This window comes from Crocodylus siamensis, chromosome 7 (genome assembly GCF_052110815.1).
Source record: "Crocodylus siamensis isolate JL-2025a chromosome 7, ASM5211081v1, whole genome shotgun sequence".
In the NCBI taxonomy this organism is placed as follows: Eukaryota; Metazoa; Chordata; order Crocodylia; family Crocodylidae; genus Crocodylus; species Crocodylus siamensis.
The window spans coordinates 4,798,043-5,034,483 of NC_143401.1; the positions used below are offsets into that span (position 1 = coordinate 4,798,043).

Sequence of the window (236,441 nt, forward strand, 5' to 3'; positions counted from 1 at the left end):
GCGCGAGGGCCCTGGTGCCCTCAGCCCCTGGTTGAGCCAGAAGGCCGCAGCTTAGTCCCGTTCCTCCTGCCCGTTGCCGCTTACGTGGGTGTAACTCAGCCCCCTTCGCTATTTGGCTGCTCCACCCTAGAGCCAACTGCTCCCCTCTTCGTCCTCGCCTCAGCCAAGCACGAGTTCAGCTGCCACCGCGCGGGGAACGAGAGCCAAGAGCACCTCAGGGAGGCTTTGCGGGAAAATGGGTCCTGCCTCTCAAACGGGACGCTGCAGGCTTGCACGGCCACTTTTTTGTCCAGACACTTTGTGACCAGTCTGTGCAGGACTGTGTGGGCAAATAAGGGGGCTCTGCATGGAGGGCACTAGCATGGGAGAATCCGCCGTCGCGGGCGAAAGCACGGACATTGCGGAAGGGCGGGAGATCTCGGGAAAGCTTTTTTTTTGTGGTGCTCTTGCTACTTCCATTGTAGACTCCCGGACAGCCACCCCTGCCTTCCACTCCAGGCTCTCCTGTAAAGCTGGGATTAAATAAGAGGCGAGACCGACTGTTGTTACTGCAAGCAATTTTAATACAAAAATGTGTCTTAGTTTTAAACAGTTCATTGGTAGAGCTTCGGTTTCTGCCTCAATTAAACCAATTGAGAGAATGACACAGCAACATGGTCAGAGCTGAAGAGGAACAATATTTAATAAATACAGGAAGTCCAGAGAGCCTCCCCCCACCCCCACCCCTTGCCCAATCACTTGGCCGGTTGGTGTCCTGTTTTATCACCGAGAAATGTAGCGTACAAAAAGCGAGAGGGCTTGCTAGCAAGTGTGCTGGTGAGACTCATTTCAAGGACAATCAACTGTGCGTGTAAGTCCAGGTTTCTTCTAGGAGCGGAGGTCACCTCAATCGCAGCCTGGCTGGAAGTGGAATGACCGGTTAAATAATGAATAGGAAAAGAGACGCAGACGAACAGTTCTGTAACACCACGAGTCCGCCGTTCCGCGGTACCCATCTAAAAACCCTTGAAACGAAGTGACAGATGCCCACCCCCCTCCTCGTCCCACCACCACCGTAGCTCAGCGTTACACAATAGTGTTCTCTTCTGGACAGCTTTGAAGTACCCCCCGAAACCCACCCCCCTGCGCCATTTGTTCTTTAAAAGCCTAGTTGCCAGGACAGTATTTGTAACCAACTCTTTTTTTTTTCTTTTTTCTTTTTTTCTTGCTGTGGTGTGTGCAAATGTTATTCATTCAAACTCCACTTTCTTCAGGTAAAATCACAGAACTTTAAAAAAAAAATGGAAACAGAAGCTCCATCCCCCCCCTTTCAACCTCATGTTTCTCAATTTGAGGTATCCATGATTTACAAAAAAAAAAAAAAAAAAAAAAAGAGTTCCTCGAACACTGTACGATTCAGGTCTTTTTTGTTTTTTCTTAAATATAATTTATCTTGCTGAGACAGCAAGTCAAGTTTACAAAGACGCCTTTAGGAAAGAATCCTAAAAGATACAGCAGGGTCAGGCCCTGCACCGCGCAGAAATCCTATTTATAATTTTTTTTCTTTTTTTCTTCTTTTTTTCTACACTTTCACATCTTGACCTTTTCTTTTCTTTTTTTTTTTTGCTTGCTTTTTTTCCCCCCCTGCCCTCCCACATTTCAGTTGTCTGGACCCTCTGTGAACAGGAGGAACCAGGCAGCAAATTTATCTACATAAATATTCACATGAAAATAGTAACTTACAAAAAAAAAAAAACCAAAAAAACCCCCAAATAAGGCAGCTTCATAACACAATTATTCTTTTACACTTTTAACAATATAATTTCTCCCGTTTAGAATAAATATACATCCACTGTACGCAGCAGGGTTAAAAACTGGACACAGGTTGTATTTCTTTCGCAGGGGGTATCGGTACAGTATTATCTCTTGGGGCCTGGAGTTTTGGGGGTGGCAGTGGTAGTTTTCTTGGACATGGTTGGGATTTTGGAAGGTTTCGCCAGCCCTCGTCGGGAGCTGCCTTGGCCCCCCGCCGCGCTGCTTTCTGAAGTGTCCGAGCAGGCTGACTGAGTTTCCAGCAGGTCGAAGTCGGAGGCATCACTTCCCCGCCGACTGCTAGCCCGGCTGCCTGTCCGGCTTCCGGCACGGCTTGTGGGACGACTGGCTGTTTTCTTGGGATCTGTAATGAAATCAAGGCACCGGTGAGCACCGTGGATGCTGCCCATGAGCCAACAGTCTCCAAGTACCCGTCTGCTGACTCAATATCCCCGCGCCGGCTAGAGTGGGCCGTGAACACATTTCCAATCTTGTTGATCGCTCTCTACAATGACAGTGGACAACTCTCCTCGAGACTTATATTGTTGAAAGTGTAACTCCTAACTCTTGGACCTGGACTGTTCTCAGTGGTGGGAGATGACAGAACAAGGAGCAACGCTCTTGAGTTGCAGCAAGGGAAGTTTAGGTTGGATATTAGGAAAAACTCTCTCACTAGGAGGGCGGTGAAGCACTGGAATGGGTTACCCACAGAGGTGGTGGGATCTCCATCCACGGAGGTTTTTAAGGCCTGGCTTGACAAAACCCTGGCTGGAATGACCTAGTTGGGCTGATCCTGCTTTGAGCAAGGGGTTGGACTAGATGTGACCTCCTGAGGTCCCTTCCACCCTTCATTTTCTATGATTCTGTGAGCCTTTGGAGAAGTCAACAGTGTGTGGTTGGCTTCTCTTAATCCAGCACTGGATCCGTAAGGTGGAACTTGTAGTAGGTCTGTGTTGCGTCAGCGTTGACGGCAATCTTACGTAGAGTTTTTATGGGATGGTTTGCATGGGGATGATCCTGCCTGAGGCAGGGGGTTGGACTAGATGACTCTGGAGATTAACACTTTGCCAGGACACTCCCGAAGCACAGATTTACTAATCGCAGGAACATTTGGTATCAGAAAATTAGACCTGCTACCTCCACAAAGGATTTCACCATGATGCATGACTTAGGTACTACTGGAGAAGAAAGGATTGCATTCAGATTATCTCAGTCTAGCCCAACCATGCAGCTGGTCCAACAAAAGATACCACCAATGGAAATCCTTGCCTTGCAAATATTTCCTGGACCATCACAACCACATCATTTCAGATACGAGTTTTAAAAACAAACCTTCTCAACACACATACGAAACACCTCAGGGTCGTGACAGTTCCTGAGGGTCTCTCTGCTACACGTACACGGATAAATAAAGCAGCAGGTATAATCACACATTTTATGTGGGGGCACTACACTTGCATATCCAGAGTCCCTCGGTGCTAGGAACGGCAGTGAAAAGAAGTAGAGTCTCTTAGAGGGAAAACGTTTAGGCTATGACTTACCAGCCCGGCTGGTTTTGGCACCTGTAGAAACCGGAGACGAACTGTTACTGGTGTCGCCAGCAAGGGAAGTACGGCTAGAATGGAAAGTGGGTCGTTTCAACTTGCTGCCTGTTGCGGGGGTCACCTTTGAATGAAGAGCACGGAGACACAGAGTGTTAGCTGTTACCCACTTTGAAAACAGGTGAATACTGATGGCAAATCTGAACCTTGGCAACAGGATTCTGGCATACAAACACTGCCATCTTAAAGGTCAAGGCAAACACAGAGAAACTGCATTTGTAGTCCAAAAACAGCCCAGGTCCCTGAAGACTGATGTCAACAAGGGCTTTGTTCATTAAAGACAGCCGATAAAAGTTTCCCTCATTTCCCCAATTAATTTGCACATTTCTCCCATCAAACCCATCTACCTTCCATTTGCTGTGCTTTGTACATTAAGGTGGACACACTGTCAGTCTGTGGCTAAAAATACCTGAAATTTGTAGTCCACTTTAAAGACAGGTATTGCCTGGGGGCTAAAAAGGCACAAAGAAAGAAAACCTTATATAATTTAGTGTGTGCGCGCATGGAAATCAACCCCACAGAATTTACTGAAGCCAGGATTGTTTTACAGACTACCGTCTTTTGGTGACTGCATGTCTTCATTTGTGGAAATGTGCCAAATCTCATACGAACTTACGTACTGAAGGATTTCACCCTATGGAGGATACGTGTAGACGTGGCCACCCCACCAAGTTTCAACTCACGGAAGAATTAAAATGATCCAAGTAACCAGTGAAGACGCTCGTGATGAATAAACCCACAAAACAGAGTGCAACAGAGCCCTTCTAAAAGAGGCTGCTGCCACTTTCTACCCTGCCTGCTCTTTTCTTCCTGTGACGGTGTTTTCCGTGACCTTTAAGATGCCGCAAATAAACAGCAGGGAAAGCAACACACAACACACACAGCTTTCTCCCCCTGCTATTTCTCTCACCACAGAAAGAGGACACTGAAGAAAGCAAGGCAGGAAAGTCAGAACATCTGAGAAGAGGACTCCTGAGTTCAACTGGAAAGAGCAGCTCCAGTTTCTAAAATAAACCCAGCATTGGTTTTAAGGCAGTATCCAGTCATTGCAGGGCTACTAGCAACCCAAGGTGTTACGGTCAGTCCCTCGGGTCTGGGGATTCTGGCAACTGCTAGCCACGCTGGGCAGAGTGACTCAGCTATCCCGTGGCAATGCTGTGTTGGGGTCACTGCAAAAATGCATGGCTGCCCAGTGCTGGGACGGCCTCTCTGGAACCCATGGCACAAACAGGCGGAGAGACTTCCCCTGGCCCCCTCCGGCTTTTGCCTTTCTCTCAAGTCTTGTGAAGCCGGAGCTACGGAGAAGGCATGGGAAGCAGAGGGCAGAGAGCTGTGCCCCTGTGGCAGGTGACTTCCAGTGCCACATTGCAAGCACCGAAGCAAACCTTGGCCCGGGCACTAAAGCCTCCTCCACCGCTCACTTTAACAACAGGAAACATCGCTTAGACAGCTCTCCCTGGCACTGGGTTACTTGCAGAGGGCCTGCTTTCACCCTTGAGGTCATTCTGGGACCTCATCTTGGTCCACAGTCATCTCTTATAACAAGAAAGGGTCATGGTTTCCGAACGCCGCCTTTATGCTGTCGCGAGATCAGCAATCCTCTCTCACAGGGAACACCGCTGCTTCTCTATAGCTACTCTTAAGGGGAGACTGAGTATTTCAGACGTGACAAATGATGGGCAAGTTATAATCAACAAAACCTGTGCTTCAAATTCCAGCCCCTCCCCCCTTACCCCAGTCCTCAGAAGCCAGAAAATGCAGTGTGAAGGCTGAAGCCTCAAGAAGCGGCAGTCTCCTAGCTGTACCAGAGCAGTGGGGGGCTCACACCAGTGGTAGGCGGTGGGGAGGGGACACGGGGCTCATCACACATGCTACAGCAGAATGTCGGAGTCATGGTTGATAAAACTCTGTGCGAGTGGATCCCAGACATGTGCTGGAGCTGGTTTTTCAAGTGTTAACTCGGCTCTTTTACGTCTCTTGGAATATTAATCCATTTCACTGCGCGCATGTAGTTTTCATATGAAAAGCAAGCAGCCAAAGCCATGAAAAACGACAGAATTAACAAACCGCTAATTAGCGCCCCTTTGAAGCTGTTCCAAAACAGGCTGACACTTGACTGCAGGCAAGGCGGCATCTCACACAGAGAGTTTTATTCTAATTATGACTTTTTCCCTTTTTTTTTTTTGAAACCCGAGTTAGAAACCCATGAAAAATGCAACCAGCCTTAGCATTAGCTGTGCTCACAAGCGCTGCTATTGTGAAGGGAAAGCTTTGAAACAAGGACAGGAAGCAGGACATCTCTTTGGCAGGAGCGTCCCTGCCCTTTGGGACCAGGAGGGCCATACTCTACCTCAGCGCTCGAGAGGTTGAGGTCGGCATTATCGTAGCCCCTGGCAGGGTTGCCAGCCTTACTGTTTGCCAACCAGGGTTTGTCATAACAGCGAGAGAAGTGATGTGGAGTCTGTGAAATGGAAAATCCAAAGAAAGGGGAGGGAGAAGGGAGAGGGGGGGAAGAGGTGGAAATGAGTGCAAACGAAACAGAAAAGTATCCGGGATGTAGGGGAGGGGGCAATGGGGGGAACAAACAGAAAATACATAAATCCTAAAGGAAACGGACAACCAAATAAAAATGCACGATGTGGTGAAAAGGAGAGACAAAAAAAAAAAAGGCACTGCTTTCCCTCCTGCAGATCCGCACATTCTCCTAGGCCCTGTGACTGCTCCTCGCACATGGACCTTGAACGCGACTAGGAGAACACAGCAGTGAAAACCACCACAGCCAACCTGAAGCAGCAACTCCAACCCTTTTGTGAGTCTGGTTTGTGTCGTCCTCTGCTAGTCCCCATCCTGCAGATAACTGCGTGCAGATGGGGTAGGGGAGACCCTACCAATCAAACAACTGGGGAAAAGTTTTCAGTGTGCACAGTGGGCTCAACCCTGCATCAGTTTAAACCAAGCTCTGGCACAGATGCATCCATCCACCACAGCCAGGTTAGCTTCTCCAAGTCTTCCTAGCCCCCTCCCATGCAGCCCCTTTGGTCCCTGGAGCGGGTTTTGAGTAGTGGAGCAGCAGCTCTGTTGTCTAAGGGAAAGCACAGCTAAAGCGTGGCTTGGAGTAGGAGCCCTACCTTAGCTCCGCTAGCAGGTGTTGCTGGAGAGGACGGCATAGAAGTGCAGCTGTGGTTGCTCTGGCTGGCGCTGGAGCTGGATCGTGTGGGAGAGGCTGCCCGGGAAGATGGCTTGGATCTCCGTCCCCGGGACCGGAAAGGCGTCATCCCTTGAGAAGCTCCCTCTGGCAAGATGAACTTCTCTCGAAGCTCGAGGTTGGTCCTTCCTCGTGCTGAAAGGAAGAGAGCAAGGACAATAAATGCCCTGAGAAAGGTGCACCCCAAAGGGTTTCGCCTGAGTTGCGCTTATCCCGAGGAAGCTAGGCAGAAAGGCCAGACAATGCTCTGATGCGACTCTTCACCTTGGAGCCATGAAGGATTCCTCGCCGTCACCCCTGCCATAGCAGAGCAAAACTGCCACCACTCTCACTCTGCTGCAACAAGGTGACTTCACAGGTCAGGCTCTGATGAATGCTGGAGGTCCCCGAGTTCAAACAGCCCCATTCTGCTTATTCTACTGTGCCTTTCACTTGAGCCCCAGGAGGCGGGGGTGGGGGGTCTTTATTTGACTTTATTTACCAAACCCAGTTAACGTTAGCACAGCAGCTGACGACACTCATAAGCCAGTTTCCAAGCACCAAAGAAAACACCTGTGAACCTGCTCTGGCACCCAGCACCCAATCTTCCCAAGACACCACAGAGCAGTCACAGGGCAGAGGACAAATTTGGATCCCAAAGCCCCACAAGCTGCAGGGTCTTTATTTCCCCCTGGAAGGAAGGAATGAGGCACCCGCAGATTCAGCGGATGTGAAATGTGATGAAGATCAGCGGCCGCCGGTATCCCCCTACCCGCCAGGGCTCACGAAGAAGGGAGGAGCAAGGCCATGCACAAAGCCTTCCAGGACAAAGGAGTCATTTTGGACTCAATGCTTTACAAACCAGGAAGCCAGAGAAGCAATTGCGGAGTTGAAGCGCTGCGTGGAGGGAATCCTGGGTGTCCGCACTCTCAAGCGGTGGCTGCAAAGCATTTACAGGACAGGGCAAAGAGCAGAGGTGCACTAATAATCCCAGAGGTTAAAACAGGCAAGCAGCACGGCTGGTAAATCATGCTGAGGTCAGCAACCATACCTCGGACACCAGAAGCAAAGAACAATTAAGCATCAGCTTCCCAAGACAGACCCGAAGTGATTAATATCTCAAAGACCCTGCAGGGAGATGGAGGGACAGATGGACATTGGTTCAACCAGACCTCTTGACAATCAGCTGTGGACTGCAGAGAGCAGCAATTCTTGCAATACCTCTGGGGTTTTCCCTTCCACCCGGGTGGGGCCGGGCTGGAGGCTCCCACCAACTTTGCTATACATTCCCTTTGGTCTCCCTGTGAGTGGGGTCCCTGTGTTGCCTTCACTCTGCCTCCAACCAACGTGGGCTAGAAGCAGTCCCTGGCGGAGCCCTCAGCTCCACACCATGCATCCGTCTCCGTCCCCCCGGGAGAGAACGGCGTGTTCTAGTGCCAGGGACCGTGGGCGTTTCGCACATTCCTTTACACGGCTCTTCCTGGCTGCTGTTCCCTAGTCGATGCTTCGCTTCATTTACCTCCAACCTACCCTGGCTGCTCCCACCCTCAGCTAGACAGCTCTCGAGGGAAGCCACAGGATTTTGCTTCTTCCCTTCCCATGTTCTCTGCTTCTCTTTTCCTTCCATCTTGTTGCCATCTTTTTAAAACCAGCATGCATGGGAGCTGCACAGGCAGTGGAATGGGCACTGCCCTAGTCTCAGCTACACTATACCACAGCACCAAGGGCCCCAGGGCTTTCCCTGTGCTGCCTTACTGCACTGAAAGCTGGGCCTGGCTTACTCTCTTTTGATGTGGCTTCCCATGCTGCTCCACAGACATCAAACATTGGCTGTGACATCTGAAAGCACGAAACAGGAAACAAAGCAGGGGGAGATCCTTTTGCAGACATAGAGGCACCCTCCACTTGCATCACAGAACACCAAGACGATGCAACAGCCAGGGGCAAAGAGCTCAAGGAGAAGAAAAAGGCTCTAGTTTACTCACATCCCACCCTATAAAGACCTGGCTAAACAGCTATACAGTCTGCTGTCGGTCTTGAAGGGGCATTTATTGCCCCTGGCACAGCCTGCAAACACTACACACACAGGCATGAAGTGTTTCCAAAACTCCTAGTGCAACACGGGAGCATCATGGCCTGCCTTCTCCTGCTTTCCCAGGCAAGCACTTGTCCAAAGGGATCTGCAAGAACACCTGGCTCCAACGCTTCTCAACCTACAGCTGCAAAGGAGCCTGTAAAAGTAATCCTACCCAGTGCTAGGGGAATGGCAGGGGGGATGAGAGCACCACAGTGCCCTGCTGCTGGCAGGCAGCATGATGCAAGGTTTAGCTATGCGCAGATGATCCTAGGACACGCACACTCCAGGAAGACAAAACAATGAAGCAGCCCAAGTGCTTCACCTTCACGTGCTATGCAGGTTGGTCTTTCTAGAAACCATCAGGGAGGAGCAACAGGCAAGACCTTGCCAGGAAACTTCTCCTCTGCACATTTTATAAATGGAAACAGGGAACCAGGCTCATTGTCTCCATCCCAAACAATTGAAGAGCACACCTCAAACCCAGATGGACTTGCTCTATCAGGCATTACAGGAAGGGACTGGGAAGTTAACAGGATCCAAGGACAGGCATTACAATCCATCCAGGAGACATTTCAAATACAGACACTTCTGAAACTCAAGAGACAGACCACTGCTCTGAACTCCCCAGTCACTTTTGTAGGCGGAAAAGAAAAGGAAGTTCCTGGCTTTACCTTCAAGTGTTTGTACTAGAATCTACCCTCTCTTGAAACTAAATTCCTGGGACTGAGCTAGGTAAGGGAGTAGGAGATGAGGACACTTTCCTGGCCAGAAACTGGCCTGGGTTTGGCTAGATCTGGGGGTTCACTTTGCTCTAACCCAGATTCCCCAAATGACCGAGTGGGTAAGTCACTTGGTCACTCTTGGCCTTATGTCTGTATCTTTGAACTGCAAATAAACTCCCCCCCTCCACAACCAAGCGCAGCTACAGCATGAGGATGAAGGTGCATCACCCAGATGCTGTGGTGATGGGGATCCACTTCAGCACCTCAGATCAAGAGAGCAAAGACTTCTGGATCCAAAGCTGAGCTCATACCTCCCTATCACAGCACACTATGTGGCGGGTGTGATCGTCAGCCCCATACAAGACCCACCAAGCCATAAGGGCTAAAGGCATTCAAACAGACCACAGTACCAGCTGTCGTGAAAGCTGCAGCCCCACCTTGCCACAGCGTTCCCAGAGGCAGCAGGTGGCAGGTGGGGGGAAGTGGGGGCACAGGGGTGGAGGCTGAGACTGGGTAGAAAGCAAAGCCATTCTCGACAGCAGGAGAGGGCTGCTGGGCAAAGTGGCAAAGCAGAAAAAGGCCAACCTATCGGAGACTGACTGGCAATCGAGGAGCTGGAGTCAGAGCGCTTTATCTTACTTCCAGGGTGGTGAACTGGAATAAAGAGAAATACACAGACAAGGAAACACACAGAGAGCAGGCAAAGGCAAAGACTGGTCATGAAAGAAGGGCAAGAAGGCGGCTTTCCACCCCCGTGCAGTGCCGGCCTGCGGACGACAGAGGGTGGAAGGCAAAATCACCTGCAGCTCTACGGGACTGGCTTCATGCACAGGGCTTCTGGGAACAGCACCATCACCTCCACAACCACGCACACCCACCAGGCCCTCCCTCCATGATGCTCTTTCTGGCCAGTCACTGTGACTCACCTAGAAGCTTCGCTTGCTTGGTTTTGGCCCCATTAGTATGGACTGGGACCCACCGGGATTGGCCGTCCCTAACCAGCTGGCCATGCGTCGACACAACACAGGGCTTGTTACTGCAACGTTGGTAAATGCTGGGTATTAAAACCCAAACTCATGCTACACCAGTCCACGAAGGCTGAAGTTCTGCTAATGCTAACACACAACACTGACCTGAAGGGAAACCCATGTAAGACACTGGCTTTCAGCCGTCACAAACACGTGGAAAGGAGGTTTTACAGGACCAGGAGGATAAGCACCGCACTGGTAGACACCCCACTGCAGACATGCCTTGAGGATCCACAGTATAACACAGCTCAGGGTGGCAAGAACAAAGCATTTCTACGTGTGGAGTCAATGCTCTGAACCAATTTGTATTACAAAAAAAGCCATTTTTAAGAAAATAAGCTTTTTTTTTTTTTTTTTTTTTTTTTAACTGTAGTCTTTTTAGTTGCTGGAACTTATTTCCAGTCCTTGCTGCCTGAGACGTGGTTTTGCCCACTGAGACTCCAAATGCTGTCTGCGAACCCTACACATTCAAAAGCTGTTGAGTCAGATTCCTCCCCAATCAAGTGATTTCGCAGACACAAGGCCTTGTGGGTTTTTTGGTCTTTGCTTTCTGGGTATGAACATTAAGGATGCACTTACAGGCATGGGTTTAAAACCCTTCCCCATAACCATAAGGACTACGTACAAACTTTCCTGGTTTACGTTGTTTTTTTTTTTGTTTTTTTTTAACTGAAAGCTGAGCTCCTCACATATCCCCATGACTCCAAGTGCTGGGGCCCTCAGAAAACAACCAAGCAGCGTCCTGTCCAAGCCATGATGAGAGTCCAAAATGTGGCAGCACTGAAGAGTTTCATCTTATTTATTTTTCAAACCTTGATTTCTCCACATCCCACCTCTGCCTGTGCAATCCAACTGAGGAGTCATCTTCAGCTAACAACAGCTGGCAGCCTCATAGTTATAATGGCTATGACAGGTTTCTAGTAATTGCATAAACTCACAGCAAGAGACAGGAAAACTTTGAAAGACATTGTTACCAGCACCTCCCACCCAACACTCTCAAAGCCCCCCCTCTCTCCCCAGGCATCTTCTTACCTCTGCAAGGGTCATTTTTCACTAAAAATTCATCCAAGGCCATCCATCCGCCACCGACTCGAACCATGACAGTACTGCGCAGAATACGAACCAGCCGCAGCTGCTGGGAATCACCAAACTGCAGAACCAACAGAGAAACAGTTCAGGACACAGGGATTTGAATGAGCCACTGGTCCTTTCCAACACAGACTGCATCAGGATTAGGCGTCCCTGCCTGTAGCCCTCAACAGTTTTCAAGTTATTGTTATTGTAGGGCTCCTCAAAACGTATGAAGTTACATGTCACTTGGGGAGAAATCCCCCCGGGAGTCAATTTATGGGGAGTGTCCTTCTACAGAAGCACGGGGCAATGCAAGTAGCAACATTCTCCAAGGCTAATGCCAGAAGGGCACCAAAATCCAGCTGTGGATCAAAGAACAGCCAGGCAGCACGCTGGAGCCTGGAGTTTTTATTAAGGAGAACAAGGGTTTGCTCTGCCTTTCGCTGTGTGGAGAAAGTGAAGAGGCTGAACACACTGACATTCCTGATGCTGTTGGCATTGGAACAGGGCAGATGATCACAACATGCGCGTCACTGAAGGCTGGTACAGGAAATGCCAGCAATGCCGTGTCCCCGCAGAGAGGGAAGCCTCCGATTAAGTCTGGCGCCCAATTACTTCACCGAGCCTCTGCAAGAAAGCTACCCAGCAGGAATGGTCCCCAGTGCATCCCCAGTGAAGACGTGTGCAGTGAATCTATAACAGAGGTCTCTGCTGCAAGTATCAGAAGGTGCATTAGTGAGTATGATGCTCGTAAGCAGCTTGTGTGATTTCAGACCATTGTCCCCCGTGCCCCAAATCAAAATGCCATCACCCTGAGCTCCAGGCCTGTCACCAAAACCAGATGTCCCCTATCACCCATATGCCTCTCTGCAGAGCCCTCTCTCCTAAGCATTTGCTGTTACACTGTGAGGCATGACTGACCTCCCCCAAAGGGAATCCTTTGGGAAGAGCCCAAAGCCTACCAGAGAAGGGTATAACAATGAGCTACAAAGAGACTCCCAAGCCATAAGAACTTATGATCTCAGGTAAAACGGAGGGGGTGGGATTGATCCCCTTGGAAAGACAAGGCACCTTGTGACCTCACAGGATTACAGAAGTGGTAGCTTTATTTTCCCTTGCGAGGAGGGGGTTAAAAATCCCAGGAACAGAGTGCAGATATAAGAAGGGGAACTTGGGCAGAACTACTCCATGCATCTAATATTACACATGGAGTAAAAATCTGTGAGGAGGCAACTGGGGGAGGTGAGAAATGCAGGGGTGTTCACAACACACTTTGCCTGATTTCCGCAAGGAGAGGCCATCGGAGGCAGCACGACACCTGGGCCACGGGCATCTTTCTCTTCTAAGGCCCGTAGCTGCAGGCAGCAGTCTTTCTTAAGGGATTGCTTGTCATGGCACTCCCCAGCTGAAGGTCTGGCTTTCTTGTAGTTCGCAGAGACTTGCCCAAGCTAGTTTTAAACCAGCTAGTGCAGGCACTACCAGCAGCATCTCTAGCGCAGCACAACTGCAACGCCTGCCTGCGTACACACAGGCCGCTGGCCCATGGAGCTCTGCAGGACCTGCACTAGCTAGTCAGAAGTTAGTTCAGGGATGCTGATATGAACTGCACTAAGACACGCTTAGGCAAGCTTAGAGCACCCACGCTCACCTCTGGCTTGGACATACCCTAGGACCCCACAATAAGCCGGCAGGCCAGGAGGCTGCCTGGCTTTGGGGATGACAGTTTTCAGTTTCAAAAGTTTCTAAGTGACACTTCAGAGGTGCTTGGGTGCCCCTGGGGCAGTGAGTCACACACTTTCCCTGGGACAGTCCTTTCCCTGCCCCTGTGCTACACCAGCCAGCTAGAATCACAAGAGGGTCCCCGAGCTCACTGAAGGACAGGACACTGTTGGTTACAAGCATCTGTTACTTTCAAATCTACAGGGCATCTCCCCAGGCTCGGAAAATCCTGCTCCAGACTGACCTGCTCTTTGGCATTGCCACAGCACGATGGAGCACCTAGTTCTCCATCTTCAAAATACTGGCAGCATATATCGTTTATTCCAGGTTTGCCACACTGAATTACAATGTCTACCATAAATAGGAGACAGTGTTTGATAGGAGCCTCACAGCCAAGTCACAGCTTGATGGATTTATCTCTAGCCACTTGTCTAAAACAAAGGGAGCTAGATTCTATCCTTTCTTCCACTTGAGACATTCAGATTCTCTGCCAGATTTAGCACCCACCACCTAAAAGCTCCCTTCCCTGTCCAAGGGCAGCTTTTAACAAAACGTCACCCCCCTCACATAACCACTGGAGCTCTCCTGTGCTAGTCAGCCTTCAGACACAGCAGTGCCCATCTCATGCCCGAATGTAATAGCAAATACATGCATTTTTTTTTAAATGAGCTTGTTCCAGTAATGAGTTACTTGCTCCAAGTAGCAGTGATGAGGGTTTAGTTATAGTTACCCAAGTGATTAACCCAGTGGATTCAGCATTCTCATTCCATGGTGACTGCAATATGTTCAGCTCATCCAGATCCTGGTATACAGTCCATTTACAGAAGGTTTCAGCCCCTTTATTTTAGTAAGGAACATAATGATTTCCCTCTCAAAAGAGAGGTAGCATCAACCGCAGTACTAGGCACCCCCAGCTCCTGGTATGAGGGCATGGGACTTTTTTCTTTCCTCTTCCAGGAATGTTACCATAGTCTCCAATGCCACTGGGGCATCAGGGAGAGAAGCCAGGTGGAGAGACATACTGCATTTTGTCGACTGCAGATTTTCAACTGGACTCTACTTAATTTGGCCCCTGTTCTCAGCCAAACACCCCGCTGTATACCAGGCTCTGCTGAGTGTACCAAGCTCTCTAACACAGCACTCAATGGATCACGTCCTCTCACAGCAATGAAGGAGGGACTGGGATTGCAGACGCACACAAGCCATGTTTATCAAGAAGAATGGAGAGACAGCATCAAAAGGCACACTGTACCTGATTGCCGAGGAAGAACTATGTAGAGAAAGAATGTGGGTGGGGGAAGCATCAAGAGGGAGAGAAGAGAGAAGGGAGAAAAACAAGAGAACATTTATAGGATTAACAAACGTAATACTCACGAAGCTTTAACCACAGGCAGTTCCAGACCTGCACGCATCACGTTATCTGATATCACGACCCACCTTTGGCCGTTCCCTAAGTACTGGCTGTGACTCTTCACAGCCAAATTCACAGATGAGTGAAAGAGGATGGAAGGTACTTCAAGGTGTTTTAACTCCTTTAATTTTAGCTCCAAAGGCCTAACCCTTAAAGGAAGGCAGAGCACCACAGCGATATGCTGCGAGTCCCTTTCAGAAGTCTGAACCATGGAATGATTTGAAACAAATGCGAAACGCAGGACAATTCTTATCCCCTCTTCGAACTGGGCCATGAAAACCATGGGTGCAAGCTACCCTCAAATACAAGGAAACTTCCTGGCTGTTTCTGCCTATAGCAAATACAGCCAGTCTCATGGTGAATAGGTCCAGCTCCTTTGGAACAGTGCCACATTCGTATTGTCCTTGCACTTCTGTAATTAGGCACATCCGAGCCTTAACGCACCAGATGGTCCTGCTTAATCACCTCTGCTGTCTTTTATAAAAGAGGGCAAATGACCATGGGGCATCTATAACTGTTGTCTCCGCTACATTCTCATGACATGGCAACTGCCTGCAGATGTCCCCATGCAGTGGTGAATAAGACACACTTAGCCAGGGGCTCCATTAATGGGATGCTGCTGCAGTTTGCCCCAAAACCTGCAGAAAAACAGCAGAAATTCTGCTGCTAAGAATTAAGACTGTCACATCAACTTGGGGAACACAGAATTAGGCAAGCAAAGCACATGGCTCCGCGTTTTGGATGCCCAGTATCTACATTTAGTGTTTTTGATGGCAAAGAAGTGGCATCAATGAGAGTCTTGATTCAACCTTTCAAAAAAAATGGAGACTCACTAATGCGAGAACCAGCTAGCTGGCTTCATCCAGGCAGGAAACAAATCCTAACTCCCCTCTCTGCTCTGATCAGACACAGCCTAGAAACCAGGCACATCTGTGCCGTTGTGGGACATGCAGCATCGTTGCCCTTACCCGATACTTGTTCTCTCCAATCTGCTCCACCTGAAACCTCTTTGCACACTTGCACTGGGCCACCTGCCTTGTGACCTGTCATAAACCAGAAAGAGAAAGGTGAGAAATTAGCAACTGTATCTCTTGCAAGGGATATGCTGGCTATCGCCAGTTATAAGCATAAAGCAGTACTTGGAATAAACGTGGCTCATAACCAGCTTCACTTCAAAAAGGTCTGAAATACTTGACTCCTGATCTTGGATCAGTGCCACTAGGATTCTCTGGGCGCTCATAAGGCAGCTTTCTGCCTACTCTTTGGACACGTAATTGAGATGTTATTAAAAACCTGTCTGCGCTCTCTCACTCCTTTACCTCATCTTCAATTTTGTCTGCGTCTGTGGTGGGTCGGTAAGCATCTTTGTTAGGATGGAGAGCAGCCACAAACTCGTAGTAATCAATATAGCCATCCCCATCGCGGTCAAAGATGTCAGCCACTGCCGTCATCTCCAGCTTTGTGGTGGGAAATTCTGGAACAGAAACAAAAAACACAGAGGTGCAATTAGAAATAGGTAACTCCTTGTATCTCTTCCCACAATCTGGTGGAAACAGCACATGTGCTCTACACTGCATCACACATTCTTCCTGATGTGTAGCCTCCATCAAAACAGTCATTATAGGAGAGGAACCATGCTGCAAAGTACAATGTTGATTTTGAGGCCACACGTAATGAGAAGCAATGACAGCATGAGGCAATGACAGCTAACACCCACGGTAGGTTGCTATGCCATCACTTCACAGCTCTCTGTCCCTGAGAGATACTAAACGCCCCTCGTATGTGGTGGCACTTAATGAGATTTGTCTAATATGGGGTTTACTGTGCCTTGTGGCAAGCGAGCTAAGATGGATAAAGACTTACTGGAAGCAAGGATTCCATCGATGAATTCCTGCCGAGTGATCTTTCCATCCTGGTCTTTGTCAATGCGCCGGAAGAAGTCCATCACCCGGGATTTCTTGTGGTTCATCCAGCGCATGTATTTCTTTCTCCAGACATCGAAGTCAAAGTTAGCAAACTCCTTCAGCTGGAAGGAAACCATTTCGAGTCAGAGTTGGAAGGACCGACAGAACCTTCTCCCTGCTCTATACACACTAAGCTTTCAGCCACGAATGGACAGTGCTTCCAGAGGCCTGACTGCCACACACCTCTTGAAAGCAAAACGGCAGAGCGGGGACACTCCTCTTCAGGACGTGGCCATGACCCCAACTTTTCATAACAGAACAGGACACACTGTTTCTGACAGCCACCATGTGAAGCATACATCACAGTCATAGACACGAGAAAGTCGCGTGTTCTCCACGCTTGTTTCACGCACATGTATGCGGATAGAAGATGGGCTTGCAGACAGACACACACAAATAGCCTCTTTGCACGCATCAAAGAAGATAGCTCTTTGCCCCGGACTGTCCTAATGATGTCCCTGATCCTTTGTTCTCAGGGCTCCTGTTCCTTCCCCTCCCTGGATGCCTGGTAGTTTTACCTTGCTGAGAACAGAGCAGCTGCAAACAGAGCTCTTCTGTGTTTGTCCAGAAAGGAAAGTGGTCTCTCCTTTGAGATGGATCATAATATTGCTTGGTGAATCAACCGACAGGCTATGCAGCCAAGGCAACCTTCGTTCTCCTCACCCAAGTGCCTCTATGATCCATCACCACTTTCCTAACTTGCACAGCGAGCCCCAAGGACTCTCTGAGGCTCAGGTCTCTGGAATGGCAGCGCCGAGAGACAACCCTTGACACAGATCACCATTCACAAGACGGTTGCCTGTTTAACCCAACTGAGGCCTGCACATTTAGGAGATGCCTCAGACCTCTGTCAGCTTCAAGGGGCTCTGAGTGACCCAAAGCAACAGCTCGTTAGTGTTTTCAGTTGAAAAAACAAAAACCAAAAAACGCTTGGAGTTCAAAGTAACAAAGGAAAACATTAAAACGCATCAATTGAACTGACCTACAGGAAAAGCCACAAAAAACAAAAACACTCACTTCTGGGCATAGCTGCTTTGTTAAGCATAAACAAAAACAAAAATGACATTAGAGGTTTCTGAAAAAAAGAGATATATAGATATACACAGCAGTACTGTCATTGTTAAACGGATTATAACTACATCAAAGCAGGGCTGGCTTTCATTAGCTACAGAGGGATTGACTCCCATAGCGCAAAGCAGGCAGGTTAACCTGCCGCGACAAGGACAGGAGGCTTCCAGGAGGCCTTACTATTTTAGCAGAGGGTTTTCTCGTGGGCGCTTTTAGGAACGTACTGGTCGCGACCTGCGATACACACAAGGCGGTTTCAATTGGCATTAGTGCGACGTGCTCTCCCCATCTTTCCTGGCAGTGCGGTGACAAGGCAGTTCCCTTTCTGCTCCCACCCCCTCCTCTCGCAACCCTCTACCCCACACGGCCGTTACCTCCTCCAGTCTATCGAGAGCATCATTGAGTCTGCGCTGCCGCTCCAGGGCCAGCAGCCACACTTGCTGCCAGCGCGCGGAGAGCTGGTTAATCCGTGGGTTCTTCGTTTCTGACTGGGAGATGATGGGCATGGTGGGAGGCGCTGTCTGGCTCAAGGACTTCCCTGCAGAGAGAAACACACGCCACTGGGGATAATGGGGGGGTTGGAAAGTCCAGGGGAAAAAAGAGACACCCTCCTTTTTGTTAAAGAGAAATGTCCCAGCATCCTTTGCTGTCAGTTTCTAGAAGGAAAATATGGGACTGGGAAATGTTACCTGATATATCTGCAGTCTACCCCCGGGACCCACATTTTTCTGATTTCCCCCCTCCATTAGATCTAACCTGACCCTTCTGCTCCCAGAATCACACATGAAGAAAACAGCATCCTCGATCAACTAGAACAAGCAGTGGTTTTCCATCTTTTTTAGACTTAAGGCTTCCCTCAGAAAATGCCAGCTCTTAGCTTACACTTATTTTCTGACTACAGAAAAATAACAGAGCTATTCTTCTGTTGCAAGGAACTCAGAAAGCCCACAAAAAAGCAGAATGTTTTTAACGCACTGAACTCCTATTTGAAATTGCTGGGTTTATCTTGTGAGTCGGATGTAGCTGTTTGCACACCTAACCGTGCCAATATTGCACAGCACCTTTAAAAGGATCTCACGGCACCCCTGGATGATGTGGCACCCTGACTGCGAATCACCAAGTCAAATGCTGCATGACCTTCCCAGCACCTTGGTAGTACAAGGAAACTGAAGTAAACCAAACCAGAGCCTGAAGGAGTCTTTGGATGATGGAAAGGCAGAGCATAATAAGGTTTTTGGCATATGTCTTCTACTAATACAGATACCATCCCTGTTTTCTCTCCCATTCCCCTGGCAATTGGCAGCCCTGTTTGCAGGTGGCTGTCAAAGCAAGGTGCATTCCTAATTGAGAATCAGAGCCGGCCTAATTAGGTTTTCTCTGCAGTCCTCCCCCCAGCCCCCTAAATCTCAGAAGTCATTCCAGGGCAGAACGTATAGAACAACAAGTTGCGAACATACTGTTGCTACGGGATTTCTCGATGAAAGGTCCGTGGGTCGGCTCAGTGGCTTTCCTCTTATAGGTCTTGGTGACCCGGTCCACATCAGGCTGTTTTCGCGTCATCTCCTCCATAAACAACTGTTCAATGGCAAAAGGGAGAGAAGAATTGTAACGTTTCCCATAATTTCCTCCACTCAAGACTGTTGTCCCTCTAGATCCTTGCCTAGAAACTCCCAGACCACAGTAGGCATTTGGGTATACTCGCCATGTGGCTTTGTGGGAAAGCTATTCTACAGCCACGGCTTTGATTTCCTGTCCTGATGTTCTGCTTCCTGGGCTGGGTGGAGCAGTTCCTCGCCTGGCTTGCAAGCGACAAGTCCAGATGACTAACATGGTTTTAATGGGATCATAAAAGTAAATTCTCCTCCTCAGAAGAGCAGGGGTGGTTATACCACATCAAACTATGTCAGTCCTTGTCACACACTCAATCTGCACCTCAGCAGCAAGGCAGGGAAGAAAGAAAGCAGACAGCAGAGAAGGAGTTACCTGGTGCTCAGAGATGAGGGCTTTGACCTGCTCGATATTCTGCGGCATGGGTTCCTGGTCCCGCTGAATCAATGTGGTCTCAGCCCACTGAATCCAGGCCAGGAGCTCCTCCAGGAGTTCAGCGTTGGCTACCAGCTCTGACAGTGCAGACTCAAGCCTCTGCTGGTGCTGCTTGGCCCACGTGAGGACCTAACAGGAACACCAACGTGACAAGGAAAAGCAAAGGGACATTCTTTGCTAGAGTCTCCCCTAGAGCGAAGCAAAGCTGTGCCCCCTTGAGACAGGGCATCCACCCCCATCCTAGGCCAATGGCTGATGTGTGGTGTCTCATGAGAGCTCACCGAAGCAGACAGGACTAGGACGTTTTTTATTTTAACAAATCTTGCTGCTTCCAAGATGACGCTGCACATTAATTCTGTTCCTGGCCCTGTTTCCCAACAGGGGCCAGAGGGCCCCTCCCTCTCCACCCACACACCCCAGGCCCTCCGTGACTCACCTCCTCGAACCGGGCTCGGATGATTGTGATCCAGTGTTTAATTGTGGTGATGCAGTCCGGGTGGCAGGCAGCCAGAATGACTTCCCCCATGCCCACAGCCGCATTCACATCTGTTCGTTTCTCCTCCACTTTCTTCATGAACTCCTGAAGGACAGGGTCCCTTGGGGTGAGAACCTACAGCCAGACTCCAGCCCCTTAGCCCTCAGCTTTGAAGCTCTCCATTTAAACCTCGCAGGGGTCTATGGTACGGCTATTTGCCCTGAAGGTTGTTGCATCCCAGGTAATTTCCCTTACCGATTCGCACCTTGTATTACAAGCCAGGCCAATCCAGTTTCCCAACCCGGGAGGCCACTATTTAATGTGCTTCCCATCGATTATTTCTGAAAACTCTTGCTAAAGAGCCTCCCCTGCAACTTCTTCACAGCAAGGGGCTCTTTTGCTGCCCTTTGTTCCTGGGAAGTATCTTATCATTCAGGGCGGCGCAGGCTCCTGAGCAGACTCATTTACCTTATGTATGTCAATGAGCGACTGCAGTGCCTCGGTGTCATCAGGCAGCGCCCCCCTGAAGCGGAGGGTCTGTTCGGCCTCAGAAAGCCATTCCAGCAGCATGTGCACTGCGGCCCGGAATTCCTCAGCCTGCAATGACACCGAATATGTTAACCCCCCTCCAGCGGCAAAGACATGGTCAGTAGGACGCGTATGTAGCCGGGTGCTCTATCCGCTGCTCTAGAAGCGCTGACGTATGTCTAAGGGGAGCAGAGGAAGGCAAAGTCTGTCTTTTGCTCTATGTTTGCATTATGGTTTGTGAAGGAAGCATCCAAGTAGCTTATTTCCCACTCTGTATATTAATGGCACTGAAAAAGCAAACTCCTGTTTAAACACCATCAGCCCCCTCTGCTCACGCTGGTAGTGCTGGGAGCTTCTTTGGATCAATACAGCAGCCCAAGCCCTGTTTGCCTGTTCCAGCTTTACATTTAGGTCTCTTCTTGGATGAGGGATCACAATTTATACCATCCTCCATAGTTCTGTGCTACCCTGTCCAAATTGGCATATCCCGAGCATCACTGAGGCCTACTCTCTCTCTGCTTCTCCAAACAAGACTGTAATTCTTCTTACTCTTTGTTGAAAAACCAAGACCTGCAAGTCCCTAAACTGCCCTGGCTGTTGTCCCATCAGATTTAAACACTTCACCATCTGTGCACTGTCAGTGAAATGATCTACTGCGATATATTCATGGTCTGTGGCACTCTACCATGTATGAGCCTCCAGCTGTTGCCTTATCCTCCCAATACTGCCCGAGAAGTGGGAACAAATGGGGAAGGGGAAACAGGGAGATTAAGTGATTCCCCCGAGATCGCCAAGATTGTCAGTGTCAGAGCTGGGAAATGAATTGAGATGTCCAGAGGGTTAAGCAGGGACCTTGGTCACAGCCCCGCACTTGGTGCAGGGAGGAAACGTCCCAGACACAGCCACAAAGGAGACAGCGAATGTTCACAAGGAGCTACAGAACAAAACCCCGGCTTCATTATGGGTACAGCTTCACCATTCATTTGTATAGGTCCACAATTCCATAGGAAGCCCTGGAAACATGAGGGGATAGGGGAGACTCCTGCTCACCTGCTTCAAGGCCTGCTCCAACCGGGTTTGTTTCGACACAGACAGCTTGCACACTGTGTCCCAGCGATTGCTCAGCTCCTGCAGCTGCACCTTCACCCAAGTGGTGTCATCCCGGCTGTTCTCAATGAGCTCCCGCCCCGAGCGCTTGAGCACCTGGACGGTGCCCGTGCGCTTCCCCAATTCCTTCTGGAAAACCTGCCAAAGAAAGAGAGAACAGTCCAAGCACAGCTCCCCCTGCTGAGGAGTTGACTCATGAGTCTAGAAGGAAGGAACAGCACAGATCTGGAAGCAGTTCAAGCCCGATAACAAGGGGTTTAAACAGCTGAATCAGTGGTTTGCTTTCTGGAATGAAATCCTATTTAAAATGCCTCGATTCTTGCTTTGTCCCTTTATTTTCCTTGAAAGAGAGCTGGTCACACAAAGCGTATCAGCTTTCATAAACCCTGGCTGGGTATGTTTCAGGTCCACTCTCACTCAGATGACGCAGGCAGCAGGCTATGTGATCCCACAGGCAGCCTGAGCAACACAACACACCGAACTGAGAGCACCCGCACTTGCTTTACAATGTGCGCACAGGAAGAGAAACTGGGCCTGGAGACGCAGGTTACTCCCTTCTGTTTTTTTAGAGCAGAATGGGAACTTTTACGGTCCAAATAAGTAACCTCCAAAGGCTGGTAGGAGCAGGCCTGGTTCCACCTCTGACATGAAAGATGGCAAGTCTTATAACCCAACCTGAGCCCACCTCTGGGACTTGACAAGACCTGACCCAAAGGCAAAAGTGCCACCTTGAAACACAGTGATGAATACAGCCAAAGCAATGCCAGGAGAAGGATACCAACTTGAGCAGCTTTTCAATGACAGAACCCCCCAAGGTTCCTGGCAGACATCACACTTAAGATGTGATTAACCACTTAATCATGTCCTAAGTAGTAACCTGGCCACACATTCATACGATGAATGGTGCAACAGAGCAGGGAATAAGCCACAAAATGATGACACACAATACGTATCATATTTTGGGGGAGGCTCCCGTCACACTGGAAAGTGAAGGTGTGGCCAGTGAGCTCCTAGAACTGGAAGACCTGACTCAGCTGATCAATGTATGGCAGGAGGCACAACTGTTGAGACTGGACCCCGCTGCGCCTTTAACTGAACGTTTGTTGGAGGCCCAAGTGAGGACTCTCTGATAAAATCCAAGGCCAAACACAACCAATCCCTACCTAACAGCACGGTCTTCCAAACTGGTCTCCCAGGCATTTATTCAGGTACACTACGGCCAAAGCTGTATATGTAAGACATGAACCTTTGTAGCACACACTGGACTGAGATACTAGTATAAGCCTTGCAGTTATCTGTGGGGGAACAAGAGCTCTGAAGAACAGCTGGTAATTTTCATTCCTACCTTATGGGCATCCATCAAATTCATGACCAGATCCAGATCACCATGGACGGGCTGATCCTCAGCCAATTGTGGCTCCACTTTATAAAGCCAGTCGACCAAGGCCTGCAGTGCATCCATGAACTGGCCAGAGAAGAGCAGGGCTTCTTCCAGCTTGTGCTGCCTGAAGAGAAAGCAGCAAAGCGCACGTGAACTCTATGTCAGAAACATCAACGCGGCTAGTATCCGAATTAGGAAAATATCCTTCTGTTCACCCCTCTTCCCAATGCTCTGCTTCTATCATCTCCTATTGATAGCACACTGTAGAAAATCAGCAGCCACAGAACTAGCCCCTCTCTTCTTTCACTTCTGTAATGGTATTGCGTAGCTAAAGTTGCCTGCCTGCAGAAACGATGGCGAGGGACGTTCTTTTGAGACGCACCTTTCCACAGACTTGCCACACACAGTATCCCACTTGTCGCGAACCTCTCCCAGCAAGTTGTCCAGTTTTTGAGTGTCATCTGGCAACAGGGCCTTTTCTTTGAGGGCTCTCCCAGTCCGGATCGTGGTGTCATAAACAGGCTGCTTTCCACCGAGTGTCTTCTGGAATTCCTGAGCACACAAAGAGAGAAGGGAAGGGAGGAAACATCTTTAGAAAACCTTCAGGCATGGGATGAACGGCCCTCTTGCACAGCTCTCTACCTGAGATGTGATTGTAGGATCTTCTGTTTTGGCACAGGGTGCTTTGTAGCTTCAGGACACTTCCATCTCATCTCCATTGACTCCCACCCTCTCCAGCTATAAGGCACTGTTTCATTCCAGCTGCAATTTGAACAACTTACCTTGTGCTTGGAGAGCTGCAACTTGATTTTGTCTGGATCATTGGAAATCTCCAGCTCAGAATCCAGGCGATTCTCAGCATCTTCCAGCCAATCAATAAGCTTTTTCCATGCTTCGTGGAACTGCAGTGACAGGAGAGGAGAGAGCAGTGAGCACTCAGCGTCCCCGTTCTTCTCCATATCTCCCACAGACTTGCCCTGCATGCTGGAGGAGACTGGGTCCATGACACCCATTTCTAGGCATCTCACCTGTTTGGCCCGTTTTCTAGCATCGTCCAGTGCTCGGCCCCTCTCTACCGAACGCTGGACGACCTTCTCCCAGCGAGACTGGACGCTGACCAGTAGGTTCTTTATCAAAACCACATCTTGCTTCTGACTGAGGAATTTCAGCTGGTTCCCCGTTTGATCTAGCTCGATGATCTGGTCCCGATGAGCATTCACTTCATTGGCAAAAACCTGGAAGAGTGGAGGTTCCCATTTCAAGGGGGGGGGTGGGAAAAACTTGGAAATGTCTCCTAGCATCTTACATCCAAGAATGACCTGAGCAGTTCACGCTTTTAGAAGTTTCCAAAGCTCCTGAATATCAAGGTTACCTTGTGTTCATCTATCTGGGACAGCACCGTGTTGAGGATAAGGCTGGGTGAAGGGGCGATGTTTAAACTCTGCTCTGCCAGGGTGAGCCAGTTGATGAAGTCCTGAAGGGAATTCTGGAACTCTGTTGCCATGTTGAGTGCTTCTTCCAGCTTTGACTGCATGTTAATAAGGGGGGAAGAAAAAATAAAAAAAAGCAGAGCGACAAAAGTTCACAATCTGAGGCTTTGCAGACAAAGACTTGCATTGTATCCTTGATGAAATGAACCCTCTAATGGGAACCTCATCAGTTCAACCAGGGAACATGACTTGTTTGCAAAAAAGAGGAGATTTCAATGCAAGTGGCTGTTTCCCAATCAGTTACTTCGGAAACAAGCAGACAAGAATTGTACACAAAAGAGGAGGCAGCTCCATAATCGACACACAAGCGGTAGTGTCACTGCTAGGGCTTCCTGGGAAACAGATCTCTGTGTGAACAATGGTTCAGGCAGTGGAAAGGAGATGACATTTCAAGGACAGCTGCAGTGCCAGCAACTGAACCTGTGCAGAGGCCACAGCCTTTCTCATTTTATTTTAGTGCTGATTAACATGCCGCTATGGCAGTCAGGTCAGCAGGGAATTTGGCTCACTGTCTCTTGAGAAGGAGAAAGGCACCTTTGCCTTTCAGAACTGGATGATGTTCTCATATCTTTTAATTGTCCTAGTGATTTCTTTCCCTCCCTCTTTGTCTCCATCTCTACCTCAGCCCTCTTTAGTTTTACTTTCATTTGCAGGAACACCATTTAACCTGGTCTTGTAACTGTCTATACAAATGTTGCTTTGGTTTCAAGCATCCACCAAATTATCTCGTTTGGAAAGAATGCTAAGTATATACAAGTGCGGAGCAAACTGATCTCATGGGTTGGATCAGAAAAAAAAACCCAGGTCCCCGACGCACAGCTGACTCTGCCTACTGCAAGAGACCCACGTTCTTTCCTCAGCAGTGAGGAGCCTGGCTTGCAAACAAACTCCTTGATAGTGGAAGTGGATCACATCTGATTCCAAACCATTACCTTCCTCTCCTCCATCTTAGTGCTGACCAAGCACCACTTCTGTTCCAGCAGCGCTATGCTTTGCTCTGTCTTGGAGCCAGAGCCAGAGTCATCACGATTCAGCAAGATCAGTCGCCCCTTGGCCAACAGCTGAGTGTACACCTCTTCCTTGGCTTTCAGTTGGGCATACAGCTCCTACCCCAAAATCAGCAGAGATACCATGTCAGGGGAATTAAAGTTGACTGGAACCCAGGATCACAGAAAAATTAGGTTCAGAACAGACAGCAAAGTGACGCTGATGCAATTACCACAATGCTTCCGAAAGACACACATTTATCACTGAGACACCAGCCTCCATTTGCAAACTCAGGGCTACTCTGTGACCTTGGAAGGAATGAAAGATGAAAGAAAGGCTTGTCCCACTCCCCATCAGGCAACGCCACCTAACAAGGACCTAACATTAACCTTTGTGAATCAGGGACATTTAAAATCTTTACTGAGACGTTACCATGTGGGCACTGAGTTGTTCCCGGGCAGTTTCAGGCAGGCCTCCTGTGGGCTTTGATGCAGACAGCTGGCTTTCCATTCTTGTTAGCCACAGGAGGAAGTCTTCAATCTCACCATGGAAACCCTGGGCCTGTTAGAGAACACAATCAGAAATGGATCAGATGACACCCTCAGCCATTGATTAGGCTTTTAACCTGGATGAAGAGGCAGAGAAGAATTCATTATGATATTAAAAAAAATGAGGGTGTGTGCTTTGTCTTCATAACAATACAATCATCTCAGCAAATTCACAAACACAGTTGATTTTCCAAAGACAGACGGCTGCTCCTAGACAGAGCTTCCCCACAAAACTGTACCTTTGGCTTGGAAAGATAAAGTACCTCATCTTTTTAAGACATGTGTCACTCTATGTAGCCTTGCCTTCCTGCTAACAAAGGAGCATTTTTTACCTCGGGTAACTAATGTGCAGAGACAGTTTGGAGGTAACACACAACACAGACAAGGCACTTAAGGTTTTGAGATGAGGAAAGCTAAGCCATGCCAGCATTACAGCTTCCCAACCTGGGACCTTGACATTTGGCAGATTTAAACCCTGATGTTCTTGGAACTCACTGCATTATTACGTCAGGACAGTTCACGAATGGCGTTTATACCCATTTTAAACGTGCGTGCGTGTTTGTGTGCACATGTACCAACGCGCACATATACAAATACTAGTCTTCAGAACAAGGTCTCTCTCTCACACCTGCTCTTTACTCCGGAAAGACAGACCCCAAGCAGAAGCAGACCCTCTGTCCCACAAGCTTGAAGGTTTCTGTCTCCAGAACATGGCGCACCTGCTGGAGCGTCGACTGCAGCTGCTGCTCCCTCTCCTCTGTTTTCTGCAGCACCGACTCCCAGCACGAGTTCAGTTTCTCCAGGCGGTTCCTCAGGGCACTCGCATCATCCCCTGCGCTGGATTCCAGCAGCTCATTGCCAGCTTTGTTCACTGTCTCTACCGTTGCCTGGTGGGCCAGCACATCATTCTTCAGCACCTATTCAAGGCATTTGGGGTAACATTAGGCACTCAGTTGTTCTGTTACGTCCAGCTCCTATCCTTCACTATCTGGTAAGACAGAAGGAAGTACTTACATGGTGTTTTGCAAGCTCCACTTCAATGACTTTTGGATCACCATTGATCGGTCTCTGTGCATCTAACAGCTCTTCGGTGTGGGTCAGCCAGGCCATCAGCTCTGCTAAGGCATGTTGGAACTGACCAAGCGCTAGCAAAGCCGCCTCTAACTTGTGCTGTTCCAAGATAGCAACGAGAATGGCAATCAAGATGGTGGCAGAGGAGGAGGCTATAACCAGCCAACTTCAGCCCTCAAGTATTTGGGAGCCCCCCCTTCACCTTACCTGTCTGTGGGCAATCTTTTCGCCCAAGTTCTCCCAGAGATGTTTCAGCTCTGTCAGAGGCTCCTTTATGATGTCTCGGTCCGTCTCATCTGTCGCTTTTTTTAGCATCAGCTCGCCCTGGTGATTAAGCTTCTCCATCTCAATCTGTTGCTGGTAAACCTCCAATTTAAACTCCTGTCAAAGAGAAGGGGGGGAATAAATACCCAGCTGCTGGAAGCTGAGCTTTGCCACCTGAGAGCAGCAATGGAGAATGGGGCCTTACTGCAGGCGTACCTTCATCTCATTCATCTGCTCCTTCACGGTGTTGAGGTCGGTGCCAACAGGAGGCATGTTGCACAGCTTAATCACAGCATTATCCAGCCAGTCAAACATTGCCTGAAATGAGGAAAAACCAAACCTAATCAGCATCAGGGCAGGGAAAAGCAAAGCTCCACATGCTGCCAGAAGAACAGGGTGGGCGACAAACAACAGACTTCTTTCTCAGAGTAAAAAGGCTGATGATGCATATACTCGGCCACTGCACTGCTCAGTGAGCTCATGTCATCTTTCCCACCCAACAGAAGACACTGCCTGGGCTCAGGTACATTGTGCTGTTTTCTCTTCAAAAGCGTGTAACCCTTTAGGAGGGTGGATGCCAGCCAAGTCTGTGCTGCAGACAAAGCAGTGGCAGAAATGCTGAAACCATGTATTTCTACTCCTTTTAGCTAGTCATTGCGCGCAGGGTGGGACATACACTGGAAGCTCTTTGGGGGCAAGGTCATTTTTTTGTACAGCACATAGCAAAATAAGTAGCCAGCCCAAGCCTGGGGCCTTCTCAGCACTACCTAAAGATGTGCCTCTTACCTGCAGATTATCTTGGTATTGCACAGCAGACTGCATGGCCTCCTCCAGCTTCTCCAGCCTCTCCTTCCAGGTCTTGTTTAGGTTTTCCCATGCATTGTTCATCTGGAAGATAAGGGATTATTCCCAAATCCATTAAGCTATTCAGTTAGAATCTATGCTACTTTTCACAGGACTTCCAGCTAAAGTGGGGTGGAAACAGGACTGTTGTTGCCTCCTACCTCATCAATGCTTTTCTTCACTTCCGGCTTCTCAGTTTCGCCACAGGCAAAAATTAGATCAGCTCCAAGGATCCGAATAAACTCCAGCTCTTCATGCAAGCCATCCGTTTCCTCTTTGATTGTCTGCAGGCAGGCACAATGAACAAAGAGAGAGAGGCTTAAATGCTATTTCATGGGAAAATCCCATACAGCAGTGCAGAAGTAAGCAGATTCCTTTCCCCCTCACTAATGCTTTTCAAATCTGGTTGAAGGCAGAGACCCTTGCAGTCTTATGTGCATCATGTGTGCACCACGCTAAGCAACAAATTGGCATTTTCATCAGCTGCTGGTGTAACTGTTCAGCCTCCATTGCTTCCACCATGCATATGGGAATGACAAGGTAAAAAAATAAAGCACCTAATTTGGCTGAATTCAAGAGGGGGCGAAACTCTTCGCAAGTCTGATTGCTTTTGCTGTATTATATAAAAGAAGGAATGAAATGGGTTTAAAGCAGTGATTCTCAACCAGGGTGCCACAGAGCTCCAAGATCCTTTGAAGGAAGTGCTGAAGTGAGCAGCAGTCAGTGAGGTACAAAGAGATAAACAGATATGCACAAGTTCAGGCTTGACCCTGACTGGCTGGTCCCCCATTCCCCGTGCCTGTCCCCTCTGCAAGGAAGCAAGCACTGTAGTATTAGGTTTTGAAACTGGGTGCCACTCAATGCACAAAAGGTGCGGAGGGTGCCTTAACTCCAAAGGGACCGAGAACCACTTAGTTGAGAGAAAGCCAGTAGCATTAAACCAAAGGCACAGAATGGAAACAACAAGTACATATACACTGGGGGACAAGGTGTAGGTGAAAACAGAGCACAAACAATAACGCCCCCCTTCCCATCCTAAAAGTTACACTAAGGTTAAGCATGCAGACAGCCCAAATGGATTCTATCGTGTGATCTGAAATAACTAAATAGCAACACTCCTCTCGAGGTTCACGCAGTTCCTTAGTCATCTTCAGTCTAAGTAGAATGGAAATATGCCACATGCTCTAGCCGGCTGTCCAGTGTCTCCAATCCAGGAAGGGAGCAGAGACCAGCTCGTTTCAACCATGATGGAGAGCAGGGGTCAAGTACAGCTCTGACTATTTACCAGAGAAGCGTTTTCCAATGTTTTTAGCTCTGTTCCAGGATTGGGTATTTTCTTTTGTTAAAAGCATGAAATTTTGCACTGCTCTTATCCTGTTTCTCCCATTATTTCTGTGTAATGGGGTTTGTAGCCACACCGAGGGTCCACATTGCTCTGCCATAACAATGTCTGGTTGCAAGCACAACGTGGTCACAAACCACATGCTCCTCACCTCTGCTGCCTCCACCTGCTGCTTGATGATGGATGGATCAATGCCTGGGCTCTCCAGGTCGTGCACAATGTCCTGTGTGTCTTTGATGGTTGTCAGGAGGGCTGCCATGTCATACCAAAACTTCTCCGCAAGTTCCAAGACATCAAGGAACTTTATTTCACGTTCCTCTGCTCGAGCTTTGATGTCTTCCCAGAAAAACACCATCTGATCCAATTTATCTTGGATTACTGAGGGGAAAACAAACCACAGCGAGTAAGGACTCCTTATTGCAATCCTGTTGTGAGCAAGAAAACCCGATTACTAACCGAAGTATTTGCATACAAATGCTTCACAGCTAGAAACATCTGACACAACATTTGAGCAAGAGTTCAAGACGGCCAAGACTATGAGAATATTCATTCACAAAGAAGCCAGAGGATATGAAAAACATTGAGATACTGGAACAAAACCTTTATACATCCACAGAACAGCTCTACCATGGGCAACTTTAGGACAAAGTTGGCCATACACTCCCTCCAATCAAACTCTGCCCTCCCTCCTTCTAGCATGAAATCTCTGCACTCAGATAGCTTGTGGGCTTGCCAGCAAAGGTGCCAATTACTGTCAGTTGGGTTTCTGCAATGGGGACATTTTGCCCCCTTGAATTAGGGACGGAGCTGATATCAACAACTGGCATCCCACTGGCCACCAAGAGCTATCACACAGGAACAGCTTGTGGTTACCATTGAAATGGACTGGGTTTGAACCTATTCCTGAGCCATCAAAGGCACCTCTCAATACCATTCCCCCTAGGAATCAAAATAAATCAGGGCAGCCTACCGGTATAAAACACACCACCTTTGCCATAACAGCTACTATATTTAATTGCATAGCATGTGCACCTTTTCCCCAAAACTCAGCTCCCCAAAATTAGGGTGCATGTCTTAAATGGAGAAGATAATTTTCTGACTGGAATAGAAGCACTCTGCTTTGATTCCTGCTGACAGCAGCAGTGGCATTTCTATTTAGGCAGCTGAGGGAGTCATTTAATGTAACGGTTCTTCATTCTTCAGGTGTTAATGATCATCTCGCTTTCTAATGGTCTTGAATGTTCCACTGATCAGGCTAATCTTTCTTTTGGCAATTTTGCTATCTTTTAGCTGTGACTGGTCTCTCTTCTCCTATTTCACAGCCTTGCAAATGATTTTTAGCTCTTTTCAAAGTCACAGCTCCACTCATGGAGACCAGTCTTGGCAGGATGAATGAGCTGAATATCAGGTTCTATCCCTGCTCTATGTAGCCATAACTCTCAAAAAAATCTTTTCTTCTGCCTTGCCAAAAACAAGATGCACATCATATTTAGGGGGTGTGGTAGGCAGGGAAATACGGCATATGGGGAAAAAAAATGCAAAAACCAAGCATGCCTGAGATGGCTAAGCCATACCTTTTGCTGCAAGGTCCTTGTCCGCTCCCTGCGACCGTGCAATCAGCTCCTCCCCACGGCGTTTCAGCGCCTCAAAGGATGGCTGCAGCTTCTCCAGCTCCATTGTGGCATTTTTGTTGTCACTGATGCACTCCCGGATTTTATCGACTTCTGCAGGTATTAACGGCGGCACGCGCAGCCGAGAGGACAGGTTCTCCAGCGTCTCCAGCATTGGCTCGATCTTATCATGGAACTGGAGAGAGGCATATCCATTAGGCAGGTCAGATAAGATTGATTAAGCAGGACTGCATTATTCCAACTAAGCACAGCATGCCCTGAACATTACACTCAGCCTTATCTGGTTAGAGAGAAATATCACTCCCTATAACACCAGTTCCACCTGCAGCTTCCAATTCGATTCCTGGCACTGGTTTTATTTGTCACTCGCAGCTATATGCTGAGTTAGACGAGATTGCAGCTAGAGCAACGTACAGAACAGACAAACAAAGCCATGAACCAAACACAGCAGCAATTTGTTGTTATCCCACAAAGCACCCAATTCCAGTGTACCTGGCACCCCTCAACTAGATGTGCATCAGGACCGAATCACATCAGATCCAATACGCGTGCAAACACACAGGTGGAAATGTGTGTGCGTGCGTTTGGTGCAGAGCACAGCCCAGTGCAATTCTAGCCTAGGAACCATCCCAACACAACTGCAGCAAGATGGTAGAAAGCGTAGACGCATGCAAATGGGAAAAACAATGGGGTGCTACAAGTGCTAGGCTTTCAGCTAAGCAAAAGCAGATGCCTGGGCTTAATGGGAAAGGAAGGAGGCTTGGCCACCTGTTAACTTTAGCATTACAAGTAATCTAGGAAGAGCTGCACGTCAGAATGAAAGGAGCATAAGGAGAAGTTAGTATTCTAACTTGCTGTATGGGCCAGAGGACTGGCTCTGTGATTTCCTCAGCTAGTCATTATGAGAGAGGGAACAACATGAAGAAAAGGGGTTCTAGGTGCAAAACTCTTTACTCTTAGACTAGCATAATAAGCATGAGCCAACCAATCCAGCTCAGCTAGGGCGGCAAGTTCTATGCGTGAGCGTAGACCCCTTTTTCAGTAAAACCCTCTTTGTACAGAACGTGTTCATTCTAAGCAGAAGCTCACTGTAAGTGAAGCTGCAGGCTGCATTGCAATGATAGAATTCAACGTGAATGTAATTCCAGCACAACAGGTTGTTCTTAGCAGATTCTGCTGCATAGAAATGTACACTAGAAACCTGGGTATAAAATAAATTATGACGCTAGGCCAAAAAATGAGTATGTAAATGAGCGGCTAACTTGGTGAGGCTTACCTCCGTAATCTGCAATGGTGGGGCGCAGTCAACACAACAATGAAATGGGACCATGTGGGGAAGACAGGAACAGGCAGCAAAACACAGAGATAACACATTCCACAATGTGAGTGAGAGATGAGACGTGAAGGGTATTGTGGGGGGAGGGGAAAAACTCGGAGTTAATACAAGTGCAAACCCAAAGAAGTGACTAAACAATACAGATATTAAAAAAAACCCCCAGACACGACATAAAAATTGTGCTACAATCACTGTAGTTATTGAAACACAGCTGCAATCGCTAATCCCCGGGACATGCAAGAGAAGATCTTTAGACCCTTGCTGAACTCCAGTTTGCACGATCCCTGCCCTTCCCTTCACACTGTTCTTTTTTCCACTTCACTGCTCCTCAGGAGATGCCCATTTACAAGGGATGATGATTTACTCTCCCATATAAAGGATCTTGTCGCTGTTCATTACACGCACAGAAGCTTCCTCCTTATTAGGAAACAGCCTCAGCTCTCTCAGCAATTCTTAGCGTCTCTCTGGACCCTTCCAGTTTGGGCACATGTGAAAAAAAGCCTTTTTAATGAGGAACATTATTGAGGCTGTAAAAATGTACTACCCTATTTACCCCCTCAGGATCCAGCGCTTTCAGCACAGCATTTGCAAAATCTACCAATAGAAGCCTTCACCTCTACCTCAAGTACTGTGCAAAGCACCACTGATGCTCCGGCCTGCTGACAAGCACCTTCTCTGAGCACATCCAATGCTACGTCATGGTAATAGGGCAAAACTAAACTTCCCGGCCTGCCTTCCCAGGGCCGGGAAAGCCATAAACATCACAAAGGCAAGCTACGGGCAAGCTTTGTGCGCCAGGAGAAACATACCTGAGTGGACTGGGACACAGCTTCATCTAATGCCAGAGCCCGCTGGCACACCTCCTCCTTGATTCTGGCGTACATGGCCTCTGCTGTCGTGTACTTCTCCTGCACCATCTCACCTTCCTCAGGGTTGAGCTCCTTGAGCTGCGGTCCAATTTTCAGCAGCTTGTCGATATGAGGCTTATGTTCGGCAATAGACTCCCTCAGTTGCTAAAGAATGGGAACACAGGTAAAGAGTGGTTTGAGTCTGAATCCACATGACACGGTTACTTTGTACAATGTCCGTTCGAGTGAAAATTCATGCCACGGATACTCCAGGTAAATCCTGAACAAGTCTGTCTCAAGTGCACAATGCCGGGGTATTTCTGAGGTATCAACCACCACTGCAGCCAGATGTCATACTTGCAATTTGTTCTGTCCGGCCATCTGAGGACTCCCCCATTCCCGTCTTATTTCTGAACCACCAAGCAGTTCTTGGCTCCCACACCACTGAGGGGCTGACCCTAAGGAGCCTTCCCTTCCTGGCACATCTCTTTCAGACAGAACGCTTGCTCCTCCCCATGCACAGCCTTGCTGTGGCCATCTTAAAGCCAGAAGGCAAAATACAAAGACAATGAAATTTTGCTGAGTTTGCACTGAAAATGTCTGTGTCAATTAAAAACTGCTTACTGCAGGAGGAAACAAATACCTGAGACTGACCAGATTCGCAAGTGCTGCTGTTGTATTAGGTAGCCAGAAAGCCCAAAAATAAAGAGCTCTTGGGCAGTTGCCTATCACCTGCTTATCTGCAGAACGCACGACAGGCCACTCCTAGCTCCACTGTCCGGAGGCCTCCCTGTTATACACCTGGCCAAATCTTTTCTGCCAGGTATAGAAGATGCAAGTGAAAAACCTCCCTCCTTACCCTCATATCCTCCTGCTGCTGCTTAAGCTGCTCGTGATCAATAGCCGGAGGGGGCAACTGGGCAATCAACACCTGCGTCTCTTCAATCCATGGATTCAGCTCTTCATACGTCTCCCAGAATTGGTTGACCAGGACCTGTGCCCGCTCTAAGCGGGCATAGCGCTCCGAGTTGAGCTGGCTAACAGCTTCATACTGCTTCACCAGAGACTCTGTTTTCTCCTAGGTGGAATGGGAGAAGACTATAGAGTTGGTGCTGGACAGAGGAGCAAAGAAAATAAGCCAGCTAATGGGAGCAAACAGAAGTGGTAGAAGACACTTGTGGTGGAGTTGGGTGATACTGGATATCAGAAATAATTCAACAAGCAATTTCCTATAAACATCGCAACAAAATTAAAAAGCCAATAAATGGGAAAAAAGATTTCAAGTGGGAGTGTTTGGAATGACTGCAGGTGGGCTGAATTTAAAAACCAAAAGGAAAAGAAACAAGGAAACAGATGCAAGAACTGTATGGTCCACTTCCCACGCCACGTCTTCATCACATCACTTGCCAGGAGTAGATCTATTTGAAATGCAGGATCTAACCTTCTCCTTTGCACAATACCCACGTGCATCAGAGACACTGGTTTACCTGTAGAATGGCTTTCTGTTCCTCCCCGCACGTTCCAAAAATCTCGTTTCGCTGGCTGAACAGCTCATCCATTGAATCTTTGTGCCGAATGATGTCTATGGAAAAAGCCTGTGGGAAGGAAATGTTCCAAAAAGAAAAATCAGAATAAACCATAAGCTTCATCTCCAACTGAACCCTTTGCTCTCCCCAGGTGGCTGTACTGGGGAGTGGACACCAGGTGCTCTGGGAAAGCAGTCAGATGCCTGACACCTCACCTACTGGAGGCCACTTCTACCAAGCAGATGAGAGACAGATTGCAAATACTGGATCAGATGTCCTACAGCACACTGAAAAACCAACTCTGTAACGCAACCACATTTCCTTCTCAACTGTGCTTTGGAGTTGCATTCTCCTTGCTAACTTGCCCTCTCATTCAAAAGCAGGGCAAAAAAATGGTTGAAATGAGAGATTGTGTTGGACTCAGAGAAAGCAGGGTCCACCTCACGTTCATTTATGCAGCACATCAGGAACCCACTACAGCCTTCCGGAAAGCATCTTTCCTGAAACCCCAGAGGCAATGGCAGAGCCAGGAGAAACAGACTGACCTCTACGCACCTTACAGAAAAGGTGGAGAGACAAAGTATTGGATGGATCCCACTCCTAATCCTTCCACGAATTTGCTGTGAGACTTTAGGTAAGTCAAACCATTGGGGGTCTCAGGTTTTCCATCTGCAATCTGTTTCATGGGGGTATTACAGGGTGAATTCTATTTAATACTTCAAAATACTTGGAGACAAAACTGTAGGTGGAAGAAGGAGCAGTAGTGCAAATAAAATGTATACTCGAAGGGTCATATGATTATAACAAGATCCCCACAAGGAGCTGGAAGCTAAGCCTAGCTCAATTTACCTTCATACGTGCCGGCTCATTCCCTCATCATTTTAACAATGATTTTTTTTTTAAATTCACAAAATCCAATAAGAATTTATGTTTCCATTATTATAAAGCCCCCAGAACCTTTCATTTAAAGCCATGCCCGAGGAAGCTGTTATTAACTTATTTAGCAAGTGTATTTTTTCTCTATAATCTTCGATAATCTCAATGCTCTCCATTGCAATGAGGTGGTCATCACTCCCTAGAGGCAACTTCCCATGTCTCTTTGCCCCAAATGGGGACGTCAGGAGGGAATCTAGAGCCACTACACTGCTCCACTGAAAGGAACGGGAATTGAAAAGCAAATGTAAAACTACGTGTTAAACCAAATACCGCATTTCCCTATTGACATTACATCTGCCATCTTTTGTGACCTTCACACCTAGATCTTTGTGTGCTTGTTAGATGCTTCCAAATGAAGCCTGTCTCCCAAAAGGAGATTTAAAACCACAGAGCTCTAACCATGATGTTCAGTACTAGACACTTAACAGGGAGTCAATAAGATGGCTAAACACGCCGTAGTCTGGGGTCAGGGGTGCAATATGGTGCTAAAAGTAAGTGCGTGTACAGGCAGTGGTCGGGCATTAAATGGAGCTATAACTGCTATTAATGCAACTCCATCTGGACTCTGCACATCACCATTTCATGAAAAGTAGCTCCCTGTGGGCTACAACAGAGAATCTGCAAAAAGGGGGGAACCTCAAACACACATTTATTCGTGTGAGTAGATGAAAGTTTTGCTAGCATTACCATAGATGGTCTATATGCCCTAAAGGGAATGCAAAGAGAGATAATTACATCTGCACAGAGCTTTGTACAACCCTAATTTAAGGGGGATAAAGACAGAAGTTAATAAGCCAGTGAAGGAAATGTGCAGAATCTTATAGATTCAAAGGCGTCTAAAAACAGAGGTCTAAACAACTGGAAGCGTGTAAAAGTGGGATGCATGGCAGGCCTGCGGTTAAAGCAGTAGAGTCCTCCATACGAGGAGCTGCTTGTGTCTAAATGCAGGTAATTTTTAACTTATTCGAACAATTCTGTGGTACCCAAAAATTCAGGTATTTCTGTTGGATAGGTGATGCTTAGTTGTCTAAATCACCATTTTTGTCTGTTACTTGTAGAAGAGATGGGTGTTTTATTATTCTCTCGGTGTTTCCAGACCCAGCTGCATAAAACTACCACGTCTCTTCAAAGTAAGATCATGTTACAATCCACCCAAACGATTCACCTTCCAATACTCCAAATCACCCAGGCTAATGAGCTGGCCCATACTCTGTCGTGCTTTATGGAAGCAAACACATTCTTCCCCAGCTAAAGCTGAGCTAATAAACTACCCATGCTTCCTTTCCAACACTGGCTCTAGCCAGCAAATTCATTTCTGCTTTTCGTGACACACCAATTAGTTGTTCCACTGGACTCAGCACCTCTGCTTCAATGAGGCATTTTCCTCTCTTCGCTGCCCTGGACAATTAGCAAGGTCTTGTCCACTCCATCGTGTAGCAAGGCAAAGAAGTGCATGCACCCTGCACGTACCTTTTGGACCTGCAGCTGTGCTGTGGTTTGGTCTTGCTCCAGACGAATTGGACCAAGGGCCATCAATTTCCGTTTGGTCTCAGTCACCCAGGCTAATTCTGCATCAGCAGCTTGCTCATACTAGCAGACAAGGAGAGGAGACGGAGCGCAACGAGTTAGCGGAGCACACAGCAAGGACGGCGTCGACACAGGCACGCCAGCACACACGACACTGACATACATCTGCTACAGCAGGGACAGTGGTCTTGCAGGGCGTATCACCTCTCAGGGAAGCGTGGCACCACTCCACGCATGGTACTCACGCACGGCTGTAATATAGCTGCCTCTAAGTGCCCACACACTCAGTTCTCCAGGGCAGCACAGCACACACTCAGCAAGTGTCCGCAGACACCGAGGTCCCAAATAAAAGCAGTGTGGGTTCATCAAGAACACTGGGGAAACACGCAGCAACATGCAAACACAACAGCAGGTCTGACCCCGCACAGAGGAAGGACACGGCTGGGCACCGAGCTGCAGACACCTCACACAGCAAGAGAGGCAGGGAAAAACAGGACCTTAATGCCAACACTTGCAGGCACATTTGATGGGGGAGGAAGTTACCCAATGGATTTAGTTTTGTTCAGCCTGTTTCTTTCATGCCACGCAGAAACAACCGCTGCTTTACTTTAAGCGGTCAATAATTGTTCGGCAATACTGAGGGAACAGCTCCACGGAGAGATGCCCCCTCATCTGACAAATGGCCGAAAGGGAGGCTGCTCCTTCTGACAGCCATCTGCTTCTGGCTTTGTGCAGACCGCAACAGAGACCAGACTTTTACGCCGTGAAACTGAAGTGACAAACTACATTTTCCTCCCAGTACAAGAGATTTTAAGGAGGCAGCACCCCTCCCTGCATGAGATTAAAGAAAATAGCCCCAGGTTTTATATATGTGATTCATAATAGACAGGCCAACTGTGGAAATGGTTAAATATTCAAATTCTCGCTGAGATTTCAGTGCACTTTCTAAACTTTGCAAACATAATCCATAAGTACTGGACTAACCGCAGGCAGCCACTGAAGAGCGACTCTGGCTGGAACAGGGTACTGCTGCTTTAGCAGGTTTTGAAGCACAGAGCAGCACTGCACCAACCACATAGCACTGCAGAATATAATAAGGCAAGCCACCCACGCCTTGAAAGCTCTCTCTCTCCACAGGGAGAGCAACCCCTCTTTCACATGGCCGTTTTTCTGGGCGCGTTCTGCTTGGGCTCAAAGCCCCTGGCATGGAGCACAGTCATTCGCTGCACTGTCCACGCCCCAGAAAACAGGACTTAACAGGATTCATATTCCGGGTAAGTCCACATGATAGCAGAACCAAAGATTTACATTTCTGGGCCTGGAAGTCACCTGCTTTGGACAGTCTACGTGAGAGCTGCATCCGTAAGCCAGCAGCACTAGATTCATGCACAACTCAAAAAGGCACCGGGTTGGCTTATCAAAACAGCACGAAGCTGGACTGGTGAGAAACCAGCTCAGCTCTGTCCCCAGTTCCAGCCCGCAGATTCCCAAGAGTACTCATTTCTCAGCACGGGTTTACGTTATGATTTGGCTCCCCCATCCTGCAGCGCTCATTCCTGAAGCTGTAGTCATACTGCTTGGGCTGAAGTGGTGGTGAGTCAGCCGCCTTTCTGGAGACCCCCTCTCCCCAGCTTGTTACCCAAGGAGGAAGCTGGCTTTACAGCATTACCTGCTGAGACCTTTGTATAGCAGCATCGATTTCTTCCACTCGCTGCTTGATGGTGTCACTGACCAGCTTGTACCGCTCGTTGGTGTCAGACACGAGTTTATCCAGCCCTTCACGGGCTCGCCAGGGCACCAGCTCCAGCAAGGCACGGCTCACTTCGTTCACGGTGTCGAGCACCAGCCTGCGCTCCATGACCTCCTTCTTGAGCTCCTGAAACCCACACACACAGAGCATACAGAGTACTGCGCAGTCGACTTTCACCTACTGCAAAGAAGGGGCCACTACATCTGCAACATTTCGGAGGCCAAGTTCCCTCCAATCTCTCCGACGCTGTAAGACTTGCAACAGATCTATTCACCAGAGCGTGAGCAATGCCATTACGTGGCAAGAGGGTCTGGGGCCCCGCAGGAAGGAGGACAAGGGCGGCCGTACAGCAGTTACATTCAGACGGTTGTGTGACCAGCTGGATGCCTCCAAACCTTTAGACCAGACTCTCTTCCTCCTTTATAAATCACTAAGTGGCTACACTCACATGCCCTCACCCAGCCCTCAGGAACCAGCCAAGAATGAAGATGGAGAGGGCCTGGAGGATGGGAATCTCCTGGGCCACCCAGTCCAGCGCTCTGCTCTCGCTGGCAGCCATGCTTTTTAAGCCTGTCAAGCTCCATCTGAAAACGAGTCACATGAAGTTGCCCTACCTCTTCTGTTGGGAGGCTCTGCCAGAACCACTTACCTTTCAGCCTAAACGTATTCAGGACCATCTTGTTCCCATCTGCTCTTGTGCCAGCCTTCTCTTTTAACCAACAGTTATTTTCTTCTTCCTCTCCACCCCACCCCCTTCCATTCCCCTGGCACATCTGTAGGTAGCAGTCACATCTCCCCCACAGGCTTCACAGACTAAAGAAGCCAAGTTCCTTTACTTTTCTCACAGAAGATCAGCTCTCCTTTCCCATGATCACTGCGGCAGCATTCTTCACGCCTCTTCCCGTTTGAATCCATTTTGCCTGAATATGAGTGACCAAAGCTGCATGGAGCCTTGCAGCTCCCCCCCCGCCTTGTGGAACAGCATTAATGATTCCCTATCTCTACCTGGAAACCCTTGACTGATCGCATTCCCCTTTCCCAAAGCCAACGTGGCAACTCATGGTGAATCAATCACTGGCTTCTACCCCCAGGCCTTTCTCTTCCTTGACTGCTCGTCTTGCTAGTTCTACTTCAGGGCACGGCCTCACATGTCAGACTATAAGACTTCATCCTATTCCTGTTACTCCTGCCCATGAGATCATTGAGCTCTTGCTGTCAATTTGTCTGTATTGACAATGTGCTGTCAGCAAGTTTCACAAATATTCTCCTACTTTCTGAGACAAGGAAAATATTACATAAGATTGATCCCAAGAATGACCTTGAGGAACTGCACTAGCAGCGTCCCCCTAGCCTGACAGCTCCCCTTCTGGCACTGCCCACTGTCACCTCCCTTCTAGCCAGCTCCTTATGCACTGCACGGTTCTTGTACTACCTGTCATCTTCTCTACCTGAACAGATAATTTCCCATCAGGGAATACAGCGCCCCTTTTACTGAAGACCAGATAAAGTAGATCAACCCCTTACCTCTCTCTAGAAAATTAGTTATATTTGATAATATATCAGGTTAGCCTGGCACGATTTACCTTTTGTAAACCCATGCTGCCTTTTATCCGGTTTTCCTCTCCCCTCCACGTCTTCAATTATTCTTTCCTTTAACATTTATTCTAAGCAACGCATGCTATTGAGGTTGTACTAACAGGTCTGGAATTGCTGGGATCACCCTTAAAGACAGGTAACATTTGCTATTCCCCCGTCACGCTGTGTCATTCCAAATTTGCTTAATTCATTAAAAATACTTGTTGCCAAAGCTACAGTTGCATCTGCCAATTTTTTTTTCTGACGTCTGGGGTGAAGATTATCCAGTCCCCCTGACTCAAGTACACCAAGTCCTTTCCGTTTTGCTTCCACCTTGAATGTGGCAATATCCATTTCCATAAAATCACTCTTATTCACCACACTGCATTTACCCTCATGTCCATCGCAATCATCGTTAGCAGCAGCAGCAGCAACACCGCAGCAGCAGCCCTCTGCACCTTCTGAATTCTATGAAATAGCCTTCTTTGCTGATCAGTCCTTTTAACTAGACACTCTGCTCACACCTGTTTCAGGTGGGTATTTGTCCAGTCAAGTCAGCAGCTCTGCCCTAAGGTGTTTCAAAAAAGCGTGGGAAATGTGTTCCAGATAGTTATTGCAACTTGAATTGACTTGAAGAAGTCCCATGGCTCCTCTACATTCAATCCCCTAAAACTTCTTAATCCAGGTGACTGCAACAACTCACTTGCTGGCTTTGGCCAAGTCTACTGTTTGAGGATTGTGAGCCTTGGTTACAGACTGTCTTGTGTTAATCCTTTCATTTAATTTAAATCAACTTGTAATCGCTTGGTCCAAGGCTAGTTCCCATAACTGGTGCTTCTATAATGTTGCCACTGCTTAAACTCAAGTTTAAAATGGCATCACCTCTCACTGACTTAGCAACTGTTTGGTGAAGTGGGTTATATTGTTATTAGGGGCATCTGTTCTGCAATGTGTACCTGGGAAGTGAAAGTCTCTCAAAATGACCACATTACTGGACACATCTCTCTCTAATGACCTCTACCCATACCAAATGTGATCTTGGGGTCATTAACAAACACCCAGTGCTACCCCAGTAGAACCTCTTACCGGCACTGCCTAAAATGTCTATGACGCAGACATTTTCTGTTATCCAGGCTTTCCCTTATTTCTCTGCAATCTATTCAGATCATTAACATATAATGCTATCACAACCCCTTCTTTCCTCTTCACCCATTGTTTCCTGCATTGCATACATCCTTCAATACCTGCACCATGGCCTGGCAGAGGGAGAAGACTCCATCTGTATGAGGCAGGATAGAAGGAAGTTCAGAGGGAATGGCAAATGGATATTTCCAAACTGACATTCTTTGGGAATGTGTGAAGAGTCAAGGGCTGAGGAGTTGGGAGAGGCAGTTAGGAAGGGCCTTGAAGATGAAGAATAGTCATTTGAATTTGATGGGGTGGGAATTGGAGGACACCTATACACGAGCATGGAGGCTGCTCTGACGCGCTGGAACTCCAGCACTTCAGAGCAGACTCAATTAATCGAGTTTGCTGGCCCATCGCAACTGCACTCCAGCAGCCTCCTGTGTCTCATGTATCTGTCTCCCCAAGCTTCAAAATGGCAGTGAGGCCGCTTGAACTAAAGCTTGTCGAACGAGCTTTTGTTCAAGCACCCCTGCTGCCATTTTTAAGCGCAGGGACGCTGATGCACAAGACAAGGCAGCGCTTTAATTAGAGCAGCTCTTGAAGCCACTATAATTAAAACGCCGCCCCCTCCGCCCCCAGAGCATGTGTACTAGTGCTTGGGGAGTCTGTAAGAAGGCTTCAAAGAAGGGAGCAACAGAGTGATGGGGGAAGGAAGATGACCTTAAGAACTGCTTACTGCATGGTCTGGAAGGTTTTGATGGGAAGAAGGTGGTAGAAAGGAGATAGTGACAGGCAACATATTTTCTGCTTTTGTTTATGCATTAATTGGTCTTGACATGAGCTTTGAAATGTCTGCGATTCAGCAATCCATATGCAGAAAAATGACTGCTTCCCTCAGTTGTTTCCCAAAGCAAAGCGCTGACACTTTTCCCTTCTACAACCCTCCACAAGCATTGTACTCAATGAGCAAACTGCATCTCATTCTACATGATAGCCTCTCCATCTCATTCACAAGTTTTCTCAGGGCAATATGCAGCTTCCCCACCACCCTCAGCGCCTTTCCTTCCAAAGAACCACTCACCCCTATCTTTGGCTGCTGAAAAGCTCTCACCTTTTGCCTCTGCTGGAACTGGGGGATCTGCTCTCCAGCAGGTGACTGTCCTCCACTGGACAACAGCTCCTCCTCCACCTCGCTCATCCAGCTTGTCAGCTCTTCGTGTGTAGACTGGAATTTGGTGGCCAGTTGCCGTGCCTGCTCCAACGTCCGAAGCGCCTTAGAGCTAGTGGCTGTGATATCTGAGTAACGAGTCTTGATGCCATCCAGCTTCTCCTGTATTAGCAGCACCTCTTCCCCTGTAAGATGGAGACACACGGTCAGTTCTGCATGTCTAAAGCTCTGGGCTTTCTTTTTAAGCAACTTGTTGTTCTTTTATTTTAAACAGGTACTTTTAGAGGCTACTTTTTTTTCCAGATCAGTGCGAGCAAGAAGCTGTTTTTACAGGTAAAAAGCTGCTCCTGCCGTTGATTTTTTCCTGCCAGCCAGAAACATCTAGCTTCTTCCCACAATGGAAATGAAGCCAGGAGCAAAGTCTTGTTTCACTTGGACTTGCAATAAAGTCTAAAGCAAACATTGCTAAGTTCTTGACTAATAAAAGAAAGAGACATGACTCTCTCTTCCTGCATAAGAGGAGGGGAAACCAAAAAACTGTGCTGGTCTTTTTTTTTTTTTTTTACTAATACAGATTTGTCTAAGGCAGAGGTCCTCACATTTGTTCACAGCATAGACTTCATCTCAACAGCTTGCCTTGTATCACCTCACCTCCCCCTCATAAACAAAATCACACCCACGTGGCAACGGCAGCAACTGCTTACATGGGAAAGTAATATTAAGGAAGTCCTTAGCATATTTTTAGCTGCTTTCCATGTGATTTAGCAGCTGGAAACTAGAAAACAAAAGTGTCTACCCTATATTACATGTCAGCTCCATGCAGACTGCCAGCAAATGCCTTGTAGAGGCCTTTGGAGACTTCTGCTCTACAGCCAGCGTAGCATGCTGAAGACCTTGGCACTCAGGGTCCACCAAGCAGGAAGAATGCACAAGGTACAGCAGCCACCAAGCTAGATGTGAAACGCCTCCTGCAGCTTCTCAAGAGTCCAAGAGGAAATTAGATTCAAGGATAAACAGCCTCCTCTCAACAAATTATTGCAGCTGACAGCAGCCAGGTTTCTAAGGCAGAAGCTTGACCGAGGAAGCGGCGACTGTGAGACGTGCCCAGGGTGGGGGGTCTCAGGAGGGTCAGAATCTAGTCCCTTCTTCTGATTACCTGTTGTTTGTTTCAGAAGCGCTTGCCCGTTTTTAATGGCTTGGTCCACATTCTTCTTTCTGTTCACAATCTCTTCATTCAGAGCCTGAATGGAAAGAGCCAACAGCAGTTACCCACCTCGACGGAGAGGCCTTTCAGCACTGCACGTTGGAGAGAGGACATCGATCCCAGAGAAAGCGTGACCTTTCTCTTCAGCTTGCAGGGGTTAGATGGACTGGCCTGGGATTTGTTGCCACACTTTACTCCCTTTACTCAAAGAGAAAAGGGCTGGAAATTTTCAAGGGAAAAGGTGGCCAACCTTGTTCGGTGAGGGAGCAAACCATTCAGATTCTACGAACCACCAGGGAATAATTCTTCTGAGTGCCCTTTGGTTCTGATGTATGAACCATCCCATGAGTTTAAGGCTGGAAGGGACCTCAAGGGTCATCAAGTGTAGTCCAACCTTAGCTTACTTTCTCTAAATCTTGAGAGGGAGACGAGGGGGGGCGGGGGGAAACAGAAACCTGTCCTAGTGCTGGTTAAAATTAAAGTCAAGAAAAACTCAAAAAATGGATCAAAACAGTCAACACAGAGTAAAACAAAGCAATCAAGGTGAAAGAATGGAAAATGGCAATACCAGCTGGTCAGCATGCTGCTTCTGCAGGACCTCCTGTTTGTAATCCTTTACGAAGACCAAGCTGAGCTTGTCCTCTACCTCGGCAAGCCAGTTGAGCACTTCCACCTCATCCTCCCCAAAGAGCCTAGCGTTACACAGGGCCTGATTGAGCAAGGCTGCCTTCCGGCAGCACCGATCCTCAATCTCACTGTACCGGGCCCAAAGCGTGTCTAGCTTCTCTGCCAGCACGCCGCGTTCAGCTAGGCAACTCAGGGACGAGAGGGACTGCCCAACGCTGACTGCCTGCTTCACCTCAGGGGCACGACTCTCTATTTCTTCCTCTAGCGCCTGAAAATCCGGATGACGAAGGCAAACAAACAAAGAAAAACGGACAACAGAAACAAAAGGGTTGAAACATGGAAATAAAAACTGAAAAAATGAAAACACAACAAATGTAATTAATGAACAAAATAAAGATAAACGCCTCCTGGGGACAGGCATGACATGTATCAAATACCAGGTTTAAAACAATACACAACATTTGTCCACGGAGAGCCAGTGGTGAAAGATGCAACTCTCACATATGTTATATTATGGCCAGAAGCAAACAGCGGGACTCCTGTGTCATGATTCCCCGCTTAATTTCTGAAATCGTGTGGCAATTTTTCCCACTGCTCTGAAGACTGCTTTGTGCACACCCTTGGTCATCTCATTCACATAAGTCTAACGACAGCGGGTATGGCCACCCAAGCACATCTCGGCAAATGACTGCACGCAGCAGTACTGTGCGCACGGCATGGGAGCCATTTCCTACCTTGTGACGAGTGATCTGCTGCTGGATTTTGGCCGTCTGAGTTCCAATGGGCTCAGAGTTGGCCAGTTTCTTCTCGGTCACAGACAGCCAGTCTGAAATAGGCTCCGTGGTTTCATGGAATTGCTTAGCCAGAACCAAGATATCTTCCAGTTGTTTTTGCCTACGTCAAGACAATAACAAAACAGCTGAGGACGGAGCAACCTAATGTCACTGTAAATAGTGTGCTGCGCTAGGAAACTTTTAATGCACTGCAATGGAAACAGGGGTCAGAGTGCAAATACCCTGAAACAAAGCACTGGAAAGAGGAACAGAAGTACCTCTGTTCAGTACCAGGTGTAACACCTTGTCAGGCAAGCTGGAAATGCAAACACACACCACATTCCACACAAACTGCAGACGAAGCCTCCTTCCCCAGATGTTGCTTTAGGGTCCAGTCCAACTTCCATTGAAGTCAAGAAAAAGACTGCCATTATACTGCTGTTCTATCATTAATGGCATCATCACGCAGAGACCCCCAAAGTGACTGCTAACATCCAAATGTCAAGCTTTTAAAGGCAGTTTGGTGAAAGACGTCAGACTGACAGCTCTGAAGCCTGCAGCCCACTTATCCCCACCAGAATTGCAAATATCAGTAAGTAGATTTGGCCCTTATGGACAGCCCTGCACCTCATTATATTACATTATGCAGCCATGTGCATCTTGTAAATGAGATTCAGGCAGCAGAAAGGTGTAAATATACACTGTGGTTGAAGCAGAAAGTCAAACTCCAAGGAATAAAAATAACACGCACCCTGTGAAGGGAATTAATCTCGTCTAAGCATTTCCACAGCATTATAAACTATGCCATCTGCTTCACCCTCCCAAAACACATTTGGTATCTCATGTTTTTCTGATCACTGCTTCCAGGATATTTCAGTAAAGGAATCTCACTGGACTTTCTAAATGTTGCGTTCCCCATGATTACAAAATGGCCCACAAGACTGACCAGTGGATTAACATAGCTGCAAATCTGAAGGGCTATGTTAGCAGAAAATATTTTGAACATCAGCTGGTTCATTAATGCATACTAAAAACAGTTAACAAACACAAGCACCACAGCTTCCACCACTCAAAGCAGCTTACAAGGATTCATTATAATGGACTACAGTGTAAATAATAAATGATAAAATGTATCCTTTTATTCATAAATCGGCCTCTACCGTGTGCAAAAAGTTGAGCTCTGTAAACTAATCTGAACACAGATCCTTGTAGGCTGCAAAAGAAGTTGTATTACACTACCTAATACAAAGATGAAGCAGATCACCGAGACTGACTCTGGCTTACACTGCCTATTACCAATGGCTTACAATGAATAAAGAGATTCCAGCAGCATCAGAGGCGTCTCACAAATAGTGCCCCACATCTGTCCTGAACCTTAAAAATCTCGTGCGTAGGGACTGGATTGCAGCAGAAAGATGCTAGGTTAATTCAGGGAAAAAAATATACATGGGGGCAAAGCACATCATGTGCTTTCCTGCTGGAATCATCTAAGCAGGCACAAAGGAATGTCGCCCCTTGCAAAGCTCAAGGGAAATGAAACCAGCCCTTCCCACTCTCCTGACTTACCTGGCTGCTGCCTTGCTGAGCAATCCTGCCCATCGATTTTCAAGACTTTCCAGCTGGCAAACAATCTTCTCCCTGTCTGCAGGCTCGGCTGACTGCGCTATCCTCCCACCCTCTGCCTGAATCATCTCCACAGTGGCCTTGCGATCATCGAGCAGCCGCTGGAGCAGCTTTTACATAAACGGTAAAACAAAGGAGAGGAAAAAGTCACCAAGTTACTAAATTGAGTCAGAAGAGCCGCTGTTGCCTCCGGAGACATCAAACCTTTAACTGTGTCTGAAAACCATTAATAAGCACTGGGATGAAACCAAACCAAGCTCAGGGAGTCAACAGTGAGGTTTTCTTCTTTCCAAAGACAAAGACCAAAAAAATGCTCTGAAATGCTTTTGTTTTACAGAGAAACTTGAGATCCTGCCTGGATTCACTCCAACTGTTCAGGTTAAGTGATAATGTTCTCTCCAACTTCCCATTCTAAAAAACTCATGTGCAAAACAGTGTTGCTGATCACAGGGTTACTATAAATATTTTCAAACTTCTTATTTTATTTTACCGTTGTTGACACATGCAAACTTTTCACTGAAGTATTAACAACACTGATTCGTAACCTGTGCTTGTTACTTTTAAAGGACCTATTTGTGTTTGGCTAGCCTTCTTATCTGTATATATATATTTTGTTCACACTCCAACACAGGCAACTATACACAGAAAAACTTCCTTGAACCGGATATAACACAGTAGCTGTTGGCATGCAGAAAAACAAGTTTGTTATAAGTGAAGGAAAAGAAAAACCAAACCAAGAAGGAAGCCAGCGTGTTGATAAAATGCCACTGGAATGCCAGAGCCAGCTCCATGTCCCGTATTAATAAATATATATTGTATATTAATATATAACATATTGTATAATACAACATACATTCATTATGTATGGTATATATAACACTTTCAATTGGACTGTTAAGACAGCAGAAATGGATAACAAGACCAGGAACGATGCAGTATAATACTCGGATGCAGGTAAGCTGCAGCTGCAGATTGGTGGCTGTACACCAGTAATCTGATGTCACAGCTATTTTTTCTCATCTGAAATGAATCCAGGTGATTCCTGGCTGTGTTCTGCCCCTAGCAGCACTCTGCGCTCCCACTCTACATCTTGCCTCCAGGTCCTGTGCACCCAGATCCTCTATGGAGTTTGCCAAGTCTGTTGCTTACCTTTTGCTCCTGGATCTGGGCTTTCACCACTTTGTACTCTGCAGATGGAGGCTTCTGATTGGAGATGAGGTCCTCGGTGTCTGCCAGCCAGCTCAGCAATGGCTCCAAGGCATCTTGGAATTTCCCACAATGCAACAGGGCCTCCTGCAGCTGTGCGATTCTCTGTGCCACCTACACCGTACAAACACGCACATCATTAGAAGCGCAGCGCTCTCAGCTTCCACCAGGAAACAGAAGACACCAATTCCCCATTGCTAGGTTACTCTTCTATGTTTCAACGGCTCTTTCGACCTCTTTTGGTCCTGCTCAAACTACTCATCGAGGCCGCAGCAAACCTACGATTACATCACGCCACACCCTCGGTCAAAGCAAGGCGAGAATGCCTACCTTTTTGTTGAGAGTGTTCCAGCGGGTGTTGATCTCCTCCATGTCATGTTCCAACCCCTGCACATCACAGTTTTTCCCTGCACTCTGGATGAGGCCCTGGCCAACTCCATTCACTTGCTGCAATTTTAGCTGAAGGGGATCCACTTGCTCCTTCTGAAACATCTGGACAAGAAAGGGGAAGCAGGCATATTTACAAGCAGACTTGCTCATCCTTTATGTCCTTACTCAGCACAGCTCCGTACTTTAAAAGACGCATTTTAGGCTTCCAGCCATCTCTCCAGAGCCAGCCTTCCCCATTTGTTTCCTATGCTGCAATTACATGATTCAAGGATGTTAGCTTCTTAGATAACATGCAAGGAGTACTCCAACTGTCTGTGGGTGTCACTGGCCACTGAATGTTTTGCATCTCAATCTGTTCAATCCCATTTTCAAAGCATGGGTTCCAGAGACAGAAAAGTCACAACTATCAAAAGTTTAAAGGTAGCCAACTGTGATTAACACCCAAGACCCGGTCAAATGTTTAACAGCAGGAATCAAAGCGCCTCCAAGTGATGCGGCTGAACTGGGACATGCTAGGCATGAGGTTTTGTTAATGATTGAAATTTAAGCCGCTGGGAAACTAACTGCATTTCTAAAGACAAAGGCAGCAAGACAAAGGCAATGGACGATTAATGGGTTAGTCATTTATCTGAGACCTTACCACATATTTGGCACAAGGCTAATCTGGACACCTTATGGGGGAAGCATTTCAAACAACAAGAATTTGGGGGAATGAAGCAACCTTGCTATTGTGAGCAGAGAGAGCTGGGAAAATCCTGTTTTCGTGAGGGAGATAAGTGCCCTTATCAAACCTTCAAATCTGCTGTAATTACTTGATGACAAGCCAGACTGTAGCCACCTGCATTCATTTCCTTTCCACCACAACAGCAATCCTTTGGCCTCAGCCAGATAGGCCAGCAAACCAAGGCCACATCAGGCAGAAAACAGAGGCACGTGAAAAGCAAACTCCGAGCAAAAAAGCAGGAGGAGAACCAGCTCTGTTGCCGCATGACAAAGAACGCGCTCCAAAAATGGGAAATAGATGCAGATTTTGTTTATACTGGGGCCGCGGGCTGCCAGCAAACACAGCTCGCAGGTCAAACTCTGATGAAGCAAGATTGGAAAGGATTATTTGCTCTCCTCCATCACAGCGTCTGGAAGGCTGAAGGAGAAGAATGGAGACAGCCGCCTTCGTTCTTATTCAACTATCTTCTTTAAAAAAAAGACAGTATCTGAGGATGTGGACGTCGACAACGTTTAAACAGTTCATTTCAAAGACACAATGCAAAACTTTAAAAAAAAGAAAAGAAAAAAAGAAAGAACCCTTTCCAGAAGCAAAGCACGGATTAAGGTTTGAGAAGGTTTCTGGACACCAGACAGCTGCTTTATCTCCGAAGGGATAAAAGTCAGTCAAACTCTGCCTGGAAAAGACAGCTTCTCTTTTTTTTTTTTTTTGAAAATGAAGCAGAGATGTAGTCTTCTGTGCTGAAGTTCAGCAACTTAGCTGCAGAATGGGCCTGTGCCAGGATGTTAAACTAAAGAGCGCACTGGGAGACTGTCCAGGGCTGTGTGCTGGTGCAGAATTATTCTCCCGTTATAAGAAGTGATGGTGACATGAAATCGCTGATTCCCCGAACACGTTGTTACTGCTCGTATATGGAGCTGCCTGCTTAAAGGCAGCTGAACACATGAAAGGCCCAGACGGGTAAGACAGAGGTAGTTAGCCCCGTTAGTCTGAAATCACTCAGAAGGCAGGGCAGATCTGCACCTTTACAGACTAACTAAATAAGATATACAGAGAGAGAGAGCACAAGCCTTTGTGAGCCCAAGTTCACTTCATCAGGTGCTGATAAGTCAGGCATGCAAAAACTGACTGGAGTGCACAGTGCCTCTTTCTTCTGATGTGCTGGCCTAAGCCTTAAATGTTAAACTTGTCATTTTCTAACCAAAGTAGACTTTAAAACTGTGTTGTTTTGGGGTTGTGTTTTTTTGCAGGAGCCCAATGCAAAGTCCCTGATATCTACCAATAGCAAAGGAAAGCCCAGAAAGCAAAGCCCGTTTCACAAGGATCATTTTAAAAAGCAACTCCAATGTTAAGCGCAAATACTTTTCATGCCTTTGTTCTTCTGTGTGTACAAAAGAGTCCAATGTTTTAGTTCACTTCCCCTCACTGTGACTCAACTCGGAAACAAACATTTCATGTGCAATCTAGATTTTGCACAGAACTATGCGAAGAGCCGGGTTCTTGGAGCTGTATCTTGTGAACAAGCCTGTAAAGGGGCTGCATCTGTTTAGATACATGTCCCTCTCCATTTGAGAAATACTTTCCAGAGACTCTCTTTGCATTCTACTTTGTTCATCTCATGGATGACTGCATCCTGTGATCTCACTCTGCTCCTTAACCCCTTTATCTCTGAACACAAATGCAGCCAGCCCTCCTTCGGCAATCCTCCGCTGGTGCTCTGACGGAACCAACAATTCAAAGGCGATGTGCTTCATAAGGACGAGATGCAAACCTGGAAGAGCATTTTGCTTGAACGTTACCTTTACGTTAATAAAGGTCTTATTTATTATTACACGGCATTCCCCTGATGCAAGCGCTGCGCTCATCAACTGCACGAGCGGTAGTGAAACCATCGCTGGATCAAAGGGGTTAACAACTGGAAAGATTTCTTATAAAATATAGTCCCACTGGAGAGGCAACAATGAAACCGAAGCAGTAAATCCAGACAACAGCCCCATGATGTCAATACCTTCATGTCGCTTTTCCTTTCCTAATTTACTGGCCGGGGTGGCAGAGCCTGGCACTTCAAGCGAAGGAAACTCCTTGTAAACCGACCTCTCCGCTCTGCCGTCCTATGTCCCCACCTCTATTTCAAAGCCTTTCTGAATCTGTGGTGCTTGTGAATTTTTTTAATGGGTGGCAGAGCACAAAGGATGAGGAACTGCTACTGAATCGGGCTGATGTGCTGAGTAACTTGTGATGACTGCTAAGTGATCATTTTGCTAACCTCGGTGGCTGTAAATGGGCCTTCAGTTATTGGCACACCACAAACTGAAAAAAGGTACACTCCTAGCCCCGTTGCAACCAATTCTCACGTTAAGTGGGTTTTACGATGCCAAAAGGAACTGGACTCCTTTTTTTTCCTGGTGTTTCAGGACGTTGCTGCGCAAACAAACAAACAAAGCTTCCCCTAGGCATTAACACGATGCAAGTGGTGTTTTCACCCAATTTGCTTCACGCCATTTCCTCTAGTAACAAATTTTCTACTTGAAATGCTGCAACTACCCAGCTCGACCAGCGAGAAGAAAATCTTCCTGAAGCAATCCATAATTTATTTCTGAGGGAGCAGCATGTATTTCAATAAACCAGTCATTTGAAAAGTTTTACATAATCAAGCAAATCTCTTTTACCTCCCATACTTACGACAACCTTTGGGTCTCCCTAAACTATACACTTGCCCTCCAGCTCTCGAGGAAGGAAGGAAGGGAAGCTACCTCAACCTTTAGGTTGCAGAGCGTGGACAGAAGAGATGGCGGTTACTGTGTGCATCCCGCAGACTACCAATAAATCATGGCTGGGGGAGATTCCACCCTCCCCTCCTCCCCCTCCCCCCGGCCAAATAAAGTGATTGTGTCTGGCACACCCTGTGTTAGTGACTGAGTAACAAATACCTCGTTATCTGGAACTAATCCATCTGTTAAAGCAGGGGGCCCATCAGCAACAAGAAGCATGACAGCAGGCCCCTTTGTGTCGGGCACTGACTGCTTCCCCGCAGGTGCTGCAGTAGCAAGTTCTTTTCCTTGGAGATCTGGAGCTGCGGAGTCCTCCAAGGTGGCAAGAGCGAGCATTTTGGCGCTGTGCATAGAGGCACATGCTGCTACAGGTGTGGGGACAGCAGCAGAAGGCTCCTCCAGGACAGGAAGTATAGCAGCAAGCTCCTCTTCCCTGATGAATGGCAGGGCTGCGGTCAGCTCCTCCATCCCAGCTGCTCTGAAAGCATGCTCCTCTGAGCCGGGGTCTGCCATGATGCCAAACTCCTCCGTGCTGGATGCAGTGATGTTCGAAAACTCCAGCTCCTCTGAGCTGGGGTCAGCCGTGATGCCAAACTCCTCCGTGCTGGATGCCGTGATGTTCGAAAACTCCAGCTCCTCCGAGCCGGGGTCAGCCGTGATGCCAAACTCCTCCATGCTGGATGCGATGATGCTAGAAAACTCCAGCTCCTCCGAGCCGGGGTCAGCCGTGATGCCAAACTCCTCCGTGCTGGATGCGGTGATGTTAGAGAACTCCAGCTCCTCCAAGCCGGGGTCAGCCGTGATGCCAAACTCCCCCGTGCTGGATGCGATGATGCTAGAAAACTCCAGCTCCTCCGAGCCGGGGTCAGCCATGATGCCAAACTCCCCCGTGCTGGATGCGATGATGCTAGAAAACTCCAGCTCCTCCGAGCCGGGGTCAGCCGTGATGCCAAACTCCCCCGTGCTGGATGCGATGATGCTAGAAAACTCCAGCTCCTCCGAGCCGGGGTCAGCCGTGATGCCAAACTCCCCCGTGCTGGATGCGATGATGTTAGAGAACTCCTCTGCTGCTGGAACGTCAGGGGGAAGACCTGCTATACCAGACGCCACGACAAGGGTGGCAAACTCCTCTGGACCTGGCAGCACCATACCAGAAAGCTTTACTGCTGGAACTTCAGACTCAAGGGCAGGCTCTTCTGCAGCTGGCCATACATGTGGAAACTCCTCCGTGCTGTCTAGCCCGGCAGTGCCCAGCTGCTCCAGGCTAGTGGTCGTGGCTGAAAGCTCCTCGTTGAAAGCAACCATGGAGGCAGGTTCTCCTGCACGAGACTGAGCAGCAGAAACGTGCTCCGCAGAAACTGGAGAGAGACTATTCCCAGCGACACCGCTTACTAACGGATCTGCCTGGCTATCTTCAAACAACGCGGCCAGGTCTCCTGGCTCCAAGATGTCCACCGCTAGCGTGGAGACGTCCAGCGTTACCTGCACGCCTGTTTGCGATGCTGCCTCCCAACCCACGCAGGCATGTGCGGAGACCTCGTCGCAGCCATCGGGCCCGTCCGCCAGCACCTGCTGACGCCAAGGCTCCATCTCAGACCTCAGGTCCTCGACAGATTGCATGGATTCAATTCGTGCCTCGGAGCCCCACTCCGAGAGCGAATCGTTTTGGAAAGGTGCCTGGGAACAGTGACTATCGAAACTTTCGGTGTCGTGAATTTGGCCCTCAAACCTACTGCTGTCCTGCTCCAAGTCTGAGACTTCGTCCTCAGAAACCAGTTCTGAGACGCCCCAGTTGGAGAAGTCGGTCCTTTCGGACACAAGTGGGTCGTGTTCATCTTCCGCTTTGACAACCATCTTGTCTCGGGGCAAGGAAGCACCCCGTTGGGACAGCGGGCCCTCGGCCCTCGCAACAGGAGCCAACGGCCGCGCGTGGCGTGAACAGGCTGGGGACGCGTGTCCCGGACGTCCCTCCCAGGTCAGCTCCACTTCGCTGCCGGCGACGCACGGGGCTCCACCATCTTCGTCCCCTACCGCAGGAACTCCGTGGTGAAGCGCTGTTCCTTCCAAGCCAGGGGGGTGCAGTGCGTTTGCCTCAGGAGCTGCTGTCACTGCACAGTCCAAACCCCCCCCGGACTCGGGATCTGTCAGGGGGTCGGTTTCAGAGTCGCCAGCATCCTCCAGGGACAGCACCTGCGGTGACATGGTCTCCACTGCAATGCTGGGACTCCAAGTCACCGCTTCCTCCGAGTCGGCCTGGGTAACGGCGGCCGTGTTGTGCTCGGAGGAAGGCTCTGTCGCGGGCTCTCCTGTACTCCCCACCTGGAAACTGTACGTGGCATCAAAGTCCTCGAGATCAGACACCACCACAGAGTCTGACGCGCTGGCTTCTGGAGCGGCCGCGTGCCGGCGCGCTTCCGGGCCGGTCGGCAGCAGGTCCAACCCCGCCGAGCCTCCCGTAGGGACCCGAGCCTCCGCATCAACCGAGGCAGCTCCATCGCCCTCCTCGTCATTCAAGCACTGCTCTTCTAGCTCGAGAAACATCTGCACCGAATCCGTGTCGGAGAACTGCTCCGGGACGAGGGAGCTGGCGCAGCATTTGGGATCTGGAGCAAAGTCCTCGGCTTCGCACTGAACTGCCACATCCTCGGTTTCACGCGCGGGCGCTGGGAGAGCGCGCTTTAAATCCCTGCGCGTTTCCTGGGGAACAGAAGCTAAGCAGCTATCATGGGGCGGTGAATCACCACAGCATACTTGGCGTGGAGCTGGGTGGTTAGAGGTCCCCGGGACACTGGCAGAGCTGCTGTCTGCTGTCTCTCTTGTCACGGCTGCAACAGTTAATTGTTCCCTTTCTTCCGAAATATCTGCTAAGCAACAGTTCCTTTTCTCATCTGGCAGCAGAACAGCCTTTCCTCTCTCTGACAGCATCTCCTCCTCCCACTCCTCAGCCTCCATCATTATCCATCTCTCATCCTCCTCAAATTTCAGCTCAGACTCAGTTTTTTCTCTAAGGTTGGGGGTGATGAGGATATTCATGCCCAAGTCCAGAAGCTCTTCGCTTAGGCAGGGAGAGAGGTTTACAGTTTCCACCGCGCAGTCTGCTTCGCTGGCTTCCAGCGTCTCCTGGTGCCCGTCACTAAGGCTCCCCTTGACGATGTTCTTCCTGGTCCTGGGCCACGTCGCGCTCGAGAGCCTGTGGCTCCACGAGACACGTGCAGCGGGCATGCTGGTCTCTGCTGGGTTCAGAAGCGGCTGGCTTTCATCCTGGGAACATTCGTAGCCGTCGTCGCTCGCCCGTTTCACTTCCCGAGCGTCTGCGCCACCAGCTCTGGAGACGTGCTCCAGCGTGAGCGACTCCGACACGGGCTCCCCTTGCTCCAGACGTCCCGAGCTCTCCGCCGACGCAGCGCTCGACTCCCTTTTGTCTTGTAGCGAAGCATTAGAAGCACCAGCTTCTGAGACTTCGCTCAAGGAGGCCTCGATCCTTTCTGCAAATTCAGGGAAATTTGGCGGCATAAACGATTTCCACGATCTCCTGTTCACGTTCTCCTTTTTCTCGGGGTTTGGCCGTCTTCTGGGTGGAGCTGGTGCAGATTTGGAGACATCGCTGCTAAGTTTCAGCGCGTCGAAAATGACTCTTTCGTCTAACTTTTTGCTTTCCGGCGCCCTCGACTCAAAGACATTCGATGCTCCTAAAGTCCCATTGCTGGATATAGTACTGCTGTCCACCTTATCTAGAGTGCTTTTTGAGGGCTGATTCAGCTTAGATCCCTGATCAATTTGTTCGTTTATTCTCATCGTGTCGTATATAGACCTCTGGGGGACATAGCAATCCTCTATATACCCGTCCTCTTCCTCTCCCTTCCCCAGGCAAGTGGGATTCTGCCGTAAACAGTCTGGCCTGCTTAGTGGCTTGCCCATGCTTTTGCAATTGAGAAGGAAGAAAACAAACCTTGTTAACTTTTCATCCACCGCCAGAAGAAATGCATCCTGCATCAATTCAGAGCCCTCTCGATCCCACGCTGTAATCCCAAACGCGGCTTGGCCCCCCAGATTTGTACTCCGCACCACTCAAACAGCAATCCCCCGAGCAGCAAATTTCCATGGCAGCAAGGATCCCCCCCTCCAGTCGCATCCCATCGCCTGTTCGGAGATGCCAGTGGTCCAGAGCCGGTAGAAAGCACGTGTCCTTTGGGGGGGTGGGGGGGGTGGAAAACCCCCCCAAGTCCAAGAACTCCTTCCCGGGGTTGCTGCTGGAAGGTAACGTTCCTTTCTCCTTGCAACTCTGTCAGCAAAAATCATCCGTGTATGACAGCTCCTGTTCAACAACTGCTCCCCATCCTCCTTCGCGACAGAAGCCGCGGATGAGTTTGAAGCCTGGATGTACCCCGAGCGTGCCCTTCTCTGATAACAAAGGCACCGTTTCTCCCGGGGGCTCAGCCCAGGCTCCTCCAAGTCCTTCTCATTTCCTCCCAGCCCCAGCCGGGCGCAGTCCAGCTGCTCCGAATTAGCCGCGCTCCCGGGCGCTGGCGCGGCGCGGCGCGGCGGATCGGCCCGCAAGTTCAAACGCAGGAAGTTCTTCGTGCGGGGCCAACTCCGGGGCTCCCCGTCTCAGAGCCATGACGGCATGGGCGCCGGGCCGCTCTCCCGGAGGGCGGCCGCAGGAATCCTCTGCCCGAAACGCACCCAAAAATGGAAGCGGGCGGCGGCGGCGGCGGCGGCGGCGGCCGCGCTAGGGGCGGGCGGGCCCGGGCCCCGACGAGAGCAGCCCATGGCCGGGGGCGGCGGCGGCGCTCGGCACGGAAGTTGCCGCCTCGCCTTTTGTGTGCTCGGCTCGGCTCGGCTCGGCTCGGCCCGGCCCGTCAGCTCCGGCGGCGGCGGCGGCGGCGGCGGCTGCCCGGCGCGGCGCCCCGCCCCCGCGCCGCCGGCCCCGGCCCCGCGGGACGCATCCCAGCGCCCGCCGCCGCCAAACTTCTGCCCGCGGCAACAAAAGGCGGCGGGGGGGGGGGGGGCGGGGGCAGCTCCGCGCCTCTGCCCGCAGCGCTGCCAGCCGCGGGGCCGCCCCGGGCCGGCAGGTGCCCGCCCCGCGCCAGCCGGCTCCTCCCCGCCCCGGGCTCCCGGCTCCGCCTCCGCGGGGCGGGCACGGTGCAAATCCCCCGACAAAAGGAAGCAACGCCCCGGCCCCGGGCTCCCCCCCGGAAAGGGGGCGCGCGCCGCCGCAACAATAGCTGCCCCTGCGCGGGTGCCAGGGCGGGGGCGAGCCGGGCCCCGCTCTCCCCCGGGGCCCGCAGCCGCCCCGCCGCAGGCCGGCGGGCGAGGGGCAGCGGGCAGAGCGGCTTCACCCTTCGCGGCCTCCGGCCAGCCTCGCCGACGCTGCTGCGGAAGCGGGTCTGCCAGGCTGAGCAATCGGTTAAAAAAAAAAGTCATCATAGGATTTGCGATTCTCCCCCGCCTCGAGACCAGAGACGGGTTTTTCCCCCTGGGCAGCCACCGCTCCCAGGCCCCGGGCACCACATGCCGACCTAGCACGCCACCCTCTCCCCTTCACGGGTTACATTTACAGCGGCTACATAGGGCACATTTAAAGCAGTCTCCTGGCCGCCAGCCTCTCCAAGGGACGACCGACCCAGTGCAGAATAGTGCCCCGCAAGACCAACATCCTGCTGCGCCTTCCAGATGAACTACCAAAAGGCCCAAAAATACAAACCCGTTGATATTTATAGCAAAAATGCTTCTAAAGTCTATTTGAATACAGATCGGCCCCTTGCCACGTGCTTCCGCAGTGCCCATCGCTAGCGTGTCGGAGCTTCGCGCACACTCCCCTCTCCTCCCCGTGCCCCGGGAACCGAGCTCTGTTTTACAAGGGAGATTAAAGGCTGGACTTTCAGAAGCGCCGCGCACCCACAACAACCCGACATCAGAGAGAGCAGCAGGGGCTCAGTGTCTTTGAAAGCCTTTAGACTTGGCCAAGGTCAGAGAGGAAGCCTGTGAATCGAACACAGCCCTCCCGAGTCCCAGGGCTGCGCCTCAAAACGCATCTCTGCTCTGCCATGCTGCCGACCCCTCTTTGCTGGCAGTCGCACGTAAAATCCACCCCTAGGATCAGAAACAAACCTGAGCGCAACATCCTGCACCTGAAAAGCGAAATGACAGCAAATGGCAACTGCAGCACTCAAGTACCCCCCGGATACGGCTTCCCTTCTGAAAAATGAAGCCGCCAGGTTAAGTCTGGCACCGGTTAAATCGCCCACGCAGCGCCCCAGAACCAGGCGGCGACGAGAGCCATCTGGGGTGGACGCTCAGGACCAGCCCCAAGAACCAAACACATCTGAGCTACGTATGGAGCCAAAGCATCCTCACTTCAAGTGACGGGAATCGAACGGACCACCCGAGACTGCCTTTCCAAGGCACAGTCTATCTTGAGCAATACTTCCCACTCAGAAACATTGCTCCTCTGGTACAGACATGCAGCGGGTTATCGTGGCTGGCACAAGACACTGGACCCAGCTTCGCGGGCCAGCAGTCTGCCTTTTTTTCCCCCTGCTCTTCTTTTTGCAAGTTCTAAAACCTTTTTAACTCCTCTCTGGCTCGGTGCAAAAGCACAGATTTTTACTGTGCAGGGGAGAGAACAGGTCTAGCCTTACTTTAATAATTCGACACAGCTGAACCAACATGAAAAAAGCAGGCCCCATCGTTTCACCACTCCCCCACTGCACCACCACCACCTTCACCGTTCCAGCTCTCTCCAAGCAGGACCGTTAAGCGCTCCAGGGCCCCTTCGGCAAGAGGAATGCCAGGAATCCAGGCTGGGGGCGCTGAGGCTTTTTGTTCCACTACGAAGAATGATCTCGATGTGGAACTGCCAGCTTCGCAGTCAGAAATTCTTTTCCTATTTCCTCACCAAGCCGAGTGCCAAGAGCAGGTCAGTCTACTCCCTGCATCCCCCCCCAGTCCCCAAAACCGGTTCAGAAGCGCGCGCGCATCGAGGCAGGTCGGCCAACGTGGAAACCAACTGCCCCTGGCCCGCCACCGCGGTCAGAAGGCGGGATGTTATTTGTTCCGATCGGTCTGATCGAGACCAAAAAGAAAAAAAATCAAAGCCTAGCGTGGTTCCAGACTGACCGACGGCCGGGGGCGAGCCTATAGCTGGAGTCGTCACCTACAGGCAGGAGCGCCCAGCTCCAAGGGCTCCACGCGCATTTTCTTTGTGACATGGGGCATGGAGAGAGGGGTGAGCCCGGGGTCCTCTGTCTGAGTTTTCATCCTTTCAGATGGCTCTGGTATGTGGAGGCCTGCCAGCGGCAATCTGTTACTGAAATAAACGCCTGATAGCACTTCCAGATCCTCCTCCCCAGAGCTCAAAAATAAAAAGTAGAAAAGTCTGTTCATTTCTCAGCTACTTGGGACCTAGTTTGGTATTCAGGGGAAAGAGCACGGGAGGAGGAACCCCCCGAGAACGCAGTCCTCGTTTCACGAGTGAATCTCCTTTTACCCGCCCTGCCGTGATCCCGCGCCCGAGCCAAATGCAAGGTCGGTTCCCCCTCGCTGGACTACGAGGAAGACGCTCACTGGTTTGCAAATTCCTTGCGCACGATGAGATGCCAGCTCTGCCTTCAGGAATCCTGCCTGCGAAGGACAGCCAGATGGGGCATATTTTAGCTGTCTTCTGCCTGCGCTCTACACCAGGGCACCCAACGAGATGCCAGCTCTCAGTGTGCCTGGATAGGCCTTTGCTACAGGGCACTGCCAGAATTCAAGGACTGGGCAGCACCCAAGGATGTGCGCGATGGGCTTATCTTACACCTAATTCTCCCTCAAACTTTCCTTGTTGGCCTCTCCAAGACGCTCTGCAGCTTCGCCACCCCCAATGCCTCTGCCCTTTCCATTCCCTGCCTCCCGTCTTGCAAAAATCTTCCTAATCTTTCCTCATTGATATTTGACCGCCTGGTTCTGTCAAGCTCTCTCTGCACTAGGTTCGGTCTTCCACTTGCCTCTTTCCTCAAACTCCTCTCCATTTAAAAATATGAATTACGGTCTGATATCTAGGCACGCAATGCTGGACAGATAGCAGAACTATCCCCATTCGCCTGCCTCTTCCTTATTCTCTACCCCTTGCCACGATTCCCCACGTATCCTATTGTTGTTCTGTGCTTTGTCCCAAGCAGATTAATTAACTGCGACACTCCTATGGCTACGGAGCATCATGCATACTCACCATGCCGTATAATGTTATAATTTGCTAATAATGAATTCCCTCTGCTAAAATGCATTCTGAGGCTTCTTCAGACTTAAAAGCAGCTGAGTTACAAAGAGCCGTGGCAAGAGACCCCCAGGAAGTGGGAGCTCCTGCGTGCGGGCCTCCCCGGGTCTGGGGCCCGCCAACATTTCTGGCGTCGGCTGTTTCTCCAGAGCGTGGCCGTCTTGTGGGCCACCTGCCCTCCCATTCACAACCGCCTGCGTTACATCACCCTATTTACAACTGCAAAACATCCCGCCAGCAACCACAGAAATTGCTTACGAGGAAAAGTCTTATTAGGCGACCCAATATATTTTTAGCTTTCTTTTCATGCAATCTAGCGGAGGGGAAACAAGGCATCTGTGTTGCGAGAGCGGCCAGTTCTCTGCAGATCACCTGGAGACCCGCGGACCGGCTCAGGATCCTCTAAGCTGCAGGACACTACCGAGACAATCCAGGTGCAATTGGAGTGCTTTTCTCTCGCCAGCTCCCCCTCGCCCTCCATGCCCGCTCGAGCCCTTTCCAGTGTCAGCTGCTGCTTCTTCGCTCACTTGATGGCCAGATCGGGGGGAGCCAAATGCTCCGCGCTCTGCAGACGCTCACCCGCCCCAGCCCCTCCATTTCCGACACAGTCGGGGGCACAGACGAGTGGACTGACGGACAGAGCCGATGACTGGGACGCCTGTCTGAGACCTGGGGGGACCCGAGGCCAGTTCCCTCCCTGTCACAGTCCCAGTGATCTTGGGTGAGACCTTTTGCAGGTGTGCTGAGTTCCCAATAAGACCCGCAGGACTGGAAGAAGACAAGGAAGAAAGGGCATTTTGGTCGAAGGAACTTGGGAGGAAGCAAGACAAGGGGAACGCAATCCAACTTTCCTCCCAATACCGTGTCGGTAGCTGCCTGTCTTTCTGAAATGCTTTTTCGGGCACGCCTCCTCCCACCTGCGTGGGGACAGAGCCTGATCTGGAAATCCATCAGCCAAGAGAAGCCGGCCTCAAATCAGCTGAATCCCGGCGGGGAATGCAAACAGGCGTCCACCCAGCGGTCCTGGGGAACGGGCCTTCCAGAGAGCTGTGAGGCCCAGGATACACGTCAAGACTATTCATAATGAAAAAAAAATCTCACCCTAATTTAAACTCTGCCTTTCCACACTCCTATGTTATGCTATGACAATTTTACGGGGGGAAATATTTCCTTTTTAAAGCCTTGCTCCCGTCACTCTAGGGTCGGCAGGATTTCTTTATCTCTGTTTCAATGCTTCTTCTCCTCCTAGATTCAGTTCCCCCTCCCCCTAAAAAAAAAAAAATCTTTCAAATCGACATTTCTGTGTCTTGCAAGGTTAGCAGCACAGAGTGGCTAAACCCTGGGCTCAAAGCATGTTCTAGACAAAAAACTCGTGGGATAATCCCATCCAACCGTGCTCTGGAGGTTATTCTTTTATCTGCCTGGCTTACGGCTGACTTCAAACTGATTTCATGTCAGGGCTCAGCTAGCCTACGGCCTCTCCCTAGCCGGCGAGCTAGGTCCGCTTATATAAGGCACCGGGTCCTTTCCAAGGTACCTGTGCTGGAGCCTGCATTGCTGAGCAGCAACCCGTTTCCTCCAGAAGCGTTCAAGCTGTCTTAACTATTTAGCTGCAGGGCAGCTAATACAGACCTTGGTTCAATTCTTCCTTTAAAAAAAAAAAAAATGAAGCCTACAGCCCACACATTATACCACCGATTAAACACAGTCTAACTCGCCAAATACCACGGCACTCTTGTGCTTAATCATTGTGAGACTCCGAGCTCCCAGAATGCACGGCTGAGCTTCCACCCACACAAGGAGGTGGAAGAGACATCCGGAAACCAGCCAAGAATAAACCTATTTGAGATGGCAAGTTCAAGGTAAATCCACCTGCCAGGATGGTATCTCTCTACAGCTTATTTAAAACAAAACCAAAAAAATCAGTGAAATGCCATTTTTTGGTAGAGAACTGCTTAGTTTCCCACAAATTGCTAACAGACAATCCCTTTGTTCCAAAGAGCATATGCTGCCTTTAAGCCTGAGCCGAGATCTGGTCTGTCTGATGAAACGCTGAGACCTCGGCCCCCTCTGATCTACCTGCGCTCCTCCCGGCTGCTGATGCCGTTCCAGCGCATGCCCTGGAGGACGCAGCCCAGCAGCAACAGCTGACTGATTTTCACACCAGGAGAAAGGCAGGAGGGTGTAGCGTGGCGTGGCACGGCACGGCACAGCGGGCAATGGCCGAGCAGCGGGGAAGCGTCCCGTTTGTACAAATGCGCTTTACAGGGCTCTACATCACAGATACCCATCCGGCGCGCCTCCTGTTTGCAACCACAGCGCTACTACTTTGCACCTGAACAGCTCCAACCTGGAGATATCCCAGCACTTGGTCCAGAGCCTTGGCATTCAGGTAGGCAGGTCCCCAATGGCTAAACCAGGAGTGAGAAGGTGCAGAGAAGGTAAGCCACGTACCCAGCCATCCGGTGAGTCAGTGATGGCAGACAGCAGGGATGGAGTGAATAATAAACCGCTCTCAGCCACCAGTGACTTTCGGGAGTCACTTCAGGAAGCAAGGTAACTATATAATCATCGAGGATGGAAGAATTTCAAATAAAGCACTCACTTTTCTATAGTTAGGCAGTAGAGTTGATGGCTGCTCATTAAATGCCAGGGATGACTAACCTAAAATATTACAAGTTGCTCTACGACCCTTTCTTACACCGTAGCCAGTCAAATGGGTACAGTCATTCCCTCACCCAGGAGGCAAGGTACGCCTAGGCTTTCTTTTTTATCACCTTGAAGAGCGCACTGACTGCACGAGAAGACCCAGGGGCACACGCATGCCTGAATACGGGTATATGCTTGATCATATGCTTTATGCAAGGGCATAGCCCTGGATAAAAATGAGGCAGCGCACCTGCAAGACCAACGGCATCCAAACCCCGACCGGGGCCGAGTTCATCTTCCTGATCCACTCTGCCAGTTTTAAACTAACTACGTCCCCTCTCGTCCTTCGCAAAGAACCCAGCCTTCCTGGTATTGGAGGAGGTTGGTATTTTTAGCATCTCCTGGATGAGTGGTGAACCACGCACGCAGAGTATTTCATGCCAAAGTATCCATACCACCAGGTTAAGGATACTCCTTTACAAGGGAGACATTCCTATGGCAGTGCTTGCCCAGCAAGGACAGCTGGGGCCTGGCAAAACCATTAGCGCTAGCGTGAGTGGGTGGATTGGGAGAGTGACCCGAGCTGACTCCCAAAAGGGACTTGTTTCATTACCGGCCTGTTGTTTTATGATAAAACAACCTCCGTCCGATTTGATTGTCTCCCTCGGCAGCTTTCACTTCAATTTACTCTTGTCCTCGGCTTTTGCCGATAGGTGCGGTTCTGCTCAAGTGAGACCAAAATGCTTTTGAGTTCCCACTGACAGGTCAAGGTCACCGCTCCTCAGTTTCTTTTAGATGAACAATGGCAAGGCCGTTCTGTTGCCCATGGGTATCTACAATTGTCTGGGTACCTGTCTGCAATTCCTCTGTGCCAGAGACAATTATTTTCAAGGAACGAGAACACTGAATGCCACTCAGGCTCGAGTGCGCGTGTCCCTGGGAACAGATTTATTTACTGTACTCTCCGATTAACAAATCAGGAGTACGGCTGAGCGACGACACTCAATCCCTCTAGCTTTTTCCAGCTATGCCCTGGCATCTTGCTCCCGCCGGGATTAGTCCCCTCCACAGTCATCTCCTAGAGACTACCAAGGATGTGTCACCCCCAGACCTGCTCTTCCCTACCACGGTTTGCAAGCTGAAACGCACCATGCTCACCTAAGCTTTGCTGTGTTCCCAGATCAAACATCCCTTCCCTCAACAGGGGACATTGTGCCTTTAAGACCATTTAACAGCTGTGGGAGAGGAGGCACTTTTGCTTGTGTTGCTGATGCTCAAAATACAAGCCAGGGATACTTTAAGCAGGTCTGGAAAGGGCTCAAACAAGGAGAAAACACTGCCCTCCCCACACCCACATCTCCCTCCTATCCCATACCCACCCAGCTGCTCAGAGCTGGACGACTGGAAGGAGCCACAGACATTCTTTGGGGGCCACATAAGGGTTAAAAATACCACCAGCTGGACCGCGAGATCAGCCAAAGCAGGAGAACAAGTGACAGATTGTCCCCCTCCCCACTCCATTAAAGATGCCACATTCAGACGGGACACTCGCGCAGGAAATCCACCTCCCCCTTTCCACCCACATCCCAAAGCCACGGCCAGCAAAGCACACCGCGGCTTGAGTGGAAAGTTATGCCGGGTTTCGGCCAGACTGTCAGGTGCTGGGCTACCATCAAAACAGTCCAGGAGACTTTGCACAGGAAGGGAATCTGGGGTTGGGCTCTGGGGACATTGTCTGCAAGCGCAGAAGCGTGTTAATAGACTGGGCGGTTGTCGCTAATGCGCTGCTTCAAAAATAATACACTGGGTACACAGCTTAAATATTTTGACTCATCCTCCAACAAATTTGTTGGCATTCCTCAAGTTCAGGCTTGCAGTCCTGAAACAAGAGCGGACTTTCCTTTCCAAAGTATGCTAGAGGATGTCTCGACCCAGCGCGCAAAGATCGAAAGCCGGGGTGGCCATCCCACCAGCGGCGTGGGCAGTTTGTGTGCGTGGCATGTGGCATAATGGGGAGGGGACAGAGTAGAAAGGCAGAGCAGATGATCGGGCAGGGGAAGGGGACTGGAGTGGCATTTGAGGAGGGCATGGGGCTCAATTTATGGCATGCCGGCCAAAAAAGTGGGCCTCTGCTGGTCTACAGGATACCCCCCGCTTCGGATTACCTGCGGCTTGAAGTCCTTTAGAGAAGAGCAGAGCAAGAGATCATCCCTTGGGAGCTGGGGAAGCACTTTGCCTACTGCCCTAGAAGTTGAGTCCACGAATGCCACAGACGACTGCAGCACAGACAAGTTAAGGGATGAAATGCCATAGTGCAGCCATCCTGGAAGTGAAGCCCTTGAAATGCTGTTTCACAGTGTCACTCAGAGCACCTCCTGTGTCCAGGCTGGCCTTCTCTTTGCCACTGAATGCCTTTCAAACCATCTTGCTACAACGGGACCTCTACTCAAAAGCCCCGCTTTTCAAGCAGGAGTTTTGACAACCGCACTTTCTGGCTATGAAGGCGAGTGAACTACTTTTGGGGGCAATTCCAGTGGCCCACCGGGAGGCTTGGAAGACCCGTAGACGGCAGCACTGCGACTCTTACCCTGTGGCTGTCAGGCATGGTTTACCCTCGATCGAGGCACCCGATGGCTTTGGGTACCAAAATCCACGCGCTCCCAAGCTTGGAAGAGAGCCCTTCTCTCTCTGGAAAGCAGCATGGTTTTGGGCAGTGGTCCCCAAAGACCTCACATACCACATGTAAAACAGCTGTTCCAGGCCAGCTACCTTCACAATTGCAATCTGCATAGTTATCACGGATTAGTTCCCCTGCACCATCTTTTTATCCAAATGCTGTCCCCTACAACAGTGGCTCTCAGTCCACGGGTGGCAGATGTACCCAGAGCAAGAACCTCTGGCGTGCAGGCCCAAGAAAGCCAGCCTCGAGATCAGAAGTCAGGCCTATCCTTGCCTGCGGGTGGGGAAGCGCTTAACCTTTACGAGCCTCAGCTTCCCGGTGTTTGAAAACACAGCTACTCCAACCGATTGATTTGAGCACCCCGCACGCTAGCTACTGAATTTCTGCAAAGCTCATTGAAAATGGAAAGCACTACGCGAGGGCTCGTTATTAGCAATGCTGGTATATCTGCTAATGACAATGAGGCAGTCTCCCACTCAAAAGGTTAAGAGAAGAAGACAAAGAACGATGAAGTGAGCAGCCATTCTCTTGCCCGAAGGGAGGGGCTGTGGTATATTTTGTGCACGCTCGAGTGTGGGTGGACAGAGCTTGTTGGGCGAGGGAGGGAGGTTGTGCTTGATAGCTGCCAAATCCGTAGCCTCTCTCCTTTTACACGGGACAAAGGGGAGAGCTGAAAGGGATTAAGAGAGAGCAGCATCTGAATGGAAAGATGACTAACACTGTTTATGGTTTTACCCCCTCCGACTGCATCATCAGCCCTCGTGGGAATCCTACAAAGAGGGTGCTCCAGGCACCAGCGATCTCCGAGGCCCCGGTGACCCTACCCGCTCCCTGCGAGATCAAATGGAAGCGCCTTGTGAACGACTGCCGTCTAGGGATTTCTCTCTCACATGCACACGCTCAAGTTCAAACTTTATTGGCATGAAAAGCAAACGTTGCCCAAGTTGCAAAGCCCTGTAAATTGAGAAACTCTGGCTTCAAATAACCTGCCCCTAGGGCTTATTGCAAAAGCAAAGGGCCGTGGCTGCTTGGGATCTGGGCGAACGTTCACATTTATCCCAATATGGTCCGACTGTTCCCGTTTCGTCCACCAAGTTTGCAAAGAGGTGGCAGGAAGCCCACCCCGAAGGTCCCACCCAGCCGGGCCTCGAGACCTGTACGCGTGTCACGACTGACAAGTGGCAGACCAGCGGCAGGGGGGTCAACTGGGGCTCTTGGCATTTCCCTGCACACAGCTTAACTCCTCTCGTGCTCACTGAGCCCTCGCAAAGCTCATTTGGGCAGCCGGCACGGCAGCCTGAGCGTTCCTCTCTGTCTCCCCTCTGCTTTACTGCAGTAATTTCTCCATCACTGAGAAGCTGGGGGGAGCAAAAAAGGTGGAAAGCCCTTTGTTGCAGCTGGCTATTGCTGGCTTGAATATAATGATTCAGCCAGTAACTTTAAACCACCATGGAGCAGATGTTTTGGCCCCCGTCCTTTACGACGGGCTTCCTTGGCAGGAAGGAGATAGTGAATTTCTTGAGATGAAAAGATTTCTCCGGCAGCTTCCTGCTCTCCCCCTGGGGTAACGATGGTCAGGAACGGGGTCTTTGTGGAAACCAGGGCCCAGGCTGTTTGGCCTTGCAGGGCACGGTATGGGACCACGACTGCCTTTAATTAAACCTTTGTCTCCACTACCTGCCCTTCTGCCTACTCTCCTTCAAACTACCCCCGGGCACTCTGATCTCCGTGCTTTCATCCGAGTGGGGCAAGACGGAGGAGGTGTCTCTGCAGCACAGAGATTTTCCCCGGGCATGCTATGCCCCAATAAGGATTTAAACGGTCAGTCAAGTGCAAGTGCACAGATAAAGCTCAGTTGCTTGTGCCAGGCATGAACAGGCCCCGGCTTGTAGATGCTCCTTTGCTACCGCTGCCACTGTGTTCAAGGAAGGGTCGGGCCTACGTATGCACCTGGGGGTAGAGGCGCTAAGTATTTACCGCCCTGAAATGCAGATCGGGCAAGATCTGGAATAGCAACACACTTATGGGCTGTTGGTTTCTCCGTGCAAGTCCCCTGGAGCCCGTTCTTGGTCTGGACAACTCCTTGCCTCTCCTTCCACTACTTGAATCGGGACCAATTTGAAGGCAATCATCTTAGTTATTATTATATCAACAAATGAGATGCTCTCGTAGGTTCCCTTTGGGACACAATTCTTCAGACTCACTCAGACATGACTTCTGGGCTCCCTTCTCAGTGCCGTGTTGAAAGAGAAAGCAGCTTGCCTAATTTCTATTCTAATCTTTCCCATAAGACAGACGGACAGACAGACAGACATGTCTCTCAATATGCAAAACCGCACTGGAACGCTACTTAGGAAAGATAAGTAGTTCTTTGCTTTCAAGCATCGCTTTTATTGTGCCAAAAGGAGTAAAAGGTTATTTTGGTAACATTTTTCAAGCGAGGGTTTCAATGCTTCAAAACAAAAGTGTTCTCTACTTTGCGGATCAAATCAAAAACCAGAGAGAAAGTAAGCGACTGGCTCAAGGTCGCAGAAGTAAAAGAGCAAAGCCCAAGACAAAGCGGCCAGCACCGTCCATAGGCACGACACTACACCGGTGGTTCTCACCATCTCTTTTATACGCCTGGCACCCCTCGGCTAACTCTTAGCTCTTCCTGGTTTTTTGACTACAGAAAAATAAGAGAACAGTTCTCATGTGGCAAAGAACTCGGCAAGATCGCAGCAGGCCAGGACGTTTCTGACGCTCTGGATTCCTAGTTGAAATCTCTGGGTTTATCCCGGGAATCACGTGTAGGCGCCTGCACAGCTAACACTGCTAATATTGTCTCTTAAAAGGACCTCATGGCTCTCCGGCTGAGAATCACCAGGATAACACCGGTTGGACAAACTTTGAAAAACGGTTGCGGTTTGGAGCACGGTAAAGCGGGGGGAGAGGATTGCGCGGTGCGAACCGGAGGCCAACCTGTCTCTGCTCAGGCCACTTCCTGGGAAAATCCACAATTCCTCTTCAGCCCAGGGCAAGATCCTTGGGGCAGAGCCCATCTTTGTTCATCAGTGCCTGTCCTAACAAAATGTTGGCTCGTGCCTGGACCTCCTAGACAGCATTACTATCGTTAAGCAATGACCCATCTTTTACAGTCTTACAAGGAGGGCCTGGTGCCTTTTGGCTAGGATAAAGAAGCCACAGGCTACATTATTCAAAGCATAGCAACTCCTTTCCTATTGCTGGGAGGGAGGGAGGGAGTAGGGAGATTGAAATACAGGATCCTGTTATTCCAGAAGGCACCCAAACAGGCACAAAAAAGTAGGTACTGGATGATGTTTCCACATTTCAGGTCTGGTCCAGCTCATGCCTGCCATGCTTAAAGGGGGAAGCCGCTACACTTAGTGGAAACCTTCATTTGAGTTTAGTCCTTATTAGCACGGAAAGTGCTGTCTAATGGAACTGAGAGCAGAAAAAGGAGAGGAAAAAATGCCCCAAATCAAGTCATGCTTGCAACTACCACTGGCCAGCGTTGCTTGCCATCACGTCAGAAAGTTTCTGTGCATGCAGAAAGAGCATGTACAGGCTACAAAATCTTATACAGGAAGAATAAAACTACTCGACCTCACAGAAGGGCTTATGCGAGTTTACCTGCACTGACTCAGCCTGACTTTCTCTACGGCAGAATGACGCCCGGTGCGCTCCTGCAATACAGTTGCGCCAGGGTGATCCGGATCCGGACAGCGCTGGAACCAGTTAGATGGGACTGAATCACCACCTCCAGATTTGCTCTCTGCAGAAAGCTCAAGCGCTAGAGACAATATAATGATGTATCCGCGGGGTACGTACACTCCAAAAACAAACAGGGTCTTCTTGAATTGGCATGGCACCCCAAGTTCAAATGGCAACCTGGCGGTTTACTCGGGGTGCCAGCTCCATTTCAGCCTAGCCGGCAGCCCAGGACTCACCCAAGCAAAAAGCCAAGCTCCAAGCTCCAAGATCCAATACTATTTTGATCTAAGTTGACAACCTGCTTTCTTTGCGGTGCGATCATACTCTAGGGATAGCCCAAGTTAATCAGCTGGCTTGAGACTCATTAAACCAGTGTTTCCCCAACTTTGGGAAAAAGTGAAGTAGCCCCTCTCACCCCTACTTCAGCAGCTGCTTGTGATGTGGCCACTACCGCTTCCCCTCACTGCCAATTGCCGTGGCCTTTCTGGCTTGCCCTTTGGTCATGCCCCCCATCAAGGGGGTGCACCCCATACTTTGGCATCCCCCTAAAGCCACAATGCTTTAAGTAAGCTGCTGTGTCCTTCTGTAAAGCAGGAAAGCCTGCTCCTTTCTGTCCCCAAATGCTATTCCTTCTCAGATCACTGCAGAAAAACAGCAAGACCCTTGCAAAAAAGCAACTCTGGCAACATCAGACCTTCATTGCAAAAACTCCCTCGGTGCCTCCTACCAAGATACTGCGATGGTAAAGAAGGCTTCCTTTGGGCGAGTTTTGGCGAGTGCACCCCAGCTTTTCAGCTGGATAAATTAACTCAGAAAAACCTGCTCTCCCATTCATCTCCCTCAAACCTCGTGGTGACACGGGCAAGGGAGGGTTTCAAATGGACAAGGTGCACAAGTGTGAGGAAGCAGCACCCCGGTCCTCCCAGCTTTTGTTTGCAGCATGCTCTCGGATGGAGCAAACACGGTGAGCGTTTGCTGGAAGAACATACTCTGGAAAGTCTCAGGTATAAATCTACTTCTGAATCACCCTGCTTGGTGCCTGGAGGCCACAGGTTTCAACAACTCTCCTTGACCAGGATTACTCCAGCTCTGCATAGTGGGCTAGCAGGGCCCACCCTAAAAGGTTGCATTAGCAGTCTGGATGGGTGCTCCAAGGATGCACCTACTCTGCACCCCTCTTACCACTGTGTTTATACAAACCCTACACCAGTGGTGCTCAACTTTTTGGCGCTGTGGGCCAAATGAGTGGCACGGGTCTCACCTAGGGGCCAGACTGGGCCCTGGCACTGCCCCCTGGGATTGGGCACCGGATCCGGTGCATGGGGCTCAGGGTTCCTCGTGGGTCCAGAGATTTGGCAGCAGGAGGGTGGTGCCACCGGCCAAATCTGGCCCATGGGCCAGCGGTTGAGCGCCCTTGCACAACACTAAGACGTAGTATCTGCGTGTATTTTTCTCTTCTGGACAGATGCACAGGAATTGCTTCTCCAGCTCCCCAGCCATCAAAACCTGTGAAAGATTAGCTCTGCACGCATACGCAGTTCCAAGAAAACAGAGCTGGGGCATTGCTGCATGTCTCTAAAGGCCGGCCCCACACAGATTTTCACCTGCGTCACCTCCGATGCGGAGATGAGGCATTGTTTTGAGGCTGTCCGTTGACAGCACACGTCAACACCAAAATGAAAAACCCCACGTCCTTTCCCAAAAGGACTCTCTTCCCTGGCTTCTCCTGAGCACATCAAGGGCAGCAGCAGTGTGATCTTGGACGCTTCCTACCTGCAGCGAGACCAGACCCCATTACTGTTCAATTTTTTGAACCTGAAGGGAAGTGCAATGATGCACGACCCTGCAGCAAAGCTTTGGGTCCGAGGAAAGATCAATCTGCTGTGCACGATTGCATGTCAGCTCGGGAACTAAACTCTCCAACCACGGAAATGAAGCAAAACATTGTTACTCGGCCTGGAAAACAGGGCCTGGAGAGATTTCCCTTCGCAGACCCTCCGAGGTGTTAATGTGGCGACACACTCAGATTCCTTCCTCCCATTGTTCTGACTTCCCGTGAGCTCAGCGAGAGCCGCCGGCCGGCTCACCCTCCCCCACCGCAAACTCTGCCTCGAAATTACAACTTCATCGGCAAGCCACGAGCTTGCGAAACTCGTGCTCGGGAAGTTTCCAGTTGGGCTACACGACTCCCGCGCCCGAGAGAGGCAACATTTATGACTTGAGCTCCCTTGCCTGCCGATTTCCAGACCAGCCACAGGGCACGAGGCCAGGGTCATCTGGCGTGCGGAGATTGGAGCGTAGGTCAGGCCTTGCGCTCTCGCGTGAACTCTCCCAACCCCTTTGCCAAGTTTGTGGGGGAGGAAGGACTCTGCCCCTGGAACAGACAGTTTAAAAACACATTTTTCTAAAGGTTTGCTCTCCGTGATTTCATCCTCTCCCCCAATTCCCAAGGCAGGCTGTTTCATTACTTACTCACTCATCCCAATGCACATTTAAACAATACAGGAAAAGACTGTCACCTCTCACGTCCGGGTTGACATGTGGGACATCCTTTTGTCTACAGAAGCTAACCACTACGTTAGGCTTTAAAAAGCATCTGCTGTGCAGCCTTTATCGCTGGTGCTAGCCATGTTGGCTCGTTCAGGAAGAGTGTCTTGGTGTAACTATCAATATGCTGTCAGCTTTCATTTTCCCCTTGGTTTTCTTCTCTTAATTTTCACGTAGCAGAAACCTTAGTTTTCTGCTACTTCGATTTTTCAGTAAACTTTCTGCAAGCAAAGACCCCCAAACCATCTGTGCCTCAAGGCCCCTGAGACTAACAAATGATTGCAGAGAAGGCGGCTTGTGTACTCCCTGCATAGCAGTGGTTTTGGCCTCTTGCACGCTGGTCACCACTGTTTTACTGGAACAGCTTCACCATCGAGATCTGGACCGTTCAGAAATAATGTCTTCTGGCGTCATAGCTCCCAGCTCATCTCACTCTCCATGCCAGTGGGTGTAGCACATCCTGCTCCATTTAACACTAGCGTCTACTCAAAACTGCCCAACCAAGAGAAGGAGCTCCACTATACAGCAACGTTTTTCCATTTGTCCAGGCGTAGTTACAGAGGATACAACTTTGCCTGTGAACAAGTTTACTTAGGGATCAAAAAAGCCCAATTTAAATCCCTTCTAGGACACATCAATGAAGCCAACAAGCCACTCCGATCTTGAAACAGGACTGGCCACAAACAGGTTCAAGCAGTGCAACTAGACTGGCTGAAATCCGCACCTTTGATTATGCCAAGAAAAACCTTTAATTCACAGACAAGGCCAAAAAAAGGTCTGCGACTCACGTCGGTGTAATGGCGTAACAGAGACATTATCTGTCCGAATGGGATCAATTAACCGTGTGATGAAAAGTAAATGGCTGTTAAAACATTCCCCCTATCGTTGCTAGTCACCGAGCAGCAAGATGTAAATCAGACCAATCGCCAGCCGTGGAGCGCCTCAGCGATGCAGGCTTCACAGCAAGAGAATCTCTTAAGCGGCATTGAGATAATTAATGTAGTGTGACAGTACAACCTGACATCATAATGCCGCATAAAGTCAAACTCCCTAAAGAACTTTCTCTCTTTAGGCTTGGTTAAAAGGTCTGCACCGAAAGCTTGAGGTGCTCCAATGTTTCTCTACAGGCAATGTAAAGGCCCCTTTGGAAAAACTGGTGAGACAAAAGCACAGACATACCCCCCCGCCCCCAACAGCTTAACATTGTCTGTCTGCCATTTTAACTGAAGGCCAACATCTGGAGCAGTGCCATGCTGTCCAGAGCTCCTGAGGGACAGCTGGGATTCTGGGGCTGTACCGACATCCACTTCGAGACACACTGATGGATCTGTACTGAGCATCTCGGAAGATACAGAACGGACGATTCAAATAATTGTCAAGGAAGCAAAGCGCTCTTCCTCGCCAAAAAGTGAATACAAGAGCTAAAAAGCCAAGAGAGGATACCGTCCTAATACCATGCACAGCACAAGGAACAAACTTTTCACGAGACCATAGAGGAGCCATGTCATCAACTCTTCCTTTTAAGACTTGAAATTCTTCCTGGTGGGGCCCACACATGGTACAAAGCCAAGCACAGTGGTGGGTTTTTACTATCAAACCACGGCGTTACGCTAGCTCGGGGAATGCAGGTTCTGCTGGAGGAGCACAAAAGACCATGCAGCGCAGCAAACGACCTGCTAACGAGAAAACGTGCACCATGAGCGCTTACCTTGAAGTCACCCAACTGCTGGTTGATGGTTTCCACCTCTGTTCCCACGACCCACTGCAGTGCCTCGTTCTCCTCCGCTGCCGCCGTCATGTGATTCAGCTCTCTCAACCGGTTATAAAAGTCCTCGACGCGAGCCAGCGTCATCTCAACCTGCTCTCGTCGATTCTTGCCCCTCTCTGTCAGCTTGCTGCACTGTTTGCTCAGAGTCTCCAGTTCTCGTTTCAGTCCCAATAAATCAGGGCTCCCTTCTTCCTCTAGCATTTTCTTGCATTCCCCTTCAGAGGCTTCGATGTCCGACTTCAGCCCCTGGAGTTTGCCCAGGAAAGAGCGAACATCCTCGGCTTGAGACTGGAGGCTGTCAATATCTCTCCCGATGGCACCCATGCCGTCGAGCTCGTCGTCGAGATCTGCCAGTTGAGAGAACATCTCCCGGACGCGGTTGTTAAACTGGCCTATTCCCTCAAGCTTGTTCTCCATGAGCGTACAGCATTCGCTGACTTTCTGCTTCACGGTTTTGAAGTCCTGCTGGGCCACTTCGGCTTGGAGTAAGAGCTGGGAGCAGTCGGATCCATCTGGTGCATCTTCCACCAGGCCCCGAGTGAAGTTCCTCAGATAGTCCACTTGTGGCTCCAGGGCCTGGAGCACTTCCTGCTGCGCCCTGAGCTTCTCCAAATTCTTGTTGCTGCAAGCTTGTGGGCCCAGAGCATCGTAGATCTCCATCTGGTGCTTGGCCCCTTCCAACTTCTTCTCAATGTTCTTGAAACTTTCTTGGAACTCCTTCAGCCTCTGTGACATTTCCTCAATGGACCCGGTCTTGGCTTGCAGCTCTTCCGTGATGACATCCATCTTCTGGTTGATCCCTGCTTTCTCATCCCGGATGTCGTCCTCATCGGTCTGAGAGGCATCTATCAAGATATCAGCAGCACTGTTAAGCATCTCCAGCAGCGAGCGGCGTTTCTCCACATCGCCGAGCAGCGCCTTGGATCTCAGCAGGGTTGCCTCCAGCTGCACGGGGTCCAGCGTTACTTCCAGCTCTGCCATCTTGGCTTTGCAGTCCTCCACCCAAGGGAGGAGGTCTTCTGTGTGCCGCTGGTACTTCTGAGCCTTTTGCAAACAGTCTCTGAGGCTGGAGTGTCTATCGGCAACCTGCTTGCTGAGCTCGTCCCAGTGCGTTTTGAGGCCAACCAGTTGGTTTTGCAAGGAAGTCTTTTCTTCCCCAGGCTGGACAGAGAGAAGCAAAGACTCCCCCTCAGCCAGAATCATCTCGCAGGAGCCACTGTGTTGATTGAGGCTCTTCTGGAGCTCTTCCTGCTCCTGGATTTGACCCTGAAGCTTCTCCAGTTTAGCAGAAATAGGCTGGCTCTGTGCTTGTTGGCACAATTTGTCATCCAGCCAGGTCCTGAGCTCATCAAACATGTGCTGGAACTGCTGGGAGCTTGCGAGCGCAGTCTGCAGTCGATTCATCCGGTCGGCTGAAAGGGAAACAAGATTAGAAAACCACAATGAAGCTGGAATCAAATAAGCAAAGCAAAACCATTTTAAAACCTCCTGAACACGAAAGTTGCGTTTTGATTAATGGGAACGAGCTCTTTCCATTGCATCACTGGCTTTTCGCTCATCAGGTCATGAGCGTCTTGACTAGAGCACTTAAGCTCTTTTGGGTGGTGGCAGTGGGGGGGGGGGTTACGAGATCTTTGTGATCCACATGTGGGTGGAAGAAAGTGCTCTGAGTTTAAGGATCCTCGGCGTGTCTTTCCCATTTCTCACACCGGAGATTGGGACTGGGGTCTTTTCAGACCCAGTCAACCCTCCACGCACGAGGCCTATCCTCTCTGTTTTCACTCCCAGGCCCCAGCGGTATGGTCTGGGAATTAAAACCATACCTCCTTTGTGGCACTACACAGACCACTTCACTTTGGCCTTCTCCAGCCCTCCTTTCCAACTTAAAACCATCACAAAAGAGCCTTCCTCATTATCTCTAAACACTGACAGAGCAGCCTTTTGTAACAGAGTGGGGAAGGAAGCTGAATGCCGCTGCTTCCTACAACGGGCTGCCTCGGGACGTCTCACCTGCCAGGTCTTCTAGCCCTTTGAGAGGAAGGGCCACCGTCTCCAGACGCTTCCTCAGCTCGTCCTTGAGGTACTGCTCCCCGATCAGGACTGACAGCTCATCACAGAGGGTCTGCGCTTCCGCAATCTCCTCTTCCAACTGCTCCAGGTCGGACCGGATCTCACTCGTCTCCTCCAGTTGCTGCTTCACTGCGTCTGGCTGGGTGCTGATGGCAGACTGGCTACTCAGTCGCTGCCCGACTGCCTTTACCTTTTCCGACAAGCCCTGCAACAGCTCTTGGTACTGGGTGCTCTTGACTATGGCTTGGTCAATTTGGCTGGAACGGGAGTTGAGTTGCTCAGTTAGCTCAGACCATTTCTGATTGACCCCTTGGAGCTCCTCCCGCACCTGGCTTGCAGATGGAGAAAGGTCTCCAGGGCCAGTTAGTATTCCCTGGGCTGCCTGATTCAGCTGCTCATGCTGCTGTCTGCGAGCTTCAAATTCCTTCAGCATAAACTGGAACAGAAATAACGTGAAAATGTTTGTATAAATGTGACAGGTCCGAATGCACACAATCAGAACAACACAGGCCTCTGGGGCTTTGAAACAATCCAAAGAAACACTGGAAACAAACCAGGAAACTCCTGGGATAGGCCAACGAGTGGGCAACAAAGACCTCAATTTATAATAGTGTTTCAGCTTTAAAAAATTGGAAGGATCCATGGCTGCCTGTACAAAGTATCCGCTTCCTTCTCATATTCATCCCCCTACTGTCCAACGTAACATTAGCCGGCTGGACAAGGAGATCCAATTATGTTAACAGGGATATTTTGTGGCTTGGCCGGTTATGGGCATATTAGCAACCTAATTTGTAATTACAGGTAAGTCGGCAGAGAGCAGGTTGACAGGCAGGTTGCTCTGCCAAAAGGGCAGTATGAACAGGCCCTGCATTATATCAACGGTGATCTTTTTAGAGTGGAATTGTTTTTAATAGAGGACAAATGAATCAGTGCTGAGTCAAGCCTCCCTGTGCAGAGAAATGAGATCAAGAACTGCACCCGCTTTGCTGCTGCATGATGTGGTCTGCACCCAATGTGTTTCAAGGCCTTTGAGAAGAGATGGTGGAGTTAGACCCCCTCAGTTAGCCACCTGCTCTCCAGTACTCACTGTACAAGGGGATACATGGCAGGGCACTTTTAATACAAGAACAAGGTTTAACATGCTAACTCAGCAGGCTCCGTAGCAGAAGAGGGTATCTGCATGCTATGCACACAAACACAAGCGTATAAACATAGAGCACATCTACATATGTGCTTTAATGCGCACTAGCCTATTTTAATGTGCATGAAAATGTCACTAAAAACCATGCATTAAAATAGACTAATGTGCATTAAGCGTCACTTAAAAACTGTGAGCATTTACACACATACTTTTTAGACCTGTGACGTGCCGGAGATCCGCCACTTCAGAGCAGACTCGATTAATCGAGTCTGCCCTGCACGCGAGCCGACATGCACTGTGCTGCATCGTGCGCAGTTGTACAAGCGGCAAAATGCATGTCAGCGCACAAGAAATGGCAGCGGTGCACTTTTGAACTAAAGCCCCTTCTATGCGTTCCAGTTCGAAAGCGCGCTGCTGCTATTTTCTCAGTGCTGATGCGCACTTTGCCACTCGCACAACTGCAAGCGTCACTTATACAACAGCGGACATTTCACTACTTACACAACTCTGAAAAACGCATTGCACTGTGGTCCTTGCATTGGTAAAAATGCCCTGTGTGCTCTTTAGTTAATGTGCATTAAAGCAGGCTAACACACGTGTTCCTCACAGTGAAGGTACCAGGTTTAATGCGCATTAACAAAGCACATTAATGCACACGTAGATGCACCCATAGTATAGAAAATATGCAGAAGAACTGATCAGCCACAGGTGAGATAACGCAGCTTGCAACTACTTGCAATAAAGCCTGGGAGTGCTCCATCCTCCTCACACAAAGGAGGCACAAGGAAGCTGCCTCTCTCACCTGGACCTGCTGCTTTTGTGCATTCAGCATGTTGGGATCAATGGACAGGGGTCCCAGCACACTCATCATTAGCTCCTTCTCCATCAGCCACGGGCGCAGCTGGGATTCAGCTGCCTGGAAGCTCGCGAGCTGATTTGCTGATTCCTCCAGCTTCTGCTGGCGCTCGGCTGTTACTTGATTGGCTTTTTCCCACCTGGAACCTGAAAAGAAGAAGCAGAATGGAGCCGGTAACATTGCTGCTCCTGAAAAAACACCCCTCTCGGTTTAAGAGCTTCCATTTCCTCATTGCTAATTTGTCACTGGAGATCTCTGTTTAGGAGGGAAGTTGTGGTGTAATCTTAAAGCAATGTCTAATATTCCAGGATAATCTTGGTGACACAGACTACAACCTCAGCCCCATCAAATATTATCCAACTTGAATGTGCGCTCAGGACCCCAGCATTCTTGGCAATCTTGTCACTGATTTCCAAGACTCTGGATGAATCATTTAAACTCTCCCCTCCTTCAGATTCCCCCTGTGTTAAACCAAGATAATCTAATGCTTATCAGACTTTGGAAAGCACTTTTGTCATTCCTAACAACTGTTCAGAAATGTTTCTTTTCTAAGATAAGCCATCATGGTGAGGCAACAGCTATCTAGAGCATTGCAACTAATCATGGAGGATTTTCCTTTCAGCGATGAAACTTTCACTCAAAAAAAAAAAATGATTTCACTCAAAAAAAATGAGCCATTTAGTTGGACATTTTCTCAGGTAATTTAAGAAAGCAAACTCTCTGAAACACACACCTCCCATGCAGGTTTCATTAAGTGAGACTCAGCTTGTCCTGAAAACACTCTGTACCCACGGCCTTAAGGTACACTCTTTAATTTCCTGAATTTTTAATTTGAAGTGACTCTGTTGTTCTAGGACTCTGGGATCATCCTGGAACTTCGGGTCACCCTCAAAGGATGTTCAGAGGCATCTAAAAACCATGCTAAGTCCCTAGGGCACTTACTAAGATCCTCCTGCATCTTCTTCCAGCTTCCTGCTTCTGGAGAATCAGGGTACTTCTCCAGCAAATCAGAAAGTGCCGCCTTCACCTTCTGGATTTTCCCTGAATTCTGTTCCAGCTCAGCCAGGAATGCCTAAAAAAGGAAATAATTTTGGACATGCTGAGATAAATAGGATAGGAGACACAATACTTGCACTAGGGCTATATTGCACCAAACAACATGAGAAAGGAAAAGCAACCACAGCGGGATTTACACAAGACACCGGGCCTTTGGGCTTTGTGGAGGTACTCTGTCTTGTTACTATGGGCTTAGGGTTAACTTGCACTAAAGGAAAGAAGAAATGGAAAAGATCATCCTTTTCATTGGGGTGTTAGATGGCACTTTGTTTTCCAGGGGAATGTGGGATGATCCACAAATTAGGGCTTTGAAGAGAGATTACAACCTTTGTTTAACTACAGCCTCTTTCTCAGGACTCACCACACATAAATTCTCTAAAACTCAAGACGGGTTGTACGTGTTCAAGCTACGTTGGACCAACTGCCCTCCCAAAGAAAGAGAAACGCTCTCTTCATAAGCTACCAGTCGCGTGTCACTCTCAACTTCACGCAATAAAGCAGGTCTCCTGGTCAGGGTAGCAAACGTGGACTCTCCCGCAGCCACGAGAGAGCAGTCACCTTGTTGTGCTCAGCCTGTGCCCGCACGGTCTCTGTTTTGGTAGGCGAGGTGGACGCTTCCAGCTCGGACAGGGTCCGTTCCTTTGACTCCAGCCACTTCAGCATGGAGCTTGCTTCCTCTTGGACTTCCCGCATCTTCTCCCGCATGGCTGACAGCTGCTCTTGCCGTCCCCGCAACGCCATGCCAAGGCCCTCATACTGCTGGTTCACATCTGACATGTCGCACTGAATCTCAGTTAAATCTGCTTAGAAAGAAACAAGCCCGCGATGAAGGGTTACCTCGGACACCACGCTTAGCTAGACTGCTCGTCCTCATACGGCTCTGGGCAACCAGAGTCTACTGAGCACCAGGGGCTGCAAACTATCTTCTCCCCATCTGTCCAGGCTGCCGGGTTCCCACTACCTGTCACGCTGGCAAGCCTCTTTCTGTTGTCTCACTTACGCAGACTGACAGTTTGCAAACAAAATTAATAGGAAGGGATTAATCAGCTTGATCCATCTCCTCCCTGCACCCTCTCTGAGTCCGGAATATCAAGCCGTCTTAATACAGGCGTGACCTCCTCGGACAAGTGAACTAACAGCAGGTAACAAGTGATAATTAAAATCACAATTCCTGCCATTGTAAGTGTTGTCACAACCCTCAGAGCCAATCCCTTGAACAGCAGTTCTTATAACCGCCTCCTGTTGATCACCTCTCCTCACACCCTCAGGAAAGTGTGCCACTTCCAAAAGCTGGCTTCTCCTCCTTCCCGTTTCTGTCCTGCAGCCTGACCTGCATCCCCAAACCCAGCCCCTAGCGTGATTCTGGTCATCACCCATCACTCCGGAAAATTAGGTAAGTTATTAGCAGGCTCATTTCACTCGCTACAGTATTGTGGCCATGTCATGCGACGGGCTCTCTCTCGCGAGCGAACGCTGCATATACTGCCGTTGTCACATACAGATGGACACAGAGACGGACAACACTGATGCTGCCTTGACCACACACATGCATACGCACACGTGCATGCTGGCACTGCGGAAGGTGGAGGTCTCACCTTTGCAAGTGTGGTATCCGTTCACACTGCCTACAGACCCTCCTACAGCGGGCAGCCCAGAACCTGAGCAGGGGACGGGGAGACAGACGAGAAAAAGGACAAGACAAACAAGTTAGGGAAACGGACACGTTAGCAGTGAGCTCGTGCGCCTGGCGCCGGCCTGACCCTTTTTCAGGCCGCCTGCTGCCGACACCGGACACCCTGCAAGCAGAATGCAACCCTGGGCACGAGTAGGTCAACATAGCACGAGACAACAGAGCTCTCCACAAGATGGACCGTGTCAACCACCAAGCATATTTCTTTCATATTCCTACGTTCACAGGTTCTCCCCACAGCGCTCGCTGCCTCTCGCTGAGGACTCTGCCCCAGGAATTTGCCTCTCCTCATATCCCAGGGCCCGCATGTCATCTCCACCTTCCTTTGTTCTCCGCCTCTTTTGCTTCCCTGAATCCCTTCTGATTTCCAGTGGAGCAGCTGAAAGATTGAGTAGCTGTGACCCCTCGCACTCAAGGCTTCCCCGCTCCTCAATTCCCTCCAGGGCCTCCTACAGAGTTTAGAAGTGGAGCAGCTTTGGCGCACCACAAAGGAAGGGCTCCTAGGCCTCTTCCAGCAGTTGACTCCTAATGGGGTCAGAGGATGCATCGGCTTGCCTATAGTCACTGAGCCGGGGACTGCCAGATATTTGCATTCTGTGCAAGCACTTGCAAAAACCCACGGGAAAGCAATCATCCACAGGAATAATATTTAGAATTGGATATTGCAAGAGTCCTAAGACCTTTCTAGGAGATGTTAACTACCCTACATTCCTTTCTTGGAGAAGGAGGCTGTTCAAAGAGACCTTAGGAAACTTATACCTCTTTTCTGCGTGACTTTTTCATAGTGTTTAAGCCCAGAAAGGAACCCTACGTCACCAGATCTGACTTCCTATCTAGCAGTGGCCACAAAGTTTCATCCAGGTACTTGTATGTAAAGCCCAAGCCTTCAGATGGACTGAACCTCTGTGGCTCCGGGCAGGAGAGAGCGCACTGCCCTGGGATCCGAGTCCTCACCCTCTAAACACCTGGCAGCGAGACCGAGGTATTCGGTATTCACACCCTTGCTGGCTTCTTGACTTTCCCTTTGTGAAGGGCCTTGAAGCTACTTTCTGCCTGATGAAAATTTACATGAAACATCTAAAGAACGACAAACACTCGCAGAGCACAGAAAAACAACAGTGCCGCACACTGGTTCCCACCAAAGCCCGCTGCAGGAGCTCCGGGGCAGCAGGGTACACGCTCACCTGTCTTTGCCTGGGCATCAGGGGCTGTAATCTCGACGATCAGGTTCTCCAAGGCTGTTCCTTTGCGATTGATTTCCTCCACCTGGGCGCTCTTCCCTGCCCATTCTTCCAGAAGAGCCTAGTCGGGGAAGAGAACCAAGTACCCACAGGCTGAGTTCGCCGTATGTGATCTCAATGCCGGACGGCAGAGAGGCAAAAAAAAGAAAGTCTTGCTGCTGCTTATACTCAAACACTTTCTGGAACAGAGAACTACAGGCTGGTGACTTGACAACTACCCTGGACACACTGCTGAAGGACACGTGTCGGATTCACTCAGCTATGTAATTCCTTAGTGACTCTCTAACTCTCAGGGAATAAGCCCAATTGTTGTCAACCAGTGAAGCTACATGAATCCACTATATTAGAAGCAAGTTTCTTTACCTGTATCTAGTCAAGAGAAAAAGTGTTGTCTTATGGCTTGGCTAATAACTGCTTCCATCACAGGGTACCTCTCTTTTCAAACACGGGTTTGAAAGTGTCCTCCATCCTACCCCGCACACAACCCCAGGCCTCTCGTGGCTACAGCACATCACAGGGTTCACAGAGACTTCCATCGATCTGGAGCTCAGAGATCTGCTACAAAGGCAGATCCAGGTGAGTGAGCAGGACACCACACGCTCTCTGAATCACAGCTACTGACGCATCTTGATTTAAGGTGTCACTTAGCCGAGGAAAGGATAGGGGTGGAAATCCTGGGGTTCCAACTGTGTCACCTGGCAGACAAACCTTGCCAAGAGAAGATGGATTTGGGGGCATTTGAAACAGAGCAGCACTGGGGGCAGGTTGTACCCCCTCTTCCTCCAACACCTGCTCAAAGCAGAGGTCTTAAGGATTTCTTAACATAATAATAAAACATATGATATTATAAATAAAGCCTCTGCATCCATTTCACCACACATTTAAGGATAAAAGATGCACGTGTCAGCATAGGCAATGCAATACAGCTGACGGTCCTGTGCAAAAAGGAACCATCAGTGATTCTCTTTTCTCAGCAAGTGAAGGCCCAGTGAGCTGAAACCACCGCAGAAAGCTGGCACTGCTCCACCTTAAATGTATGGCAGCCGTAACCGCATTATAGTTAAAGCATAAAAACACCTCCCGGGACAGCGTGTCCTGCAGGTCATTACACACTTCTCTGGTTTCCTACTTTCACACTAGCTCCACAGAGCAGATGAGGTCTCCTCTGCCCACCTGGATCTGCTGCATGCGCTTGTCCAGCTCCTGGGTGCCCAGGGAGGTCTCTGCCGATGGCACGTTCCCTTCACTGTCTTTCAGCCACTTCCTCACCACACCAACCAACTTTCGGAATTCATCCAATTGCTCCTGGCAGGATGACGCATCCTTTTCTCTGAGAGTGAAAAGGTTTCGAGAGTGAGCTGCTCGTGCTTTGCCTCGCAATTACCATCGCTTGAATATAGCACACTTTTCTCTACTTTTTCCCTTTTTTTGTGTGTTACTGTAGCTTAGCAACGGTGCTTACCATACCAACCAGAACTATGGCCATAGCTGCAACACACCCCTTTTCCTGCTAAGCCATGCTCAGCACTTGACCTTGGGTCCGTGTGTTCAGTGTCACCCTGTCCTGGGAGACCCCTGACTCGCACACTGGCCACTGTACAGGCGAGCACTGTCAAAGCGATCTGTAGAGAGCTGGCAGGTCACAAGGTGGATGCATCACATCCTATCTTCTAGTTACTGCAACAAGGGCTTGGGCTTGTCATTGGAAAGGGAAGTCAGGACATTTGTAAACAGAGCTGAATGGTAAATACCCAAGGAACAGATACCAATAGAAGAGTCATAAGCACTGAAAGCGCTCCTACTCTTCCACAGCAACTGCCACATGGCCCCCACCGGGATACCACAGGACCATGAACAGACGGACCAAATCCACGCAGCGAAAGATGCAACACGTGATCCGACACCTTGACACCTTGCCCATCCATGACTCCACAAAGGGCAAAGGCTTAATGGTCTATGAGCAAAGGAGAAGTCAAAATATGGGGAAGGTGTAGTTTATTTCTGTGGCCCTGGAGCTTCTGCCTGCCCCTTGGGGGATATCAGGCCTCCCTGCCCCAGCAGTTTACTCACTGAGCCTGTAAAGATCAAGCTCTGCAGACCCAAGGTCTCTCCTTGCCGCCCCACTCCACAGCCACATGGAGGGATTGCTGATGCGGGTGGCTTCATGAGTGGCATTTTGTAGTGGATGCATAGATGCAGCGCTCAGTAACTTGTGTGTACCATGAGGAGTCTTTTTGCCCCCTGCCCTTCCCACTGCAATCCCTGGAGAGTGCAGAGGCGGTGCGTTCACACGTGGGAACACGGCTGAATTCCCTGGGCACTGCTGTCGGGCACCACCAAGATAAAATGGCCCTTGCAAAGGCCTCTTGGATTGCTCAGCAGCTTTTCTTGCCCATCACACTGCATTCAATCCCGAGTCAAGCCCCGCAGGTCTCCCTCCCCAATTTTTAAAGCTGCCTGACGTTTGCTGGCACCCCCTGCCCTTGTTGCAAACCCTCCCGTGCCAAACAAAGGCTGGAGGGACCAGCAGATGCCCCTAATGATCCGCTCCCCATGAGGAGCGAGGCAGGGCTGCTTTGCTGCAGCCTGTGTTCCCTAGGAAATCACGTGGCTGCTCCTCTTACAGCGCAGGCATGTTCACAACACCCCCAGCCGTGCTTATTTTAAATGTCAGCCTGAGGTGACTGTGTGATGCCTGCTGGTGTAGGAGGGAAGCAGAGGCAGAAGTTAACTTATGGCCCCTGCAGGAGGGAAACGTCAGCACGTTCTTGCAGTCGCTACGTAACTTCCTACCAGCACCAGGAGGCACGACCTCTGCAGTCCTGACCCCAACAAGCTGGAACAGGGCATCTCAAGCCTTACCTTTCCTTTGCTACCTTCTGGAGCTGTGTGAAATCCCTCTTCAGGCTCTGCACCATCTCCTGCATCTGGGAGGAGCCGGCTGGGAAGCCCTGAGAGTTCAGCTCTGCAGCCAGGTGCTCCAAGGTATCCAGGTCCTCTTGGTGCTGCCTCATCTCTACATTCAGCTCCTGTCGAGACAAGCGCCAGAAGGAATGAAGCTCCCACCATGGCTCATTCAAACAGGTGGAAAGGACAGGGCTCTAGATCCTGGCGAGGGCATCGGGTGCCCTCTTCAGGGCAATGGGATGAATTACACCAGCGCTGAGCAGAGCCCCAGGGTTAGGTGGACATCTGTCCCTTCCCCACATCAGAGCGATCTGTGGGACGGTTATGGGAAGAGGGCAGTGCAGATACTGTCCCCAGCTAATAGGACACATGGGGACTTCAGGGAGCCTTGATGATTCTGGCCTAAAATCAGTGCCCCCGGGGGGGTGATTCCCTTTATTGACACTTAAGTATTTTGGGCTGCACTGATGGATGAGATCTTTAACCAGCAAGAGCTCACCCTATGTAGGCTTGGCTTGATCAAGCTGGTCAGAGTTGCTCCATTAGCTCCCCACACTAACCCACAGCCAGGACTGGACCGAACTATACTTCAGCCCAGATCAAAGAATCAAAGGCCCCTTTCTCTTCTTCCCATAGCTGGATAAAAAGCTGTTTTAAACCCCATAGGCCTCAAAAGTCAGGGATGAAGGCAGGGGGAGACCCAAAACCCAACACTTTGGAGTCCCCCTGCCACCCCGCTCTGTAACAGGAACCCTCCTCCCTGGTTTAGGCAAAGAATTTGCATCTCACCTGGATGTGCTGGGAGAAGTGAGCAATGTCGTGGTCTGGCTGGTTCCCAGAAGCCAGCAGCCGGGCTCTGCTCTCCGTGAACTGCTGCAGCTTCTCAGAGAGCTGCTCATAATGCTCCACCTTGGGGAGAACGTCCTTCAGCACGTTCTCCTTCTCCTGCTGCTGCCGGCACAGCCTGTTGAAATGCTCCGTCACCTTTGCCAACTTGTCCTGCAGGGCAGAGGCTGTGGCACTGTCTGCTGTCTCCATGAACTGAGTCACCATTTCTCGAGTGGCTTTGAGGCTGCTCTTCTGCCTAGCAATGTCTTGCTTCAACTTCTGCTTTGAAAGACACACAGAGAGAAGACGGCATCTCAGGAGGGCTCTGAGCAAGCCCAGCTGGCACTGACAGGATGGGATGGGATGGGATGGGAACGACTTTCAGAGCAAGTCTGAAAACATCTAGTGACCCTTCCGGCTAGCCAACCACATTCTCAAGGCTAGTTTTCTTCCCTGGCACACTCTCCACCTTTCTCTATCTTACACTACTATAAGCTTATCTTCACCCACTCCCTCTGCACAGCCTCCATTACCTTCCCCTGAGCTTGCTCATGAGTTGAGGTGAGATGTTTCAAGGGATCTGTTTTTCCCAGCTCAATGAAGTCACTGAAGAGGTTTAACGCATTTAACGCAACTTCAGCATAATACAATTAAAGCACGGACCATGTCAAGAGGTCTGCACAATTCAGGGACTGCAGACATGGCCTGGACTTTCTACCAACTGTAGGGCTGTAGCCAAGGCAGAGAAGCAACTGCCTCACCGCATTTGTGGCAAGTGACTCCTGGATGGAGAGAGACGAGAGAGAAGCTGGCTGCTCCGCTCCCATGCTCCTCTCGATCTCAGCCATGGACTGCAGCATATTGTCCAGCCCCTCCTGGACGCTCTGGGACTGGGCAATGGCCTTCTGCAGCAGGTCTGCACGCTCTGCCATCTGCTGGGAAAGGCGCTGGAAGTGGCTCACAATGGACTCTGGAGAATTCAACACGAGAGAAAGTCACTGTCAAGTAGGGATCTCTGACCACCATCAGGGGCTCCTGCTAATGCTGGTAACTAGCCACGTCCCCTGGAGGGGCTACAACTATGCAGACTCACTGCCTGACTCATTAGCAAGGGGACACGCACACCTGGCAAACACGAGAAATGGGGACCTCTGGAAATGGCCATGATTCGAGGGCCGTGAGAACCAGCATCTGATAGGAGCTAGCACAAGATGCTTCAAGGGAAGATGAAAAACCCAGCAGTAAGCAGGGCTTCCCCCTCACACACGAGGAGTTAAGATGCTTAGGCTGAAGGTTGCTGGGGACACAGTGGCTCACTAGGGCTACTATTATGGGAGGTCACCGTGTGGGGGTCTGTTATATCATTTCCAGGCTGAGAAGACCAAAGTCTCCTCTTTAGTCTTCACCCTTGCACCCCTCCTGCACCGTTCTTCCCCACACAGAAGTATAAGCCCTCTAAAGGAAACCAGCAGTGTTGTGTGGACAGGTGCTGGCTCAGTGCTGGGAACTTCTCTCTCTGGCCAGTTACTCGCACTAGTGACACACAGGTGTGCACACACAGTGCCGAAAACAAGCAGACATCACTGGAACCACTATCCTGTCCTCTGTCCCTCTTTATGTCTGACCTGGAGAAGTTTCCCTCTAGCGTGTCCACACCTTCCCCTCATCCCCATGCAGACAGAGACAGCCGCACTGCTTAGTACCTGTGGTTTCCTGAATACGCTTGTGGTCCGGAGCCGGCTTGCCTTGTATTTCCAGCAAGGAACGGGATGCTTTCTGCAGCTTCTCCACTGGCACTTGATGTTCAGCAAGATCTCCCTGCAGGTGCTGCTCCAAAACGAGATGAGACCATTCAGGTCAGCTATAACATCCACCAAGGAGTGACGGCCCAATTCAACCGCCCCCAAGGGCACCCATGTGACTGGAACTCCAAGGAGTTTAGGGTTAGATGTCGAGCAAGCAGAGGTTTGCCTCCCCTCCAACTGATAACCCTGAGCAGAGACGTGCCCTGAGAGGGGAGCATTCAGGGCATCTGAGGGTCACTTACTCTAGCGCTGGCAAGCTGCTTCTGCAGAACTGCTGGGTCTGAGGAGACCGGCTCTGAGAGGAGTTTCGCCACCACTGTGTCGCTGTCCCGCAGCCAGGCCCGGAGAGCATCTGCCACCTCCTGGAACTGCTGGTAGTGGTCCAGCAAGGTGTTCAGATGTGAGCCGAGCTTGGTGCACTGCCGGAAGAAACATGGGGCAAGGACATGAAACAGGTGCAAAAGTGCTTTGGAAACCACTGCCCTTTCTCACCCTTTTGCTGGAAGAAAGCAGAGATCTCACTAGGGAAAGACTCAGCCTCACCCAGTTGAAGGAAGACTCACATGTGGCTACATAGAGACCGTTATCGGCAAATGTAGTGATTATTATTGCTTCAGCATTGATACTGGGCTTGTGGCCACATAGGACCTAGAAGATGGCACAGTCCACAGCTGTGGAGCTCGGCCAGTCATGCTGTGTGAATAGGACAGGGATTAGCGCTGTTAAGGTGATCAAGGAACACTTAACAAGGCCAAGCTGATGGGTCACTTCCCCAGCCCATGCAGAGCCAGAGCCTGCAGGACCACAAGCTGGTATTGCATAAGGGATTAAGGTGGGTACTTGTTCCCAGGAACGAAGCTACCGTTACCTTGGTGTGGAGAGTCGTGTATCTCTGCGTGGCATCATCCAGCTTGCTTCTGACCAAGCTCCCCGTTCCTAAGGGCTCGGGCCCTCCCTCGGCAGCAGCTGCCCTCCCAGCATCCAGCACCTTCTGCCCAGACATGGTGACAAACCGCAGATCCCCTTTGTGCGAGATGACGTCCTCCGAGAAGCTCCCCTGGCGAAGCAGCATCGGCCTGAGCGCCTGGGGGTCGCTGTCCCCATGGTGCATCCTCTCCAGCTCCTGCTCAGCCTGCACCAGCCAGGCCTCGAACTCCCCGTGGTCCCGCAGGAATTTCTGCAGCTCATCCCGCAGCACCTGCACTTGCTTCAGCTGCAGCTCCGACTGCGACAGGGAAGCAGCGTACTGCTCCTTCAACTCCTCCAGCCTGCCCTGGAGCCGGTCTCTCTCCTCTGGCTTTAAGTTGTGGCCCTGTTTGTCCAGGAAGGCCTGAGCTGACTGGGTTGCTAGGATGACATCCTGCTGCTGGGACAGCAGCTCCTGGTGGCGAGTCTGAAACACACATTAAAAACACACACGTTAACACACACACAATGCCTTGTTACTGATATACCACCCTGCTGGCAAACAGCTAACCATTCCCCTGTGCACTGCCAAAGACATTATCTCATTACGCTAAATGCAAAGTACCTACCTCATTATACCACCAATACCATATTTTATCACATACAACATGCGTCTTTAAAAAAAAAAAAAACACACCCAAAAAACAGGTGCTGCAAATTGCAGTGTGCATTATATGCAAGGAAATACGGTAAGAGCAGTTTCAGCTGCTCACCAAACAAAAGCCAGTGTAAATTCTGCACACATTACAGGGAGCAGAACAAGGAGTAGACTCAGCTGCTGGTACTCACTTACTACAAGGACAGATCTTGCTTTTTCTTCATTCTGCCATTTAAAAACCAAGCGCATATTTTATTCTGGGGTGTACTGTACGTGATAAATATGGTTGCATCTTTGTTTCTCTCTGCCTAGCAGACAAGTTGGTTCCCAAGAATGCCAGAGGCTCCTGCTTGAGTCACCAAAGAGTCACCGGCACAAAGCAAATGCACGCAGACGTTCAACACCAACCCGCACCATTGCCATCGTATGGTGGTCGGGTCACTGCACTGGGTAGCACTAGCATTATTAATGGCAGGGCAGGCGCTAATCTGGAAGAGGACATGGAGTCACCCTCACCTTCAGCCTGTCGTACTGCTGCTCAAGGGTCTCTGCAGCTCCGTTCACATCCACCAGGTGACCATCAGGAAGATCCCAGGAGCTTTTCCCCACTTGTTTTCCTGGCGTTTGTCCCAGAGAGGGGCGTTTCTGCTCGGAGAGCCCTCCAGCCTGTTCTAACGATCCTACCCAATTTAGAAGCGACTCAATCTTGCTCCTGCTCTCCTCCAGTTCCTTGGCAGCTTTCACCTGGAAACAGCACAACTAATACGTAAGCTGAGGACAACTCTTGACTTTGTATAAGCTGCTGTCTCAGCAAAGGGCAAGAGAATCAGGCCCGTACAGGGGGTGGCATTCCTCCTCCCCAGTCCACCGCTCTGCCCAAGACTCTCAAAGAACTTCAAAATGTCCCCAATGTCCTTTTACCATATAAAACTCCCCACATGCAACTGTAAATAGGCACATCCATGCAACCAAAGTCATTCTGCAATTCTCACCCCTGTTCAAGCGAGGTCATGCTTTTAATTATCTAAGAAGGTCCCCCTCAAGCCAGATACAGAAAGTGGGTGTGTGGGTGGCTCCAAGCATGTTCTTTTACTTCTGTCCCAAAGTACAGGAGTGTCAGGGCTTATGTGAAGGCACCGAGATCTCTCTGAGTTACCAGAGGCACCAGCTTACTCTGAAGGCTCCACTAGAAGTGCAACCAATTGCTCAAGTCCGAGCACAGCTCCTTTCCTTCATCCCAGGCCTTCCTTTCATTACCACCACCAGCACCCTTTGCTTAGAGATCTGGGGTGGAGAGATGCTTTACAATATGTGGAGGGAAACTGAGACACACGGTGGGATGTGACTTGTGCAGCGGAGCAGTAGCAGAGCCAAGACTAGAGCACAGGGCATTCCCGAGTCCCAGCACAGGCCGCTGCCTTTCTGTAAAGCGCCTGCCCCACGACAGCCCCGGATGTGTTACCTTCTCGGTCTCCTGCTGCACAGCCGCTGTCACAGCACTCTCCAGCTCCTTCTGGGCCACCTCAGTCCTCTCCTGCAGAGACTGGTATTGCTTCTTTGCGTGACGGAGCCTCTCCTGCAAGGCTGCCAGCTCCTCGGGGTTCATCTTAGTCCTGTTCTCCTCTAAAAATTCTTCTGTTGCTTTCAGGACGCTGGCAAAAGAGGCAGCCCGAGTCTGCATGTCCCTCTGCAGGGCCTGGGAACACCACAAAAAGACAGACAAAGACTTTAGGTGCCCACTGAGCAGCTCCTCGATTCCCTCCCCTGCCTTTGTCTTCCAGCACTGACCTTAATGTCACTTTGTCTCTGCTTCAGTGTGGGCAGGTCCCCTTTGCTGGCTGCTCTCTGCTCATCTGCTAGCGTGGTCTCAGCCTGCTCTAGCCAGGTGCAGACCTCCTCCAGCTTCCTGCTGCGCATGGCTTGCTGCTCTTGGAGCGTCTGGTTTTAAAGGGAAAGGGAAAGGAAGCAGTTCAGACCCGTGGCTTGGCCTGTACTGCCACATTCCTGGAAAGCAAAGCAGTAGGGTTACAGTTTGAGCATCTTCCTGATGGCATGGATGCAGCACAGAAGACACCTTCAGACGCTCTCCGCAGGCACTCCCTCTCCAGCACAGATCTGCAGGCTCCACAACTGGAGGTCAGGGTCCAAAGTAGCTGCAGAACTGCAAGTATGTCGAGGAAAGAATCTGCTTAAATTTACATTTCTCATCCTCTGGAGGGTTTTCTCTCTTTTAAACAAGCCTTTACAATCTCAGAGGGGGCAGCAGGCCAAATTGTACAAAGCACGGTCCGGTTACCCAAAGAGGCTCTCAGTCTCAGGATTAAAATCCATGCAGAACCTGGGCAAGAAAAGCCATGTCTAGACAGGCTGACCATGCAGAATGACCTGACGCAGCACTGCAGCCAGGGAGCATCAACTGACCTAAAACAAAGTGACATCAGGGTGGGAGAAAGAGTGCCTAGGAGGGACCAAGTGTTTCTGTGGCCGACCCAGCCCCTAGATTTTTGCCACTGGTGCACAATACAGTAGCGCCTATTTGAGCAATTGAGCATGATGTGTGACCCTGACCGTCCTTATAACGCTTCTTCTCTTCACCAGCAAAAGCTTCTTCTCGTGCACTACCAACTAAACATACACACGTGTGCAAACAGACGCGCTTGGGTCTCTCAGTCTTTAAGACAAACAAGAGAAGCAATTGGAAAGAGTGTCCTTAAGAGCTTGTCGGCTGCAAAAGCGAGATCTTCCTGGGTTAGGGTGGGTGCACACTGAATCTGAAAAAGCAAAGCAAACCGGTTAATACACACACAATGATGGGAGAAGCCGAGCATTATTGAGAGCGACGGTTAATACAAACATGAATACTGTCTTGAGTGAAGGAGGGGTGCATGCAGTTATGTGGGCTGCAGGAATATAGCAGAGAACTGAGGGGTTTAGTTGGCGTGGGTGCTGTGTGCTTCTACAGGCGGCCAGCATCCAAACAGCTGTCTCTCTCGTGTCTGCCACATGCGAATTATGCAAAGAAGGTGGGAAAGGAACAGCACGGGCTCTCACTGCTGGTAAGCAGTGCCAATCTGTGCAGCTATCTTCTCCGATGGACCTGATGGGGACTAGGCTGGGTCCATTAAAACCAAAAGCACTTGTGATCTCAGCTCAGCCTGGTCACTTGCCCACAGCTGAGCGCCAAAGGGACTGGCCAACTGTTCTACGAGGAGCCCGCTGGGAGCTCCCTGGTCCTGAATGCTTTCAAAGGGAAAGCATGAGCTCATGCCTGTGAAAGCCGGGAATTGTGGAGGAGGAGGAATCAAGCCTCTTGAAGGAGCTCGTGACGTGCAGGGTGAAGTTATAAATCCTGACAACATGCAGGCAGACTCCAAGAGCCGAGCACGAGGCGTTTCACCGCACACACTCCAGGCTGAACACAACTCTGTTAGCAGACTGCAGCCGAGCTGCTCCCGCCCCGCGACTTTCACCTGATCTGTCTGCTCCACTTGACGGAGACAGACCTGCAGGACCTCCACCTGAGCTGCCACACGCTCCGACAGCTCCCAGAAAGCCTTCTGCAGCTCATTGAGCAGTCTCAGCAGCTGCCGGCTTTGTTGAGGTGTCAAGTCCTGGGCGTGCTCGGAGATAAAGAACTGGATGTCGAACGCGATGGCATCCAGCTGAGATTTATTGTCAGCCAGGGGCTGTTTTAACTCCTAAATGAAAGGGAAAGAGATAGATAAAAAAAAAGGCTGTTTGTGAAACAGCTCCTCATCTGTGTGCCATTTCTTAAACCATTGGCTTTGAACAAGACCCATGAACAAACAGGATGCTTCAGTGCAGCAGCTGAGGTGGTCCAGCTAGGTCTCCCCTTGGGGCACTGTATGTCCACACGTGATGGACTGACAGGTGCTACTTTCTGACTCTCCTCCTAACCCTTAATTCCAGGCCTCCCAAGAGCTTTAGAAAAACCCGACTTTATCGTGAGTGTTTCAACAAACCCAGTTTTTCTCCAAGTATTTGGCATGGCTCTGAAGATACCCCCAGCTACAGAAATAAGAGGTTCCAGCCCATACACCAATAGTCCTCAACTGCCTCATTCTACAGCCCTCCGCGCTCGGTCCGTGAGCGGTTTTCACACTACCTCCTCCCAATGCTTGGGTCTCAGGAGCTATAGCTTGGGGAGCCATGAGGAAAAGCTTGACTGCCCACAGCTGAAGTGTCACAGCCAAGAGGTGGTAAAGAAACTGTGTCAACTGATAAAGACTCCAGAGAGCCCAGGGAGAGGGTCCCATGCTTCATATTTGTGTGCACTGGCCTGCCGTCTTAGAAGGGCTGAGCGGTAACAGTCAACTTGGATCATTGCTGACACAAAGAGTCAAACCTCTGCTCGCTTTCTCCGTGCACTGCTCCACTGCTCGTCAGCTCGGCGAACCTGAGCCCTGAAAACGAGGCCAGAAGCCCGGCACGCCCACGTGCAATAATTGACAATGCTGGGAGAAGCCGGGAGGAGGATGAATTCAAAGCATCCCTGCCCTGCAGGAGATCACAACTTTATCTGTGGGGATTAGAGGCGTTGCTATGGTTACCGTGTAATGTCGAAGGCTGCGGTTCAAGCCGTTAGCATCCCTCGCGTTGTGATAATCGCTGCTGTCCAGCACTCGTGTGGTATCGCAGACCCAGCTCAACAGCTCTTGCAGTCTGCCCTGGAGCTTTTCACACCGCATTAGGATCTTAGCCTTAAAAAGGAAACAAAAAGCGCTACTGAAACGTGGGGCACGACTGAAGGAAAAAGCCCAGGGCTCGCTTGGGTTGGGGATTTCAGCAGGGCACGCAAGGCGGAAGCGCACTTGTGAGCGGTACCTTTTCAGCTTGCACTGTGCTGCGGAGATTTAGCAACCGGGAGTCCAGGACATCACTCGCCGAGCTCAAAGACTTCTGAAGGTTCTTGGCATCTTTCTCCAAAGCTTTCAGTAATTGTTCAGGGACCTCTTGGGGTGGATTGGCCACGATCCACTTCACCGAGTCCAACTCCCGATTCACTGGAGAGCGCAGCTCCTTCAGTTCTGCGTCCAGGACCTGGGGCAAGATGGCATCATTAAGTCTGAGATACAGTGACTTCATCCCCTCACTGCCAAAACTGACAGTAAGACAAAGGCTGGGAGAGCTGGATCTAAACAATGTGTGCATCAGCTAGAAAGATTCATTACAATCAACCAGTTCATCCAGCTGCTCTTGGCTAGCCAGATTATGATAACCCTTTTCCAGGCAATAGCAGGCACACTTAGGCTATTGTTCAAGCATGGGTGAAGACCTGAGGCATAAAATAAGAGACATGCACTCTGTGTTTGCATTTAAAGACCTTTCAGGTCGCAGACCAAATTCCTCAGAGTGCTCAGAAGGGCCAATAAAAACCTGCAACGGGATCTACCATCCCAATATGTGAACCCTGAAAAAACTAACCCGGAGGAAGGAAGGACATGCAAATCAGAGCAAGTCCAGGACAGCGGCGCTCTCTCACCTCAGCCTGATGCAGCAGGTCTTGCAATGCTGTCAAAGTCTGTCCAGTGGGCTGAACATGCTTAATTCTCATCTCGATATCTCGGAGCATAGAGAGATAAGAGACCAGCTTCTCATCGTGCTCCAGACACCGCTTTTTGCTGACCACAGTCTGCGGAGTTAGGAGAGAAAACAAATTTCAGGTTTCCAAAGAGACAAACCAGCTTCGTGCATCGGAAAGAGCTCTCAGACTTTTCTCTCCCAGTAACTTTTTACTTTAGGGACTGCTCAATCTCTTATCTACAAGATGTACTGGGAAGAAATGAAATGCATGCTCCTCTTCCAACATAAGTTTAAAAATGGCAACAAATCTGCAATGTTATAGTCAAACTGCTAAACAACAGGCCTACGGATTAGTCATTTATAAGCAACATTCTGGTAAAGAAGAAAAAAAACCCTGCGTTTCAGTTGTTTTCCCCCATACATCACAGTTTCATTTGCCAAATCCATTTCAACTGATATCATTCGTCTAGCACTGCGTGTCCTAATAGGATCCCTAGACTCTGTAGATGCTTCCTGCTGTCAATTGCAGTTGCCCAAAATATTCCTCACTGGCATCAAAAAAGAAAACATACAATAAATCTCTTTTTTTTTTTTTTTAAAGAAAAACACAGTTACCTTGGCTGGTTCTGTGGATTCCTTTGAAGTTTCTTGCAGTCTCTCCCCATCTGTCGTAGTCACGCACAACTGCTGATCTGCATGGCTGTCCTCTCTGGTTATCTCATGGAGCTCTTTTCTCTCTGGTTGAAGGGCTGCGGAGGAGGCTTCTTCACCGCCGGTGAACTCTAGGGTCATTTCGTGCAATGCCTGTTCCTCTAGTCCAAGGGCCACAGAGGACTCTCGATCCCCTCTGGTCTGCAAGGCAGCTGGCTTTTTCTCTGCTAAAAAGGTCATCGGAGAGAACTCATCTTTGACTTCCTGCCCGATCACTTCTCGGGACGTCCTTTCCTGCGGCTGAACTGCCACAAAGAAATCCAGACCATTTCTGATCTCTCCGCTTGCCTCCTGGGGCGTGACGCTTTCTGGGGTAATGGTCATTTGCTCATCCTCCGCAATGTGGTCTTCAGCTCCCAAGGCAATCAGCTTACCTTCTTTTTCAGCCATCTGCTCCTCACTGACCTCGGTTTGCTTTTGTTCAGCCAGATCCCCAAGCAACCCGCCAGCTAATTCTTTGGTGGGAGTTTCACGCTTTGGTTCCCGAGCACTTGAGATCAGCTCCTCCTCGATTGTTCTCAGCAACGTTTCTTTGGCCTCCGGGGTAGGAAAGGCCCTTTTCTCCTTGGAAGATTTCTCCAGCAGTGTGGCTTCTTCTGGGACACTGCCTTGCCCTGCCTTCTTTTTCTTGGTTTTCTTTCTTTCCGTAAGTTTTAGATCAGCTCCACTCAATGTTTTTGGACCACCGAGACTTTCTGCAACCAGGGTCTGGGGCTGAGTTTCAGGATGCTTCCCTGTTACCTTGTCCCCCAGTCTATTTTCCGCGTGTTTCTTGTGAACTGCAGTCTTCAAAGGTTCGCTGGATTTTGTGCGAGCCTTTTCTTCCCTGCCTTGATCCAACCAGGTGGACTCCTTTGGCCCTGTCTCTACCGCTCCTGATCTGTCCATTACTTCTTCTACCCTCACTGTCCTCTGGCCTCCTTCGGAAACAACCACTGCCGCCACCTGCTCTTCCTGTATCCCGGCTTTCTCCGTCTTGTCTTTGTCCCTGCTGCTTTGAGGCCTCGTTTTGTCAGCAAACCACTGCTCTTCCGCTACCCCCAGCCCCTCTCTTTCTTCTGGCTCCTGAGCTGCTACTATGCTCCCCACCAAGTCCTCATTCAGAGGTTTTTTAGCCCGCGCTTTGCTTTTTCTAACCCCTTTTTTCTGCATCTTTGCCGCAGCCTCCTGTGGAGTTGGGCGTGCTATGTCTAACATGGAGGGAGGCTCAGGGACCGTGGCAGCCTTGCCTTGGGGTGGATCGATCACGGGGCGCCCTGAAGTTTCAAGGGGAAGTGGTTTCAGCAGTCCCTCTACTGCTGCATGTGACGTCTTTCGTGATTTTTCAGAAGCAACATCAGCCTTGGCTCCAACTGACTTGTAGTCCATTGCTTCAGATCCAGCTGTGTGTTCAGGAACGTGACGGTAGGGAGCCAGCCTTTCTTCTCTGGCAGCTGTGTTCTCCGCTACCTTCTGGGGACGGCCTTCGCTCAGCTCTCCAGGAGCAGATTTGTCACTGGGCAAGCCAACAGCCCCTTGAATAGCAGCAGTTAGTTCTTGGCTGATCAATCCTCTCTCAACAGCCTCCTTTAGAGTTAATCTCTCTCCGCTATCGGGGTCGACAATTCCTCCCGTCATCACTTGGTGGGATGCAATGATTCTCGCCATTTCCACATCCACCAGGCCTTGTTCCAAAGCAGACTTCAGAGAGAGTCTGTCACCATTATCGACTTTCACGATCCCACCAGTGTCCGCTTGAGCCTGCAGGACTCTCAAAGTGGGCAGAAGGTCCGCTTTCCCCAGCTTTACTGCCTGGGCACATGTGAGCATGCGTCCGGTCACCTCATCCTTCATTGCTCGGAAGGGATGAATTTCCAGATACCTCTGTCCAGATTCGATGTCAATTTTGCATTTCTTTATCAGTTCGGAGTAGGGGACAAGCATGCACGTCTCGGGATCTACAATCCCGTGTCTCATTTCAGATGACACCATGGCTTTTTCCACCACTGGCTCAGGCAACAACCCTTCCTTGACAGCCTGGGACAAGGTCAACCTCCCACCAGAGACAGGATCAAAAACACTTCCACTCAACGCCTGTATTTCTTGTACTTTACTTTGAAGCTCTGGGTTAGCCAGCCCTGATGACACTGCCTGACGTAAAGATACACGTTCCTTGGTTTCTGGGTGAACGTAGCAATGCAGACACACACTTTCAGCCTTCAAGAGCTCTGTACACAAGTCTCGATCAATTAATCCATGTTTCATTGCATTATTGACAGAGAGTCTCATTCCAGACGCGTGATGAATAATTCCACCGTCAGCTATCTGTTTGGTCAAGAGCTGACGGGCTTTCTCCTTGTCGAGCAAACCTCTCTCGACCGACTGGACAATGGTCAAAGGCTGTTTGGTTTTAGGATCCATAATTCCACTTGTTTCAGCTTGTAAGCCAACGAGTTTTTGTCTTGCTGTCTCGTCAGTGCCTTTTCCTTTAGACGCTTTCTCCAACTTTATGAGATCTTCTTGACCGGAGGGCTCTATCAAGCCGAGGTTTGAAGCCAAGGTGACCGATATTTTTTTGTCACGTTTCAAGTCAACAATTCCTCCAGTAACCACTTGCCCTTCCAGAATCCTCGCTGCTGTTTCCTTGTCCAAAAGGCCAATCTCCGCGGCATCCTTGACTGAGTAGATGGCATTGTTACATGGGTCAAGAACACCACTGACTGCTTTATCACAGGCCAGCACCTTCTGCAGGAGCTTCTCATCCATCAGACCTTCATTAATGACTTCATCGGTGGTCAACGATTCACAGGTTTGGGAGTCAAAGAAGCCATTGAACATTTTCATTTCCTCCATCACTTTAACAGCTGTGTGGCTGGGCACCACACCGCAGGATACTGCTTCGTTCAGGAGAAGAGTCTTGCCTGTCTGCTCGTGAAGTATGCCACCGCCTTGGAGTTGCGCCACGAGCATTTTCAGAGTGTCGTCTCCTTCCCGTTCCCCAGGACGTTGGATTAGCAGGGACGGTTCATCAATACTGTAACCAACTGATACTTCTTTCATCGCCTGTTTTTCCACTTCCAACGCTTTTGCACTCTGGGCTTTTTCCGACTGCCTTTCTTCCATTTCCTCCTGCCCAGTTTCAGGAGGCTTCATCTCCTCTCCTTCCACTGATCTGCTCCCCACTTCTTCCTTCTGGAACAAACAGATTTCCTCAATTTCTTCCGACTCCACTTCCGATTCCCCCCATCCTGGAATTCCCTCTTCTATGATTTCTGGTTTCTCTAGGTTTTCCAGTAGGGCCACAGAAATACAGATTTCTTTTTTCACACCACCCATTGCAGGTTCAGGTGCTCCGTCTCGATGTTTCAAACTCCTTGCTTCATCTACTGAAAGTACAGGAACCCCAGGAGCTTTTTCTGCTTCCACCGGCATTTCCTCTGGTTCTCCAGGCTTCATCGCCAAGCTAATCCCACCAGGGTCACGAACAGATTCTTGCCTTGACAATTCGAACAGGCTTTCAGGCTTGGTTGTTGCCAGTCTTTGTTCCTTTCCCAGTTCACTGTCAATCTGGCTCTTAATGGAAACAGGTTTTACACTCTTCCCCTGATCCTTCATAATCAATGCTTTTACTTCATCTTCCAGCGGAGCACTTCCAATTGCTCTCTGCGCCTTCCTGCTATCGGGAAAAGGTTTTGGTGGCGAGGGCTCTTTACACTCTTCTGTTGAAGGGGCAACTTGAATTTCAAGTTGTTTTAAAGCCAATTCATTACCGGGCTCCCTTTCAGGAAACACACTCCCCGTGACTTTTACCTCCTCAAGAACTTCGAGTTCTTCATAACTCTCTTCTCTCCCTTCCACCAAGTCAGCGTTTGATCCATTTTCTTGTGCCTGTAAAAAGGCTTTAGTTAAATCAATTAATTTCTCATCTACTAAGAGCAGTTTGTGGCCATTATGGATGTTGATATAGCTGTGGGTCATCAAATGGACCATCAGCCTTTCATCTTTGCTCCTTGGCAGAGAGTCACTTTGCTCTTCCTGACCTGGAGGGCTTCTTCCTGCAGAGCTCAGGCTGAGTTTGCTTCTAGCTGGAGAGCCTGCCAGCTGCATGCTGGGCATCATGTCGGGTATAGCAACTGATTTTAACCTTTTCGCAACCTCTCCCTCCAAGACGCCCTGCTCCACCGCCTTCTTCCAGGACAAGATCTCACTGGTTTCCGGAACAAAAAGAGCCTGGATGAACCGTCTCTTGTTGAGAATCTTACACGCCAAGTCTGTAGACAGGAGGCCTTGTTCCAGGGCATCTGCAACAGGTAGGATCTCACCTGACTCAGGCCACAGCAGCCCCACAAAGGACCGAAGAGATTCCAGGATCACCAGAGCAATCTTGGAGGCTACTAAATCCTTCTTCACTGCCTCATCAATGGTCAATCTCTCTCCTGTGATGGTGTCTATGATGCCACCTGTCTGCACTTGTCGGATTAAGAGTGCACATGCCATATCCTGATCAATCAAATAATGTCTGACTGCCTCATCCACTGTCAGCCTGTGCCCTGTCTTGGGGTCTGCAATGCCACCAGCAAACAGCTGGGCTTCCAGTAACCTCACCGTTACCTCCCTATCAATTAAGCCTTCCTGGACAGCACGGAAGATGCTAACTTTCCTGCCTGATTTCAGGCTCACCATCCCACCTGCCAGCTGCTTGACAGGGAGCAACTGGAGGCCAGTCTCCTGGTGAACGATGCATCTCTGCATTAGCTCTGTCAGGCTGATCTTCTCAGCTGTGTTGGGGTCAATCACATCCCTGGCTGATCTTAGACGAGATACCAGTTTTGAGTGAGTCTGAGTGGTAATGAGGCCTTTCTGAAGAGCCTTCTCCATGCTAATTCTGTCCTGACTTGAAGGGTCTATAAAACCCCCCGTGACAAGGTGAACTTCTAATATCTTCAGGCCAATGCTCTCACTAATCTTCCGCTCCTCTATCGCAGCAACAACAGGCAGAAGCTGTTTTCTTTCAAAGCTCATTTGATCTATCAAATGAAGGGCCTCCTGCAGCTCCTGCAACTGCTGGAGCATCCTGTCATCAACAATGTTTCTTGCCAGGCTTTCTGCCAAAGAGAGTTTCTCGCTGGTCTCAGGAACAACCAAGCCAGACATGATAAGCTGAGCTTCCAGCAGCACAAGACCTGTGTCCTGGTCTATGAGACCTTTCTGCATCGCACCAAAGACAGGGAATATCTCCACTGTGCCAAGGTCTATCACTCCTGCGACTGTTTCAGTCCCCTAAAAATGAAAAGAGAAAATAAAAAACAAATTAGAACCACAGAGGCTGGTGAAAGCAAGCTACCAGAGTAACTGCAATGCATCAAGTTCAGGGATGTCTCTACTTCCAAAAAAAAGAGTTAAAAGAAACCCCCTAGACTAGAGAGCAGATCCCAAAGTGCAGCTCCCAATGCATCCCAGCATCCGGATGGCCTCTGACTTGCACATCATCAGCTGTGTTTTAGGGCTCAGTTTAGTCTACCACATGGGGCAGCACTGAGATATTCAGACATCCACCATGATGATAATGCAGCAAAAGCAGCAAGCAGCAAAAACCTGCAAGGTTTTCCAAAGTGATCAACAGAAAGAGAGAGAAAGACACATGAAGACAGACACACTTTAGCCTTTCAATATTGCAGTTCAAAAAGACAAAATGAAGCCCACTGTGTGCTATCCTTATTTGCCTTTGGGGCTTCAGAACTGCCCTGCTGTTTTACTGCTCCTATGCTCCCTGCCATGCACAAATAATACTCTTCACTTAGCAGATGTGCAGTGCCAGCCACCGATAAAAAGAAAGAAAGCTCATGGCATATATCAGCCTATCTACAGACCAGTCATGCACTAAAGGGCAGCGAACTTGCTTCTGATCATGCAAGAGGGCTCCAGCAGTGCATCCTCCAGTACTAGCCACCACGATTTCCCTCACTATATCAGAAATAGCCATTCTCTTTAGTAGGCAAGTCAAAGCCTCAGGAAGTAATACAGCTCTTGGCTACAATAGGTCCCAGAGTGGGAAACCATGCGATTGGGACAGAGGCTCACATAGCAAATGGTTCAGGTATTTCCAGAAAGTCTTTTCTCTTGCTGGTAGTAGCACAGGAAAAGGCAGGCTTAGAAGAGAGCAGGTTTCTTGCAGAACCCCATGGGAATTAAGTGCTTCCTATGCTGCACATGGTCTAGTTATCAGCTTGTACAAACTGCTGCTTACACAGAAGATGGACACACGGTGCTGGGCGATTCCCTTGGGGATACATGGAAGGAGGAGCTGGGAATCTCAGCTTGGGGAACTATGGAAGAAATGTAGTTTGTACTGGTCCAAGGAGCTACGAGCTCTCAAATCAGGAAATCTGTCACTGGAGTACTACATGGCTGCTGTGGTAAGATGGCCAAGGATGATCTGGTTTTTCCCTTTGTCCTGATTCTGCAGCGTAGATGGGGTGACCCATTAAAGAGCCTTTCAATTTGTTATCACCGCCACCAGAATCAAACCCAAAAGTTTGCAAAGGAGAATTTTTCCAAGGATTTGAGTTGGTTTAATGAAAGATATCAGCTTCACCCAAAGACCCTTGTCTGCCTGTGTCCTTAGAGCAACGGGGCTACGACCCGCACCCCCACAATCAAACATGCACGCTCCACACTGAACAAGCCGGAGAAGGACAGAGGGAAAGAGAAAGTGAGAAAGGACATAAAAAGCTTTTACTTACCAGAGTTGCAGGGCGTGCCTTGAGCAGTTAAAGACAGAGCCTTATGGAGCAGCTCAGGCGTGTCACGCACACAGTGTAAAGCTTGGGGTTAGCGTCCAGCATGCGACTGTTTTGTTTTGCGAAAAAAGAGCCCCACACACGGGTCGTCCTCTTTGTCACTTTGTGGGGTTTGGGGTTGTGTGTTTAGAGTCCGGAGGGTTAGTTAAACTTGTAAGCAAGGATGTCAGTTAATCTCAACAATAGTTGACATGAAACACAAACTGTACAGGGACACATCATGCTCAATGTAGCGCGCTCTGTAGTTCGGTTTTTTTTTTGGTTTTTTTTTTGCTTTTGTCTTTTGAATTCTATAACCTTTCACAGAGTCAGATGTTTCCAGCAAGCAAATGTTAAAATATCCTTCATACGCTCCCTTCTACAATGAAGCAACTGTACCAAACGATAGCCTCAAAGATGTGTCCTTCCCACAGGCCAAGTATCTACAGCAAAGGCCTAAAGGGGCCTCTTCGGAAGAGCTATAACCCTCCCCTCATTTCAGCCTTCCCCAAGCGTGCCAGCGAGCCTGCTCTTTTCTTATAGTCTTGTTATTCAACAGGCTGTACACAGGGGGTCCTGCCACAACCACACACCCAAAGACACCCCCCCCCCCACCAAGCAGAAATGTCTTTCCATGCTGTTTCAATAAAACACAGCAAAGTCAAGGGAAAATTTTGGTAGGAAAACGTTTGCCTTCCTGGGGCTGGATATGGGAAAGGCAAGAATGAACGCCTTGCACCTTTTTAAAGTACAGGGCTGTTCTTAGCCTCCTTTCTGGCAGCAGGGAAGGTAGCAACAATGATGTGAAAGCTTCACTGGTGAGGCTGGTGGCTTAGAGCCCAGGAGCCTTGTGTCTGCAACGTTGTCTGCTGCTGGAAAGTGAGCTAAAAATGACAACTTAAAAAAAAGACCTGGATGGAGACAGCTGAAATGTTTTAACACACCTCTACGGATTACTTTACTTCTGTGCACGCAGCACTGAAAACGATAGGAGCCTGAAACATGCCCAACTGTCACCCTTTCCTCTGGGTCTGGAATGGGATCTTGCTCCCTCGCCAACCAAGTCTGAGTTTTGGCTATCACAAAAGCATATCTGAATTGGCCAGTGCTTCAAAGTACAGGCAGCTAGCAAGCAAACACACAGAGATATCCATTGGACACATGTATATACACTTACATACACATACAGGTATATCCATGAATGACTGAAGACAGTAAACACCAATAATAGAGGCAATAAGAAGGAACTTCAAACCCTTCCCTCCCCATGCATGAGTGCAATGTGAAATGGAGACCAACAGAAATGTCACTGGATGGGAATGGGTGATGGACAGGGGTCCAGCCACTGAGTCAGTGAAGGTCTCAGCTTAGCTGAGGGCCTATGGGGGCTGGCATTCAAGATGGAGAGGAGCTCGCTTCCACGCTGCTCAAAGCGGGCACATGGCTCACTAAGCCTGCTTCGCAATCTCTGCATGGACACGTGACGAGGGTTGCCCCGTGCGTCCATCCTCATGCAGATACCATGCTGCTGCAAAACGCAGTGAACAAAGCCTTTGCAGCTCCTTTTCCTTAAGGAAACCCCAATGAACACTGTCTCGCTTTGAGAGCAGAAGTCCATCTCAAACCTGCTTCGCTGCAAGAGCAAGTCAGCTCTGCAGCTCAGGGAGCAGCTCCCATTAGCTGTATTGCAGAGAACTGTCTCCTGCCGACCTGGAACTGAATACAGAAACCTCTTCTGCTTGGCCTCTAGCAACCAACTCAGCCCGGACCCCCTAGTGCAATGTATGGGACAGAATGGAAAGGAGGCAGATCACGTGCGATTAATAACAAAGCCAACGGGCTGTGAACGGCTGGCAGTCGTGAGGCACGCAACCAAGCAAAGCCTCCGTCACACCTGCAAGAAAGGTCACATGTCGTATTTAGGCAGCTCTTGGACAGAATGGGAAAGGTACCTTGTTCTCAGTCTCCTGAGCCAGCTGGCTCTGAAGTTGCTGGAGCTGTTCTGTGGAGTCATTGCAGAGCTGCTGGTAGGAATCCTTTAGAGCACTGAGTTGGGTAGAAATCTGCTCCTTCTCATAGTCAGAAAGCCTGCAAGGGGGGAACGCAAAGTCTCTCATTACATCTAGAGAAAACAGCACTTAGCTCTGTGAATTTAGGATTTTGTTCAAAGGAAATAATCCTGCAAGCACAGAATGCTGCTACCAAAAGGCCAAGCTAATGATGTGCCACGGAGACCATGGCACAATGTGCTAATGGCACATAAAGACCATGGCACAAAAGCCAAGCTAATTATGTGCCACAACCATTGTCCCATCACAACCTGAATTTGTCCGTATCACAAAATTTGTGCTCCATGGTCCCATTCTCCTTTTTTTTACCGACCAGTACACGTTGTACTTACTTGTGGCTATGTTTGGCTAGGAAAATCTGGGCAGTTTTGATGGCCTCAGAAACTTGCTCCTTTTTTGTAGCTAGTTCTTCATTAAGTGCCTGTTGAAAAGAAGAGGGACGCTACGATTCAGAGGTGGGAAACACACAAGCAGAAGCTACAGAAGTGCTCCAAGACTATAGCCTACGCACAGCACTGCAGCAAAAAGCATCCAGGCTGCTTTGCTTTCATCAGTTTGGAGATGCTCAGTTGGAAACAGCAGAACAAAGTTTTAGTCTGTACAACATTAGCATGAAGACAACCAGAGAGATGGAAGGAAGCAGGATCCCTGCCTTACCTGCTGCTCGGAGATGGATTTCTCAATGTCTCCCAGCTCTTTGCCCTTGGGTGAGACAGCCTTGACTTGCGCGCTCTGCTTCAAACCAGAAACCCAGGCCAGGAGTTCTTTCACCTTGTCCACGTGCTCCTGTTTTTCTTCCTCGACTACTTTCTACAGGTGGGGAAGACAGAAAGATAAACCATGTTAATGAAAAGGCAGACCCAGAATTCCCACTGCCAGAGACCAGCAGCAAGCAGGTAGAATCTTTTGGGGGACAGATCCGACGAAGTCCACATGATGTAAAGCTGCAAAGAGGACAATTTGGGGCTTAGGTGGTGGGTAACCATTTGTAGATGCTATTAAGTGAGCCTGCGCTTTCTGCTTATGCCAATTCTTCATTTGGTTCTATAAAATAGCCTTACTTCCTCCTCCTCCAGCCGCCGGAGAGCATCACTGATGTACTTCACGTGCTGGGTTGTTAGTGTCACCAGAGCCGTATAGCGAGTCCGTAAATCCATGAACTGAGGAAAAGAACAAAGTGCAGATTTCAAACCCCCCGAGGTCACAGAGCCACAGTACTTTATAAGACACAACATGGGCACAGCACCTCTTGTTCAGACGGATCCCAAGCACTTCCCAGGTGAGAGATGTTACAGCACTGCTGACAAGCAGCTCTGAAATGGGCGGCAGTGGCCACCTGAAGCACAGCAAGCTGCACAGCTAGGGAGTGAAAGGTAGATTTGGGTCCAAGACAGTGCACTGAACCCCTAAGCTCTTCTGAAAATGGCCATGGGATCTTTAGAGTCCATATGAAGCAGACTGGACCCTGGCTCTCAAAAGTCCACACGCAGCATAAAGTATGTACAGTAGAAAGTACGCTGTGGACTTTGGAAGGACAAAAGGCTGAATTGACCCTTTTGGGATTTGAACTTGTGCTCCCAGGGTCTAGGTCGTAATCAAACTATTAGTGTCCGGTTTCCTGGCCTCATAATGCAGAGCAGTGGGGAAAGGCTCCTCTCCTCTTAACTAAACTAGCAGGAAGCAGCTCATCTTCCCCTGTCCCCTGCACCTGATTTTATTAGGCAATAATAATAAAAAAAACCCCACTCTTCCCCCACCAGGCTAGAGCTGGAAGGCAAGCAGACTCCTCACCTCCTGCGTGATGGCATCTGAAGACGACAGCATGCGTCTGCGTTTCACGGGAGACTTCTGCTGTGATTCAACAAATGCCCTGTATGTCATGAGCTGCAGCTCGTAGTCCTGGAAGTTAAAGGCAGAAGATGATTTTGTGTTGAATGTTTAATGAAGCTCAGTGTTTTGGAGTCCCTGGGCAGCTCATTCAACCTGCCTCCCACCGCTTGGTGCTGGAATCACTGCTGACAACAGCCGAGGAGTTTGTTTCTCCTTACCGGCTTATGAGAACGGAAGATGAAGAAAATATCCCCTCCCGCCCCCAAGCCCTGGATCCAGGCAATATGTTGTTACCTTGACAGCAGCCGAGTACTGCTGTGAGAATTTCTGACACTGGTCCAGTTTGGCTTGATTTCTCTCGATTTCTGCAACCAAAGCCTTTGACAAAAGAATTCAAAAGCGAAACCATTATCAGAACAACTGCTGCAGGTGCAGAGGGCTTCCTTCCCCCTGCCATTTTAACTGAGTTTTCCTCTTTCATCCTCTTTTTATGCATAGCCCCATTTGCTGTCCTCTCGCACTTGCTCAGAGGTATCAAATTAGGTTCCCAGTTAGATGGCTCTGGTGTCTTCAAGCAGAAACAGAGCAAGTGATGCCTCTGTCTTTCCTTCATCCCATAAATCAGACACAGCTCAAGGTCTCTTTAAGGATGCTTTGGTCTGATGAAAGGCCAAATGCATTGAAGGGCCTTGATTACCAAATAGCCACGTTAATCTCAGCCACATTCAGAACCCAGAGTGGAGGACGGCAATGTTTGTCAAACGGGAAAGACCAAATCAATAGACTACATCTCCCTTTCTGGAATCCCCTCTCCTGGAGCATTTGCTCATCGGTTGTGAAAGGAGCTTGAATGAGACCAGTGGGGACTTTAAACTTACTAAAAAAAACAGGGCAGAAATAGCTCTTCCCCCATCCTGCCAACAAACTGCAACTCTGAAACCCTTTAAGGAGGGAGAAGGAAAGGGAGCTCAGGCTCTCTGGCCCATTTCATCCACATGAGCACTTTCTACATCCACCTAGCTGAGGTACTTACATAGCTCCCATTACTGTAATATCCGAGTTCTCCGTAATTTTTGATGCATTTATCCTCCCAACACCCTCGTGGGGTAGGCAAGTGTCACTGAGATCTGCATTATGCTAACCCCTGAGCCATCCTTCTTGTCTCCTTCCAGTAAGCCTACTAGGAACTGCAGGTCCCAGAACAGGCATCAGGTGATGGTAACTTTTGGAATTAGCCTCCTGGGGTGTATTTTATTGGGCTAGCAGTCAACAAAAGCTTGTACATCTGACTACAAATCCATGCAACAGTCAAGCCTTGCAAGGCTCATCTCACAAAACAACTTTTTACTAGAATCATCTTGGACACCAACGCCGGTCTAGTGAGAAAGGCGCCGCTTCAGGCCTTACCGTCTGCTGGCTCAGCTGCTCGGACAGCACTCTGCTATCTTCCGCCTGCCCCGGTTTCATCAACTCCTGCTGGGCGGTGGTCTCCTCAATCCACTGGATGAGTGCCCCATGACACTCGCAGTAATCACTCAGCACCTCCTGGATGCTCTCCAGCTCTGTATGGCTGAAAGGACAAACCGAGAGAAAGGGAGGGAGAGAGCCGTTACTACACCTGAATCCCTGTGTCAAACCAACAGTCCAGACCTGGCCAGATAAACAGAATGTCTCCAAATCCCCCCGGGGATAGTTAGAGAGACCTCGTGTTCTGCTCTGGGGAGACGGGGAGCCTTTTCAAGCGGGGCTGCAGTGTGCGGGTACTGGAAACAGAGCCAGCCACAATAAAACTAATCAACTGCACCGAGAGGCTGTAAAAGGTATTCCAATGCGAAGCATCCTCTGGCAGAGAGCAGCAGCTACAAAGCTTGCCCACAGGATGGCAGATTGTCTAAAAACAGCAAGGGATGGAGCCAGGAGAGGAGAGAGAGACAAAGAGAAGGAAGTTCCACCTTCCCTTCAAAGGGGGAAACAGCTCACAGTATCCACCCGTGAAGAACAACACTGCTAACCCCAAGCAGCCAGAGCGAGAAGGCAGCAGCATCTCACCGGGTCTCGATCTGAGAGCAAGCTCTCTGCCAGCGATCCCACAGCTGGCTCCCCTTCTCCTGGTAGCGCTCTAGGTCGAGGCTGCGCTCTTGCTTCATCCGGTACAGCTCTTCTCCCACAGTCTTCGCCTTGGCGATGTCCTCTTCCAGCGTGGAGAACACAGAGCTCTTGTCCTTCACTTCACTGAGCCATTGCTTTAACAAACATCAAGCCGGTTCAGCAGATATTACTGGTAGAACACCTCACTTCAAGTTATGGCTGCTGCTACACAGTATAACAGGGATTTCTTCAATAAAACATTTAAAAGAGCAAGGAAGAGCAGTGAATGTAGGGCAGGTAGCCCTGCCTGACACCGCCCTGGGGAGGGGATTATTCTTTCTCCATAATCTGCAACAAAACTGGCCAAATCTAGGACTCAGAGATGCAAAATATTGTAAAGGCTGGTGCCCACTTTGGATGAGTCTTGTAAGAGTCACCATCTGTGAGCATAGCCCAAAGGATCTGCCAGGTGCCATCAGCACCAGCCATGCAAAAACATCTAGTGACCTTATCTACCAGGGCATCTGCTCTACTGACAGCACCCAAAGCCATAGGGACTGCATGGACTCAACGAGGGAGCAAGGCAGATGTACAAAGCAAATCAGATGGACAGAGGGAAAAGTCCAGTTTTACAAATGCCAGAGAGCCAAGACCAGCATGACACTGGTTTCAACTGTGTACTGCTGGAGAAGTAACATGACCCACCTTCAACGTAGCTCTGTGAGACTGAATGGCAGCTAGATCTGCTGGGACTGCCTCCTCCTGGCTCAGTTTAACCTCATACCCCTTGACCAGTGACTCTGCTCCCTGGGTATCCCGAACAATCAAATCAACCATCTTTAGCCTAGGAGGGAAAGAGGAGGAGGAAGAAACTGTGACACTCTTTGCTGTGAAGTCATTGCCAACAAAAATATCATAGAAACACAGAAAATAAGGCTTGGAAGGGTTCTCAGGAGGTCACAACTAGTCCAACCCCTGCTCAAAGCAGGACCAGCCCCAGTGAGATCATCCCAGCCAGGGCTTCGTCTACCCTGGCCTTAAACACCTCCAAGGATGGAGACTCCACCGCCTCTCCAGGTAGCCTGTCCCAGGCTCTCCGGGTAGCTTCACCACCCTCCTAGTGCAGAAGTTCTTCCTAATATCTAACCTATGCTTCCCTTGCTGCAACTTGAGACCATTAAAGCCCATTGCTCCTTGTTCCCTCATCTGCCTGTTGGGGATGACCTATCAAGCTGGTCTGTTCAAGCACTAGGAGGAGACATCTAAGAGAACCAATGCTGCCAGGGCAATGGACAATGACTACAAGTACCTGTCCAACACAAGCGTCGTAAAACTCTACAAAACCTGAAGAAATGAGAGCGGACCCATGTATCCAGCAGGGCCTAAGAGCTGGAATGCTGCAGTCTAACACCACGTCTCACAGCAGCACCTTTGGCCGTCTCCCACAAATCACCAGTCTCCATTTTTTAAAGGTATCGAGGGGCCCAGCTCCCACTGTCCTTAATCTCTGTGCTTTGATGCTTCCAGCTGTAAAGGGTAGTCTCCTGTTATGTCTCCCCAGAAATTTTACAAAAGGATACCATCCGGACCCTAAGCATCCCGACTGCTTATCTGCTCCCTAAGTTAGTGCCTGGGAAGTACGAGCCTCATAGGAATACTATTAGCAAGCAGGTTACAGAGACACCTGCTCTCAAAGCGCGACCACAATTGCTCTTCGCTGCCAATAAGTGACCCAACAGTCCAGCACACATTGCTGGGCCTTCAGCAAACAGTCTCCATGACTAGAGAACCACTTTTTAATCCTGCTTTGGGCACTGCCTTCATAAGATTTTTGAAGACCAGGGCAAGGAACTTCTCCACCCTTTTCCTTTACTCTTTAGGCAAAAAAAGAACTCCCCGCTTTGGCAACTGCCTGCTTTTGTCTGTGCTGATGGAAGTGAGGCACGAACAGCACTGAACAGAATAACCCAGAACAGGAACAGTCACCAAGTAAGTTCCCCCGCCTGGCTCAGAGCAACTAATGCTCCTCCACGCTGAGCTGTGCACCCGCTGCTAATGCAGTCCCTACATGTGATTCTACCTCCCAGCTCCTGCTCAGGCTATGAGCACAGACTGCTAAACACCCCGGAGGATGCTGCCAGACTCCGATGTCGGCACAATGTGGGTTGGACCATTTCCCAGCAGAGCGCACTGCAGTCTCTGCAGTGTAGTATAGACCTTCCCAACCCGGTGTCATACTAGCAAGCTTGGGTACTGGAAGCTGCCTTGCTACAGCAGGATACAGCATGAGGTTCGTTCACTGCTCTTCTTGGCAGGGCAAAAAAATTCGCACCAATCTCTGCACTGCCACAACAGACTGCTTCCAGTACCTGAGCTGAGTAGTATCAAGCCAGCTCCCATTGCAGAAACGCCAGTATAGATGGGCATCCACACACACAACTCTTCTGGAGCACCACTCCTGGGACCCACTGTTCCTCCTGAGTATGCTGTATCTGCTAGACAGTCTCAGGCCAGTTCAGAAGACAGCTGAACGCCTTCCTCGTTTCAGAGAGGAACCATGCAGCAGAGCCTCTTTTATCCATGCAGAGGTCTCAAAAAGCACATCCCCACTCACTTGTCCAGGTAGATGAAAGAAAGCCCACACATGTGATCCATCTTATCCACCAGCAGGCTGAGTTCAGAACGCAGGTGCGGTACACTGGACCCCGTTGGAGACTTGTCCAGAAAACTCTTGCATCGCTCAGAGACTTGCTGCAAGTCACATTTCAGCTGCTGCAAATCCTCCTGCATGCGCTGCGGGGGGACACAGAGAATTAATAGCCACGTATAGTACAGACTGGCAGGGAAAAATGCTGAGAAAAGCAGGGGCTGCCATGGCACAGAGCAGACAGACACAGAGATGAACAAGATAGGGTACAGGAAGATCTCTCTGATATTTCCAGCGTAAAGCTCAACTCAGCAGAATCCTTTCAGACCCAATTAGGGCTGGGCTCTGAGCGGCTTCCACAGGCATTGCACCATTTTCTTTATTCACTTCCGCTATCAGATTGTGCCACACTTAGCCTTGATGGCTGTACAGGCCAAGAGCATTCGCTCTTTTGGAACTGCTGCTTCTTTTATCCCAGTTGAGGGCAGCAATTACTGCACGTGATGAGTTTGCCCAGCTGGCTTCCAGCAGTGTTGTTTGCAAAAGGCCATGCGTGTGCTAGTTGCAGCACACAGAAAAGGAGCATACATTTCAATCGGATTTCCCCTCCCACCCCCTTGGATTCACGTCTTGCACTCAGTGTCTGCTCAGTGGGTGGAGGAGTGGGTTGGGCTTGTTGACATCTTTCCACAGGGAAAACCATAGGGTGGGAAGAGATGGGAAACAGAAAGCAGCAGCAAAGCAAGATGCGTTCATTGCCTTTCTCACTTAAAAAGTAAAATCCTCGCAGAGGGAGATAAGCAGGGGAGTCCTTTGGTAGTATTTATGCCTGAGTATTAGTGCCACCTGCACATCCCACTTCCCTCTGTGCCACTGCTAACCTAGCTGGAAGGACTGACCTCTTGCTCTGCAATGCGGAAGGTGTTCTCCTGAATAGCGTCACCATCTGCTCTGGTGCTGGCCGGGGTCTGGATTCGGTTCACTAGTCTCTGCTCACACTCCTCCAGGTGCAGGCGAATGTTCTTGAGCTCCGAGAGATACATCCTGGCAACCGTCTCATCTTTGTCCTCTGTCAAATCGTGAGAAAAAACACACAAAAAGGCCATCGATCAATCACCATCTCAAATGAGAGGCTCAGAGCCAGGTGCAGCACTGGCCTGATGAGAGAGAAGCAAGGGCAGAGGTCTCTGCTCAGATGGAAAATAATTCAATCAAAGCATCCCTATAGCTAAGAAGGCTTCTAGCCAGGGGGTAGCTCACATTGTGAAAGACTGTTTTATCTGAGTCAGAGCCAGCCCCCTGACGTGCTACACGCACACCTGTAGATAATTCTGGGCAGGAACAGATGTAACGGTTATAAAAGGAGAGCAAACTCGCTGAATCTTTGGCCTGTCTGTTCCAACCCGGTGGCAAATGGAAGTTAAACCAAGGCATGTTACCCCTGAATGAAACAGGCTTAAGTTACCACGGTTTAACTTTGCTTACAGGGAGACAGCAGACAGGCAGCAAAACGGTGCCAGGGGAACAGTCAACACATGCTCACAAGCGGTGAAGTCCTCCCTCTTTTAAAGCAGTAAAATTCTCCATCTGCCCTCGCTGTCTGAATGACACGACTGCGTTTAAACATACATTTCACTCGATGGCTTTTTCAGCGTCTCCCACGATGAAGCAGATGACAGAATCGACTGCCAAGGCAGTGTTTTGCCCAGGGCTCACCTCAGGTGGCACCAGGGCTACCAACGCCTAGGCAGATGCCTCCCCATCAGCTACAGAACAAGTGACAATGCCTGGGTCACTCTGCACAGGGCTGAACTGCTCAGCATGCTGGTAGCATGCCGCCCCCATGAAGGCCATGCATGGAAATGGGCTGAGGCAGAGAAGGCAGCTGTGTATGAAGTCAGAATCAATGATGTTGCTTAGATAGTTCAGAGCACCTGCGAGCCCCCCAGTCCTTGCTCCATCCATTAACCTCTCTCCAGCTCACCGTTCTCCATGGACTCCAGAAGCTGTTGGAAATGTTCCTTACAGGAGTCCACTTCCTCTTCCAGGTGCAACCGATCAGCCACCGAGAAGAGCTCGGAGTCACAGCTGTCCTGCAGGAAGTCTTCATAGTGAGTCTGGAGGCTCTTCATGGCTTGCTGGCACTCTCCTTGAGCCAAGGACCTGAGCTGCGGAGGCAACGGCAGAGTCTCTAACCATCAGGAACAAAGTCCCACCTTTCACCCAGATACACCCACACACCTCCCAAGCCCTGGAGTCTCCCAGACTTTGCGCCCATTTCTCAGAAGCAGTCATTCATATGCTTCTCATCTGGGGAGAGGCTGCTCTCTCCAAGGGGGACAACCAGCCCTGGGCCCTCCCTGGGACAGCCCTGCTCTGGCAGGTGCATTGTTCTGCACGTCACCTCCAGGTCTGCCCTGCTTGGTGTTTTTATTGCTGTGTCCCCAGAAGAATAATCTACATTTTCCTGAATCAAATTGCTCGTTGTAAAAAAGGGAGAGAGAAGTGAGAAGGAGCTGAGTCTCAAATCTCTCCCCTTTACCTCGCTCTTAACAGTTCACCAAGGAGTGACTGGAACCAGATCTATGATGCCTTGGTTCATGAGAGTGGAGGCAGCGCCAGGGGCACTAGACATCTGTAACCACTTTTGCACTGAAGCCCCCAGAGCTTAGACCCCCCTCAGCACCAGTACAGTGCTGGCTCTCAGCCCCTTTGGCTCGGTCCCTTGCACCCCCCCGATTTCCTTGTACTCCCCATGAAGCTACAGGTGCCTCTGCATCACAGCCCACCCCAGCCAGGATGATTTAATCCTAGACACTGCCGGGGAGGTGGCGATGTGCAGCCGGGGCAAGCTGCACGGTACCTTCTCCATGTTCCAGCCTTGCACCAAGGCCAAGTCCTTCCGCAAGTAGTTCCAGGAGATCAGGCTCTTTGTGTTCACGTGGAGCTGGTGCCAGAGGGCCATCACTTTCTGGTACAGCTGCTCCACCCTGCAAAAGGACAGCGCTGTTCTGTCACCGCTGATGCCCCCAGCGCACGTGGCTACAGCAGGCCGCCTGGCCCGATCCTGCCGCAACAGGCTCTTGAGCTTTCTGCCTTTAACAGCATTTGCACTGTAGGCAGGTACGTCCTCCCCTCCAGGCTGAGTGTCACAGCTCAGCCTGGATCTCTGACATCCCCTCACATATGGCTGGCGTCAGCCCAAGCTCATGGTGGCTAAAACAAAGCTCTTCATCTTTCCCCACTATCCCCCTTCTCCATCACTGTGGACAACACTCCCGCCTGCCAGCCAGTTAGGCCCATCATCTGGGGATCATCCTCCCCTTCAGGTCCTCACATCCAAGCTCTCTACATCTTGCTGATTCATTTTGCACAAAACCCAACACACAGCTTTTTCCTTCTCCACCTCCGTAGCCAAGCAGCTTGCCCAGAGACAGCAACATCCTTTTCTCCAGCCCTGACAAATGCCCTCTGGCCCTGCTCACACCCATCCAGAAGGCTGCTGTAAAAATCATTCCCCTAGCCCGCAGCTCTGACCAGGTCTTTTCTCCCTGCGCTCCTCCATGGCTTCCCCTTTGCTGCAGCATCAAACATATGCTGCTCGTCTTCACCTTTAATGTTCTCCGTGAGCTATCCTCACTCCTGCTACCAGCTCTCAGAAACATTGATTCCCACCTCCCACCAGCCCAAGAAGCCAGGCTCCATCACCCACTTCTTAGATGCTCTGCTTTTCTCAACACTCAGGAGAAGCTCCTCATAGCTATCAGCAAGTCTTCCCCTTATCCTCCTTCAAACCCCTCATTAAAACTCTTCTTTAGCAGGTTGCCTACAAACACTTGACAACGTTGAGGTGGCTGCTGTGCTAGGATCACTGCCCATCATGTTGACCAACACTGTTGCTTTGTTTCCTGGGTCCCATCTGTCTGTCTCTTGTCTTAGCCCTAAACTGTAAGCTCTGGAGCAGGGATTATCTTGTGTTCTGTTTCTGTACAGCACCTTGCACCTGGTCCAGGACTGAGCTCCTAGGCACCATACACGTAACAACTAATGGCTGTGGAAGCTGCCAGGCAGGCTCTGCTACAGGTAATGCCTCACTAGCCAAAGAGCAAACAGAGCCCAGTGCCCTTTGCTCCTGCCCAGGAAGTGAGAGAAAACTCAAGTCTCACGTCTACACTAGTTTCCTTGCAAACCCCGACCATAGACATGCTGCCCCCACACAAGCCAGAAGCCTGGTCGTTTGAAACTAGCCCTAGCACTAGTTGCACTTACAGTGGTCTGACAGGTCTAACACAAGGGGTCTGCACCACTGTAAAAAGCCAGACAGTCTAGACAACCCCCTGGGGACCAGGCTCCCTGCTAATACTGTCATCAAAGGGAGTCAACGGGGGCCAGGGTGGCGTGGGCGCTAAGGCGCACACTTGACAGTGCAAAGGTCACAAGTTTGAGGCCACAGAAGCATTCATGGCTCAGCCTGACAAATCACAACAAAATCTAAAAGTTCTGCTAAATACCTTGTCCCAAGGACATGAAAATGAAAGGGAGTCAACAGTAACTCCACTTTTGGTTGATGCTGATTATCTGTCATTGGGAACTGAAATCCCTGACTGAACAGCAACCAGACCCTGCTATGCCTTTACTGGATAGCACCCGCCACACCTGGACTCAAGCTCTGGATCAGGAAACGGAGCACTCCCTGTCACTTCACTCCCTCGGTGCCTCCTTCCTAACTACTAAAGTCCTGACAAGCCTTAAACGAACAACTCCCAGGAAGAGCAAGGGGTTCGGCATTTCCTAAAGCACCAGAGATTTGTTCAGGAGTTGTATTAATACCCCCCACATTGCAACAGAGGCAGAGAGAGGCCTCCCCTTGTCACTCTGGCTCCCAGTTGCCAAACCACAGCAAGCCAGGAAGAGCAGGGCTTTGTTACCTGTTGGCAATGTCGATGGCCTCTTTGTTCGGAGGAGGGATGAGGAAGCACACCGATGGCACCATGGCTTCATTTCCGGTGGGGCTGATCACCTTCCATTTGGTCCTCTGGGAGTTATCTTCCAGCACGCACTCGTCATTCTTGCAGATTGTGATCTACGAGGACCGCGGAAGGTGAGAGTCTGACCTGGCACCCAACCCACAACAAAGCGTCGCCTGCAAATGCCTTTCCTGACAGCCAGGTCCCTTTCTAGGAGGTCCCAGAGCTGCCACCGGGGGAAAACTGGATTGAAATGTAAAAGCTCTCTTTAAAAAAGAAAAAAAAAAAATCAACCCAAAAGGAGGTAAATTGCCAGTCACTTCGGGAAAGGAAGAGAGGAGAAATTAGATAAAATTGGGTGGGATGCAGGCCATTATTTAATGGGAAGAGATCAAGCCTCTGCTCCTCTGGAAACAGGACACTTACTACCACTCAGAGCAAATCAAGGTCATTGAGAAAGCTATTTGAAAAGCAGAGACTGTTCCCTTTGCCTCCTTACCATGCCATCAAATAGGACAGGATCCATCCAAGCTTCACCCTTTCCTCCTTCCCTCTCTCCCAGCTCCCACACAAGCTCATTCTTTCCTTCCCTCCCCAGAGAAACCCCCTGCCGGGCTGTCCCGTCAGCCCGCTCACCTCAATCTGGCGATAGTCACAGATAGCCTTGACGGGGATGGTGCTCCTCAGAACGTGGTCTGGGTTTCTCGGCTTCAGCTGAACGATGGTTTTGGACCGCCCCACCAAGCTGGCAACGGAGCTCTTCGACTGAATGAGCTGCTCCTTTTCATCCTGACAAAGGTAACAGCAAAGCATTGGCATTGGCAGGCCATGGGGGGGTAAAACAACTGGTCAATCCCTTAGCACTGCCACAATGCCCCTCTGCTCCCCAAAGGCACAGCCTCCTGGCTGGGAATTTAAGGTCTGAGCCAACACAAAGAGACTTCCCTTCACCTGAGCCCCAGGGTTGGGAGGACAACACATAGCTTTTCCCCTGCTAGGCAACTATATGACACCCCCCGCCCCGCAAAGCTGCATGCAGAGCATCGGTTCTTTTGCTGCTAGAGGCAAGAAAATCCCATCTGTCGGCACATAAAGGGTGGGGACCAAGAGCGGCTTGGCCGATGAGCCATTCCTTTCTGCCGCTCTGGGGAGGCTGTAGGAACGTGCTCCCCTCCTCACTCTCACAAAGCAAGGAACGGCAGCGCATTTCAAACCATGTCTAGAAGATCAATGCAGCGGGGTAAGGGGATAAAGTCCCACCCCCAGAAACGGTTAATGGGAGCCTGGTCACAGCGTATGGGCAAATGGATGGGTTCAGTGAGGCTGTCAACTTCCCCCAAGTCAGCTTCTGCACACGTGTACCCCAAACGCACGGTCAATGCAAGGTAGCTCACACCACTTTCATTGAAAAGCTACCTCACATTCACCATGTGGCTACTACGGAGCAGCTGACACATCCCGAGCTCCCCGTCTTGCTTAACCTGAAATAAATTGCACGCATGCCCACCCTCAGGGCAGAAAGGCACTGTCCAGTTGCCCCCGCCCTCCAGTTTCTGCTCATCTCACTGCTAGCTAACACAGGGATGCTCCCTTCCAGAGCACTGTCAAACCCCCAAGCCATTCCACTTGAGAAGCACGTCTTTCAGGATGTCATTGCAAGCTTTAGGGTTCAGCCCATTTTTTTTTTTCTAAAGTCGGAAGTGACAATCCAGAGACATTTAACCCTCATGCTTTCCACGCTCAGCCCATTAAAAAGGGTTAGCTTCAGTGCTAGAAAGGATGACCAGTCAATTATTTAATGGTATGGAAAAGAAGTGCTTAAAGAAACTACCTGTGCCTGTCCCAGGCAGCATGGTTGGAAGAAATACAGCTTTAACTCATTAGGTAAGAAAGAGGATGAGCATACACTAGAGAGAGAGCCAGAGCATCCTGTTACTTAGATCTTGGCTACTCGTCTAAACACGGCACAAGGTCCTACCACGCCAGAGGCCCAGGGCCAGCTTTCTAATGCTCCAGAGTCTCAGTATGTGTGGATAGCACTCTGATAAGAGCACCAGAAGCCATGACAGCTGCTCCACGTCTTGATGACTGGAGGAGACAGGCTGAGCACCAGACCTGGATTACTCACAGCACCTGAGGACCCTGACACGGAGAGGAGCGAATGCCACACCGAGCCTCGAGAAGAAGAGAGAGCACAGGTGAACCCAAAGGATTTACCCTGTGTGGCCGACTGACCATCAGATCAGTGCCCACATTCCTACAGCAAAGCCTCCAGGGACCAAACGAACCATCAGAAACACTCTGAGAGATCAGACATGGCAACTGGGTCATGCAACATCTGAGTTCAACCTCCCTGAATATTCATCATAGCTAAGCAATGAAGCACTAGCATGAATTTGTCCTCCTCTTTAGGGCACAGAGTTCAATCACAGGTTGATGCTTCTCCCCCCGGTTTCTCTTGTTCTGTCTATTGGCATTGCTCAGCTCCCACCCTACTGTGTGAACAGCTCTATGGTGCTCCCCTTGCATTAATGTCACCCTCTGGCTCAGGGGTGGGCAAAATGCAGCACACCAGGCCATTCTATCCGGCCCATGGGGCCCCTAAAAAAATTTTGAAAATTAACATTTATCTGCCCCTAGCCACCTGTCATGCAGCCCTTGATGGCTTGCCAAAACTCAGTAAGTGGCCCTCCGTCCGAAATAATTGCCCGCCCCTGTTCTTGCTGCTGCCCCGATTGCAAAACAGACATTGAATGCTCATTGCTTTGATTTTAGAGCTAGCCTCCTTTGTGGACCCGGCGTAACCAATTAATCAGACACTTGATCTGAACTCAGCGAGGGGGTTTCTCTCCATCCCACCTTGCTCTTGAAGGAGCAGCAGCAGCTAAGGAGGTTACAGCCTTCAACTAGATCAAAGTAGAGTACGTTTTCACTGGATCAAAGCAGAGTGACTGCCTCTACCCAAAAAAATAGCTTATCCCTACAAATTTACATATGGAAAGATGGTTTGATGGATACTAATGATGAGAACTTTTTAAAAGAAACCGTGAGCACTTCTCATTTTTCTACACTACAAGAGGTGTCTAGTCAGCTTATCTGTACAGCCAGCCACACCAGCTTTTAACAAGGTCACAAAAAGCTGGAGTGTTTTGTGCCAAGGTGCCTCATACATGAGAGTCCTTCACTGCAGTCACTCATCTTCCATTATAACTATTCAATTAAAATCAGATTAGTGTGCACAGTGTTAAATCAACACTAAGTGGTACCATGGAGGTCACACCCAGGCTGCGCTCCAAAAAAACACACACACACACACACACACACTCACAGTGTGTGAATACTGTGATGAAACACTGCTACAGCCTCCTCCTCTCCGAGGTCGGTGGTAGTCTGTTCCCCCCACCCTCTCCCTCTCATGCGTCTATCATTTTGGTGGCTAAGCAACCAACTCTGCCTTGGTGCTCCCTTGGTCTGGCTGACTATGGGAGGCTACATTTTGAGCTTCACGCTAATGGAAGCACCCCAAGTTTTTGCAGTGGATCAGGCACCCTCAAGCTTTATAAGGCCTGTGTATCCCAGTGGGCACAGTGCCGCAGACAGACCAAGGCTCTTGGGTGGTGGCAGCCATGACCCCAGGCGTGATCTGGGAAGAGGGCAGACACTCTGAGCCTGATAGGTGGTCGGGCGCAGTGAGATGGGTGTCCCAGCACAGGCGTGGCCCACCACAAATACCACTGCAAATCAGAATGCAAAGAGAGGGCAGAGGTGAGTGGGCAAAGAACATGAAGCTTAAGCATGCTGATCTAAGAATGAATATACCATTTTTCCCCTTAAAGCCAAAGGCAGGCAGCAAGGGTGCTGCATGGGACTGCTCATCTATCATGTGGACACCCCATAATCTGGGGGCTGATAAAACACCCACCATGGAATCCTGGAGCAGGTCCTCCAGTCGGGTCAGGCTGGTGTTACGGTCACAAGAATACTTCCGTTTGATGGAGTCCTGGAGGTTCCTTAAGTACGTCTCCGACTCCCGGGCATCACTGAAGAACTGCAGAGCCAGAAAGCGTCAGAGAACTCCGTACCACTCAACACACCCCGGGCCACTCAGTGACATATGGTGCTGAAAGGGTCTGACCAACACCCTCAGCAGGCAAGCATCTTCTACTGCCCTGTCCCTCTGTACCATGACAGCTGTGAGCAGCACTATCTGCATGCTGAGGGCTATTCTAGAAGAGCTGAGCCTACAACATAGAGGGCAAAATATCCCCTGGGGACAGGTCAGAAGAGAAGGAGTTAGAATGGAATAAAAAAAAAAAAAAGATGATGCCCTTCACCAAACTAGAGTCAGTTGGCGCTGTGCTACAGGCACTCAATGCAGATTTTGTTCTCTGAACGGCAGATCAGGGAGGGCAGGGCTGGGCTCTCCCCGCTACTCTACCTGAAAGTAAGCAGCGTTCTCCTTCACGTGCTGTTCCACGCACAAGCAGAGCTGTTTGATCCACTGCCACTGGGACTGGACAGCCGCACTGTATGCCTGGGAAGGCAAAGGACACCACGAGTTACAACCAAAATGAAATCAGTTTTATGGGTCAGCATTTAAATAGCTCATGAAGTTCAGACTGTTCAGCTGGATTTGGCTCCCACGAGGTGCAAGGCAGAGTGTACTGGAAGAGACACAAAAGGAAATAAAGCAGAGAGGCCTTTTAATGGTACCTCCTGAAAGGACATTTCCTTCTACTCTCCAGCACGGGGAACTGTGGGGTGGTGCTGGTTCATGAATGAAACAGCAAGAGAAAGCATGCTCCAATAACCTTAAAATGTTTCTCCATCACTTTCATGAGCATGAACAATTCAAAATTAGCTCAGGGTCATTTGCTGTCTTATCTTACCACAGGACCTTGGGCCTGGGCCCTGGATAAGCAAGCACTTCTTGTCACCATCACAAAGGTATTTGTTTTCCTGGTATAATAAAGCTGTTTACCACCACTTAGAGCTGATAAGAGTGACTGGGGTGGAGGTATTGTTGGTTGCAGCTGTGTTAGTCTAAGGACACAGGCAGACAAGGTTCTTTGGGTAAATCCAATATCGTTTATTAGACCAACTAAAATACTTGGAAAAATTCTTCTTTGCAAGCTTTTGGGTACAAACACCTTTCTTCAGGCAGAGGAAGCATCTACCCAGGGTGGAGGTAGAAGTGCGGCATATTTATTGCATGTTTGCTGATCATGCTTCTTCATGAGGATTTCCCTGGGTTCAGCTGACATGACTTGGGGTGAAACCCTTTAGTATGTGCCCCTGAACAGACAACGTACCTCGACAGTTTGTTTGGCTGGGTGATTCTCTAGGGACAGCAGCTCAGCTGTATCTTGCAGAGACCGAAACACATCCTGCTTCTCTTCCAGTTCCATTGTCAGCTCCTGAGCGTCAGATACACATAAAGACTCTGGTCAAAATCAGACACTTGTGTAGTAACCACATTTTAAGTATGTAACCAAAACTGAAGATGTGAGAGGATCTGAAGATGCGACTAAGGCATGGCTGAAACCAGTGACGGAAAGTCACCGAGAATTTGACAGTGCCTCTGATTTACGTTTTGAATGGCATTATTCGATTAAGAATTGAAAAGGTAATGTCTTTCCAGCTGTAGCCCAGAACTTCATCCTGGGAATCTCTTGAACCCTGAATAAGATATTTTCCCCCCATGCTTGCAGATGTGGACGTGGGTAGGGGACAGGGACAAAAAGAAACCCAGCTGAACAGACTTTACTTCGAGCTCCAAACTCTGCCGAGAACCATGTTTTGTGGGTGGCAATGACAGGTTACAAGCACTATGGGCTTGTCTGAAGGAACTCAGAGCTCCTGAAAAGTCTCAACTACAGTTCCCAGTGGTCTCCTGAATTTTTCATGTAGCTAAAAGGCTCACAGCAACAGCAGCATCGCCAGCAGAGCTGTACAGCTGGAGGCCGCACCTCAGGGTTTCACTCACCGAGAAGTAATTTCTTTTGGCTGCAATGTTGGAGTTATTGTCACTCCAGTCGTAAGCCAGCTCATCTTCCTCCTTTTCATTCAGCCAGATGAGCTCAGTTGTGGCTCGAGACACAAACCCGTACAGACTCTGGAGATGCCGCAGTCGGAAGCTTGACGTTTCCTGCGCCCAACAAAAAACCCGCTCCCCTCAGGTGAGCTGCAATGGGATCCTTCCCCGAATCTATTTCGGTGCCCCCAAGATGGGAAGAGGGCTTAAAACACTCTTCAGATGCCCTCCTACCAGCTAAGTGAGAATCATGCCCCATGCCCCCACCACATTCCTAGGACAATTGCTGCCACGAGGATCTGCTGCAAACTGGGAAGCAGTTGTGGGAATATCTTCCGGACTGCATGGCCCGAGGCCAGCAGGCAAACAGCTTGGAGAAGCGGCCACTTGCCTCCTGGAGACAGGGGGAACTAACTGAGCCTAAAGCCATGGCCCTCAGCAGTGCACAGTCCAGCCTTGCAGAAACTATAGCTATGTGGGTTTACAGGTGGCTGCTCTTCTTCTCTGCTTGCAAGCCCCCAAAGTTGTTGCTAGTGCAACAGGGCATGGATACACCCTGCGTCTTTCACCTTGGACATTGGGAGGGTGGCCAGGCCCCTCAGGAAGCAGCAGGGTACAGTGCCAGTGGGTGGGGTGTACAATACCCACTCACCATCAGCTTGCAGTACTGCGTCTCCAGCTTGCCGAGTGTTTCCGTGTAGCTGGTGCGGAAATTCTGGGACATTTTACCCTGAGGAACGAAAGGTATTGGGGTCACCTACCAGAGCTCCCATGTCAGAGCAACACCCCACAAATCCAAAGCAAGTCCCTTCCCTGAACTGCCCACGAGCAGCAAGACAAGGAAGCAGGAATGCCTTTCAGTGCGTGTCTGGGGAGGTGGGAGTGTCTCAGGCTGGGGGAAAGAGTCCTTTTTCTCAGGGGAGGAACTTATCCAAGGGAAAATAAAGACTGATTTGCAAGAAAACAGCTGGAAGACATATCCAATGAGCAGCCTCAGCACTTGGGTTTAAGCCCTACCCATGTTTCACAGAGTAAGTTTGGAGGGATAAATTCAAGTTTGTTCATGCTGGGGGGTGTTCACTGAGCCCGCCTGTGCACCCTCAGAGACGCAGTGTGTGTGGCCAGGTCACCCGGCAGCAACAAAGATGCCTCGCTGCTTCACACCCAAGCCTGTGCTTCCTCTGAGCCACAAAACACTGGCAGGACCCACCTTCCTCCCCTCATCCTCACCCGCGTGAGCTCTTGCCAGTGTAGCTACTCCATCCTCCAGCCTGTCACCTCACCTCGTACAGCCGAGCCTCCTTCACGCTGGAGCCCAGGTCCTCCACGCTGGTGTGGACGTGCCGCTGGGTGTCCAGCTGAGATTCCACGCTGGGCAGGTCGCTCCCCCACTCTTCTCGCTCCAGCCTCATCTGAAACAGCCACCAATAAGTCCAGCCAGCCTTCTTCAGGCTCAAAAGCACGCGAGACTGGGGGTGACTTTACCTCCCAGCTCGCTACCAAGACACAACGCTCTTTAAGGGGCTGATCCTAACATCACTGAGGTCAAGCACCCAACTCTCACTGAGTTCAGCAACAGACAGGTCCCAAGCCATTCAAGAGGCCTTTTTGAGTTGAATCCACCTCGCGCCCTGCTTTGAAGAGTACCTTCCCCATTCGCTGTGCACAGCCTGTTAAAAGACAGCATGTAAACCCCATCTCCAGCCTTTCATAATTTTTAGGGTCGGAAGGGACCTGAGCAGATTATCAAGTCCAACCCCCTGCCATGGCAGGAAAGAGTACTGGGGTCAAACAACCCCAGCAAGGTGTTCATCGAGCCTCCTCTTAAGGACCCCCAGGGTAGACAGTCCCAGCCGTAGCCAGCCTACCAGAGGCATGACACGGATGGGCACGCGCCGCACGCCTCGGGTCCCCTCGGGCTCTGCGCCCCCCGCCCCGGGCACCTCAGAGAAGGCCACGCAGACGGCGCCCATGGTCCCGGGCTCCACGCAGACGGCGGCCCTGGCTCTCGGCCGCGGAGGCTGCCTGTCCCTTTTCCAGGCTCTGGGGCCCGGGAGTTTGGCCACCTCCCCGTGTGGGGTCTGCTCCCTACTGGGGTCTCTGGTGCCAGGTGGAGGAGCTCCAGGTCACAGTCCAGAGGCTGCGCGCCATCGGGGGCTGTGAGCCGGAGATCGACTCCTACTGCTGGGCCCTTCTCCCCCGGGAGCCGCAGGGTCGACCACGGTCTCCCTCCAGGACAAGGGAGGACTCGGGGACCTCCCGCTCCGTCCAGTCAGGGGCATGGACCGAGGTGGTCAAGGGCCCCAGGGCCGCCGCACCAAGCCCTTGCCCCGCCGGCGCTTACACACCTCTTGCTGCCCCGGCAGAGCCGGCGGAGTCGCCAGCTCCCACAGGCACCACGGGCCCGACTGCAGCTACCGCCCCGCTCTGCCCACGACCAGACGTAAGCGTTTGTTGTGGGAGACTCCACCCGGAGGGGATGGAGGGGCAGTCTGCCGCCCCGAGCCCTGAGCCCGGGAAGTCTGCTGCTTCCCGGGCGCCCGCATCCGGGACATTGCGGAGAGGATCCCTGAGCTCCCCCAGCCCACAGACCACTATCCCATGCTCCTCATCCACGTGGGCACCGACGACACGGCTCCCAGCCGGGTCACGAGGCGCTACAGGGATTTGGGAGCGGGGCTAAAGGGTCTGGGGCACAGGTGGTCTTCTCATCAATCCTCCCAGTCTCGGGCTATGGGCTGAGGAGGGAGAAGAGGATCCACGTGGTCAACCAAAGACTGCGGCGCTGGTGTCATCGGGAAGGCTTTGGCTTCCACGACCACAGCCCGCTCTTTGGCGAGAGCGGCAGCGAGCTGCTGGGAAGAGATGGCCTCCACCTCTCTCCCCTGGGGAGGAGGCTCTTCTCAGCCAGACGGGCTGACCTGCTCCGCCGGGCTTTAAACTAAGCCTGCTGGGGGACGGGGGGACTACCACCGCTGGTGGCCCGCTGAGCGACCCTTGCAGAGCCAGCGGGCCAAGGCACGTAAGGGAGCCCACCTCTGCCCCAGCCCTGGTACCACCTGTGGGCAAGACATAAGCCCCCAAGGGGACACTCGCCTGCCTGTACACAAATGCCAGGAGCCTGGGGAACGAGCAGGAGGAGCTCATCCTCCTGCTCAGTGCAAATAATTACGACGTCATAGGGACAACGGAGACCTGGTGGGACTCCACCCACGACTGGACCTCGGGTATAGATGGCTATACCCTGTACAGGAGGGATCAGGTAGATAAAAGGGGCGGGGGTGTAGCTCTCTATGTTAAGGCAAGCTACATGTCCCTCCAAGCTGATGTTGGCAACCAGGGTGGACGACTGGAGACCCTCTGGGTTAAAATTCGTGGGGAACACGGCACAGGGGACACAACGGTGGGAGTCTACTACAGACCTCCCACCCAAAGTCCTGAGCTTGACCAGGAGTTCGCCCGGGAGCTGGCTGAGGCCGCATGCTCCAGGACCTTGGTTGTCATGGATGACTTCAATTACCCAGACATCTTGTGGGAAGATCACTCAGCAAAATCCGAGCAGTTGCAAAGCTTCCTCTCGTGCGTGGATGACCTCTACCTGACTCAAGAAGTCTACGGGCCAAGGAGAGGTAAAGCGCTGCTTGACCTGGTACTGGCTACTGGGGACGACCTAATCGGCGACCTAGCGATTGATGGGAAGCTGGGTGACAGCAACCACGACCTGATCACCTTCACCATCTGCCGTAAAGCTGGCAAGTCAGTCAGCAACACGGAAGTCCTTGACTTCAGAAAAACCGACTTTGACAAGCTCCAGAGGCTTGTCAGTGAGGCCCTAAGGGACCATGACCCCAGGGAGATGGGAGTTCAAGAAGAGTGGTTCAAGGAAGCAATCCTCAATGCACAAGCTAAGTCTATTCCATCTTGGAGGAACGGCAGCAAGAGGGCACAGCAGCCCCCTGGCTCTCCAGGGACCTAGCAGACCTCCTGAGGCTAAAAAGAAAGGCCTACAAAGGATGGGAGTCACCTCCAAGGAGGATTATGCTGCACTGGTCCGGTCCTGCAGGGAGCGAACCAGGAAAGCCAAGGCTGCAACTGAACTCCAACTAGCTTTGAGCATCAACGACAATAAAAAGTCTTTTTTCAGGTATGTGGGGAGCCAGAGGAAAAGCAAGGGCAACACTGGACCCTGCTGAAACAGATGGGACAACTGACGCCCAGGAAAAAGCCAACCTATTAAATGGGTACTTTGCGTTGGTCTTTCATCAGTCCCATGGGACGCCCATGCCCACTATGGGACAGGTAGGTCCAGGTGAGGGAGATCCCCTACCCTTCATTAATGCTGACTTTGTGAAGAAACACCTTGAGAAGCTGGATACCTTCAAGTCATCCGGCCCTGACAATCTACCCCCCAGGGTACTCAAGGAGCTGGCGAGCGTCATAGCCCAGTCCCTGGCACGGGTCTTTGAAAACTCCTGACGGTCTGGTGAATTGCCCGAAGACTGGAAGAAGGCCAATGTGGTGCCGATCTTCAAGAAAGGGAGGAGAGTGGATCCGGCTAACTATAGGCCCATCAGCCCGACTTCTTTCCCAGGGAAGATCTTAGAAAAGTTTATTAAGGAGGCCATCCTTGATGGACTGGCCAACGCCAACATCCTGAGGGATAGCCAGCACGGGGTTGTTGCGGGTAGGTCTTGCTTGACCAATCTCATTTCCTTCTACGACCAGGTGACCTATCACCTGGACCAGGGAGAAGAGATTGATGTCATATATCTTGACTTCAAAAAAGCCTTCAATCTGGTATGCCATGATCATCTCTTGGCGAAACTGGCCAGTTGTGGCCTTGGCTCCACCACGATCCGCTGGCTGGGAAACTGGCTCCGTGGTCGGACCCAGAGGGTAGTAATTGATGGCAGTCACTCATCGTGGTGCCCTGTGACCAGTGCGGTCCCCCAAGGCTCTGTCCTTGGACCCATATTGTTCAACGTCTTCACCAATGATGTGGACACTGGAGTCAGGAGCGGACTGGCCAAGTTCGCCGATGACACCAAACTTTGGGGCAAAGCATCCACACCAGAAGACAGGCAGGTGATCCAGGCTGACCTGGACAGGCTCAGCAAATGGGCGGACGAGAACCTGATGGTGTTTAACACCCAAAAATGCAAGGTTCTCCACCTTGGGAAGAAAAGCCTGCAGCATCCTTATAGGCTCGGCAGTGCTACGTTGGCTAGCGCTACGGAAGAAAGAGACTTGGGGGTCATCATTGACCACAAGATATACATGAGCCTGCAATGCGATGCTGTGGCTAGTAAAGCGACCAAAACGCTGGCTTGCACCCAGAGATGCTTCTCGAGCAAATCCCAGGACGTCTTTCTCCCCTTGTACTCGGCCTTGGTGAGGCCGCAGCTGGAGTACTGCGTCCAGTTTTGGGCTCCACAATTCAAAAAGGATGTGGAGAAGCTTGAGAGAGCCCAGAGGAGAGCCACGTGCATGATCAGAGGTCAGGAAAACAGACCTTACGACGACAGGCTGAGAGCCATGGGGCTCTTTAGCTTGGAAAAGCGCAGGCTCAGGGGTGATCTGGTGGCCACCTATAAGTTTATCGGGGTGACCACCAGGATCTGGGGGAACGCTTGTTCACCAGAGCGCCCCAAGGGATGACGAGGTGGAACGGTCATAAACTACTGCAAGACCATTTCAGGCTGGACATAAGGAAGAATTTCTTTACTGTCCGAGCCCCCAAGTTCTGGAACAGTCTGCCATCGGAGGTGGTTCAAGCACCTACATTGAACACCTTCAAGAGCAAAGTGGATGCTCATCTTGCTGGGATCCTTTGACCCCAGCTGACTTCCTGCCCTTTGGGCAGGGGGCTGGACTTGATGATCTCCCGAGGTCCCTTCCAGCCCTAATGTCTATGAAATCTGAGCTGAAAGTGCAATTTAAACAAAAAGGCAGAAAATACCAAAGCCTTCCATGCTAATGGATGCAGCTTATTCTGTCTGCAGAGCTCCTCAATCCCCACCCCCTATCCAGGGAGCACACTCACCTGCATCTCTTCCACCCAAGACAGCAGCTCATATACAAATCGGAGGTTGCCTTCATCCTCAGAAGAGGAGATGGCTACCAGCTCTGTGCGGGTCATGGGCTTCCGGAACCAGGAGGCAGAAGACGTGTGCGTTCCCTTCGTCAAGGACTCTGCCTTCAAGTGCGTTGTGCTCAGGGTGGAGGGCTGCACTAGATCCAGTGATGAGAAATGGCCCTTCCTGTATAGGTTAGTACATTCCAGCCGCAGGGTGACCAGCTCGTCTTGCAGACGTATGATCCTGAAGCGAAGCAGGAAGGGGACAGGGAGGAGACTGATTAAAGAGGTCTGGATTCTGGGAGGGACACCAGACATGCCCTGCCTGCTCTCTAAAACGATCTTATTTTTCTCCCTGGGTTGAGGGTTGGCATACAGTCACCCTTCTGCTAGGGAGGACATCAAAAGCAGGGCACACACTCAACTAGTGCTGAACCCTTCCTGCTAAGTTTTTGCTGGGTGTCTACAGACTAGCACCACTGTACCGCTCTGCCCAGGCCCACAGGACTTTCTCAGCCACTCACCTGAAGACCAATTCTTCCAGCTGGTAGTAATTCTCATCTCGCAGGATCTGTAAGTCCACCTGCAGATGATGGATAAGCCCTTCACACTCCTGCAGGTACATGACAACATCGGACTCATACTGCACTGGCTGACCGGACTCCAAGTGAGCGGCATCCTGCAGTGGGAGGTACAAGAGTTATTACTGGTGCTCCTCACGCCCGCTGCACCAGGCCTCACAAGGCCAGAGGGCTCTACCCTGGCTCAGCATCCACAGTTTGCAGACTCTGAAGCCAGAGAGGACAGTCATGAGCATGATACACACACACACACACACACACACACACACACACACAGACACACACACACCCCCCCCCCCATCTCCAAGGAGCCTCAGGTATTAACATGTGCTAAAGCCCATAATGCATCTCGCTGAACAATGTCCAGTCACCGCTTAAGACCTCTGGACATGGCAGAACCCACCCATCCTTGGGTGAGTGCGTGCAATGACTGAACCACCTTCACTATAAAACGTCCCTCTTATTTCTAACCCGAACATGCCTGGCTTGAGCTTCCAATGGCTGGACTGTCTTCTTCTGCCACATTACAGGGCCCTCAACGATCAGAAGGATGCAGGTTACTCCTTAATGTTCTCTTGGACAAACTAAACAGGCCGAGTTCTGCAAAACTCACTAGGCGCCAGGTTTTCCAGACCGCAGTAGCAATATTCTGACCTTTTGCCAATCTGTCAACATCTTTTTGGAAGCTGGAAGGAACTAAGCACTGGTTGTCCGGCAATGGTCTTTCTTTTGCTATACAGAGAAGTTATATCAGCTCCCTGATCACACAGCCAAGGGCTATATTTGTCCTCTTAGCTCAAGTATCCTCCTGGGAGCTCCCACTCACTTGGGTATCCAGCAGCCTGACCCTAAACTCAGCAGCACAAAGGAAAGCTTAGGAGGAAGGCAGGTCCCAAGGAAAGGAAAAACAGACACAAGGCACAACATGAAATCAGGAAAGAAGTGCTGACACTCACAGCTTGCAGCGTGTTCTTTGCCAGGGTGAGCTTTTCTTCACAGCTCAGAGCACCGTTCTGAATCTTGTTAGCGATTTGTAGCAGCAATTCCAGCCTGTGACAAGACAGGGGGAATCAGAGAAAAGCCACCTCCTCGGACACCTCCAGCCATTGGGGCTGGGGTGAGGGGAAGGGGATGGAGAGAGAAACAGGGCGACTTTCCAAGCAGGGTGCCGTGAGCTCCACGGGCCCCACCCCAGTTCAGCACCAACCTCTCCACTGCTGGCCGCAGAGACTTCTCACGCTCCAGCATCTCTATGATCAGCTTGCCCCACTCTTCCTCCACGTCATTGGGGTGGTAGCCCTGGGGCAACTTGATGCGGCCAAATTCAATCCACACCTTGAAGCACCACAAGAAAACAGTCTTTCATCCCTTCTTCCCTCTGAGATCACAGCCATGCTCTTCCATTCCCCCTCCTGTGACAGGCCCTCCTACCTCTGAGGTGGATAAGGCTCCCCCAACCCCATGTGGGACTGGGATGTTTCCATCCACACCTCTATCCTCACATCACCCTCTCTGTACTGCACTGGGAAGGAGTTCAACTACTGGGATGTGTTCAGACACTACAGCCAGGAGGGAAGCCATTGGATCTCTCAGTCCCCCTGGGTCCAGCACTGCTTGCATTGTGCTGTACCCTCAGGGTTATTTCTTTAACCCCGAACTGAATGCACAGCATGCCTTGCAAAAAGCATAATACTGCCAGCTACTCACACTGCTAAGAAGGCTCTTACCTCAAGTAGCTTATACAGCTCCTCTATCTGCCCTTTCTCTTGTTCTTTTGCCGGGATCTCCATTTCTTTGAAGTGTATGTACTGGTTATAAAGTGCCTGCAAGGGGACACAAAGCCACATCATCCTCCTGCTTTCCAGGCCACCTTTCTCCCACCAGCGTCTCCCCAGAGCTAGCATGCTCCAGAGGAACTTTGCTTAGCACTTGCCTTTAATTCTACAGGGTTCTGGGGGAAGGACTTGTCAGACATCAATATCGTGTGCTGCTTGATCCACGAGAGGAGGGAATCCACACGGCTCTGGTACTCCAGCCACCTGGAATCCACTTCCTGGGAGGAAGAGGGAGAGCCATGTAAAGGGTTCATCAGGGAAAACAGCAAGACAACAAGGCAGCCCATCTCTTCCAAGCCTCCTGTGTTACTGGAGAACTAATGCAATCACAGATGCTCGAAGTACTGGATGCTTGTGACTCGCAATGGCTGCGTCTTCCAAGGGTCAAATGCAAAAGGGGCCTGCTCTGGGGAGGCAGCATCAAAGGGGCAGAAAGGAGCTCCTGCCTCCAGGTTACACCTGTGCTATGTCCCAACACCTCTCCCCGGTCTCTCTTGCATGACTATTCCAGGCTATTTCATCTGTGCAGCCCTCTCGTGCAGACAGCAGGGGAAGCCTCCAAACTCTCTGCCTGCAGGGTAAGACGAACTTCCCATATGCCCAGCAGCTGCATGGGGAAGCTCAGATGAGCCCCACAAAAAACATGGGGTCAGCAGGTGTGAAAAGCAGAGGCTCTTACAACAGCGCTGATCCCTTCTCCGCCTTCGGGGACCTTGGGAAAGGCATCATAGATTGAAGACACATAAGTGATCACAGATTTCTCATCGGGCGACGGGACATCCACATCTGGTGAAAGGGAACAAAGACATGGGAGTGATCAGGGAGGGGCAAAGGGAAAGTAGATTTTCTCCCCATGCAGACACCAGAAAGTCATTTTGGCTAACCACACTCAGCCAGCTGCCACATCCTCTCACCTTCAGCATCCAGCAGTCGGGTGACTCCCAGCCTCTCTGCAATCTCAAAGGCCTGTTCCAGGTTCTCCCGGCTACTCTGGATCTGCACCCTCTCCATGTCCACCAGATCCGGCCTGAAAGACACAGAGCCCCCGTCAGGCTCCCTCCGAGACATCGCATGGCTTGCTGTGCAGCTGAACACATGCATGGACAGACAGGCACAGAGGCCAAGCAACAGAGAAGCCCTTGGCTGCAGGTACCCTGAATGGGAGTGCCAGGAGTGCCCGTCACCGGTGAGTAGTCCCCTGAAGGGGGGCTGGACCCAGGATGGATTAGTTGCTCTCCCACCCCCCAGCTGATCGTGATCTGCCACAGAGCAGGTGGTTGGCTTCAATTGCTGGGTCAAGCAGGGAAGGAGGCAGGTGTTTTCCCCGAGGGTACTGCAGAAGGCAGGTCATGTCCTGTGGCTCTCAAGAGACAGGCCCACGGGAGAGAGAAGCTCCCTGAAGCAGACCCATCTCAAGCAGAGAGCACCAATGTCCAGAGTGTCCCCCAGAGACTAGGGAAGAAAGGTCATCCGGGATGGGCAGAAGGCTTCTCTTTCTTGGGAACATTGTTTCAGGTCATTTCCAGCACTGCTGCCTCTCAGACCCCCCTGGGCAGAGACTGAGGACAAGTCTGAGAGAAGGGTGATCTAGAGGGAAACCGAGGCAGGGCAAGCCATGCCAAGGCAGGCCACCAGGAGGGCAGTGTATTGGCAGACCCCTTCACAGTGCCCCACCAGGGTGGTACTGCTAGTGCAACTGGGCATGCAAACAAAACAGGGTGTGCATGTGAGAATAAGGACCAGGAAATCTTCACGTTCACACTCAAAAGCGGTGACATCCCAGCTAGCTCCCAGGACTCCTAGCCTAGCACACAGCCCTCCCCTCGTCCACCGCTTAGGGGACATCTCAGTATGAGACTCTGGACTCCTTCCGCATGAGGCGTGAGACGTGGCCGGAGGAGCCCGACTTCTGGTTTTAGTGTTCCCCCTCTGCCCCAAACCCTCATTAAAGTTGCTGCTTCTTGCACCACTGCATGTTCTCAGCCTTCTCCACCAGGCGGGGCCCTGAGCCAGCAAAGCAACACCTCCTGGCAGAGGAGAACTTGGGCTTCAAAGTGCAGAGTATGACCATGTTATCCACATACTTTGTGCCCACTCTTCTGTTTTCTGCGGTCACTGCAGATTTTACTTTTGCTTTTGCCCAGTAAGCAGCAGGAACTTCTCTTACCACATTTCTCCCCCACAATCTGCACTCTAACTTCCAGCCACTCACTTTTGGGAAAGAGGTGCATGTGGTATGTCAGAAAATACGGTAATTGCGGACAGCACAAGCAGTGGTACGCGCCCCCCGACCGTTCAGGGCATCCCCCGCTGCTCCCTTCCACATACCTGTATCTGTGGATGAGAGCATTGAACATCTTCCCATCGCTCCAGCACGAGGAGAAGTTGGTGCATTTTACTCCGATGTAGCCAGCTGTCACCTTCTGTGTCCAGAGAAGCAGCTTCTCTTTCGCAGACATATCCCCCGACTCTCCGCTGATGTAGATGTCGGAGATCTGTCAAGACATGGCATTTTTTTGTATTTATTAGACATATATGCTTCCCTCCCCCCCAGAAAAGGGCAGCTTACAATAATAATAAAACAAGACAGATGGGACCAAAGCCTAGTTATACAGGACTACGGCCAGCTGCATGATGCACTAGAAAGCTCTATCACATACACTACGTGGGGGCGCAAGTAGGGAGTTGTGGAAGTGCCAGCTTTGAGGTTTACGGCCACATCTGGGAACATGCCCCCATTCAAACCCCAGGCCTGGGATCAGTGTCTACAGGCAGCCAGGTTCAGTAGGCAGCCGCAGCACGTCTGAGAGCAGACTAAAATCATCTGAAAGGAGAGGGCGTAGCAAACAGACTCATGCAGGCTGGTTTTTCAGAGCAAAGGAGTCCAGTTGGAGAGAGACGCGATAACCCGGGAGGTCTGAAATGGGACTGTTTCAAAAGATCTGCTACGTGCCTGGTAAACAGCCTGCAACGTTTGGGATTCAACTCCCTTCCTTAAGATCCAGGGGCTTCTTTGCTCTCCTCTACATGTTTTTTTGGGAGGGGGGGGTCTTTTGGGCAGAACCAAGGGCAAAAGCAGCAGTCATGCTAGCTCAAAACCTCAGGGTTCCTCCCCATGCCGGTCTCATGAGTCCCAGGAGAGGACATGCCCCAGCCACAGCCACATGGATGGCTCACACACAGCACTATCCAATGCACAAGGTATAAGTGATACCCACAGCCGGGAGGAAAGGCATCTTTAGTGCACCTTTTTAAGTCCCAAGGATCTTACAGGTTCTTCGTACAATTTCTCTAGCCTGGAAACGTGATTTCTCCTTCAAGGGATTCAGCGAGTCAATCCAGCCTACAGTTCCCTGTTATGCATTTCTCCTGAGAGCCAGGAGACAGGACCTCAGCGCTGCAAGGACGCGGGTTTTGGAAATACCCAACCTAGACCAGGCAGGGTGGGGGAAAGGCACCTGCAGGCAGATGGAGGGACACACTCCATCCGCCCTACAATGAAGAGCTGCGTGCCACATAGCGCTAGCATTTCCCGGCACTTTACCCTACACCACATCCAGCCCATCCCGCTGGGGGACAACCTCCGGGAACGTGGATTGATACCCCAAGGCAGCTGCAGCATGTGGAGGTGGGGAAGCATCTCTAAGCCTGGCCAGAACGGCCCCGCTCAGCCGGGCAGCCGAGAGGATGACCCAGCTCGAGTCACCGCTGCAGACAATATCCTCCAACCAAAGCTGCCAGTTGGCGTGTTTGCTTCCCGGGATGAATCCAGGCAGCTCAGAGCAGCCTCACCTCCCAGCCTGACTTCACAGAAGCAGCAGGAAATCGCATCTGCCGGAGCAGACGTGGGTAAGGCAGGGCGGCGAGAACAGAAGCCAACGCAGAAATGGCTCCGTTTCCTCCGAGCTGCCTCCCCGGCTGCTAGAGCGCCTCAGCCCGATTCCCCCGAGCTCCGGCAGCAGTGCCGTGGTTGTGGCACAGGACGCCTTGCGAACAAATCCAGGGCAGGCAGCTCTGAGCCACGAGCCCTCCCAGACAGCTGCTGCGTCAGGCGTGACAAGCCAGACATCTGGATGGGTCGGGGGCTTCCGGGTCTCGCTGCTATCATTGCTCTGACCGCACGGCTGGAGGGACCACCCGGTCCCCCTCCCTGCTCTCCTTCCATCCCCCATGCACTTCACACCCCCCCCACCCCGGCGTCTAGCACAGCGGTTCTCAACCTTGTCAGGCTCGAGGCACCCTCAGAAAATGCCAGCTCTTCGTTTTTCCTCCTTTTTTGATCGCAGAAAAATATGAGAATAATCCTTCTGCTGCAAAGAGCTCGGAAAGCAGGGCAGAATAGCTTTGGTGCTACGCCCTCCTACCTGACATCTCTGGGTTTCTCTTGCTTGCAGGCCGGACAGTGCTAACATGGCCTGGGACCCCCACAACACCCTTTAAAGGATCTCGAGGCACCCCAGGGTGACGCAGCAACCTGGTGGAGAGTCGATGGTCTAGTATTTGGAGCGCTAGGACAGGGACTGCCGTTTCCAATGTTGTCGGGACACCAGCCCGTCTGACAGGCTCCAGGGTTGACCAAAGCCACTCAGTCCTCTGCCCCAGCCTTGAGCGGACTATGGCTTCTTATCCCGTTATTTGAACTAGCTGTTTATTCCGGTGCCCCCCCAAGGGTTTATTATCATCATCATCATTCAGATTTATCTCCTGCTCTGTCACGAGAGGCTCGGAGTGGCTTACAATAAATGACAACCCATAGATAAGAAATAACAGCAGATTCCTCCAACCTGCCTCATTCATCTCAACTAATCTGATCCATCCACTTAGCAGCATCCCCAGCCCTTGTCCCTTTCCCTTCCAAGGAAAATCTTTTCCTTTTCACCACTCCCCTCCTGAGGTTGGGCAAGATAGGTTGCTGCCTACATTTGTACTCTCTGAACCCGCTCGTCCCTACCCTGCCCTATCTAACGCCCCTGCCCTCAGCGACAGGTCCTGATGGCATCCAACCCTTTTCCCAGCCTCGTGACTTGGGAGACCACCTCGCCCAGGCTTGCTTGGAAGGGACAGCTTGCTTGGTCCACACAATGGTTTTTAAAAGGCTGCGACGGCCGGCAATAGCGCGTGAAGGTGATTGCCGGCTGTGCCGCGGAGAACACGACCGCGGCATGCACGAGAGCCGAGCCGACGGGCGGCAGGCGCTGGCTCCGAGCTTCACAGGCATCTTTCTGCGGGGGGCAAGAGGGAGGGCAAGCCCATGCCTAGAAACGCGGTGGGGAGCGGCATCATGACCCAGTTTCCAACCGAAAAGGAGAAACCGGCAGCAGATCCCTTTTAAGCAACACCGCAAGTGCCAGCTGCTGATCGACGCAGCCACTCTCCTCCCCAGTTACCTTCTGTTAATTAAGGGGCAGGCAGGAGGGGAGAGCTGAAGCTGCTCGCACTTCCAGGGCGCTGGTGGAAGATTAACCCGGCTGATTTGCTTCCGGCTGTTTGAGACGGGGAGGAAAGCCCCAGGGCCCAGGAGCAAACCCTTCTTGCTGTAACATGGGGACCCCTCACTCCTGCCAAGCCCCCGGCTGCTTTATTCGAGGAAACCAAAGGAGGGCTCAGCAGACGGCTCCCAGCGCACTGCAGTCCTTCAGGAAGGTGACTGGGAGGGAAACGCTTTCAACTGGTTTCTGCTGCTTGCGGGAAAGAGAAAGGGAGCCGCAGGGCTGGAGCCCTCCCTTTCCTCCCCCCCACGGCGGCTGCTGAAGCCCAGCCAGGAGCGGCAGCGGCAGGGTAATTGGTATGCTGCTGCTCACCTCCTCCCCGGAGTCCGACATGCTCATCACGCAGCCAACTGCTCTTTGTCAGTGCCTGCCACGCAGCCCCCTTAACTCTTCTGGAGCCAACGGGGGGATTTCCTTAAAACCCTGAGCCCGGAGGACCACAGGCCGGGAAGGCTCACCAGGAAGGCCACAAGCAGCATGGCCTCTTGGCAGACCAAAGGGTCTGGCATCGCTGCCCAGGCTGGGCGAAGGGCCAGTAGACGCGCAGGGGCCCAGGACACAGGATGGACGCCCTGTGGGTCTCAGCCGCTCAAGCCCGGAGGCTGAGGACTAACACCTGCTCATTTGGAAGTGGGGAAGTCTTCTTCCAACAAGCCTGTCCTCCAAAGCCAGCTGCGGGCCAGGTCTCACCCGGCCCCTTCTGCGTTTCTTCCACCTTCCTAACTCTCAGGAAGGCCCCCCTCCCAGCCAGGCGGGCAGACTTCCTGATTTACCCCTGCCAATACCACTGGGGATCTTCAATGGCTGCCCTTGTCTTAAAGTTTCTGTGACATCTGCACAGCTGGACTTGGTGCCGGCCCCATCTCCCCTCGTGGTCAAGCCTGCCCTTGGGATCAAGGATTCACGCCGCCCCTGGCGAGGACTCTCTGAGGACATGGCCAATGCAACGTAGGGCACCTGGCGCGGTTTGCTCTTGTGGCACCGGGCAAAACTCTTCTGAGCCTCTTAATGACTAGCCATTGAAGCTAGTAAACCCGGTCCTTCACGGGAAGCTGGAGTCAAAAATGCAAGAGCTACCAGTGCACCACCCATGCACGTCTCCCAGAGCCAGAGCCTCGGGGCACCATGCTTTTCCTACTCAGCTTGGAGCAACCTCTGTCTACAAAAGCACAAGCTCTCCTCTGGGAACTGGATGGAAACACTCAAGTCAACAGCTGGGCCCGCAGAGGCTCCAGCAGCCTGCAGTTCGGACCCGAGGTAACCACCTGTTGATCTGCCCCCGGCTAGCACCTGGCAAAGTGGGTTGCTGCTCCTGTCCGAGCCAGTTGTCTCTCAGGTGCCACCTTGCTCTGTGCTCACCCCAAAACAGCAGTGGGCTTTCCTCAAGCAAGCCCACCAACGGATGTGGAAATCCCGCCCACCCCACGCTCCGGGCAGGCGCAGTGCCCTTGGAGCCACGAGCCCAAAAGTCAGGGAGACCGGCTGCCCACCCCCGCAGCGTGGCATGCAGCAGCCAGCTAGCTCTTCCCAGAAACCCCCAACCGGCCTCAGCACACACTGCAACCCCAAACCAAGCGCACACGTGCTCCAGCCCACCAGCCCCCACCCACCTCCTCTGACTCTCCAAGGTGTGCCCCCCTCTCTTGCAGCATGGCAAGTTGAGGTTGGATATTAGGAAACATTTTCTCACTAGGAGGGTGACGAAGCACTGGAATGGGTTACCCAGAGAGGCGGTGGCATCTCCATCCTTGGAGGTTTGTAAGACCTGGATGGACAAAGCCTCGGCTGGGATGATGTAGTTGGAGCTGGTCCTGCTTTGAGCAGGGGTTGGACCAGATGTGACCCCCCGAGCTCCCTTCCACCCTCATTTTCTGCAAGTCTCCAACAACCCCTAGTTCTGCTGGGACCACTCACAGCACTGCCGCACTACAACATGAACCTGTTGCCAAAAAAGAGGCGGCCTCGGGACCGGCTGCACTTGTGCCCATCCCCAAGGAGCAAGTCGGCTTTGCATTTGATGCCCATTTCATTAGCCTCTGAGAGCACGGGGATTCGACAGGCTGCCTTTAACACCAGTTTCCTCCCTCGCTCTCCCACTTTCTCAGTGGATGCCAGTTGATTTACAGCTTCCTTGCTGTCCTCTGTTTCTCTCATCACTCTGCTCTGGCTGGCTGCAGGTTTAAGGCTGAATGGGGGATGCCACCCTCTGCTACCCCCATGTCACCATGCCCCGTCCCCCGCCATCCATCCCACCCACCGGACCCAACAGCTGCTAATGAAAGTGCTTGTTAAGTTGGCAGCAAAGCTCGTTTCAACCCCCCACACAATAATTAAGGCCAGGAAGTGCTGATCGAGCCAGTGACATCACTTCTGCATGCCACGGCCTGGGGCTGTCTGGCTGCTCTGTGCCCAGGGACTGGTCTAACAACCCCATGCCCACCCGGCGCGCTTTATAATCCTGTCACCTCCCCCGTTCTGGCAAAACCCCAGCCAATGGTGGGAACGGGGACGGCAAACACCTCTTGTATGGGTCAGAAGCTGCCACGGGCAAGCCCCTGAGAGCGTGCAAACGCAACGAGCCGGCGCACAGCCTGCACCCGCTCCGAGCATCCTTGCAGGTCTCCACTTGCTCAAGATCTTTCTCAATTAAATGCCAAGAGCAGCTCAGGCAAAACAGGGTCAAGCGCCCAAGCAAACACCCCCTTTGCCCCGCAGGTCGGACGCGGTTATCCGACCTCTGTGCTAACTACATGGGGGTGGAGGGGTTGTTACAGCCTGCGCAGCTCCTCGGGGAGAAACTCCGCTTCAGCAGCGTTCCCGGTCAGATTTAACCTGTCACTTCTCGGCACGGGGCTGAGCGTGGGCGAGTCACTTGGGAAGGAATCCCTCCAAGGAAAGGCGAGGCTACAACATGAACAGCAATGCTCTCTCTACCCCCTCCGCCCCATCCCCACACCCCTTTCCGAAAGGGCGATTGCTCAACGGAGTACTGACCCTTCTTCCAGCGGGACCGGCACCCCTGTCCATCCTCCCGCTTGGAGCCCGGCGGTCTGCTTCTGCAGAGAGCGTGCAGCCATCTTCAGAGGGCGACGCCAGGGCCCTGCTGGCACCCTCGGCGGGCCGATGGGAGGAATCACTCCCGTACCCTGAGGAGCGCTGGACGGTGCCAGCGCTGGGCCCGCTGACGGAGGACACGCTCTGGGAGGCCGGCAGCTTGGTGCCAGGCTGCGCCCACGAGCCCGCCCCCCGTTTCGCAGCAAGCTTCGAGTGCGTCGCCGGCAGCAGGCGTAGGGGCCTCTCGAAGCCGTGGCCATCCACCTGGTCCACCATGGGCGACGGCGTGGACAGCTCCGAGACGGTGCCCACCTCTGCCATCCACGAGCTGGTCCACGTGGCACTTGAAACGCTCTCATTCCCGTCTTCTCGCTCCGAGGCCTCCAAGGACCCGCCGGCTTCCTCCGAAGGCACAGACCTCTTCAGCTCCTGCTTTCCGGAGGGCTCCTCTCCCTCTCCCTGCTCGCCGCTGACTGCAGCCTCCCTTTGCAGAGGAAGCAGCACAGCCCGGCTGCTCCCAGCCCCGGTCCTCCGAAATCCCACCAGCCGGCTCACCGCCTTCTCGCAGTTCTTCTCCGCCGGGTTGTCGAGGAGGCGAGCGATGACAGTCGTGCCCTCCTCGAGGGAATCCCCCGGGAGCCCCGCTCCCACCCACCGGGGCTCCAGCACCAGGTGGGCTTTCCGGACCTCCCCCTGAAACCTCTCTTTCACCTGTACGACATGCCCCCGGGGCGGCGCATCCAGGCCCGGGCGGGGACAGGGATCCACAGCCGGCGAGGCGTCTCGGCGTAGGCTCTCAGCAACCTCCCCTCCTCCCTCTGGCCGAGCAGCCGCTTTGAAGTTCAATGCCTCCACCTCTCCAGCCGCCTGGGTGCCTGCCGAGGGCTGCTCCTTCTCTGGGCTTGCCTCTGGCACCATCCTCTTCTTCCCCCTCCACTTCCGTTTGAAGCGAACCCGTTTTTGGGGGGACAGAGGAGCCCTCCCCGGTCCAGCAGCTGGTTCTTTCGGCTCCTTAACACAACCCAGAGAATTCCCCATCTCCTCCGTGCGGCACGCACCGGCAATAATGCAGCTAAGCTGGTCTCGGGCTCCCGAATAAATCCTAACCTCCGCTTCATCAGATTAGATGCACAGTCTCAAACACGCAGTACTGCGGGCAATCCCTCATCGTCTCTCTCCCTCGCTCGCTCGCACGCACAGAGTCTCTTCCCAGCCGCTGCCGCTCCAGACAGCCATCTTACAGACTGGGAGCTGCAACAAGACAAATTCAAAGCATCTCACTGCAGTTCAGAAATCACTTGACCTAAAAGCAGACGGAGTCCGGATTGGCTGCAGCTTTCTCTCTCCAAATATGAGGTAATTGGAGCACGGCCCTCAGCAACACAAACAGAGAGCAGGCACCAGACAGAAATAGGGGAAAGGGAGGGAGGGGGCGGTAGTGGAGTCGGGGGGATGAGAAAGGAGGGAGGAAAGTAAGAAAAGGGGAGGCTGGTGAAGGTAGCATAAAGAAAGGGGTGGGGGAGAAATCAGAAGCAGCAGGGAGGAGCCGGCGTGACTCGGCGAGCGTGCCAAAAGGAAATCCCCCGGCCAAGTGGCGTGGGCACCTGTCCTGGCTGACAGGTAGGGCGTCTGCTCGTGGACGCCCATCGCTGGCCCCCCGGGACCGAAGGTGGACAGCTGAATCCAGGCGCAGGAGCTCCTGGCACAGAGGGGTGGCACGGGGTGGGGTCTGACCCCTGCAGAAGGGCTAGCTGGTGCTACGGGGCCTCCGAGGGACCCCGTGCATCTCGGGCACCCTCGGGAGAAGCCAACTGCCTGGGTGCCGAGAGGTTAAATCCACAGTGTGCGCGATGGCGATTAGCAGGGCTCGTACAGGGACCATCCTGCCTCGCTTCTGCCGATGCCCGAGGGGAAGCCTCAAGCCCCTGCATCCACGGGGGAGCTCCCGCCAGCGCCCGCCACCTTGCACGTGGGACCAGACGCTCCAGGGGCCCCTTGCTCCCCTTCACGCTGGTGACCAAACCCCAGCAAGGCAGGGCTGGGAAGGGAAGGACCTCACGCCTGCCTGCCTCAAGGAGCAAGGGAGGGGCTGCTTCTTGGGTGGTAGGACAGGGAGCCCCGTCTGCCACGCAGCAGACCCCTTCACCCTCACCCTGCCCTGCACCGCGGCGGTCATAAGACACTGCCAGCAGGGCCATGACCACTCTCCAAATCTCCAAACCCATGCCCGGGCTCAGACACAGCAACCTGGGGGCATCCCAGGGACAGCCCTTCCCAAGGCTGCCCACTTCCATTTCAACCAGCACGGGCTCAGGATCCTCCAGCATCGAAGGCGGCACTCAGGCTGCCGGCCCGCGTGAACCAGCCCTGCGGCGACAGAGCAACGGCACGCAGCCGCTCGCAGGGAGCGCGCGGGGCAGGAAGGCAGGAGCGTCCAAGCCGGGAGGGAGGCGACGAGCTCAACCGTGGAGCTGCCTCCCCAACAGAAACCTGTTTATTCCCGGCAGACAGAGAAAAAAGGCTCCTCTCAGGGAGCAGGCGCCGCTGGGAGCACATAAGCCGCCTGTGCCAGCCGGCTACCCTTAAACAAATCCCCCCTGCGCTGGGAGGTCTCGCATCCTTCCCAGGGAGAAGGGGGTGAGCGGAGCCGGGGCGCTCTCCCGTGGACCAAAGCCCGGGTCTGCTCAGCTGCAGGACGGCAGCACCACCTAGCGTCCACCGCAGCCTTCAGGAACAACCGCCCCAGCCCTCCGAAACAGCAGCCACGGGGGACAGCTCAGCAACGCGGCCCCTCCAGCGACCGGAGCCAGGTTCCAGCAACTCACCCCACGGGACCCGAGGAGCTCGAGGCGGAGGGGGTGCGGGCAGAGGGGCAAGCTCACCCACCTCCCGCCTGGGTTTGGAAGCCGATTCCTTTGTCTCCTTTTGCTCAGGAGAAGCTAATGCTCACACCAGCAGCCACGCAGGGACGAGCAACGACTGGCCTCACTAGGATGCCTAATACCCCTCACACCTGCAGAAGGAAGCGGCTCCTCTCGCACGCCAATCCTGCTCCGCTCTACCCCGTCCTCGGTCCCCAGCGCAATCCAGCAGGAATCTAGTTCACCGGCCTAGGTGGGTCCAGACTGTCCGACACTCACGCAAGACAGACAAGGACTTTTCTCTGTGGCCGCAGGGGACAGCACTAGGAGCAATGGTCTCAGGCTGCAGCAGGGGAGACGAGGTGGGAGGCGAGGAGGAACTTTCTGAGGACGAGGGTGGTCAAGCGTTGGACCAGGCTCCTCCGAGAAACTGTGGCATCTCCATCCTTGAAGTTTTCAAAAGCAGGTTGGACGGACACTCGGCTGGGTTCAGTCAGGGACGATCCTGCCCTGAGCAGGAAGCAGGACCAGATGTGATGCTGTGAGGTCCCTGCCAGCCTTACTTTCCTCTGATCCCATGATCCCATTCATGGGCGCGATGCCCTCCTTCAGAAAGATGCAAGCCTGCATCTTGCAAAGCAATGGGCTGAGCTCCCCGAGATAAGCAGGGAAGCCCACACGGGCTTGAAAGGAACAGAGCAAGGCTCCAACAACACTGCAGAGCTGTTGCAGGGACCATGTACTCTGACCCGAGGGGCATGTGCACCCCTCATCGTGGAGACCTTCTGCCTTGCTGGGACCGATCGATTTGTTCCCCCCTTGGGAAGAAGGTGCCATTCAAAACATGCACCCTGAAGCAGGAGGGGCTGGCGAGTCATGTCCCACGGCAGCTGCTCCAGCCCTCTTGTACAGGCCAGAAAGGTTCATGCAGTGGAGGAGGAAGAAGACGTTTGCTCTGCTTGAAACACCATGACAGGGCCTGGTTTACAGGGCACCCAGGCACCCTTCGCACGCCTTAAATCAAAGACCCCTACCAACCAGTGGTCCGGGGCCATGGGGTTGCACCCATGGAGGGAGGGAGCGAATGGATGTGGTCAGGAACGTGTCCACAGGGGCAGGGGGCTAGTGGGGAAGAGCTGCTGGCATCAGGCAGCACATGCCAAACTGGAAACTCAGGGCCCCAGGTGCACACTGTCCCTATATGGAGGTCTGGCCTTGCATCCACAATAAGGGCAACCTCTGACCACCTTGTGAGCGAGGAAGCAGGGCGGTTGGAGGGTGGCGACCGTGCCCGAGAGAGCTGTCCATGCTTCAGCACTCAGGCCAACTGGGGCATGGCAACACAGCGGGCAAAGGCTCTCTCAGGCTGTGCCCAAACTGCAAGGGAGAGACCCCCACACAGCTGCGGGAGGCCTGCATTCAGGAGATGGGCGAGCTTCCCTCATCAGGCCAGTGCCGAATGCTTAAGGCACCTGACTGTGCCACCAAAGCCTGTGCTGGTGCTCAAGAGAAATGGCCAGGGCAAGTGGCGTGCTCCTGGGAGCTCCCAGACACCGTCACAGAAAACCATCGACTGCATCCTAGCCACGCTGCGTTCAGCAAACAAAACTCCACAGAACCCAGCCGGTGCAGGGTTTGCCCTCACCGAGCAGAACAATTTAGCTCCCGTCAGTGGGAAAACGGTGCCTGGATTATCCAGATCTCATGTTCGTGAACCAGCCAACAATGGTCACCAACAGCGAGGGGAGCTCTGCAGCGAGGAATGCCTCTCACGAGCTCCCCTGCCCCTCCAGGGCGCTGCGATGAGGAAAACTCATATCCCTCACAGAGCGGCTGTCAACAAAAGCCTATTGCTGGGGTGGGAGATGAGGAGGGGGGATTGGATGCCACAAAACCATGTCCTGGCAACCTGCAGCCATTGGAGACCCCATAACAGGTTTTAAGGGCAAGGATGTCATGGTCTCCATGTCACGGGCAATGACAACTTGAGCCACTAACTCTGCCACGCTAAACTCCTGGCCCTCCAGTTGGGCAGGGCAACCTCTCCCCGACTCAAGTCCTGGGCCATGCATAGACGATGCACAGACCCATTACACAAAGTGCACAGGGAGCCCATCATGTCCTCCTGCCATGTGCACATGAAGAAACGTCTTCCCCCACTCTTCCCCAAATTTGCTCTGTCCACCCCAGCCCAGAGAAGTACAGCTCTCCAGCTCAGCTGAGCAAACAACTACCAATAACCTCGGTGCCAATCAAAGGGCCGCGGTGCACAGAATCCGTCATTAATGATTTAATTATGTAAATGTCCAGAGATAGGAGTTGTTATTCTCAGACAGCCCCAGTCTCCATGACACTGCTGCACAGGCTAATCCTCTGGACTGATCCAGATACCGGTGTTACCAGCACAGTATACGCGGGCCCTAGGCAGCAGGAGGAGGTCTGGAAACACAGAATGCCCCTCTTTCTGCTCCACGAGGGAGAAGATGCATCCCTACCTGGAAGTGGAGGATAATCGTCCATATGAGCCCCAGGGTGAGCTTGGGATTGCCATCTGTAATGTCATCGTTGCGAATGTTCACCAGCTTCACCTGGAAAGGAAGCAACAGGGCTGTCAAAACTCCTCATCAGATGCACCCAGAGAGGCCACCTCTGCCCTCAAGCCTTCCCCCCAACGTGCACACCTGGGAGGTGCAACCTGTCTGCACGAATGCAGAGCTGAGCCTCAAAGCTCTGGGGTTCAGCCCCAGCGCTGCCACTGACTTGCAGTACAGTCTCCAGACAAGTCACTCTGTGCCCCATCAGAAAAAAAGAGGGTTACAAAGAGCACTTCTCAGTTCTCAAACGCCTCCAGCCCAAGGGTCTCAAAGGACCTTGCTAGCTTTTTATCATGCAATTCAGGTCAGGAGGAGGCAGCCTTTGTATCGCGTCCTATGCACCTGTGCACAATGGAAAATCTATCACCTGCGTAGCATGGATAAAAGAGGGCACCCAAATTCTCAGCCCTCTCTGGCACTGCAAAGTCAGTCCACCACTGATCTAAGCCTCATGTTGCAACATGCTAGGGAAAGAGCAGCACGAGTCCTACCCCTGCTTTGGAGGCGAGGGACGGGAGAGCTACGGCATTTTCTGTGGGAACTCTGAGGCAGAGCAGAGAAGGGAACACTGTTCCCCCGTCCCCTCGACTCTCAATCTTGTGCCTTAGTTGTACAAACACTCGCCCTGCACCTCACCAGGCATTTGGCCAGGACCCTACTCTCTCTAGTTGTGGAAATGAGCTGAGATCCAGGAGGCAGAAGACGCTATGAATACGCCCAAGTGTCACCCCCATCTTCAGGGCTCCCTGCTAACAGCAAGCAGTGGCCACTGGCTTGCTGGTTGATCCTGCTGACTCGCAGGGCATCACCTTGCTCCTCCCATGCCTTTCCACCACCTTTATCACCCAGCTGCCAAGCATCCAATGCCCATCACCATCTGCTCCCCAGAGAAGACTCTCTAGGGGTCAGCAGGGCCCATTTCCAACCCTTCCCAGCACCGGGATCTCGTGACTGATGGGCCTTTGACCACACCTAAACCTCGGTGCTTTGGAAGTTCCCGGATATCGCTGCCAACAGCATTCCAGGCAAAACGTCCCGGCATGCCCTCTGCTGCGATGCCACGAACTTCAAAAGAGAGAGCTGTTTCATTTGGGGTGTGGGGTACTGAAGTACACTCCCTAGGGCCTCTGGCAAAACAACTGCATTGCTGGATAGGGGCTGGGGGCTTTGAAGCTGTCCCCTCCCAACCCCCTGGAGCGGTGTGCGAGCTCTGTGCCAGAAGGGGAAGGAAACCTCTGCTTCAGCATGAATCATTACAGCTTCGTTTTATCCTCCTCCCTGATCTTGAGAGCGTCATAGCTAAAGGGAACCCACAAAACAAGCAGAACAGGACGCCTAGCCCCAGGGAGAGGCAGCATTTCACCTGCAAACAGCAGGAAACTTGGGCTGTGATAGCCTTTGCTCATGGGCTGAGTAACAGCCGCTAACAGTGGCCTATTGCCTGCCCTTGAGGAAGCACCCCAGAGCCTGCAAGCAGAGACCTGATGGGCCCAGCACGTCCTGAGCGCTGAGCAGGATGTGAGAGGCGTCTGCTGCCGCTGGGACCAGCCAGGCCAAGGACACCAAGGTTCGCCTTCACTGTAGTTGGGCACGTGGGGGCAGCACACAGCCTTGCTGCTCCATGTGTCAGGGTGTTTTAAGCCTTGCTCAGTGGCACTGGGTGTCGGCTGCAGCCGAGGCTGGGATTTTGACTGGGCCGTGCCAATACTCTTGTTAGGACTGAAATCAGACGTCTTGCCCCTCTGCTCAGGGATAGACCGAGGCCATCTTTGGGCTCAGGAAGGAATTTTCCCCCATGGTCAGACTGATAGGGACTGGGGGGTTGCGCAGACTGATGTTGCGTCAGGGGTGACAATAGTTTAACAAAGAGTTTAAATGATGGATTTGCATGGGATGGTTTGGATAGGGTTGATCCTGCCTCAGGCAGGGGACTGGACTACATGACCTCTGGAAGTCACTTCCAGGTTATGATTTCTATGGCAGCAGGGAGCTCAGCCCTCCAAGTACCCAGAGTCCCAGGTGAGGCACCTGAGCCTGCATTGAAGCCTGTGCCACATTGCTGCATAACCATGGGGTCCCCACCCAGCTAGAGTGCAGCTAGCTTGTGCACGCTTGCAACCGGGCACCCAAGCGCTAAAGCCCCGGGAGGCTCTAAAGTGCAGCAGAGGTGACTGGGCTATGAAGCTGGCAGAGTACTTTCTGCATTTAAAACCCCAATTCTGGTTTGGATGCTGGTCTCCAGGCAGAGGGGACCATACTGGATGAGCATCACAAAGGAGACCTCTCTATAGCACTACTGTTAACCAGCATGTGAACATCACGGTGATGGGCAAAGAGTGGCAAGAGAATGACCACCAGACTGGGTCAGATAAAGGATCCAGCCAGCCCAGCAGCCTGTCTCTGGGAGTGGCAAGTAGTGGGTCGTTTACAAGAAGACTATTACAAATAGGGCACATGTAGAGTGATCCATCCCCTGCCAGACACTGCCCAGCCCCCTCTGGACCGTCTCCATAAACCCATCTAAACCTTCTTTGAGCCTAGCTACACTACTGGGCTTCACCACGCCCCACGGCTGGGAGCTCCACGTGTTAATGCTGCTTTACACCCTGTGGGTCCCCACCTGATGGGGGAGTTGAAGCCCGTCAGGCACCGCAAACACCCACAATGCAGTCAGGCCAAAAGCATCCGTGCAGCTCTTACCTGTCGCTGTTTCAGGAAGTCCAGGGCAATCTGCACGTTCTGCAGCCGGTGGAAACGCATCCGGCCCTTCTCACGTGGCTGCAAAACACAGACAGCGGCTTCAGTTTGGTCATCCAGGGCAACAGGGAAAGAACTTCTCACGATGCACATGCACAGACCTCTGCCACCCGCCTGCTCCCCAATGCAGCACCCAGGAAATCCATGAACCCAGGCCAGCTTCTGGCTGAAGACTGCGGGAGCCCATTCAAATCCAAGCAACAATCTGTGTCCCCTCTGAGGCCTGAGCCTGACCGCTGACCACTGCATCCAGTGTGCCTGCATGACACAGCACACGTTCAAGGTGTTGCTTAGGACGGCCTCTCTGCAACGGCTGCGTCACAGGCGGATCCGGGCAGCTGATCCAGTCCTAGGGCGCACTGTCTGAGAGGCAGGCCAAGGGCCAGAGGACGCAGCAGGTGAAACAGTCACGTCACAAGGATTCACACTTCCCAGGCACGAGCTCTCTGCCCTGCTAACAGGGTCCCAGGGCCTCTCGCCTACTTTGGGCTGCTGAACACCACCTCAAGCCATGCGGGGAAGTCTATCAGCACCCACAGTCTCCTCGATGTGGGCAGAGTTGGGCAAACTACATAGATTACCTCCTGCTGGGTCCTGAGCTGGGTGCTGACCCAGCAGGTCTATCTGCAGCCTCAGAATCTGTACCAAGCATCGGTCCCTGACTGCCCCTAGCAGCGTTGCTCACTCAAGAGATCACGTCTCACACAGGTGCAGCCCCCAAGGGCTCTAGCAGTGAGCCCAGCCCAATGTAGGGGGTGTGGGGTCCCAGGCACCTCTGCTGAGCAGTCAGCAAAACATCCTGGGACGAGGGAGAAGGCAGTACTCCTCAAAAGACACCGACTGAGAGCCCTGCCCATGCGGGTGACAGCAGGAGTCTCAGCCTGGTCTCAAACCCTGTGCCAGCAGGTCTGCACTGCACCAACTGGTGGAGGGAGCAAGGCCCTTAGCTACAGGGCCAGCTCTGTCTGCCTCCTGCTCCTGCTTTCTGTCTCTGGCCAGCTGCTGGGCTACTGCAAACCTGGCCTCAGCACACAAGGAGAAGCTGCTACACAGCTCACTATATGGGAGCTGCCTAGGGAAAAAACAAAGCCGAACCACATTCAGCCCTACCTGCTCCCCTCCTTACACCAGCCCGATTCACTTACTGAACAGCAGCTCTTGGCCCTGGCAGAGCCTGGGGAAAGGGGGGCAGCACTGCTGTAGGGCAGGCTCCAGCCTTGCTGCTGAAGCCCAGGAGAGCTGGCACGTGCCCCCGCCCCCCCCAACTCTGTTGTGCCCATCGGGAAGGGGAAGGAAAGTGTGAGATGCATTGAATCCGCATTTGTGAATTTAAAGTTATTTTCTGTTGACTGTTAACGGCAATGCACGTGCAGTTTTACTTCAAGTTCACAATATATTCTGCACTTGCCCGCGTGCCGGCACTCTTTCCTACACTTGTGCCTGGAGTCATTTATTTAGGAAGGCCCCGAGACAATCGTAACATAATGGAGTTTGGGGATGAGGGTGTCGAAAGAAGTACCCAATCTCCAAACCTTGCCTTCACCTTTAATGCAAGAGAGGGGTGTTGTGAGCCTGGGCATCTGCAGAGAGACTCACCTACACCCTCCAAGATGGTACTAGGAAGCCCACTGCAAACACAGCATGTCCACTCTATGCCTGCTGGACCCCAAAACAGGAGGCAGGCAGTTACCACGGGGTGAACTGGGACATGGGCCAAGAAGCAGTGACTCGGGCAGTCCCAAATTTGCACAAAGGTAGCCCCGTTCTGCCCACTGCAGGGTGCAGCAACATCAGGCATGGACCCCTGACCTCTAAGGAGGGCAATCAAGCTCTCTAAGTTAGCCAAGTCAAAGCCACCAACTGAGGACATGACTCACAAGGAAACCCAGCAACAGGGAGGTCTTTCTGGGCTGCAGAAAGGCCAACCCTGGGCAGAGAAGTGGCACCCCAAGACACTGCAGCTGACAGCAGCTTGAGAGCAAGGCAGGGGGATGGCCGGACAGAAGGAAACCACCCCCAGGACGGAGGACATGTTGGGGAGTGAAAGCTGGTAAGAAGTGGGAGCCTCTCCACTGAAACCAGCCAAAATGCTTTTGCTCTCACGTCGGGGAGGCACGATCCCCTTTGGAGGAAACCTGAGTTGGGATCTCCCAGGCCCCCCACCCAGCTCTGCTCACAGGCCTGGGGCCACACTGCTGCCAGGACATTGAGAGCACGTTGCTTACAAACCAGACACTTTGCAATCATGCAAGGTTAGTCCTCACTGCCTGACAACTACACTACCATGCCCGGTGTGTCACACAAGGCAGAGGACCGCCATGCAGTGAGAGGTTAGCAAGTGTCACAGGAGCCGTCCTGGAGGCCGCCTGTTCCTCTGAGCGAAACGAGAGCACGTCTTGCATCTGAAAGTGTGCAGGACCCCAGGGGCTTCACCCTGGGGGAGCAGCCCCACAGGGCCTGTGGTTTTTCTAGCAGTATGCAGCCTGCCCCGAGTGACTGGCATTCATGCTCTCACACCAAGTGGGCAGGCATTCCCCCACTGCAGGCCATCAGCACCAAAATGCACTCCCAGATAATCCAGTTGGAAGGAATATGGGATTAAATGCTTTTAGCTCCAGTCATCCCCTTACACACCCCACCCAATGGCTCAGCTCTACTCGGACCTGTTTCAGAGACAAAATGATCACTCGCAACCAATTAGCTGGTAGCTGTTATGAGCTGTGACCAATGTCCCAGTCTCTTTTTAGCCAAATCCCATGTAAACCAGTGCAACCCACTCAGCGCCTGGTTACAACTGGACTATCTGATGGCACTTCAGTGTCAGTCACTATCGCACTGCTCCCAGGAGGGGGTTAACCTACTGCATCACCATCCTCCTCCTCCTCCTCACGCTCCTCACTGCTTGCGCGGCGCCAGGAAGGCGCTCTCACCGGGCGAAGGGTCTTCTGACCTGCAGGCTCTTTGTGCTAGTGCGGGTGGCACAGACAACACCAATGGCAACGTCACGACAGAGAGAAAGAAACCAAAAAAAAAAAAAAAAAATCCAACCAAAGAGAAAGGATCTAAAATGCAGCAGGTGGGAAAACAAATAATGAAAAGTATGTCCCTTGCCCACTGTGCCAGCTGGGGTAGGAAAATGAAAGCCGGGTGGGTCTCCTGAACACTGCTTGTCCCTGTGGGGGCACTGCTAATAGAGTTGTCCCCTCACGAGAAGCTGCTGACAGATGTTCAATTAAGGGCGCGATGGGATCTGATCCCTGACCCATGCATGGGAGGAAGGTGCAGGAATCAGATCCCTATGATGATCCCAGCACCACCATCAAGGCTCCAAAGTGCTCTAGATGTTGAAGGCACTGATCAGCTGAGTGGCTCTCCCACCCACGATGTGCTCCCCGAGCTGAGAGCACCCATCAACTGACTGGCGCTTCCAATCCCAGGACCGCAATGGCCCCAAGTTCAATTTCAGATGCGATGGGAACCAGCCACAAAACCATGACACCTATGTTGTGTAAAAACCGTGTGGCTTACTCCCTGTTTTACCCCAGCTTTAACTTCATGAACATACTGAAGATGCGATTACCTGATCAATCATGCCTTGAAGGTAGTACCTTCTAGGGGCCAGAGGCAGAGAGAAAAGCAGAGGCTGAAAGCAACTCCCAGTATTGACAACATGCTTTACGTCAACTGCCAGCTGGTGGGTCCGATGCAGGGGTGCCGAGAGGGAACCCGGCGCCCTGTGTTACACAGCCGCTCAGACTAGGAGACCTCACAGCCTCTGTTGGCCTTAAGATCTATGACTCTACGAACGTTTAAGGCAAAGTTTGGGAGAAGCTTCACTTCTTCTTAGCACGGCCAACAATAATGAACCATCTACAACAAACTGGTCAATATGCCTAGAGGATAATTTCCCACCATGGTTTAATTCATCGTTGTTCACACTGCCCTCCCAGTCACCTGCCCCAGTGATGGTTGGTCACTACCGGATCAGAGAATCATTAATTAGGGTTGAAAAGGACTTTAGGAGGTCATCTATTCCAGTTCAGCACTCAGGTGACAAATAAACCAGATTTTACTGGAGAATGAGTCAACCTTCCCTTGCTACTTCAGCAGGATCTTGTGTAGAAGCTGCCTAAACTGAGACTGCCCTTGATCAGAAAACCCTGCAAGTGGAGCCATCTGGCTTAGAAGTGCCTAATCCCAATTTTCCAACATCCACAAACTGTAATCTGGCATCACCAGAGGGAACCCAGTGAGTCAATGTGTTCCCATACATGCCATTCAAGGGTTACTGATGTAACAGCCCCGGTGCTGCACAACTCGCTTGGTCTCCAAAGTGATCTGTCTATGCTCACCATGCAAGAAAAGATGTTTTCTCCCTGGAAAGCAATTTCCACTTACATGCCCATCTCTCACGCCAGTTAGCACGTGAGAGGACAGGCTACCACACTGAAGAGGATGGGCAAAAAAGCAAGGATTCTAACAAGCCCGTGAACTGAAAACTGGATTAAGTAGGAAACACTAAGGGGAGCTGAAGTAGCCCCGCAGCGAAACAGCTCAGGACAGAGGAACAACTGCACGACACCTAGCCCAGCTGATTTTCAAGGTTCAGGCAGGTCTTGTAAGAGACTGAAAAATCAAGCTACTGGTTGGCCGTGCTGGGAGCTGCACCCAGCTTCCCCGTGGTAAGGGCAAGTGGGCGTCACCAAAAAACAGGGCTCATTACTGAATTAAGTATTAAGGGACTGTGCTTAAAGATAGTCCCTGAATTATGTTCAATTACAGGGCTGGGCTAGATGACCTTGTGAGTTCCCTTCCAGACCTACTTTCCTTTGCTCCTATGAATATTAATCAAGGTAAAGAATGTCTCCGAGTCCAACCTTCTGATAGACAGGCCCGGACTGCATTCCCAAACCTCTGCCAAGCCAGGGGCTGGCACATCACAAGCATCTGAATCATGCTCTAACCCCATCTGCACTAACTGGATAAACCGTTGAAAACTGTGTTAGCTGGAACCTTGACTCGTTATCTAAGCACAGAGAAGATAGCCCGTGCTGTACAAGGAGGAATGCATCAGAAGAAAAGTGCTGTTTCCTCATTTGTTTGGAGGCCCCACGTAGGCAGGGATCATTGGAGAGGGAAGCATGCCACGTGATTGTGAAAGGGGTCTCCTTTGACATTTATGCATCCTTCAAGCAGTACTTGAAGAACGCGCACATCTACCGTAAGCACTAGATATGGGCACTTTTCAAGCAAATAGCACGCTTTGATGGTATGCAGGAGACCAGCTGGATGAGGGAATGTTTCAATGAAGGGGTTTAAAAAAAAAAAAGTGAATGAAAACCAAAACCAAAGAAAAGCCTGGATATGAGAAATGAACACCGATCACCCTACGCCCAACCAGAGGCCGAGAGGAGGAAGGTGCAGTAAGAGGATCCAATCTCTGACGGCGAACGCAGCAGCAGCAGCAGTGTGGGAACTCACCAGTTTCACACCCGACAGGACCTCCAGCAGAGAGATCAGGTTGTGGCCATCTCGCAGGTCCTCATACAGGTCGTTGATGTGCTTGCGCACCTGCGGAGCACAAGAGGACACCACATTTTCAGGGATCTGCCACCACCCTGAGCCAGGGGATTACTCTATTACAATGGAGAAGAGATGCAGAAGCATAAAGGGCACCACAGCAATGTATCTGGCACTTCAACAATAAATGTGTCACCGGTTTCAGTCACATCCCAATTAATCACCTCAGGAATGAGACACCAACCTGCCAAAGGACCTGGTAAGAGTTATGGTGGCCGACACACAACAGACCACTCTCGAGATACCTCAGCCCTGTGCAATTCAAAAATGCTCACATGCCGCCCCTTTGCTATCAAAGCAGGTTGTGATTAAAGGACAGCAGCTTGGGGCTGGATTGGCCTTGGCCAACTGCAGGGTCCAACTTCAGGGTCTTCTCAACTACTGCCAGCCTTTTCCAAAACTAAAAAGTCACTGGCAACATGTTTCAACCTTTAAGATAACCTGCATAGAGGTTCATCTTTGTCGCCCATTCGCTGAGACTGGGGAGAGGAGTTGTCACTTCCCCGCCCTGCAGCACACGTTCTTTGCGACTCTGGACCAGTCATTAACCATATGAACGTACAGCACCTTGCACAATGGGGTCCTGATTTCACATGCATGCCCTAAAATATGCTACCAATAACAACAGGCAATTGATTCTCAAAACAGTTAGTGCATCTTATTTCCCTCTGGGCATGTCAGATGTCCCTCTGAGGACAGGTGGGTATCCTTGCAGGGTCGAAGGCAGATGGAAGCAGGTTGACTGTGTCCCTCTAAACGAATGCCTTTGGCACAGGCGATGTGCCCTGTAGAGGCTTGAATCCCAGGCTCCCGTCTTCACCCACTCAAGTGCTTTATTCTAATATAGTAACAAACCCAGGATGACCTCACAGGCAGGCAGGGAGCGGGCCGTTTTATGGCTGCTGAAGGTTAGGGAAAGGAGGGGTGGTCCTGGGCTATTCGCATACAGGTCTGCAATTTCCCCAGTCTCGCCACAGCAGCACGACGACACCTCCCATGTCTGAGCCAAAAACCTTTCCACTGATGCCAGATTTAATTTAAAAATGCCTGGCAGTTCTCCAAGACAAGGGGGAGGCACCTTGAAATGCAGCAATAATCCTATTCAATCACTCAAGATTTAAAAAGCTTTGCTCCAAACGTGGCAGGAAAGCTCACAGGAGCTAACGAGCGGCTCGGCAGGGATTCAAATCCGGCAAGTTTTCATGTCCAAACCAGCTGCAAGTGCCACAGGTCACGTGAGTGACCCTGCCCCTGCCATGGGTCACATAAGTGAGGCGTGGGCATGTCGGTAACGGGCTGTATCCTTTCGGCAATGACTGCACAGACCTGCAGAAGAACCTACAGCTGCCAGGGACCGGCTGGGTCACCAGGTCCAGTCCCCTGCATTTGCCATTTAGTCCCAGAAAACAGCCACGCCAGCCCCTCCTGCACACCATAAAGTACAGAGCCTGGAGACCTCCCCTAGGCAAGATTAGCTTTGCTCTGGACCTGGCGTTTCTTGTGCAGAAACAGGACCCCAACAAATATGCTATGGCATGACTCAATAAGCAAGGCCCCCTGCAGGGACAGAGTCCTTGGACCTCCTCCCACTTCTTGCAGACACAACCTGGCACAAGTTCCTGGGACCAGAAAGCTTGCTCAAAACACCTTTCCCTGGGACCCTTAGTGCAACAAGCAGCAGGTATTAGATTGACCAGCAAGGGCTGCAGGGACTGGCCAGGCTCTGGATCATAGCCTTTCAAGCAGGAAGGAAGGACTGCAAAAGGCAAGAAATGAATTATGCAACCTTTGGATCTCAGCCTCTTCTAAAGCCCCCAGCTCCTCTTGAACCCTCACTCCCCCTCACTGGCATCAAAAAGGATGAGCCCCAAGTTTGAGGCCACACCAAATTCAAGCTCCAGGACCTTGCAGGAGAAAGGCAAGAGAAAGGAGGGGAGAGGGGGATGCTGAAGAGCAGCAGAAAGCTCAGTGCAAAGGGAGGCTTCCTGCCACTGTTTGCCATGGTCATGTGCGGCTGTGGGTGAGAGCCTAGGTCTGGCTGGCTTCCCATCCCTAACAAAGACGCAATGTTTTCCTTGCCCCGTCTCCCTCTCCCCAGGCCCTGTCATCAGGCTGGGCTCCGGGAAGGATCCAACAGGCAGCACCAGCTACTGTTGCACAGCCACCAAAGGACTTCTTGTTCAAGCAAGAGAGAGGCTTCAAGAGCTCAGAGCCAGGGGGAGAGGGGGACAGGGGCCAAGCCTAGCAATGTCCCCTTCTCCTCTCCAGGAAGGAGCAATCTCAGCCCTGAAAGGCAAACAAGCAAAGAGCAGGGGCATCAGGAGAACAATAAAGCCCAGCTACGTGAATACCAGCACAGAAGGGGAACGAGTTCGTTGGAGGGGCAGTCACTGAGCCACCACATGCACGGTGACTCGAGGCACCACCTGCACCCTCTCTTCACCCAGGGATGGACTGGGGCAGGGAGGAACAAGATGGGCTCTCTCTCTCAGGGTGTTTGTTGCTGCAAAGACTATGAAATGCTTTCTCCTGATGCATGATTTTCCCATTAAGAGGTAAATGCGATGGCACATGAGAGCTCGCCTGATGTTTCAGTGCTCTCCAAAGCCCTGTGAACTTCCATTGGCATAGCGGCATCCAGAGGGCAGCACTAGCCCACTACTCCAGGGACAGAGCGAGGCCAGCTGGTTCTGGGTCAAAGCTAGCACGGACAGACCAAGGCAGGTTGAAAACCATGTGCAGTACAGTGACTCTTACCTTCATCAGGTGTTTATTGACCCACTTAGTGAAGGTTTTCTTCTGGACTCGATCCCGTTCATCTGGGAAGAGAGCACAGAGAGGCATTTGGGTTAGTCATTAGTGCAACTGCAGGTTGCTCCCCAGGCCGGCCTACATCCACCGTCTCGGCCCATGGTACTGATTTTAAGGACCCCTGCCAGGAAGACCTCAGGACCCTACAGAAGAACTGAACCCCATACTGGAGGGGACACTGCTGCTTCTAAGCTTAGACAGGGACAGCACGGCAATCAGTCTGTCCTCTTGATACCCAGAGGCCTGGGGTGCAAGAAAAAGGACTCGATAAAGTCCCGTTTCCTCTATTCTCCCAGCCACTGTCAGTCCTCCCTTCTGCCCAGCCGCGCTTAGAGCCACACAGCAGTGTGCCAAGCTCTCCACCTGGCAAAATTAAATATCCAGATGCTTCAAAAAGTTCCCCAGACAGGCAAGAACAAGTTCAACTGCAGTGGAAGATGCTCAGACTGCCGCAGCGAAATAACCCACCTGTTTCCCACATGGCACAGCCACGAATTGTGCAGCAAGGGCATGGGCAGAATTTCTAGCCCCTAAGCTAGAAATTACCTTAAAAAACCCACCGCCCCCTAAGCTGCTCCTTCTGCCAGGCCTTTTTCCGAACGAGCAGCAGGGGAAGAAGACAAGCAACTATCGGGAAGCAAGACCTGCCCTTCATAATGCAGCTGAAAGGCTCACAACCTTCCCCCATGCGAAGATACAGGTAACAGCAACACAGAGGGCACGGGCACCTTCTCCCCAGCCCAGCCCAGGCCTGAGGCATGTCATACCAGCACCAGGGCAACCTGGAAGCCACAGGGAGATTTTGCAAGACTCGCAGACCCTGAAACCTCATTATCCTGTGCCGCCATGCTATAAGGGAGCCACTGGGAAGGCGAAGAAGGGGTTACTCCAGTGCGGCCCCCTTGGAAGCAGCTGGATTCATCCGCCCCCTTCCCCATGTCCCAACCCTCTTGAGAAGGCAGGTTGCAAAGGTACATAAAAACCATGGCTGCCTGGTAAAAGACCCCGCTTAATTCTGACCGTAAACGTAGTTAGCACCTTATTCCTTGACTGTATTTTCGGTTCATGGGATTTTTAGGGTTTACTGCTTATTTTAGTCCCTCGGCTCAGCCAAGGGCACGTCTGGGTCCCTGAGAGCTTCGATGTCCCAGTGTTCAGCAGGGGCAGCTCTGGCATCCAGCTCGCTCCAGCGCACGCAAACAAGTTCACTTCCCTCCCTGGGTCAAGCCAAGGGGCCCAATGCCGACAAAGCATGGCGGGCAGCTCCCCTGCCCACCACAGGGCTGTGGGGAGCCGTGCCGATGCCATCCGAAACCTGGCACATGCCTGCCAAGGCACAACGGAGGGGTTCACCAGCTGCAAGGCCAAGAAAGCACGTGGGGTGGAGCAACGGCTTTCCCGCAAGGCTGCAGGGAAGCTCAGACGAGATCAGACGGGAACATCTGGCAGAGTTTGTTCTGCCTGTTCCCACTTCAGAGATGCAAGAAACCACAGCAAGAAGCATGCGAGTGCATATCATACGCGAGGGCATATAGAGCAGGGTCAGGTCTGGTCCAACTCTACGATTTTCATTACCAGCTCAGCTAAGGAAATAAGAGAGGAGACATCATAACATCTGCAAGCAACACGAGGTGGAAGGAGCTGCATGCCCTTGGGAGTAGGGTTCGGATCCAAACCGGTGTCAATAAACTGGACAAACCGTCGCAGAATCAGAGAGCAGTGGGGCTGCAAGGGACCCGCAGAGGTCACATCGAGCCCAACCGCCTGCCTGAAGCAGGATCATCCCTATCCAAACCACCCCATGCAAGCCATCGTTGAAACCCTTCATTCAACTACCGTCTGCCCTGACAACAAAAGACTTAAACAGCTTCACCTGCCAGAGCCAAAGCAGGAGAACCACGGCAGCCGACATTCTGCTTCTACCAAAGATTGTTAATAGACCCTCAAAACCCCACGGAGAGGGCCACGTTGCCTGCTACAAGAAGGGAACCCTCCTAGTCCATACTAATCTGAGCATGGGGGAAAACTCCTTCCTGACCCCAAATATGACATCAGTCTGACCTCGAACAAAGGGACAAGACCAAAAAGCCAGGAACCTCCAGTTTTAAGACCCAACAGGAGCACTGCCATCATCCCCATTCAAATCCCCAGCCTTGGCTGCAGCCACCATGCAATGCCCCCAAGAAAGACTTAGAAACACCCTGATGTGTCCCGAGTCAATCAGCTGCAATTCAATAAAAAAACAAGACGTGCTGAAGCACGACTCGCTTAAAGAAAAAAAAAAAAATCAAAGACACAATTATGAAATAGGGAATTATCTGGCTGGAGAACAGCACGGGGGTAGTGGGAGCCATAGACTGAATGGGAGACAGCAACACAATACAAAAAAAAAGAGGCAATTATCATTGAGGGATGTTTTAAAAGGAGGATCGGATTCCCACGAGGGAGGGAGCTATTCCACTCTGCTCAGCACCAGTCAGACCTCACCTGGAGGACTGGCTCTGGTTTCCTGTACTGCACTTTGAGAGATGTAGATAAATGAGGTGTCCAGAGGAGAGCAGCAAGAATGGCGAGAGATTTTACAAAGCATGACCTATGGGGAAAGTTGTTTAATATTAAAAAAAGCGAGCGAGCAAGAAGACATCAAGGCTTCAACTCTGTAAAAGGCTGGTAGACAGAGGATTATGAGCACTCGCTCTCCGTGCACGTGGAGGTTAGGCTGAGACTAATCCGCCTCCAGGAGATTTAGGTTAGATAGTCTTCCTATCTAAAAAGGCAGGTGAGCACTGGAGCAGGAGGATGAGGGAGGCTGTTGCATCCACATCCATGGAGGCTTTTTAAGAACAGGATCGACAAACTTGCCTGGGAGCTGGCCGAGGCAACGCGCACTTTATGACCATGATGCCCCTGCCACCCCTGCATTGCTCTAGTTTCCAAATCATGCTCTCACCCAGGCCAGCTTCAGATCCATCCAGAACCAGAGGTCCAATCTTGCTAGACTCCAGCCCCGCTTGGAAAATGCCAGGTCTTAGCTCTCATCTCCTCCTCGACTAGGGAAAAAACACTAGAGCAATTCTTCTGCAAAGAACTAAGCAAGCCCACAATGTTGCCGACACGCTGGATTCCTATCTGAAATCTCAGAGTTGACCTTGTGCAGCACATAGATGTTTGCACACACAACAGTGCTGATACTGTGTGGCGCCTCAGGGGCAGATCCAAGGTAGGGTACACTGGTGCACTTGCCCCCCGCAACCCCTTTCCATTTCTGCTCCACCCAGCATTTCAAACCAACTGCCTGGCAGGGGCAGCAGCATTTCTAGCCAGGCAGCGCTCGACTTCATGGCTCACTGTCATCTACCTGATCCCTTCTACACTCTGCATCCCACAGGTGTTAGCAACCCTCTCTCCTCTTTAATGGGCCCGCTGCTCCACCAATCCAGCTACCCTTTGCACTGCCAGGCTGCAGTCTGTTGGCTGCTCCTGGTCACGAAGCTCCTATTTCACAGCCCCACAGGTTGTGTTTTTTTAACTCAATCCAGTGACGCTATATTTGTTTTTGCTTCAGTCTTAAACAACACTCCAGCCATAGGCCCCTGGCATATGGACCACAGCGTGCCATGCATAAAGGGTGATTTCACCACAACCTCTGCAAAGATGTTATCTCGCTGTGAATGCCCCGATGCAGCAGCAAGCAGCTCACTCCTAAAAATAACCCTCAGCTCCAATGCAGCACTTTTCATCTCCTTGTGATGCAAAGGTCAGGGACCCTTCAGGTGGAAAAACTGAGGCACGCAGGTGCTGTGACCAGCCTGAGGTCACCTGGAAGCGAGAGCCGAGAACAAAACCCAAGGGCTGCCAAGCCCCAATCCAGTGCTCTATCCACTAAACCACACTGCCTCTCTTCTAGCAGTCTCCCCTGCACCAAAGAAATCTCTGGCCAACTCCTGGGTGACTGAACCATAGCTAAGGATAAGACCGGGGGATAACCCAAAGACTATGCCCTCTCGTGGCTCATGACTGACGAGATTTATCCACCCCAGTCCCCACCCTGTCCCACTAAGCGCATCCTCCATTGCAGCCACTTCCACATCTCGGCTGGGATTCAGGAGGCTCACCTGCAGGGTCCCCAAGAGCCTGGCCTAGTATGAGCATCCTCCGCACTTATCAGCTTGGGGGAAAACTCTGCTTCTATAGATTCACGCAGGACAAATACCTTGTTCATCCCTGTCCTCCTGGGCCAACCCAGGACTCCTCCTCCAGTTTATTCTCCACACTATGTCCTGTCTTGTTTTAAAGTCCCCAGCTGCCAGGCCTTTGGCCATGTCCCTCAGGGACTATTATTAAGTGCCACCTCCAGGCCCCTGTCATGCTAGGCACTGCACGCGATGGACTTATCACAGAGACATGCCTCTCTAGACAGGGGCAGCTTCTGAACAGCAAGGACGGGGAGCCCAGACATTTACCCACCAGTTGGGTTCCTATGTGAGCCCCCCTCTCCTCTCAAGTACGGCACAAGCCACATGCAGGCGGCAGCCCAATGATACCTTGTGAACGGCAGCGGAGGAAGGAACATTTTGGCTAATAGTATGGAGGCAGACACCTACTCGTAGGACCAGAGGAGTGGAAGGGATTTCCTGAGACATCAGACCCAGTCCACTTTGAAATGCACACACACATGCGTGCACACATGCACGTACATGTGTCCCTATTCAGCTCTGGGCATCTGGCTTATTTTGTGTCTTAAAACACAAGAAAGAGCTGGTAGAAGAGCCAGTAGTCACAAGACTAGCGATGGCCCCTTAGCAAACATTCACCTCTTTACCATTCAATGCAGGGTGGGAGACTTATCTTTGCAGTCCAGCTCAGCCCATTGTCACGCACAGAGCCGAACCAATCTATGTAAATGCAGTACAAACACACCGCAGTCAGACAGCGTACAGTATACGTATGTGTGCACGCATACCTGTCTCTGAGCAAGCACGTGAACAAGTCTCACCCCTGCTCACAGCACCTGTGCCATGCACCCAACCCCGGTGCCAGCCTGCTCCCCGCCGTATGGGGGGGCAACAACCTGGCCTGTGGGGTTCATGCAGATGCAGATGCACACGCACTTCTAAGCAGGCCTCTTCCCTGCCTGTATCTGATCCAGAAAGGAGTAGCCCCCGCCTTAGCGGGAGATCCTAGTGACCTCTGAAGACTCACAGATTAGCGGGGGTAGGACAGCTCAGTCAGGCCTCACCGAGAATGGGAGCTGGCTCGGAGGCAGGGAACAGCCTCCCTGTTGAAGGACTGGGAGCAGACAGCAGCTAGCTTTAAGAGGGACTTTGATGAGTTTTATGGCAGATTATACGTGGTGCAGCGGGGGGTGCTTGCTAGCTTTGAAAGTCCCTTGGAGTATCTATGTTCCTCAGAGATGTGGTTTCAAAAAACCCAGCAATATTAGTTCCCGAAATAAATAAAAGGCAACAAAGAAAAATGTCCTCTCTTTTGTTTTACACTCTGGCAGGCAACTACCAGGCTCACAAACTTCCTGGACAGACCCCATCTCTCTCCTCTAGTTAAACAACACTCCTGCGGTCAAAGCACCCAATAGTGGTGGCTGCTGGGCTACTGACCCATCCCCAAAGGCTGGGCATATGCACCATCACTGTCAGCTCCTAATCCTAATCCTCCTCCTCCTCCACCCCATAAATCCCAGGGGCATCCCTCACCCCCCCTAAGCCTCGTCAGTGCCACCCCACCTCCCAGAGAAAGCCTCCCACCTTTCCAGGGCCTCGCTCTGCCCCGAGATGGCCCTGAGAGCTTTCAAAGCACTGAAGTGCACAGTGCAGCAGACCCCAGGACATGGGTGCTCCGGGCCGGCTGCCCTTCTCAGCTCACTCCTCCCTTTCTCTCCACCCAACCGCAAAAGCGGGCCCTGAAAAGAAGAGACTGACAGTTGGGGAAAACAGAGGAGTACCATACAAGATTGCTCCTTACACGGGGTAAACCAGCTGGCACCACGGGAAAACATGCAACCCTGGCACCACGGGAAAACATGCAACCAAGATGTAGCAGAACTGCTGCAGCTGTATCCCTGGGTCATGATGGTCCCAGCCCCCACCCTCCAGCTAGAAATACCACCCTCCCGCAAAGCCAGTCATGGCCTTAATATCTCTTCCTTCCTGCTCTGTGCTGCATGGGCCCGAGACCTTGCAGTTCATCAGGGCTAACTAAAAGGGCCTGTGTGCCACACCCCACTCCCTGCCATGCGCCACCTTCCTGGTTCCAGCCAGGCACTACGCAAGGAGATCTGTACGCACCCATGCAGCACATGCGACACACCAGGTGTGCCCTGAGCTCCCGCTCCTGCCTGTAGAAGTGCCACGTCTCCATCCTGTGCTCTCTGCATCAGCAGTCGGGTCCCCAGCGTGCACAGGAGCCGTTACGCTGACATCCGCCACAATTGAAAGCACCCGCTCGTCGCACGCCGGCTGGGCCTGCCCCCAGCGAGCGTCATCCAAACTTGGCGATGACTCCTTCCAGTTGCAAAAAAGCAGTTCCCCGTCAGGCCATCACTCCAGACACCCACTGAAGCCAACGGCTGCCCTCACACCCTCTCACCTTCGGGGCACGTTCTCACTCCGAGGTGTCAGGGGGGGTTTCCAGCCCCTCCCAGCTTCAGAGGTGCAGGAAAGCACCAAGCCTTGCAGCAAAAGGGATCTTGCTGCAGGTGATGTGCCCAAGCAAAGTCAAAACAGCCTCGCTTTTCCACTGAGCACAGCAGGCCTGCGTCCACAGATCCTCTCAAAAGCCTCTAGACCCCTTCCAGTGCTGCCGAAGTCGTTGCACTTCCCGGTGCAGACGTTGCCCAATATCCTGTTGAGCCACTCGTTAGACTTGCCCTCAGCAGAAGAGTGGTGCCATCCCCTTTGACCCGGGGGGAGCAGTGTGGGACACCCAGCAGGAGGGGCTTGCAAAACCACCTGAAGAGTCAATGCCCACGTGTTGAAGACGAAGGTCCCAACCTACCAGACAGGTGCTGCTCTTCCACAGCATGGATGTGCAAGGAAAGGGCAACTACTCCCTGCTCCAAGTGGCCCGAGACCGTGCAAGAGGCACCCTGCACAGCTGCATGGCTCCAGGGTAGGTCATACCGACTCCCAGCATATCTGCTTTCTATCTCCAAGCCTAGTAGAGCACAGGCCTGCCAGTGCCCTGAGGGTACCACCAGCACCGTGAACCCGGGCAGCCAGAAGACGGCTGCCCCCCACAGCCAGGCCGCTGGCTTGTTTTCCAGTTCTCAGCTAAATGCACCAGCGCCGCCAGCCCTGGCCGGGGAGAACAATGATGGGTTTTGTCACTGGCACCAGTCAGCCAGCAGCTTCAATAACAGCATTTCCCCATCGCAACCCAGTCCCTGCGTGGGGAGGCCGGGATCCTGCACACAGAGCTCCAGGAGAGATAACGGGACGCTTTATCACCGCTCTTCCCTCTTCCCAGTCTAAACGCAGCTTCTTGGCAGGCTCTCCACAGCACTTCTGCTCCGGAGACAAGGGAAACGCTGCTCTGGCACCCAGGCAGGGCAGGCCGGACGTCTTCTGAGCCGCGCTGGGCAGCCGAGAGCCCCAGGTACTTTGCCTCGGAGGACGCTGCCGGGTGGACGCCCTCGCCCAGGCGCTCCCTTGCTGCTCCACACAGAAGGTGTTTTTGCCCCAGCTCCCCCCCAGCACGGCCCAGTGGTTTCTTCGGTCCTAATGAGATTACGCCTCCCCCACCTGCTGCCACCCTGCCGGCTAATGCTAATGCCCCGCTACTCCTTGCTAACAATATTAAAGCGCTGCAGGCTTATCTCTCCCGGGCTAATCTTTTCCAGAGTCACCCTGATAAGCAGCCTGTTGCGGCTCCCCCTCCGCTCCTCTCCCCAGCCTCGCCGAGGCTCTCTGGCTGCCTTTCCATCCCCAGCTCCTCATCGCCCAAAAGATATCCAATCAGCGGCCCGGCATTCCAGACAAGAATAGCGGGCAGAGGCAAAGCAAAGCTGCTATTGTCAGTGACCTGGCCGGCGTACAGGGACGGGACGAGGGGCGAAGACAGATTGCGGCGTCCAGAAGAATTTCACCCGGGACTGCGGTCAACGGGACTAATGAGAGAGAAAGCGCCACGCTCACCCACTCCAATAGCTCGCCCCCGGGCAGTAACCTCGGTGGCAGAGGAGTCCGTTGAAGCCTGCTTGCAATGCCCTGCCCTGCCCCGAATCCCTGTGACCTTGGGCACACTGCTTAACCTGTGTGCCTCAGCTGCCCATTTGTAAAACATTATGGCTACCACCACCTCCCCACCTGCCAGGTCAGGCGGGATAACGCACGAGATGCTGCAAGCTGCTCAGATACCGGAGGGCTGTGCTAACGGACCTCCACAGGTATCCAAGATATACAGAAGCCTTAGTATAGACAGCACTGGGGCTCACTGAATCAGACGCACTGGCAAAAATACTGGACTGTGTCTATTCCCACTCCGCGCCCCAGGAAGTCTGGCAGAGTTGCACGCAGAAGGGAACACGCTTCCACACGTGTGCTTCGCACGAAGAACAGAGCGGAGGCCCAGGAGCACACGCGGGTCAGACCCGGGCCAGCTGCCACCTCGCAGCAGCACACGGTTTACCTGGCTAACCTGGCCGGCGACGTGCTTGCCTGTTCCCAGGGGCACATCTCTAAAATACCTTGGGTGGGCTGGACCTAAGAGAAAGTGCCAGCTCAGGGGGAAACATCACCACGCACAGTGATAATCTGGGCTGAGCCCGTGTCCGGAAGCAATGCCAGGAAACGGGGCCCCGTCGGCTCTGCAGAAAAAGTGAGCTGGGTTTAGCCATTTGCATTTGAGGCCAGAGCCTGCGTGCTGGGCTGAGCAGACTGTCCCGGCCCACCATTGAACCGTGCAGCCCAGGCACTGCCATCCCCTCCCAGCCTCTTCGGTATCACAACTCCTTCTGCCGGCGGTCTGAGGAAGGTGCTCAGAGGATCGAAGCAGAGTCAGGCCACCATCTGTTCACCTTGGTGGGGGCCCTTTGTGGCAGCCGTCATTGCCTTCAGAGTCATCGGAACAAACCGATTTGGGGAGGGGGGAAAAGAACAGCCTCAAGGAAAGCCTGTTTTCGGCGCCCGCTCGGGCACGTGAAGCACACCCAGCTAGAGACAGCTTGGGCTGCATGAACATGGAGACTCTTTGGGTACAAGGTGGGAGAGCACAAGTTCTCCCCCTCCCTTGTGACGCAGCACGTAGCGGGGAAAAGCAGAGGCAGGAACCACCAGGGAAACTCAAGTCCTCTCTCATTTCAGGGCAGTGCCCCCTCCCCTCTGGGTCAGGGTCAGGGTCCGCTAAGCAACCAAGACTTCCACGAATGCAAAGGGGATTGTTTCCTCCCCTTCTGGGGCAGGGATAACCTCTCCTGGTCAAGGCTGGGATGCAACTGCTGCCACTTCCAGAAGTCTTTCCCTCTCCTCTCCCTGCTTTGCCTTGCATTTCTCAGCTCACGGCCCCAGCTTCCCGAGGGTCCAGGAGGCGCATGAGGGGGAATGAGTCCAGCACGGGCCTCCTCCTGTCCACTTCACTCTTTCCCAATGCAATTTAGTCAGACGCTGCCGGCTGACTGAACATTAATCATCTGTCACACGGAGATAAGTCTAAACCCAGCCACATTCCCTACACCCGTGATTCTCAACTGGGTGTTGCAGCCCCCACGGTGCCCTGAGACCCTTCCACGGGTGCTGCGGGGTGCTGCACAACGTTAGCCCTATTACAGGAGTGGGCAATTATTTTGGGCGGAGGGCTGCTTACTGAGTTTGGCAAGCCGTCGACAGGCAGCCAGAGGCAGATAAATATTAATTTTCTAAATTTTTTAGGGGTCCCGCGGGCTGGATAGAATAGCCTAGCAGGCCGTAACCGGCCCACAAGCCGCATTTTGCCCACTCCTGCCCTGTTAGGTGTGGCAAACACGATTCAGAAGATAAACCCAGAGATTTCAAAGAGGGATTCAGCATCTAAAACCTCCTGACCAGCTGTGGTCTGAGAGCTTGCAGCAGAAAAATTGCTCTAGTGTTTTCCCATAGTTAAAAAAAAAAAAAAAAAAAGGAGGCGCGAAAGCCAAGTCCTGGCATTTTCCATGGGGTGCTGGATTCTAACAAGGGGGACGCTGAGTCTAAAAGCCAAAGTTGAGCACCACTGCTCCGCATGAAGGCAAGCGTCCTTTAGTCCAGTCTCATCACGGCACTGGGGGGCTGCACAGGCCTTCTTCCCTGAACGGGGAAAGGAAAGGGCAAGGCAGGCCACTGGGATGTTCTCGGAGGCTGAAGCGATAGCCAACTTGCCTGTTCCCAGCTGTGGCTTCCTACACTGTCTGCTCCCCATCTGTCTGGGGGAAACGACTCCCAAGCCTGTCTGATCCCCGCACGCTGTCAGGATTTACCAGTTGTGCTACCAGCCCAGTCCCCCCCTTGTGCCAGGCACTCAGCCAATGCAGATCTCCCATACAGTCCGGGCTTACGCTTGAAGGGTTGAACTTGTGTTTTTCAAGGCCTCGGCGCTATGGGAGCCCTACCCGAGGCTCTGCCAGGAAAATGGAAAAGGGAGATTATTTTTTCTCTCCTGCTTTGTAATCGCTGAAATCTCAGGCATAGCCAGCCTGCTCTTCCCTGGCTTTGCTACCGCTTCAAAGATGTTTACAGCTAACCTTGACATCTTAATCCAAGGAGCAACGGTGCCAGCTCGAATGGCAAAACACTCAGGATGCAGGAAGCTGGCATTATAAAGGCGTTCCTTGAATTGAACCATCGGACTAAAAACCCCCTTTCTCCTTGCTCACTTCTATGCTGGGTTCCTGCGATGACACGACCCCTCTGGGTTTTCCCCTCATCGTGAAGACAGGACTTAAATCCTTCGAAAAAACAAGCAAGGATAAAAAAAAGAAAACTTTGGGAAAAACTTCTGCCGTTATAAATGCAATGCCAAGGAAACAAAAAAAGGGGCTAGGTCTCTCGTGCTTCTTTGCAGGTTGCATTTAACATTGTCTAGGCGTGTGGGAATAAGAGGGAGCACAAATAGCGGGGGGTGGGAATTGAAACATTTGCCCCTAACCTGAGAGACGGCATGGACAACCATGGAAGCAAAGAGCTTAATGAAGAGGATGCAGAGAGGAAATAACATGACATCCGACCTGGAACAATGCACATTAACATTTCTGACGGAAAATCCTCCAGCACCGTGACATATAACATAAGAGAGCTGGTTGGAAAGCTGCGATACCAGGACAGAGGCCGGAGCAGGAAGGAGCATACATAAAGCACACGGCAGAGAACGGCAAAGTACCTGCAGCATTTAATTATAGCAAACAAATTAGAAGGCGATGGCCCTGATCCCCCTGCATGCTTGGAAAGCAGAGAGCTGGGCCGGATAATGAATGATCTCGACTGAAAAGGGAAATTTAGGCCATTTACTAACAAAGAAAGAACACACTGATCAGATAGGGCTCACTTTTTCCACTCGCATACAGCTTAATAGTTTTTATAGAGCGGGGAAAGTTTCCTGGGAGACACCAAAGAATAGAGGTTGCTGAGTTATTCAGGGTGTGAGAGGCAGGGAAGAGACGGTATCCCTGGGAAGAAATGATAAAATCCATACATGGTGCGGAGATGAGCAGGCTGTCAAGCAAATCCGTCTGCGGCAGCTTTGGCACTGAAGGGATTAAGTGAGGAAGGGTTACTGGGTTAACTACAGAAAGTGCCACTCGCTCTGCAGAGCAGGTCATGCTGCACACCCCTGTACGGCAGCATTTTTATACCCCACACGATTAAAGCTAAGGAGCACGAACGACCCAAATGGTGGTCGCTTCTGATGCCTTTGGAGCCAGCATCTTCTTGGGAAATACACTTCATGATGGTTGCATCTTCCAAACCTTCTGATGCTCCGGTTTTGGAGAGGGGGGACTGTCGTAGGAAAGGTGAAACAAACCTCGCGCAGACACCGGTCCTCCTTCAATGCAATGCACAGCTCACATGGAGAAGGATCACCCTGGACACGTCCAGTGAACCAGGCAGTGCTCTGTGAAACCAGTGCTTCACCTGGGCGTCCGCAGCGACACAACCCCCAGCCAGAAGCCGAGAAGCACATGGGAATCAGCTTTCAAAAGGGTCCAGCACGGACGTCTGGGGAGCAAACAGCCCACGAGGACGCACCTTTCTTCTCTGCTGAAAGGCACGGGGCTGGAAGAGGGAAAGGGTCCATACTCTAAAAAACACAGGGACAACTGGCTTGTCCACGCGGATACCAGACCCGGCCTGCAGCAAGGCCATGGCAGTGTCTCTGTAACGCTGCCAAGAAGGAGACTCGCCCTCTTCTCATCATGAGCATCTGTTTGAATGGATGGTTATGACACATAATAGCCTCCTCCCATGTGCATGTGCCCAATTGTCCCTAAAGACTCACCCAACCCATTTCCTGGTCTCTTTCCCACCTCCTTACCCTCCAAAGGCTAGCTCTAGGGTACTTCGCTCTAGGATCTAGAGGTGGTAGTGGGTCTGATGCAGATCCCAACCTAGCCCTGATCTCTAACTGACTGAACAAAACCCCCTGACCCAAACATTTCCAAGCCTGGGGAGACCTCAGATGCCAGCTTAACCCCCTCGGAAGAGCTGGGTAGGTGCAAAGATGCCGTATCTGCTGCTTGTGGGCAAGCACTGAAGGATCGTGCTTCCACTTCCCAGCAGCGCCAGCCTGGGATTCCTTCTGGCTCCTCCGAGTGCTCCAGGACACCTCGACTGTCCTGCCTGGTGACTTGTTCATCAGAGATCATCCTGCAGCTAGGACATATTAATGCTAAGGGAATAAGCTAGGCCAAGACACCTACTCCGACCCCCCACTGCCTGGAGAGCAGTCCTTTCTGTGCATCAGGCTCCTGAAAAAGGGGTGAGGAACAGAATCATAAAAAATTAGGGTTTTGCAGTTGTTAGGGGGCTGGAAGGGACTCAGGCGGTCACATCCAGTCCAACCCCCTGCTCAAAGCAGGACCAGCCCCAACTACATCATCCCAGCCAAGGCTTTGTTGAGCCAGGTCTTCAAAACCTCCAAGGATGGAGAGTTCACCACCTGCCTAGGTAACCCATCCCAGCACCTCAGCCCCCTCCTAGTGAGACAGTTTTTTCTAATATCCAACCTCCGCTTCCCTTGCTGCAACTTGAGACCATCGCTCCTCGTTCTGTCGTCCCTTAGCCCAAGCCCCTGTCGTTTTATGTCCGTCCAGGGAAAGGGAGAAGGGGAAGGAAGGGCTAATGATCAAGAAGGGATGTCTGAAAAAGGCTGGAAGAAGGCAATACCTGCTGGAGAAGGAAAAAAAAAACAGGAGACATGCAAAGACTGGGGTGGGGGCAACGTTCCCATTGTCCCACAGAGACAGGGCAACATCCAGCACTTGGTTGTTTCCGAAGTGCTGGGCAAGTCGCTAATGACTCCTCAGGCCTCACACAAGAGAGAAGCCCCCGGATACCTGCTAACGAACTTTGTACTGCATGTGAGAGAGAAGCCCCTGGATAACTGCTGCTTTGAGAAGCTGAGGCAGAGACACACTCAGCTGCCCGGTGCATGAGCAACAGCATGAAGCAGAAGCCGGGAGCGTTGCAGAACTGAGTTCCCACTAGCCGGGCGGGTGTGGGCATCTGTCTGTCTGCACAGAGGCATTAAGATTTTATTGCAAGAAACCACTGTGACACACATTGCCTGCCCCTGCCCTGGAGGGACCAGGGTGAGGAAGAAAGCAGGTACACAAAAGCCCAGAACCAGGACAGACGGTGCCACCCTGTACGGGACTGGGCGAGACCCTGAAACGAGGCCCCTCCTTTGGCCGACCACCCCGACAGATCCTCACTCGTCTTCCAAGTGCTTGCAAGAGCCCCTTTCCCGCAGCCCAGCAGGAGAAATATTTAGCAACATTTATTCAGAGATTTTTTCTCGGTTCTGGGAACAGCCTGGCAGGACCCAGCCCTCCCTCCCCCGCGTGGCTTCTCCCCAAAGGAGGAGGGAAGGGAGGAGAGAGCCAAGGGAGACAGGGCGGGTCAGTGGAGGGAGAGACCAGAAAGCAGCAGCCTCTTGCTCCTCGCTTCCAGGATGTCCGAAGCCCCCGAGAGCCCCGCGTCTTGAACACGGCCGCAAGCCTCCACGACTTCCGGGAGGACGGAGTCCGACCCGCGCCCCCACGACGGGGCGGCGACAACCATCTGGGTACCGCGTGCCCCCTCCCGCCCACGTGCCAGCCACTCATCGCCCCTCGTGCGCGCCCTCGACCTCTCGCTCGCGGCCGGCGGCACACTAGGGTGCGAAAGGGTTGGGAGGTGCGAACCCGGGAGGGATGAACCGTACCTGCTCTCGTCCTCCTCTTCCAGTACAAGATGCCGGCGATGCCCAGAACATGACTCAAGATGAAGACCGCGGGCGGCAGAAAGGCCCCGTCCAAGAGCGGCATCGTCACCTCGCCCCCACCCGCGGCCCGCCGTCCCGTCCTGCTCTCGTGCGCCCACGCGTCCGCGTCTGGCTCCGGATGCCTTTCTCCTGAGGTTACCGCCACAGGGGTCTCGCTCCCTCTTCCCCCGTGATGCTAGAGGCAGGCATCGAGCTTGCAGCGACGAGCAAAACTTCCTGCCGGCTCGCACGGTGCGCGTCTTCTCCCCCCCCCCGGGAGGCCCCTCTCCTCCCCCCCGCCCCCGCCTCCGACGGGCACAGTCACAGCAGAGGGGACGCCCGCCGGCCTCGGTGCTCCTCGCACGGGGTCAGAGACAGCGAGTGTCAGGCTGACTCCAACATCTTTCCTTGGCATCCACTGACGTGCTGAAGTGCTTAAACTGCAACCCCCCCTCCGTGAAAACGTCATGCTCCTAAATTTCCATTCCTAACCCCTCTGGAATGCCTGCTCTCCACCCGCACGGGCCGGGGGAAGGAGTCACTACCGTCGGCCTAAAGCATGAAACCAGAAAGACCTGGGCACACCGGCCTGGCCCCCAACCTTCCCTGCTCCAGGACGAGAGGCTGACGGGTGTAAAGGGAAACGGGCCCAATCACTTCCAGAGCTTTATTCAAGAAAAGTAGCCCCTTTTGCCTCTGCACGGGCTGAATGCAACAGGCTGGCCCGCAGGTAGGCAGGCGTTAATCCGCTGATTCCTGCAACCTGGCACCCAGTTACGCCGCTACAGCGTTTGGCCCATCGCATTACCACACCTTTATCTCGAATGCAGTCTCATGCTGATTTGCTGGAGGGCAACGACCCAGTTTGCTGCTCCAGGGCCGGCCCCGAACAATACCCGACTGATTCAGGCACACCGGTAGCGCCTGGGTCTCTCTCAAGGACAGTGGAGGCACGTTGCAAGCTTTGCGCCTGCCGTGGGCACCCGCGGCCGGCAGGCAGATCCGCCGTCCCAAACCTCGGCAGGGGGAGCTAGCAGACAGCACGCCGTTGTTTCAAACCACGAGATGATTTGGAGCTTTTTGGAGGCTTGGGAACCCGTTAGGGCCGTTTGCATCGACGCGAACAGGAAACAGCCAGAGCCCGGTTCATTTTAACATCAGGAAATCCTGCTCATGGCAACAGTCGCATAGATGCGCAGCAAAAACGGCTGAATGTAAAGTTCACACAAAGCGCCCAGTTAGGTAACCTGGCGCTGTGCCTTTATCCCAGGTCTTCCTCCCTCCTGAAAAACGCAGCCCAAAAGACCTTACAAGGGCCTGCAGGGATTTCTCTCCTACCCCTTGTTCATAAGTAGCAGCTGGGCATCTTTTAGGCTACTGTGCTGGTGAACAGGCAAAGAGAAAGTTGCTAAAACTGAAAATCTTGGGTTTCAAGAAGGACCGTACCGCTTCATGGATCAACTTCTAGCCACACGTTTGTTCCGGCTCGTGCGTTTGGGACAACTTCCACAAAGCCCTGCTAACGGGGAAGGAAACGACAAGCCGTGTCGCGCTGGTGTGAGAGCCCCCACGAGGAAAAGAAGAAAATGAGGAAAGCCCACGTTCCCAGCCTGATCGACTCCGCTGCCCAAATAGGATGGGAAAGGCAGACAGTAGCTGAAAGAAACAGCTGGAAGAAATATAATCCTTTGAGAAGGGCCAAGGAGGCTGATGTTTGAGCTTGCAAAGCTTCACGGGCTGAACAAGTTTTCAGCTTGTAAAAGAAAAGGAGATTCCAGCCCAGGGCCAGCTACAGATCAAGGAAACAGATTCAGATAAAAACTTGGGGGCAGTTCTTCCAAAAAGATAAAAAAAATCCCCAGCAGTGAGATCCCGTTCAGACCCAGGTCCCATCCAATTCAGAGCCAGGGGCCATGCAAGACATAAGGGGAGATGGATCTGAACAACAGGCTCCTGCACAGACTCATTTCTACCTATTCTGCGCGGCGCGGCAGTATGGAAATGAATACACGAGGTCTCACTTCAGCTCCGCAACACTCATTGCAATGCCAGCTATTTTTGGTAGCTGGCCACAGCTGGCGTTAGTGTGAGTCTCTCCGATGTCAAGCTTGCCACGAATGAATATGCAAAGGGAGCGGCATCGCCCAGCTCCAAAACCGTTGCACGGGGGTCACTACACTCTCTGCTTTGCATAGATGCTAGATTGGGAGTCTCGTTTCTCCTGGACACAAAAAGAACTGGTGGAACCTGCTTTTAGACAAGGGAAAGGGAGAGAAAGCCCCTAGCCTCAACAACAAATAGCACAAGGGAATCCTGTTTCACATCCCATAAAACCCCAAACTGAAGTCCTCCGCAATGGCTCGCATTGCTAAGCCTCAGTGGAGAGAGCGGAGAGGCCCAGTTCTGGGAGGCAGCTCCATTTTTCCCTCGGGGTGACAATACGTTATGATGTTGCATTGCTCCAACCTGGTTATAATCGAGGTCGCCTTCCCCAGAGCCTGTCGAACCTACCCCAACCCCTTTTTTTTTTTTTATGTTCCTTGTGCATTTGCAACCTATGCACACACCACTGAGCGCCAGGGTCTGGTGTCAGCCCAGCCTGCAGGAAGCGGTAGCACGACAGGAGTGGTTTAAATTCTTCAGAAGAAGGGGAAAGTCCCACCCTCCCCAATTATCAGGAAAAGCTGTTCCATGTAGACCGGAAACCTATATACAAAACCACAGGCCCAGGCCTGTCGCGTCGGCTCTGCTAGAACATAACTGTCAAACCGAAAAGCCTCGGTCTGCGTGACAGCCTCAGCCGTGGCCTGACACCGCGTGCGCCAAACAACCCACCCTCCCGTCTGGTTTGGCAAACCAAGGGCATCACCGCCTCCCCGCTGCAGGGACAGGACAAGCCTCACGGCTCCGACCCCAGACTTCAGAGGTACTGATCCAACCGAGCCTGGATCTCAGCAGCCCCGAAGGCCGACCCCGTACCCCCGCCGCGCTGCGCGGAGCAGCTGCGGCTCGTGCATGTCCAGCGCCGCAAAGGCCTGGAGCTGCAGCCTTGGATGCCGCCAACTTCCCTGAATCAACGCATGGGCTTCGTTCTTCTTACCTACTGAGACCTGCCAAGGGGCCAAACTTGCTCCCCGCCGCGGGGCTCTGCCCAGCCTGGCTGCGCACGTGCCACGAGACGGGGCTGGGAGGTCACTCCGCTGTCCAAATGATCCCTCTGCTTTCCCTCTGCATATGCACCATAATGACCTCCCAAGAGTCCTCCATACCTATTCCCCCTTTAACTCCAGCCCACTGCTACCCTCTACACGATCGTAAGAAAGCCCGGTCCCCTCTGGGGGCCTACGTCACACTCCAGCACTTTCGAGGTACAGCGTCCTCTCTTGCCAATCCCAGCCCAGCCCTTCTAGACTGGGCAGCCTTGTTTCCACTTCCCACTGGGGCTGAGCGGGGAATATAATCCTCTCTTATTTGTGTTTCCTGGACACAGTGGCTCAGTGCAGGGCACGCAACAGAAAAAAAAAACAACACTGGTGCCTTGACATACCCAGGCTAGACGCGAGCACTACAGGCGCGCTCCGTAGGCCAACGCCGGCCGGGTGCCTGCCCACACGCGCTCCTCCCCAGACACCTTGTGTGACGTGCAACCTCCGAAAGCAACAGGCACAAGCCAGCGTAACTGAGAAAACCCTGCCTTTGCTTGCAAACCTTCTGCTGATTTATACACAGCTGGCACAGGCAGGCCCTGCAGCAGGGGCACCGGGCCAAGGCTTGTGGCACTCTTTTTCCAGGAAAGCAAAACCCGAGTGCAGCCTGGAGACTGCAGGCTTCTGGCAACAGGTGGAAGAGAAAGAGGAGGGAGCCCTAACACGGACAGGACCAGAAAGAAACATGCAGCCAGGGAGAAGAGGGAACTCTTGTCCCCAGGGTCTGCTCTCAGCATCCTCATCTCCCAGGAGCGAACGGTGTCTCCTTTACTTCGCCCAGACACAGCTGCAGGAAGTAAAGGAGGCACCAGGAAAACACAAAAAGCCGTGGACTACTGTTTAAAGGCAGATCCCTCTTGGGAGAACCGCAGCCCCTGTGCCCAGTGAGATTTCTTTGGTGTAACATGGGGCTAGGCTGCAACGGAGACACGGACAGGAGGTATCCGATCAGCGGTGCTTCCAGCTCCACATGTCTGAGCGTACCTCCAGCCAACACGGCCGACCCCAACTACCTGGAAGGCCTCCCACAGTCACGATGCTGGCTCGAGGTAGTCTGAGGACCTCCTGCCTGCTGGGTTCCTGGTTTCTGGGCTGCTGAGGTCATGCTTGGGCCGTAGTTTTAACCTTTCCTCTGCAATGACAAGGTAGAGGACCTCGCGCAATCACTTGGCTGGGGGCTGAAGATGCAAGGGAACCAGTGAATATTGCAAGACTTGCACTAAGTCGGGAGGTGGCCACGCAGTCTTAATAGAGCCGAGATGCAGAGACACAAGGCAGGAACAAAGAGAAAGCGGGAGAGGATAAGGATGGAGGGAATATGAAACGACGCACAATAGCAGCAATGGAGCAAAGCACGGAAGGAACGAAGGAAAGGGGGGTGGCAGCTCCGGCTTTCTGCTGTGGTGTGCAATTCAGCCCTCCAAGGATGCAGATAATACAGTAGCAGTCCGCCCCACGGCTTCCAGCTCCCCTGTGGGCACCGCCACCCCCACAGCAGGGCAGGTCCCAGGCAAGAGCACGGCTGATGGGCACAGCAGCACAGGAGCCCAAACCCAAGAGACAGCAATTGAATCTGCTCCTTAGCGCCCCCCCTCAAAAAAGCGTCTCCCCCCCGCCTCGGCCAGAGCCCAGCTGCTGCCAGAGCAGCTCAATTTTCCCGGCTGGCACAGCCCAACTGGCACGGGAGGGCCGGATTTGGAAAAGACGGGCGGCAGAATTAGCAAATAAGCTTTCAGAGAGACGGTAGCCGGCGGGGGACCGGAAGGGAGGGGTTGACCAGACAGAGCAGAGGCATCGGGCTGTCTAATTTGCTCTCCCCCGTCACCCTTTATGCAGGCCTGCAGCAAAGCATCAGCCTGGCTGCTCCGTGTCTAGCATCGCCCCTTCCGGGCAGCACGCCCGAGACCCAGAGCCGCGCGGGAGGGGGCGACCGCTGCCCCGAAGGCGGGGCGCGCAGCCTGCTGCAGACAGCAGACAACGCTGGGGACGTGCACGGGGCCAAAGGACCGAGCGCACTTCATTCCACCCAATTTCACGCCATTGCCTCGCTCTCTTTTCATAAAGAGGAGAGCGAGAAAGCGGAGAGACCACAGCCAGTCCAAGCCCGTCTGGGCATTTTCTAGCTGCTGCGGGAAACCAATAGCAGGCTGCAATTCATCCGGGAGACGCATCTGGGCAAGGGGCAGGGGGAAATCACCGAGCTGCGGCTCTTATCTCTCGCTCAGCTGCCCCACGCTGGCGAGCAGGCCCGCCGGGCTCCGGAAACGCCAGCCAGATGCTCCGTGCTGCATGCCCCCCCCACCGTGGCACCGCTCAGGCAGCGGCCGTGATAGGAGTCGCGCCAGGCGAGGCCCTTCTTGCGCCGCCTGCCATGGAAACCTCTCTCCACAGACAAAAACAAGCAGCTAATTTTAGGTCCCTTTCGGGCTGGGGCGGCAGTCATCACTGAGAAGGAAATGGGTGGGGAGAGAGCACGCCTCTCCGAGATGGATGGGAAGCAGAGCGGGACGGAGACACGCGCTCGTGCCACGCGCGGGACCACAGCACGGCCACCTGCAGAAGCGTGCCGGGGTCCCGTCGGCAGGGGAGCTCTCTCCAGAGGGGCCTTGCAGCCCATTTTACAGCTCCCCAAGTCCCTTCAGAGGCAGGATGCAGCCTCTGCCATGGACCCTTCTCTCTCCATTTCGCCCCTGGGGTTTGGAGCCAGACCCATCAGCTCCTCTCTCCTCCACGTCCAGGCCTCTTAACTTCTCCCCAAGGCGGTCGACGACTAGCAAACAGAGCTGGAGAACACACGCTATAATGCCATAACTGTTAGCTCTGCGCGTGGGCGCACGTATATCTATTACAGGTCGAAAAGTAATCCTACTCCTCTGCATCAACGCGGAGCCTTTTATCAGGAGGCTGCGACGTTCTCTGTGACCCCGGCATCACCCTGTGCGGGAGGGACATCATCCCTCTCCGTGGGAGAAACCAAGGCAGAGGGAGGCAAAGAGACTTGCCCAAAGCCAGGCCCTGCGGCAGTGGCAGAGATGGGAAGAGGACACAAGGGCCCAGTCTGCCCCCCGAGTCAGACTTGGCTGTACATGAGGAAGAATCAGGACCGTGCCACGCCGGGGTCTTTCAAGGCAGATGCCAGTGCCTCCTGCAGATATGTAGTGTGCCCCATAGTGACCACAGCAGGGGGAGACTGGAGACCCCAGCCTCAGTGGAAGGGTCTCTCCAAATCAGTGACCCCAAACAACGCCACCAGGGACAGAGGACTAACCACAGGCTCTTCCTGTACCCAGCCCTCCCCACGGTCTCCCCAGCCAGCCCATCCGCCCCAGCCGTGTTCATGGCATGGGACCCCAGCCGAGGGGAACTGCAGAAGCACAGCGAGCCGCTGGGTGCTCCAGCACGGCCCAAGCGGTGCCGCGGCTACCTCCGCCCCACGTCTTCAGGAGGGCCGGGCTCCTCGGCTCCTTCCAAAGCAACGGCCTGGCCTCCGAGAACAAGCCCTAACCCGGCAAGCACAGCCTCCTTGCTCCGGAGCTGAGTCACCCCTGCCTCGGGCCAGACTTGGTGTCTGGGGCCAAGTCTTGCACTGTGCGCTTTCCCGGTGAGTAATGCTTCCCCATCACATTCCCACAGCAGCTGCTGCCTTCCACGGCATCACATCTCCTTATATGACTGGCAAAGCCGCCTGTCAGCAACTCGGATGGACCAGAAAACAACTTTTATCCTGTAAAAAAAAAAAAAAAAAAAAACTCCAGAGGGGTCCTCCCCATTCTCCACACACCAAGAGGAAACAGATGCTCCACGGGGTCCCGGGGCACAGTAGGTGACTACTTTCCGCGGGCTTTGGCCGGCAGGAGGAAGCCTCCGTGAGCCAGACCCCCAGTGCCAATCTGCTCTACCCAGTCTGCCATGCAGGGCGGCTCACAGTAGCCCACAAATGCAGGCCAGCTCTCCCCGAACCCCATATTCTTTATTGCAACAGGATGGTTTCCCGCTGGCCTCAAGTTGCAGCAGACCCGCTCCCAGTCCAACGTGCTGCCTGGGGAAGATCCAGACGCATGCTCACGCCCCCGGTTCCCTCCCAACAAAGCACCTGGCTCAAAGAGCAACCCTGCATCCATGCCCACCTCTTCTTCAGCCGGGAGAGGGTCCCCGACTCCCTTCTCCTAGCCGAGTCCCTCCCGCGGCAGCCAGGTGGCACTACCGAAGCATCGAAAGCTGCGGCCGTCTCAGCCGTGGCAACAGCAGGAGACAACAGCTCCTGCTTCTGGATGGAAATGAAAGGAGAAGCAGCACGCGCGCTGAAAAGGTTCAGCCCGACTTCCCGTTCCAACCCATTCACACCCTGGCTAGCTAGCAGGTGAAATTTAAATGGACGTGGAAAGCAAATAAAACCCCAGAGGTGATGCAGGATCCGAAGATGATCCCTTGCTGAACCTAGCCCCCATCATGGATTGCCTCCTGTAACCCCAACCCTCCCCCTTCCCCCGCCTCCCCGAGCTCTTAATTTCAATTCACCAGCATCCTGGGAACACAAGGGCCCTTTTCAATAACCTCAACCAGCCAAGCCTATAAAAAAAAGCGCTCCGTCTCCTCCAGCGCATAATGCGAACATAAAAGCCACCATGAATACACCAGGGAAATTCTAGTGCCTCGGCCCGGGAAGGCAGCGATGATACTGATGCTGCTGTATTCATCTTCCAGAGGGGTTTCGGCTGCAAGGAACAATGGGAAGACATCGCGCACAGCGAGCTGAGTCATTACGCCGCGCTCGGAGAAAGCCCAATTCACCATTCAGCGTGCAGGGCGCTCGCGGCGTTTCTCAGCGCCGCCCAGCCGCTATCGGATGCGGGCAGCAGCGTTCGGCTTGCGCCAACCCATGTGCCAACCCCCAGCCGTGGCATCTGCGTCCCCGAGGGGCCACCCCGGGACCCAGTCCCACCTCCCCCCGGCAGCCAGGCTCCCGCCCCCACGGGCACGGTCCAGCCTGCATCACAGCCGAGCCACGAGCCATCAGCGCAGTGACGGGCTCCAGCTCGTGGCTCCTGACTCAGCCCTCCTCCTCCTCCATCTTTTCCACACACCAAAGCCATTTTTCGTCCTGACGCTGCAACAGGACTGGCCACACGGCCGGCCGGAGCGACACAATAACTGGAGCCAGCTGGGCTTCCTGGAGGAGGCTTCTTTTGCCTTTCCCGAGCAGGGAGAGTTTCTGGCTCCCGGGAGGAATCGGGATGGCAGGTGTCTCGGGGTCTTGGGTCGGGGATGCCCAGCTGAGCCGAGCAGAGCAGCAGCCTTTGGTCTCTCCGTGGAGAGCAATGAAAAGGGAAGCCAGCCCTGAGACCGCAGCCAGGAGCACCTGTGTCCCGGTGCCCTGGCCCCTGCATTCAGCCCAAACGCTCACCCTTCCCAGGCACAGGAAAATCAGCTGGGCCTCTTCACACCCCGCCAGCCCCCAGACACCGCACGTGAGCGGTTCCAGGACTTGAAAGCTTCACTAATACACGTGAGAAACCCTGGGCTCTAATCTGCTCTCGCCTGCATGACTGCACCTCTCCGCTCCTGTAAGGCTCACGGCTCGCGGCCCGAGAACCTGCCCGCCTTCCTCTCACCAGGGGCTCGCGCCGTGGCACTGAGGAAGGAAGCCCAGCCCAGCGCCAGACACAGTTTTCTGCCCCTCGCCCAGGCGTTCAGACCCTCAGCTCCGGTGGAGCAGCCTATGTCCCCATCATCCCAGGAGAGTCCCATCAGCTTGGGCTTCTGCATCCCCGGCAGGTTTCCACAAGTCAAACCACAGACCGCGCTGCCATCAGAAACGCAGCCAGGCGCTGGGGGGAGGCAGAGCCAGGAAGACAAAGAGCGAGAGACATGAACCAGCACCCAGAAGACAAGCAGCCCAGCACGCACGCACACGTGCGCACACAGTCAGCAGTAAAGCGTCTGGCACACACACAGGCTCGCACACGCACGCCGACGCTACACCCTCCTGCAAGCACAGGCAGGACCACAAGCTGTTCCCAGGCACACCAGCCACCACCACGCCTGCCACCCCAGCCCGGCGGCCTGGGAAAGACATGGAAGAAGAAAGACGATGCTGCTTGCGCGGCTAGCGGGGAGAGCAGACCCCGGCTGCCAGGGCTACAAGGCACCTTCCCTGGAGCCGGCCAGTCGGGCAGCCCCAGCATGGGCTTTGCAATGCCTTTTATTACAGGTGAATCACCGACTCCTGCATGCACAGACACATGTAGTTTCTTCAGATGCCAGTGCAGGAAAAATGGCACATACGCAGAGGTGTAGCCTGGGCCCCGACTCCAGATCAGATCTCCAGCCCCCCCGGATCGATTTGCAGCATCCACAAGTACTTGGTAGCCCGCCAGGCCTGGGGGTAGCAAAGGCAGGACATTCTGGGGAGAAAACACCCATCTTCCTAGCACAGACACCAACCACACATCCTGGTTTGGTGACCTTGCAGACCCCTTTCAGTCTCCGCCTGGTACTCCGGGCGTATGCATCAGTGCCGTGAGTTTTTGCTCTTCTCAGCAACATGCTGGGTCCCAAGGTGTTCAGGACCCCCCCCCCCCGTTTCTGTTGCTGCTTTATGGAGAATTGGGCAGGATCACTCTGGGCTCACCTGGGGTAGGTAAAGGGGAGGGGAAAAACACAACCGTTTATTTCAGGAGTCAGCTGCAAATTTCCATCGCTCCCCCCTCCGCAACCCCGTCCGAGTTTTCCATTTGAATAGGCAATGCCAGAACAAGTGAATGTTTAACTGCACGGAGCTGTGCGCCAGGGTCAGCCGAAGGTCTGTCAGCTCCAGCACAGGTCAAGCGGACAAAGCAAAGCCCCCGCCCACCATAGAAAATCTCCCAAGGACTACACCACCGGAGAACTCTTGCCCCCTGACTCAAGTCCAACCTCCCCTGCCGGCTCCAGCCTGCCAAGCATCATCTCCGACCCTCGGATGCGGGCCGCTAAACCCGCCAGCCAGCCCACGGGCCATTCCCGCTAAGCCCATGCCCTGAGAAACACCGGCAGGGAAGCTGGCGGGCACGAGGGATGAAATGCTCACAGCCGGTTCCTCTTCTCTGCAGCCGCCTGGCACCAGAAGGAACGAGCTCGTTAAGAAAAGACTTCCCCCTTGGCAGCCTGATGACGCCGTGTCTGCGGGTCTGTCTCCTCCCACAAGCCACGGCGGGTTTGGCAGGACGGGTGCTACCCCAGTTACTTACACGGATGAAGCGAGGGGCTGGCGGCACCCTACCAAGGGGCACAGCAGGAGCTGGGAGGCCGGGGCTATCAGGGCACTGGGGCAGCAAGGTTCCTGCAGGGGTGACCTTTCTCCTCTTCAGCGACATGGATCCCACTTCGGCTTTCTCACACTGTCCAGACAGGCAAGGCTGGCAGCATGTCAGGGCAGCTGAGCAAGCAGAGCAAGCTTGTGTCCTTCTAATAGCATGGTGCTTTCCACTTGGGGATAATGGAGAGCCGTGCACACCTGTGTAAGCCCCCAGCCTCTCTGCAGTTTGCCCTTCCAACCTGCTTTCCCCCTCCAACCCTTGCACCAGCAGAAAGCAGCTCCCGTTGAGCAAGATGCTGCTCTCAGCTCGCTGCCCTCTGTGCACCTGCACGCAGCCGCTCCCAAAAGCCACCGAAGGACTCGTATCAAGTGGAGGCCCAGGACGAGGCAGCAAGGACAGCATTGCTGCAGAGTGGGGGAAGGCAAGCGGCAGAGATAAGATGGCCCAGCTGGAAGCAAACCTCACTCCTGATTTTCCTTCCACAAAGCAAACAGTGCAATTCAGGCACTGCCTGGACATGGCTTAATTATTCACCACTAACCCTTTATCCAACACCCTGCTCGCTGGGCCCTCACAGATGCCCTGGGCTTTTCACAGAAATGGTGGGGTGAGGAGGAGGAGAACGGAAGCAGCCTGGCGTGCCAGTGAAGGGATGGCGTGGCCTGGATTCCCCACGGTCAGCATACAGCCCAGCTGGAAACTCCGCAGCCACGGCTGGCAGCACATCCGGGCAGCTGACTTCCCTGCCTGGGGAATACCGTGAGATGAATGGTTTCCTTATCCAGGATGCGCAGGGCGAATAAATCCCTAAGGGAAAGCGTAAGGTTGATTTCCCGCTTCCAGGGTCCCGAAGGAACGGGAAAGCTATACTGGGGATGCCCAAATGGCTCAATTCTTTCACCGAGGCGGGGAAAAGCCAGTCCTGGAATTCAGAGCAGACCGGCCAGATGTGCTTCTAGGCTATGAGCACCGCAACCATCGATTGTCCACTCTGCTCCAGCCAGAGAGCACAGATCCTGTGCACCCAGCACCCATACGGCGCACAGCAGAGCAGCCCAGGCCTGCCAAGGGGCTGCTGGTCATGCTTGCTCAATCCCCACTTGCTTAGCAAGGAGGAGGAGGATCCTTCCCCTAAGCGTGCAGGCCTGCTCCCTGACTTACAGCCTGCCCCAGTGACCCTGCGGCCAGAGGACGTTGTCAAGTAGCACGAAAGGGCCAAGTTTCTTTAGCGGCAGCAGCACAAAGGGTGCATTTGAAGGCACGCTGGGAAAGCCCGCCTGGGTCCCCAAGGCCCTGACGCTTGCAAACTAGAGCAGGGAGGAGCGAAGCGCAGCCCGCATCCCCGGAGGCGCCAGGCAGCAGATCGCACCTCCTGCTCTGGGTGGAACTTGCTTTTGGGCGACCCAGATTCGCAGGGCTCCCGGGGGCTCGGCGAGCTCGGGGTGCTGCCAGCGACACTCCCAGGCAGAGCATGCCTGCTCTTTCCACAGCTCTCGTGTCACGGGTGCTCGAGGCACGCTACTGAGAACACGCTCTGCCTGCTCCAGCCAAGACCCTGCCGCAGCGGCCCCATAAATGCCACGTGCCTGCCCTGGGCTCGCACGGGCACGCCGCCCTCTAGCTCAGCCAAAGCACAACATGGGTAATGCCCCCAGGTCTCCCTCACACCCAGCCAGAGCCTGGGTCCTCTCCTCTCCAAGTGCCTAGGTTTTTTCATTGGCTCTTGGCAAGCCGTGAGCCTTGCACTTTCCCGAATCAATACGCATCTCTCCCTTGGGGGTCGCCTAAAATATTTCCCAGGCCTTTCAGCCCGTGCAAAACATAATGGCATATGAGAAACAGGTGGTCAGAGCAGACAACCCGACACCCCCCGGTTTTCTGGTTTGGAAAACTCCAAGCCTACGAGTTCTGCATCATCCCCAGATTATCACATGGACCATTAGGCTTGTGCTGATGCAGGCTTCATCACAGCAGACTTTCACTTCTGGGGAGCTTCCTCTGGTCTGCGGCAGCCCCCACGATGCCACAGCCGTCAGGAAGTCGCACGGTGCGGGCGCTCGTTAAGGAGCTCATGACTCTTCACCCCAGAGAAGCAGCTACGTGAACCCCACTGTGTCCCCGTCTATTCGCCGACCTCCTGGAGCAAGGGACTCGGGAAAGCAAAGCCAAGGGGAGATGGGTTTGCAACTCAAGGGAAGGGAGATGCAGGCTGAGAGACGGCGAGAAGCCAACGGAGGGGAGGGAGAGAAAGATGCAGAGTGACAGAGAGAGGAGGGAGCGCTGGATGCAGACGCGATGTGGAGCGACAGCAGCCTGCGGGGCATGGTCTGGAGGAAGAGAGGACGACGGCAAGGGGCACGCTGCCCGGGGAGCAGCAGGGTGAAGCAGCTCTCAATGCAGGCTGCCAGGGGTGAGGAGACAAGTGGTCGGACAGGGAATAAAAGGATCTCCAAAAAAGACCTGGCTGAGTCGGATCCTTTGTGCCACTCACTGAGGCCTCGCTCTCCAGCCACAAATCCCAGCTTTATACGGCTGCCAACTTTCTGGGGGGGGCAGGTGGGATGCCCTCTGGAAAGCAGCATGGAGCAGAAGGGGAAAACTGAACCAGCCACCTGTGCTGCTGTCAACACTTTGCTAGACTGGATGCGGCCATATGAGTTTTGCCCTACCAGGCCTTCCCACTCCTGAGCGCACTCAGTTCGCTGCCCAAGGATGTGCCGGCAGGGTGTCCCACAAGCCTGGGGGCACCCATGTGCACATGCCAAGCCAGATGCTCCCCTGCTCCTGCCCCCAGCCCGGCTGCCCCCGCATCACTCCGAGGGGAGGAACAAGAAAGCACAGGATGCTTCCGGGGGCACCTCCCAGCCTTTTCATCGCTGGAGTCATAAGTGTGCCTAGCATTCATGCATGCTTTGACTTCCACGTGCTGGGCAAATATTCCCCAGGTAAGCCCCAACCTGCCTGCCAGAGGGAGAAAACAACACGAAGGCAGAGAACGCCTTGCCTACGGCCCTCAACCCAGTTGGTGCCAGAAGCCGGAGAAGAGCTCCCAGCTCTCCGTCGCACACAGAGAGCGCCAGCCCGAGCCCGCGGACCGCAGAGGCTCTCCAGACCTGGCTGTGCTCAGGTGGCCACCTGCAGCCAGAGCTCAGCAAAAAGGATCCAGATCCCATCCGGGTCAAGGCCGCCGACCATGGAGAGAAAACAATGGCTCCTTCCCCCAGTGGGAAAACCCAAAGCGAGCTGCTTCAGGTCCAGCCTGAATCCGTCCGGAAGAAGTCATCGCACCTGCTCCAGGGGGGCATCCCTGAGCCCAAGCGGCCATGCCGTGAATGGAGCAAGGCAACAGCACAGCGCCCAGGCCGGTCTGGGCTGTGTTTGCACCTGGACAGCCCAAAAAGTCAACCCACTGCTGCACAGCCCCCGCCTCCCAAAGAGGGGCCAGGAGCCTGGCTTCAGGAAGTGAGAACAGGGTCACCCCCCGGGCCAGCGAGCTCCGCTCTTCCTGACCCCGAACAGGGTCCATGCAGCGGGCGAGTTATTGTCGGGCCACTCAGGCGAGCACGGGAGTCCGCCTCGAGGCAGGGATGTCCGTCTCAATGCAGGAACTTCAAAGGCAGACCAGGGCCAGGCTTTCCACTCCAACCTTCCCACAGCAGCTTAGGAAACAGGAAAGCCAGGAGAGAAGGGGGGGCAGGGAGAGCGAGAGAGACTGCTCGAATCAAAAACCCTTTTCTGCTGCCTAACAAAAGGCCTGGTGTCTCCACAAACAGGCCTGTTATTCTAACGCGAACCAAAGGCTTCTTGGCAGCGGAGGAAATATGAAAATGTTAGGCTTGTGGGAACTATCTTCACTTTGTTTTGGGTGTGATCGCCCCTTCTGCATATTGACACAGGGCTCCGCGCCGGCGGCCCACTCCAGCTGGATCACCCAGCGAGTCCCCGTCGCTTTGGCGTCCCCGCCCCCCCCCGGACACCCTGCACCTAGGAAAGGGGCCCTCACCAACTGCCCGCGGCCCCGTCCCGGGGAGAGGAGCACCCCCAGCGCTGCGTGGACAGCCGTGCAGGGTTACACATGCACCCACAGACTCCGGAGGAGACCCCCGGACATGGAAGACCCAGCAGGAGGTCCTGCAGCTAATGCTTTCGCGGGCTCCGACTGAACCCGAGAAGCCAGGACGGAGAGAGGAGCTGGCCCTTGGGCCCAGGAGGGTGGCGAGCGGGTGGAAGCATTCACGCTGGCCTTGAAGCCCGGGCGAATGCAAAGGGGTTCAAAGCCACCACTTGAAAAAGGAGGCCGGGATAGAAGCAACATTCGCCCTCTTTATGGCTTCGGTTCTCAACGGGAGGCACCGCGTGACCTCCCGCCGGGACCTCCTTAGATGGCAGGAGCGAAGCAGCGTGAAACCTGATTAGTGCTCGGCGGCCAGACCCCCGGGAGCGGGCAGGAAGCGAGGGCGGTGACTTCATCCATGGCACTCTTCCCTGGGAGTCGGTGCCCAACTCAGTGCCCCAGCATGGCAGTAGCGGCTCAGCGCTGCTGTGAGCACTTTCTTTCACAAAGACGCGAGGCTGAAATCCCACCCCCCCATCACAAAGGAACCGGGGCTCTCTGAAGGGTGCAGGGGAGGGGGCTACAACCCCACGTCCTGGCCAAGATCTAATTTGGGCACTTGCAATTCTGCTTCCCCAATTGATATGGATGCGATGCTCCTCTCCCCTTCCTGTCCCGCGGTGGCACTGGGCACTGCTGAGTAGCGGCTGCGTCTTGGGAGGGAAAGCAAAGCAATTCCTCGCTGTCGGCCTGTAAACGCTTTGGTATGACAAAGGGCTGGATAAATGTGACGCCGTGCTCGGGCTTGGCACCTGACTCGCGGGTGCTGGTTCCCGGCTCTGACTCCTGCGTTGTCTCTGCCCGCAACGGAAAGTCCTGATCTTTCCCAGCGCGCTTTCCCGAAGCATAAACACCCCCGTTGCTGGAGCCCGCGCAGCTCAGCTCGGGACGCGCTCTCGACTTCCCAGCAGATCTGAAACCCGGCACTTCATCTCCCGCTGCTGTGGGCAGCTCCTCGCTGCACCGAGCCAAGGCAGCGAGGAAATCGAGATTAGAAAAAAATAAGTAACTAAAGAGGGCTAAAACCTCCCTTCCCTAGAGACCTCCTCGCCTGCCTCTCCATTAAAAAGCACACAGGATAATCCCATTGCTAACCCTGCCCTGCCTGGTGTGGCACAACAAGCAGTGCAGCATCATTCACACCCCCTCACCGATGCAACCGCCTGTCCCGAACCACGTCCCTACCACGTGCCAACGAGATGTGCCCAGACCTAACCGGCAGGTCCTCCTGCCAGGAGCGACAGGTAACTAGAAAAGCACCTGAAACCTAGAGACACGACCACGCTGCCAGACACATGAGAGTGAGGTGGACACATGCTCACACCTTCCTGATCCAACCCAACTCTCCCAGTGCTAGATGACCCCTCTAGCAAAAGCTTAGGCTTGTGGCGCCTCTCAATTCCACCTGCATTTGACCCCCTCCCACTCAGTCTCTTTTATATTGTCCCAAAAATGGCTCATCTATCATACAGTCATGGCGAATTTGGCTCGAAGAGATCTCCAGAGTTCATGCAGTCCAACCCTCTGCCTGGGACAAGAACGTCCCTATACAAATCCCCGTCAAACCTCATACCGGCGCTACGTTCTGGGGTGGTTCCCACCACAGCTTTGCCAGCAGAGCCGTGGCAGCGCAGCCCTTTTATGGAGACCTGGCATGGGGTTTTTGCACTGCACCCGCTCCCCCGCTGGGCAGCAGAGCGAGGCAGTCCTGGTCCATCAATGAAGGGGGCATGAGCTTTTCCAGCTACCCAGCTGTGCTGGCAGGACCACGCGGTGGTACAAGCCGCATGCGGTGGTGCAAGCTGCAGAGGCAGCAAGCAAAAAATACCACTGCACCCTCCTTCCTCAGCCATGCACAGGCTGTTGGACAAACCGACACTTCCCCTTTGCTTTCACAGGAAAGGCATAAAGAGGCAGCTCTGACGGGGCCCACGGGACGGTGCAGCACGTGCCCTGCGCTGCAGGTCTCCCCACCCAAGCCCGAGATCTCTCCTGCCTTTCCCCGGTCAGGATGGGGGAGCGAAACGCTGGCCAAGTGGATCGGCCGGGATGAAGGTAACTGGCCCCAGCTCTTCGCCCGCAGCCGGGCACCGCAGCAGCGCGCTGGCACTGCTAGGAGTCGAGCCACACGCCGTTTCAGAGAAAAGGGGCCCCCGCCCTGCGGTGACAAGGAGAGATCTCCACCTCCGATTGCTTATCGCTCCAGGACACCCGGGGCAGCCCGCCTGCTACCACAGGAGCAGGGCTCCTATTCAAGGAAGAGCTCACATGACCAGCCAAAAGTCAACAGTGTCGCGGGTGTGCGCACAGGGACACGGCCTGGCCCGCAGGCACGGACTGACGACGCTGCCAGCTGCAATGCCAGCTCCCTCCCCTCCCACCCGCTGGCATCGTCGCTCCCTCAGAGCACTGGCCTGGCACCGGGGCAGGAGGCTGGCGGGGTCCCGTGCCCCAAGCCGATGGGGCAGGTGCTTCTTAAGGAACAGAGACCTTTTTCTTCCAGAACCAGAGTCGTTCAGCACCTTCCCCAGCGAACGCGCCAGGGGTTCATCCAGTTCAGTGCTAACGTGCTCTGCACAGGGACGGATCCTGCAATCACTTACCAGCCAGGTCAAAAACTCTATTCTCAGCTAAAATGCGGGGTCTCCCGGTGGATTCACACTCCCACAACAAGCGAGGTGCCCCTAGACACCTGAACGCTCATGGCCACGGCAGAACCACAGCCGCACGGTCTGACCGTTGCTACGGCATAGCTAGGCTCACCGGCAGCCGCAGCACACTGGACTACTAATCAGTGCTATTGTCATGTGTTATCGCAGCCAGCCAGGATCACATGCAACCAAAGCCTATTACGGGAGGGTCACCTCTCAGAGGTCAGCTTCGGGTGGAGGAGTTTGCTGGACACAAGAGGAGCAAGTCCAAGCAAGCCGTGGCCTGGTAGGAGCGTCCAGCGTGTCACTCAGTGCGAGTTGGAGGGGGAACACCAAAGGGCTCAGCAGGGCTGACCAGCTAGCCTCAGAAAAGAGACATCCCCATCGACATATGGCCCGCCGGCCAGACACCAGATGGGAAAATTCATCACTCGTGACTTCAAAGCAGTAACAACAGGTTCATGCAGGAAGCCTGATGGCTTCTGCGCTGGCAGGACCCGACACACATCTCATGGCTTCACTTGGGCGCCAAACCCCAGCGAGTGACTCCACTCAGAGGCTGCTGGCAACCCTCCGATCCCACCTCACCCCGTGCGGGCACTGCTGCAGACTCTCCGACCCAGGGGCGCACGGTATAGCAGGGAGAAGAAAACATCCCCTTGTTTTGTAAAACCACGTAGGTCCAGCTGTGACCTGATGTCCACCCCTGCCAAGGCAGAGCACAAGAGCTGCGCAAGCCGCCTGATAAGGGGACGGGGCCCTTCAGCTCTTGGGTACCAGTTCAAGCGCGGCTTGCGGCAACTGCAATATGCAGGGGGGTTCAGGCAGGAGCCCGGCGGGCAAGTGCCTGGTTGCAAAAAGTACAAGAGACTGAGGTTTGCACAAGCCATGGAGACTGAATTAGCGCCTCGGCTCAAGAAACAGCCTGGAGTGAACAGGGCTCATTGGTAGGAGTCTCCCACGCCTCCGCCTCTGGTGTCTGGCCCATTTCTCAAGCCCTAGGAGAAGGAGCTAACCCAAGAGATGTGCCCAGAGCTGCTAGACAGCCCCAACCCCAGGGATGCCCAGGCCCCCCCATACCCGTGCCCCCAGCCATACCAGTACCCAACCCCAGGCACGGATGCCTGAGCACGGAGAAACCAGGCATCCCCCACCTCACCTCCGCACAGAGCCCAGCCAGCAGCAGCAGACAAGGACCAAGGAGGGAACGCAGACGATTCCCAATTAAAGAATTTTTTATTGCAAAAATCTTGTTGATCTAATAAAAGATATCATCTCTGCTACGAGTCCTGATTGACGATTTCTGAGGCACGCTGGGCAAGGCCAGGGAGACGCCCGCTTGTGCTGAGAAACCGAACCCGCTCCTCACGACAGCTGAGATAACATTAACCCCGCAATAAATTAGTACTCAAACAGCCTCTCTGTGCCAAGTCTGCAGGCCCAGTCGCCTTGGGGTGGTGACAGGCTGCTGCCCCGGGAAACTCGAGACAGGAAACTTTCGGGAAAGGTTCAGTGAGCTGCATTATCTATCCACTCCCCCAGATGACCTCCAGTAAAGGAAGCACTTGAAGGGAAATCTGCTTCCTCAACCCCCAGCTCTAGAGGGGGAAGGAAACAGGACACTGGAGAACCCACCTCCTCTGCGCACTGGGAGGCTGGAGGCACAGCTGGATGCGTTTCGAGGCCCCCTCTGCAAAGAGGCAAAGCCGGGGAAAGGGCAGCGGCTGCTGGAGCAAAGGCCTCATCCCGGCGCCGAGACGTCAAGGAGCACGCGTCCACTGGAACGGAGCTGGCAAAGCCACCACCTCCTGGACCGATCCGGCGGGAGCAGATGGGAAACTCTCCAGCCCTTTGCTCAAACTCTGCATCACTGAGAGCCACCTTGGCGGGGTGCCCGGGTCAGGGGACTGCACTCACACACGCAGGCATTTACATATGAAATGCTTCCAAGGCCAATATCCGCTGTGCTGCCTGCGCCTCCCCGGGCGGGCGGGTGAATAGAAATGGGGGAGGTCAGGTGGCGACCAAACCTTGCCCTCCACCCGCTTTGTCCCAGCCCTGCAGTGGCAGGCATGGGCCGAGGGCTTCGCTTCAGCATCTGGACACAGGTCTCCAGAGAACCACGCACATCTGGACACGACGCGGGGGGTGAAACAGAAAGGGTCTCGAGAACATGGAAAACGAGGGAGCTGGGATATGTTGTCGCTGTATCTGCCTCTTCCAAACTTCCTCGAGGCCGGTCCCCATGGCCTGCACTGGGCAAAGGCATGCCCACAGAGGCACCGTCTCCCATGGGTCCCCTACTCCCCTTCTCCGCCTGCTGTCCTCAGGCTTCAGCCATCCCGGTGCTTCTCCCTACCGCCCTAGATTTGCTCATCCCTCAAAATCCCTGACTCGCGCTGGCAGGGATACAAGCCACATGAGCAGTTAGGAGCTCTGCAAGGTGGCAGGGGCAACACGCTTCAGGCAATGCTTGCAGGACTAGGAACCGGAGATCTGCTCTCACAGGGCTTGTGAGCCTTGCATTTGCAGCCAGACGGGAACTTTTTAGCTTGCACAAATTTGTGGCCAGAGACGTGCTATGAGTATCTGCACCCATACACAGTGGTACAAATGTCCGCAACGTTTTTGTGCAGCTCTTAGCAGCTTCCTGAAGGCTCAGAGAACAAGAACACCCAGGGGACCTATGTGGGTGGATCTAGGATTTTGAAAAGGGGGGTGAAGATTATGCTGTTCATCATCCCACATAACCCAGCATGCATTTTCCTCCAGGTAAAAAGAAAGCAGAAGCTTTGCTAGTACGCTAGGGGGCTAGGGCTCTATTATTCAGTTTAATATTTGCTTTAGCTTTGATCAAACTTAATTGGTATGAGCTGAAAACGGGCTGCAGGGCTGCGAAGTAGGAGCCATGTTACCAGGAGCAGCTAACAGATGGCAAAATTGCGCAAAAAAAAAAGGCTAGCTTGATTAGTGGGCCATCCAGCCCGTTAAAAACGAGAGAGGGTCATTAACACTTGTGGAATGAAGAGTTTAGGAGGAATCAGATAGACTTTAACGAGCCATGAATTCAACGGCTGCTGCGATCAACCACGCAGCAGAAAGTATGCAGAGGAGAACAAATTAGACCAAGTTTACCTGCAGTTCAGCCCTGAACAAAACCACTTCTAAATTACCTTGGGTAACTTTGCACTTAATGTGTGACAGAGCGGACACACGAGAGTTACTGCAGCTCAACTGACGTGCTGCAAGACCTCCTCTACCTTAATGCAGTGCATCTCTCCATGCCACAGAGAGTCGATGCTCAAAGCAACGGTCCTGGCAAATGGCCTAAAAGTGACCCAGAGGCTGTTGGATATCTCAATCATTTCTAGCAGACAACAGGCTTGGAAAAATCTGCAGTTCAAGGCCTGTTTGCCTACAACTCTTGCACATAAAAGGTTGAAAAATTGAGCAAGTCCATAAGTCCACTCCCCACCCCCCAGCCTGCAACTGGGAGGCCAGGAACCAGACCACACAAGACAGTCACAAGCTGCAGAGCAAGGGAGGAATCACCAACACCCACGCACCCGACAGCTCATGGACACAAGCTCTGCCGCAACCTCCTCCACGTCCCAATTCAGCAGGTTGTGCTCCGGGACCAGGCTGCAAGACATGACTGGGCAGTGCCACAATGAAGCCGCCTGGACGGGCCCCCATCATGAGATCAACGCCGCAGGGACCCAATCTCCCCCAACTCCCCTCCACCCATGCCCTGGGATGTAGCCTAGCTCCAACCCTGAGCCAACCGAGACCCAGTTTAAAGGCAGCAGAGACGTCAGGCCTTGCAGAGGGTGGGTAAAAGGCAGTGTCAGCTGGGCCGAGCGAGGGGGACCCCCGCCACCACCCCCCATGCACGGCCCCTGGAGAGACAGATGCTCAGCACACAATGGGGGGAATCAAAAAGAACGAACCAAGAACTCGAGGCAGCCGGCTGAAAGCTGAGAGCAGGGCTGGGCCGGGGCGCTGCCCCGCACCCGTCTGTGCTACAGCTGCCCCCACCCTCCAGCACAGGCCGGGGAGAGCCAGCCCGGGGGGGGGCGGGAGGCGCAGGGGTGAGGTGGAGCCGGCCAGGATCCTGCCTGCTGCCCCCCGCCTCCGCGGCGGCGCTCGTTGATCCCCCGTGCCAGCTGCAGGAACAGCAACAAGACGTTTCAGACGGACACTGCGCCAGCATAAAACCAGTGAGTTATGTTACTGCTGGACAGACGCGCTAACGCGGGCAGCTGTCAGCCACAACGCGGCTCGGGGGGTGGGAGTTAACCCCCAATGCAGTCCATGCTGCACCCCGCACAGGGAGAACTGGGTGGAGTAGGGAGGCAGGGAGCCGGTGCAATGACGTCTGCTTTGGCGCTCTGCTAATTTACACAAGGAAATCAATTCACCTTTGTTCCAGCAGCAGCCAGGATCAGCTGGCGGAGCCCAGAAGCGCAAAGAGGAGGCTGACAGACAGTCCTAGGGTGATGCGCAGGCGGATTCACCTCCCATCACCTTCCTCGCAGCGGTGACGTGCCAGTGCCCACCCAAAAACTTCCCAGTTAGCATCATGGGGCTCAGAGCCGGATTCTTTCCTAGCCAACCCTGGCCACAGGCGGGGAGGAAGGAACTGGGACCCCGCTGGGCGGGCCACAGCAGTCTTCTCTGCCGCAGGACAGGACTGAAGCAGGGCCCTGCAGCATGGGGTCCCTTGGCCCACGGGAGGAAAGAGTGGAGCATGCTTGTGCCACGGACTCCAAAGAGAAATGCCGTGCCGGCTCCCAAGGGAGGATGCTCCCAAGCAGGGCGACAGAGGCAGGAGCAGGGGCTGAGCCACGGGTGGGGAGGCCACGAGTTATCAGCAGCTCCTACAGGAGCTGGCCCCCGGGAGCAGGCTAGCATCCTGCCTGCAAGGAAGCCCCCCGAGAGGCGGCGCGGTACCTGAAGAGCTCTCAGACAAAGCCGTGTCGCCCCCATCCCTCCTTCCACCTGTGGCTCGGCTGCTTCCCCAGGCGCGTCGGCTCTCTGGAGGAACGGGCAACTGCCTCCGGGTGCCTGCCAGCCACCTGCTGTCGGAGGCCAGAGGCAGCAGGATCAGATATCCAGTTATCCGATTCGCTTCCCAGCCTCTCCCGCACCAGCCCTGGGCTAAAGAGAAGGAGCTGAAAGAAAGGAGCACGGTGGAGGACAGTGGGCGTCTCACCGCTGAGGGTCCAGCAATCCCAGGAGCCTGCAAGCCGAGCAGGGAGGTAAGACCCACCAGGCAAGCTTCTCCATGCAGGGAGGACAGGTTATCCTAGGACTGGGACTTTGAAAACCCAAAGTCAGGGGCTTGCTCTGGCACAGCTCCCTGGGGTGACCTGGGGCATGTCACCCAGCTGCTGTGCCTTGATCCCCACCTGCCCCAAGGGGTAATGGCACTGAGCTGCCTCCCCGGTGCTCCTGCAGGATACAGGCTGCAACGTGCTCCCGTGGGAGGGTGATGGGGGCTTGGGAAGTCAGGGGCGAAAACCCCAGGGATGGGAGTGGGGGCTGCGCTTCAAACCTAGTGCTCCCAGGTCCTCCCTTTGGCAGCCAGGCGCCAGAGCATAACACTTCTGACCATCCCAAGGCCCTGTCACACACGGCCACGTGCCACAATGAAATGAACTCAGCCAGCAGAAAGCACAAAGCCTGGGCCAGACAGCTCCACTCTGCAAAGAGCCCCTTGAGCACAGCTAGCAACGCCAAGGGTGCCCTCCAAACCAGCCCCTTCCCACGGCACCCGGTCCCCCACCCCCTGCCACACACTCGCAACAGGGGTTCTCTTGAAAGCGCGTTGTTTCCCCCGGTGCCTTTGCAACAGAGCCTCCCCTTCCTGCAGACCCCAGCCAGCCCCCTGCTCCCGGTTCTGCCGTGCTGTGAGCCAAGTGTGGATGCAGGGGACAGAGGTAGGACGGGGCAGGGGGGAGCAGGAACAGCGAGGACTTCAACTGCTTCCTACAGGGCCGTCCGACAGTCCCTGGTCTCCCTGGCAGCCTAGCTCTCCCCGGTACTGGGCAGACAGTGGGCACCAGGACCTGGCCAGAAGCAGGGGACACACGGCAGCAGCACGAACCCCCCCATCGGTCCTGTTCATCAGCTGTTTGTCTTCTCTCTAGTCCCCACGCCACCCCCTGCAGACACCCCCGTCCTGCTGCACGCTCAGTGCAAGGCAGCTGGCACGCTGCAGGTCCCAGCTGCCAGGGCAGCCACCTCCCAGTCCTGCACGCCCAGCAGGGAGGCTCACAAAATACCTTTCAGGTTATTCAGCCCGTCCAGGAACTTCCTGTACTTCTCCGCATTCATTGCCCGGCTGAGCCTGCCCCACTTCAGTGGCGAGGCACCGCGACCATGGTGGACCCGCGCTCAGGAAGGGGAGACCCGGCTCGGCCCTGGAGCCCCCTCTGCTCCGCTCCAAGCCCACAGCCACCGTGGAGGAGCTGTACTTTGACCACCCGTGATGTCACCCACAGCACCCGGGCTGTGCTGTAGCCCAGCGCCTCTCCTTATTTGATGAAGTGCCTTAAAACCTCCCCTGACCGAAGCCACCCCCACCTTTTTGCAAATTAGCCGTGAAACAACAGAACCACCATGTGCACGTGACTGGGCAGCTGAAGGCTCCAGAGACCCCCCTCTCCAGCCTCCTCCCCTTACCCCCACCCCCTCCACCCTCACGTTTGCTTTTCATGGATCGTTTGCCTGGTGCGCACACAGAGCATACTGGGCTGATACCTGAACCGGGGAGGGAAACGTTATTTCCAGGCTGGCCAGACTCCTGGACATGTAGAGGAGCAGGAGGGCATGCCCGGGAACGCAGGATGCCTGGGTTCCAGTCCCAACCCAACCACTGGGGAGAAGCAGGATGGTGGGAAAGTCGCTCTGCTTCTCCAGGCCTCGGGAAGACCAGCTCCCAGGGCAGCTGGGAGGACACCGGAGACCTCAGTACTCAAAAGTGCTCTTGAGGGGGAAGAATTGTTGGGAACCACCATGACCTCCCAAGGCAGTTGTCCTAGTTGCACCCGAGGATAGCCAGTTTTCTAGCACGTAACGGATAGGAAATCTCCCACTTGCTGCTCAAGTGGGAAGATCTTGGCTTTATGGAAATGGGAGGCTGCTCCCTAGCTTGCTCCTGCGGCCATACAGCCAAGGCAAGCGGCACTCGGGAGCATCCAAACCCCAAACCTCCGGGCTTGGGCTTGTACACAGGATGCCCGCCAAAGGATCTGGAAACACCTGAAACCCCACGTGGAGTGGAGGATGTTTGTCAGTAGTAGGACCACTTATGGATCCGGACTGACTCCGATTCGGAATCGAGTTGGACTGGAACATGAAAAGTTCTCATTAAAAAAAGAACAATTGTTCTGCAGGCGCACCCAGGAAGCTGGTGCGGGGGGTTCCTCCCCCTGCCTGAGCCTCGGGGATGGGAATGCATCTGGGCCCTTCTGTGGCCCACGCTCCGAGGAGATGCTCTCTCGTGTGCGGATGGCGAAAGAGTTACACAACCCAGAAGGGGAGAGACGCGCTCGAGACACAATTTGGCACCGAGCAATCCCGGTGGAATGCAGCTGCGAGCGAGCCGCGGGGCGCCCCGCGCCTTCCCCTGCAGCGCGGCGGATGCCCGGGCAGCCTTCGACGGGAGCCCCGCTGCTCCTAACACTGCTGCCCCCCTCGCCCAGCTCCGCGCCTTCCCGCCCACAGCCGCGGCAAACGCCCCCCACTCCTCTTGCAACCTGCTCCTCCCACAAAGCCTCCTACGCTGCTCTTCTCAGCAACGCCTGCCATAAACTCTTACCCCGGCTCGTTTCTAGCCAAACGGGTCCAAGCTCTGCCCGCTCGGCACCAGGGCTCTGCCCGTGGGCTGGGGGCATACCAAGCGCTTCCAGCTGCCCCTACACCGCCGGGGCTCCCAGCCAGGAGAGCGCTGTACGGGAACCAGGCCTCTTGGCCAGGAAAAGAAGCGGAGCTGGGGGTTGCTTTGTCACCATTGGCATTTCACCCCAATTCCTCTCCTCTCTCAGATGGATTCGTACCAAGCCCACCACAGCTTCCGAACAGCCCGGGTCCTGCCCCACCAGACCCCATGCCCCCTCCTGGCGCCAGCCAAGCCATCCATCTACCAGGCCAGAAGAAAGGCTCCAGCTGAAGGGACCAGAGCGAGCCTGGGGCTGTTTTCGTGTCACCGGGCAGAGTTTCACTGCATCCACAGGCTCCTTCATCTGGCTCAGGGTGCAGCATGCTCTGCTCAGTGTCCCCTTTTGGAGCCCTTATTCCCCCTCCCTGTTTTCTCATTTTTTGTCCCAAGCAATTAGTTGTTGCATTTCCAGCAGCCATCCTTAGTAAGAGAAGCTTATTGTTTCTTTCAGTGGGCACAGGCCCACAATGCCCCTTAGCACAACAGACAGGCCTGTCTGAGCTCGGGGGAGTCTCGCTTTGCTCCTGCACAAAACCCTGCGCTGAGATGACAGCAATGTAGGTATCCGGGTATCCAAGTTGCAGCTATATTGGTCTAGAGGAAAAGGCAATCAGGACTCGTAGCAGAGATGATATGTTATATTAGACCAACAAGATTCTTGTTGGTCTAATAAAAGATATATCATCTCTACTATGAGTCCTAATTGCCATGTAGGTATACACATATTCACTCCAGGCAGGGTCTGCCCTCCCCTGGCCTTTCCGGCATGCATGTGCATTGCTGCCCCTATACCTACAGGGGCTCGCAGATTGTACCACCGGCTTGCTGCAGGCCCAGCCGGTTAAGACAGATGAGTCCCCGAGCACCTGCACACACACTTGGGCTTTGGGGACGAGGGGAAGAAGAAACAAGGCTCCCGAGCTCCCAGCCGCACACAGCGCAGACCTGTTATTTCCAGAGCAAGCCCCGTCCCTGGAGGGGCCGACGAGCCGAGTCCTGCCACTTTGCAGAGCCAAACAAGGGAGGTCGCTGCGTGATGGAGACGCGGCAGCAGCATCTCTCCTTGAGGCAGGACCAGCCAGGGGCGGCACATGCAACGGAGCGGCTGCTCTTGCTCTGCAGATGTGACATCCAGCAAGCGGGAGAGCTGGGCGCAGGAATGATGACGGTCGACCCGAGTCGGCACATAGCCTGGGGCTCTCCACAGCTCCATGCCCTGATGTGGCAGCCACAAGGAAGGCCAGGCAGAGCCACCAGCAGGCTCGCACCCTCCCAGGGTGTTTAACTGGAAGCAGGAGTGCGTGGCTGCCTTTGGCACACAGGGCGGGCATTGCCACACAGACCCACGATCCCCACCAGGGTCGTCCCCAGCATGTCAGACAGCCTCGTAGAGCGGCTGGCATGGGTGTAAGCAGCAAATCGGTAGGCAGGTAGGCAGCACGTACACCCCCACACAGAGGGAGATATCCACAGTGGAGAGGGCCGGGCACGCAGAGCACTTCATCCCTCGGGCCCCTGGCAGGTAGACCCAGCTCTCGCAAGAGCCCTCGGGTTATTTCGGCCCAGGCAGCTTCAATGCATGCCCAGAGCGCTAGTTCATGCTGTGTTTGGTCTCTAAGCAATAAATGCTCCATGCAACCAAAGCAGCCAGATAATCCACCAAGTTATTTATGGGGTGGGTGGGAAGGGGGGGTAGGTTTCTATTCTCTCTCCTGCAGATTTCTCCTCCAGCAACAGAGGAATTCAGGTTGGAAGGTGTCTCCATCCTGCCGCAGCCTGGCCTCCCGCGCTGCCCGCCTCCATCCAGGAGGGGATCACCGCACCACGGCTCCGAGCCGAGCCTGCACCCACACAGATGTAGGCAGACGTATCGGTTTCCTTTCACCAGAACAAACCCAGAAGGCCAGTTGCCGCCCCCCGCCCCCCCAACAACAGCTGTGCGGCTGGGAACTGAGGAGCCAAATTTGCTCTAAAAAAAAAAAAAAAAGAAAAAAAAGGAACCAGCGACAAAAGCAGGTGGGACGTGAACGGCCCCATTTGTTCAGCGACAGCGATCGCTCCCTGCCATTGTGTGGGGTTTTGGGGCAGGGCTGTGGCAGGGGGCAGATGGAGAGGGATTGAATTACACCTTGTCCCTCTGGTCCGCTGATGGAGGGGCCCGGCTCCCCCGGGACTCATCGGCAGAGCGGGACAGCAGGAGGAGGGAAGAAACCTTGTCTCCGGCCTGGGCTAGGAAATGGCTGGATGGTTCCTCCAACAAATGGCTCTTTGTGCGTGTCTGCAGCTTACCCGCCCCGCGAGGCGAAGGCCAGGACCCCGGGAACGCGGTGCGCTTCGATATCATGCTCCCACACCCACTCCCCCCCGCCCCAGCAGTCTCCCCGGTTTCACCCGGAGTGGACGCCTCGCAGCCTGCCAACCCCGCACGTGGGTTACATGCACGAGGGGCAAGTGATCTCTGGGCACAGGTTCCCGTCTGTGCTGGAGCCGGGACTGAGCCACTGACCCGGTCCTGCATCGGTGGGCACCCTCCAGAGAGCAACAAGCAGCAGGGCAGAGAAACACGACAGCATCAGAATAGCCACCTCTCGCCGAGGATGCCACAGGCATGCACGGTGCCCTGCTCAGCTCCCATCTTCCACCCGAGACAAATGCCCAAGCAGTTGGGCGTCTCCTGGCACAAATGTCTCCAGCCGCTGGCAGAAGCCCGCATCCTGCATCCTAACAGTTCATGCTAAGGGGTTTTTTCACTCCCACCTTTAGCACCTGGCAGTGACCACAAGGACACACTGCAGTATGGAAACTCTGCTGTGGCCCTACCCACCGCCTCTTCGGCATTAGGAGGAACCCCGCAAAACACCCCATGGAGGGCAGGGGTGGTCACGGGAAGCACGCTCGGCATCAGGGTGCCACTTGAGTTTTGAGGTGTGCTGCACAGCAGCCCTCGCACAGGGATTGATTCGCCGAGCCGCAGACGGAGGGGATGCAATGAATTCATTCGCGTGAGACCCAGCAGACCTGATCGCTCGGGAGTGGCCACGTGGAACAGGGAACAGGCTGCTCCCGGCTCCGCCGCACTAGCGAAGGGTCGTCCGACCCCACTGGGGCGCGGCGCATTCGCAGCGCAGAGGCCCTGCGGAGAGCCAGCAGAAGCGCCACGCACCGACGGTACGGGAGTCCGAGGTAGCCAAGCCCTGGGGCCTCCCTTCATCAACGCCTGCCTGGTTCTCCCTCCGCGAGGCCTTCGCTCCCTGCCACATTCCTCCCCTGGCCGCTAGCAGAGGAAGAAGAAAAAATCAGTGATTGCAAGGAGCCAAGTTGTCACCACTAAAAATAGCACAATGGAATTTTCCTCAGGAAAAAAAATGCTGCTTCTCCCCAGCAAAGTCGCTTCCATTGCAGCGGGGACGGACGCCGGGAAGCGCGAGGGCGGGTGGGGAGAGACCAGCCGGGAGCTCCGGGGTGCGACCCAGGGGACATGCCCTTCTCCGGAGCCCCCCAGGCCTCCCTCGGGGACTGCTGCCCCCACGAGCCACCCTCCAATGCCAAACCCTCCTGCAAAAATAGCGCCACTTCCCAGGGGTTTCAGCCACCATCCAAGCTGCCCTCCTCACACCCTGAAACCAAGAAACACCCAAAGAGAGAAGGAAGCTCTTCAACACCAGCCAGGAACCACCCCACGGCTGAGGGCAGCTGGTGAACACCCTGTTTTATTTATTTGCCTTCCACTTATCCCCAAAAGGAGAGTGATTCAACACAACCGGTTTTGTTGGCAAACCAGGGAGGCAGATGGCTATGCCAGTTGAGTCCCAGCTATCAGTCCCGGCATTGGGGGGAAGACAGAGAAACCTGGTTGCGCCTTTTGCTTTTATCAATGACCCGAGCCAGGGCTTGGCTCCCACCTTTGCCCGGTGCCCGGCTCGCTTTTCCACGAGGCCCTGTCGAGCATCTGAAGGCTGTGCCCGCAGAATGATAAAAAGAAACTCTAACCCTTCCTGGGTGGCTGGGCACCTTCCCCTCCTTCCCCGGCTCACAAATGCTCGATTGTAATGGGAAAGTAGGTCAGCGGCTTGCCGAACAACTGCTGCCCGTGCCCCAGCGCAGCCCCACTCCATGCCAGCCCCCCGCACACCCAGGGAAGACCTATGCCAACAAGCAAGACCCATGCAAGCAGCACTCGGGCACCGGCTGGTCTCCCGCGACCCAGCAGGCTGGAGGCCAGCTTTCCCTCCAGCTCATCAGCTAAAAGACTGCAATATGCTCAGTGTGCGGGCAGCCCCTGGTCCAGCGGGCACGGGCCTGGGGGAAGGTCTGCAGGGAGAGACAGCTGCCCATGTGTCTGCCACGGCAGGCGTGGATGGAGGAGGGAGACGAACCGGCCCCCTGCCCATCAGCGCCAAGCCCTGGGCGCACCGCGGGGAGACGGGCAGAGCTGGCAGCAGAGGTGATTCAGAGAGGGAGGCGGGCGCTGCAAGGGCAGGTGCGTGGCGGAGGTGTGTTATCAGCTGCCGGGCGCTGGGTGGAACTGAAGGTGTCAGTGTTTATCTGGAAACCCTGAGCAGTTTGGGAGCCGGCTCCCTAGGAGACGCCCGTCTCCCTGGGCGTCCGTGCCACCGTCACCGCCAGCGGACACACAGGCACACCACCGCTTATTTGGTGGGAACATGCCCGAGCCGCCCGCGCAACATGCGCAGCTCCCGGCGCCGGCCCAAGGGAGCAGGGCCAGTCCACACCTGCCCATCGGCTCTGCAGTAGGGCTCCTGCCTGCAAACGCAGCCCCACAACCCTCTGCTCACGTGGCTGGGTGCTCCCGTGCACGCAGGCAGCAAGATGCTGCAGGACAAGTATGTTCAGTCTGGAGCAAAGGAGATCCAGGGGGGAAAGGATGGCAGTTTTCACATACTTGACAGGCTGCCACAAAGGAGATGGAGAAAAAACAGCTCTCGAGGTGGTGGGGTCAAAGCCGATGGCGATTAGATCACAGGGAGAACTTCCTGGCTGGACGCTGGGACAAGCTGCCATCAAGCAGAGACCGGAGAATCGCCTGTTCGGGGCGGGTTAGGAATAACAAATCCAGGCATGGCGCAGGGGTTGCACGGGATGAGCCTTGAAACCCCTTTCAGCCTGAGCTGGATACAGGACAGGCTGAGCCCCAAGCAGGGCTGCGACACAGGGACCCGCAAGCACCAGCCTCGGAGGGGAACACAACGGTGCGCGGGCGTCCAAACCAACCTGCAATGCAATGGGGAGCCCCACCGAGCACAGGCCTCTCCCCGCCACGGGACAGAAGGCAGGGCGTCTAGGGGACAGACCAGCTGGAGCCAAGCAAGAGGTCAGAGGCACGGATGAGACCGCAACATTTGCCTTCCTGATGGTGGAAGAGAAGGATGCAGGACCCCCTCCCCACACTCCCTTTTACTCTCCCCTCGCACTCGCCGCCTGGCCGGAGCAATATCAAACCCATGTTCAGCACGTCGTGTTTTGACTCCGGGCTGAGTGCAAGGTTGTTTGCTCCCACCTGACCCCGAAAGAGTTAACTGAGCGCGGGCCGGACCTGGGTTTCATTCATAAGCCTGGACCTGACTTTCTGTGCCTGGGATTCCTGCACTGGGAGAGACTGCGCCAGCTGGCTTTGGAAAGCCAAGGCTGGTTCCACGCACAGGATATTGCCTCAGCGTCCCCCGAGCAAGAGCTGGAAGGGGAGGGAGGAGAGAAGAAGGGAAGAAAGTCAGCAGCTTCTGGAATAGCTACCGTACGGCCAGCTGTCGGCCGGCCCGTGGAATCCCAACGCTCCCGGCCCGACAACTGCCCTTCGCAGCAAGAATCAAAAGCATCCGAAACAGCCGGCGAGGATGAAATATCCCAACCCACTGACGCTGAACCCCTGGGGTGAGCCCGACCCCCTCGGGCCCACTGACGTCACTCGACGGACCCGCTTGGAAGCTGCCCTGGTGGGCCACGGGGCCACGTGCAGGAGGAGAAGGATAGCAAAGGCAGCGTTAGAGCCAGCTTTCTGCACGTGACTTCCCTTGAGTCAAGGGCAAAGACGCAGATCTCGGAGTAGGGACAGAAAGGAGAAGGGGGCCCAGGCCTTGTCTGCCCGTAGAGGTTTATTAGATAGTATGACAAGCACATCTCTCCCGTAGGGACACAGCAAGCACTCAGGCCAATCCCGTGTACCCACCATAACGGTGGCCACGGTCATGCCAACACAACCGTGCCCATACTGGGGCTTTGATGGGCATGCCCAAGTCAGCGAGGAAGGTACAGAAAAGCATGCACCCGCTCGAATCAGTGCAGCTGTACTGGCAAGACCCGAACACAGCCCAGACCCTCGGATGCATTAGGAGGGGTTTGCTGGGAGAGCTGTACCTGTGCCTGTAGCCCCTGGAAACCAGACACGGGAGAGCAGCTACTACGCTTAAATCCCCTACCAGCTCCCCGCAGTAGCAACGTCCGCGCAGCATCGGGACCGCACCTACACAAAAGCTTACAGCAAACAAGTGACACCCTAAGCCACCCCTCTATCCTGCCACGAGTCTTCTCCCTCGCATCCAGAGGTGTGCAGGCCCAGGGGGCAAGCCGGAGAGATGGGGGGAACGGTGGTGAAACACAATGCGGTGGACAGACACGGCGCTGGCGCTCAGGAGACCCGGCTGCCGCTCCCAGGCCTGCCACCGATGCAGCTCAGTGATCCCCAGCAAGTCTCCTTCCTCCTCTGAGCTACTGAGGTATCCCTGTCTACCAAAGGGGGATAATGATAAAGGCGCCTCCTCTCCCTTGTGCAAGCGCCGCAGTCTGCAAACAAAGAGCACGGCACACAAGCCTCCGTGCTGCTCCTGGCACCTGTCTCAGGAGGGCGGCAGGAGCCCAGACGGGGGGCGAGGGGAAGAACGGGACAAGCCACGGGCTGGTAAGAGAACAGATGACAGGACGGAGGAAGAAGTGGCCGAGTACAAGGTGAGCGCCCGGCCCAGAGCAGACACGCGCCCTCGGGCTCCGTCACTGACCATCAGCCAAACGCCAGCCCATGCCCGCTGCCGAGAGTAAAGAATCCAGAAATGAGACTGTTTCGTCACAGCTACCCTGGGCCTACCGGGGATGCCCCAGGGCCTGCCATGGCAGCACGGATGCAGGTCCCACCTGGCAATGCTGCCACATACATGCTGCCATGGCCAAAACGGGGCAGAACCCCTCCAACCGAGGGGATGGAGCCGGGCCACCGCCAGGGCTTCCTCCTTCCCCTTTCCCCAGCCAGGCTCCTGCCACGGATGTGCAAGAAGCAAAGGGACAGAGCGGGAAGGGAAGCGCTTCTTAAATATTCATGAGTCATTTAATATGCCGCTGAGCTCACCAAGCAGACTCTGACAAACTCCAGATGAGAAGGAGAAATATAGCCGGGCCAGGAGACTGCAGCAAAGGCTACGAAGGGATGATGGATGTGAGCATGGCGGCAGGGGGAGGGTAATACAGCCCCCAACACCTGCCCACCTGCACTGCTGCTTTTGCCCAAGGAGCTCCAAGGGCTTCAGCACCATTGCTGATGCACACGATCGCCCTCGCTCTCTCACCAGGCGGTTACTGGGCCCAGCTGGGGAAACTGAGGCAGGGAGCGGTGAGAAGCCTCAATCCAGATCGACCCAATGAGGCAGCAGCAGAGCTGGGATTTGAATTCAGGGGTCCTGATGCCACATCCCCTGCTCTCCGGTCTAAGGGATAGCATTGGGCAGGGCCATGCATGCAACTTTGCATGTCAAGGCATTCAGCAAGCAGAAGTCCTGGTGGCAGAGCAGGAGACACTGCAACACGAAGCGCCTGCAACAGAAGCGAAGCTGCCTCGTAAGCCAGGAGGGGTGTGACAACACCAGCCCTCCTCCTATCTCGGGGCTGCTGACACAGGGTGATGAGCAAAGATGAAGGAAAGAGGAAATGAGAAATGGGAAGAAGCTCTATCTATCTCATTCACCAGAGCCACAGCCCAGCAGGCCAGAGAAGGGAGCAATATCTCCAACAAGCAGGGGAAATTATAGGGCAGAGGGGGACTCCTGGCCCTGAATAAAATCCTCCCTTGCTCAGGCCTGGCAAGCCCATACACCTTTCCCAGCAGGTGCAGCACACCCTTCCCATGCCCTCGGCTTGCAACCGCAGGCCCGGGCCCCCCTTCGCCTTTCACCACCCTCTCCGGTTCAGGGACTACCTGCACCTCCAGCTCTCCCAATCCTGCCCCTCACCCCGAGTCTCTCCGTCCACTACCATCATCTTCGCACCTTCTACCCCTTGTGCCTGGGACCAGCCTCCCGCTTCCCACCCACCTCTTCCCCCTCTTCCGTTCCAGTCCTGCCTTGCCCAGAAATATCTCCCCACCCCGCTCTCCACACCCGTCCCACCTACACCTGTCTGGTGTCTGTTTGGCTTTCATCGAGGCCAGGGAACATGCCTGCTTTCCCATCGCCGAGCGCCTTGCACGTCTGTGGGAAGACGAACTAAATCAATCATCTCAAGCTGATGACAGCCTCACGCAACCCACTCCCCCTCTGCCATGCCCCCAGGTCCGATCGCATCCACGTACACAACAGCCAGAGCCTTTTCCTGGAGTTCAAGTTCCCAGCTGGTTCAGCCAAACCTCCATCCCCCAGCAAGTGCCTGATGGAGAGGCCGTCCCAAATTTCTCTGTGGAGCTTTGCCCTGACCAGCCCCTGCAAATCCTGGTGAAGACAGTAGCCCGAGCTGCTGCCCACAGGCCCAGCCAGGACAACCCCAGCAGAGACGCATCTCCGGCAGGGCTCAGGAAAGAGCCCTTGGCCACCAAAGGCAGAATCTGACGGTCGTGCATCTGTCCCACACAGCCCTGGGCAGCTCTTCTTCCTCGAGAGACCCCGCTTTCGGCAGGGTGGGAACAGGCAGGAAGTTTCACAGGAGTTCCCCTTGCCCCTGAGTTAAGAAAACCCACACATTTCAGCCTGAACATCTCTGGCACCAGAGGTGAGGAGAACTGCGGGCCAGCTTGTTACCCAGCGCCACTCTTCCCCATCATCACCCCCACTGTGCCCTGAAGGGATGGTCCAGAAGCCCCATCAGACTACAGCACGTGCTGCAACGCAACAGTCATCTTCCCAACCATTTAGCTAGTTGATCCCTATGGCTAGAGGGATACAGATTGCGTACATTTTACAGGGGATAGCCAGCACGGGTTTGTTGCAGGTAGGTCTTGCTTGACCAATCTCATTTTCTTCTATGACCAGGTGACCTATCACCTGGACAAGGGAGAAGAGATTGATGTCAAATATCTTGACTTCAAAAAAGCTTTTGATCTGGTATCCCATGATCACCTCTTGGCCAAACTGGCCAGTTGTGGCCTTGGCTCCACCACGATCCGCTGGCTGGGAAATTGGCTCCGTGGTCGGACCCAGAGGGTAGTAATCGATGGCAGTCACTCATCGTGGTGCCCTGTGACCAGTGCGGTCCCCCAAGGCTCTGTCCTGGGACACATCCTGTTCAACATCTTCATTAACGATGTGGACATTGGAGTCAGGAGTGGACTGGCCAAGTTCGCCGATGACACCAAACTTTGGGGCAAAGCATCCACACCAGAAGATAGGCAGGTGATCCAGGCTGACCTGGACAAGCTCAGCAAATGGGCGGACAAGAACATGATGGTGTTCAACACCCAAAAATGCAAGGTTCTCCACCTTGGGAGGAAAACCTGCAGCACCCTTATAGGCTCGGCAGTGCTACGTTGGATAGCACTACTGAAGAAAGAGACTTGGGGGTCATCATTGACCACAAGACAAACATGAGCCTGCAATGCGATGCTGCGGCTAGTAAAGCGACCAAAATGCTGGCGTGCATCCATAGATGCTTCTCGAGCAAATCCTGGGACGTCATTCTCCCCTTGTACTTGGCCTTGGTGAGGCCGCAGCTGGAGTACTGCGTCCAGTTTTGGGCTCCACAATTCAAAAAGGATGTGGAGAAGCTTGAGAGAGTCCAGAGGAGAGCCACGCGCAGGATCAGAGGTCAGGAAAACAGATCTTACGACGACAGGCTGAGAGCCATGGGACTCTTTAGCCTGGAAAAGCGCAGGCTCAGGGGTGATCTGATGGCCACCTATAAGTTTATCAGGGGTGACCACCAGGATCTGGGGGAACGTTTGTTCACCAGAGCGCCCCAAGGGATGACGAGGTCGAACGGTCACAAACTCCTGCAAGACCGTTTCAGGCTGGACATAAGGAAGAATTTCTTTACTGTCCGAGCCCCAAGGTCTGGAACAGTCTGCCAGCGGAGGTGGTTCAAGCACCTACATTGAACACCTTCAAGAGTAAATTGGATGCTTATCTTGCTGGGATCCTATGACCCCAGCTGACTTCCTGCCCTTTGGGCGGGGGGCTGGACTCAGTGATCTCCCGAGGTCCCTTCCAGCCCTGATGTCTATGAAATCTATGAAATACAGATGGAAAAACTGAGGCACAGAAAGGAAAGGTCCAGTGGTGGCACAGCTGAGCTGAAAACCCAGGAGTCCCAGCTCCTACACGGTGCCAGGCCAACAGGATGAGTCGACAAAGCAGCCTCGTGCTCCTTGAACTGGTGGCTCCTGGGAAAGCCCAGAGCACTCAGCTTCCTGCAGAGGATGAGCGCCCCGTGTCATGGCAATGGAAACTCTCCTGGCAAACAAAGCAGGGGAGGGAGCCAGGGAGCCGCTGGAGCTGTGTATTCTTGCCCATCAGCTGGGAGGTACGTGGAGGAAGAACGCCCCTTCACCGGGGAATAATCACAGGAGATAAAGCAGTGCTGGGTGGTGCAACTTCACTGCCGATGGGAACGGTGGCACTCGCCAGCAGCTGGGACTGGGCACTGGCTTGGCTGACCAGCCTGGCCACGAAGGCTCGCTCTTAGCCTTGCTACCGCCCCGTCCTGAAATCCCTGCAGCGGAGTTTTCCCCAAGTCCCCGTCCCAGCGGCGTGGGCCGAAGCGCGCCCCAAGAACAGCGGCCCCCACTGCTGCTTCCTCCACCTGGCCCCCCTTGCAGCAGGCCCCCTCCCCTGCCCCGAGGTGCGTGCTATCACTACACCCCTCGCCGCTCCTCTTCCCAGAGCTCCCACCCTGACCCAGAGCCAGCGATTGCCTCACCCACCCTGGAACGCCCCGGGCTGGGATCACAACATCTCCAGGCGGCAGCAAGCCACGTCAGGCAGACGAGGAGAGCTGTGCAGGGGCGCCCGACAGGCAGCGAGACGTGGTGACAGACCCAGGGCTGACAGATGGAGGCAGAGACTGGGTCCCCATCCCAGTCTGACCAGGAGAAGCACAGCACTCGTGCAAGACAGTGCATGGGTGCACTGGGGAACGGGCTCCCAGACCTGCACCCCCCCGGTGGAAAGACATCCGGAGCCAAGCACTAGCATCCGTCCGCATCCCATCCCTGTAAAGCAGCACACGGCAGGGCCCGCCTCCCCCACGTCCCCTGGGAGATAGTAACAGGAATGGCTCTTTAAGTCTTCAAAGAACTCCTCTCAGAAACAGCCTGGATTCAAAGCCACCTCTGCTGCGCAAAGGGCCCAGGAACCCCCACGGCTTTCTCTTCGGTCAGAAACGTTTGGCGGATGCAAGACAAAGCCAGCCGGACTGCAGACCTTCCCACCGCCAAGCGCCCGAGAGCCGGGCCCTGGCACATCGTGCCCTCTCCCCAGCTGCAGTGGCAGAGAAACTGGGGCAGCCTAGGAACGGGACCCTGCTCGGGGCCACGGGGAAAGGCACCGCGATCCGTGACCTGGAATTCATCTTCCTCCTGGAACAGGGGCCCCGACCATGCGGCCCCATCAGCTCCTCAGGCTCCAACAAGCTTCCCAAGCACCCTGGCTCCAACACCTGCTTTGCTAGCAGAGCCCCAAACTCCACTATTCAGGTTAAACCAGCACGGTGCTGTAGGCAGGGTGTAATTTATACCAGCTCCAGCTTCGGCAGTTTAACCTCAAGCATCGTGCAAGCCCCGCAGGCTGCCTCCGAAGGAAAGCTCCCAAGCAGGAAAGGGCAGAGCCTGGGTGGCTGGAGCAGGCAGTGGTGATTTAGGGAAGCTGCATGCGATTCTCCTCCATGTGTCCTGCTTAAGGGCCTTGTCCCTTGAAGGCCCAGTTCCTCCTCCTGCCCCTTGCCTTGCGGTGAGACACTCGAAGGCCCAGACTTTTGCAACCGCATTTCTGCTGCGGTCTTGCAGGTCTGGGCTGGATCTCGCGGTGGTTTGACCACGCTTTGGGGAAGGAGGCGCAGGGCAACCAGACTCTCCCTGAAAAGCCACAACGTCACAGCTGCGGCTGCCGGGTGACACAACCCTGGCCACAACCTGTCACACCGTCTTTTAAAGAAGTGACTTGATTGCTCTCCAGCCGACCGAGCTGCTCAAATCCGCACGGCTGCCTGCAGCTCCAGGGGCCTCACCTGCTCCCTGGTCCCATTCCTCGGGGCTCCCTTTGGCACCGGGAAATGCAGCCGCAGCTGCCCCACACTGCTCTCAACACCCGCACTACAAGCCCCCACCCCACCCCTTACCTGAAGACACCCCCAGGCCAAGCAGCACCTATGATTTTGTTGCTGCAGTTGGCAGTTCCCAGGGACCAGGAGGCCCAAGCATGTTTAATGAGCTCGTGCAGACGTGCCTGCTCCACATCAGAAGCCATCGGGTGCTAAGCACCTGGGAATACAAGCCCGGGCCCAGGCGCTGTGGTATGCAGCTCCGGCTGTACGCAAGGGCTGGGCTCATGAATCCCAACGCCACGGCCTTGCAACCGCCTTTGCTAATCGGCCTGACCCAAATTAAGCAGCGCATCATCGCTCAAGAAGTTGTGGGGGGGAGCAGCAGCCCCCAATGTGAGCAGGATGGAGTCAGTCTGCACACGGAAAAGGAAAAGGCAGAGACATTCCTGCCAGCACACCCGAGCGGTCAGGTATGGGCACCACCGGGGAGTTCACCGGGGTTGCCAGGGGCATGAGAGTCACCACGGCCAAGGGAAAACGCAGAGCTCCCTTCTTGACCTCTGCTTCCTCCCTTAATCCGCAGCCCAGTTGCACTGTCCTGCATGCCAGCTCGAGTGCAAGACAAGGAAGCGGTGCCCTGTACAGGACCTGGCCTGGAAGCAGCAGCAGGCCCGCTCAGCTCAGATGTCCTGTGGAGACTCCTGAGCTTTCAGACCGGGCAGGGGGACGCCAAGGCCTAATGCCTCCGTCCCTGCCGCTAGCAATGCCTCTGAGCACAGGCCAAAGCGGGGACTGCAAGAGCAACCAGCTTTAGCAGAGCACTGCTCCCACGACTGACCGGCACAGCCCGTGTGGGTTTACGGCAGGCCAGCGCAGGGGCCCAGAGGGGCTGCCCCACGACCTGGGAGTTGTGATCCATGTGGCTGAGACAGCTGGGGCTGCAAACTGATGCCTCCTGTTGCATCTGCAGGCTGGATCTATCTGCTGTAGATATCGAAAGGCTCCTCTCACCCTCATCCAGCACTTGCAGGACTCTGCAAAAGATGCTTTCTCGGCTCCCCTTCGAGAGGCGGGAGCAGCTTTCCTCCTGCTGGCGCCACCAGGACAGTCTAAGCTTAGCAAACCCAGATTTGACCAGCTCGCAAAGGAGACCGGCCAGAACCCAGCAGACCTCGGACAGCCTGCCCCTGCGGCGCGGAGGCGAGGCAGGCAGGGAGCGCCACGCCGCGGGACAGCAGCATCGAAACTGCTTCAGTCATTCCCGAGCGCGCCGATCTGCCGCGGTTTGTTAAATCCTCCACCAAAACGAGATCAAAGGTTGTCAGGATTCACTCCTGGCGATGCACCCGCTCCTCCCAGCGCGAGTCACGCCAAGCGCATCTGCAGGAGGAGGTAAATACGCTTCTGGCGACCACCGTGCCGCAACGACACCTGAGGCCAGAAGCACCACGCAGCCCCAGATCCGTGCCCCCGGCCTCCCTGACGAAGGCCCAGGCAGGCTGCTGGGGATGGACGTGGTCTCTGCAGATAGGGCTGGCAGAGACAGTAGCCGCCACAGCTCCTGCCAGAACCACCCCCGGGATCCCAGCTCTGTAGCTAAAAGAGAACGGCCAGGCTTTTGGGGAGCCAGCCTGGCACCTTTCGCCAGCACTAAGCAAGCAGAGGTTGCCGCTTCTCAACTGCCTCCAGAGTCTCGACCGGTCTCGAGCTGCGGGGCGGTGGCGACCGTGCTGGCAAGGCAGCAGGAGCCCGGGGCGGCGAGGCAGGGTGGATCGCAGCAGAAACCACGGAGCTTCTTTGCTCCATTGGCCAAAGCAGGAGCCTCCCGTTCCACCTCGACTAAAAATAAAAGCCACACGTACACTCCCATCCCAGCACAGGGCTGTGACCCCCGCCGCCTCCGATAGCCCTGGCATCACAAGCTGCCTCCGAGAGCGGTGCTCCCTTTGCACAGAGATCATCCTTTCCTCCCCACTCTGCGCACAGCAGCGCCCTATTGTCCAAGCCCCTAAAGGAGCAGGTGTTTATCTGCGACCCCAGAGAGGGATCCCCTCCCAAGGCTGGACCCCAGACTCAATGGGGCTGCTCCGTGCGGGCCACCCCTACGCAGGCACGGCCACGCCAAGAACGCAGCGAGGAGGGCGCAAAGCAGCACAGCTGCCCCACCTGCTCCCACACGAGGGCAGGGACGCTCGGCAGCTTCCCAGCGCATCTCCTAGGGCACTGGGCCGGTCTGAGCTCAGACGCCAGGACTCAGCCACCCCCTCTCCTGACCTGGGAGGTCGAGGAGGGAAAGCCACCACACCCCGCCCCAGGAAGGGGAGGGCACCATTGCCACACCACCTCCAGCAGGCTGAGCTTCTGCAGACACCATCTCAGCCACCAGCGCCAAGGCCCCTTCATCACCACAAAGGAATTGTGTTTATCTTTGCAGGACAAAGTAACGGATGCGCGGCCCGAGCCAGGAGACAGCGCGTGCGCCCCCGCCCCCAGCGGCACAGGAGAAGTCGAGCGCCCCGGGCAGCTCTGCAGACCCACGTACCCCGGGAGCCAGACAAGCCCCCAGCGCAGGGGCCTGTTTCTCGGAGCCGATGGCTGGGAGGCACAAGGAACCGAGCTGGGGAAGGGGCAGGCAGCAGCCATGGGGTGGGGGGTCAGGGAGGCGAAGCCCCTCAGTATAAGAGATAATGCCCGCATTGCCCTTCCCCCAAGGAGGCAGCACCAGGCATCCCAGCACCTGGTGCCGAGGGGTCTCTCCTGGAAGCGTTTCCCTCTCCTGGAAGAGATCCCCAAGACACAGGGGTCCTGCTTTCCTTGCACAGCTCCCAGGCAGGGGAAATGAGATGATCAGATCATCACGCCCCATGACAGCCCAAGCAGCTGTCATTTAAGTGCTAGCACACCGCAGGCAGCTTGGGGGCGGGAGGGGGAACTCCCGCCGCGACCATCACAGGGCTCCTTCCCGCCCACGACAACTGTGCTCTTGCTGCCCAGAGAGCTGCCCAGCGTCAGCAGGAGCCACGCGAGAGAAAGGCACCGCGTACAGCAGCCATGGGTCAGAGGGATCCCGTCAAGAGACAGGTGCGAATATCAGTGCATGGAGAGAAACAGCATCCACTGGGAACACACAGCTCAGACATCCCAAAATCCAGGCCCCGCTGACACAGGTTTACTCTGGGATCTTGAGCAAGTCACCAGAGCTTTCTGCCTCGGCCCTCCCCAGCTGTAAAATGGGGCAAATAGGAAATTCCCTCCAATGACGCGGGCATGAAAGCACACCCAACCTGCTTTCAACCTGCTGAGTGGGGCTGTATTAAAGGGGCCAGCAAGCATGGCCCGAACCTCTGGGCCTGCAGCAGCTTGGCCCAGTGCCCGACCCTGCATTACACTTCAGTGCCCACGTCTCCCCCTGCCCCTGCAGGAATATTTGATTTGGAAAGGAAGCTCAACTGATCTTGGCTGTGAGGTTTGCTTGGAGCGCCTCGTTCCTGGCTGGGTAACCCCAAGGAGCAGGTTCTTGCAGACACGGCCTACCATGTGCACGCAGGGCTTTGCTGCTCGCTGGCAGAAAGTTGAACAAAGCTTCCCCTTCCTCTGGAAACCAACCTCCCGGCGCCCTCCCCAGCCTCGGATCCCCGCTCTCAGCTTCCAGAGGGAGCCGCGCAGGAAGGAGCAGCTACTTCAACGGCTCCACCACCCGCGCTGTGCTTGGGCTCAGGGGCGCGGCGCGTGCAGCTTCGTAACGCTGCCCACAGACGCCTTTCCCGCCGCCGCAGCAGAGCGCTCGCAGGCGGCATGCCCCAGCCTGCGCTCTTCCCTCTCGATCCAAACAGATGAGCAGGGAGGCAGGAACCTGCCCCGCTTTGAACGTGCTGGGCGCAGCCTGGGGCTCCAGGTAGCCCGCCGGGCCGCACCCAGTTGGGCAACACACGGGCACCTCCAGCTTGGCCAAGCCCCTGGCCCCTTGGGGTCAGGTTGACATTTAAGTGCTCCAAGCCAAGGGCCCCTTTGTTCCAGGCTCCACCCAATCTGCACTACTCCAGGAGAGGGTGGCCCACGGCTCTAAACAGAGAGGCTGCAGGAGGAGCCCCCGGGGACGCCAGCAAGCGATGGATGAAGGGCCGGGTGGCGCGCACAGCACAGCAGGGTGGAGCTGCGGCCTTGTCATCCTCTGCCAACCCCCTCCCTCCCCGGCACGCCCACCTGTCATGCTTGAGCTACCCACCCTCACCCATTAGTCATCCCGGGGACTACAGCTCACACCTCTGCTCAAGCACGATCCGTGCCACCATGGGCGGGCACCACCCACCGCCGTGGCAGGCCGGCAAGCGAGACAGGTGCCTGCCACAGCACAGGCTTCGTCCAACCGCCGCCCGCATAGCAGAGCCACGGTGCCCGCGACGGCAGAGTCGATCACCTGCCCCTCGGCCAGCTCCGCTCAGGGGCTGCGGCCTCGGGGCTTTGGACACCCCGGTGCAATTCTGCTGCCCCAGCTGCTAGGAGTCTGCCCAGATGTGGTTACAGCCGCCCATAAGCAGGGCAGGGGCAAATCCTGCCGGTTCGACGCTGCCCTGCTGGCCACAAGGACAAGGCATGTAAATAGAGGCGGTAAGAAGCTGCCCCTTGCCACGTCCTTACAGAAGCGGAGCTCCCCCCACCCCCGGGGGCTGCATGCACACGAGGCCCTTTGCCTCCAGCGCCCCCCCAGACTGGCCTGGTCCAGCCCTGCTCTTCGCACGGAAGCCCCCACCGTTCAGACTCGTTCTCAAGCACCTCCCCGTGCCCGGGAGGACTCTGCTGCGTGCTTCCAGCCGGCATTCGACTCAGCTCGAACAATAATATCGAGAGTCCTCCTTCCTGCCTGCCCTCCGTGGAGAGGAACCGCTGCCAGGGCACGCTGGGCCAGTTGCTCCCAGACAAAGCAAGGCCGCTGGTGGTCACAGCCTGTTCATCGATCTTGGCAGCTGCTCCAGCCTCCAGGCCAGGTTACGCAGAGCAAATCTGCTCCCCGGCACTTCAGTCTAATTGACGATTCTCTCCTTTTGGAGAGGGGGGAGCGGGGCAGGCATGATGGAGAACTGCAGAAAGGAAAACCTCGATCGTTTCCAGGCAAGGGGAGGGCAGGGGACAGCGAGCCGGACAGCCACCCCGCCAAGTCCCAACGCAACTTTGCTCCTCGCCGGCAGCCCCGGGAGCAGAAGGGCCGCTCGGCAGTTCCCACATTCAAGGCGAGTCCCCCCTCGGGCGGGCCGGCCCCCCGGCCAGGCTGCACCCTGCGGCTGGGGCCTCCTGCCTCGCCGCCCCACGGAAACGCCCGGAGAGGCGCGCGCCCCTGCCCCAGGCCGGACGCCGCGTCGCCCCTGGGACGACGCCGGGCGCGGGACCCGCTCGCCGGCCTGCGCCACGTCCCTGCCGCCGGCCGCAGGGCGGGATGGAGCCGGGCTCGCCCCGGCCACCCCGACCTCCGCCCCGCGCCCCGGGGGAGCGCCGGCGAAAGTGCACACTCACCGCCGGCCGGGCTCGGGGAGCGCGAGCCGGGGGCCCGACAGACGTTACCTTTGTAGCGCTCCAGCACATCCTCGTACGCCTGCACGAACTCCTTCTCCTGGCTCCGGTTGGCCGGCAGCAGGCCGGGCACGTAGCCGGCCATGGGGCGGGCAGGGCCGGGCGCCCGGAGCCTCCGTCCCGCTGTCGGCGCCGCTCCGGCTCCGGCTCCGGCTCCCGCGCCGCTTCCGCCTCCCCCCGCCCGGCCCCGCCCGCGCGCGCCGCTCTCCCCTCCCCTCCCCTCTCTTCTCCTCCCCGGCCGGCGGCGCGGGGACCCCTGGCGGCCGGCCCGCGCACTGCGGCCCCGAGCCGCCCCCGCGCGGATGGGAGGCAGAAAGCAGCGGGGCCGGGGCAGAGCCGCTGGGCCTAGGGGGGCCCCGCCGGGAGCTGGGCCCGGACCGCAGCCAGCCCGGGCACCCCGGGCCCGGCATCAGCGTTGCAGGAGGGCCGGAGCCGGGGCTGCCCGCTGAAGTCCCTCAGGACCCTGGCTCGCAGCCACGTCCCTTCTGCTTGCCTGGGCCTGGGGCAGCGCAGCCCCCAGCCCCGCCAACACGAGCTGCCCCTTGCGAATCCTGCCCCCGCCGGGCAGCCCTGGGCGCCCGTTCCCCCCCGGATCGGCGGCACGGTCCTTGGGCCACGACCCATCCATCTCCTGCCTGCAAGTCTGACCGCAAGCCCAGTAAAGCCGTGAGGGCCCTGATGGCCCGGTAGTTTTCCACGAAATGCCTGTGTCCCCGGTCGCCTCCAGGCTCCTGCCAGGGTTGCAAGGCCACCCACCATGAGCAGATCCTGGGGTTTTTTCCACCTGAAAGCAGCAGGCCATGCCTGGGGGACATCCACCCAGAGCCCCTTTCGCAGGGGGCAGAAAACCACATTGGAAGTTGCACGTGCAAAGTTCAGACAGCAAATCTGGACCCCGGCTTTCTTTTCCTCGGGTCCCTTTGCTTCCCTGCAGAAGCCTCGGACAAAGCCCCAGAGGAAGGCCACCGAGTACGGGGCGCCCAAGGTGAGAGAACCTGGTATGGAAAAATCCCAGCATCTGGGCTGGCGTTACGTGCTCTGCAAGTCCTGCGGAGGTCTAAGTGACAGTCTCAGGGTGTATTAGGCAGGGGTAAGCCCAAGCCGAGCACCGGAGGGTAAGCAAGCAGGTAAGTCCTGTTTGGGGAACCGGTGAGCTAGGAGCCCAGCCTGTGAAAATAATGAGGAGGAGGACGGGAGCAAGTACTGGCGCCAGTTGGATGTTTATTTTGGAGATCGCCTGCTCTTAATGTCGTTAACAATTAAATGGTCCAGCCTGTGCTTGAAGTTAATGGCTGACCAAGGTGGGTGGAGGTCAGAGATGTGGGCAACACCGTATTTACCGTTGGGTCGTGCTGGCCGGTTGTATCACTGAGAAACTAGGAGCAAGCGGGGCAGGGGGAAGACAAACAGGTGGTTTTGGTTTTGCGAAACCGCCGTGGTCTGGGGCTGATTTTGCAATAATTCATCAGGCCGGTTCTGAGCTTGCAAAACCAAAGCTCAGGTGGGGTTCGCATGTGGGTTGTGTGCGCAGAACGTGACACCTCCAGATTCAGGCGCTCCGGCGCGGCCCACCTCCCTTCGAAGCAGCGAGGCCTGCAGCCGGGGCCCAGCACCTCAGGCTTCCTCTGCGGTTTGGTTTCTGCAACGCCGCCCCTTACACAGAAACTAGTTCTCCCAGCCGGGCTCTCTTCCCACCCCCTCCAGCAACCCCAGCAGGTGCGGAGAGGGACGGCAGTGCAACTCGAGCGGCACCTAGCGGGGAAAACCCAGCCAAGGCTTTCAACCTGCAAGCCACCACTACGTGCCTTTCGGGAAATGGGAGAAGACACGGAGGGAAAGGAATCACAGTAAAATCAGAGGTTATCAGGAAAGGAGGCAGGTGACCAGCGGGCTGCCAGTAAACCAGAGCCAGCACCAAAGGAACCTGCTTCGTGCTTCCCTGTATCGCGGCTCCTGCTCTCCTGGTGCTCCGGGCTGGCCTCACCTGAGCGTCCACACTGGAAACTTAGCTGAGATCCTCACCCATCCTTGCACTGTAAAGTGAACCTGAACCCAGACAGTCATGGGATCTACCCCCATTTTCCTGGATAACTCCAGCCTTCCCAAGAGACTCTGTGAGCCAGCAAGCCCTCCAAATCCACAACCCTTGCCCCTTCTCTCTGCTAGGGAATTGGAAACAGTTTACCCAGTGCGGGTTATCACATGCTCAAGGCAGCGCCCAGGCCAGTGAGATGGCCTCATGGCTGCACAAGTTTCTGTTCAGGCGAGGCAGGTCTTGGGCTTGGACTCCTCCTCCAGGGGCTGCAGGAGCCCGGGGGGCTACGCTCCTTTCCGCAGTGATGCCAACTCGCGTGAAAAAATCACGAGGCTCCTGATTGCCAATCAAATTAACTCCGACTCATGATCTCCTGATAGAGAGATCAGATCTCAGGAGTTTTTCTTCTGGCATCTGTAGAGGGTGGCAAGCTGATCAGTTTCTGGAGGGGAAGGGGCAGGGGGGCAGATCAAGGCCCCCATGGTGAGGGAGGGAGTGGGGCAGGGCGGCTGGCTGTGTGTGCATGTTGGTGTGTCTGCCCCTCGCTCCCAAGCCGCAGTCCCCCCCAGCCCTGCTGTTGCCCCTCACTCCTGACCCACAGCACCCGCGTCCTGCCAGGGTGTGTGGGGACCCTCCCTCCCCGGGCTCCAAACCTCACACCCACAGCCCCCCATGCCTTCACAAATAACGCCCCCCCCCCCGACACACACTTCAAAAATAGCATCTCATGATTTATGTTCCAAATCTCTTGATCTTTAAGGTTTGTCTCATGATTTTTGACACGGTGGGGTTGGCAGTACTGTTTCTGCCACCGTGAGGCACGTTGCAGCCTGAGCACTGCCTCTGCAGCTATACCATCCTTCCTGGTCTCCAACCTCAACTTCCCTTGCTGCAGGTTGAGCCCACTGCTCCTTGTCCTGTCATCTATCTGCCCCCCCCCCCCAAGACCTGGCTCTGTCCTCTTTGCAACCCCCTGCAGGGAGCTGGAGGCTGCTATTAATCCCTGCTCAGTCTCCTCGTCTCTAGACTAGTGGTTCTCCACCTTTTTTAGACCAGGACCCATTTGTAAACATTGGCCAGTCCCAACCCAGCGCCCTTCACTCCCAACCTACCACCCCCAGGCCCCAGCCCCTCAGTGCATGGAGGTATGGGGGGCCCCAAGCAGCCCCTCGCAGGCTGGAGCTCTGCCAGCCTACAAAGGAAAACCCATGGTTTCCCATGTTTTTCTCCTTTAAAGGAGAATCCATTTTTAAAGCTTGTCCACGACCCTTTCATATACTCTTGCAACCCACTTTTGCATCATGACCCATGAGTTGAGAAACAAGGAGCAATGGGCTCAGGCTGCAGCAAGGGAAGTTGAGGTTAGATATAAGGAAAGACTCTCACCGGGAGGGGGGTGAAGCACTGGAACAGGTCACCCAGGGAGGTGGCGGACTCCCCATCCTTGGAGGGTATTAAGATGTGGCTAGACGAGCCTTGGCTGGGCTGATGTACTTGGGGCTGGTCCTGCTCTGACGTGACCCCCTGAGGTCCCCCCAGCCCTCACTTTCTCCAATTCGCTGTGTACGTCCCAGGCAGCTGCAGCCCTCCCTGGATTTGCTCCTGGGCCTGTCTCCCAGGGGCGACAGTGGAGGGGGCCAGGCCACCACCCTGCTGCCCGAGCCGCCCCTCCCGTGTCCGTTCGCTGCACAGCTCCGGTTCTCAGCTAATCCACAACCAGACAGCACGAGGGGCTTTCCTCCTCCTCCCAGCCCCACCCCCACCCTGGCCAAGCTCCCCAGCTCCTGGGCTTTTGTGCCCGGGCAATCAAAGGAGGTTCATGCTGCACCCACGCCAGGGGCTGGGAATTAAGCCTTGGCCTGCGAAGAGGCCGGCACACCTTGTGACCGGGCATCCCGAAAGGGGCCAAGCAGCCCAACGAGACATTGGCCTCTTAATGGCTCCATCCCCATGGCAACGAGAAGAATGGTTACTCAGCCATCTGGGTTGCCGTGGCAACGGGAAAAGCACCTTCCTTTCCAATCCCTGTCTTGCTCTCTAAGCCAAACGGCAGACGATTTCCTCTTCTGCTTTCTGCGCTCGCCTGGGCGGGGGAAAGTCTCGAATTCCCCTCTAATCCCTGGCAGAGCTGGGCTGCGCGCTCCCACCGCGGGGGCTTCATCCCGGCGCGGATCCGCCCTCCGCCGGCTGGAAGTGGAACGATGCCGCTTTGTACACCCGTCCTTGCGGCCCCTTGCGAAGACCTGGCCCCGCCTGGCCCATCCATCAGCAGCTCGCTGATGCTCTTGCTTGGTAAAGCTCATGCCTCTCCAAGCCACGTCGTGTCCCAGGCGCCACCCGGCCCTGCCCTCCGTCTGGCTTCAGACGGTTGCAGCTAACCACCTGTCCACACCCCCGTATGGAGAAACTGAGGCACGGCGAAGGGAAAGGGCTTGCCCGGCCCCGCGCACCAAATCACGGCTGGAGAGGATACAAGCAGGCCAGGCTCCCTGACCACCAGCCTCGTCTGCTCAGCGCCCATCCCCTCTGGGGGTCCGATCTCGCCCCTAACAACACGCTGGCTTCCGAAACGTAGCCGGTACAAGCTTGGGAGACCGGCAGCTCCTTCCTCCCCGCAGCATGTGCAGGAGGGAAGGCCGAGCTCGTGCCTGCAGCACTCGGGAAGGCGCCCTCTCGCTGCACGTCCGAGGTTGGCACTCCGCGCAGGGACTGCGTTTCCCAGGATTCCCGCCCGGAAGCTGGGTGTTGTCTGCTTTTGTGGACTGCAACCCTGAGCCGGGGGGATTGATTGTGAAAGGAAGCCTTCCTGCTTCTGGCCTCGCCTAGCAGGCATCCAGCGGTGCCATGTTGCTCTCCCGAATTTCGCATCAAAGCCCCTGGCAACATGGCAGGGCTCACACTGAAAATGCAAAGCTCGGGAATTTCCTGAGCGCATTTGGTCTTCGCTGCACAGATGTACAGCAATCCAGACCCCTGGCAAGGGGAGGCATCTGCTCACAGGTCCCGGAGCGGCCAGGCCTTGCTTAAAATAAGCGTGCGTGTAGTTCTGCTGTGGTCAGTGCAATTATACTCATCTGCATTAAGCTGAGTGCTTGGCTACCCTGGGACTCGAGGGTAGGAGCAGGATGGAGTGAAGCGGGGCCGATTTCACTTGGCAGTTGCCTGCTTTGCAGTGCTATCCACAGACTGCTTTCCTCCCTAGGACGCCCCTCCTGCAGGCTGGGGCCTCCCCCGTTCCCCTCTGAGAGCGCATGGCCCAGCATCAACAGCTTCCCTTGCCCTTGCGCCGTCATCAGCGCCGTGCACTGCTGTTGCGTGTGGCGGTGCCTCCCTCCAGAGGAGGAAGGGGGGCTGAATGCAGAGCACGACAGCTTTTCACACAGCGATGCTGCTGTCGCGGCAGCTCGGGCTCCGGGTCACGAGAGACGATGGCCAGCCTGGATCGGCGCAACGAGAGCCGCTCCGATTACCCTGAAGCGGGCGCTCCTGGCTGCCCCCAGCAGAGAGGAGAGCTCTTCTCAGGCAGACTCTCTTTCTGCACCGTGAAAACCTGGCTCGCGCATTGTGCGCAGACCCAGGCGCTCCGGCACCGAGCTGGAGGTGCCGTCTGTCACGAATGCTTGGCTGTAGCAAGCAAACACGCTCTGGAGCTGTCCCAGGAAAGCAACGTTTCTGAATGACAAAGGAGTCCTTTCTACTGCCTCTGGGAGCCTGGCTAATCCCTGGGCCCTTGGAAAAGGCTCGCAGCACCTCTCCAGTCTCCAGCAGGTTGCTTCCCTCCTGTGCCTTTCAGGTTTGCCCTCTCAATCCCTTTGCATCGATGCAGGCCCCACCTGGCGCTGGTCCGTCCCGCTGAAGTCCTGGGCTAGGCCCCAGCAGCCTGGCACTTGAGCGACACCGGGTTAGCACCAGGGTAACTGAAGGCAGAGCGCAAACCCTGGCATGAGCCCATGCACGCAGGTTCCTGGTGAAAGGGGCTTTTCAGTCAGAAGTGGAGCGCTTGCTACCACGATCGCCCCCGACGTGCCAAGCCGCCGAAGCGACACAAAGCCGGCCAGGGGCTGGGCAGCAAGTGGCTCCATCTCGTCTGGAGATCCCACGCAACGCTGGTCCCAGCCAGGCTGCGCCACAAAAACCCCTTTGCTCCGCTCCCCACCCAGCCTCAAGGAAGAAGCCTGTGAACAAGCCAGGTGCTGCCAGGGGAATGCCCCAAACGCCTCTAGCTCCAGCAGGATTTCGGCACGGCTGGGACCTTGTAGGAACGGCGGCAGCAGCTGAGCCAGGAGAAAGGACCGGGCTCTCCCACGTGCCCGGGTGCACGTGGTGGGGACCACCCAGGGGCCAGGGCAGACCTGCTGCACAGTGGGTGCCTGCGAAGCCCTCCGATACGCAGCTACCAGGCAGCGAGGGGAGCTGTGCTCAGCGGGCGCCACTCTGTCCCTTGCACAGCAATCCCCTCCTGTTCACGCTTCCTCCCCCAGCACCTGATCGCTTAGCTGGGTTTCATCTCCCCGGGGCAGGTGCCTCATCCTTCCACTGCCGCTGATTCAGAGATCTGCAGCCCCCTCGCCTACCACCACCCCACTCCAGCCCAGTCCCTCGCAGCTGAACTGGAAGGTGCCCTTTGGAAAGGCCAGGTACAGGTCTGACACGATGGCGAGTCCACCATACCCCTGTTAAATCATCAGGCTGAAGACAGCCAGCAATAAAAAGAGCCGGTGCAGGGACAGTGCCTGCACGAGAAGTTGTGATCCGAACCCCGCGGGGAGCTGGGTCTGCATTACCGTCTCCCTCGAGCAGAGGGAATGGGGGAGGGGAGCTGAGCAATTACGGTGGCTCCTAACAGCTCCAGAAACACGAGTCGGAGAAGCCTTGCTCTGGGCTCCAGCCAGAGGCTGTCAATCAGCCTCGCTGTAAATCAGGAGCTATGTCATTCATCCCAGCCACATCCTTCCCCTGTGCCACTGGCTGCAAAAACCGCTGGGCCTGGATGGCACTAGCCCGACGGCCTGCTGGGCAGGAGGGGAAAACTGAGCCCACGGCTAAGCGACTGCCCCCAGGACGCAGAAGCTGGGGACAAGACTTGGCTCTGTGTCTGAGTCACGACATCAGACGTCCTTCCCTTTCCTGGACCGCTGCATCTGGGATGCAGACGGGGTCCCTCCTCTCCCAAGGCACAGGCCTGTCCCTGTCCCAGAGAGCTCGTGGAGGGGTCTTGCTGATCAGGCCTCTGCCCTCTGGGCCTGCTGGCTCTGGGCAGGGAGGGGAGGTCCCAAGGTGTCTGCTGGGAGAGAGGGAGGAAGAAGAGAAGCGGAGACCGCAGGCAAGCCCAGGCTCCCCGCTGATACTCCCTGGGAAATGCACTGGAGGCAGCAGTGGATAGAAATCAATCCTCCCTCTACCCCGTGACCTGCTGCAGCTGCGATCCAGCCCGAGTGGTTCAATATGCGCCTGTCCCACTGGCGGCGAGTGCCAAGCACGGCAGCCAGACGCCAGGACCGGCACAGCAAAGCGAGGCAGTGCTCAGCCTCCCACGGAGCTGAATCCCAAACCTGCTCCCCCTCCTCAAATGACCTGCCTGGAGAGCCGAGCCAGTCCGAGGGGCAGGTGGGGCCACAGCCACATCCAGGCATCCGCAACCCCCTTGCGAAACAGGCAGGAGCGTTCCTAATGGCAGGCGGCTCTCTGCATGGTAAAAGGCGTTAGCTCCACCCGCCTGGTACCAAGAGGTGCCTGGTCTGGCAGAGACAGCTGGCACAAGCCTAACTGATCTCGGACAAGGGGCGCAGATGGAAACCCAGGTGCCCGGCTGCCTTGCAGGGTGGCACCGGTCCCAGAAGTACTTGGAGGTCACATCCGCTTGTGCATTGGTGCAGCCTCTGGGAAAGGTCCCCATCCATAATGCAAGCGGCCGTATGAATATTTCAACCTGTTTTCAACCCCGTTGGCACGAAGCTGCCTGAACTGCTCCCTTCCTCGCCGAGCGCGGCCCGGCTGCGACTCGCGAGTTATTTTTAATGCGAAATCTGCATGAGACCAGATGAGATGACACCCCCTTGCCTTTCATCACGGGCTGGATCGGCCCCGTGTGACGACGCTCCCCAGCCTTACGCAGAGGCAGGAAAGATCAGAGCAAACACACGATTGAGGGAGCAGCAGGGCTTGTCTCCCAGTTAGACCCGCACCAGTGGGAAAAGAGGGCGCTCAGCTCCTCATAGGCGGTGACCAGTGCTGGGCAGAACTGGGGTTGTATAGCTCACCGCAGGGAACAGGCAGGTCCCAGAGAGGCAGCCCCTGTCCCTTTTCCAGGAACAGAGATGGATGGACCTTTACGGTCACCCCGGGGACGTTTGTCCTCGTGATACAGAGGCAACACAGAGGTCCGGGTGCAGGCGCTGTACGGATGCTAACAGAGCACTGGTCCCTGCCCCCAGTGCTGCCGTGCCAGGCCTGAGACTACGGCGTGGGCGAGTCCTGGACTCAGGCTTGGGGGAAAAGGGTCAGGTGGGAAACAGGAGCAATTGGGCATTCATTTGGGGAGGATTCACTCCCATGTCTGATGGGAGGAACAAGCCCTGCCCCTTCTAATGACATTCGAGGGGGAGACCTCGAGGGGGGCTTCCTCTTGGGAGCCGGGGTGCTCGAAGAGCAATCAGGGTCACTGCCCACCCAGGAGATGCCCAGCATCAAGTGTCCTCCATCTTCCCCCAACAGCTATGGCTGCTGGGGGGTGTCAGATCCCCCCACAAGGGCAGAAGGGCCTGGCCCAAGGGGACACATCCATTAGACAGAGGCTGAGCTCTCCAAAGCGCCTGGTGGTGTTGGTTACCCAACCTGATACTTCTGAAAAAGCCCAGGTGTGCAGGGGCAGATGCCAGACCCCACTCAGACCTCTCCCTGGGGGGCTCCAAGACCCCCGTGTGGGCACCTGGACCTTAGTTTCTTTTTCTCTCCCCTCCCAAGGGTAGTTCAAAGCAGCCTACACTGGGGAGAGGGAGTCTGGCAGCTTCCCCTCCCGTGGCGGCTGGGACGGAGCACAAGATCGAGGGCTCTGGCAGGTCTGTTGGGGCGGCTCTGGGGCAGGGGGAGAGGCTCGCCAGCAACCAGTGAAGAAGTAACCGGCTTCTGGCCCAGACCTGTCCCTGGCACTGCGCATTTCCTACGTGAAGAGCCAGACTTTTGATGCCTGACCCCAGCCCACTTCAGCCCCACGACCAGCTGCAGGGCACGGGGCCTGGATTCCCGCTGCACGAATGGGTTTGACTGCGCGGGTGACATTAGAAGGGCCACCAAGCCCCATGCAACAAGGTGCCCTTGACAACAGAACAGCCGATGGGCTCTATGACAGTCACCATGCCAACAGAACAACAGGCACCATCGGTCATAGAGCAGTCATGACACCCATGAGACATGCCATCCCCATGGCCATGGAACAGCCGACGGGGTCTATGAAACACGGTCACCATGACAACAGAACAACCAATGGGCACCATGGGACGTTGTGTCCTCCTGACAATGGAACAGGTTGGACTACAGCCTTATGAGACACGCCATCCCCATGACCATGGGACAGCCAACAGGTCCCATGAAACACTCTGTCCCCATGACAATGGAACCGGGGCCCCTGACAACAGAACAGCCACTAGCACCCCGGGACAGCGTCCAAGGAACAGCACAGCCACCAAGAGACCGCATGGGACATCGGATCCCCACGACGCGCGATCACTCAGCATAAACCACGACGGGAGGAAACTGGAATTAAATTAGAAACCTCGGGAGCCAAATCCGCCCGCCAAGGACCACGCTGCCGACTTCAGGGGGGCTCTTCCTCCAGGGATCCCTCTGGCCTTTCTAAGTCTCTCTCTTACTCTGACTTACGCCAATACGAGCGCTCCAGGGGCCCAGCCACCCCCCAACGGCACGGTCAACGGTAACAGCTCAACAGCCACAAGCCCAGCATGCAGAGGACAAGGCAGCCAGGAAGCCAATGAAGAACAAGGCACCCTCCTCCGGCTCCCAGCCCTCGGGGCCGCTCGCCACGTGGGCCGACAGATCCTTTCCACCCTTCACCCCAAAAGGCAGCGAGTTGGTTCCCACCGCTAACCCCCAACCTCTGCACAAGGCTCAATTGAAATCACTCCCAGACAGGCACCACGGGGACCAGAGAACGCACCATGCGCCCCTCGCCCTTGATCTTACATCCAGCCACCTCTGCCTCCCGTCTGCGGTTGGTCAGGGAGGGATATTCATTGTCACGGGGCCGCATCTCAAAGACTGGGTCCTTGCCACATGCCACCGCTGACCTTACTGTGACGTCCTGAGGGTTACGGAAGCAGCAGGGCCCCCGAACTCCCCGTGCAGGAGTGAACCAGGAATGCAGTGAGGGGCAGCCCCTTCCCCCCAACCCAGCTCTGTTCATTGAATTTTGCCCCTCATCTCCTGGCCCAGGGCTTACACGGAGAGCAAAGGGTTTCATCCAGTCTGGGAAATGTCCTCAGGTCACTAGACACCCCAGCATCCCTGCAGCAAGCTCCAGTCTGACCCACAATGACAGGGAGGCTGCATCTACTCGGGCAGAAAGTGGACCCCTAGCCACCCGCAATGACACCGGAGGCTGGTCTACCACGTGACATCCCATGCTGGTGGGAACGGCCCCGATGCTCACATCCGTCCCCCAGCTCTTCCAGGTCAGACAAGGCCTGAGGCTCCTCAAACCATCTCCGAGCAGGGACCCCCGGCCTGCCCTGCGCCGTGGCATGGCCACGGACTGCCCTCACCCTACGCGATGGAGTCCAGCCAGTGCTCCAGAGGCCACGCAGACCTCTGCCGTGCAGAGACTCCCACCTCGGGCCCCTCAGGCTTGCAAATGGCTCAGAGCACTTCAGAGCAGTCAGATCACTCTCAAGCAACCCTGCCAAAAGGACCCGGGTCCAGGCTCCCTGAGAAGGATGGGCAGCCCCAGGCCAGGCTGACAGGCCCCCGCCCCGCATCCTCCCACCCCAAAGCAATAGGGACAAGTGGAATGGCAATGTCCTTACCGGCTACCCTGACAACAGCTCGCTCGGCCGGGTCCAGCACAGAGTCCTGGCTCTTGCGCTTCTTCTGCTCGTGGAGGGGTAAATTCCAGGGCAAGGTGTCCCCGGCGGGGCAGGGAGACAGACTGCCCGACCGCTCGCTCCGGTACGACCGCTCGCTCCGGCATGACCGCTCGCTCCGGCACGACCGCTCGCTGAGAGTCTCTTCGTCGGAGGAAGACATGGCTCACGTGAGAGCAGGCGGCAGGCGACGCGGGACTCCTCGGCGCTGGCGATCTGGGGACAGAGCGAACAGCACGTGACACTCACCTCCAGGGGAAGATGCTAGCAACCGCATTTGGGCAGCTCCGGATGTGGGTGGCATAAGAGGGGCCCTTCTCCCATCTCCAAAGCTGCCTGGGTACGCCTCTACCCAAGCTCCCTCTAAACAAGCTTCTCAGCTGGGTAAATTAGGTCACCGGTGATTACACTGCATCTGGTACCCAAGCTACTTCATGTACCGTGTGCCACGCAGGCACACCCTCCAGCCCTTGCGCCGGCTGGATGCAGGCGGGTGACGAGCCCCGGCCAGGTCCGATGGCTGTTTGGGGGCCTAGAACAACTGAGCTGCTGGGCTCTCCGTCACAGTCACGACACATTCACCGGCGGCCTCAGACAGAGGCATGGAGGGGCGGCCCACATAGTGTCGCTCCAGAGGTTGCGTGACGCCGGGCGGTGCAAGCAGACGTGCCGACTGTGGTTGCATGTGCGGTCGCTGCCCTGGGGAGGAGCAGACCCCAGAGCCGGCCGCCCAGCACCTTTCACCAGCACAAACCAGACAGCACGGCAGTTCTGCACAACGCCGTCCAGCTGGGACTGCCGCTTCCTCCCCGAGGAGCCCGTCAAGAACGGGGAGGGCTTCTTCACACCAGCGCCTTGCAAGTGCCCACTGGGATGCCCATCTGCTTCCTGGCAGCAGTGCCAAGTAGGCTGCCAGCTCCCTCATGGCAGTGCCCTGCTAGTACTACAGCTGAACAATCGCATTCGGAGAGGCATCCTCGGCTGTGGACGTCCTCGCCGCAGCGCCTTGCCCACCCCTGCTACAGCCCTGGCCCTCTCCGCCGTGCCCTACCTATCCCAGACGGGTTCCCCTTTTCTGGCACAGGATGGCTGCAGAGAGGGAGCACAATGCCATCTTCTCCTGGCTCTCTGACCGTGAGCTGGTATCCCTACGGCTCCCGGCGCTGGCTCGAGACAAAGCCAACTCCAGTCTCTATTCCTTTTTGCAGAGAATGGGTAGAACAGCTTTCAGACCCCAGCTACCACCAAAATGTGCCCTGTACCAGGTTCCCTCACATGGGAGCAGCTTTAAAAGAGATCGATTAGACATTTTAGGAAGAAATGAGAGTGGCTTCCTCCACCGAGAGGCAAGGGAACCTGTGCAAGGAATATACAGGGAACCCATCTGCTCTTTGCACTACGGCACATGCAAAATAATTCATATTTTACTCTCCGGAGCCACAGCAATGACAACTGTGCAGGAGATGGCTTGGGCTCCTAAAACACAGTCTCTAATGGAAGGCGAGCTGTCTCTGTCGAGGAAAATGTGCAACCACCACCATCGCTATCTTCATTTAAGCAGCAAAACCAGAACAAAGAGAGGGAAGGGGGCGGGGGGGGGGAATAAAAAGAAACATTCAATGGGAAAAAACCGTTTCATGAGTCATTTGCTTCCCAAGGAAAAGCAAGAAAAAAAGAGAGAGAAAGCAAGCGAGAAAGGGAGGAAGGAGAACCAGCTTTGTCAGCGTCTGGGCAAGCCGGGCACATGGGCAGCCGCTGCTGGGAGGCGAGAGAAACAGAGGGACGAGGTCTCGGGTCCCCATTCCCGCGGGGCGGGGCGGGGCCGGGCGGGTCTCACCTCTCCCCCCGCAATGGCTGCACCTGCACCTCGGGGCCCGCCTGCGCCCCGCAGCACCCGCGCCCCGCCCCGCCGCGCCGCGCCGCGCCGCGCCGGCACTGCTCGCGGGCTCCCGCCGGCCCCGCGCCGCCGCACCCCGCACCCGCACCCGCACCCGCACCACTCACCCGCGGCGGCGGCGGCGGCGGCGTCTCCCGAGCGCCGGCACCCCCGCGCCGTGCCGCGCCGCGCCCGGCCACGCCCCCGGCCACGCCCCCCGCGCCCGCAGCCAATGCACGGCCCGGGCGGGGCCGCCACGGCCACGGCCACGGCCACGGCGCCCTGCTGCACCTGCGCACACGCGCGTACAGGCACACGCACCCGGACAGGCGCACGCGCGCGTGCGGGCCCCCTCACACAGCTACGTGCAGGCACAGGCGCACACCTGCACACGCACCGTATGGGCACCATCACGCACCTGCACACGCATGTACATACAGGCACATGCACACATACGGGCATAATGACACACCTGCACACATACATACAGTCACACGCGCGCGCCCGCATGGACATAGTTACACACACACGTACGGGCACAGTCCCGTCCCCACCATTGCCATACACCTGCGCACGCACATGCATACCGGCAGTCACACACACACTCACACACCCGCCCGTGCAGATATGTACAGGCACTCACACCCCGCCATGGGCATAGCTACACACACACACTCACACCCCAGGGCTGCACCCAGCGAAGCTCAGCCGAAGCCAGCCTCCACGAGGCTCTCCTGGAAGAGCTTCAGGCGCAGTCTCACACCTGTGCGCACACACTTACGCGCACGCAGAGGCACAGTCTCACACACGCGTGCAGCCGAAGCCAGCCTCCATGAGGGTCTCCTGGAAGAGCTTCAGGCACACGCACGCACGCACACGCAGAGGCACAGTCTCACACCTGTGCGCTCGCACCCTCACACGCACATGCACACAGAGAGGCAGTCTCACACACACACACGTGCTGCCAGTGCTCAGCCGAAGCCAGCCTCCATGAGGCTCTCCTGGAAGAGCTTCAGGCACACGCACGCACACGCACGCAGAGGCACAGTCTCACACCTGTGCGCTCGCACCCTCACACGCACATGCACACAGAGAGGCACAGTCTCACACATGCACACACACACACATGTGCTGCCAGTGCTCAGCCGAAGCCAGCCTCCACGAGGCTCTCCTGGAAGAGCTTCAGGCGCAGTCTCACACCTGTGCGCACACACTTACGCGCACGCAGAGGCACAGTCTCACACACGCGTGCAGCCGAAGCCAGCCTCCATGAGGGTCTCCTGGAAGAGCTTCAGGCACATGCACGCACGCACACGCAGAGGCACAGTCTCACACCTGTGCGCTCGCACCCTCACACGCACATGCACACAGAGAGGCAGTCTCACACACACACACGTGTGCTGCCAGTGCTCAGCCGAAGCCAGCCTCCACGAGGCTCTCCTGGAAGAGCTTCAGGCAGAGTCTCACACCTGTGCGCACACACTTACACGCACGCAGAGGCAGTCTCACACCTGTGCGCTCGCACCCTCACACGCACATGCACACAGAGAGGCAGTCTCACACACGCACACACACACACACACGTGTGCTGCCAGTGCTCAGCCGAAGCCAGCCTCCACGAGGCTCTCCTGGAAGAGCTTCAGGCGCAGTCTCACACCTGTGTGCACACACTTACGCGCACGCAGAGGCACAGTCTCACACACGCGTGCAGCCAAAGCCAGCCTCCATGAGGGTCTCCTGGAAGAGCTTCAGGCACACGCACGCACGCACACGCAGAGGCACAGTCTCACACCTGTGCGCTCGCACCCTCACACGCACATGCACACAGAGAGGCAGTCTCACACACACACACGAGTGCTGCCAGTGCTCAGCCGAAGCCAGCCTCCACGAGGCTCTCCTGGAAGAGCTTCAGGCAGAGTCTCACACCTGTGCACACACACTTACGCGCACGCAGAGGCAGTCTCACACGCACGCGTGCAGCCGCAGCAAACCTCCATGCGGGTCTCCTGGCAGCGCCAGGCGGCGGCGTCCATGCCAGCTCTGCCCGGGCCTGGGCAGCAGGGCCGAGACGGAGCCGTGCTCCCCGGGCCTTTTATGGGTAAGCTTGGCCGGGAGCAGGGAGGGCTTCCCAGGGCCTGGCCGCTCCTCCCCCGCCCGCCCCCCAGCAGAGCCCCGCGGTACCTGGGCGCCCCGGGCGCGGGCGGGCAGGGCGGCGCTGCAGCTCTGGCAGGGGGCTGTGCGTGAGGAAGGCCCCCACCCCGGCCCGGGGGGGCACGTTCCCCCCCGGCACGAGCTGGCTGCACGCCTGGCATCGCTCCACAGCAGCTTGCGTGTGCTTTCAAGTCTCACTGCCCGCGCAATGGGGGCAGCCCATCCCGCCCCCCGGGCATCTCCCCCCTCGCGCCTCCGCCTCTGGGGCCACAGCCTCGTCCCCCCGCGTCCCCGCTGCTGGTACACGAGCCTTCCTCCCTGTAACTCCTCTCCCAAGTGCTCTGCCTCCGGTCTTTTGAAAACCCAGCTGAAAAGAGCCCTCCCCCGTGCTATTTATCACCTACTCCCAGCGTGTTTTGGGCATCCAGTGAAAGCCTGTCGAAAATAAAAGCACGCTGTGTTCTTGAGCACGGCTGACTCAGGCCCAGACACCCCGGGGATGAGACCTCCCTGCACACGGGTAACAGGAGAGGAGGGAGCAGGCAGCGCGGGGAAGAGGGGCCGCCTAGACCACCGCAGGCGCAAGTCCAGCTGGTACGGACATGCAGCCTTGTGGGAAACGATACAGGACTGCTGCGGCTACGTATGATAGCACAGGATGCCTGACTTTGTTCCGCCTTAGGGTACACAGGAAGCCGCCTCCCTCCCCAGGAGCCAACATGATAATGCCGTCAGAGAGGGCATTACGTCACAGGATTTGTACAGCGCCTAGCACACTGGAGCTCACTTGGTTTACGACAGGACTCCCCGCAGTCGCAACACGGCTGCTACGAAGAAGCCGTGGGATGGCCACGTGCTCAGGCGGAGAGAGGGGGACTGCGGACGTGCGGTGGCAGCACTCGGCATCTTCCCCGTCGTGTCCGTTCGCCTGTCCCGTACACTGTCGCCGGTCAAGGCCGGGGCCTTTGGGAGCAGCGTTGCCTGGGGCTGGGAGGAGAGTATCACCAAGTCGGGACTCAAGCTGGGGTTTTGTTCCTGGTATTGCCACTAAGTTTATTGGGTTGCCTTGAGCAAATCCCTTCACTGCCCTGTGCCTCAGTTTCCCCATCCCTCAAATGGGGCAATGATACCGCTTGCCTTCATCGAGCTATAGGAAATCTCCCCAGGAAAGGCAGATGGTTGACGTATTATAGACTGAGTCAATGGAGGAACCCACTCTTCCAACACTGCTTGCATGCACCCGGAGAGGTATTACACCCTGGAAGTTTTCAAAGCCCCTGAACTACAGTGAAAATACAGGAGTGAGAAATACAGCATCTCCCTCCTGGCCTCCCAGGGCCGGATCCCCGGCTGATGTCACGGGGCTGAGCTACATTGTGATCAGTGGAGAGATGCGTATTTCCACCAGCTGGGGATCCGTCACTGTGGCTCCCTTGTTCACCAGTCCACAAATCAAACCTACCTATAAATTACTCATGGCCCAAGTTGCTTAATTTCTGCCTCGGAGTCAGAAACAACTTGAAGAGGCAGGCGGGAAGGCCACAGACAGATCCAGCAGCAATGTGCTATGGGCTCTGAAGCAGGAGGAGCATTGACTAACCAGATTAGCTCCCTCTCGTGGTCCATCTTGCGCAGTCAGGTCAGAAAGCACCTTAATTCGTCATCACTAAGGAGAGACCCAAGCGATGCACGGGAGTTTCGATGCACAGCCCTAGATCCCGGGAGGCTGAGGTGCAGATGTGCTCAGTTCATGGAACGGATTCAATCCATCACTGTGGTTCCAAGTCAGAGAAATTCAGCTCCGAGCAGCACCCGACCGGCGCTGTCTGCTATCAGGCTACAGAAAACCCATCCCTGAATAGTTCCAACTGCGGAAAGCCTGCTCCATCAGATGCTGAATTGTAGAAATCTTGTTCAGGATGTTTTCTGATCACGAAAGTCCATTGCAGGTGATGCTATCTTTCAATATATCAGATGGAGGTACCTCGGAAATATCTAGGATAGGCCCAGGTGTTCTCCTCGCCCGTAAGACCATCCCGGGAACTGTGGGACACGGGGGCAGGGCCATCCTATCCCATACTGCAAAATCTGTGGCTGCTCGCTACTGCCGACTTCACATCCAGCTGCTTGCCCCCCTCCACCCCCCAGCTTTTTTGGCTGCTTGCTCCTCCACCCCAACCCCGCCACCAGCTTTTTTGGGGCAGAGGGCCCCAAAACTATGACTTGCAGGGGTCCCAAAAAAATTGTGGGCCAGCCCTGCATGGGGGATCTTTCTGAATGGTTTAGGAATACGTAAGAATGGATGCATGGATCAAGGACAAGGTAAATCCTTTACTAGTGAGATCTGGACTCCATCTGAGTTGGTTGGCTGATGGGTTGGAAAATCAGTCTATACCATTTTCTGTGCTGTATACCCGTCCATGCACAGCTGGTGTTCATATCAATAGCCATAAAAGACACATTTCCTCCAAAGACTTGTAAGAGTGGACGGTCTCCCAGTCTGCGCAGCGCTCTTCAAGCTGTCCTGGCTCTCTGCTCCCCTCTGGATCATGTGTAGGGCTTCAGGCACGAGGTTCACACCAATAAAATGCCAATGAAGCAAACGCTGGAGAATAAGCGTGTGTAACACTCGTGCTCTCCTGACACCCCCGTCCCAACACAGACAACTTGCAAGGTTATGACCTGCGTGAGAACTGAAGGATTGCTCACCACCCCCTTTGCCTGATCCCGTTCTGGAAACCTGCTTGCAACACAGCTGATTTGCACTACTCGGATTTGTGCTTCAAAACACACTTCCAGGACACAGCAACTCACCCAGCAGGAGCCAAAGAAACTTACTCATTCTCCCAGGAACTGCTTGAGTTTCAAATGCATCCTTTTCTGCCTCTGAACTGGATTCGTTTTCCCCATTAGCTCTTCAGTTCTTTTGTTCATCCGCTGGTCTTTCAAATACGATGATAACCCGCACAAATGTATTGGTGCTTTCCAGTCCTTGATCTTTTACCACGAACCCTCTGCTCTGTTCACTTTCATTGCCAGAGCAATTAGATTTTGGATTGCTCTAAAGAGCCACTTGGGAGGAAGGAGCGTTTAGATACATTTAAATATTTCCTCCAATGTCTGCACTAGCCTTGATTGGATGAGTCATGCTTGATACCAGCTAGTTCCTTGGGGGGGGTCATTTTTTTCACCCTGGAAATGCATCTCATCTCTTTCAGAGTCAAGACGTGTATTTAGCAAACTGGCAATTATAACCATCATGCCAGCTTGTGCCAGGAGCACCACTCCAGTTATGAGTCAGTCGCAACTGCCATTAGAAGCTGCTTTCCCTGGGCTTGTAACGCTTCTGATTTAATCACCGATGCGGCAAAGCTGCTACCAGAACAGTCATCAGGCAAAGCAAACGCCCTCCCTCAAATCCCTTCTTGAAGGCCATCGCTTTCAGGAAGCCTCCTACTCTGGTCTTGTCACCAGCTGATGCTCTGCATCTTCCAGCCTTAGGGGTACTGCCCTGGGTGGTCCCTGTGTCCATGCCCGTGCTCCGCACGTGCCCTTCCACAGCATCTGATGAAGTCACCTCAGGCATGCAAAAGCTTGTGCGTCTCAGATTTAGTTAACCCATAAGGTCCCTCTTTACCTTGTCTTCTCTTCACATACAACGTAAAACGTCTCTGGGCAAGCGCCTTGTCTCCGAGTTTGGTGGGGAGGGTTAGGTCACTTGGAAGAAATCATCAGACTCGAGGAGGACCGGGCTGTGCCAAAATGACTTGCAAGTGTTCATGTTCCAGGGGCTGCCAGACAGCTCCTCCATCCCTTAAGCCTGATGTGGGGCTAGAGAGAAACCCTGCATCGTGCATCAAGCAGTTCATTGCTCAGCCAGTGTTTCAAGGCCTGATCCTTGCCCTCCATTTCCCTTTGCTCCTGCTTTGTCAGATGAATCGTGCCTGTGGCATCTCTCACATGCCAGCCCCTGGCCTGGACGAACAGAGGATTTCTCTGAGATAGGCAACTTCTCCATCACGAACGACACAGACATGAGCTGTAAGTTCTCCAAGGCAGGAACCATCTTTGTTACTTGTTCATACAGCGTCTAGCACAATGGGGCACTTATCCTTGATGGCGGCTTCTTGGCACGGCTGGACTAGAGATAATAATAGTCCAATTATCTCTATCTGAGAGTAAGGGGAATAGGGGTCTCCTTTTAGCTAAATAGCTGCATTTTCCCCGTTTCTCCAGCATACTTTCCCATGCCAGTGCATTGCAGCAGGGTTGAAAGACCTGCCACTATGTTGCCCACTTAACACCCCCATTTATAGCTTTTCAGAGCTGATAGAAGCCAACAACTGATGTGTTATGATCCATATAGTGCATCCTGAATCTCCACCCATAGCGCATCATCAACCTCCAGGGCATTGCAGCTCCCACCTCCTGTCCAGGAAATGATTTTCCCCCATCTGAGAGATGCTGTTGGACTTTTAGTGTTGATCTTTGCAGTGCATTCACTTCTCATTTTTAATATCTGTTCAACGTTTGTGGGGTAAAACAGTCCCCACTTCAAGGAGCTTACAGACAGTGCGTGCACATGCTGGGACACCTAAAGGAAGGTTCTGTCTTAAAGCATTTCATTTCATCTCGGCGCTCTTTTGATGTCTGTTTCTGATGTTCCCCTTGATTTTCAGGGCAGAGTGTTCCTATGTGAAGCACCGTAATCTGCCTGAATGTCAGCATCATTATATAAGTTTTATGCTCCTAAATAAAACATCACTGAACAGGTTTCACACGTGAAAGCATCCAAGAAAGTTCCTCTTTAGCTCATCAGACCATTATGCAAACTGGCAGTGTAATGCTGTCCTCTTTTGCAGTCGGCTTTTAGACTCAGGGCCTGATTTGGATCTAACACAAGGGTGGCAAAAACACAGCTTCACTGAGTTGAGTGGACTTACTCCCAGTGTACCCCAACTAGCCAGGGCAAGAACAGAATGAAAGTATTCTTCTGAGCAGTTTCAAAGGCTGCAAAATGGCAAATGTCTTTAAAAGCCTGTTCCCAGATGCAAGCCTTTCTGGAGAGGTCCAGTGGCCACTGGATGAAACGAAGAGAAAAGGGTGCCAAGCAAAAAGAGATGCAGCCTCTTTTCAGGGACAGGCCTGGCTCCTAATCTGAAATGCAGTCATCTGTGATCTTCAGGGGGTTTGAAGCTTGGATCCAGTTTATCAGCTCGGTCCGGGGCGGGGGGGGGGGGGTGCTGTTTGATTCTAGTTTTGTGCCATTTTCTAATCGTTTCTACGCCTTTTGTTTCATGTGTTGCCAGGGAAAAATAGGTCTTCAGCCCACACTTAGTGGATTATGGCTGTAATGAATCAGACTGAACAGTTAACTGCAGGGATCTATCTGGGTTGGAGTAATTAATCTACGTGGCCCTGGGGGATGTGAGGGAGAGACAACCCCGGCCCAGAAGCAAGCTGCTAGCCTAAGAACATGGAGGCCTTTGTAGAAGAACCATTTTCCTTCTACATGGAGTCTATGAGTGAGATGCACAGGACCACAAGAAAACACTGGACCAGCTTAGAGCCTGCTACAAGGTGCAGATCTCACTGAAGTCATAGGGAGAAGCACCTGCTTAAACCAGGGTTCTCTTTGCATCTGAGGGCATTTATAGACATGCTCCAGGAGGTGAAAGGGGGTGTTTTGATTAGCGCAGCTCTGAGAGCCAGGCTAATTAAAGTGCCCAGAGCATCATATGTCCCCAAACTGAAAAATGTCACTGGGGTGCTTTGAACAAACCTTAAAGTGCCCCGCCATCATTTTTCAGCACAGGGATGCCAATACACATGACGCTGAAGCGTAGTACTTACCTCTTGCCAGCAAGGGGGCAAGTGATGCCAACCGTGCTGCTGGCTTTTGCATGAGGCCGTTTATCCACCAGGGCCTGGTCTGAGAGCAGCAGCTCGTTGCCCATTGACCACCAGATTTCAGGGGAACAACTGGTGTCATCTGCCACCTGAGCCAGACCGGAACCAAGGCTCCTTATCCCAGAAGTAACCCCAATTCGGAGAGACTTCCACTTCTACCCAGTACCTGTTTCCCCCCACAGCACTACTCCCCCGCCAGAGGAAAGGTGCAGCTGTTTGGAGGAAGGGATTATCAGCTGTCTGCGTTTCTCTGCAGGTGGAGGGGATGTACACATCCAGGCCAGTTACATTTCTCGCTGACTGCACAGTGGGCAGTAGGAACCAGTATTAATTGTTCTAGTTCACAGAGAGACCAGAACTGAGCTCTGCCACAAAGCTATTTACAGACAATGCTGCTGGCTTAGCACATACCTTGTCGTAGCTTCAGCTAGTTCGGCTGCAGCCTCCTCCTGGGAGTTTAATGCCAGCTCCTTTAGCAAAACCTGAAACCTAGAACATCCCAGGGTCCAACAAACTTTAAAAACCTAAGATTTGGAGAGAGAACATTAATCTGCTCTCTGTGAACTGGGGGCTGTTATTTGTTTCTCCTTCTTCCTTCCCTTACTTATGGCATATTTCTGCCAAGAAGCTTCTCTCAGCTACCTCCTCCTTCAGCTTGAGACCAAGGAGCCAATTCCTATCTTTGTGCAAACACGTAGAGAGGCCCATGGCTAAATACCCTGCTGACCAAAGGAGGGAGAGCGGGATCAGCATGGACAGAATTCAAGAACAATACATCCTTAATAAAAATGAGATGCTTTTGTTACCCTTAAGAGTTGTAGTGATTATATATACACACTGCTTGTGCACAGCAATTTCTAGCACATTTCTATCACCTTAGTTGTGCGTTTCCAAAAGGATCAAGAAATTCATAATTTCTACATGCATCAAAGATGTAAATACCAGGCACTGGGATTAAAAGTCCTGGATTAAAGGGAGACATTTCCCATCTATATTTCCAGGTACACACTTGCTTTCAGAACTGGCTCAGCAGTCAGGGGAATGAGAGAGAGAGAGAAAAAAAAAAGAGATTTTGCATTTGGAAGGAAGAGATAAGGGCACGCAGCTCCATTCCTCAGCTCCCAAGTGTTGATAGGCAGCTGTCACAGCGAACAGCTCTGTGGAAAGAGTGCAGTTGCCAGACACAGCGGGCCAGCTTGGAGCATTGCCAGTCATCCATTAAGAGAGCACAGAAACACAGTGAACTTGTACAATTGGTTGGCCTGATATGCAGGATTTAAAAGCAAAATTTTACTGTCGCAGAGCAGAGATCAGGTTGTTACAGGCTGGGGGGGACAGGAGGAAATCTTCAGATGTCCTGCAGGTTTCTGAATCTTCCTGAAAAGGACCCGTTTTAACTAAGAAAGTCTGGCATGTGGTTGAAATGCTTCAGGTTGCTGTTGTGTCCTTTTGCCACACTGCTATCTGAGAAAACCAAACAGGCTCCAAGAGGACAGTCATCCACATCACATGCCTACGACTTGCAGCCATGCCCACACTTCCCGAGAGCAAGTTCCCTTCTTCCAGAGTCATTCTGAATGCAATGCTTTGGCTCCGAGCTCCACCTGCCGAGAACGCAACGCTGAACTCGTCCAACCAACTGTTCTTCCTACTGAGCCCCAGTCCTCCAGGGCCCCAACACGTGCGAGAAGGCAGAAAGAGATACAGGCCTGCACTAGTTCCAGAAAAGATGCAAACGATCAAACTGTACGGGAGTTTGGATCTAAAGCTGAAGGGAGGTAGGTCCATCTCTCAAACAGCTTGTGAACCAACCAGTTTGAGAGCCGAGGAAACTCAAATTTCAGCAATGTTCTGGCTTTACAATTTGGTATCACCCGACATAAAACTGCTTATATCCTTTCCACAGTAACTTGAGACTATCACTCGTATGAAGACCCTTATTTTCCTCCATTATTTTTTTCACCTCTTTTTTTCCTCCTAGTTGTTTGTACAAAAGGATTTGGAATATTACAAATAATAAAGGTTGCACTGAGGCTAGCAAGACCCCTACTAGGAACCAGATGAATAAGGAAAAGATTCTGGCAGGAGCATTTTCCAGCTCCCCATGGAAGTGGTTTCTACAACTGCTGTCTTCATAACGCACAACCTGCCACCCCCTCACCTATTAACAAAATAAAGTGTTCTCTCAA

General features: G+C 53.6%; 2 protein-coding genes across 12 annotated transcripts; both read right to left on the minus strand.

The window, feature by feature from the left end:
* Nucleotides 1-540: 540 nt before the first annotated feature.
* MACF1 (microtubule actin crosslinking factor 1) lies at nucleotides 541-225,858 on the minus strand. Of its 11 annotated transcripts, none has more exons than XM_090058656.1 (100): nucleotides 224,259-225,857; nucleotides 155,464-155,525; nucleotides 152,608-152,697; nucleotides 149,988-150,092; nucleotides 147,070-147,147; nucleotides 144,271-144,363; nucleotides 132,700-132,866; nucleotides 131,286-131,398; nucleotides 131,051-131,157; nucleotides 130,470-130,589; nucleotides 130,264-130,359; nucleotides 129,744-129,871; nucleotides 129,493-129,586; nucleotides 128,480-128,634; nucleotides 127,923-128,199; nucleotides 123,163-123,291; nucleotides 122,532-122,609; nucleotides 121,832-121,993; nucleotides 121,158-121,262; nucleotides 120,284-120,379; nucleotides 119,768-119,893; nucleotides 116,482-116,634; nucleotides 115,807-115,961; nucleotides 113,742-113,868; nucleotides 112,863-113,046; nucleotides 111,778-111,947; nucleotides 110,846-111,024; nucleotides 108,937-109,075; nucleotides 108,193-108,386; nucleotides 107,551-107,713; nucleotides 106,438-106,521; nucleotides 106,105-106,212; nucleotides 105,375-105,473; nucleotides 104,971-105,123; nucleotides 104,646-104,734; nucleotides 104,197-104,332; nucleotides 95,391-100,745; nucleotides 94,735-94,884; nucleotides 94,077-94,292; nucleotides 93,803-93,952; nucleotides 92,702-92,929; nucleotides 91,020-91,169; nucleotides 90,694-90,927; nucleotides 89,748-89,975; nucleotides 88,536-89,060; nucleotides 87,910-88,086; nucleotides 87,566-87,689; nucleotides 86,624-86,832; nucleotides 85,824-86,141; nucleotides 84,990-85,156; nucleotides 83,301-83,457; nucleotides 82,071-82,188; nucleotides 80,792-80,854; nucleotides 79,755-79,996; nucleotides 79,083-79,212; nucleotides 78,087-78,286; nucleotides 76,084-76,579; nucleotides 74,014-75,485; nucleotides 48,904-49,065; nucleotides 48,517-48,687; nucleotides 47,311-47,477; nucleotides 45,706-45,865; nucleotides 44,913-45,239; nucleotides 44,297-44,381; nucleotides 43,084-43,325; nucleotides 39,189-39,395; nucleotides 37,463-37,582; nucleotides 35,018-35,125; nucleotides 34,390-34,608; nucleotides 33,492-33,695; nucleotides 31,290-31,521; nucleotides 29,867-30,093; nucleotides 28,535-28,657; nucleotides 28,317-28,418; nucleotides 27,747-27,848; nucleotides 27,474-27,647; nucleotides 27,210-27,365; nucleotides 26,915-27,112; nucleotides 26,080-26,208; nucleotides 25,593-25,766; nucleotides 24,543-24,698; nucleotides 24,199-24,405; nucleotides 23,953-24,072; nucleotides 23,553-23,722; nucleotides 23,135-23,294; nucleotides 21,733-21,927; nucleotides 20,623-20,751; nucleotides 20,116-20,259; nucleotides 19,620-19,808; nucleotides 19,094-19,211; nucleotides 18,011-18,174; nucleotides 16,468-16,630; nucleotides 15,924-16,078; nucleotides 15,573-15,647; nucleotides 14,446-14,463; nucleotides 11,436-11,553; nucleotides 6,521-6,732; nucleotides 5,743-5,853; nucleotides 3,333-3,456; nucleotides 541-2,155 (listed from the first exon to the last, which is right to left on the minus strand). In XM_090058656.1, the coding sequence occupies exons 1-100, from the start codon at nucleotides 224,476-224,478 to the stop codon at nucleotides 1,899-1,901; spliced, it is 22,617 nt and encodes a 7,538-aa protein (XP_089914782.1). In that variant the 5' UTR covers nucleotides 224,479-225,857; the 3' UTR covers nucleotides 541-1,898. The 11 variants fall into 11 exon arrangements, with proteins under 11 accessions (XP_089914782.1, XP_089914784.1, XP_089914785.1 ...); XM_090058658.1 differs by lacking the exon at nucleotides 224,259-225,857 and adding an exon at nucleotides 213,177-213,350; XM_090058659.1 differs by lacking the exon at nucleotides 224,259-225,857 and adding an exon at nucleotides 193,498-193,652.
* LOC149859372 (uncharacterized) lies at nucleotides 135,348-140,003 on the minus strand. Its single transcript, XM_090056733.1, has 2 exons — nucleotides 138,855-140,003; nucleotides 135,348-135,593 (listed from the first exon to the last, which is right to left on the minus strand). The coding sequence occupies exons 1-2, from the start codon at nucleotides 139,950-139,952 to the stop codon at nucleotides 135,348-135,350; spliced, it is 1,344 nt and encodes a 447-aa protein (XP_089912859.1). The 5' UTR covers nucleotides 139,953-140,003.
* Nucleotides 225,859-236,441: the final 10,583 nt, after the last annotated feature.

Bases quoted from the DNA above. Each gene is read 5' to 3' on its own strand.
- LOC149859372 (XM_090056733.1), bottom strand. From the start codon at position 139,952: ATGGGGAATTCTCTGGGTTGTGTTAAGGAGCCGAAAGAACCAGCTGCT. The intron at 135,594-138,854 runs GTCAGTACTCCG...TGCCCCCCGCAG, and splicing joins CCGGTCCCGCTGGAAGAAGG to AAAGATGCCTGTGAAGCTCG.
- MACF1 (XM_090058656.1), bottom strand. From the start codon at position 224,478: ATGTCTTCCTCCGACGAAGAGACTCTCAGCGAGCGGTCGTGCCGGAGC. The intron at 39,396-43,083 runs GTGAGAGCTTTT...TGTGGGTTTCAG, and splicing joins AGTTCCAGCAGAGGCAAAAG to GAGCTCAAGAAGGAGGTCAT. The intron at 28,419-28,534 runs GTAGGAGGCAAC...CTTATCTTCCAG, and splicing joins TGAAGAAAAGCATTGATGAG to ATGAACAATGCATGGGAAAA.